General features: G+C 42.3%; 3 protein-coding genes, 1 non-coding gene and 1 pseudogene across 6 annotated transcripts; 2 read left to right on the top strand and 3 right to left on the bottom strand.

Moving 5' to 3' along the window:
- The first annotated feature begins 34,804 nt into the window (after positions 1-34,804).
- On the top strand, positions 34,805-176,436 carry MTA3 (metastasis associated 1 family member 3). 3 transcript variants are annotated; one of them, XR_004424823.1, is made up of 18 exons: positions 34,805-34,905; positions 36,566-36,633; positions 42,668-42,761; positions 80,156-80,282; positions 94,958-95,021; positions 98,054-98,171; positions 108,031-108,133; positions 112,248-112,347; positions 126,821-127,009; positions 139,311-139,385; positions 141,153-141,211; positions 146,066-146,190; positions 148,809-148,960; positions 149,808-150,030; positions 157,133-157,219; positions 160,084-160,230; positions 171,758-171,831; positions 172,583-176,436. XR_004424823.1 is itself a non-coding variant. In XM_033124830.1 (17 exons), the coding sequence occupies exons 1-17, from the start codon at positions 34,878-34,880 to the stop codon at positions 172,606-172,608; spliced, it is 1,782 nt and encodes a 593-aa protein (XP_032980721.1). In that variant the 5' UTR covers positions 34,805-34,877; the 3' UTR covers positions 172,609-176,433. The 3 variants fall into 3 exon arrangements, 2 of the variants coding, with proteins under 2 accessions (XP_032980721.1, XP_032980720.1); XM_033124830.1 differs by lacking the exon at positions 171,758-171,831 and having other exon boundaries at positions 146,069-146,190; positions 172,583-176,433; XM_033124829.1 differs by lacking the exon at positions 171,758-171,831 and having other exon boundaries at positions 172,583-176,433.
- A 576-nt stretch (positions 176,437-177,012) lies between these two features.
- Positions 177,013-179,048, bottom strand: LOC117033146 (60S ribosomal protein L7-like; annotated as a pseudogene).
- Positions 179,049-180,810: 1,762 nt separating this feature from the next.
- Positions 180,811-184,461, bottom strand: OXER1 (oxoeicosanoid receptor 1). Its single transcript, XM_033124316.1, has 2 exons — positions 182,688-184,461; positions 180,811-180,956 (listed from the first exon to the last, which is right to left on the bottom strand). Exon 1 carries the CDS (start codon positions 184,306-184,308, stop codon positions 183,145-183,147), a length of 1,164 nt encoding a protein of 387 aa, XP_032980207.1. The 5' UTR covers positions 184,309-184,461; the 3' UTR covers positions 180,811-180,956; positions 182,688-183,144.
- A 1,982-nt stretch (positions 184,462-186,443) lies between these two features.
- Positions 186,444-200,363, bottom strand: HAAO (3-hydroxyanthranilate 3,4-dioxygenase). The gene is made up of 10 exons (XM_033125580.1): positions 200,211-200,363; positions 197,336-197,414; positions 193,234-193,317; positions 192,795-192,901; positions 190,303-190,392; positions 189,889-189,932; positions 189,458-189,603; positions 187,575-187,643; positions 187,334-187,416; positions 186,444-187,229 (listed from the first exon to the last, which is right to left on the bottom strand). The coding sequence occupies exons 1-10, from the start codon at positions 200,288-200,290 to the stop codon at positions 187,151-187,153; spliced, it is 861 nt and encodes a 286-aa protein (XP_032981471.1). The 5' UTR covers positions 200,291-200,363; the 3' UTR covers positions 186,444-187,150.
- A 13,565-nt stretch (positions 200,364-213,928) lies between these two features.
- On the top strand, positions 213,929-214,021 carry TRNAI-UAU (transfer RNA isoleucine (anticodon UAU)). Its single transcript is given in 2 exon segments — positions 213,929-213,966; positions 213,986-214,021. It is a non-coding gene; the product is annotated as a tRNA-Ile (tRNA).
- Positions 214,022-273,308: the final 59,287 nt, after the last annotated feature.

Here is a 273,308-nt window from a genome sequence, read left to right as displayed (position 1 = left end):
TGCTACCTACCACCAATTCACACGACACCCGACACCGGCAGCCCTGCCCGAGCAGTGCCAGCCAAAGGCGAAACAGGTGAGTCGTAAAGCAAACTATGTTAAATGCAAAACAAATACTGGAAGGAAAATTGAGGGTGGAGCAGGGTGGGATGCGGTCATCTGACCTGAAAGGAACCCAACTGGTTACTGGGAAGGGCTTTACTTTGTTCTTCACTTTTCATAATGTTGTATGATTGTCCCCTGCCCACTAGAGGTCACCATAAAGAGTCATTTTGCTCTAGTTCTAGTATGGAAAAAGCAGACACCTAAAAATTGGAGTGCTCTCTCTCACAAAGTAAAATCACTCTATAAGTTGTTTACCTCTAGACTTGGAAAATTTATCTTAAAAGCACTTACTGTGATTAAAAGCTAAAAAAGAAGGGAGTTGTTTCTTTGCTAAGTAGCTACTAAATCCGGAAAACATCCGGAAGTAAGTGAGTTTCAAGACAGAATTGAAGGAGGTGATGATGGTCTTGAGCTGGCACAGAGAAAGAGCAGAGCATTCCAAGGAGAAAACTCTTCAGATGTGGAGGATTAAAGTCTAAAGAAAGTTAATCTATTTGCTTGGCTGAAAGGATGGGGATCTCAGTTACAGAATTTAGGTTTCATCCTATAAGCAATGGAATCCCAGAAGGTTTTACTAATAAAAATGGTTTGATGAAAGCCTTATTTCAGGAAGATTCCTTTTCCTTTTGGGTTATTTTAAGGAGAAAGCTGTTTCTGCAACCCAGGAATGAGAACCCCACCCCCAAGCCTTTGTAAATGATAAAGGTTCAATTCTGAGAAACACTGAGACCAAGGGCTTAGCAGAGCTTGGAAATGGATTTGTAATAGGATATGAGGATGAAGAAGTTTGCAGATGAGAGTCGAGAGAAGAGCCTGGCTTCACACCAAAAGTCAATTCCTCAGGGAGTTGTTAAAAATACTTTCAAGAAGCATCACAAGCCTCAGAACAACTATTTTGTTGATTATTTGCTCCAACATTACTGTATTTATTTCCTGTGTTCTCCATCTAAAATCCCTTTAAAGTCTGTTGATTGAACCAGTTAAAGAAATATCACATTTTAAATTAAATTTGAGCTAAGAAAACAAATTAATTTGATAGCAACGCAATTTCTGCCTCCTAGGTATATTTTCAGAAAATTTTTTAGAGATGAGTTTAAATCATTTCATTTGTTTCAAGAGTAATATTCCAATGATTTTAATATCATCAACCACTTCTACAGCAGCAACACCCAAATCATTTTCTTAAACAAAGAAAACAGTAAGATGCAGAAACAATTGGCTTGTGTGGTTTAGAAAGCATTCTTAAAAACAATTTTACTCCTTGGTACTTGGAAAAGAAGACTGTGTTATGATTTATTATTATACATCTAAATTCTTTTCTGGATTCTGGATGATATTTAGGGCTTTCATATATAAATCTTTAGCATGCATTAAAATTTAAAGGCATCGGGCAGAATTTTAGAGTTTGAAACAACCAAGAGATTTTCTCCTCTCAATTTATCAATCCATTATTTAGGGAGGAGTAAGGAGGCTTCAGAAATGTGCCTGCAACTTGTCTGAGGTTCCTCCCCCAGCAGCATTATGGTAGACACAAGGCTAGATCCAGGTTTCCTAGTTCCAAACTCTAGTCTCTCCATCTCCAGGGCCTGCATTGCTCCTACAACCTCATATTGGATCTCTCTGCATGCAACTCCCGTTCTTTGCTTCCCCATGTGAATCCTGTATTATGCCACCAGTCAGCTCTTCTTTCTGTTCATTTCCATCAAGTCATTCCCCAGTTGGAGAACCAAAAAGGACTATACATCTACAAAATTACAATATTGTAGAATTACAATATCTCAGTATTATTATCTGTACAATAAAGTCCAAACTGGTTATTAGGGTCCTCTCTGGATTGAAATCCTGGCTGCACAACTTACTTGCTGAGTGACCTAGAGCAAGTTCCTTAACCTCTTTGAGCCTCCGTGTTTTTTCCTCCATAGATAATGATAGTTCCATCCAAGGGGTGATGTGAGGATTAAAGGAGGTGATGTGAGGGTGGGCTATAGGTTAGTGCATCACTCTGGAAAATCTCCCTTTGGGTGTGCTTCCACCAACCCCACAGGCTATGCTCATTGTCAGTCCTGGATTCCAAATACATACAAACTGGACAAGAGAATTGATAGATCTGAAAATGTGACCAGTCGCAAATAAGTAACCTGAAATGTCAAATATTCAGTGAAAAGTTGTGACCCTTATACTGCTGATTCTCTGGATTGAACACAGATTCCTCCATCATTTTGCATTGCAGGACTGGATGTGTTCAGGGATTCTGAATACCCTGCCCTGAAGTTTTATAAATCGAAATACAATGTCGGCACTACTGGTCCTTGCAGCATACTTATCGCTCTGCTGTTAAATCATATTTCCAAGTGTTTATGTTTATACCTCAGTTTATTTCTCAGCATCTGCAGAACCAGTGAATGCCTTAAAAAGTCAGATTTTTGAATGGAAACATAGCCTGCCAATGTCTCTAATTTTATATAAATAAAAGACTCTAATGACATCTCCCACTATGCACAATTACTATGCACATATAGAAGGTAAAGCTGTAACTTTCAATAAACTACCCACAGAACTATCCCACCACACAGACCCTATTCTCAAGGTGAGAAGCCACCAGAGGGACATGTCACCCCATCCCACACCAATGTCCTTGCCTTTTTTTCTGCTCCAGGACACTTTATGCTCTTACTCAAGGAAAAGGAACTTTATCTTTCTCACATTTCCAGCTTTGAGAGGGTCACTGTATAATCATTATAAGGGAGACAAATTTTACCTCTACCCTTTTAGGATTTTCAACGGGGCCTGAGAATTAGATTTACTTAAAATATATTAGCAGCAGAAAAGCATGCAAATTTACTTAATATAAGTTTTACATTACATGGGAGCCCTCGTAAGGAAGACCCAAAGAAGTGGCAAAACCCAAATGCCTTTATACTACGTTGAACAAAGAGAGGCAATTGTAGAAAAATAAAATACATGGGGAAGCTAAAGGAAAATAAGAAATACCGTAACAAGATGTGTTTGTACAGAATTCTCTCAGCCTCAACTTGCTGTCCTTGATGATAAGAACGGTACTTCCTCTTGATATCGGGAGAACATCTTCCATATGATGGTTTTACTTCCTGCTCTTAGGAAAGAAAGGGGGGTGGACTAGAGCACCCTTCTTGGACCTGATAACGTTTTTAAAATGATTTCAGCTCAAAATAATCCTCATGCCAAAATGCCATGTTTTGGGGTGGCATCATCATTAATAGCAAAAATATTTTTGATGCCATTACAGAATAGCCATTATTCTTTGTCATCTTCACCCAAACCTCACTCTTCTCCTGCTGCTCTGTTGGATTGGGATGGCCCTTCCCACCACCACTACATGTCCCTTGCTCCTTACAGTGACAAACAGCCCCTTTTTTTGTGTACACGAGCTCAGCTTTCCATAAAGGTGCTCTTATTACCACCTCCATTTTCCAGATGAGGAAACGAAGCTTCAAGAAGTTAGACTTGCTCAAGGTCCATAGCCACCTACTAAGTGCTGGACCTAATTCTAAAACCCAAAGTCCATACAGGTTCTTTTGCTTCCCTTCTGGTTCACTGCCAACTCTCCACTCTACCAAGCATTAAACGCCCCTGGGGAGGGAGGAACAAGTTAGGTAATACCAGAGGAAGCAGTCTGACAAATCTTGAATGTGGGTCATTCTACAAGACAACTAATTCTTCAAAAAGCCACTTTCATATCCTGAAATATTTGAGGAGATGATATAATGTCTGATACTTGTTTCAAAATAATCAAAGGCAGGAACAAGTGGATGAGGACATAGAAGAAACAAAATTGGCCATGAGTTGGTACTTGTTGAAGCTAGGTATTGAGGGTTCATTACATTAATCTCTCGCCTTTTTTATTTATTTGAAATAGTCGATAATAAAAGAGTAAAAGTAAAAATTTTAAAACTTGAACTTCATTTAAGCTTATTTTTGAATTTTTACAGTTATTCCTCCAGATTGGACCAAAATGCACTCTTTCACAATATCTATAATGAAGAGCCCCTTCAATTTCTCCAAAGTATAAAAAAGCTCAGCATACATTTGACCACGGCTATTAAAATTCAATATGCACACACTTAGTGGTCCAGCAATTTTAGCACCAGGAATTTATCTTACAGATATTGTTACATATTTCACAAAGATGTACATTTAAGGATCTTTGCATTGTTTTCAATAGCAAACGTCTAGAAACAACCTAAATGTCCATAATTAGGAAACTGGTTATTTAAATAATAGCATATCCATGAACCTAATGCTGTTGTTCAGATAGGCTCATGGATAACCACTGCTAAGCCAGACTGCTAAATAAAAAAGCCTAGGTCCTGAGCTACGGGCTAAATTATTCCTTTTTTATAGTAAAGATGTATAGATGTAAATATAGATATATGATAAGATTTCTGAAAGGATACGTAAAATACAGTTACGCGTGATTGTTTCTTCGCTGAGGGACTGGGAAGATTGGGGTAGATATGAGACCTACTTGTTATTGGTTATTGTAAACCTTTTGGCCTTTTTTTTCAACCGAGTGCAAGAATTATGTTTTCAGGTTTGAAAAAAAAGGGAAGAAAATCTCAGCACCTATCTTCCTACCAAATTTTCTCCTCTCCTTTTCCTCGGGCCCATCCTTGCTGTCCTCGGGAGATAAAACCTTATGAGATAAAACCTGAATGCTTGTTACTCCTGGAACCTATTTTATTCCTTAAAACTTTTGAAGAGTTCTTGTTGGGTCTTATCGGAATAATGTAGCACTATGGGGCAAAGATGCAGCCTAGTAATCCAGCAGTTGAAGCCAAAATAGAGATGACCAGGGCCGATGACCTTGCCCTTGGTGCTATGGTAGATGGCGAGCAAGGTGACCCAAACACTGCAGCACATCAGCATGCTGGACGTAGGGAACTTGGCCTCCTTCTCTGCTCAGTTCCGTCTGGGACTATGCACCTGCTGATCTCTCTGCCTAGAACACTCTGACCCAGAGCATTACGTGGCTGACTCCTGGTCAGTCAGGTCTCATTTCCAATGTCACTTCCTCAGAGAAGCCTTCCCCAACCATCCATTCTTGCCTGTCAACCTATTTTTTATTCCCTTATTACTATAAAATAATCATCTTGTTCATCCACCTGTTTCTTGTTTACCGTCTGTCCCCCCTGCCAGCCTCTGCTCGCCCCGTATGAGAACAGGGACCCTGGGTCTAGTTCACGGCAGTGTTCCCAGCTCCTTGAACAGTGCCAGGCTCCAATAACTTTGTTGAAGGAATGAATGACTATTACTATTGATTAAAATAATGTTCCCTGAGTGCTGAACTGGCAGCATTAGTGTATACATATCGTGAATCTGGAACTGACCAACTTGGGAAATCCAGGCTCTTTCTGAAAAACAACTTTAATTTTGTTAAATGGTTGTCATACTGGCAGAGAAGATCTTGGCACTGCTTTCCCTCTGTACCTGCAGTGTATGCCAGCTTCCTGGCATTTAAGAGCACTGCAGAAGCCTACTCATATAGTGGGCCCCAATCCTAAATCAGTGAGTACCCCTATATTCCTTATCTAACAAGTGTTTTAGTTAGAAAAGTTCATGGAATCAGTTTCAGTCACGTCTGGGTCCCATCATCCTTTCCTTCCTGTCCCCGGAGGAAGGAGATAATATGGAAACAGACCAGGGGCTGCAAGGAAAGAACTGTCTGCCATTGAATTGAACACTGTAAAATTATTTAAAAAAAAAAAACAACACCAAAAACTGTCCAGAAGGTTTGGATGTGGATCCAGGAGGTTCTGTGTCTTGGCTCAGGAACTATAGGAAATATGCAAAGAAATGTAAACGGTTGTTGCCCTGATGGTAGATTGACATCTCAGAGACCCAACTGCTTGACTGGGTGCTCAAGATCAAGAGGAGAAGCTTTCCAGCAAAGCAGGCCTTGAGCCCAGAGCAGGAAGGGGGAGAGCTAAGCAGAGAGAGTGGGATTCCCCGACTCTGCCTCTTATCACATCACAGGGCATATTCAAACAGCCCGAGAGATGCTTCTACTCATAAAAATCAAAGACATTCTCAAAATAAATTCAAGTTCCCCACTGTGTTCTATTCCATTCTGCAAAGAGGACAGCTGCTTTTGTCAACATTAATGAACCAAAATTCACTACTTTAGGAGTCCATTTTCAAAAACACCTGCTGTTCTTATCCTTCTGTCCCTATAACAATCTATTTCCCTGCCCCACAACCCCAGCCCTAACCCATCCCCATACCCAGTGCTGTTATTTCTGTCTGAGGAAAGATTTGGGCTGGGGTTGACTGAAGAGAGAAGCTTATGGTATTCCTGGAAATGATCTTATTGTAGATACCACCAAAATAGCACCGGCTCTGCACTTAATAATTGATGTACTCTTCAACAGCAATTGCATTTTTCTCCAAGGTACAGGATTTAAAATACAGACGATTTTTCTCCAGTTCTTAACTAGAGATCAAATAATCCAATTCTGGTGTGTGTGATCCCATTACCTTTCTATGGCAAAAACCCCAGGCATTTTGCCTCAGTTTTTCCTGAGACATACGTTGTTACAGGTTAGCAAAGAATATGTTCTTAGTGGAAAACTGAGAGGTACAGCAATCTGGAAGATTTGCAGTCTTTAAAGGAGGTTTGGAGCAGAGGCGGTTAGGTTGGTATAAGTCTGTCTCAGGCCTGCGACAGAGAACAGAGCCAATAGCTCAGCAGAAAATGCTGAAATGAGTGCCCGCTGTAAATCCATGTGGTGGTATGGCCCAGAAACATCAGATCCTATCCCCAGGTAGGCCCTTCCTATGCCTGCAAGAAACCTTGCCTCCTGCTTCACATTTACTAGTACATTAAGTCTTCCAAGTAGGATTTTTTCTTTCCAGAGGAAAGAAATCACAAATAAAAATCTTATAGCAAAGGACACTGAGAAGCTTTTTATAGCCTTTCACTAGCTTCTAATGTGATGGATGAAACTGCAAGAATAATTAGAGCATATGTCAGTGTAAATCTCCAAAGAAAGAAGAAAATAGGCCTACCAAGTTCCCTTGGATGATGCCAAAGCATTCTCTCCTCTAGATACAGTGTGTATTTAACTTACAGTGTCAAGGGATTAGCAGACACTCAATGACTTTACCAGTGGTCTATCTCAATAGCGACAAATAAGGAAAGGGAAAATTGTGAGTATGAATTCCATTGAATCAGCAGTAGTCAAGGCTTGCAATTTATAATTCATTGTGATTTAACCCTAGTCACCACCTCAAAAGTGATATTTATATTCTATATAGATTAAACATTGCTGACACATCCCCTTACTTATAGGACTCTTAAAGAAACTCCAGTTTTAATGGTGCCACTCAATCAATTCTCCCAGACTATGAAAATGCAAGATATACAAGTAATAGTACCCATTCATCTGATTCCATCACTATGGGATTCCCTAGAAGAATGTTCACTCTGCTTTCACTTCTAACTTGCTACCATGTTTCCCAGAAAATAAGACCTAGCCTGACAATCAGCCCTAATGCTCCAAAACTTTTGCTCCAAAAGACGCATTAGGGCTGATTGTCCGGCTAGGTCTTACTGTCCGGGAAACATGGCAAATAATCAAATAGCCACATAGGAGAGGCTGGTGTCCGTTACCCCTTCAGTGGGCACCCCATTTCATCTCTGCCTTAGCAAGCACCTTGTTAGTTGTTTAAGGTATTTTTTGGATGTTAAGTTGTAATGATTTATAGTGCAAAAACCAACTGGGGTCAGAGGGACTGTAAGGGATCAAATGAGAACTACTTGGAATAACTGGTCCCTGTTCAGAATTTGACTGAGAAAGGATTTTGCCATCATTGAATTTGAAGTCAGTCATCTTGGTTTAACAAATACCCTTAGAACTGAACATTATAGGGGTGAACAAAGAAAAAAGAACCCTCCTGAGAGGGTCACTAGAAAACGTGGGAAGAAAAGAGCAGTGACTGCACCCTGGGGAAGGGGTGGACTCCAAGTGAAGAAGGCAGTGGCCTCCAGAAGCCACCTGGCATTCACTGGTGACACTACACCTAAAGCTAGCAAGAGACCCAGCTCCATGGAAGAGTATACCAGGTTTATCAGGGCCTTCAGAAGTATTCTTTGGAGAGTCATATAGAACAGAGAAAAGGGTAGAACTTCCAGGCCAGAGAAAAAGGAACGCCAGGAGGGAGATTTGGAAAATGAGATGCAGCTGACTTGAAGCCCAGACAATGAGACGAGGCATCCCGTGCTGGTCTGAGAGGCAAATGGGGGCTCATGCCCAGGAAGGTCCTGGAAGGATCTCAGATTCCCATCAGAGCCAGCAATGCTGCCCACCCCCACTTCAGATTGACAGATGGAAATGAGACCTTGAATAATCCCAGGTCTGTTTAATGAAAACTGTGCAAATCGTGGTTATCTTAAGACAAGAAAACTGCTCTGTTACCTCACTTTTTCTATGCTGTTTGGAATAATCTATACTATTTTGTGTGTTTGTGTGTGTGTTTTTAAAAGGCTTTTCTATAAAAGCTCAGTCTGTGTTTGTTAAACCGAAGGGAAAGAGATTGTTGGCCATATTTGGGTTTCGGGGTGACAACAGCAGATATAAATTATTTTAAAAACACCATAAATACTACTCCCTTTTCCTTTGACCCAGGCTTTTTATTAAGCACAGAAAATGGACATATTTTTTATGCCATTCAAGCCTTTCCTGCTTTAGGTTTCCAACTTACTCCAGCTCCTTAGGTATCCTGGTAACTCCATCTTTCCTTCCTTAGCAATAGAATTCTCATTTTTACAAGCTCACAAACTCAAGGCAAATGTCATAGTTTTATTTTATAAAATGGCAATACCCTTATATTTGGAAGGAAAGAAATGGCTGTAGGAGCTCAAGTCTAGAGCTGAAACAGTAAATATGATGAGGAATCTAGAGGTGACAACCTATGGACGTCAGTCCAGCCAAAGTCCGTTTAAGCAGCTTTAAATATAGAGAGAAAGCAAAAGAAAGAATGACTATCAAAGTATGCAAAGAAATTAGGAAGCCCAAATGGAAACAAAAATAGGCCTATGCAAAAGTATAGCACACTTTACCTTAGGTTAGGACATAGGAGAGGATGAAAACATATTTGAGCACACCCAGTGGTCAGATCTTGGTTTCTAATATCATTCTCCAATGAAAGGAACCACGGCTCCTTAGAAAAATGGCTGATGCTAAGACTAGGGCAGGAAATATACACGATGAGCCTGGAGTCTCTTTTATTGCCAGAAAGTAAGGAAGTGCTAATAAAACAGGACCACCATGATGATGGCAGTATGTCAAAGGAACAGAGGAGCCAACTGAAAGAGTTTCCAATGGCTAAAGCTGAAATACGTTGAGCAAAAGAATTAAGTGGTGTTGGATTAGAACCCAAAGTATAAAATACATACCCATGAGTGCATATTAATATAAATGATTAAATAAATAAATGGGGAGGAAAAACCAAGTCTCCCATGCAGAATAATTCTAAATAATTTGTGGTACTGCTCCATCCTCAAGGAAGTGGAACGTAACTCCCCATGCCTGAGTGTAGGTTGCTTATAGTTACTTCCTCCCGAACAGTGCAGTATAGAAAGGTGGGGGCGGGGAGAGAAGAGTTACTCTATAGGGGAGGACACTGGCAAATTACCTCAGCCAGATGATCAACATCAACATCACCAATGATGTCTTGATGGTGATGAGAATGGCAGTTTACCTCTGTGGTTTTCCTCCCCAAAACCCATAACACCAGTCTAACCAGGAGAAAAATATCAGACAATTCCCAATAGAGGGTTATTCTCAGAAATACCTAACCAATACTCCTCTAAACTATCAAGGTCACAAAAAACAAGAAACTGTCCCAACCAAAAGAAACTGAAGGAGACATGACAGCTAAATGTTAATGTATTCTGGATGGGTGCCAGGGACAGAAAAAGTTAAAAAAAAAACAAAAACAAACACTAAAGAAACTATGAAGTTTAGTCAGTGATAAGGTATCAGTATTGGTTCATTAATTGTAACAAATGTACCACCGTAATGTAAGTTCTTAACAATAGGGAAACAGTGTGAGGTGTATGGAAACTCTCTGTACTACTTTTTCAATTTTCCTGTAAATTGAAAATTGTTCTAAAAATAAAGTTTATTATTTTCAAAATGCATTTGATTTCAAGAAAAATGTAGACACAGATCAGGTTCGTGACAGGTCTCAAAGAGGAAAGGTAAGTGTTAGAAACACGTTCAGTAGTAGTTGCCTGAGGATCTGACTCTCCTGCGGTCTACAGTGATGGTCCCTGCGCCTGCCCCTGCCCCCGTCCCCGCCCCCATTCTAAGTGTTTATGCTCCCAAGCCTGTACATGCTGCCCACTCTAGAGCTTCCTTCCTTTTTCAGTTGTCCAGAGGACATTTCCACCTGGATGTTCCACAAGCACCACAAAATTAACTTGTTCCAAAGCAAATCAATGACCGTCTTTCTTTCCTGTCTTGTTTAACTGCACCACCACCCACCTGCATCACTTCTGCCCAGCTTTATGCCTCACAATGCTGTCCCATAAGCATTAGAGAACAGCTGTGTGTTAGGAGCAAGCTTCCTGAATTGGTTCCTCAGTGCCCCATCAAACCATTTGTACCTTTTCCTGTCTCAGGCCACTCTATTGTTGGCTCTCATTCATTCTTTGGTTCCTCTTCTGCCTGATCTCTCCACCCTGACATCCCAGCCCTTTAGATTTGGCCTTGAGTCCTTGACTTTCATAAATATCTCGCATTTCTCTGTCCTGGCATTTCCTACTGACAAACAAGTGACATTCCCCTGTTGGCATCCCATCTGCAGGACTTACTGTGGTAGGCAGCCTGTAAGATGATTTCTTGGATAATCTCCTCCCGTTGAGTGTAGACTGGACTTAATGACTCATATCTACTGAAAAAAATACAGCAAAAGTGATGGGGTATCATTTCTAAGATTAGGTTACAAAAAGACTAACTTCCATCTTGGGTGTATTCTCTCTCTCTCTCTCTCTCTCTCTCTCTCTTTCTCTCTCTCTCTCTCTCTCTCTCTCTCTCATTTGCTCACTCTGAGAGAATCGAGCCTTATGCTGACTGCAGCCTCAGCCCAGCGATTGACTGTAGCCATGTGAGAGACCCTGAACCAGAGACACCCAGCTAAGCTGTGCCCAGATTCCTGGCCACAGAAACTAAGATAATAACTGTTGTTTTATTTCACTAAGTTTTGGGGTCATTTGTTACACAGCAATGAATAATCAACACGCCTCCCAAACCCTTGTGCCACCTTCATGGGCAACTCAAATTGGGTGTAGCCAGGGTCACACATGGATGTCATTAAGCAGAGCCACAGATCCAGGGCCACACAAAGGAATGAATGGAGCTCATGAGTAGGCAGAACACTTTCCTGTCATTAGTTCAAGTTAGTTTGGGAAGCCCTTTCTCAGACTGGCCAATCTAGGCTGGCGAGTTGCTATAATTGCATCTGATTCCTTCTAAGGCAGCCAGTCAAGCTGCACAAATTCCTAATGGAAATAGATGATTTTTCTTTTTTTTTTTTTTAAAGATTTTATTGGGGAAGGGGAACAGGACTTTATTGGGGAACAGTGTGAACTTCCAGGCCTGTTTTCCAAGTCAAGTTGTTGTCCTTTCAATCTTAGTTGTGGAGGGCGCAGCTCAGCTCCAGGTCCAGTTACCGTTGCTAGTTGCAGGGGGCACAGCCCACCATCCCTTGCGGGAGTTGAACTGGCAACCTTGTGGTTGAGAGGCCGTGCTCCAACCAACTGAGCCATCTGGGAGGCAGCTCAGCTCAAGGTGCCGTGTTCAATCTTTAGTTGCAGTGGGCGGAGCCCACCATCCCTTGAGGGAGTCGAGGAATTGAACTGGCAACCTTGTGGTTGAGAGCCCACTGGCCCATGTGGGAATCGAACCGGCAGCCTTCGGAGTTAGGAGCCAGAGAAAGAGCTACCATGTCAATCAATGCTTTCCCAGGAAGCCAGAGTACCCACGGACTCCAAATGCCACCTGAAGAACTCCACAGCCAGATAACCCCACACTGACCTAGAAATCAATGCCCACAACCAATAATAATACCAGTCTGATAGCAAGGTGCTCCATCACCCAGACTCAGTTCCAGAGAAAGGCAGGTATAGGTGTGGCTGCCTATCCTTATATGGTTGTTTGCCCTGCTGGGTAAGACCAAGAGTCATAGCTCTGCTTCTGTCTGACACTTCTCTGGAGGCCTCCAGTTTCCTGACAAGATGATTAATGCATTCCTTAGAACTTCTGTTCGCTGCGCCAATACTCAGTGTGCTCTGCCATGTGAACCCAGGCAAATCACAGGCACCCTGAGGGCAGCTGCATTCACCCTCATCTCTGGCCACCCTGAAAGAAGGCCTGTGTAGAATTTGTTTCCAAACTCCCCATATGTCTGGATTATAATTTGTTTATTTTGTTCATTCTTCCATTAAACATTTATTGAGAAATTCCTATGTGCCAGGCACTGCTCTATTACCTAAGGATATGGCAATGAACAAAACAAAGTCTCTGTAGCTTGGGAGCTTACATTCTAGTGGAGAAAGGGAAATGATATATTTAAAAGCAAATATAGACATTCTACAAAATACCTGCCAGTATTACTCAAATCTGTGAAATAAAATTTCATGATCATTTTTTAAAAGTAATTATACAGGGCCGGCCCGGTGGCTCAGGCGGTTAGAGCTCCGTGCTCCTAACTCCGAAGGCTGCCAGTTCGATTCCCACATGGGCCAGTGGGCTCTCAACCACAAGGTTGCCAGTTCAATTCCTCAAGTCCCGGGATGGTGGGCTCTGCCCCTAAGATTGAACACGGCACCTTGAGCTGAGCTGCCGCTGAGCTCCCGGATGGCTCAGTTGGTTGGAGTGCGTCCTCTCAACCACAAGGTTGCCGGTTCGACTCCCGCAAGAGATGGTGGGCAGTGCCCCTTACAACTAGAAATGGAACTGGACCTGGAGCTGAGCTGCACCCTCCACGACTAAGACTGAAAGGACAACAACTTGAAGCTGAACGGCACCCTCCACAACTAAGATTGAAAGGACAACAACTTGACTTAGAAATAAAGGCCTGGAATTTCACACTGTTCCCCAATAAAGTCCTGTTCCCCTTCCCCAATAAAAAAATAAATAAATAAAAAGTTTAAAAAAGAATACATTTATTTAAAAAAAAGTAATTATACAGTATGTTAGAAGCTGATAAATGCTATGAAGAAAAAGTAGGGTCAAAATGGTGGGGGGCTCTTTTAGATAGGGTTGTCAAGGAAGGCCTCTGCATTCAGCAAAGACGTCAGTGAAGGAAATGAATGAGGTGCGAGGATTTCTAGAGGAGAGGGAAGGAGGAGTGTAAAGGTCCTGAGGTAGCAGCAACATGCTTGGAGGAATACTGAGGTTTGCTTGGCTTTGTCTCCCTCCCTCCCTTCCTCCTTCTCTTCCCACCCTTTTTTCTTCCCAGCCTCTCTTTCCTGTCTCCCTCCTTTCCTTCCTTCCTTCCCTTCTTTACTGAAAAAGTTTGTTTTAATGTTCAGTTTGGAAGGAGAATGGCTAGATGTGGTGCTGAGACTATGCTCATAAGCAGCTATAAGCCCTTTCAGGCATAAATCCTCTTGAGCTCCCCTGTGTGATAGATAGAAAGATGGAGCTAATACAGGCTTGAAGAGTCCCAGGAAGGTATTTTGACTCAAACTTCAGTTCTCTCCCATATTTCTATCCATTTTTCTTTTTCACAAAAAAAAGTGCTGTTTCTTGATAAATAAAATGTCAGAAATCTTTTGTGGCGTCCTAAGACTTCCTCTCCCCTGCTCATTGGGCCACATTCTCAGTGGGAGTTCATTATGCAGAGATACTATTAATACATGATAAAGACTCATCCTTCCATGAGATACATGAGCTCCTTGGTCTCATGGCTCTCTAGGCAGCACTCATATTTGCAGGACCCAAGGAAATTGCCTAGTTCTCTTATAAAAAGGAGCTTAGCTTTAGGAGACAGATCTAGTCATTTCAATCCTGGCTTTACCACTAATAAGCTGTGTGATCTTAGGAAAATCACCTACCCTGTCTGAGCATCAGTTGTTTTCATCTATCGCAGCAATTTTCAGTCATTTTGTTTTATTTCATTTTTAAGTTATAGAGCCATTTGAAAATAAAATAGTATGCAAAACCTTAATGTATAAATAGATAAATCACACCCTGCTCAGGCTGAGGGAGAGCTTGGGGAGCACAGAGTTCTCCCCACTAGGCTTCCCCTTTACTCCCCCTGCATCCTATCCCAGGCAGCCCCCCCCCCCAGAGGATCTCCACAAACTAGGTACTTCACAGGGCGCCATGTGAAGATCACTGCTCACCCACAGGAATTGGCACAACTTCACCAGCCCCTGGTCTTAATCCTTCATGCTCCAAGTCCTTACCTTTCTTTAGGTGCCAAGGGACATATGGCAACCTCCTACTCTTTGGGAAATTGAGAGCCAAAAGAGGGAAAGCCCTTCTGCATCTGCCTTTGCCCTGTACCCCAGTTTCTATTGCCAGTCTGAGAACTTGCCAGTTTCCCAAGTGATTGTGATCAAGAATAACCTCACTCATCATGCGATTCTGCCTCCCACTCTTTCTGTTTTCTTTTTACAAGACCTTAACTCTTGGTACATGGGTAGCACTGATGTGAAACTGCCTACACTCTGTATGAAGCCATGTATTTAAGAAACACCTGAGGAACTTCACCCATCGCAACATCCCCTTTAGTCAACTGGGGTTGTCAAGGCTAGGCACATAATGATTCTGTCTATGTCGATTACATTGATTACATTGAAAATGATAATATTTTGTATATATTGGGTTAAGTAAATGATGTTATTAAAATTAATTTCGCCTATTTTTTTTTTAATGTAGCTACTAGAAAATTTTAAATTGCATTACGTGGCTCGCATTATTGGGCAGTGGTATGCTAGACTCTAGGCTCTAGAGAGACATCCTGAGGCAAGGAAACAAAAAAGCAGGGACATTTAGGGAACCTGAAGTCTTGCCCTCAATAAAGAGGCAAAGGTTAACAACACCCCTCTTAGCCTTCCTCCTCTCAGAAATAACTCAGATGAAGGCTCCCTACCCATTTGCTTGGTGGACGGTCCTAACAAGTTCAGGAGGGTCCTGAAGATGGGAAGCTGATTCCCATGGGGCAGTCCCCTTTACTCACAGCGGGCCTGGAACTGGCCCCACCATTATTGACTCCTCCAATATACTCTAGTGCCCACCCTAGGTTACTTGATGGATGGTTAGGTTCAGTTACATATAATAAACAAAACCCTGTGAAAATTAATGAACAGAAATCTCATTTAAAATGATGTATGGCATAGGGTAGAAGAGAGAACTGTCATGTACGTGTCACTCAACACACACTGCTGACCCCAACAGGAAGAGATGTACCTTGCATCTCTGACAGGAAGTGATACTACTTTATTGCTTTAGCAAGAGGAAGAAAAGATTTCTCCTTGCTCAGTAACAGCTCAGCCAATGGGAGACTGCCATAGCTCAGCCACTGAAAAGTCACTATACTTTGAACTTTCAGTTTCCTCCATTGGACTCTTTCTTTACAACAGCTTCTCCCAAGTCCATAAAAAGAAAGGGTTCTCTGGCCTTGGACTTGTGTGTTGTTTGCCATTAGACCTGCAGGTCATAAATTGTAATTCTTTGTTGTTCTGGAATAAACCCATTTTGCTGGAGAAATATATGGCTGTCTATTTTTTTAAGGTCAACATCCCATAACAGTAACATAAACAAGACAGAACTTAATTTCTCTCTTAAGAAGAAAAACGATTTGAGAGAAGTAAACTTCTTTCTTATTTTGCTACTGTTTCGTGGACTTAGTCTATTATATGCAGCTGAACCTAATGAGAAGTGTTGCATGGATTTCTAACAGCCATCTTGGACCATGAGACAATGCGCTAATTAGGGCAGGGAAGCAAGATAGAAAGAACCCAGGTCCTAGATGACAATGGAGCTACCATTGGTTTATAGTTTCATGGTTCAAGAAGGCTATTAGAATTCCAGGATCTAGGGCAGGCGGAAAGAAGTCAGATGAAAAGGGAGGGCATAAGACCTTTTCCTTCTTTTAAAGGAGATTCCTCAGAAGTACTACACAACACTCTATTTGCATTTCATTGGCCAGGTTACATGGTTACACCTATCTTCAAAAGAGGATGGGAAATGCCTTTTAGATAGATGAATTGCTGCCTTGAATAAAATCTACCACTAAGAAGGAAGAGGAAAATGAATGCTGGAGTAAGCAACACATTTTCACCCCTTAGGTACACGCTGATGACCTGCATGGCTCTGAAAGAACCCACAGAATGATACTGCAGCTTCTAGCCTGCGCATGTGGATAAAAGAGAAACCACAGAGCATTGACCCTCCAAATATCTCCCCCTGGGTCTCAAATAAAGGGGGCATAGAGTTAATCAAGTCTGTGCACAGAGACAGGTTGAAAACCATCTCTAAGGCAATCCTGCCTCAGTGGCAATTGGGTGTAATGGTCCCTTGTGCCCCACATTTGACCACAGCACAGGTGTCCCAATCGATGGCTTTATTTATTGGCTTATGTAACCAAACTGCAAGAAGAGCAGGGGCAGCTGGCCTCAGGAACAAATGGAGTCAGTCACTCAAATGTCACCTCCTCTCTGCATCATCTGCATCATCTACATCTTCCTGCTGCAGACTGGCTTCTGCTCAGCTGGGAATTTGTCTGCCAAATCAGCCTCACGTCTACCACCAGAATGGAGCTGCACCTTCCTCCTTCTCTCTGGCTGGAAATTTTAAAATGCCAGGGGACAGCTCTGATTGGTCCAGCGTGCATCACGTACCCTGTCCAGACACGGGTTGAGTGAGGTGAACAGGGGGGGGAGGGATCTGACGGTGATGGACAAAATAATGCCCATTACAGTCAGTAGTGGGCGTTAGCTCTGTAGAAACCTTCACTAAAAGGAAAGGTGAAAGTTTGTAGAAAAAGCATTTTCCCTTTGTTGTGAATTTCCCCCCAATTGGATGTTTTCCTTTTAGCTATTCAATAAACACTGCAAAGCACCCATTTTGTGCTTGACTCCTGTACCTTTCAGAATTCTTTCTTCTGTCACAGTAACAGTTGATCAGGTCACAGTTTTTACTAAATCCATTTCAGTCCTAAAGATATATTAATACTTCAGCCTCTTGATAGGATTTAAGTATTTCCTGAGTCTTCTCAGCAATATCTACTAATCTAACCACTTCTCTCCTTGAGGCTCTTACTTAGATGGCTACTGTCAGTTAGTGAGGGCTCCTTGCTTGTAAATAGCGGAAGTCTGCTCAGATCAGCTTAGGCAAAAAGGATGATAGAACTTATGCGTCCAAAAAACGGCCTTGGAGGGACTGAGATATGGAAATGGAAGGCTGTGAGGTGCCAAGGCAGTCATTTTCTCAATTTTTCAGTGTGTGTTTTTTTTTTTTCTCTCTCTCTCTCCTACACTGATGTTCTCTGCTTTATTCTGCTTTCTCTTCCAAAGAGCTTTCTCTCTGCTCATGGAGAAGATAGCTGCTCCCCACCTCACCATTCCAAAATGTTATGTACTTGTACATCAAGTACACTGACTCCCAAGGACCTGTGCCATCCCTAGATTCTTGAGTAACTGACCCACTTGAGTCAGGGGTCTTCCCCCATTTTTATTTTTTTTTAGGTTTACTAAATTTATTTTAAAAACCATAAAATATTTATATGTCTTCTTTAAAATTTTTTAATTAAAAAATTTTAATTTTATTTTAAGGGTCTTCCCCTATTCTGGTCAGCTATGGTGAGGGGAACAGGTTTCCAAATGATAAACACAGCCCTAGTCCCTACTATGTGCAAGGGGAGGGAACGCTGGTAGGTTCTCAGAGGATGCAGGTAGGTCTGGCCTTATGCTGTTAGAATCTTCCTGAGAGCTCTCTGTTACAGATCCCCAAATGTGAAGAGAGTGTTACTGAACACCAAAGACCACCCTGTCCATTTCTTGTCTGGCTATTTGGCAATGGCTGGTAGTTGACAACCAACTAATAATTGACCTTGACTAGCCCATTTTTTGATCAACATAATGATTTATTTAGGGCTTACAGAGAGTAGAGGCCTCTAACACTCCAGGTCCAGGTGATGATAGACGCAGAAAACAACTTTGTCATGAGATCATCAAGATTTTTAATCCCAAAGAATGCTGTCCTCAAAGTGAATTCTCAAGTGGATTAACTAATGTCACTTGATTTATGGATTTGTGACATTATAACAAGAAGAGACATGTGAAAAAATGCTAGATTCTTATCTCACTCTACAATTTTCCCCTTAGTGATCCTCTCCACTTCTATTATTTTAACTGTCATCTCTATGGGAAAGACTCAGAAATCTATACCGTAGCCTTTCTCTCTACACTCAACTCTAGGTATATTTCCAACTACCCGGATATTGCTATAAGTACACCAAATTCATTATGAACAAAATAAAACTGCCTTTCCCCACAAGCTTGCCCTTCCCACATTACCAAACAAGCACTCAATGGCATTTCCTTTTACCTATTGCCAAGCTAGATGCCTCTCTGTATTCTCTCCATCTGTCCCCTTTCTCCAACCCCAGAACGGCCCCCTTTGGGTAACCACTCATGTTTTATCTGGACAATTGCAATGGCTTCCTCACTAACTTCCTTTCTTTTTATCTCTCTGTCCTCCTGTCCATTTTCTATGCTAGAATCAGATTATCTCATTAAAAACATCAATAGTGTTGCCCCCTGCATAAAACCTCCCAATCACCTACAGAGTCAAACCCAAAGCTTCTTAGCAATCAAAGCTTTTAAGATTTTTCTAGCTTTTGCTTGTCCAGCTTCATCTCCCATTATGTGCCAGGCATTACGCCTCACCTCCTCTTTACACCCTATTAATGTCAATTTCTCGCCCTTCCTGAAACAAGTATTTTCCAACCTAGGTGCCAGAATGTATATTCCAGGGCAATGAACAGAAATGTAATATGCCATAATGGAGCTATGCACGAGTGCTAAAGGAGCCCAGAGAAGGAACATCCATCAGCCTTCGTGCTTGGGGAAGAGAGGTACTTCCTAAGCGCAGAGTAAGAATTGCCAGGTGGAGTCAAAGGGGAAAGCATCAGTAGATTCAAAGGCTAGGAGACGGAAAGAGCACTGGAGCAGCTTTCGGTGTTTAGCATGTCGCTGTGGTGGTGCCGAGTGTGTGCGGTGGGGGAGGGTGGCAGGGGACTGGCAGTTCCAGCCCAGCTGAACTGTAGAGGAGGCAGTGGAGCATGTTAGGGGAGTGGCTTTAAGAGATTTGCAGGACAAAGAGATCCCTCAGGAGTATAGAAAGAACCTAACAAAATGCAAGGCTTTGTCAGTAATTCAGGAGAGAAATGCTCTGGGAGAGAACTAGGGCAATGTAGGCCATGTCCCTGGGATTGAGGGGAAAGTGGGGGATTCCAGAGAGAATCAATGAGTTGGAATAAAAATGAGGGAGGGGGGCGCTCGTACACTGGGAGGGATGTCAAGGAAGAATCTGGTTTCCTAAATGTAACAGAGAGTATAACATCGTTAAAAAACAAAATTCAACCGAGTACATTTGAAGATCTAATTGACTTTATTAAGCAATTCATAAATCGAGCAACATCCCATCTAGCAACTAAATGTGCACTCTGAGGGGTTGTAGAAAATGGAAGGTTGTTTTAGAAAGAAGGGTGGGGCTTGGGAGCTATTAGCAGAAGAAAACATTATTTTTAGGCCAGGTCATCTACTTTTGGGGGGAAGGAAATAGCAAGGGTTTTATCATGCAGATTGCCTCTTCTTCCTAAATGGGGACGAGGGTGGAGAGGGCCCACGTGACAGATTACCTTAGTGGTGTTGACCAGAACACTCCAGACTGGTTTTTTAAGATTACATTTCTGGTAAAGGTCAAAACTGAATTTAAGTCAGATATTAAGTCTAGGTTTGGTATCATGAGCTTTAGCACAAGTGACACCATTTTGGGCCTGTGATTTTTCTCTCAATTTGATGCCTACCTCCCCAGATAAAATGTGGGGAGCCTCTAGTTTTGTACCTGGTACATGACAGGCTTTCAAGAGAGTTTAAAGATTACAAACCATGTTCAATAGATTGTATGATGTGATCCTCAGGGATACAGCTTACAGATGTGAAAACTGAGGCCCACGGGTTCCAGCTCCCTGTCAGTGGGGGGTGGGGCTGAGATTCCAGACCAGGCCTTGGACCTGAGACCTGGAGCCTTCCACGATGCCTGGAGGCCGTTGTAAGAATTTCCAACTGGAAATTCTGGTTGTTGAAATTCTTTTAAACAGGGTATCTTGAATTTCCCTCCCCAGAAAGAGTCCAAGAAATGAAATTAGGGTAATCAAAATTACAATGGTACACGGTGCCAATCCTAAAACGGTGATTGGCTGATGTGAGAATACATTAGACAGGTAACCTGGTGGGGCAGAGGAGGGGGGGCCTTAGAGTTTTAATTAAAAACCATTAACTTCAGCTAACAGCAATGACAATGGAAGCAGCTGGTGACGGGGGCACTTAAATTGTAAATAGAAAACAGGAGGGTACCTTGGATGTCCATTGTTACATGCTAATGAGGTGGCTCCACACAAACAAAAGCCAAGGGAGAATTTGGAGGATGTGTAAGAAGTCAGCGTGGTTGCTGGCAGTACTGGGCCCAGAATTAGGATGTCTTCCTATGCTCTACGTGGCTTTGTGACCTGGAACAAGACACTGCGCTTCCCAGGACCTCTGTGTTGTTTTTTTTAATAAAATGTATATAATCAACTCTACGTTGGATGGCTGCCACCTACCATCCAACTTGGCAACCAGATTGTCGATCATCTTTTTTCCTGGTCAAACCAAAAGAGCATTGAAAATAATTACTTGTAGTTTCCTACATGCACTGCACTCTAGTTAGAGGCTTTTCCTGCTTTTATTCCTTATGCGTGTTGTAAGTCTTCCCCAAGCCTCCGTATGCCTGGAATCTGTGGTGATACTTAATGAGGTCCCTGCCCTCAGGGCTCATGTTTGGGTAGGAGATAGGCCATCTGGGCAGACAAGAAGCTGGGTGGGACATGTAGGCAAATAACTATACAATATGGCGGAATGGGACACATGTCACACAGATCCCATAACGAGAGCTGTACAGACGTGGGAACAAAATACTAAGGGAGCCAGTGGGGTTGGTCCTGGAAGCTTCACAATGATGTGGTCTACAAGCTACAGAGGGCCTCCACTCCTGGCTGATAACTACAAGTTAATGGAAAGCCTTATAAAATACAGACTCTCTTACCCCTAGCCCAGAGACACAGATTTTATAGGTCTAGGGTGGGGCCTGGGCGTCTAGTAAAACAACAACAACAAAACAAATTTTCGTGCCCGGTGCTTCTGTGATCAGCCTGGTTTGGAGCCCATTGGAGCAATGGGAGGGACAGACCCAAATAAATCATGGTATTACAATAGAGTGGCATGAAGGCGTGTTAGTGCTCTATGGAGGAGGTTGTGTTTAAGCTGAGAGGTTCACCCAGTGGAAAAAGAGGGCGGGCCAGTGTCACGCAGGGTCTCTGGTCTCGCTCCCTGCATAAGTACGCAGGACATGGTGAGGCCAAAAAGGAACCAACTGATCCATGGATAGGGAGTTCATACCGCTATATTCTCGATGGCGGCTGGGCAAAACACAAAAGCAAACATCTGCCAGTACCCCAACGAGTGGTCTTCCTACACCCTAGTCTTGCTGGCGGCCGGGTGAGACACAGGAAGGAGGAGCCACACAATCCGCAATCCGCCACCTGCTTGCTAACCGTCCTTGCTAGCCGCAATCTGCCATCCGCTTCTCTGCCACCCAACCACCCCTTGCTAACAGCAACCCATGCTTGCTAGCTCAGCCACGGCAGTTATAGCAGTGGCCAATGGCTAATTGGTTACAGCTGATGGCCAACTAATTCTAGCTGATGGCCATCTACTACCCAAGTCAGCACCTTTCCACGTGAGGCCGAGAGCCTGGAAACTGCTCTCTGGGACTCTGTCCCCACAGCAAGATCCTGAGAATATAGGTGCAGAGGCTGAGGCCCAGGAAAGCCCATGCCCAATCAAAGAGCTGAAGGGTGTCTCCAAGTTGGTGGCGTACATGAGGAGAAGGTTGGGATATGAGACAGAAGGGGAAGTTGGGGACAGATTGCAATGTGGTACCAAAGAGTCTGGACTTGACTGTGGAGATACCAGAGAACCAGCAAAGATTATTTTTATGTGCACGATACCGTGATAGAATAGTATAAACTCTTGTAGCCATTGTAGGGATTTGGTTATTCCTTCCCTCTCTTGGATAAATTAATGAATAATTCAGAATGCAAGTGAATCTAAGTCAATCGGCAATTTTAGAGCAGAGTATGAAGATTCCTGTCTTAGAACCATCTCTCATTTGGACTATTGAAAAAGCTTTTTGTAACTGGACACCTTGCTTCAGTCCTGCCTTTCTCACATTTGTCTTTCTTGCTGCTTCTCAGAGGTATCTCTAAAATGCTTGTCACATAATTGCTTAAAACCCTTCTGTAGCTCCCTGTGGTCTCCACACAATAAACCGGCATCTTAACCTAGGGATTCAGGTGATTCTGGTGACACAAACATTCATGATCTGGCGTCTTCTTACAGTAGTTTTTTGGGTTTGTTTTTTTGTTTGTTTGTTTGTTTGGTTTATGTAAACTACCTTAAGCTAATTGAAGCCAAAAAAAGGAAAATGTGTTATTAAGGAGAGGAGTGTCTCATGAACCTGGGGTGGAAGGACGCCATATCTCAGAAAGGGACAGGAATCTGAGGTGGAAGGTTGGGGAAGATTTCCGCCTTTCCCCTCTGCCTTGATGTCTTCTTCCCCCATCTCTTTCTGCCCAGCATCCTGGCTGGCTCCAGGATTGATGCAAGGAAAAGGGCAGGCTGGACACTCAAGAGAAATGACAATCTCTGGACTGACAAACTTAGCTTCAGAAAATTCTGCTCTGCGATTTCTGTATCTATGTCTTTGTCCCCCCCTCCCTTAATTTAAAAAATGTTTTTGATGAAAATACATTCTCATTGTAAAAAATGTTGAATTATATGTAAGCACACCAAAGAAAATTGCGTAATTTTTCACACGCCTTCCACTTCTTGCCCTTAGAGGTAACTACTGTTGGGTGGCAAGATTCTAGCCAATCTTTTTACATTTATATGCCTACGTATTTATACTACAAATATCTAATTTTGTTTTGTCCTATATGCAATTGTACCATATGTAATTTAATCCAGCTTGTTTCTTTTCACTTAATAATATATTTTGTAACTTTTTTGGTCAGTCTTTTCCTCAATTTCTTAGACATTTAAATTCTTTCGCAAATGTTCAACCTTGTCTCTGTGAACAAATAAATTTTAAAATGTGTGTTTCTGTACTTGATTCAGGAAAGAAGATTAGGGCTCCTCTACCTGGAGGTATAAACTCATGTATCTTTAGAGTCCAGAGAAAGATGGCAGAGGGAACACAAGGCCATATCCTTGGGACGCTTATAAATCTTGGTTAACCTTTACCCAACATTTCTTCTCAAGTTGCTTAATGTTTACTTTTTTAGTTGTTACAATTTTTGTCATCTGTTATCTCTTCAGTTAATCTTTCAAAGACCTGGACAACCTCAGTCCTCATATTTCTCACATTTGGATAATTTCAGGTTCCTACAAATCTCCAAGTTCCCATCATCTGGAAATCTCACAGGCCTGAATAATTACCTCTCTCAAGCTCTTCAGTCTAAATAATTGCCTCTCTTAGGAACCCCCAAATCTTCATCTGCTTGTCCCTGACTAGTATTCTCTAGGGCCTGGGTGACCTCGTCCTCCAGGACTCCCAAGACCTCAGACATCTGGAATATCTGAAGTGGGGGCCTATACACAGGAGGGGTCCTCAGGTAGTAATACCGCCTCTCTGTGTATTTGGGTCATTTTTGCCTTTTCCAAGTGCCTTAGACATTTCAGGCGGCTATAACAGAATACCATAGACTGGGTGACTTATAAACAACAGAAATTTATTTCTCACAGTTTTGGAGGCTGGAAGTCCAAGATCAGGGTACTAGCACTGTCAGGTTCTGGGGAGAGCCCTCTTCAGGACAGCAGACTGCCAAATTGTTGTATCCTCACATGGCAGAAAACACGAGAGCACTTTTATAAAGCCACTAATCCAATTCAGGAAGTCTCCACCCTCATTATGTAATCATTGCCAAAGACCCCCACCTCTTAATACCATCATAATAGTACTAGAATTTCACATCAGGTTTTTAACATACAAATTTGGGGGGGACACAAAAACACTCAGCCAATAACACCAGGATAAAAAAGAATGGAACTTGAGCAATGAGCTCTGATTTATCCCTTGTCTTCTCAAATACTTCTCTCTGTTGAATTTAAAGATATCTTATAGGAAGCCTGGCTCCTTCACCGGGTGGCAATATTTTATTTAGTCTATGCTCTATTGTCAGCTCGGCAGGTCTAGAAACTTGATATATTTATGACAACCTAGCTCACAGGAGATTGTTGCATAAAACAAAATGCCAATTTATTACACTTTAGCCACCACTATACTGCTTACTTAAATACAAATATAATCATTTTGGCTCCCCACTGCCTCTAGGTCCTGTAGGTTAGGTCAAACTCCTTGGCTTGGCATTCAAGGCCTTTATAATCTGGCTTTGAACCAACTTCGCAGTTGGTTCTCATATGTCATGCATGTACTACTTCTATGCCGTTCCCTTTGTCTAGAATGTCCTTCCTGACTCTTTACCAGGCAAAGTCCTTATTTTAATTAAAGGTCCAGATCAAATATTACCTTCTGTCAAAGACTTCTCTGACCAGCCGTGCCTCCACAGCAGGCTATATTAACTGCTCCCAGTTCAAGGCTCTTATGGCCCTTATCTTATTTGCGTATAACTCATATATACTCCTGCCTCCCTCTTCCATTGTGGAGTGAATCCCCTGAGGACCAGAACGCTATTCCACCTATCAAGGTAACCCAGAGGATAGCAGCATATTGACTAAACACAAGAATCTCAATAAATGTTGAACCAAATTGAACTTACACGTTTGTGTTTTCTGCAATTATTTCCTTTTATTTCCTAAGTTCTTATAAAAATTAATTTTGAAAATGTCAGCCTGTCTCAGCTGTCTTTAGAGGAAAGAAGGAAAAGGGCGCTTACTTATGCTGAGATGAGAAAAACATCCCGGGGGACCAAGGAAAGTGCTGTTGAAATACAACTGAGGGACCCCACAGGGAGGGGGAAATGCAGCAGGAAAAGCCAGACCAATTAGCAACTGTTACTTTGTACCAGGCAATTTCCTTTTGTTTGTTGTCTTTCCTCAAATCTGGAGATTTCTGGGCAATATAAATGGAAGGCCAGGCTCCCTTGTGCCCTCTCTGTGTAGGTTCTCCTCTGTGATTGTGTGCTGTCGGTGGAGGTCATCTTCCTGACTGAGACCTGTCTCAGGGTGGGATAAGAATAATCAAGACAAGAATGTTGGTTCATGGTTGCCCAACATCCTACCACCCTCCTTCCAGCGAATCTAAAGGTAAGTGTGCTAATGGGAGTGAACACAATAGATTTTGGGTGACCAGGAAATGGAGGTCTCTGGAGGAAGAAAAAGCAGCCAGAGGCATGGATCCAGCCTGACTTTTGTTCTGGTGTCTCCTAATCTCATTCCCACAGTGGCTCAGACCATACCTCTGCTTCCCCATCCTCCCTCCCCTACTGTGACTCCTCAGTCCTCTGCAAACTCTTTAGATCTGCTTCAGAGGGGGAGCTGGGAGCTGACTGTGGAGGAGAGCCCTAGACCAGGGTCCCCAGCCTTCCTTTATGATCTGTTTGGTGTTTACCAGTCCTCTATTCTTGAAGTCATTTGTGGCGCTCTCTGCCTTACTGAAGAAAAATGGATTTTGCCTCAATTCCTGATTCCTCTTTAAATATTTAGTTTAATCAGCACAGGCCCAAGTGCCGTTTCCATTTCCCTTGGTGCCTGGGAGCCACGCTGACACCAGCATCATAAATAATACATCTTATCCCAGCAACATGCCACTGGCTGGGAGTCACTCCATCCCTCAAGTCTCGAGGCCTGCCCTCTGCTGCAGCTGCTCTGGGAGAAGCTGGACTAGAACAGAGATGTCAGTCTTGAGCCTTGAAGGCTTTGCCTCAAAGCCACTCTTGAGGGAGGAATGGTAACAGGCAAGTAGTCCTTACTCCAGCTCAGATGGGAGGGGCCTTGTGGGGGGTGTGAGGGTCGGTGTGTGGGTGGGGCGGAGTGGGAGGAAGTAAGAATACCAAGGCAGCAGCGTTCAAACTGCCTTCAGGGTTGCTCTGACCTGGTGGAGAGACTTTAGGGCCCCGTAGAAAGATCCAACCTAGAGACTGTGTGAATATGGAACAGAAGGTGAGGACACCAGATAGGAGGAGGCAGCCAAGTTCAAGGGCAGAGAAATAGGAAGACTCCATGAAATGCTGGAACCTTCTCTCCTCCCTCTGCCTCTAGAAGTCTGGCTTCTAATATGGGCTCCACTCTCTGTTCCAAGAACACAGCCCGGATTTCACCCCATTACACCAGAAGCCTGGGGGAAAAGTCAGGGCTTCCAAGGGATGGACTCTATCTCCTATTATAGAAAGGAACCAATGACAGGATTTGGCTGGACAGGTCTTGGGCATCCTTTCAAAACCTCAAAAAGTTTACACTGCCTCCAGGTGCCTTCTCTTTGGAGCCAGCTCCTCAGTGCTCTGATCTGTGCAATTAAATGGAAAACATTGTGTTGGTTGCCACTAATGATACGGTCCTGGCCTGGCTTTGTGAAAGAAGTTCCTTGGGGCAGCTCTGTAATACTCGTGTTTTTTTCTTCCAGAACTTTGCAGAGATAAAAGGAGACATAAACAACGATTTATTTATCCAGGAGTTCAAAGTTTAGCTTTGAGTCCTCCAACATTTTCTGTCCTTTTTGAAATCAGGAGTGCAAATAAACTTCTCTGTCTCTTTGAAAGGGTAGCTGCTACAAACCTACAGATAAAAATTAAAGGAGCAAATTCTGGTCTCCATCCCTCTGTCTGGGGGCGTGTCATGAGCCTACCTGCCTGCCCTTGGAGTCATCCACACCGTAGACTATCTAGGGCCAGAACACTACGAATTTGTTTCGAGCTGCCTAGAACCTGGACAGTCAGGAACCACCAAAGGAAAGAGGCAAAAGGAGTTGGTCTCCAATGACCGGCACCTTGCCAAATCCAGTAGTTGATGTGTTGCTCTGGTTTGTCACAATTGGACACCTCCCTTTTTGACTGGGCTTCTGGGACCTGTATTTCTCTGGTTTTTCTCCTACCTCCCTCATTTCTTCTTCAATCTCCCTTTGTGGCTCTCCTCTTCCTGATCACTTCCTGATCGTGGCTGCCCATTAGAATCGCCTGAGGTGTTGTTGTTTTTTTCCAATTGAGAATCAGGGTCCACTCTATAATAATTAAATGAGGATCTCTGGTGGGAACCAGGTGTAGCCAGAGTACAGACCCAACTTCTGTTCTCAGGGCTGATTAGCCCCAGGGACTCAGGTTTCTGCCCTCTTCTTCATCTACACCCTCTCTGTGGTGATCTGACCAGTCCTGAGCTTCATGGCCTGTTCACACAGTGCTGACTCCAAAATTTGCATTTTTAGCCGGGGCCTCTGTGCTGAGCTCCAGAGCCCTGATCTAGTTGCCTATATAACACCTCCAAACAGATATTTAGAAGCATCTGGAATCAACATCCATTGATTTTGCCCTCTCATCTACATCTAATCCTTCAGCAAGAGCTGTTGGCTCTACCTTGAAAATATATCTCTATCGGCCATGACAGCTACCATTCTATTCCAAACCTTTGTTTCTCTCTCTTCCTTGGACTATGTTACCCTCCTAACTAATCTCCCTGTTTCCATTACCCACAGTCCATCCTCTGCACAGCAGCCTGTGATCTTTGTTGTTGTTTTTTTGGTGGTGGTGACGGGGCGGGGGGTTTCAGAAAACTTTATTTCAGGCCATGATATTACACATAGCATCACTTACAACGAAGAAACTTTTTTTTTAATATGAAAAAATGCTACAAGTAGCTCATACCCATGGAATTCACTTGTCTTCCCAAGTGCCCATTACCAAGATGCAGTTCACCTGAAAAGGTGAATGGCCCATGAAAAGCTATTACAGTACCGGGGGTGAGGGAGAACAATGGCCTACGTGATTAGGTGTTGCCCTATATGATTTGGTATAAGATTTTAAAAGGTGGCCAAGATATGTTGCCGTTTTTCCCATAGCCATTATGCATAGGTCTCAGAACTACAGATAGATTTGGAAGTGGTCTCTTTCACTATTATACCAAATGAAACATAAGAGTTTGGGTTTTCTATCACCATAAATTTTGGATTGATGATTTTGAATTCCTAGTGTCCAAAGGAAGCTTGATGCCACCAGAGAACACAATCACGCTTTTTGAATTAGAAGTCAAGACTGGCCCCTTTTTATATTCATGTTCCAACTGATCTTTTAAAAACATAAATGAGATCCCCATCACGCCCATGTTTAAAAGCTTCCAAAGACTTCTCATTACATTTAGAATAAACTCCAAACTCTTTACCATTGCCTACCAGGCCCTTCCTGATCTGGACCCAGCTCACCTCCCCGATCTCATTTCCTACCCACACTGGCCTTCCTAGGTCATGATCAGCTCAACTGAGTCTTGATTTGGGGAATTTGCACTTGCTGTTCCCTTTTCCTGGGGTGTTGCTCCCCAGATATCCCAGTGACTCATTCCATCCCATCATTTATGTCTCTTCAGTTCTTACCGTGACCAAGAGGACTTTCCTGACTACCATTGTCACTTTTTATTCCCTTATTCTGATTTACTTTCTCTAGAACATTTATCATTCTATGTAATATATCTACTGACTCATTTACTTGCTCATAATCTGTCTTCCCCACTAGACTCAATACATATTTGTTGAATGAAAAGGACATTTTTGAAGACAAGCTTTATATTCTTGGAGCCTCCCCTTCCCCACCATAGACACGTGGATTGAAATCTGAGGAACCAGAGTGCTTCCTGACAAAGGAACCCAATTAAGGGGTTAATTATGCACCATTATAATGGTAATCTACTGCTACTCCTGGGGATGTGTGATACCCTTCAGGATGCTGCCACTGGCCCTTTAGCTGAAGGGCATAACATCCAAGTGTTCTTTTAGCATGAAACCAACCATGTCAGCTAGAAGGAGAGAGAAACTGAGATAAGTTGAGCTCTGTCTTGAGGGTTTGAGACAGACTTAGATGGAGTGGTGCTGGGGCTCCTTCTTTCCCTGTGTATCTCTATTTTATTCTCTTATTGTTTCTGTGTCCCTTAGTCTCTGCTTTTAGTGCTCAGTGTTTTCTGGCTGAATCTATGTTTATCTAAAATTGAGGGGAGGATACCATCTGTATTAGTTTCCTAGAATTGCAGTAACAAATTACCACAAATTGATTCTCTCACAGTTCTGAAGGCCGGAAGTCAGAAATCAAGGTGTTATCAGGGTTGTTCCTTCTGGGGACACTGAGGGAGAATCAATTCCTTATCTGGTGTTTGCTGGAGATCCTTGGCATTCCTTGGCTTATAGCCGTATCACTCCAGTTTCTGCCTCCACCTTCACATGACCTTCTCTTCACTCTGCATCTTTTCTTTTGCCTCTTATGAGGTCACGTGTCATTGGAGTTAAGGCTCACCCTAATCCAGGATGATCTTCTCTCCAGATCCTTACTTAATTTTGTCTGCAAATACCCTTTTTCTAAATAAGGTCGCATTCACAGGTTCCAGGTAGGTATAGCTTTTGGGGGACCACCATTCAACCTACTACACCATCTTAGAGGCAAGAGAGAGAGGTAGGAAATAGTCAGATTTGCTGTTTCAAGCTGTGTCCTTTCCCTTCTCCTCCTGTTCTTTTCATCTTAACTCCTCCACCCCACCCGGGCTGCTTTTCTAGAACTGGGAGCAAAACCACCTCTGAGAAATTTGCTCCCTGGCCCTTGTGGGATCTTCAGCTTGGGACATTCTCCCTTGTCTTCAACCACCTGTCTCGGTCAGTGACTTGTGTGTCTCTCTGCCCATGCCCTGCATGTTTGCACATTTGGACCTAGACTCTGATCTTCTGAACCCAGACCTGCTAAACCTGTTTTCACCCAAGCTGAAGGACTCAAGGAACCTGCTTTTTCCCCTGGGGCCAGGGTTTGGCTTACTCCTTAGACAAGACAGGCTGGGCTCCGTGCTGATGGTAACACAGAAAAGGATATTTCCAGCCCGGATCTCTCTCTTAAGCTTCAGGCCTGTTCATCCATCTCTTTCCTAAAGAGGAAACATCTACCTGTTTCCAAAGGCATCTTGAACACAACCCATCCATCTAACACTGAACCTGTCAACTTTCTCCTTCCCCAACTTGCTTTTCCTCCCGTAATCTCTACTCACTAAATCGTACCTCTCTCCACCCAGTTGCTCATAACTTGGTACTACCTGTTCACTCCATGCCTCCCAAAGGCACCAGATCTTGAAGCTCCTACCTCCTAAATCTCTCTCAAACTCAGACCCTACTTCTCTCACATCCCACTGACCCTACCCTAGGTCAAGACCTCATCCCTTCTTACCAACCTCCCAGCTGATCTCCTGGCCTGGATTCTCTGCCCTCTGCACTCACTCTCTGCTGTAGCCTAGTCATTCCTATAAACACTGGCTGATATAGCCCTTCAGTACTTCCCACAGGATTCTGTTTCCTGCCCCACACTCTGTACTGCCCAACCATCTCTCAAATCCACAGCACTCCATAGACTAAAAAAAAAAGGAAGCACTAAGGTCAATTACATTAACCTTCTAGGGGTTCATCCCAGTCCCCACTGTGACTTCCAGTTCCTTTTCCACTACCTGGAGACGATGTTATCTCTTGAGAAGGAACCTCCTTGTGGATGCAACCAAATGGCTGAGCTAGCTCCTATTGGAAAGCATGAGGGAACCATGGAATCCTAAAACACACACTTCCAAAAAGTAAGACAGTCTGGGATTGGTCCTGGGTTTCCTCTTTTTAGCACAGGGGATCAATGGAAGGAGGAGTGTCATGACTGGAGAAGCTACTGTAGTTTCCTTTAGTGGCTCCCTTGCTTTGATTCTTGCTGTCACATATCTACCTTTCTCCTGGGATGCAATCATTCACCTTTAAAACCCAGGACCTTCTTGGAATAACTGAAACAGGCTAGCTGTTTTCCCAAAGAATTTTACTGTATAACAAAACAAGTTCATGAAAGAAAAAAAAAAGAAACAAATCACAGAAAACAAGCAAGATATAGCCCCTTATCTAAAGCCTGGCGTCTGGTTTCAGATTACTGTAATTACATTCTAGACCCCTAGGCTCTTTTCCTGAGTTCAATATCACAAAGCTCCCAGACTCTGTGGCCAGCCCCATCTTATTTTTTTTGCATGTATAAAAACTCCATCCTGAAGTTGAAACAAAAACCAACTCGCTGTCTCTCTATAGCTCTCTTGCAGTGTCCACTTTTCTTTAGCTAAATGGGACGGTGGAGACTGACATAGGGAAGTGTCCTCAGCTTTTAGGCAATCCCTTATCTGGTTCTTTAATCACATTAGTCATGCTAGGGAATTTTACCCATGGGAGGGCTGCATTTGCCCTGGGATTTCTGGCTTGGTCTGAGAGACACTTCTTCCTTTGTAATGAGGATGGCTGGATTAGAGAAAAGGGACCTAATAATTATGAAGCTGTTAATATGTGCCGAACACTTATATACAGAGGGTGCCCCAAAAATGTATACACATTATAAGAAAGGAAAAAACTGTATTAAAATTGTAATACTCAATATATACCGATAACAAAAGATGAGTACAAATAACGTGTATACCTGTTTTTGGGACCCCCGGTGTTTAATGTTTGCACAAGCCTTTGCTGTAGGTGTCAGTCACTATCCATATTTTGTAGAGTTTGAGGCTCAGGGGGGTTAAGTAACTAGTTCAAGGTCTTAAAGCTAAACAGCCAAACTAAGAGTGAAGTTTGGGCTGGTTGATGACAAGTGTGTGATCTGAACCATGCAGCATAAGGAGGCAGAGGTGCCTTTGCTTTCTTCTTGCTTTCTTTGTCCAATGGGAGCTGTTCTTTTAGTCTATAAACATTTGCTGAACTCCCTTATTGCATATCTCTTTGGTATTAAGAGGTATAAAAGTGTCATAGACAAAGTCCTTGCATTCAACTCTGCACCCGGTTCTCTAACTATATCAAGCCCATAATTCTCTGGCGCATATTCTTTCAGATATTGAGTACTTACTACATAGAAGACACTGGCCGAGGAGCTTGAGGTGGAAGAGGCTAACTACGCAGAATCTAGACGAAGGAAAGGGCCCGGGTTCTGTCACCATCGCTACCTCCTGCTCTTCGCCACCAAGTCTCTGAGGCTTTTGGTTGGGGTGGGGGACGGCTTCTGGATAAGGTTGTTCCTAAGGGGAGGAGGTTGGTATCGGTGGTATGGGGGGAGGGAGTTTTCTTGGCACCTTTTGTCCATTTATTGAAGTTAGTACAGTCATGACAAACACCTGGAAAGGATGCACAAAGCTGGGGAAATGAGACAGGCAGACAAGGGACTAACAGAAATGCAGGAATACTTTGATGGGGAGAAATTGCTCATTTATTTAAAACTAATAGGAAAACCCCTTAAAGCTTGTGATCTATGTTTTTTGCACTTTATGGATTCCAGGTAGCCTTTTTACTTGGAGAAAGGCTTCCTGGGTTAGAGAATTCTAGGCCAGAGGAAAGGGCTGTATTATAATCCCAATATCATTGCCAGTTTACTGGATGACTCCAGGTGAATTATTCAGCCTACTTATATGTCAGCTTAGAAATGCAGTGATGTCAGGTAAGTCACAACAGATCCTACCTGTTTTTGGTAGGATCTCAAATAAATGGATTTTAATAAATAACAACTACGCAGTGTGCATAAAAGAACACTTTTGCTTTTTTCTCTGGGTCAAAATAGCTGACCCAGGCTCACAATTTGACACATAGTGTAAAACCCTTGGGAATCTGAAACTTCCCGGAGTTAAAAAAAAAAAAAAAAAAGCAACGAACACCTGTTATTTGCATGGTGCTCTATGCAGAGTGGTTTACAAAGCATTTTCAGGTATCTTCACAACTGATCCTCACCCGACCTATGAGGTGGAATTAGTATCCTTATTTTATTAGAAGGTGAGAAATCTTGGGCCATAGTCAATAAAGTTAATTCAGGCAAAGGTGCTTTATTTTATTTTATTTTTTTACTTTGCCTCAGCTAGCTAGAAAATTATTTTTTTCATCTCAATAATTTGCAATAATGGACCGTCACAAATGCCATCACCAGACAAACAAAACACAGTCTTCTTTTCTGGGGACATCTCCCATCCCTGCGCAGACCCCAAACTCAGAGTCAACAACGCATAGCTGTAAATCACCAGAAACTTCACACAATCCACCACAGTAAGGGATCATCTTCATGTTTATTATACAGCAATGCCTGGGAGTAGTTTGGAATGGATTGGCTTCTCTAAAGAAAGCTGTTTGTGCTCATGTGGGGGATAGCCAGCTACGATTCAACTCTTATTTGGTTTTTGATTTCTGTGAGGATATGAAGGATGAGAAAACAGGGATTGTCTAGAGAATTAGCATGGGAAAATAATAACTATGTAAAAGCTTTAGGCACACAACTAAGTTAACTCCAACAATCAACGGCAAGCTGATTGACACTGTCCCCTCCTTTGAGGGTGCTGGTGAAGAACTGTAGAGCTCTGCTCCCCTGTGAACAAAGGAACGCCCTCCCCCCCATCCTCTTCTCCCAGCAGGGCAGCTCTGTATACAGGGGCTGTCTAGAGGCAAGTCTTCCCGATGTGGGTTCTGTTCAGCCCAGTTTTGGGGTGAACGTTGATAGACCTGCCACTGCAGTTAGGGTGGACTTGGGAGGGAGCCAGCTTTTCTAGCCTTGTCCACAGCTGGGTCTCTGCCTGGGGAAGCTGGCAGCACCTGGTGTCCTTCTGGCCCTAGGGCCTACAAGCTCCAGGCCCGCCGCATTAACATCCGCACAAGGAAGGCGCCCTGCCGCGTGCACTTATTTGCATCCAAGTGTTTGCTTCGAGACAGGAACTCACGTGCTCGAGGTCACATTTACTGGGGCTCCCAAGGACGGAAGCAGAGGGGAAGACTGTCTAAGGGTGGGCAGGTGACAGGGTACACTGGGTGGGGCGATAGGGGCTCTGGGGAGGCTGAGCCCTTGCCCCCAGCCCAATTCTCCAATGGCCCCTCGTCTGCATTTGCGAGTGCAAGCCTCCTCCTAAGTCAGGACTCTTGCCCTAGGATCCTCTACTTTCATCAAGACCCCCCAAACCGGACCCCTCCCCAATTCCCTGCTGGCCCGGCTGCGCTCCGACCTCCCCTGGCCCGGCCCACTTGGCCTCGCTTGCCCGAGGCTGGGGGCGGGCACCTGCCCCCACCCGTCGGCGTCCCCTCCCCTTCACTTCCCCCTCCCCTCGTTCCCTCCTTCCCCTCCCCCCCGTGGCGAGGCGGCGGCGGCGGCGGAGGCGGCGGCGGACTAGGCTGAGGCGGCGGCGGCAGCAGCGGCGGCGGGCGGGGCTCGGCTCGGGCTCCGCGGGCGGGCGGGCGGACATGGCGGCCAACATGTACCGGGTCGGAGGTAGGAAGGCTCGGCCCGACCCGGCCCGTCTGGGAGCGGGTTCCGGGAATGGGGGGTCGGGGCGAGTTCACCCTAACCGCTGGGAGCCACGGGCGCCCGGACTGAGGGCGCAGGGGGTTAGGGGGCGCCGGGGCCCGCAGAGGGGGCCGGGGCTCCCCACCCTACCCCCTCCCCTTCCTCTACCCCCTCCCCCCACCGTGGCTCGCGAGGGGCCTAGGCCCACCTCCCCCACCCGCCCAGTGTTTCAGGGCCGGGCCTGTACTTGGGGGTGTGAATTATCAGACGCCCCCTCCAAGAACTCCCATGGGGGTATGGGCCGTCGAGCCCCCTAATAGGGTGGTCTCTCCTCGCGTGCCTTCTAGGCTGTAGGGGTTGGAGGGGTGGGGACATCCCCCCATCTTCTACTTCTCTTCAGTGGGGTGGGGGTGGGGGCGATGGGGGCCCAGCCGGGGTCACAGCTGGACAGGCCTGTTAGCAGGGACAGGGCCCTGCACCTCTCCTTCCTCACACCCTCCGTTTCTTGTCCTGCTCCCCAAGAATGGAGCTTAGTGGGGCCAGGGCACCGCAGCCAGAGGTGGGGAGGTGAGCTCTGCCTGGACGTTTGCTGTCCTGTCTGCCTCCTTCCCAGCCTTCTGCAGAAGAGAGAAATAAGGTCAAACAAACTTTCTCCCTACTCACGACGCCCTCCTCCCTCTTTCCTGGTAAAATAATAATTCAGATAAGTGGTGTGTTTGTGTGTGAGACTTGCTTGTGCTTCTGTGCTCATTAGCTGAACTCCTGATGGATGGTGTTGGGAATGGCCTGGCTAAATGAGGCCACTTTGCAGAAAAGAGACAGGAAAGAGCCACTAAGATAGACAATAACAATGCAGTCCAGCCTCTCAAATAAACACACAGTGGGAAATTTCCAGTGAGCCTATTAAATGAGAGGAAAAGCCACACTTGAAAATTTTTATTCTTTTTTTGTTGAAAGGCTTCAGCAATTTTTTATAACAAGACCCTAAGTGGATCTGGATTACTTATAGTAAAAGGTGATAAAAAAGACTGATCCTACCTCGGAGAGCTCTGTCTCTCAGAAAGTGACATCCACTCTTCTCCGTTTTTCCCCCTTATCGTCCTAGCTAGAGCTATGGAAAAGTTTTGTCAGTGTGCTTCCTCTTACCTGCTCTGCTCACCTGATTGTTTGTTTATTTTTTGTTTAAGTTGATTGAAATGTACTTTGGGCTGCTGGGCCTTTCAGGATGCTTGGAATTTGTCTTAGATCGATAGTTTTATGTGAGAAGCATATTCCAGGGCAAATTGGATTAGAGGGAAAAGATGTTGAAGCAGTTATAGTATGAAAGACACATGGTTTAGTCATCCCTGACTATTCAATGATGACAAGAGGTGTTGTTTTGTTTTGTTACAAAAGAAATGACATGTGTGGGACAAGAGTGTAGGAGAACTTGATAAAACATTAATTGAAATGAAAATGCAGGAATATAAGGGTCTGTGAATTTGTAGGCACATGAGAATACATTGAGGTTGCATTACTAAGTTTGCTTTTACCAGGGAATGAATTACATGCTTCATTTTGAGTGTGAATTGCCTAACATAGAAAGTCATAGATTGACAAATGTGAACTTTCTGTTGAAAAGATTAAGCTCTTTCTTTAATTACAGATTACGTGTACTTTGAGAATTCCTCCAGCAACCCGTACCTAATCAGGAGGATAGAAGAACTCAACAAGGTATACACTTGGTGTTCTTGATTCTAATATTAAAAAATAATTGTTTTCTATTGAAGGTAATTGGGTAAAGGGCATAAGAGGTGATTTTACTTTCAGTCCCAGACTCTTTGAAAGTAGAGATTTCACATTAGAGAGCTATTAGGGATTCTGAATATTCTTTTGCTTTTTCTAATTACCTCTGATATTAAATGTTATTGAACATTTAATATCTGCAGATTTCTTCAAATTGCTTAGAACCTCTCAAGAGTAAGTCACTCCTCTAACTCAGTCCCTTTTTATATATAGAGTCATAATTCGTATTTCTACCTTTTTAGTGAATTAATTTTTTCCTCCTCTAGCTTTGGAAGAAGGACACTAGGAAATAGAATGTTGAAGGGAATTTGTAAAATTCTGGGCTAGGCTAACTAATAAGAATCCGGTTTTGTACTTTAGGCCCAAGTAGCTTTGTACCTTAGGCCAAATAAAACTTTTACGTGAAGGTTTGTCCCTGATCACAGGTGTCTAGGACATCAGAAGCATTATGACTGTTTGCAGTAGATGAGCTTTCACAACAGAGGCACACGAAAACAATCAAACTACACAAACCATAGATTTCAGATGATGCTCTGGTTTCCTCCAAATCACTTGAAGGGTTAGTTATGTAGCTTATGAGAATTCATAGTGTTAAAATGTTTGGGGCTGTCTGCTGATACTTTTCCCCCAAAATACCATCCTGGAGAGTGAGTTCTGAGTCCCAGGAAGCCAGATCTGGCCACAGGCATTTCTAGCTTACCAGCCTGGAGGTCTTGGTTTGCTTCTGGGATTACCGTAGAAGCCTCGCATTTTGAAAACTTCTGTAGTGTTTGAGACCACCACCAAATGAAGACGCTGGGCTGGAAGTGTCCCTCTTTGACTTCCCCGCTTGCTGCTTTCCACCTCACTCATTTGTGTCCAAGCACAGTAGACGGTGCTGTTTCTCACATGTCCACTGTGGGATTGATTAATTGTTACCATTCCCCTGTACCTTGCTCTTTTTTTGGTATCTTTTATCACCTTCAAATATATTTAATTATGTTTATTTTCATTGCCTGTTTTCCCAAATAGAATGTAAGCTCTCTGCGTGTAATGATCTTTTCTGTTCATTAATGCATCCCAAGTGTCTTAGAATAGTGACTGGCATATAGTTACGGCATTCAGTAAATATTTGTTGAATTAGTGGATTTCTTAAATGTCTGATATTAATACCTGTGCATAGTTTTCCTGTTTATGAAGTATTTTGATTGATTAATTTTGTAGATATTTCTGAGGACATTTCTGCCACTTGCCAGGCACTTTTAGATAGGCACTTTTAGGAATTCATGGGTGAACAAAAATAGGTCCAGTTGTGGAGTCAGACATCATCCAAAGAATCCCACAAGTAGAAGGAAAATTGCAGCTGTGCTAAATTTACAAACATCAGAGCATGATGTTCTGAAAGCATGTAATCTGGGGATTCACATTTGTTAACTTTTTTGAGCCTCACAATAACCTTAGACCTTTAAGGTAGATGTATTATGAATTGTAGTCATGAGGCACACAGTGGTTTAGTGACTGGGTTACACATTGAGCTTAGACTTGGATCATTTCACACTCCTTTACCATTATATTACCATCACTTCAAAAGTACCCCCACTCCCCACACCAGTCCTTACCTTCTCTCTGCCCTTCTGCTTTCAGTACAGAGTCATTAATATAATCATGGTCCTTTGGGGGCTGGGGATGACTGAACTGTGAGAAGTGGAATTTCAGGGAATGGCAGTTTGCCTGGATGGAGTACTGGTAAACAGGAACTGAGATTGGCTAAGTAAATACTAAATATTTACATTGGGTCTTTATTTAGAAAGAATGTGAAAAAAATATTTTAAATAAGTGATTAAACAAATATTTATTGAGCACCTATTATGTACTAGGCACTATATTAGGTTTAGGATACAACAGAGAACAATATGGACATGGTCTTCGCACACATTCTACGTTCTCATGAAAGAGACGAGACGAGGAAGACCCATGAAAAGATAAGAGGCATAAAGAAAATAGTGAAAACTTCTAAGAAGGAAATAAGCAAGAACTTTGACAAAAGGAATAAAAAAAGTCACCTCCTTTGAATAGGGAAAGAAAAGACTTCAAGGATGTTGAAGTTGAGGCCTATAGTATGAGGGAAGTAGCCGTGGGAGAGAGGCCACAATAGTGTTCCACAGGGCGGCCGGATGGCTCAGTTGGTTAGAGCGCGAGCTCTCAACAACAAGGTTGCTGGTTCAATGCCCGCATGGGATGGTGGGCTGTGCCCCCTGCAACTAAAGATTGAAAACGGTGACTGAACTTGGAGCTGAGTTGCGCCCTCCACAACTAGATTGAAAGACAACTGCTTGGAGCTGATGGGCCCTGGAGAAACACACTGTCCCCCAATACTCCCCAATAAAATTTATATTAAAAAAAAGAGTGTTCCAGAAAGGCCTTGAAAAGATCTGAGGTCAAGTTGGCAAAGTGGATTAGAAAATCCAAATAATTCTTTTAAGAACACTTGGTATATAAGTGGTAAGCAAGGAGAAGAAAAGATGTTATTAATTATCTTCTAAATAGAAAATTTTTTAAGCCAAATTCTTAGGATAAGCTGTCAATCACCATTGTTACAGAAAATTCACTTTTATGGGATGGCGCCTGGTTTTTAAAAAAATCCTATTTGAAATGTTACTTGCTTAGTTTGAAATCTGGACTACAGTATTTCTTTTTTAATTTCAGTAATATATTTTAGTCTCAATTTTTTCCGGAAAAGTTTTGGGAACTTTTAGGTGTAAAACTAAATACCAGTTGATGAATACAGGTAATATTTTTTATCTTATAGTCCCTCTTTTCCTCTCCTAATTTGTTCTCAGATATAGTGAAGATGATTTTTTGGAAGAAGAATATAAGGTTAAAATAGTAAACAACTTGGCAAATTTTATTTAGTCACTATCTAGGTTGGGTGTTGCTCTTGTTTCTAAAGATTGAGTGCCTATATGTTGAAAGAAATCTCTGCACATAATAATGAAGATGTAGTCTCAGGAAGTTTTGGAAGTTATGCTTGTGGATAAATTAGCATGTTATTTGCTATTGGGTTTTTTTGTTTGTATATTGTATAATTTATCTGTATCTTCCTATTCTATGTATTTTACTAGTCTTCTGACTTGCTCTGAGCTTCATTTTAATGTTTAGGGTCTTATTTTCTTAGTGGAGGGAAGGGAGTCACTAACTTCTTTGACCATCTGATGAGTCCTCCCTCCCATCTACATTTGCACATACAAGATTTTGCACATAATTTCAGGAGATTCCCTCAAAGCCCTTTTCATGGAACCCAAGTTAAGACTCCTCCTGCCATTTAGGAGCTTTTGGGAACTAAGGACAGAAATTGAGTAAGTCCCTTTCCACTCGTTCTTTGGGTAAACCATGGACTTTCCGAAATGGAAAGTGGTTTTTTTTTTTTAATATTTTTTTAAATAATGTATTTTCTAAGTCTGGGATAGAAACAGACATGAGTATGAGGTTAACTAAAATGATTTTAGAGCTTAAGAAAAGCCTCTTATTGCTAGAGGTTATTTTAGTAAACGTGTTTGACAGAACAGAGATTTAAGAGGCTGCAAACTAAATGGAGAAAAGAACCCAGGAAAAACATTCATGTTCATTGTGGGTTCTTCTTTATTCATGTCCCCATTTTTCCCACCTGTGAGTTTTTGCTCAGGGCATTCCTTTTTCTTAGACTAAGTCCTCCCGGCTTCACCTGTTGGACTCCTTTCTTTCTTTCCTAGCCACTCCAGTTCCTACTTTATGAAGCTTTTTTCTACCCTTCCCCCAACAGGTTGTACTTCCTGCCTCCAAGAGTGAGAAGTGGAGTCTGGAAGGGAAAGGGGGAAGTAAAGGAAAATAGTGCTGGGAATATTGTCAGGGATATTTTACCGTTATGCATTAGTTGTGGGGAACCCGTGAAGGTTTCTGGTCAGGTGAGGGACAAGATTACACCTGGGTTTTGGAAGGGTGGAGAGGAGATGACATGTGACCAGGCATCCTTGCCAGAGTGGGGGCTCAGGGAGGGCAGGCACCATGTATTTGCAGTGCTTAGCTCAGTGCTTGGGCACATAGGAAGGGTTCAAAAGAAATTTGGTGAATAACCAAAGGGTGGTGGTGGGATGGGCGCGTGGAATACATATACCAAATATTTAACCTATCTTAGAGCAGTGCTTTTTAAACTTTTCCTGGTGAAGGATTTTTAAGAATTTTCACTATCTAAGACTGCTTTTGTAAAATTAAAAAAGGTAGAAAAATGAAATTTAAAATATTCTTATAAACATACAAGCCCCATTTTTCATTGTTAGGTTCAATAGTATAAAACTTAACTTTCAAATACTATAATACTCTTACTCTCAATTCTGCACTTTCGCTACAATCACTGTTGTGGATTGGGCTTTGGACCACAATTTGAGTAGTTTAGCTTTAGAGGGCTGTCTGAGGTTGTGTGTGTGTGTGGGGGGGTGGGGTGGGGTGGTGTGTGTGTTGTAGAGGCATACTATAGTTGTAAACTACCTCATTCATGGCCAAGTGTATGCACAGTTCAAGAAGAGAATATTTATTTTGAACTATGGCCCTCCACCCCAAGCAGGTTTAAATAAGAATTTATTTATTTTTATTTTTAAGGAGGGTGCAGCTCACAGTGGCCCATGTGGGGATTGAACTGGCAACCTCGGTGTTATTAGCACCATGCTTTAACCAACTGAGCTAACCGGCCACCCCTAAGTAAGAATTTAATTAGCTTGTAGAGTTTCCCTGTGGAAGGAACTCACTAGTGAGGCAGAAAAAGGATGCCTTGAAACTCTTGCTTTGGGTTTTCAACATATTTCTGTGTCAAGAAGACAATGATAAAGAGCTTATAATTGAAGTCATTGATAGATTTTACTTATATGGAAATACTGGCCTGTTCTTTTTGCAGATAGTTGGATCATTATTTCTGGAGGATGTATTTGATCACAATATTGTGAAATATAGAAAGAAGCACTTTGGTTAGGATTTAATATTATTTCAATTTTAAGGGGCAATATTTCTACAAGATGATTTTACACTCTAAAACACACTAAACTTCATAAAATTGACAAATTTACTGTAGCACATATACTTATTTCTTTATATTTGAATATATCTGCATTTGAATATATCTGCCCAGAAAAATTTTGAAAAGTCGTTTTCAATGTGTTTGAAATTGGAAATCACAATAGCATTTTTATTGTACTGTGTGTTTTTATAAGGAACTTTGTAATGAATGATTGACCTTCTTGAAAGCTCTCAGAATTCATAAAGGAGAGTTGGAGCCTGGGCCCAAGCTGCAGTAAATTACAACCTAACTGAATATTGATTTTATTCTAGACTGTAGTCAGAAAGAAATAAGAGCATCAGTGTTCATAACTTAAGGTTTTTAATACTTTCATATTTGAAGGTAAAGTAAGTACTCCTAAGATTATTGGCTATTATGGATTCATAGACTCCCTTGGGCTGGAGAATGCTTTTCCAGGTCATCTGGTCCCTTCTGCTGCACCACACCTACAGAGATCTGCACCGTCAGTCCAATATGGGGGTGGTCAGGAGAGGGCTGGATGATTCTTCTCTTAACCTGCACCTCTGGGAGTGGGTTTGGAGGAGATATGTTTAACAGTCTTAAATAAGTTCTTTTGTGGCTGTTGAAGTTTTTGGGATTAGTTCTTTAAGGCTAATGAGATTTAACCATGTCTGGCGTTAGTTATTAAAAGGGTCTGATCACTTTAGTGTAATTGATGCCAGTAAGTTATTTTATGTTGAACATTTCAGTTTCACTTGGAACCTGAACAACTGCTGCTCATCCTTATTTGAGTATTTTAGCTCTCTGATTATCCTGCCGTTGTGGTTTGCACAGTGTAAATGCGAGTGACATTATAATTGTGCTGTATCTAGTTTTGTTTTATAAATTATTTGAATCTAATATTCAGTACAGATGACTTTTATTTTTCTTATTTTTTAGACTGCGACTGGCAATGTGGAAGCAAAAGTAGTGTGCTTTTATAGACGACGAGATATTTCCAACACGCTTATAATGCTTGCAGACAAGCATGCTAGTAAGTTCATTGTTGTTGTTGTTTTTTGGATTACCAAAAAAATGTTTTAAGTCTTTCGTTTTCCATGATGTGAGAAAAAATACTTTTTTGTTACCTGTAGCTTTTTACTTTCCCATTTGTATTCCTCTAGTTTAAATGGGAGTAATTTTTTGGGTAGTGCTTGGTGTTATAGTATATATATTTTTTTAGGTTACATCATATGTTTATTAATTAGTCAAAATGCTGAAATAGAAGTCTTTGCAAGTCGGATTTAGCAGACAACTAGGGCAGTGTTTTGCCATCTCCTATTTTCGATGGTGGTTTGAGGATACACATATGAGGAAATTTATACTTCACTGGTAATTTTTTGGAGGACTTCTTTCCCTTTCTAAACAACTGGGCAATGTTTACATTTAAAAAATTCTGAATATTATATGTTGATAGTATTAGTATGTATGAAAAAATTGCTATGAAAAGAAGTGCAAAGTGATATTTAGATATGAATTCTTATAGATGGTAACTCTGAGCACTTCTTTGTAATGTAATCTTTATTTTTTATTTTGTTCAATCAACAGCTTTGACATATTTTAGCACCTTTGACTATTTTTTGAAACAACAATCATAAAGTGATTTAAATCTTAAGAATGAAGGAATATGTGGATTATAAGTACTCTATCTTGAAAGCTATTTTCATCCTGTGAAATACAAAAGGCCAGGATCATGCGTGTGTGTATTTTTCAGTTTGATACTGTGATCTGTAATAGTTTGGTGTTGGGCATCCTGAGGCTTTAGAAATCATTTGGTAATGGGTGAAAGGGAGGCTATTGTGTGCACAGATTGATCTGCGTCTGCTTGAGCAATCTTTCCCCATGTGTTGCCAGTTTAACCAGGTTGTCTTGTGAGTTAAATTCTTACTGTATATTCTGCTATATAGTTCATAGTGTTTTTCAATTTCTTTCTGTTTTTGTCTAGGAAGCATTCATCGTGATATGGGTTGTTGTATAATACTTAAAAATTATATATCGACAGATTCAGGGCATTCATATTTGTCCGTCATGTATGAGACCCAAATAAATCATTTTTTAAAATGACATACTAATCAGTTATTTTAACCATAGCCAAAATCTATAAATTTAATGTGTTGTGAAAGCGTCTGTGCAGAATTATTTGGATTTTATCACTGTTAACAACATAAACTTAAGAAATATAAAATGTCTCATTTATATTCCTAAACTTTTGGATTTAATTTAGTTTCTAATGTAGCTTCTAAAGTTGTTGCTGCAAAGGTAGTGAGTGTAAAGATTGTCAGGGGATCTGCTGAGGTTTTAAGAGAGGGTCAATAGAGAGAGTGTCCTATGTTAGAAAGATTTCAAATCTGGAGTCCTGGGTGTGGGTGACACTTAATTTTCCTGAGCCTTAGTTTATCCATTTAAGAAACTTTTCGTTATGGATTCCTTTAAAGTTTTTACTACAGAATATTTCAGACATATAAAAGTGCAGAGAATAGTATAATATACTTGATGTTTCCATTACTCTGCTTTAACAGTTAACAATACATGACCAAGTGATTAATCTAGACCCCTACTCACTTGTCCTATTATTTTGAAGCTCATCAGAGAAAGCTTACCATTTCATTTGTAAATATTTCAGTATGTATTTCTAAAAGATAATGGCATCATTCAAACTCAGAGTGCCAAGAATATACAAGGAACTCCCATATGCCCTTTACCTAGATTCTGCATTTAACATTTTGTTCTATTGACTTTATCATTCTTTATATATATTTATATGTATAAATATGCATATTTTTTCCTGAACAATTTAAGAATAAGTTGGAGACATAAGTGAGTTTTTCCTACATACAAGGAAATTCTTTTACATATAACCACAGTATAGTAAACAAGTCAAGAAACCTAATATTTACTCAAAACTATTCTCATTCACAGTTTTTATTCAGATTTCATGTCCCAATAGTGTTCTTTATAGCTATGTATTTTTTCCTTAGTCTAGAATAAAATCCAGGCTTATACACTGTATTTTATTGTCACAGCTTCTTTATAAGAAACCAGTTCCTCAGTCTTTGTTTTTTTGACCTTAACCTTTTTGAAGAAAACCTGCCAGTTATTTTGTGGAGTATGGCTCAAATTGTGTCTAATGTTTCCTCATGGTTAGATTCAGGTTATGTGTTTTTGTAGGTATGCCACAGAAGTGACGATGTGTTCTCAGTGCATTGTGTTAGGAGGCATATAATTGGGTTTGTCCCAATATTGGCAATGTTATGTTTTTGATGACTTGGTTAAGGTGGTGTCCCTTTGTCTTTTCTAAGTTATTTTGGGGGAAACACTTGGCAACTATATAAATATCTTTTTCTTGGTCAAACTTTAACCTACTTGTTTTAGCATCCATTAATCATTTAGGATTCTGTAAACATTAGTCTCATTAATATCTAGTTAGTTGTCACATTTCTCCTCTTATGATATTTTTTCTTTTTTATAGTTTGTTTAAAATGGGATCCAAATAAGGTTAATAGATTACGATTGCTTGATAGGACTCTTAAGTCCCTGTTTTTCCCCCATGACCATCCATTTTTAAAAATTGAGATACATTCAGATAGCATAAAATCTTTTTTTTCAGTTTCAGGTGTACAAAACAATGCAATAGTTAGACATTTCACCCCTCACAAAGAGATAACCCCCTCCCCCAATCTATTGCCCCTCTGACATCATATATATCTATTACAATTCCATTGACTATTCCCTATGCTATACTCCATATCCATAATACGTATATATAATATATATATGTATTATACATATATACATATATATATAAATGTATATAATAAATTACAGTTGACATACAATATTATGCAGCTTCAGCTTCAGGTGTACAGTGCAGTGGTCAAGCATTTACACCGTCCATGAAGTGGTCTCCCTAATAAGACATGTGCCCATCTGACAGCCTACAAAATCTTTGGATATTCCCCAAACTGTCTTTCATGTCCCCGTGGCCATCTTGTGGTTACCCATTTATGCTAATTCCTTCTCCTTCTCCCTCATCTCCACCCCCCGCCCTTCTAGCAACCATCAGTTTTTCCTCTATATCTCTGAGACTATTTCTGTTTACTTTGCTCATTGATTCAGTTCTTTGGATTCCACATAGACGTGAGATCATACGGTATTTGTCTTTCTCCGACTGACTTAGTTCACTTAGCATAATGTTCTCTCTAGGCTCATCCATATCGTTGCAAATGGTAAGATTTCATTCTTCTTTATAGATGAGTAATACTCCATTGTATAAATGTACCAGTTTCTTACTCCAGTCATTTACTGATGGGCATTTCGGTTGTTCCCAAATTTGGGCTATTGTAAATAGCGCTGCAATAAACATAGGGGTGTATATATTTTTTCGAATTAACGTCTTGGATTTCTCTGAATAGATACCTAAGAGTGGCATTGCTGGGTCATAAGGTAGTTCCATTTCTAGTTTTTTGTTTTATGGAACAGGTAGCTCCATACTGTTTTCCGTAGGGTCTACACCAATCTGCAATCCCACCAGCAGTGTGCGAGGGTTCCCTTTTCTCCACAACCTCGCCAGCACTTGTTGTTTGTTATTTATTGATGATAGCCGTTCTGACCAGACTGAGGTGGTATCTCATTGTGGTTTTTATTTGCATTTCTCTAATGATTAGTGAGGTTGAGCATTTTTTCATACGTCTATTGGCCATCTGTACGTCCTCTTTGGAAAAGTGTGTCTCCATGTCCTCTGCCCATTTTTTAATTGGGTTGCTTGCTTTTTTGGTGTTGAGCTGAATGAGTGTTTTATAATTTTTGGATATTAACCCATTATCAGATGTATCATAGACAAATATCTTCTCCCATTCAGTAGGATGCCTTTTTGTTTTATTGATGGTTTCCTTTGCTGTGAACAAACTTTTAAGGTTGATATAATCCCATATGCTTATTTTTTCTTTTACTTCCCTTGCCCGAGGGGATATATCAGTAATAACGTTACTCAGGGTAATGTCTGCACATTTACTCCCTGTATTTTCTTCTAGGAGTTTTATGGTTTCGGGTCTTACATTTAAGTCTTTAATCCATTTTGAATTTGTTCTCGTATATGGCGTAAATGGTGGTCCAATTTCATTTTTTTGCATGTATCTTCTTTTAAAGTGCATAATTTAGTGGTTTTTAGTATACTCACAAAGCTATATAACCAGCACCACTATTTAATTTGAGAATATTTTCATCATCCCCAAAAGAAACCAGTTACTCCCCATCCCCCCATTCTCTCAGCCTCTGGCAACAGCTGTTCTACTTTCTGTCTCTATGGATTTGCTTATTCTGGACTTTTCATATAAGTGGAATCATACAATATGTGTTTTTCTGTGTCTGGCTTTTTTTTGTTTTTCTGTGTTCTTGACATTTCATGTAAATGGAACCATACAATATGTTTTTCTGTGTCTGGCTTTTTGTTGTTGTTGTTGTTAGCATAATGTTTTTAAAGGTTCTTCCACGTTATAGCATGAATCCCTTTGTTCCTGTTTATAGCTGAATGATATACCATTGGATGGATATACCACATTTTATCTATTATTCATCAGTTAATGGGCGTTTGCATTGTTTCCCACTTTCTGATTATTATGAATAATACTGTTGTGAACATTCATGTACAAGTTTTGGTGTAGACATTACTAAGTCTTTTAATCTGTAGATACACATTCATTCATATCCTCTCCTTCGCCCTCCCCTCCCCTCCCCCTGCCTCCTCTCCCTTCCCTCTTAATATTTTGTTGAAGATACCAGGTCACGCATCCTGTAGAGTTTCCTCTGGTCTGGAGTTTGTTGATTGCATCTCCGTTGTGTCCTTTACCAAGTTTCTCTGTAGATGAATAGTTAGATCCAGATTTTAGAGGATCTAATCCCGGATTTGTTTTTTTTGGGGGGGGTTGGTTAGGAGGTGTAGGATTACTTCATAGGTAATACTGTGTTCTTCATGTACTACTTCATTATGTCTGTAATGTATTGTTTTCTGTCTTTTAACATTTTACTTTGAAATAATTTTAGATTTGTAGAAAAATTATTGAAAATATTACCAAAAATTCCCATATGCCCTTCACCCAGATTTCTCAAATGTTAAGATTTTGCTATATAAGAATTATTCTGTCTGTGTACATATTGTTAGTATTTTTGAACCATTTCAAAGTACACTGCAGACCTATTTCTCCTAGGCCCTAAAGATACTCCAGTGAATATAGTTTAAGAACAAGAACATTCTCTTATCTAACTTCAGCATTATGATACTATATAGGCTTATTCAGCATTTTTTTGGAAACCTTTTGCAGCATTTTCTCCTAATACCTTTTATAGCAAAAAGTTTTAAAAAAAGATTCTTAAACTCTTTTTGTAATGTTTTCAATCACTGATTGATGGCCTTAATCTGTTAATTCATTCAAGTTGCAAAAATTATGCTTTTAATTCTATCATGCCCTCATTTGCTGAGTGGAATATTTCTATGAAAAGAATATTTCCTCTGTTAATTATCAGGTTACTCCTCAGGTTCAGATCTTATAGGAAAGGTGTGTTAAATGCTTGATGTGGTTTTTCTTCTTGGTTAACAGTTTTCAAAAATAATGAGGTTGTTCCTGGTATCCTCCAAACATCATCAGTTCATGTCTTTTTTAGTTACATGGTGAACTTGAGGATTTGGACATACTTGATACTGTCTATTGTTATCCTTATTGATTCTCAAGTTGTCCTGTCTCCAACCACTGGAGCTTATGTAGGTTGGTTCTTGAGTCATTTTGAAATAATCCCAGTAGTCTTTATTATATTATTTGTTTTCTGGTATGACAAGATATTCCAGGATTATCTTTTCCACTTCTTGCCCCAGACCTTGTCTCCATAGAGCCCTGGTTCCTTTTACTGGGAAGTGATCTTGACGACTACAATCTAATCAGGGATGGACTCTTTTTTGAGAGAGGGTGGTGCTATACCTAGACTGCCATTACTTCTAACAGGTTGGACTATCTTGTGGTGTATTCTTTAGAATTAAAAGAAACCTGACTTGAGTATTTGTTATTGATTCTTCTAAGGCAATTTTACCAAAGCCAGCGTACATACTTTGTGTTTTAATAGCAATCTTGGTTCTCTTAATCTATTGAAAATGGAATTTCGGATTTAAAAAGTGCTGCCAGTTTAGGATGGACATGGTTCTCAGGACTGATAGACTCTTTGGGAATGTCATGGGTACTCTTTATGGCCTTTTTGCATTAGATGTTTTTGACATATTGTATATTTTTATATTGTGATTCTTAAAATGTGACGCTTTAGAAAATTAAATTTTGTGTTGCCCCATCTTTAACCTGTTAGGCAAAAGGTAGAGTGTTTACTGTACTTACAGCTCATTTTCTTCCTTAGAATTTTCTGCCTAGCTTTTCAGTTTTTATGTCACTTACTCTGGGCTGAAGTTGGGACATAGGGAAAAATGGAATGAATAAGAATAATTCTTTTACTTACTATAATGCTCATTCTCTTTGCCCTTGCTTTTCCGCTCCAACACTCACATAGTTGGAGCTTTGTGGAAGAAGTGGAAAGGAGATGGGAAAATTTATTTATACCGACTCAGAATTTTAAAACCAGAATTAGCTGTTGGAGAGGCCTGGGGATAAGCATATCCCGCCTATGTTAAGTCCTGTTCACATAGTTTACCAACTTAGTGATGATTCTGCCATTTTTATGTTCTTATAAGTAGAATCAGAAAATAGTGTTGACTCTTCTTACAATTTTAAGTAATGAGACACTCACTACAGGGTGTGGTAACATTATTAGGCAATAAGATTATGATTTGTTTCAGGTAAAAGGTGAGGTGACTTCTATACACAGTTCTTATCACATCCTGCTTTAAGTCATGTTCTTATAAAATGTTTTGGTGTCAAAGGGCATATTGGGAACTTTATATTTTGAGATTCATGCAGTATATGATTAAGAATTATTAAAAAGATGTGGAATGTTTAATATATTTCATGGGTTTTTGGTACTAAAATGGAATTTTATAAAAGAATTGACACCTTTTTAAAAAAGATTTAGAACCAGTAATCACATTCAAAGAACTGAAGTAGTTACTTCAAAGAACTGAAATTGGCTGTTTTGAATACATCTGCTTTTCTAGCCTTGGCACATAATTTGTGCGTTCTGAGTGCTTAGTGTTAAATTTAATGTTGGGGTCATGGTCTTGATTATCTTTCCAGCCTTGACGTGTCATAGTTGCTCCAAAAATGTTTGTATCTTTAAATTTGCCAGGGGAACAAATCTGAATAGTCATGCTACCAATTGTTTTGTTTTAGCATCTTGGTTGGTTGAAAAGAATCTCTGGTGGTTATAAAATTGTGGTCCCCAGATTCTTTGACATTCTTCCATTGATAGGTGGGGTCCCTTGGATTTGACCTGGGTGGGGTTGTAACCAATACAGCACGGTAGACATAATGCTGTGTGACTCCCAGGGCTAGGTCATAAAAGGCCATGCAGCTTCCGCGTGGTGCTCTTGGAATGTTTGCTCTCTGTATATTACTGCTTGGAATTCCGCCACCATACTGGGACAAAGCTAAGTCACGTGGAGGGGCTATGTGTAGGTGCTGTGGTTGACAGTTGTTGCTGAGCCCAGTGCCAGATATGTGGCCGAAGGAGCCACACTAGCTGATCCAGCCTCAGCCTTCTGAGTTCCTGTCGAGGCCCCCATCATTGTGAAGCAAAGACGAGTCTTCTGTACTTTGCTCTGTCGGGATTTCTTACCCACTGAACCTGTGAGCAAAATAAAATAGGTGCTGTTTTATGTCACTAAGTTTTGGGGTGATTTGTCACTGAACAATAGGTAACTACGACAGGAATCATAGTAGGTTTTCTGTTTTTGTGTATTTTTAATGACAGTTTAGAATCAATATCTCAGCCTGTGACTGTCTCCTAAAAATAACTAATGAAATATTATTTTTTAAAAAGTAAATCTCATTCTATTTTGACAGATTGACTAAATGGAGAGATCTTGCACTCATGCCTTACCCTGAATATTTTCTTTATAAATGATTTTTTTCCCACAGTGAGCACAAGTCAGGAAAATTGCTCTCTTTATTCCGAAGTGAAATTCATCTGTAGCATAACTTGTACATATAATGTAAAAAACAACACTAAAACTTAATATTAGGTTCTTACTGAAACAGAAAAAGCTCATACTAGAATAACAATATTCTATAATAATACACTGTATAATAAGATTATATGTACCGTATTTCAATATGTTTAAATTCTGGGGCATGACTAGTGAAAGATGTAATGAAGTTGTGAAATGCTTGCATGTATGCATATAATGACTATCAGTGCAGCAGTTAGAAATTAGACTGATATGTTGTATTAGTACCACTAACATTTGTTGAGATTTTTCGGAATGGTACTGTTAGTAAGTTCTGAACAAAACAAAATGCAGCCTTTTCTCATTTTATGTGATGGCTGCATTCTTGGAAAATTCAGTTACGTTAAAACCATATGCAAAATAGTTTGTGTTCCCATACATAAAATGGAATTAGCTCTAGTCGCAGATAACAAAATCATGTTTTTACCTAGATAAATGTCCAGAGGGACATTTGAAAGTCATTTGAATCAGTTCTTTGGTGCTGCACTGTCCTCCACTGTATACCTATAGATCTATAGGATGTCTACCATCCTCGTCTATGAAATGTTAGTACCATTCTCATTGTGGTCCCCCCACCCATTCTTTCCAAAGGACTCCCTGGGTGGACTAGCACCCCTTCAAGAATTACTGTGCTAAACTCAGTATCATAGAACAAATACTATGTCTCTCTTGTTAACTAATATATTCACTAACATTCATCATAATGCTGGGAACATGGAAGTTGTTCAGTGTGTTCAAATTAAAAAAGCTCTTACTATTTCCCCTAATTTCCAAAAATCAGCGATTAAAGTTCCAAGCAAAAACTAAAAAAATAATAAAAATTAAAATTATTTATATTCGGCTAGAATTGATACTGTTTTCACCAGAGATAATTTTGGTAATAACTAGCAAAATTAAAACTCAATCTTTCCATTACTGCGTACTAATCTTGGTAATAGCAAAAAATAAGAGACACCTAAGTGTCCAGCAGTAGGGTGTTGAACTAAACAAAGTTTGTTTACTGCATATATTCTGGATGTCTTACAGCCATTTAAATTAAAATAGATTTATACATATCAACATAGGTGGCACAATGTATACTTGAATTAAATAATTGGATAAATGTACAAGACATAATCCCCATTTTGAAACAAATATATGAAAAGTAAAATTTTATAGACATTTGTGTGAATTTCTATGTATATATGTGTATGTGGCATGTGTATATACTTATTGATCCTACAAAACAAAAGCAGTTCTAAAGAACAATCAGAATAAGGAAGTGGGGAAATTAAAATGGTTATTGAAATAAAATAATGAACAGAGGACTGAATAGTAAAGACACTGATGGATTTAAGTAATAAAAATAAATGAGAGAAAAGGAGAAATTATTAAAAAGAACATTTCCCCAGAGATGAAGGACAAGATTGAATGAAAAAGACACAGATACTTCATTTTAGAATGCCAAAGCGAAACTGAGGATCCTGTGAAGTTTTTAGAGAGAAAGTTATCAACGAAGGAATGAGGATCAGATTTCTTAGATAGAAGGGCAAATTATTTTAAGTTGAGAATTCAGTAACACTATGAACAACCTAATAAAGGTATTTTTCAACATATAAGAAGTGTGACGTAAATTAATTTAGGAATAAAATTCCAGATTATCCGAACATTAGAATCAGGGAAGGGAACTAAATAAAGCCTTTTAAAAAGTCTGATATTTTGGGGAAAGGGAAGGTTATATGTACTGTTCAATTTATTATGCCGGTAGAAAGTTCACCACATTGGTTATATGTCTTAGGATAGCCAATGGAAAGATACAGAGAAATCATTTGATGTTACGTCATCTACATTACTAGATTAATAAATTTAAAATGGTCCCAAGTAGACCCCAAATCAATACAAGAGGGAAGAACAATAAGGTAAATAGAAGAGGGCCATATGAGTCCAAACATCTCAATAACAAAAAATATGAATGGAATAAATTATCCTGTTAAAAGACAGACTGTTAATTCATAACATTTGTCTTTAAATGAGGCCCAAAGAAAACTTCAACAAATACCAAAAGCAAGAACTGCACAAGTAACATTCTGTCTACAAGGCAACGAAGTAAACAATTAACAAGCAAAGGAAAACCAGCAATATTACTATTCAATTTGTAAATTTAAAAAATATGCTTATAAGTAGCTTTTGTGCTAAAGGAGAAATAAAATCTGCTATTGTGGTGATTCCAAAAAGAATGACAATTAAAGTACTAGATCTTGAAAACCTGTAGGATAAGGCCAGAGTGATACTCTTAAGAAAATTTAAAACCTTCAAAGCAACCCTTGAAAAAAAATGAGTAAAAATAATTATTAAAGCCAGGCATTAAAGATACAAGAGAAAACAATAAAATCCAAAAGAAGGAAGGAATTCAATATAAAAGCAAAAATTAATGAATAGGGGAATTACAGGAGTTATAAAATCAGAGGCTGGTGGTTTAAAATGTTATTCAATATTGTAAATGTTTGAGTTTTCCCCAAATTAATCTTGAAGTTTAATGAAATTCCAATTAAAATCCTAATAGGACTTTATGTGGAACTTGATAGGGCGATTTTATCATACGCCAGGAGGAAAAAAAAGGAGGGGAGGGTAAGTCATATTCATTTGTGTCTTTTTTTTCCTCTTTTCTATTAAATGCTTTTACGGTTACGTATTTATCTTTGAGAGCCTGTGGTCATCTCCCATAGCTTTCGCTGTGTAATGCTTTGTTGTTCAAGAGCACAATGAAAGCCCCATTTAACCATCTCTCTTAGCTTCAGCAGTTAATCAGTGTAGTCTTATTTCATTTACACTTTGCTCCTGCTTCCTACACTGCAGATCCCAACTCCAATCATGGTCAGGACATACTTTCATCTTTTTTTTTCTTTAACCTAATGTGTGTTTACACGAATAGGCTTAGTTTGTCTGACTTGTTGACTACTTCTGTAAGTACATCAATTCATTTTCCCTTGCCTTTCTAACAGTTTTTGGTTTTGAAGTTACGATGTCAGATACGTAGAAGTTATTCTTTCAGATAGATTCTTTTTAAAAATAATAGAAAATGTCTTTCTCTAATGCTTTTCACTTTGAATTCTTTTTTGCTGTTACTGTTGCTATTTCCATTTTTGTTGTTAGTATTTGTGTATTTATATATTTTTTTATTATTTAGTTTTTAACCTTTAGATTATTTTTTAGAGTGCAATGTCTCTAAACCACATACAGCTGCATTTCTTGTTTGCATTTTTTCATCTTTTTAAACCTAGTCTAAGAGTCTTTAACTTCAATAAGGATATTTAATTATTATTGAATCATATTTTAATTGTCGTGTGTGTGTTTCTTCTTCCTTGTGTTCATTTTATCGAGTTTTTTTTTCCCAAGGTATTCATCCTAGTTATAGTCTTATAATGATTACCTCTACATTTTTATTTTATTGTTAAAAAAGTTTGTTTTTTGAAAGGTAATATTTGAATATGAGTCAACATTTAAAAGGTACAAAAGTATATTCAGTGCAAAAACTCCCCAAACCGGGTCTCCAAAGACCCAGTTCTCCCCCACAGGTCACCATTGATTAGTTTCTGGTGTTTTTTCCTGAGAAAATCACTGTATAGAAGGAAATCATACATACCGAGTATACACATGTTTCCCTTCAACTTATTTGCTCTCAGATTTACCTTAATTTAAAAATCTTTTTTTTTAAAATTAAAGTTTATTGGGCTGACAGTGGTTAATTTAAAAAACTTTTACTCCCTATACATTTTAAAGTTGCCATCTAAAATTTTTCATCAAAAACTTAGGTAGTTGCAAAGATATATCTAGTGTGTTATAAATACTGACATTTAAAAATTGCTATATCACACTTTTAAGTATTCTCGTGGAAAAGAAATTAACAATTTGCCCATCATTACAGGTTAAAAAAATACATTAATAAGCTCTACTTTAACAATGTGAAATTTCACATGTTCCTTTTTTCCTCTTGAGCTTCTTTCCATTTTGCTTTCTCCACAGAATTTTTTAGCCTAATGTATTTTATGCTTGAAGTTTTATTGATCATCATATTCCCTGTAATAAAAATGTGTATGTAAATTAAAATGTAAAAACTTATTTCCTGAGTCCACAAAGCTCAAATTCTCAAATTTTTCTTTTGAATTTATTATAATTATAGTATAAGTATTATAAAAATTTTGATAATTGCTAAACATAAAAATATATTTTTACTGGAAATGATCTTAATGAACTCGATGGGGCTTCTTCTCATCCCAATTAGTTAATGAATCGTTGAATTAATGTAACTCATTGCTGGAATGAGGCAGGTTTGACATTGATGCTTTTCTTGATTTTTGTGTTTTAAGTGTAGGTTGTGACAACGTATTTCCATCTAAGTAAGCAATGAGATGGAGGTTTGCTCATTAATTGATTTATCAAATATGTTTTGAGCTCCTGCTATATTCTGGACACTCTTCTAAGCTCTGGTGATAAACAGTGAACAAAGCAGCAGAAATCCCTGCCCTCAGTGCTTACAAATACCTCCTTCTTTGTTCTTCTGAATTGTATGTGAAAAATCATACGGCAGTTTTTCACTGAAAGTGATTTTTAAAATGATTTAGCAGCTGACAATTCAATTAGGTCCTCCTTCAGTTTTGCTGAAAGCAGAGAATTTGAAACTAGCAGAATTGGAAGACGTTTGTTAATCAGTCATTAGAGTCATTCATGGTCTCATTTTCTGAGAAGCACAGTAAAAAGGTTTTACCAAGACGTAACAAATGGCTGTTAATTATACTTTTTACTGTTTTCACCTATAGGGATTGTGTCTCTTAGGGCTCTACCAGAGAAACAGAATATATATGTAAAACCACATATACATACACATGTATAATCTACAGAGAGAGACAGAGAGAGAGAAACTCCAACTAGTTTATATAAATATATAAATAGATTTAGTGCAAGTAATTGGATATGATTGTGGGGGTCGGCCAGGTAAGTGAAATCTGGCAGGTTAGGAGGTGGATTTTCTTCTTCCTCAGGTAAACCTCAATTTCCCTGGTGAGGCCTTTCAACTGAGTGGATGAGGCTCACCCAGATCACTGAGGATAAGCTTCTTTACTTAACTGCCTAGCTAATGCTAATCACATCTACAAAATACTTTCACAGTAGCAGATTAAAGTTTGAATGACAATGAACTATAGCCTAGTCAATTTGACAAAACTATCATAGGTGTTGTGGCTGCTCGCAGGCTGTGAAAGAATTCACAAGGCACAAAGGAATAGAAGTTAGAACGTTTATTCAAGAAGAAAAGGGCTGACAGAGAAGCTGCCAGGGGCACAGTCTATACAGAGCAGAATACTGCACTGAACTTCAGGTTAGCTTTTCTTATATAGGGAAGTACAGGTAATTTTCTTATAGCAGAGTATGTGACGTAGAAACTCAGGACATTTGACATATAGACTGAGGTCATTTGACATGTGCAGGTTATATAACTGGTTTCTTTTTGCACATGCTTTTACCTAGAATACATATAGAAAACCCAGGGGGTTGGGGGCAAGCCATAATGTTCATTTTATTTTAATTGTATTATATTGAGGCTGGAGTTCAGGCTAAGGGTAGACGCCAGCAGTCTGTGTACGCGCCAAAAACTAGATAATTCTGTTTGGGGTCTTATCTCTCTTTTCTAGGGGTGTTTCGACAGAAAAATTTATCTCTAGGGGCTGAGCCTGGGCGGTTCCCAGGAGTTGACTCTGACTTGGGTGCAAAGTACTGATCAAATTACCTTCTGCTAATCCCCCCCCCCCCCCCCGGCTCACTTTTTGTTAACTTTTGTTCTACCTCATCAATAGGGACCTTACTTAAACCAATATATTCAGAAAAGATTTGGAAAAGTTGAAATAATGCTCATTTAAGTATATCTTTGCATTTTAAATTTATATCTGACAAAATGTTCAAATCTTATACTATGTATGTTCTTAAATATATTTATTAATAAATATTTGATATGTAAAATGTAATATGAACTGTACTTAAATATATTTTCATCAGATTGTTGGAGCTGTGGATTTCTTGTATTTGTTTATGGAAAAGGACCACCAGTAAACCTTAATGGCGAAGCCAGTCCCTATCCACAAATCAGGCAGCTAAATCACACTGACTTTCTGTCAGAAAGTCTGACTTCTTTTTCCAAATTTAATAAATGAGTACTATGCATCTCCAAGGCAACCATCTTCTTCTGAATTTCAAGATATACTCCTGGATAATGCTTAGTCTTGCTGTGATGGACTAAGGCCTTCTGTGCTTTTTTTTTTCTTAACAGATGCTCTTTGTTTTTTTGTTTTCTTGGGACTGTTGTTTTGGGAGCTATACATTTTTTTTTTCTTCCGTCTTTCAGGGGTTGGAAAAAGTGAAGTCTTTTTATTTTTATTTATTTTTTTATTTTTTTAAGTGAAGCCTTTAAGTAAAAGTTGTTCATATATTTATCTGTTGATTGATCAATAGGTAGAGAGATACCTGATGCCATAGTCTCAAATATTTTTGAATTCATAATATCCCAACACTGGCCAAAATGCCTCAGTTCTAACACTACTTATCTATCACTGAAGTATGTGTAAGATGCAAAACCCTACTGTGAGTTTCCGATATCTTGGTTAGAGAGGCTTTTGTTTTGTCACCAATAGTCTCTTTGTTTGGTATCCTGGAGATTTTTACTCCCCTAGGAGTCCCACTCTAAGGTGTAGTGTGGTTGAGAGGTGAGGGAGACAAGGGCAGTGGACATGAGCTAGTTCTCAGGGAGATCAGTAGGGACTAGTGCGTGTGGAAGGTCTAAAAATTGATCTCCTTAAACCTGTGTTTCTGTGTACCCCATGGAATGCCTTCATGTACCCCTAGAGGGGTTCAGGTTGACCTTTTAAAAACTTTGGATATACTATACTACTTTTCCTGGGCTTTGTTTTTTCTTGTTTTGCAGATTCTTGCATATCAGTACTTTCTTTTAATGGCTGCATGGTATATTCCACAGTTTGATGTACTGTAGCAATTGAACTACTTTGTACTGGTCGAGGATGGGTCGGGTTTTTCATCTCTTGCTGTCAAACATCTGCAGAGTACATCTTATTTAGCACACCTATGAGTACAGCATCTATATTTAGGATAGATTCCTAGAATTGCAGTTGTGGAATCAAAAGGTTGTACATTGTGATTTTGATAGATATTGCCAAATTGCTTGCCTCAGATAGGGTACCAGTTTACACCTACCAGCAAAGAATGAGTGTCTGTTCCCTCCCACCCTTCCCAATATAGTTTACTCTCTGGCTTTTGAACTTTACGAATTTAATGGGTGAAAAATGATACCTTGGTATAGTTTTTTTTTTACATTTCTTATGAAAATGTAGTTTTCTAATAAAAACCACTTACAGTTAGTTCCTCTTCTGTAAACTGTTTCTATCCTTTGCCTATTTTATATTGAGTTTAACTTGCCAAATTAATTTGTAGGGGAAAATCTTTAGTTAACGCAATAAAGGAAAAAAAGAAAATCAAATACCCTTACGTTTAAACAGACATGTTTAACTTCATATTTTTCTACCAGTTTTTCTCTCCTCAGCATAAGGAAATCATCCGTTAAGCTCAACATTTTCTTCCTTCCTTGTACTCTACCTTCCCATGTTGAAATTATACAGCATTTAGTTCTAGATTTTTACAATGTAATAGTAATGATTTAAAAATAACACATAGCATCGGACACTATTTTAAGTGCTTTTACATACAGTAAGTTCACCTTACGTTATGTAGCTACTCTTTACGATTTGTAGTTTCACTTATTTGTTGCCTCTCCACTATTTTTTGTCATCTTTATTTTTGAATTACATTTGTGTTTTGCCTTGCTGAAATGTGTCCTCATCTTAAAAAAAAAAAAAAAAATTTTTTCCCCCAGAAAGTGTCTGTGGGTGGTGACTTTTTAAATCTTTGCATGCCTTTATTTTACCATCACACTTGACTGCTAGCTTGGCTCTTTATAAAATTCTAGGTTCAAAACAAGTTCTTCTCAGAATTTTGAAGCTGTTGCTTCATTGTCTTATGGAATACAGTTTTGTTCATAAGAAGTCTGATGTCGATCTCCTTCTCATTCTTTTGTAGGCAATATATGTTTTCCTCTGGAAGCTTTTCTCTTTCAGAATTGGCATTCGGAAATTACCTACATGTCTACATGTTAGACTTCAGTACTCATTCTATGCATTTTTAGTGAATGTACTGGTGTGAGGCAGGACCTGTGTTTTCAGCTCTGGGGTGTTTTCTTCTAAGATTTCTATTTCTGTGTTGTCCCTCTGTTCTCTCGTTCTCTTGATGGAGTTCCTAGTAACAAAAGTTTGTGACTTCTGTTAACTTGATCTCATTCTTTAATTTCTTAGACCTTTATGTGGCTTACTGGGAGAATTCTTTGATATAATACTGGAGCCTACTTATTTGATCAGCAACTCTATTCTGAGATTTATTCAGCCCATTTGTTGAAATTTTAATACTTCCAAGAAGAACACTAAAGAGAAAAGGGAAAACAAAGCAACAATATAAAGTCACCCTGGCATTTGAAGAACTTTTTAATTTCTAATATTTGTACTTTGACCACAAATTTTATTAGCAGGGATAACGCTGAAAACCGGGGGTGCCAGAAAGTACATATTTTAAGAGATGTTATCTATGTATTACTTTTCGAAGTTGAGTTGAATTACGGTAGCAATGTGTAGTATGATGTTCACTCAAAAGATGGCGTTAATCAAATGAATGCTAGTGTCTCTCATTGTATTACACTTTTAATACAGTTTTTTTCCTTTCTTAAAATGTGTGTACATTTTTTTTGGCACCCTCTGTATATTTGATTTCTAGATGTCTGTTGTATTTTCTTATGAGACATTATGAGATCATAGCCCACAGTTCTGTTGTTTCTTAGTCTATAAAGTATACAGGTGCCTAGATCTCAGCCCGGCACTCGCCTTTTCTGAATCCAGGGGCAAACTTAGCTTATCTGAGACACTGAGCCCTAACTCTGACGCTGGAGACCTTTCTCAGTCCTTTCCAGTTGACTGGAGTTGGCACAGAAATTCATTTTCTGTTACAGTATTAAAACTAATAAACATTTTTTTATAAGGACATTTTTGCTCTTGCTGTTTTATAATGTTTTTATTTTTGTGAATGACATTTTATAATTAGCAGTTATGGCAGGTTTGTGTCCATTAACCAGATTATTATCAACTGTAAATATTACAAAGTTTTATTATTTGACAAGTTAATGATGTTTTATGATACACATTTTCTTATTGATCTTTACTTTGATTGTTAATGATTATTATTACTTTTTCTAAACAAGCACGTACTATATTATTAGTACTTTAAAATTGATGTCACATCGTTTATTGATTATTAAATGAGGCATTCCAATAATTAGATATTCTTAAGCTTCTTTAAAGTTTTTTTTAAAAATAGACTTTATTTTATTTATTTATTTATGTATGTAAGGAGGGAGCAGCTCACAGTGGCCCGTGCGGGGATCGAACTGGCAACCTTGGTGTTATCAGCACTATGCTCCAACTAACTGAGCTAACCGGCCACCCCAGTAAGCTTCTTTAAAGGCCTTGTATTAGTTAGCTTTACTTAATTTGTGGATTGGAAAGATGTAGACTAATGTTTTATATTTTCATATGACTAGTTGAATAAAAATCATTTTTGTAGTCACAGTAGCTAATCTAAAAATTTCCAGAGGTTATCTTTTTAAAAGAGTCTTTGCATTAAAATGTTGTATGCCTACATACTGAATTCTGTAGCTTCCTCCTGCTACCTCTATTTCTACTAGTGCTCTTACCTTTATATATTGCCTTTATTTAGAATAGTCCAAAGTATGTTTTCATTTAGCATTTCAAATTATAGAATTTTAGATCTGGAAAGACCTCAGTACAAAGTCTGTTTAGATTCTCTGTATTTTATAGCTTGAGTCCTTTGCCTAAGGTTACCTAGATAGACTAATATTCTGTCCTTTCACTGCTGCTTTTCTATGTTTTGTTTATTTTTTTAAAATTTATTTTGGAGAAGTTAAATATGACTATGCACCATTTTGTGTTTGTCCAATTTGGCACTGGAAAAACGGGTTTTGGAGTCAGACTTGGGTATAAATGCTGGTTCTACCATTTAGTAGCCAGTGGCCTTGGGCAGATTAATTAGCCTCCCTGAGCCTTAATTTCTTCATCTTTATAAGGGGCTTGCTAATACTTTCAACCTCCTATTACTCTCCCTGTCTTGTAGGAATTACTCTCCCTGTCTTGTTGTAGGAATTAAATGAATAAAGTGTCTGGTAAAATGTGAGATGTGCAGAAAATACCGTGTTTCCCCGAAAATAAGACTGGGATTTATATTAAGCTTTGCTCTAAAAGACGCATTAGGGCTTATATTCAGGGGATATCATCCTGAAAAATCATGCTGGGGCTTGTTTTCCAGTTAGGTCTTATTTTCGGGGAAACACGGTAGTAGCTTTTTGTATCAGTCAGAGTCAGTGAAAGAAACAGAAACCAATCTGGATTTGATCTACTATTGGGAATTAGGTGCTTACGAAATGATGGACACGGTTGATGGAACAGATCCTAGGCTGGGCTCCTGGAGGATTCCCAGAACAATACAGAGAACTGATCCACATGCGCAGCTGGTTCCTCTGAAGCCTTTTTTGGAGGGAGCTAAGCTAGCAACATGCTTTTTCAGTTGCCCCTCATAGCCAGGAAGTTGGAAAATGATCACCTGAAGTGACTCCGTCCGATGTTTTAGAAGTTATACCAAGAAGTTGCTGTCGCTTGCCCCTTGACACCTAAGAACTTGGAGAATGGACACATTTCTGCATAAAAAAGTCACCTTTTTAACTTTGTTTGCTAATGGCTACGAGTCTCAGAAGATGGCCGCTGCCTCAGAGCCTCCCAGTGCCTCCCAGTCTCATACCGGTTCCCATGCGCAACTTGGAGACTAGAACTGGAAACCCCAAATCCAGTTGTTTTCAGTGGGGCACACTCATTCCAATCTTATTCTTTATTCATTGAAAACAATAATTCACTGATCATCTCAGTATGAGCAGTTGTCTGTTCTGGGTGCTGGGGACCGGACGCTGTCCCTGCTCTTAGAAAGCCTGTAGTCCTGTGGGCCACAGACATGGTTCTATAGTAAGTGCTGTGGTAGAGGTGAGATACCCAGGAAGGACGCCTGACCTGTCAGGGCTTCTAAAGTGACACCAAACGCTTTTAGGAAGTGATCATTCACAAGTTTTAGTACCTCAGTTGCCTTTACATTTTATAAAAACAGTAAAGAGAATTGTTTCATGACAATTTTTGGTAAGAACAGGACAGTAGATGGGAAATTCTTTTTTCAGAGATGGAGTGAATACTTAAGAGGACAAAATCCTCTTGGTTGGATCTGGTCAGTTCTGTTGTATAGCTGAGATGGGCGGTGTCTTTGATGGTTTCGGCCATCACCATTTATCATCACGTATAAGGCTTCCAAGGGCCATATTCCTTCCCTAAAGAGCCAAGCAGGCATCTATGGCAAGAGACAAATTATAGGCCCAGGGTCCAGATGTTCTCTGTCATTTTTTCCGTGTTGTCTTCGTTTTGTTTGTCCAAGATAACAAGAAGGGGCTCCTTACTTTTTATTCTATGTGTGCCGTAAACCAAATTTTAAGGCACTGACGAGGGCCTTATTTGTTTTCCATTTTTCTTCACAGCCAGTTGTGATGTCTTCAGTCCTAGAGGACACAAGTGGAAAAAAAGATTATAGCTTGTGTCAAAATTGCTTCTGTATTGGAGAACAGATACAGATCATTTTTTAAAATAGGATAACAAATATCCTGGGAGCAATAATAAATGTACATTTTGTAAGATTACACCATTTTGTTTGTTTTTAATTTTGTGCAGTCTTTAAGCTTAATTCAGATCTCTTTGCTCTGTGTGTTGGTTGTAGATCAGTAATATTTTATGTGGTCTTTTGTTCATAGGCTTTGCATTTCAGTAAATGTAATAACTTATATTGTATAGCAAAAGAGATTTTACACTTTCAAGCCAAAAATAGTTTATCTTGGAGAGGAAGAAAAACTAACACTTTTGAACTCTATTTCATCCTTTCAATCTTTACACCTAGAATTTGTTGATTTAGGTTATTATTATCTGCTTCTATAATGGCCAAAAGAGAAGTCAGTAACTTACCAAAAGTCACAGCAATATTAAGTCGAATCAGAATATGAGCTCTTTGAGGTAGTGCCCCCCAGTCTTGAATCCTTCTGTTGCCATTGTCTCCACAGTGTGGGCACTTAAATATTTGCTGATGAATGAATGTCTGAAAAACCTTTGCCTTTTTGATGCAGGAGCCATTTCTGTCAGGCCAGCCTTTAGAAGTAACTTGCAAATAAATAAGGTGCATTGCTTTGAATATGTTTGTACCTCTTCCATCAGTTCTTATAGAGAGCTGTTGGGCTTAAAACATTTCCCCCTTTTCAAACGTATGTTCCCCCTTTCAGAACCACAGTACTTTGGTCCCATTATATCAGAAAAAGTATAAGACAGATAAAAGCATGGGGGTGTACTATGAAGTGTGCCCCTTGTGCCTTTGGGAAGCACAGTGCCACAAGCCTAGTTAGTGGCACTGCCTGTGCTTCTCCCCTGTGTGGGATTCTGAGTCCTCACAATGTCTCTTTCCTGGAGCACATTTCTATTCTACTACCACCACTTACCACCTCCACCACAACTACCACCACCACCACCACTACCACCACCCACCAGTTGGCAAGGGCAAGGGGTAAAGAGCTATGGGTAGGCTGGAAGAGATGTTTTGCTTTGTACATACAGCAGTTACTGATAGAGTTTAGCATATGGCAATTATGTGTTACACATTTCCTACTAAGGATGCTTATGTGGATCCTGAGAAAGAAGACACGTACCAAGAAGGGCTCCCGGTGGCTAACTGGGCTCCAGTTAAAACAACAAAACAGAGCCTAGCAGCTGGTTCTAAACGGGCCTCTCACACAAGCCATGCTTCAGGAAGAAGCCTGCACTAAACTAACTGCCTGCCTGTGCTGTGTTTCTGCCATGCAAGCCAGCCTTATAAAGGAGTTCCTGGAATTGTAATTCAACCAATAGGATTGAAACTTTCTCCATCTAGTCAGAGCTCTGCAGCTGTATCCCCTTTAACATCTCTACTGACCAATCAGAGTGGCTTCATTCTGACCAATCAGGGCAGTGCTTTTGGATCCAATCAAACTGGGAGGATTTAGAGTCCTTATTTTCATGAGGACAAACCAGTCAGGAACCAGGAGCAGGGACTTCTTTCTATATAAGTCAGCTAGTTCCCCTCTAGTTCAGGGAGCAAGACTTTCCCTTTCCACCAAAGACTGAAAACTGTTTCCTAGCTGGAGAGCTGAAATACCGAAGATGTCTTTCTGGAGCAGAAGGGAACAGAGCAGAGCAGAACTGAGCAGAGCAGAACTGTCTAGCCTGAGGTCTGCCTTGCCCCTGGGCTGCCTTGCACACATGCTGTTCCTCAGCCATGCTGTTTCATAATTGAGCAATAACACTATTGAGCTGTTCCATAGCCATGCTGTCCTCACAGCCATGCTGTATCACAATTGAACTGTTCAATTGCAATGAGTAGTTTTCTTCTTCACCACACCCTAAATTGGGGATTCCTGATGGTATTGAATTGATGCCAACAATCATTAGTTGACCCATGTAAGGGGGAGTGGTGGTCATTCAGAAGCCCTGTTGGTGCCGTCTTTCCCTCAGCTACCTCCCCTACTGCACTGTAAACTTTCTAAACTCATGCTCAGAATGATTGTTACAGAGCTCTGTACTGTCGCCTTTGAAAGGCCTCTTGTAAGTGTTCTTGGGCATAACATAGGTAGTAGTTTTTAATTTTTAACATTTCTTAGATGTAAACTTGTTTTGTAGTTTGAGTCTTTTTGGGGGGAGGGAAAGGCAGAAGTACTTAAATTGCAAAAATGCATATTTCCCAGTTGTTAGTGAGGACTTTCTCCTGCCCTATATCCTTTTGTTGTTTAATTGGGGAAGGAATGGGCAATACAATCATCCCAGACTCCTACTACTTTGGTAGAATAGGAATGATATTTTATGGGCTTTCATGTTCTAATAGAAATAGCGTGATAAAAACTACTGCTTTACGTCCTCACCCTAATCAGCAGTTTTTTTGAATCCACACTAGAATTTGCATTAATTTATGGCATTGATTTTTGAAACTTTCAAAGGATGTACCATGTTTTCACTGGTGGAAGACCTTTAACTTTGAGGGCTAGATTGGTATATGATTTTGAAGGGAAATTAGAGGCTTACTTTATTGTTTACTTTTATTTTGTGTTTTTTTCTGTCCTGTATTTGATACTGCATATCAGATCGACTCGTTTGTTGTTTTAATTCCCTTTAATGAAAGTTAGAGTAGAAATTGCATTTTACCTGTAGGTCAAAGCAGAATAGTTTAGAGTTCTCACCTGGATTAAAGGGTTACCTTCCAACTATACCATAGTTTACTAGAATTCATTTTGTTTTCACAGCCAAATTAAATTTTTCTGATGGCCAATATTTATAGATGGTGGAATAAAGTGTAATTTAAGACACCATCAGATAGAATATCTTGGTTATATCCAGCTTCTTTGCATAAATATTTTTATAAATTCATCCTTCTTTGCACACTTTTTTTCTCATGATCCCTTGCTTTGTTTTGTGTTCTCCCACTCCTGATCCAGTGTATAATACTTTCATTAGTCTTTCTTTGAAGCTGCATGAATATTTTCATATTGTGGGGATTTGTGAGTCTTTATGGCAAGATTGTAAAAATAGCTGGTTAGCCAAACTTGCTTTACATTTAAGAGTATAGGTAATTCATGTGGGGGTGAAACTGCAATTCCTGATAGTAATTAATTTCAGCCTTGTAGAAAAATGATTGAAGATTGTTAGTGTGTTGGAAAGATGGTCCTAGAGATAACAAAATAAAATATTTTACTTTCTGTTTGTGTATAATTCTTTTTGCCTTTAAGGTGTAATGTGGTAGACTCCTTTGTTGGGTTTTTATAATTTAAGAAGCAAATCCATCTTCTTTTGTTGAAGTTTTCAGATTACTCAGCACTCCATACAGTTGGGGAAATGTTTTCCATACGTATTTTTTTCTTATTTGAAACTACTTTAAAAACTTGGTTATGACTGTATATCTTTTCATATAATTGACTGTAAATAGGAAAGGAAAGGATGACAGGATTGTAAGAAATTTTTAGAAATGATGAAGCTTATTATTGAAAGGCTCCCAGAAAGAAATATACTGTAGAAAATATAAGAAATGTAGTTGTAAACCTGTACCCTGTGATTGATTTTTGTTTTTTATTTTGTCCACAGTAGACTATAGATTTTCTGACCCTTGATTTCTAGACTGCATAAAGCTTTGAAAAAGATTATATCCTATAGTATGATACAGCTCATGTTTCTTATATTGAGAATTCATATATCACTTAACTCCAGCCTTAATTAGAATGTATTGTAGATTATTTAGTAGTTTATAGAAAGTAAAGGAGTAGAAAAATGCTTCAGTGAATATCCTAGTAGCTTCTCATGAATTTATCTGTCTTTTTTTTGGTGGAATGATTGGATCAGAGGGCATGTACAGTTTTTAAGGTTTTTAATATGTGTTCCCAAAGAGCCTTCGAGAAAGTATGAATCAATTTTATTTTCATACTTTGCTGTCATTTAGTCTTTTGCATTTTCTTGTAGAAGCTTTATCGTTTTAGATTTAATGTTTAAGTTACGACCCATTTTTATTTAATTAATTTTTGTATATGGTGCAAGGTATGGATCCTAAAGTCTTCCTTTTCAGCATATGCATATCCAATTGTTCCAGCACTGTTTGTTGAAAAGGCTATTCTATTATATTACTTTTGTGCCTGTGTCAAATCAGTTCATCATATATGTGTGGCTCTATTTCTGGACTTTTTTTTTCTGTTCTATCGACCAACTTGTTTATTTTTTGTGGATAACATGCTTTTGATTATTGTAGCTTTCTAGTACTTCTTAAAAGTCAAGTAATGTTAGCCTTCCAACTTTGATTTCTCTTTTTCAGAATTGTTTTGGATATTCTAGGTCCTTTACACTTCTATATGAATTTTAGAATCAGTTTGTCAATTTGTACCAAAAAGCCTGCTGGGATTTTGATTGGGATTGTATTAAATCCATCAGTCAATTTGGGGAAATTTTGACATCTTAACAATATTGAGCCTTCTGATCTATGAACACAGTGTGTGTCTCAGTATCAGCAGTTTGTTCCTTTTTATTGTTGAGTAGTAGTCCATTGTATGGATGTACCACAATTTGTTTATCCATTCATTTGTTGATAGACGTTTCAGTTGTTTCCAGTTTGGGCTATTACAAATAAAGTTGCTGTGAACATTTGTGTACAGACATATTCGCTTGGTTTGGAGTGGAATGGCTTTATCATATGATGGGGTATTTTTAACTTTTTAAGAAACTGTAAACTGCTGGCTGGCCCGGTGGCTCAGGTGGTTGGAACACCGTGCTCCTAACACCGGGATTGCTGGTTCAATTCCCACATGATCCAGTGAACTGCGCCCTCTGCAGCTAAGATTGTGAACAACAGCTTTCCCTGGAGCTGGGCTGCCGTGAGCAGCTGGAGGTTGGCGTGAGCCGCCGTGGGCTGCTGAGTGCTGCCGTGGGCTACCGTATGCCGCTGTGAATGGCCAGCAGCCAGCGTGAGAGTGGCTGTGTGCTGCTCGATGCTACCGTGGGCTATCGTTTGCTGCCATGAGCGACCGGTGGCCAGCGTGAGTGGCTGGCACCCATCGTGAGCAGCCGGCAGCCGGTGAGAGCTGCTGTGAGTGGCTGACGGATGACTGGCGACCTATTGTCTCACCTGGGGAGAGCGTAAGGCTCATAATACCAGCATGGACTAGGGAGCTGTGTCCTACACAACTAGACTGAGAAACAACGGCTTGAATCGGAGTGGGGGGGAGGCAGAAGAAGGGGGGAAAAAAAGAAACTAAACTGTTTGCAGTTCCCATCAGCAGTTGTAGGAGAGTTCAGTTTCTTGACATCTTTGCCGACACACGTGGTATGGTCAGTCTTTTTAATTTTAGGCATTCTAATAGGTATATAGCAGACATTGCGAATTGTACTTTTTTTGCTTTCTATATATTTTTGTATTCCTATAAATCTTGAGCTTAGCTCTGGGATACGCTTAAGTAACTTGGAAATTGTTCGATCCTTGATCAAACAATACGGTGAATGTTTAATAAAATTATTACAGTAAAAGACACATTGCCATTAATTCCCTCTCAAAATACACCCCCTTGCTTCAGACACACTTAACCCATCATTCTGGTCACTTTCTGAAGCAGTTCTGGAAGTCCTCTTTCGTGAGTGTCTTTACTTGTGCTGTTGTGGCTGCTCGATGCTGTGAATCATTTTGACTTTGGGGAAGAGCCAGAAGTTGCATGGTGCCAGATCCGGTGTATAAGGTGAATGAGGACACATGTAATGTTTTTATTTGACAGAAGTGCTGTACCAGAAAGGATGTGTGACACGGAGTATTGTCATGATGGAGGATGGAACCATTTGCCCATTTCATGTTAATGCATTGTCCGTTATCCGTGATTTACGGCACACTTTAAAACACACCGTCTCTCAACTGTAGCTCACTCCCGACTGACTGCACTGAAGCAGCTGAAACTTGTCACACACTGTTACTAAGGTTTGACGCTGCTTCCCGGACTGAAGATCGATCCCTGCCTTTCCATTGGATGACACTCAACAGCAGCATTCACCATATTTTTTGATCACACCTCGTATATTTGTTAACTGGGTATGGAGTAGTAAGTGCTTTGTCTAGGACTTAATTGTTCCCCATGCTTAGACAAGACCTCTCTGGGTACTCTACCCAATACACTGAATTATGATTTTTGCAGTGTGGCTCTTTGGGAAAAAATCTGTTCACAGCCCTGTGTGAGCGAGCCCTGGGCATTGTTCCCTCTGATTTTTCCCCAGTGATTCTTTCCTTGGCTTCTGGTAGTTTCCGTACATGCGCTCACTGATTAGTACTGTGCTGAGGATCACCCTTTGCAATCTCCAGGTTTTCTCTCTTCCCTGGTACTCTGTCTTCTGAACTCTAGTTGCTTTGATCTTGGTCTCTCAGCTTTGTCTCCTCAACTCTAGGAGTCTGCAAGGCTTTGCCTCAGTTTCCCCTCTTTGCACTGTTGCCTGGAAATTCAAGGCAGTAAGTAGGCCCAATGTTAGGGCTCACCTTGTTTGTTTGCTGTCTCTCAGGGATCGCTGTTCTTCATTGCCTGGTGTCCAGTGGTCCAGTGTTGAGAAAACTGATGCTTTATGTATTCTGTCTGATTTTTAAGTTATTTATTAAGTTTTAATTGTTTTGGTTTCAGACAATAGGGTAGATCTGGTCCCTCTTACTTCATTTGCCTGGAAGCAGAAATCGTAGTTCTCTTTAAAAAATTTTAAATCAAGTTATAAAATACAGTGGAATGGGTAAAGTGTGCAGGTCAATAAGTTCTCATGCATGTGTGTGTTTCTATTACTACTCAGATGAAGATAGAGAAACTTTCTAATACCTTAGTAGGTTCCCTTGTGTCAATTCCTAGTCATTACCACCCTCTCCCTCCCTGAGTAATCACTGTTTTAATATCTATCACCATCTGGTAGTTTTGCCTAATCTTTAACTTCATCTGAACAGAGTACCTATAGTATTTACCCTTTTTTGCCTGACTTTTTTCACTCAACACCTTGTTTGTGGGATCCATCTAAATAACATTGCTTGTTATTTAATATTCGTTGTTTTCTTTCTGGCCCAGTAGTATTCATTCTCCTATTGATGGACATTGAGTGATTTCCAGTTTTTGGCTCCTGTGAAAAAAGCTGCTATGAACATTCTAGTGCACGTCATTTGATGTGCTTAAGCTCTCATTGCTCTTAGTAAATACCCAGGGGTAGAATTAGTGGTTCATGGAGGCACGTATGAATTTACTTCAGGACGCATTGCCAAAAAGTATTCCAAAGTGATTGAACCAATTTTTACTTCCTCTGTTACTGTATGGAAATTCAAGTTGGTTCATATTCTTGATGAGAGTTGGTATTTTCGGCCTTTTAAGTGTTAGCCATTATGGGACCAGAAGTGTTTTTAGTAGGCTAACGCGTAATCCTTAGGTTGTGTAGTATGAAGGCTAGGTGACCAGCCCTACTGGTTTGCCTGAATACCTGTCAGGGGGTCTATGAGGACAAAACAATTATTCATACTAAGCTGTCATTTAATTATTTCATCAATTCTCTCATGACTGTAGTAGTTGAGTTTTTCCAGAGGCTGTAAAACACATGATGATATCACTTTCGTGATAATGGATTGTGTGCTTGTGATATCTTGTGTTTTAAAAATTTCTCCGTTTTAAATTTGTGTTGGTAGATATAACCCCTATAAACCCCAAAAAAAGCTCTCTGAGGTCCTCAATAGGATTTAAGAGTAAAAAGGGGTCCTGGGACTAAATAGCATCACAGCTGGTATAGGTGTTCTGCCAGAAAAACGTTTTAAAAGTAGCGTTTTAAAATAATGGCTCTTAACGGAAGCTCCACTGTCCTGACTCTACCCCAGAGTTTCTAAATCAGGATCTCTATGGGTGGGGTCTGGATATCTTTGTTTATAAAACGGTAAAACAAATTTTTAATTTGTTTTAATTTTACTATGATTTGTCTTCATTTGGAACCGTTGTTTTAGGAGACAGGAATCGTTTTTCAGTTGTCAAAGAAAATCATTAAAATTCATTTAAAAAAAAGTGATAGCAGTTTTTTATCTAGTTCTGTGTCAGTCACTGTGCTAAGCAATTTATGTGCATTCATCTTCACAATAACCTTATGAGGGAGGACTTATGTATACATGTTATAGATGAAGAAACTGAGGATTCCAAAGAATAATTTGCCCAAGGTCACACAACTAGGTACGTGAGGTGCTAGACTGAATTCAGGTGTGACACTGAAGGCTAGTTTCCCATACAACCTGTTAGATCTTGAAAGAATTACGGAAAGCACTGGAGCGAAATGTGAGAAGGAGAGCCCCTTGAACAGTAACTTTTTGATGGTTACTCTGTGCAGTGTTTTATGTCATAACTTTGTGAGTCTGTCTTTGAAGTCACTGACTTGATCCTTAGCTGATAATTCTTACCTGATTTGCTGTCAACATTTCTTGAGGTTCCATCTCTTACCTCACAAGTAAAACAGCATGGATACAAAGATAAAATGATCCATCTTTGTTCTCAAGGGACTCAGTGATTCACATGACTGTATTGCAAGGCATACTGTGACACGTATGTCAAACTCGTGTGGGTGTTGCTTTGTAGCATGGAGGAGCGGACTCCTCCACCTGGAGATTGGCGAAAGTTTCATGGATCAGGTACCAAAATCTCAGGCTTTTCTGACTACATTTGCTCTTCTTGCTACTGGTAACTTTTCATCCACTCCAACAGTCTCCCTATTTATGTCATGCTTTTTTTATAAAAGCATTTGACTCTTAGTTCTTTCATAGTTTTTTATCTCCCAAGATGGGCAACTTTTCTATTTTCCTCCCCTCTTTTAATCTTTAAAATTAAAACTTATTTATAAATATGTATATTTGTATATATTTTAGAAATTGATTAATTTTATACATAATGCCAGTTGAAACTTGTATTTTGGCATGATGATAGAAAGAGATGAAGAGAAGGGAGATATAGGTAAATAAATGATTATCAACTGTGGTGGTTGTTCCCATTAAGGAAAAAATAACAGTTTAACATGGATTAGAGTTTAATTACAGGCAGAAGAAGTGTTTTCCTTCTGTTGGGTCCTATTCCCTTTTTATTTTGAAGTATTTTTAGGAAGCAGAAATGAGAATAATGTAGTGCAAATTAGGAACCTACCAACCAGCTTTGTCTTCTCTTAATATTTTGACATATTTGCTTTAGATTCTTACAGTGCTGTGTGTATCCCTCCCCACCCTATTCGCTTCCTAGTTTCCCCATAGGCGAGTTGCTGTCATAACTTTGGTGTGTTTTTTTCCATTCATGATTTTATACCTCCGCTACATATGTACGTATTTATATAAAGCACTGTTTTTGCATTAAAAATGTTATTGTACACGTGTCCTTCTGCAGATTGCTTTTTTTGCTCAAAATCAAGTTTTTGAGGTCTGTAAATGTTTATATGTGGATTTGCTTGTTCATTTTTAGCTACTAAATAGAATTCCATTACACAACTATGCAGTAGTCCCCTCTTATCCATGATTTCTCTTTTTGCAATTTCAGTTACCTGTAGTCAACTATAGTCTGATAAATATTAAAAGGACAATTCCAGAAATAAACAATTCATAAATTTTAAATTTTGCACGGTTCTGAGTAGTATGATGAAACCTCACACTGTCCTGCTCAGGATGTGAATCGTCCCTTTGTCCAACCATCCATGTTGTGTGTGCCACCTACCCATTAGTCACTCAGTGGCCATCTTGGTTATCAGATCAACTGTCCCAGTATCTCAGTGTTTGTATTCACATAACTCTTAATTTACGTAATAATGCCACGTTCACATCACTTTTATTACAGTAAATTGTTATTCTATTTTATTGTTAATTTCTTACTGTGCCTAATTTACAAATTAAATTTTAGGTATGTATGTATAGGAAATAGCAGTATAGATAGGGTTTGGTACTATATGAGGCTTCAGGCATCCACCGGGGGTCTTGGAACTCTCCCCATCATGCATAAGGGAAGGCGTACCACCGTACTAGAATTTATCTGTTCTTCTTTTGACCTTTTGCATTTCATTTGCTCCCCTCACCTTCACAGGGTTAGCTTTTTTCTTTTTGATACAATTTACACACCACATAATTTAAAAAGGTGAACAATTCAGTAGTTTTTTGTTTTTTTTTTTAAAGATTTTATTGGAGAAGGGGAACAGGACTTTATTGAGGAACAGTGTGTATTTCCAGGCCTTTTTCCAAGTTAAGTTGTTGTCCTTTCAGTCTTAGTTGTGGAGGGCGCAGCTCAGCTCCAGGTCCAGTTGCCGTTGTTAGTTGCAGGGGGTGCAGCCCACCATCCCTTGTGGGAGTCGAGGAATTGAACTGGCAACCTTGTGGTTGAGAGGACGCACTCCAACCAACTGAGCCATCCGGGAGGCAGCTCAGCTCAAGGTGCCGTGTTCAATCTTAGTTACAGGGGGCGGAGCCCACCATCCCTTGCGGGACTCGAGGAATCGAACTGGCAACCTTGTGGTTGAGAGCCCACTGGCCCATGTGGGAATCGAACCAACAGCCTTCAGAGTAAGGAACGTGGAGCTCTAACCGCCTGAGCCACTGGGCCGGCCCCAATTCAGTAGTTTTTACAGTATATTCACAGATTTGTGCAACCATAACAATTATTTAATTCCAGGACATTTTCATCACTCCAAAAAGAAACCGGTACCCGTTAGCAGTCGCTCCCCCATTTTGCCTTGCACCCGTCCTCTGGCAACAACTGATCTACTTCCTATTTGTGTGGATTTGCCTATTCTGGACTTTTCGTATAAATGGAATCATACAGTATGTGGTCCTTTGTGACTTTCACTTTCATAATATTTCATTTAGTATGTCTCAAGGTTCATCCATTTGTAGCATGAATGAACACTTTATTTCTTTTTATGGCTGAGTAACATCCCATTGAATGGATATACTACATTTGTTTATCCATTATTCAGTCGATAAGACATTTGGGTTGTTTCTACTTTTTGGCTATTTTGAATAATGCTGCTATGAACATTCATGTAAAAGCTTTTGTGTTGACATATTTTCACTTCTTTTGGATATATACCTAGGAATGTAATTGCTTGGTCATATACTAACTGTTTAGCAATTTAAGGAACTGCTAAGTTGTTTTATAATCCACCTGCACCCTTTTACATTCTCACTGTTACTGAACTCAGGGGGTTCATTTTGCTTGCGTGCATCAAAGCCAAAGGAGACAGGAACAGGAGTTTGCAGCAATGAAAATAAAGGTTTATTTAAGGAGATGGCGCCAAGCCGGGAGACACAGGTGAGCTAGCACTCAAAGACCTGGCTCTCCGATGATGTGTAGATTACAGGTTACAGGGCAAAATCACAAGACACTAGGTTAGGGGTTTAGAATCATGTTGGGAGCTGATTGGAGGTAAGGGTAATGAGTCATTTCTTCACATCTTGAGGACAGTTCTGAGGTCTTTTCCTGAGTCCCTCTGTCTGGTCTTCTGGGAAAGTAGCCAGGGGGTCATTCCATCTTAAAACTCTGGAGCTGAAACATAACTTAGGTCAAGATGTTATCTTTAGCCAGCCAGAGGTCCATTGGGTCGGGCTACTGTCCTCTCCTGCCTTGGGGATTGCTGATTATCCAGGGGAAAGGCTAGATCTCTGAGGGGTATATATAAAGAGAGGGGTATGATTTCTAGAGCTAGGATTTAAAACTAAATTTAGTCAAAAGTCATAAGGACTCGGTTTCACCACTAATAATGTACAGAGATGCCAATTTCTCCACATTTTGCCAACATTTGCTATCTTTTTCATTAAAATCATTTTAGTTGGTATGAAATACCTCATTGTAGTTTGGATTTGCATTTCCCCAGTGACTAATGATGTTGAATATCTTTTCACGTACTTATTGGCCATTTGCATATCTTGGAGATATGTCTGTTCATATCCTTTGCCTATTATTGAATTGTCTTTTTATTCTCTTTTTTAAATGTTGCCAGAGATTCATTTATTGCATTAAAGCTGTTTTTTGAAAACAATTTTTTTCACTTAAAAAAAGTTTAAAATTAGCTTCAGTTCTTATTCTTGAATTATAAGAGTTCTCTATATATTCTGGATACTAGACTCTTATCAGATACATGATGTGTAAATATTTTCTCCCATTCTGTGGGTTATCTTTTTGCTTTCTTTTAAGCACCAAAATTTAAAAATTAATTCCAATTTATCTATTTTTCCTTTGGTTGCTTATGCTTTGGGATGCCACAGTGAAGAAACCATTGCTTAGTCTAAGATCATGAAAATTTACACCTCTGTTTTATTGTAAGAGTTTTATAGTTTTAGCTCTCACATTTAGGCCTTTCTTTCATTTTGAATTGATTTTTGTATATGGTATAAGGTCCAACTTCATTCTTTACACGTGAATATCCAGTTGTTTGTAGCACCATTTGTAGAAAAGACTCTTCACTTCCCCAGTGAGTTGTCTTGGCACTCTTATCCAAAATGAATTAACCATAAATGTGTGGGCTTATTTCTGGACTCTGTGTTATATTCCATTGATCTATATGTGTCTACTTACATTATTACTACCATATAGTTTTGGTTGTTATAGCTTTGAAATCTGGAAGTGTAAGTCTTCTTAAATTTGTTTTTTTTCCCAAAATTATTTTGGCTATTATGGGTTGCTTATATGTCCATAGCAACTTTAGGATTAGTTTGTCAATATTTACCAAAACAGTTCTAATTTTGGTAGGGATTGCATTAAATCTATAGATCAATTTAGGAAATATTGCCATCTTAATATTAAGTCTTCCAATCTGTGAACATAGTCTTTCCATTTATTTGGGTTGTTGTTGTTTTTTTAATTAAAGTTTAATGGGGGGTGACAATTGTTAGTAAAGTTACCTAGGTTTCAGGTATACAGTTCTGTAATACATCATCTATAGATCACATTGTGTGTTCACCACCCAGAGTCAGTTCTCCTTCCATCACCATATATTTGATCCCTTTTACCCTCATCTACCACCCCCTCCTCCCTTATCTCTGGTAACCACTAAACTGTTGTCTGTGTCTATGAGTTTTTGTTTCTTTGTTTGCCTTGTTCCTTTATGTTTTCAGTTTTATATCCCACATTATCAGTGAAATCATACGGTTCTTGACTTTCTGACTTATTTCGCTTAGCTTAATAATCTCAAGATCCATCCATGTTGTCGCAAATGTCATTATTTCATCTTTTCTTATGGCAGAATAGTGTTCCATTTTTTTTCAATGATGTTGTGTGTTTTTAGTATACATGTTTTGTCTTTTGTTAAATATATTTCTAAGTATGTTTTTCCTTTAATGCGATAGTAAATGAAATTTTAATTTCAGTTTTGGATTGTTTGTTGCTAGTGATAGAAATATAATTGATTTTTGTTTATTGATCATTTGCCTCTAGACCGCCAAACTGGTTCTTTCTTTTTATTCACATAGTTCCTTGAAATCTTAGTTGTTATAAAAAGTCCTTCTAATTTTACTCAGCTTGCTTATTCCTTTTTTGAGGATTTTTTTTTTTTCCAAGGCAGGCTTGAGTTGCACCAATCCTAAGCTATTTTCAGTCCAATATTATGCCTTCAAACATTTGGGTACTTGTTAAATGTATCTATAGACAGGTTGTTAACCACTTGCTTTTCTGTATGGACTGCATCAGCTAACATCTTATCACTGTGGGCTGATATTTCGGTAAAATAAAGATGAAAGGAATCTTGAGAATATCCTGTGGAGAACTCCGCTCCTGTCCGTTCCCCGCCTCTATCCCTCCTGACTAAATATGTAGGCGTTATAATTCTGATCTGTTCTGAAAACACAGTTTCAAGTCAAGTACCTACCTAGAAATCAGTAATGGCTCCTCCTTCCCTGCGTTCTGTCCCTTGTTCAGGTACCTACATTGATCAGTTGTGTACTCTGGTCTCATACATGTCATATGCCCAATCTCTAAAGCTTTGTCTGAGTTCCTGATTGCAACCTGCTACTGAGACTGGACTCCCGAACCCTATAGGTGGATGCTCCAGCGCTCTGGACTACTCAGCTAGTTTGACTTCCTCTCTGATCCTTGCTTCTTGGACATTATTTGTGCGAGTCTTGTCCCATGCCCTCTCAGCCTGCATGTGTAATTAGCCTTACTGAGCTTTTTGGCCATGGCTGCTTCTTATCCTGCAGTCTAACTAAAACTTTGGAATTTGTGGAGCCTTGCTGGGTCATTCATTATGTAGCACATACTGCTAAAACAGAAGACATCAATATTAAGTATAGTGATTTTAATAATGCTCCTTAAAACTTTATACAATCCCTTTGCACGGTTTCCTTCTGTGGTCTTTCTCCCCTCTGTGCCCCAAGTGCCTTATTGCTAGTAAACTATGTGTCCTGAAACTTTTCTAACTATAAAGAAACTACAGTAAATAATTGGGTGTGAGTCTTCTGTCACTGTACGTGGTATGGGACTTGTACTTGAATAACTTTTAGAAAGTAGCAAATGTGATGTTCCATCAAGCTTGGTAAAGTGGTTTCACAAAGTTGTAATATAAATGTGTTATCATGTACATGATTTTTTTAAAAAAAGATTTTATTGGGGGAGGGGAACAGGACTTTATTAGGGAACAGTGTGTACTTCCAGGACTTTTTCCCAAGTCAAGTTGTTGTCCTTTCAGTCTTAGTTGTGGAGGGCGCAGCTCAGCTCCAGGTCCAGTTGCCGTTGCTAGTTGCAGGGGGCGCAGCCCACCATCCCTTGAGGGAGTCGAACCAGCAACCTTGTGGTTGAGAGGATGTGCCTCCAACCAACTGAGCCATCCGGGACCTCAGCGGCAGCTCAGCTCAAGGTGCCTTGTTCAATCTTAGTTGCAGGGGGCGGAGACCACCATCCCTTGCGGGACTCAAAGAATTGAACTGGCAACCTTGTGGTTGAGAGCCCACTGGCCCATGTGGGAATCGAACCGGCAGCCTTCATAGTTAGGAGCATGGAGCTCTAACTGCCTGAGCCATCGGGCCAGCCCCCTGTACATGATTTTTGATGAGGATAGTTATATTTGGTCTTGTCAAATTTTCATTCGCTAAACGCTGGTTTTTGCCATTGTGGTTGTTAAGTGTTTTTAGGATGTTAATGGCATGGGAGTCATTCCTGTTCAGAAGCCAATGTAAATTTATAGAACTATGTAAATGAAATTTATCTGTAAGTTTTAAAAAATGGGTTTCAGATGCTGTTGTGATTTTTGTCTTTGGTTCGGTTGAATGTCAGAGATTTTAGTCGTTTTCACCCTGTACCAAGAGGTTGTATACGAAAATAAGAGTTGCTGCTGTTATTACTGTAGAGCTTGTTGCTGTGTAAGCTCTATAGGGTACGCATTGGAATTCAGTTAGCTGTGTTTTACAGGACAACAATTTATCAAATCCTAATTAGGTAGAGAGTATAATTTTATATGTGATACCGGTGCTAATAGCGCCAATGCAGCAATAACTTCATTGATCTCCACTGGTGAAATGTTATTAGACTTGCAAGTAAATGACTCTTTAAGTGCTGTTTTTCTCTTTGAGTAGTTCATTAAAAAGAACATTCAGAGAATTTTAAATCACTTTATTCTTTTTTTTTTTTGAGCTAGGTGAGTATTTTTCTAGGTCATTTTCTATTTAGGGTTTTCAAAATTTGAAAGTGGAAAAGACCTGACAGCCCATTCATGACCTTCACACAATTCAAAAGAACTGCTACAACTAGGGGATTGTATGTGATAAAAGCTCTTATGTGGTCCTAGGTCCATAAATAAGAATTTATAAGTATTGTGAGGAGCAGAAATGTGGGGGGTGTGTGTGTGTCTGTGTGTCTGTCTCCATCCAATCAGTGTCCCCAAAGTAAGGCTTTCAGCCTGAACTTGGGCTCTACTTACTGTGTGAGGAGCCAGCATTCCCCCCCTGTCCCCCTCCCCCACCCCATCATATAGCAGTCTTACTCTCTGAGTCTCAGAACTCCCACTATTCTCATAGTCACATAGTCTGGTCCAGGCAAAGTTGCAGAGGATCTGTGACCCCTAGAGGCATTTAAAATTTTTGTATCTAAAATTATTTGCAATTATAGCTATAAATGAAATGTGGTCATTTTTTTTCTTTAAAAAGAGTAATAAATACAGTTTTTTTAAAAAATCCCATGTAAAACTTTGTCTCCTGTCTGTTCCATCCATTCCTTCTAAGTCTGCTTCCTAAAGGCATACACTTTGAATTGTTTCTTTATAGTAACCTTTTTGCTCACTGCTTGTCTCCAACACCTTAAATAGTGCCTGTTTGGGCTCCTAATAAATCTTGGTTGAATGAATGAAAGGTTGTCCTTACTCTATTTTCAGACTTGGTAAATACTGCACTATGCAATTCTAGGTTGAATTTCATTTTTCCTCTAGGTTGGCATTGCTCTGCCATCTAAGCATTCAGTGTTGCTGTTCACATGTGATTCCACTATGAGTCTCATTTCTTTGCATGTGACCTTTGTTTCCTTTCTGTAAACGTTTGTGATCTTTTCATGTTAGCAGTTAAAAATTAATTATGCTGGAAATTCAATCTGGATACTCATCTTGCTCAGTAAGGGGAAATTTTCTTGAATTATTTCTTTGACAGGTCTTTTCTCACTCTCCCCCCCCAAAAAGGTAAAGAAATCTGTTTTCTCTGTTTCTTTCTGGAACTTTTATTATTGGGATGTTGGACTTCATGAATGTTCTTGCGTATTTTTTTTATCTTTTGGGATTTTCAGTTATTTATTTCTTTGCCTTAGTGTCCTAATTTCTGGGAAATTTCCTTAACATTCCCTTCTAATCCTTCTGTTAGTTTATTTGTGTTATCAAATTTCAAATGTGTCATACTATTTCTTGTTTTTTGATTATTCTCTTTTTAAGTAGAGTATTTTTGTTATTGTATTGTAGAGAGACTTTCAATTCTTTCCTCTTATTTTTTATTTTTATTTTTTTATAGCTTTTCACCCCACTCCTCTTTTTCCTTTTCCTTGGTATCCTTCTCCATGTCATCCTTCTGTATGCACATCGATTGCCACTTCACTTGGCTAAATTTGTACTTTTTTTAACATCAGCTTTCCGTCTTCTAAAACTTTTTTTTTTTGGTTGAAAAATCTTTCTTTCATTATTGCTTCATTTTTCATTGTCACTGAAATGCTAATATATTTTAATTGCCATTTTGGTGTGGTTTGATGGGGGAAGAGGAGATATATACATTATGTTCCATCTGCCATTTTTAAATTGGTGTTCTTCCTTTGAGGCCCTGGTAACTTAATATTATGGATGTGATTCAAATGAGAAGCTAAATATGTAAATTTAAAATTAGTATGAAGAAAATATTGAACAAAAGGTTGATTTGATCTATCTTAATATCCAGATAGATGATGTGCTTTGTAATAATAAATTCTTTGAATTTCATTTATGTAGAAGAAATTGAGGAAGAATCTGAAACAACTATTGAGGCCGACTTGACTGATAAACAGAAACATCAGTTGAAACATAGGGAACTCTTTTTGTCACGCCAATATGAATCTCTGCCTGCAACACATATCAGGTAAGAACTTTTTAGAAGTTGATTTGAAATACTCAGTAATATTTGACAATTGAAAAAAACAAACCCTAAACAACCTTCTTTGAAGCATTTTCCAAACTCTCCTCATGGTCTTGCTCAAATTAGTTTACTAAAAGCTTCATAGTGGAATTTGTCTTGGAAATTATGGTGTGTATTAGCATATTAGCATAGTGAAGCCCTGAAAACGTTCTGCAGTGAAGTAACCATTTTAACTTTATTTTCATCCAGATTTCCCCAATTTATTTGTGTTTCTGTTAGTATCCTACAGAACAGTGTCCAGCAGACACTATTTTGGGAAATGCTGAGCTTCCCAGATGCCTAGAACATTATAGAGTCATTAGGGTCCAAGAGCTAGAACCCACAATCTGGTTCCCAGGCAGGTGACTCTTGACCTTGCAAAATATGGGGCTTTTTATTTTCTTTGGAGGACTTATGGGATGAAAACTTTATATTCTTTTCTACTCACTTGCATCTGCTCTGTGCAATGATGGGATACAAAAGTGAAAATGTTCAGTCTCTGGTTTGTAGTTTGGGGAATTGTGGAGGAAAGGTGGTGATCTTTTATGGTCTGGTAGTGGTAAAATTTAAGCACAAACACAGTGGAGCAGTTTCTCATTGCTGTCTGTAATAGGTGTATCTTGGAGGTATAATAAAATGTTTGAACTCAGAGGGTAGGCAGTTACTGACCTCATGGTCAGGAAAACTTCAGAAGGACCTGGCATATGCTTAGCCTTTGAGAGACTGTGGGGCATGTTTCACGTAGAGGGAACAGGTGAGCATAGGTATGGACAGGAAGCAGCGTATGGCCAGGGTGATGGGTATGAGGGAATGCAGTGTTTTTGTCTCTTCAGGTTAAAGAAGTTCTTTCAACTCTTATTTACAATCTTCATTTCTTTCATTCAGCTCTCTATTAGTCATAATTATCTTTAAAACAATTAATATACAGAAATAAAATATATTAACTGTTTATTTCAATAATTGCCCCTTCTCTTTAGCTCCCAATGTCAGTACTGAATCTATGTCTGCCTTTCTGGGGTCAGACGGACTTGGAGGCTTCCTAAAGCTGTGATTTGGTTCTTGTACGTTACACACCTGCTTACCCACCTGCCACCACCCCCCACCCCAACTCCAGGGACCTTTGTGTATACTTTTCAAAGTAGACATTATAGATCTTTTAAGGCAGGAAATGTATGACAGAGATAACTGTAATTCCTTTTTCTCCAAATCTTTTCGGAAATATCTTGATCCCCCACAATAGTTAACATCATGTCATTGCTTTATTTGGGTTTTTTAGGGGATATGATGTTTAGATTGACTTGAGTTAGTAAATTCTGTGTGAATTAGGTCCCTTGCCAGAAAAGACATTCAGGCCAGGTAATTTGGGAACAGTCATTTTACCTACCAATAGGGATATTTCAAAAATTAGGAAAACTCAATTTTTGCCCAAAAAGGTGGAACATGAAAACATTTTATAATTTTCTTAACGATATATGTAACTAATAAATGCTAAAGAGCCATATGCATCTATTATTTAATTGGAAGAAGCTAGAATATAAAGATTCATTTTAAGCTCAAGAAGTTAATGTGACCAGTTATAAGAATCTTGCCAGAACAAGAATCTGACAAATGGTTTTTAAAATGTATCCAAAACATGCAAGTATATTTTTAATTTACCCTTCTGATAGCTTGGAATCTGTTTACAAGTAATGCTGGTTTCCTTTAACAGATTGCTTGGAATGGAAAAAACTGGTGATGTTTTTCGTCCTCCATAAGGACTGAGAGAGTATATTGAAATATAATTATCAAGACACCCCTGTGTTGAGCATAGAAATTACATAATATATGTGATCAGCCACTGTTGAACACATATCCTGAGTATATTCTAGATTAGGTAGCTTAGTAAGTGCTTGGGGAGTTAGACAAGGTTCCTTCCTAGCTTGTAAATTCAAGGAGTTTACCAGGTAGCACTTTTTTTGAATTATGATGAAGAGACACAGACATTTGGGCTTTTTTTTTTTTTTTTGGAGAGGGAGAAGTACAGAGCCACACTGTCGCATCTGTGGCTCCCATTTTTAAACAGCTGAATGGGGTTAGGGGCAGCCTCTGGCCAAAGCATGGAGCCCTGCTGAGCAGCCCTCATGCTGATGTAGAACAAGGGCACGCTGGAGTGATTTTTGACATTTTGCTAATGTTGAAGTCATGCCCTATCTATTTCTGCTGTAACAGGAGAAAATTACTGAAGCCCCATTGTTCTTTGGCAGCAAAGAGGGGTAATTTGGTGAATACTGGCTTTTTATTCTCAGGGACATTATCAAGTGCCCAGAATTTCCTTGTCCTATGTGGAACATAGGAGAAAACCTAACTGAGGCATTCCTGTGGTCCTTTGCAGTTTGTGAGCTCTAACACTCAACGGATACTATGAGTGTGAGTTTCTCAAAGTGTCGGCAAGCAACTCTGTTTCTTCTGATTGCATTGTAAGAGAGAGTGAACAGGGCTGGGACAGTTCTGGGTAGAGTTAGTGATTCACTTCTTGTTTGTGAGACAGATAGGACTTGAGTAGTGAGAATGCCGTTGGAGCATTTTTGGTGGGGGGAGAGCGCATGCTTCATGCACAGCGCCTTAGGTCATAAGTAATAGGTCATATGCTGCGTGCACTGTGAGGCATCGTAAAAGTGGTCGTTGTGCCAGCGGCTGGACTTGTTGTGTGCTACGGGGTGTGAGCAAAAGATACGGTGAATGTTTGTAAATTTAAAAAAATTTATTACAGTGAAGACACATTGCCATTAATCCCCCTCAAAATACTCTCCCTTGCTTCGAACACACTTGTCCCATCGTTCTTGCCACTTTCTGAAGCAGTTCTGGAAGTCCTCTTTTGTGAGTGTCTTTACTTCTTCCTCTATCATGACAACGCTCACACATGGCTTCTGGTGTCAAATAAAAACATTGCCGTGTGTCCGCATCCAACTTATTTACCAGATCTGGCACCGTGCGACTTCTGGGTCTTCCCCAAAGTCAAAATGACCATGAAAGGTAAACGTTTTGAATCTATTCAGGACATCGAGGCAGCCACAACATGGCAACTAAAGACAGTCACGAGAGAGGACTTCCAGAACTGCTTCCAAAAGTGGCAAGAACGATGGGATACGTGTGTTCGAAGCAAGAGGGAGTATTTTGAGGGGGATTAATGGCAATGTGTCTTTTACTGTAATAAATTATTTTTATTTAAGCGTTCACCGTATCTTTTGGTCATACCTTGTAAATATAATACTGCATTCAGTCTTAAATATGGCCCATGTTTATTGAACTCAGCCTTTAAAAATTCTGAAATTTATTAACCTTTATGATAGGTGCTATTCGGTTGCTTTACATGTATCTCACTTAATTCTCACAATAACTTTATGAAGTAGGTCCTCTTATAACCTGCATTTTACAGATGAGGAGACTGAAGCACAGAAAGGTTAAGTAACTTGTCAGACTCATAGCTTTTACATGGCAGATTCAGAAATCGAACTCAGACTAACTTGCTGCAGACACACAATATTATGGTGTGTATATCACTGTACGTATTAAAAAAGTATCAGAGACAGAAATAAAGCTAACTTGTGGAAAACATAGGCTCTTTGATTTTCTGTTTTTTCACTTAATTTTCCGGTTTAGATGCTCAAGTCAAATGTGCAGAACTGAATTAAAATTATCTGAGTTAAGCAGATAAACTGTAATGTTATACTGAAAGATGTTACAATACTAACTGTATGGTAGCAACTGGGAGGCACCTACTTGATTGGGTGCCTGAGTTTATGGATGTGTATTTTATATGATCCGTTGTCAGTGTTTCCACATCTGGAACACACAAAGCCTGGTTTTTTAAAAGCTGCTAATTACTACATTGTTTTGTGTGATGAGTGATTCCTCTTCCCAGCCTCTGGTGCAGCTAGTTAGTCATATTTAAAAAGAGCCAATCATTTCCTGCTGGCCAACCTTGGGATCTGGAGCACAGCCTTTGAACTTATGCTTCAGTGTGTCTTAAAAGCTTTTCCTTAGGTACCTGTCGATAATTGGCTTAGAGTTACCCTACAGTAAGGAAGGGCTCTTGGACTGATGGTTTGTTCTCCGGGTATGAGGAGTGAGTGGTGACAGAGAAACTATTACGTCCATGCTGCTCGACCTGGCCCTTGTTCAAAGCATCACTGGTGAGGATCCTGTCTACTTCATTGTTTAACCTTGAATATACTTTTGAAAATGCCAGAGAAGCCATTCCAGAACCTAAATTTGATGTCAGTGGTACGATAGGTTCTTAAAGACATAGGTGCACATGGTGTTCAAGCAGTCTGTTAATGGCAGGTGCTTCATAGAAAACCTTAGATTCTTTTCCTTTCAAACAGTTTTAGATTAGGATTCCAGAATACAAACATCATTATAATCATCTTTATTGCTCTACCAAAAACTGGCTATAACCACAGTTTGTAGTGTGAACTTGTATTGTTTAAGTGATGCCGTGCTGCTTCTAAAATGGTCTCCTTACTTCCAAAATGAGGAGCTTCCTTAATTTAGTTGGAAAAGTATCTTAGCTGATACAAATCTTGGGGCTTATACATAATTTGTCTAGATTGTTCTAGTCAGACATTGACTTTATAGAGTTCAAGATCCTTGAATGTTGGTATCTTTTTTACCTTCCCCCACCCACTGTGCAGCAGTGAACAGTAGCCAGTCAGAACTTGAAGCTTGCATAGTTTGCATTTCATTTTATTTTTGTTCTTTAAGGAAATAAAAGTCATCAACAGATAATAGAATAATGTCGTCTCCATTACTACTGACCTGAAATGAAATTTTAGAGTGTGTGCCTTTATGAGAATTAAAAGATTGGATATTTGGAATCACAGGTTGCTCAGGACTCTCAGGGAGAGAGCGACTTACTTAGAGTGAAAATCAAGCTTTTACCTGGAGGGCGAGGCTCAGGATAGCAAACCCTTTTTTGTGTACGTATTGTCACGAAACAAAATAATTTTGTGAGCAGTAAATATTATAGAAACCACGAGAAAGGAAAAAAATAGAAAAGGTTTCTAGCCAACAAGAGTTATTTGAAGGGTAGAATACTATAGTTCTTATCATAATAGCCAGTGTTGATGAGGGTAGGAAAATAGGCAGCTCTTCTGGATTCTGTCTGGTGTTAGAATCAGAAAAGTCCGATTGTAATGTGTACACATCCTTGACCCACCAGCTCTCCTTTTTGGATTTTATCTAACAAGTTCTTGTGCAACTTTGTAGAAGTATATATACCAATGCTTTTACTGCAGAATTGTTTGTTTTATTTTTTTAGTTAATGATTTTCACTTTGTGAATAAGGGAGATGATTTTCATTAAATAAAAACATATGTCTATCACAAATGTAGATAGGAACTTGATATTTGATAGATTTCAAAATTATTTTAATATCAGAAAATGCAAGTAACCTTCATCTTGATGCTTTTCTATATTTCTGACGTTTCTGAAATGAAAACACATTAGACATATAATGGGGGAAAGTGATAATTTAAAATTTGGATATTAGAGAAGGAAAATGCCATTTTGTGTTCATTTTTATCCCCTTTCTTGCCTGACAACATGGCTGGTCATGATGAAAACAGAATAGATGGAAATCGACTGAAACCTAACCTCCTCTTTATATTCCCTTCCCCAGTAGTAGTAAAGTAGTAACATGAACTATTACCATTTGATAGCAGACCTGTTTCTAATTTAAGTGTACGTTTTTCAAATGTTTTTGTTGCAAAATGGTAAATTTCCTTCAAGAATTATTCTGTCAGTTTATATTATTTTCCACCACAGTATGTTATGAATATGCTGTTTTACCATTCTCTTATTATTACTGCATATTAAAATTTAAAAATAAGCTCTTATTTATTTTCTGATAATGAAAGAATTACAATTTATTGTTGAAATGTGGAAAATACAGAAAAAGACACCCGGCCCCTCCCTCTCTTAGTGCGGCCCCCCCATAATTCTTCCACCCAGTAGCACTAACAATTTTAGTATGTGATTAATGTACTTTCTTTTCTAATCTTAGGTGTATTTGTTGGATTTTGGAATTTACTTGAAATGGAAGGGGAGCTACATTACTTGTGTGTAGCTTCCTGTCTTGTTAAGTAGTGCTTATTCTGCGTCACTGCTGTCACCTTTGCTTTTGCTAGGTTGGTTGGTTTCTTTTTAAATATGTGAGAAATACGGTTGGAAAATGAATGATGGAACAGTAGAAGGAGGGGAGGATAGTTGAAGAAGGAGGACTCACTCAAAAACTAATCCAAGTGCCACTGTCTTGGAATAGGCAAGGATTTCTTGAGATTTATCCCACATAGATTCTCCCTACTTTGTATATTACCTGTTTTTTTCCTCCTCTCTTAAATTTTCTTAAAATTCTCTTACCCATTGTATCCTGAAATTTAAGTGATGCCTCAGTCGCGAGGATATTTGGTAGACAATTTTGGATACCTGTCCTCCTTTATTGCGGGGAATTTTTTCCCCTAATATTTCTTTCATGGTTTTTCCCCCTCTCTTTCATGTACTTCTATTGCTTCTATGTTACATTTCCTCGATTGTCTTTGTCTACTGTCTTATATTTTCTGGTTTTTGTTCTGAGCTAAATCTTTGACTTTTATATTTCAGCCCATCTCATTATATTTTAATTTTGCCTATCATATTTAAAAATTTCGGAAGCTCTTTTTTGTCTCCTGAATGTTATTTTCAGTGCATCCTATTTTTGCTATGAATGCGGTATCTTCACAAATCTTTTTAATAATTATAATTGGCATTTTTAAAGTTTTATTGCTTAAACCACCTGTTGCCTCCAGGTTCTGTTTTTGATCTTTGATTTTTTTTGGGTATTTATCTCTTGTGCTGTAGTCTTTCCTTAAATATTAGATGATTCATAGCAGTCTGTTCTTATTTAAAATCAAGGGAATAATGGCAAGGCTGACCAGGAGCCCCCTTTATGTGGCTGGACTTTGCTGGTAGGCTGTCTGTTAGAATGTGGAGCTTGCTTTTCCAGGTCCCGTTCTTCCTGGAGCTTCTTTAGGGCTCTGCTCAATAAATCGGTTCCATTTTTTCCCTAGCATCAGCTCTCTCTGTGCATATTTTCGGCTTTTTTTAAAAATTATTTTCTCGTTTGATTGTATTAGCTAAAACCACCAGTGCCATGTTTAATAATAACGTATATAGTGGACACTTGTTCCTCGTTCTTTATCTCAGTGTTTCCTTGTTGATGAAATGCTTTTCTTGAACTTTGGTTTGCACTGCGCAGTCTCTCTTATCTGCCTTTGTCTTCCAGAATTTTCTGAACTCTTTCATATACTGATGGCCCCCACTTTATAGTGATTTTAAGTTCTTTTATTTCTAATTCTCTTGCTATCACTTAAAGGAATCTTAGACGAGAGGAGATAAACACATGGGCTTTGCCCGTCATTTGATTCATTATTATTCTGTTGAAACTGAAAAAGTATTATCTTTCCTCCTTGCTATTGGAATGCTGTTAAACTTCTTTCAGTTAGGTCACTGAACAAAAGTACCTTACAATATTGGCATTTGTCTCTTTGTGAAATGGACTTATTAAACTGTTTGGGAAATTTATTGTAACTCTCGTAAGTTATTCAGTATTGAAAAAACATTGCTATCCATTTTCAAAAGCTGTAATTTGAAAAAATTTGGTTCACATTTTACCTAGAACAATTAATATTTGAAGGTAGACCTTTTCTTCTTTAGATGGTCATACATATCAGAAACTAATAAATTAACAGAGAATGCCTGTCTATAAGCAGAGGTTTTGTTTTGTTTTAATCAAAAAATGTTCCAAAGACTGCAAAACTGTAGTTAGTAGATGGGAGTTGATGGGACTAGATTGCCATAGTGAATTTTTTGTGAATTACTGTGGTTGGGGGATGGTATGCCTGGTTTGGATGAAGGCTTGGAGTAACCTGGGGTCCAAAATCAGTGGGAAGTAGAGTCCTTTTTGTTGTCAGGATCAAAGAACACTGGTTCTCCCCTCAACCCCCTTTTTTAAACATTTTTTTGGGGGGATATGTAATATATTGACATGGATCAGAAATAAAAATAAGGGTTACACAATAAAATGCCTTACTCCTGTACAGTCCCCCAGCCCATTAACTTTCTAGAATCTTATTTTTAAAGAACAAAAATTCAACTGAGTAAATTTGAAGATCTAGTTGGCTTTATTAAATGGTTCATGAATTGGGCACCATCTAGCAAATAGAAGGGAGCTCTGAGGGGCTGTACAAAATGGAAGGTTTTTAGAGGCAGAAGGAGGTTGGGACACGGAGGTTGTTTCAGGCAAGGTTACCTTATCTGCCTTAAGTCTGGGGGTTTTATTAGGCAGATTACCTTTTTAGTGTTGATCTGGAAATTCCAGACAATTGGTTTAAAATTCTCCTGGAAGAGACTGACACTGCAGTTAGATTAGGTAGTAAGCCTTGGTGGAGTTTATCACAAGTGACTCCATTTTGGGTCTGTTGTTTCTTCTTAATGCTATGGATACTTCTGGAAACTATATACATACTACTTAGTATAAACTATATAACGTTTTATGTACATAGAAGCAATGAGATGTGTATGTGTTTGTGTCTGTAAGTAAATTGTGGAGTAAATTATAAATTAAGATGCTTTTATGTTGTACTTTTAAAATGAAATATCTTGGGCCTAGCTCTGTATCAGATAATAAAGATCTGCCTCATTCTTTTCTGTGGCTGTTTTATATTTCTAATTTATTTAATCCTAATAGATAGATATTTGTTTCATTTTAGTCTTTTGCTGTGAAAAATAATACTGCAAAAATAAACTTGTACATAGGTCCTTTTACACATGTGTCATTGTGAGGATATGTACAAAATAAATTATACCAAGTAAAATAAATGAAAATATCCTAATTATGCTTTCTGAATTTTGTATTTCTTTCTTCATATTTCTGTATTAGTCAAAGCAGGGAGATACACCTGAAAGGATTTGTAATTTGTACATTTAATTTATGATATGTCTGTTGAGACTTTTTTTGTTATCTTCAGAGAAGACTTATGTTTATTGAAAATTAGGTAGTAATGCTAACTTTTAAGCATACATGTAATAAATTAGAACTCCACTTGAATTAGTAGTCTCTCTTCAGTTGGCTAATAATGTTAAAGAAACTTACTTGGAATTGAATCTTTAAAAAATTTTTTTAATAAAGGCAGTTTTCTTCCTCACATTTTATTATACTGATGTTTTTCTTTTAAGTTGTTAGATTTTTGCAATTTTCTTGGTGTTTGTAATCAAAATTTGAATTAGCCTAAAGAGCACTATTGATGACTATAAACAGTGCTACTTAAATGAATTTTACATAAGGCAGTTAATTACCTAGTGTGCTTAGGTTCATAGGATTGCTAGTAGGAGAACTAGAGGGAAAATAACAGTAAGTGGAGAAAAATCATATTACAATTTAACATTTTAAAGTCTACATGTTAACCACACTTTTTCTTTCATGTTTTGTTTATACTGTATGACTTTTCCTTTGAAATCATCGATTTAGTTCCTATGGGATGAAATGTTTTCTTCTCCAGTCAAAATCACAATGCAGAAAGAACTGGGTTAGATGAAAGTATATCCTACACACTGTTCTGAATACTGGTGTTCCACACGGTTGTGGAAAGGCCTGAGATTTTCCTGGTAGTCAAAACAATTTGTCATCCTGTTCTGGAGAATAGGAACTTCCTAATAACCTAGTGCCTTTTGTACATTTCACTTCCTCCTAGCTATAAAAGGGAAAAGTGGCACCAAGAAAAGGATTTGTTTTGCCCCCTGAATTACTCTTTGACAGTTTCTTTCATATTTATCAAATCTCCAGAATCATGGATTAAAGTCTTGTTCCTTTGGTAGCCTCCACATGCCAGACAGAACGATCTTTCCAAAACACTGCTTGTCATTTTTCTTCACAAAATCCACATTAAGCCCAAACTTCTTTTCTTGGCTTTTCATTCCTCTCCACCTTATCTACTGAAACAGATACTACAGTTTTTTTGCTTGTCTTTTAATTTTTATCTCTTAACATCTGTTAAAACAATATTAACAACAGAAAACATATCTTTGAATAGAAATATTTAAAGGTTCCCAGAAACCTTTCACTTTGTCCTCCTTTTTATCATCCAAATATCCATAAAATTATATTCTTTTTATTACATAGGCAGTCCTTAAATGTTTATTACTAAGATATAGTTAAGAAAACTGTAGTTCAACAATTCTCTAATGTATAGTTCAACAACTCTGAATGCCCCTTAACCAGGTTCATTTTTGTCTCCTGCAGGACATTTGGCACAGTCTGGACAGTTTTGGTAGTCACACCTAGGTGTGGGGGATGGTACTAAACGTCATGCGCGTCCAGGACGGGCTCCACAACCAGAAATTATCTGGCTCCAAATGTCAGTGCTGCCAGGGTTGAGGAAACCTGACAGTCATTGTAAATAATCCTTGCTCCCTTAGTATATATAGTATTCATACAAATGTATGCACTTCATCTAATTAGGATCTCCCTTTTACTTTAAATTTTATTTTTTTAAAGTAAAAAATATGTATATAGCTGTATAATAATACTGAGCAATCGTACGACTGGTTTCCCCTCGGTAGTAGTTTTCTTTTTCTTTCTTTTTTTTTTTTTTAATTTATTGGGGTGACAATTGTTAGTAAAATTACATAGATTTCAGGTGTGCAATTCTGTATCACATCATCCATAAATCACACTGTGTGTTCACCACCCTCGGTAGTAGTTTTCAATTTCTCGGACAGTGGCTTCTCGATGTGTACACTCTTATGCTGCTACTCTTAATTTTTCAACTTTAGAATTCTCTCTTTATTTTCTCTTGTGTTTCCAGTATATCACAACTTTTGTTTAACTTAATCAGTCTTTATGTTTTATGAACATGTAAATATTCCCTCACATATTCTTTCTCATACAACCTTTTGTTTTCCTTGGAGTATAATGATTATTTTGACTTTCCTTTTTGATCAGTCATCTAAAATGTAAAAATTTTTTAGTCCTTGGTTATCTGAAAATGTATGTTTTTCACAGTTGGCTGGAGATTTGTTTAGGCAAATAAATCTGGTTTAGAAATTATTTCCTTCAGAATTTTGAATCTTTCCTTTTGCCCTATCTTACAATGTTGCTGTTCAGAGATGTGATTTTCTAAAAGCCTTTTGCATCTTTGAACTTGATTACTTTTTGATTTGGTTGTGCATTGTATTCACTGGATGAAATGCTGTATAAAACTGGTTTGGTGAATTTCCAACCACAGAACCTAGCATGGTTTTTTACATGAAAAAATCTTCAGAATCTAGAACAGATATAAGACCCATAAGGCCAATAAGAAAAATGCCTTTTTTGATGAAGAAATAATGACTCTGGTTGGAGAAGGACAGTTTAAAGTCAGACTTTGCATCTGTACTGGTATCAAGTTCAGTGTGCCTAAGGATCACGTGGTGATGCTTGTTAACCATGTACATTCCTTTGTCCCCAAGATACTTGGATTCAGTGAGTCTGATGTGGCACTAAGAAATTTGCAATTTTCCAGGGATGGTGGTCCTGACCCATTTTACAAGCTGCAGTTATATGAAACTGAAGGAAACTCTTCAGGAAGTGTGGAGATGGAGGCTAATGTAAACTTTCTCTTTTTTTCACTTACACAAATTGGTACTATCTTTAGATAAAAGAAATATGTAACTTGTATGTATACTTTTACATATGATTTTTGAGTCTACGGGATTATACTGGACATCCTCTTAAGCAAATAATAGGCTGATCAGCACCTGCCATTAAACATGGGACCATGTTGTTCAGTGATTATTTATTTACTGTCACTCTTCCCCAGCATCCAGCACGGTCTTCTGAAGCAGTCTATTTTTAAGAACTTTTTGAATGATCTGTGGGAAAGTATGTTATCTCTATAGAAATTCTTTGCTGTTGTGTGGTTCCCTGTATAAAAGCAGAATGAATACTTATAAGAGCCTGGAGCGATCTTTCTTTGTTATGTTCTTTGAAATGTTTTATAACATCATGTTTGGGTATCTTTATTCCATAAAAATTATGTTGTGTAAGAGAACAATTAGGATCCTTGCTTGAGATTCAGCATAAATCAATCGGATTATCTATATTCAGAGTTTAATAATGGTTCCCTTAGTTTGGGTTTAGTTTAAAATTTATCATGTGTTTATCTGTGAGCCAACATTTATTTGGCATAAAGGAAGCCAGCACTTTAAATCTGTTTTTAAACTACTTTTATCAACAACTCTTGGCATGTAGTACATGTGTTAATTACATATTCATATTTACTTCATAAAATAATTCTGACTCAACCTCTTGCTTTGTTAGCTGTTAATATATGTACATAAAAATTTCAAGTGTTGGATTTTCATTTTTAATTTGGGGAAAAAGTACAATATAGTTATATAGTAAAGAGAATTTAAAAACTAAAATCACCTATTATCCTTTCATCTTTGCATAAAAACTCCATTCCCCCAAATAATTTATATTTTAGATTGGCTGGGGTATCCTGTTGATTTTTTTTTTAATCATGTGACTCTAATGCAATATAATCAGTGTTTTCTTATCTCCTAATATAATTATGAAAATAATGGTTTAATGATTCAGTTTAAATCCTCTTGTCATTTCAGACAGTATGGCGGAGACTTTAGGTATACTATAGTGTTTATAAGAATTTTCAGTGTCTGTTAACCCTTAAAATTCAAGTAGCTATTAAAATGGTATCTATTAAAATAACATGTAGCTTCTTTTGCTCCTCCCATTGAAAAAGACTCAACTTTTGAGAACTTAAAAAAATTTTTTTTGGTTCTTCTCAGTAATTCAGTATTAAATGTTAGAAATACTGCTTTGTCAGCTTTTATTGAAGCAAAGAAAAATCAGTGGTATGCAATTTTGAAAGCCCCATTTAGTACTTAAGCATGCTGCATGTGTGAGCACATATTCACAGGTCACAGAAGTTCTGTGGCAGTTGTAGATATGCTAACAGCAACAGAGCCATTTCCCTGCTTGTAATTCTGTCCTTCCGTGTTTCCCCGAAAATAAGACTGAGCCGGGACAGTCAGATCTAATGCGTCTTTTGGAGCAAAAATTAATGTAAGACCCGGTATTATATACTATGTATTGTTATGTTATGTTATACCCGGTCTTACAAGTAAGACCGGGTCTTATAGTAAAATAAGATTGGGTCTTATGTTAATTTTTGCTCCAAAAGACGCATTAGAGCTGATTGTCTGGCCAGGTGTTATTTTCTGGGAAACACGGTATGTAAGAGCATGTCAGGTAATTGTTGACTTTTGAGTGTTGTTATGTGTGCTGAAGTAATAATGTTAAGTTTTCTGCTTCAGTAACATGCATGAATAAAATATATTAGCAAAACGAAACCTTTGTAACTCTTGGTAACCAGAATAGAGATTTGATAGGATAATATGAAAATACCACACAGGCTATCGGAGAAATCTTTTGAAGTGATGTTAACCTAAAATGATTACCAGAAAAAGATGTTTTTATGAGAAGAAATTCTTTTTTAATTTAAGGAATATATTAATAATATTGCAAAATGTTAGAGAACTAATTTTTTAAAAAACCTATTGAGCATTTTATTTTAGGTAATTTTTTCTTTGAAGTGTTTTTCATTCTCATAATCCAACAGCAACTCTTCTAGCTTCCTATGTAATGTATATGTGATGTGGTTGTTTTTGCTTGTTATTTTGTGGGGAGCAAGAAGTGACTTTTGTTTAGAAAAATCAAATGACATTATGACATTTAGAAAATACTTTGTGAGCCCTGACCAATATCTATAACTTGAATAGTCTATCGAAATTCTCTTGTCAAATTTGTAGCTATATTGAATTCTTCAAGCTAGTGAGGATAATTTTAAAAGTGCTTGTCATAAGTGCCTCTACTTGGATAACCTTAATTTTTCTTAAGTCTAGACAAGCCTTTTTTTTTCTAAATAGACATTCATTTCCAAACTCACACCTAGGGCTTAGGATCAAAGGTAAATGCCATCAGACTTCAAGGTCTGTGAGCCTGTAGATCTTTATTTTGCCCCTTGCTCTGTAGAATTTCCTTGTGTTTAAATTTTAACTAGTCTTTAGAATGATTTCAATAAAGGTAAGTTAGTTAATCCTGATATGAATGTGTATTGTTTTTGGTTCTCATATGCAGTGACTACTTTAAAAATCTGAACATTTATTTTAGGCAAATCTAGGTTTCGTTGTACTCTTCTTTTTTTTCCTTGAATAATTAGGAAATGCCTATAAAATGTTTTATGTTATAAGGGTTTACTGCCTAATACAATTTCTTCCACGGATTAGCCTCCAAATAAATGTCTACAAAACAGTCTTTTGTTTTAGGTTAGGCAACACCAGGATTGTAAAGCCAGTCTAAGTATATACATATATATACATACATATACATATACATATATATATATATGTATATGTATATGTATGTATATATATTCCTAACTGCCAGGTGGTTTCTTAATACCAACTGTTCGTTTTGAATATTCCTTACTTTGTATGTATCATCACTGTGAAGGTGAAGTAGCCTTTGTTACATTTATTTTTTCACTTTTTCCCTCTTTCAACAGGGGGAAATGCAGTGTTGCCCTTCTGAATGAGACAGAGTCAGTATTGTCATATCTTGATAAAGAGGTAATTCACAATTATACTTGTTTTGTGTGTTTCTTCCCCTTTGTTTCACATGAAGCCCATACCTTTGAATTTATTACTTGTACCAAATTATTGCACCACAATAGCAGTATTATAGTAAAAGTGTAATGACTAGAATGCATTTGGGTAATTTGATTGTTTTTGGTTAGCTGAAATGAGAGTTGTCAAAAACTCCTGTGTCTTGTGTGTCTGTCTGTCTCTTTTTTCAGTTGGTAATGAGAGGCTTTATAAAGTATAGCACATGATTTAGCTTGTAGTGGAAGAAACATTTTTGGCTTTATGAAAAAGTGACTTTTCTGTACTTGGTGCTCCCTGGTTTTTTGTTTTGCTTTTACCGTTTTGTTTTTTTAGTAAATAGTTTTCTTTTAGATTCTTTCCACATGAGATTTTACCATTGGAGGTCTGCTTTCTTGTCTCGAACCTTAATAAATTTTGTCAACTAAAACTACTTCTTTCTATAAATTTCAGCAAGAAACTTTTTAACATTTTTAACAAGTGCTTCAGTGAAGGGAGGAACTTCTTATAAACAGAATATTCCTCGTTATGCAGTTTTATGTGACGTATTCGCATTTGTATTATGGGAAAAATATTTTACTGTTGATGATGTTTCAGTATTTAACCTTTATAGTTTCATAGTGTTTTTGTTTTCCCCAAATCTTTATTATATATATGTATTTTTGAAAAAGAATTAAAGGGGCACTTTTTATCATACTCAAATATGACCCTCTTATCTCAAATGAAAAACCATAACCAAAAAGATAGATAAAAATGCATAGAACTACTATACATCAGAAACTAATAAACTAAAAGTAAATAAATATTCAAGGCAGAAAAAGGCTAACAGTCTTTATAACTTATGAAGTTATAAGTTATATGTGAAATTTAGAAAAGAAGGCAGTAGGGTTTGTCATCAGTCTGTCCAACAGAATGGTCGATAATAATACGGATAATAATGCTCAGAAATTAGCATTAGTTCCCAAAAACAAATAAAAGGAGGAAACATTCAGTATGTTTCAGTGTATTTTATTGGTGTTTTTGGCTATCGAGAACAAATTTATTTTAAGTGGTAATTTTTGCCTTTTAATTTATATATGCTAATTTAATTTATACATGCTAATTTAATTTGTATATGCTAAGAACTATATTAAATGAAAATTTGCAAAAGTCTTTAGGAATTTTTTTCTACACTCCCCCTCCCCCCCCCCCCCACTAGTTAGTCCTTTATCAATCTTTGGGCTAGGAACTGACCTTTGGCAGTGTATTTAAGGATTTTTGTTTTGTTTTTTTGTTTTTTTAACAGCGGAAGCAGTTTAGGAAAAATCTACTTACATTTGTATATGCTAAGGACTGTATATTGAATTTGAAATACAGTTTTGTGATGTATATTTGCTACTTTATCCATTATAAGACTGACCCTTGGGAAGTTTTTTTTAGTCATATTAAAATACTGAGTTTGGCATATTTGAAGATGGTAACACTCAAAGGGCAGCTTTCTAATCATTGTTTTTTACTTCGTAATTCTCTGTGTTGTTGAAATTGACTGATTAAACAACTCTTAAAACGCTTTCTTCTTCCTTTTTTACAACTTCTATTTTAACTAAACATATTTTGAACATATGCACATATCAGTACATATAAATCTAGAGTCTGAGCAACTTATGTTGGCCCTAAATAATCATTTCATTTCATTTTACAGTAAAGTAGGGCCAAACCTTGTTTTTATGGAATACTCTATTAAACATTTTACGACTAAAAGTGACCTGAAATATCTCTACTTGTAAAGCTGATGGTGAGCCAGTGGCAGTAGCTTTAGTTACCTAGTAACAATCTTTGTTGCTCCTGTCTTATACAAACAAAGAAACAACTCTGATTACATACTGCTCCCCCCCATCCCATCAAACTACTAAGCAGGTTGATTTATGTATTTTTTTTCTTAGCATTTTTTCACATTCATAAGTTGTCACATATTGGTGTGACTTTTTGAACAGTTTTACTGTTTAATCTTTTCTCCTGTCAGTGACCCATGATTAAAACACAGTGCAGAATTGCTCAGTGGATGGTATCTCGTCGTCTGGTTTTCTCCTTTCCGATTGTCATACTCTGGAAGACCTTGAAAGGAGAAAGAAAGCTTTATAATCTGACAGATTTTCTCTTATTTGCAGTTTGCTTGGTTGGGTCTTGGTAAAGTGCTGATGGTAAGGATAGGTCCTTCCGGGATATAATACAGAGTAGTGCAGTAAGTGACCCTCAGAATCATAGTGCGAAGCAGGGACAAGACTTTATGTTCAGATGACCTCCATTGGCTATGCAGAATTCAGCAAAAGACAGGTGGCCGTGTCATTTTATCCATTAGGCTCAGAAACTAGGGCCTTTTTGTGTTTCAAGGGACCCACAGTAGGTGTGCTGGGGGTATGTGTAGTGATGTTTATATACCTATGAATGCTTCAGAATTTAAAGGAGAGCTGCAGAATTATAATTAATAGATGTTTAATTGTGTACACTGTGACATTTTAATTAGTAAACTGCATATAAGCTCAGTCTTCTATGGTTTATTTAATATGGAAGTATGTGTTTTAATAGTTTGATAGAACGTGGGATGGGCACTCCAAAAGTAAGAGTGCTGGGTATCTACAAAGACAGCTATACTGTGTAGTGTAGGCTTTAGAGGGTTAAACGATGACTTGATTTTAGGTGTCTTACCTTTGGCTTAGGGCTTAACTTTGCTAGCTTTTCAAAACCCTGTTTTAGAGCAGGCTTTTCTTTCAGACTAAATCAAATAAATCTTTATACCGTACTTTTATTGTAAACTCTTTGTTTTGGCCTGCTTTAATATTACACTGTTTTACATGATGACAGTAGCATCATGCTCTCCTTAAAGATTTATGAATTTATTCACTAAAGTGAAATTTTATACACTCTGAAGTTTTATGGTTTCATTATTGTGACATTAGATTTATTGCTTTATAAAAAGTTTACCTAGGTATTTTCTGTCTTTTGTTTTTTTTCTCCCCCAGGATACCTTTTTCTACTCGTTGGTCTATGACCCCTCAGTGAAAACACTATTAGCTGACAAAGGTGAAATCAGAGTGGGACCTAGATATCAAGCAGACATTCCAGAAATGCTCTTAGAAGGTATGTTTTTCTTTGGGTTTCAAGTCCTATGAAAACATACACTATATCTTGAAAATCAAATATTCTTTTCCTCATATGGGAGAAACAACTTTTAGGCTAAAGTTTAAAAGTTATGAGTTCTTCCAATTTTAGAAATGCAAAAAATATCAAGGGAATAATGTCATTAATTATTCATTTTCAGTTTCACATTTTTATTAGTTTTCTGGCTGTGTTTTTCTTTTGAATACAACTTTAAGATTAATGTTAATGTTCTAGAACTTGTGTTTCAGTGTGATCCTCAGTGCCTGTAAGCCATCTATCTGACAGGCCATGAAATCTAGAGAACAGTTACATTTTGGTGGGGGTTTTGGCTGATCTGGGTACTTTATGTACTAGAGAGATGCAATGCTTTGCATTTTAAAAACATCTTCCTAGCAAGACATAATTTATTTTTTCCTATTATAGTAAATGTACACTCAAAACCTTTATTTTCTGATTTCAAAAGTAAAATATTCGTACTATTAAAAAATAAAACACAAAATAAGGAAATGTATAACGTAGGAAATGGATGCAATCCCCTTTCCTTCATTCCAAACCCGTATTTAATTACTATGATTGTATAGAGTATGTTTGTTTTGTTCACATTTTGGCTTATATTCCCTCCAGGAATGGTTCCTATGCAGTGGCTGGTTGCACATGCTATTCTGCAACTGCTTCTTTTCAGTTAACGGTATATCTTTAGCATCTTTACCCATGAATAGAGTGACTCTTCTTTTTAGTGACTGTACAGTTCTTATATCTGCATAGATGTGTCGTAATTTCCATTTCCATTCCCACTGATAGACTTTTAGGTGTTTGCATTTTTTGTTATTACAAATGATGCTACTGGAAAATCTATACATATATTACACAGTGTAAATACTTTTCTAGCATAACTTCTTGGAAATGAAATTTTAGATACTGAAAATGCTTCTTTGCCATTCAAAAAGACTATATTAAGTTATGAATGAAAGAACCAGATATCTTCACCAACACTGATTATTAGGGATTTTTTTTCCTCCTCCATCTCCACCCTACATTTTTATATCTCATTGTGTTCTTTTTTTTCTTTTTTTAGTTTTTAAAGTTGAAATTATGCTACCTTAGTTATTTTTAGCTCTTCTGTAAATTTCTTGCGCATTTTCTACTGGGTTATTTATCTTTTCATGTATTGGCAAAAGTTCTTTGAATATTAAAGGTGAACAGATACAAAAGTATTTGCCTTTTGTCTACAAGTATACAATACCCCAGTTTATTATTTGATTTTTTAAAAATTTTAATAGTGGTTTCAAATTTAGATATATTTTATTTTTTTATCATACAGAATTTAATTGTTTTTTTCCTTTAAGGCCTTTATGGTTTGCATTATTCACAGAAAGGCCTCCTCCACTTTTGTTTCTGCCCTCTGATTGCTAAAGCATACAAATTCTTCCATAGGTTCTTCTCTCTACCTTGCCTTACTTCTAGAAAATGTATGCAGAAAAGTTAAATCAATAGATACTCAGGATAGAGTTTGTGAACCATAGTACACATTCATGTCAGTGTTGGGTAAGTGGGATTGGCTATGAATAATTCCAGGCTGCAGACTACTTCCGCATTTTCATGAACTTAAGTACCAGGAAAGGTCAGTCAATAATGATTAAGCTTGGAGACGAGAATGCTCTGTCTGTCTATGCTCAACTGTGTTTGGACAGTTTTTTTTTAACAGACCGTGAGTAGTAAATCAATTTATTACAGGCTGAGAGATTGCATTTATTGACATTCTGATCTGTGCAAATCAACTTGTCTTCCAAAAATAATTTTGGATGTTTATAGTCCTTAATGTTTGATGTTAGGCTTATATCGCGGTACTTAAGCATCCACTGAATATTATTTTTAAAAACACACTTGATTTTTAAATTATACAAACAGTACTGCCATAGTATAATGGGTAATTTTGTACTCTGGATGTAATTGGCAAGTATGTTCCTAAACGTGGAATTGCTGTATCATAGGGCATGTGTGTTTGAAATTTTATACAAAATGCCAAATTGTCTTCCAGGTTGTCATTTACAGGTGTGTTTTTTTCCTTGTTTTAATTTAGGTATAATTTATATGTAGTACGTACATTTTATCCTTTTTTGTGTACAGTTCTGTGAGTTTTTGACAGGTGTATATTCTCCTAGTGAGATAGTTCAGTAAGTCCATCTGCACAAACCAAAAGCCAGGAACGCCCCTAGTCTCATGTGTGACTGGCGCCCGGCCCAAGTCCTGTATCCCCTGACAGCCCAAAGGGGTGAAACAGCTCCTCCCTGGACTCTGATCTCTACCTTCTTGAAACCATGCAGACCTGCTTTCATGTAATTTTTATGCTGATTTTATTATTTGACTTTCAAGATTTTGTACTGCCTGAGTCATTGATTGCGTGGTTCTCCCTTGAGCACTGAGCGTAAGTGTAGGCATATAGAAAGTCTAGAAATTTTTGTGTATTGCTCACGTAAAGATAAATGCTGAACCAAGTAGTGAAGTTGAGATGTTTCGAGTAACAGTGGGTAGAAAAGTCAGATCACAGAATCTCACGTGTTGCCATTTATCTGAAAAACTATTTAAATATAGTATCTGTCCCTGATGAGCAAAAGGCTAGAGTGGTGTAATTTGTGAAGCATACCTACCTACCTTAGAATTAAAAAATATATATATATATATTTTTAATGAAACAATAATCCATAAAATGCATATTTTATCCTGTAATCCTTCTCACAATGGAGTTGAGGTTCTTCTAGGTAAGAGGAAGGATTCTTAACAGCTTGCGGCACTTAGGGAGTTATGCCAGTTACCTGACAAAGGCATTCTTTGTATTTAGAAAATGTGACTAGCTATTCACTAATATAATAGATCTTACGGTTCATTAACAGTATTAATTGCCTTTAACATAATATTTCTTCTGAGTGGTTTACAAACTTTATGCAGCCAATTAGCACCCTTTCTTTAAATGAAATATAACACAACATGACCTTAAGTAATATAAGAAAAATCAGGTTGTTGTGGGTGAGGTGGAGTGAGAAGGCCCCATTGAATCTCTTGAAGTGCCCTAGGGAACCTTAGGATTCAGAGAATTACAAGTTGAAAGTTGCTGTTCACTACACCATGCTTCTTACTGTGTTTCCCCAAATATAAGACCTATCTGGACAATCAGCTCTACTGCATCTTTTGGAGCAAAAATTAACATAAGATCCGGTCTTATATAAGACCCGGTATTATATTATATTATTATATTATATTATACCCGGTCTTATAGTAAAATAAGACTGGGTCTTATATTAATTTTTGCTCCAAAAGACGTATTAGAGCTGATTGTCCGGCCAGGTCTTATTTTCGGGGAAACGGTAAATAAATGCCCGCCTTTTCATTCCATAGTTGAAATTCCCAAGTCAACTTTGCACAGTTAAAAGTGCTCATAATGAAGCCCCTTTGTAATATAGCATGACAAAGGGGCTCCACTATATTCTTCACTTCTTCCCATTTTTTAAATCTTAAAATTACTTAATTGCAAATAATAGGAACGTAGTAGATAATGCAGTTATACTAGAAATAAAAGTAGTAGTCCCTGAGATCATCCCTTCTAACCCACTATTAACTGCTGTTACTAATTTAGCATATTCTCCCAGACTGTTTGTTACACAAATATTGCAGAGATCCATGAAATTATGTTCTATGCAATGTTTTATTGTGTGATAGATCAAGTTCATTTTATCTTTTATTACATGTTTTAAGTAGGGCAAGTTTTTTCTCATTGTTCTTTAAAATTTCTTAGCAGAGAGCTCCCATCTCATAGATTTTTCTTCTTACTGTCGAAGTTATTATCAATTTGTCAATTTCTTCCCTTCCAGATTTCATTAGGATTCTGATTGAAATTGTATTAATGTTACATATTACCTTGGGAGGAGGTGATTGATCATTTTATAATGTTGAGCAGTGTGTGTTTCTGAGGTTTCTATTCTGTTCCCTGGTCTGTTTTTCTGTTCCTATTCTAGTAACTCAATTTTAATTATAGAGGTTTTGTAGTATGTGCTAATACCTGGTGAGGCTAGCCCCCATCTCATTTTTCCAAACGAGTTTTATTATCAGCTTGACTAACACCAGGGGGAAAAAAAGCCAACCTTCCTATTTTCATTGGAGTTGCAGTTGATTTTTAAATTATTCTAAGGAGAACAGACATTTCGATGATGTTGAAACATCTTAACCAGAAACAAGGGATGTCTTTCCCTTTATTCAAGGCTATTTTGGGTTCTTGTGGGAGTCTTTTGTTTTTTAATATAGATTTAGCCACATAGATTTTATGCAGTACTTGTTAAGCATATTTTTAAGTTTAGAATTTATTCGCTTTATTTTTAAGTATTCCATTTTAACAAAGAGAAACATTTTTCATCATAATTGAAGAAGTCACTTTGGACTTTCATTTCAGCTTTTAAAGCATTTAGCATATCCACAGTGTTTCCTTTCAGTTGTCATCAGGTAATCAACTAGATGAAAGATTTAAAGAACCCATTTCCTTTCTCTAACTAATACATTTTTTGGGGAGAAGGGTGTCGGACTGCAGATAGGTAGGTATACCAACCGTGTCACCGCACTTGAAAAACGCGGACGTTGCCCTGCGTACATAGCCAGTACCTGTTTGCAGGGAAGTTAAATAGTAGAAAACATCGTATTCAAGAACAGGTGTTTAGGACTTGCTGCAGCTGTGCTCATTAACCCTTTTGATACTCTCTAGTGGGTACGTTTTGACCAGTGGCCAGACTCCAGTTTGCACTGGCATGGGATACAGAACTTGAGTTAATATCCTGAGTAGGTGGTAGCATCATCACCATGCCAGAATATATTAAAGGCTTGCTTTCTTTGAGAACGTGTCTGGATGAATTCTAAGAGATTGTTATGGCATTTGTCTTGCTAGCGAATAAATCTTTTTGTGACTTTAGAATTTTTAAATTCATTTATGACTGCCCACCCTCTAATGAGCTCTTGAGATCTGGAAAGATCAGTATGTAGTTTGCAAAGGAAGTTAAAGGTTTCTTTGAGATTTTAAATCTCTTATTGAATTTGAATAAAGCACCTAGGGAATTTTCCACAGAAAAAGATATCATAATGTGTGAAGTTTTGAATTATTAATTCACTATATTGTAACACTGAAAATTTAAGAAAGAAATCTATTTACATATTAAATTAAAATTGTAACTTAAAAGTATAATAGTAACATTAAATTATTAAATTAAAATGACTCTGGATTCACAGGTTTGGATGAAACCTGGCTGTGCTATGTTTTAGCTGAGTAACCTTGGGAAAACGGTTTAACCCCTCTAGGTTCCCATTTCTTCCTCTTTAAAAAGGAAATAATAATGTATGTACATATATAATGCGATGATCGAATGAAGTAATTTATTCAGCATAGCACCCTACGCCCACTGTTAGCTATTACAGTTGCTTCTCCCCTGGTCACCATTGTCTGTTTGCTACTAATAATTAAATAACTCTTGTCAGTGTTTGGGAATTTCAGGAAGTCTCTATTTTTGAGAGTTAAAGAGCTATTAGTATAATTTCTTCTGCTATAATACTTGCTTTTTAAACCTGAATTAGCTCATATGCGGTTGGTCAATAGGAAAATGTGAGTATAGAGTGGAAGTCGGGTCGGTTCATCTGAGACTTGCTCCAGCTATCAGGGAAGCAAGTATTCTCACAGATAGAGAGTTTAAGAAAAATAGATGGAAATTCTACAGAAATGTCTACCTCTAGTGTAAGCAGTGGCTGATTTAGTGGCCTCAAAATCTGCGGCACTTTGTACTATGTTAAGGCTATACGGGGAAGCTTGGGGTTACAGATGAGGGGGCTATGAAGACATTTCCCCCAGTGTTCAAAAAACCCTGCACCCTGAATTCTAGTTTTCATTTTGTTGAAATGGTGCACAGTGACCTATGTCTCAGTGGAGGAAGCATGAATGAGTCCAGGGTTTAAGGAGATAAAAGATCGACTGACCTTTGTGCTTGGTGCAAACAAATGTCAGTGGAGATTTAGCTGTGTTACTATTTTTATTAATGATAATTACTTTTTTCTTTTTTTTTTTTTGACTGCTCTGGTTACCAAGTTCCATAGGTTTTCAAAGTTTTGTCCTATTTTTTTCATAAACCCTATTGTTTTTAGTGTGTAATTTTATGGAACGTGCTTTTCAACAATGTGGTGGATGTTATCCAAATTAAAAACACCAGCCTATAACAATGAAGTGTAAGCAAGTATTGACTGTAACTATCTAAACAGTTAATTCTCAAGCCGGGGCAATTTTGTTCCACGGGGGACATTAGACAATGTCTGTAGACATTTTTGGTTGTCACACTGGTGGTGGTGGCAGGGAGATGCTCCTTCCTGGCATCTGGTGAGTAGAGGCCTGGGATGCTACTTCAACATCCCTGTAATCCACAGGACAGCCCCACAGCCAGGCGTGATTTGGCCCAAAATGTCGATGGTGCTGAGGTTGAGAAACCCTGTTGCAAAGGGTTCTTGGGGCGTAGTAAGCACCGAATAAATGTTAGTTAATATTTACATAATTATAGTAATACTTAAATTTTCAAGCAAGTTATTTTTGATCTAGTGCTTTTGATTCTGTTGATTTTTGTGCTAGTAAATCATTGTTTGATTGCTGTTGCTATATATTTTAATCCATCCAGTTTAGCCAATCCTTTCTCTTACTATTCTTTTCATAATAATATTTGATTTGTAGAGATTAATATTTGGATCATTTTATTGGCTTTCAAGACTAAATTTGTTAAATTTAACCTATTGAGTTACTTGTAGAAAGATTATATCCTTAAGATTTTAAATTTTCTTTGCTCTTTATTTATACTCAAGTCATCATGTAATTTCTTTTTACGAACATAACCTTCAATTTTATTTCTTAGTGTTTTATACTTTTGCCACAATGAATGTGATTTTTTTAACATTTTTTTTTTGTTTAGAGTACTGTTGAGTTTTTTATATTCATATTTCATAATTTAATACATTGGTCAGAACTTTCAGAACAATATTAAACAAAAACGGTGATATATGGTATCTTTGTGTATTTGTGCATTAACTGTAACATATAAACAGCGTATAATATTCTGGTGGTTGGTGCAAAGAAAATTGTGTTTAGAACAAAGAGTATTTCCAGTTGTCCAGGAAAAGGCCAATAGGATGACAGTTTGATATATATAGCCTTAGCTCTTCAGAGTCTTTGAACAACATTATGTGCTCTCAGAGGATATACTGAAGAAGTGCTTTGTCCATACTTTCTGGAAATCTTAAAATATAGCTGGAAGGTTAAGGCTAACACATTTAAAATCATTGCTGAATCTGCATTTCTTCAAAATTATGGAAAAGAGCAGATGTAGCAAAAATAGGATGCTATATGCAATCATGCATTTAGTTAGGAAATATATTTTGTAGGAATTCAGATATTAGGAAGATCTTCATGAGCCGGGTTACTTGATGATATGAAACTTCAGCAGATTATAAATGGAGAATGGAAGTGATGAGATTATTGCAATGACTGGAAAGAACATGACCAGGGCATGGAATTAATCTTGGTCCAGTCTCTGGCTCATAACACAGTAACCAAAACCATTCCACCAAGACCATTCCAAAGATTACTGCTGGCTCAGCTGAGAATTTAGTTATAAGATACTAAATAAGTTAATTCACGAGCTTCTTAAAAGTCTTTCCACTGGGAAGAAGTGATCAAACTGTGATATAAATGTAATTATATGGGGAGTTCTCATTTAGTTTGAGTGACTGTTTGAAATGGAACATTTCTATATTTATTCTTTTTGTTGTTACGCTATTTTTGTTCTCATCCCGTGGTATTATCTGTATCTCAGGTTTTAGTATAAGTGTACCCAGGAGGTTTTTTTTTTGTTGTTGTTTTTTTATTGCTTGCAGCCAATTTTGGAATTCTTTTTTTTTTTATTGCTTGCAGCGAATTTATACTGAATTCTCCTACCACAGTGTACTGCTGAATGGATGGATGGGATTGAAATATATCAATTTTATTAGAATTTGAAAAGTAAATATCAGCTTTACCCTTACGTTCTGGAGTATATAAAATTATAACAAAGGCGGTTAATACTGAATACTATTGTCATTTCCTCTGTCCTTTTTTACTATTACTATTTATCTTAACTGAAAGATATTATTTGAAGATACAGGGAAATTGTAATTGTGTCATTCTCCTTCCCTAAGATTCACACAGTTCGCAAATTTTTCAGTTTTGGACTCTGAACCTAACCTAATGTTGATGTGTTGGCTCAGCATAAGGAGAATTATAAACAGAAACAATGAAAAATGAAATCCTTTCAAACACTTAGAGCTCTTTGGCCTGGTACTCTTTCTGCTCTGCTTGTGCTGCTTTATGTTGGGGGTGGTGACCGACTCTGGTTACCTGCCTTTGACCAAGGGGCAGAGGATGGGCAAAGTCCCCCACCTGTCAGCAGCGACTGACCTCAGAGACTGCAGGTAGAACAGCTGATTCTGCCTTCCCCTTTCTCCGTTTGTGCCATTGATACCTGCTTGTTCCTATACTAGGACTGAACACATTAGAAGCCGATAGCCTGAGTTTGTCAGTTAGGGGATGTTTAGCGTCAGAGTATGTCAGGAAGGCACTGCCTGATGTTAGAGATGGAGTGATTCAAAAGCAAAACAAACCAAAACCAGTCCCTAGCCTAATAGGAAATCCATAGCTGTAAATCAAAATTCTACTCAACTCCCAAGTCTGGTTTCCATTACTATACCTTGTCTTGACTTCGAGTCCTGCCTGATGGTTCTGTCTCCTTGAGAGATATTCAGGAAACAAAGCATCCTGCATGATCATGAGTCTTTTCCTCTGCCCTCACCACTTTATCTCGTACCTGTTTCCTTCTTCCTGTTAATGTCAACATACCTGTGCAGTTCCAAGGTTTGAAATCTACATGCTGCATCCAGGCTGTCACTGACATTCCTAAATCTTCCCTCTTTGCTCTCTATTGTCATTACCACGTCTGTCTGTCTTCATCCGGTATCTCTGTAGAGCAAATTATATACCATTGCTAAGTGTAAGATGTGAAGTCTGGTTCTGGTCTTGTCACTTCCCTACTAAAAAGACAGGGACTTCTCATTGCCTCCCTATTCAGAAAATCTGTGTGGCGTCTTCAGTAACATGTTCATAATCCACTTCTCTTAAATGTCTCTTCTCATCCCCCTTAATGTACTCCTGACAGAATGAGCTACTTTCCTCTGCCACATTTTAAAGCCCTATGACTTTTTTCATGTTCTCATTTCTTACTCCTAAGTCCTTTTCTTCTGCCAGTGCATTCATACCTTTCAGTTCTTAGCAGAAATGCCACCTCCTTCATGACATCTCTCCCTAGCTAGCCTAAAATAATTCCTTTAATCTTGGGAATCTTACAGTCGTATCTCTTCATCTCTTATACCATCTTTTTTTCCTGTTCGTATTATAGTTATTTATGGGTACGTTTTATCATAGTTTAAGCGTCTTACAGCAGGAGTGCTTTCTTTTTTTTCTTTAGCTCTCTTAGTCTGAGGCTTTTACTTAGGGCCTCACATAAACAAGTACTCAGGAAATACATGCGAATGACTAAATGAAAATATTACATGGTTGGTTTACTTGTGTTGTTATCAGTGATCACTTTACGAAGTGTTCTACATCCGCCGTCTGAAAGAATGTACCAAAACCGCGAATATTTCCTTACATTTTTAATGCTGTGGTGACCACAGTCATCCATTGTATGTGACAGTGTGTGTGCCTTGTGTGTAACAAGACTCCATTTCCTTTGTTCTCGGACAGGAGAATCAGATGAGAGGGAACAGTCAAAATTGGAAGTGAAAGTTTGGGACCCAAATAGCCCACTTACAGATCGACAGATTGACCAGTTTTTAGTTGTAGCACGGTGAGTATGGCACTATTGAGTCAAAAACATCTTTTTATGAAGCAACTTATACGTATTTTCTTTGTAGTCTACTTTTTTGCATTGGTTACAGTTTTCTTTTTCTAGTTAAGTAAGAAAGCCTAATAACGTATCTTACCACTTCCTAAATAATATGGTTTATCATTAGTTTCTGTTTGAAATATGAAAATAGATTTATTACACTTTGCTAATTAAGAAACTGAATACTTCTTGTAAAAATGTAAGCACTGCAGAAAAGTATAAAGAGGAAATTCAGCACCTAAAATTCTGTCTCTTTAATTAAAGCAGTGATTATTCAGGTGTCAATAATAACGCGTACCTCAAATTCCTCTTACTGCACCCACGCAGGAGGAAGGCCTATTGCCGAGCATAGGACTTTCCTCTGAGAGCTCTAAGCCTGGCTGCCTAATTGGCTTGCTTCCTCTCTGCCTGCCCTCCTTTCCTCTTTTCTTGATAAAATGAATGGGGCGGAAATTTATTTTTCTTGTTTTGCTTATAAAAGTAAATGATGTTTATGGGGGAGTTGCTGCAAAGCAGAAGGTAAATGATATCAGCATTATAATAGAAAAATTGGAAAAACCTAGAAGTACATCAGCAAGCAATTGATGAATGCATTGAGATATATTTAATAATGGAATATTACTTCACAATCAAAATGAATGAGTTACAGTTATATGTAGCAAAGAGATAAATCTCAAAAATAATATTGAGTGAGAATGCATACATTATGATCACATAAAAAGTTTTATAATGTACAGTGTCTTATTAATGGATATATATACATATGTAAACTTTTATATATACAGAGGGTGCCAAAAGATGTATACACATTTTAACTCTTTCGCTGCTTTAATTCATTTCGAGTTTTTTCCCCAAAATGTGTCAGAAATCCACAAAAAACAAAAAGTTAATATTTTTACTATTTTATGCATTTAATAATAACAATTTGAGCTGCTTTGTATATAGATGACATTATTTTTATGTATAAAAATTTCCTATGGCTATTCATTCTTGAAAAACACAAAAATATAAAAAAATGTACATCTGGTTTCCTAAACTTTCTTTCTGGAAGTTTCCATCTCCAGTTAGCAGATGGAAACACTCACTTGGATATATTCAACCGTCATGGCAAAAGGGTTAAGAAAGGAAAACTGTATTAAAATTGTAATACTCAACATATACCGATAAAAAAAAAATGAATACAAGTCATGTTTGACTTCTGCAATCATAATTGATGCTCAAAGTGGTTACATCAGCACCCAGACACGTCTGATTAAGGTGAACTACTGTTTGAGCAACGTTGACCAGTGTCCACTTGTATACATTTTTTTGGCACTCTCGGTATATAAAAGTTCTGGGACTCTGTGTAGGGGGCTCTAACAAAATTTATAATATTTATTTCCTTAAAGAATTAATGAAACATGGCAAAATATGAGGTGCGATCAAAAGATACAGTGAATGTTTAAATAAAATCATTTATTACAGTAAAGGACACATTGCCATTAATCCCCCTCAAAATATTCCCCCTCACTTCGAACACACTTATCCCATCATTCTTGCCACTTTCTGAAGCAGTTCTGAAAGTCCTCTTTCATGAGTGTCTTTACTTCATCCTCCATCATGACAGCGCTCTGTGTCACACATCACTTCTGGTATACGGCAATTTCTGTCAAATTAAGAGCATTACGGTGTGTCCTCATCAACCTTATTCACTGGTTCTGGCACCATGCGACTTCTGGCTCTTCTCCAAAGTCAAAATGACTGTGAAAGGAAAATGTTTTGAATCAGTTCAGGACATCGAGGCAGCCACAACATGGCGACTAAAGACACTCACGAAAGAAGACTTCCCGAACTACTTCCAAAAATGGCAAGAACGATGGGATGAGTGTGTTTGAAGTTAGGGGGTGTATTTTGAGGGGGATTAATGGCAATGTGTCTTTTACTGTAATATATTTTTTAAAAATTTAAACATTGACCGTATTTTTTTATCACACCTCACATTAGAATCAGGTAGCTCTAGACATGATTACAAAGGTCTTTATTATATTCTATAATTTTCTGTTGAACTTTTTCATAATGCAGTGGAAAAAGAGTCTTAACCCATCCTTAGCTCTGTTCATAGTGCCCGTCACAGTGAAAGTCACACATCATATTGGTGGCTAGGCATTTGGACTCCAGAGCCCACGGGCCTAGCCACTTAGTGAATAGATGAAGAGACTTGCTGTACATTGTTGGGGGAGGAGCCAGTAAGTGGAATGGACGAAATTGAAGATTCGGGAGTAGAAATGAATCGTTGCTGGAACCACTGGCCTAGAGACTCAGATAGGTTACCTGGATTTTGGTCTATTTAGTAGACATTGCAACTTCAAGATATGAGTATCATTCTGTTTTTCCCTTGATTGCCAGAGCCATTTGTTTCCTTTTTCCTTGAAGCCAGCATAAGAGGCACCGAGGAGATGCACCTAAGTATTTTTTTCAATTTTTGTTTAAAAAAAAAAATCTTCTAAATATAAATTAAGATCACAGCCAAATACCACTGCACATCCCACCAGAATGGTTAGAATGTAAAAACCCATAGTTTTTACACTAAGCGTTGGTGAAGAGTTGGAGCAACCAGCACTTATATGCTGCCTGGTGGGAGTATGAGTCGGTATAGCTGCTTCGGAAAACACCAGTATTCACAGTAGCCCCGAACTGGAAACACAGCCACAGCTAGCAGCCTGTGTGAATCCACAAGCATAATTTTGAACGAAAGAAGATGAACATGAAAAGAATACATAGTGTGATTTTATTTGAGTTCTCAACTGTGCAAAATTAACCTGTAGTGCTGGATCCAGGATGGTGGTTCATTTGGGGCCCGAGGGAGGGACTAATGATGGGGAAAGAGCACTAGGAGTCCTGGGCTTCAGTCACCTTCTGTTTCTTGAGCTGGATGTTGGTGACATGGATGCATTCCTTTGCCATAACTAAATAGCTGTACAATGTGTACTTTTCTGCACATGTGTTATATTTTAATAAAAGTGTTTTAAGAACTCCTTAGCTAACATGTTTAAAATACAGACAAGCAGCAAGTTTTATCTTCATTTCATGCTTTATTTCTACATATCGGAAGTCCTTTTAAATCATTAAATGATAATCAGTATTGTGGCCATTTTTTTTTAAATGGGAATCTGTTATATATTGAGTCCTCATAGGACGAAGTTGATTTTCAAGGAAAAATGTATATTGGGATTTTACAATTTGGGCTACGAAGAAAGGGTCAGAACTTATTTTGCAGTAATAGTCAAACTCCATGGTTAATTTACTTCTCGTTTGTGAGCACATTTGGATGCCAAATTGTTTACTCCATGGCGTTTCAAAATAGATCTTTCCCTTTACGCTTCACAACCTACTTTTTTTTTTTTTTTTTTTTTTAAGATTTTATTGGGGAAGGGGAACAGTGTGTACTTCCAGGACTTTTTTTTTTCCCCCCAAGTCAAGTTGTTGTCCTTTCAATCCTAGTTGTGGAGGGTGCCATTCAGCTTCAAGTTGTTGTCCTTTCAATCTTAGTTGTGGAGGGCGCAGCTCAGCTCCAGGTCCCGTTGCCGTTGCTAGTTGCAGGGGGCGCAGCCCACCATCCCTTGAGGGAGTCGAACCAGCAACCTTGTGGTTGAGAGGATGCACTCCAACCAACTGAGCCATCTGGGAGCTCAGTGGCAGCTCAGCTCAAGGTGCCTTGTTCAATCTTAGTTGCAGGGGGCGGAGCCCACCATCCCTTGCGGGACTCGAGGAATTGAACTGGCAACCTTGTGGTTGAGAGCCCACTGGCCCATGTGGGAATAGAACCGGCAGCCTTCGGATTTAGGAGTACAGAGCTCTAACCGCCTGAGCCACTGGGCCTGCCCTACTTTTTCTTAATTATAATGACTTATGGTAAATTGGCTTGTCAATTCTTAAATCTTATAAAAAATACTTTTTATTTGATACGTGAGTGTCAAACATTCAAGAACTTGTTTGACTTTTACAATTTTTCATTCACTGCCTAAATGTGTTTCTTTAAATATGAAAAATAAATAACAGAGCCTTGCCTTTCTCTTTGTTTTGGTGGTTTATTCAGTGCTGTTGGGACATTCGCTCGAGCCCTTGATTGCAGCAGTTCGGTAAGGCAGCCTAGTTTGCATATGAGCGCAGCTGCGGCTTCTCGAGACATCACCCTGGTAAGATGCTTTTTGAAATTTTGGAGTTATTTCTTCTGCTACTTGTTTAATTTTAAAGTCAAAATAGCAGTGTTGTAGACATGAGAGTTTTCTGGCTCTTAGCCCTGCTGACTACTAGGTTGATTTGGCTTGGCTGGTTGGTTAACTGGGCTGTCTCATTCCTAAGTCACCTCTTGTATTTGTGAGCTGAGACAATAAAAATGAGTATTCATTGGAATAAGTGCAAAACGGTAAAAAATAATAATAATAATATTTTGGGGAACACAATTCAACATTCTGTCTCATCTGTTCTCACTTTTGTGTTTTTTTTCATGTAGTCCATCTATTACAGTTTTTTCAAGTGAAAGTGACCACCTCTTGAAAGCATTGTATTAGGAATTATTCCATTGTCATGACCATTATTCAGTATCAATATTTAAAGTTTTTCTGTCTGTTCATTAGAAAGAGGTTCTGTTTTCTTAACAGTATTGCATTACATTGTTGTTGCCATGTTCTAAGACTATTTCTTTATTCTCTTGGTGACCACATGAAGCTTCCCATATTCAGTCTAATGACACTGCTAATGGCTGCTGTGGTTGGGCATTGGCTTGGCATTTGCTTCTCTCTCTCTACCCTCCAGCAGAGTAGACCTGCAGGTTTTTTGCCAATTGAAGTTAATTATTATATTCTGTTGCCATAACCCTTTGAGATAACCATGATAAGTTATTCATTTTACAGATGAGAAAACTGAGGTTTGGTGAGGTTATTTGACCAATATTTATTACATGTAACAAAAGTTGCAGTTTTATTTTCTGATGGAACGGAATACAATAATATATTTATTACTTTTTATTCCAATTTGAAATGCTTTTCATAAAATATTTCTCATAATGTAAAAACTCATACTGGAATGCACACCAAATTTAGTTTTTATTATGTTTTCTTGTAGTTTTGTACAGTTATAGATGGTGATGAAAAAGCATTGATAGTCAATAGCCATTGTGGAATCCCTTTCTTTATCCTTTCTCAAAGACTGGAATGTGTTTATAGAAGCAAATTTTGTTCTCTTCACTGGTACATTAATATTTCATATAAAAGTTTAGGGATTTCAAAATAAGTTTGTATTTTGGTTGTGTAGAACTTACAGAGTACTCTACCAAAGAAGCAAGAGTGCAGTTGTCACATTTGTAAAAGCCTTCAAAATCCTGTCGACATATTTATGTGAACCAGAACTACATGGAATCTCCATCTGTATTTGTTTTTCTGTTCAAAAGATTTTTTCCCAATTCTAAAATTAATTATGCTTATGAAAACTACAGTACAGCAGCAGCCAAAAAAAGTTTTGTTCCCATTACCCAGAGTAGAATATTCTTTACCATTTTGTTTTTCTAGCCATTGTTTTGCATTATAAACAAAAATAATGGCAAATTACAGAATAGTACAGAGGATAATGGAATAAAATTCCACATAGTACCACTTAAAACAAGTGCGAATAGTTTAGTTCTTTGGATCAAAAAATGTTTCAACCATTATGGTTAATGTTGAAGTCTCTAATATTTTCCCCCTACCTCTATTCCCCGTCTTCCATTTGTACTTCTTACCCCCAGCACTCTTGCCTCCTGTCAAGAGGTAGCCACTATAACAAATCTGCTGTGTATCTAGTCTTTTTTTGTAGTTTTGCTATGTATTTATGTATCCCAAAACAACATAAACATTTGTTTTGCATGTGTTTAAATTTACTCTAGCATTTTGCCGTTTGCTTATTGAGATCTAGGTATATTAATAAATACATACCTACTTCACTCATTTTAACTGCTTTGTAGTATTCCTTTATAGAATACTATATACCACATTATTCATGTAGTCTCTTACCAGTGAACATCTGGAGTGCTTTAAAAACATTTTTCTTTTGCTGCATTGAAAATTACAATTTCCCTTTGTGAGAATGTGTGTGAATTTTCCAGGCTATAACTACAATCAAAATAGTAGTTCATAGGGCAGTGCTCACTTTGAATTTGACCACATGCAGCCAAATTATTCTTCATGCCGTGGCTGAAATGTATAATCCCACAGCAGTTAATGAGTGTTCTCCTTTTTTCATCCATTTCCTTACATTACCTTCAACACTTGGTATTTGTAGGCTTCAATTTTAGACTGAAAATGTAGTAACCTGATGCTGTCTCATTTGAATTTGTATTTACCTGATTACGTAGTGATGTTATTAAGCATGTTTTCATATATGTTTATGGCTCTTCAGTTCTTTTTCTTCTTTGTAGCTTAGATTCATATCCTTTGTCTAATCTTCACTTACAATATTCTGTTTTTTCTAATAGTCTTAAAGTTTTATTAACATTTAGGACTATAAATACACCTGAAGTTTATTTTTAAGAATGGGGTGAAATAGGATTCTGATTTTTTCTCCATATGAAGTATTAATAATACCATCACCTTTTATGGAATTTGTTGTTTTCCTCATAATTTTGTAATTCCCTTCTATCTTATTTCGAGGTTCTAGATATGCTTAGGTCTGCTTCTAGATTCCTAATCTGTTCTCTTCTGTTTTGTTAATCTATATGTCTATCCCTGCACAAGCACCACATTATAATAAATTATGAGAGCTGATAAGACAAGTCCCATGTGAACTTTGTTTTTAACACAGTTGACATCATTTAGAACAGTTTCTTTGCTCCCACTGTCCCCCCCATCCCACCACCTGCCATGTTTTCCTTAACACTCTGGCATAAACACTATTATAAGAACCTGGAAAGTTTTTTTCTAAAGTTGCATGATCTTGCCTTGTACAGATACACTGTTACTTATGAAGCCCAGTTTCTTGTGGTTTAATACTGTTCCAATGAGATAGATAATGCTTCTCAGATTATAACTGGGGATTCTATCCCTGTTATAGTACAGCAATTCCCTCTGTTTTGTCTGAGGAGTGAGAGTGGAAAGCCTGTTCCTGAGAAGGTACAGAGCTATTATGACAGTTGGGACTGATTTGCCTGCCTGAAGATGAGTCTGCCAGGTGAGGAGCCGGTGTATGGGCTTTGGGTTTGCAGCTGCAATCACTCGCTGTTTCCCACTGCTGGTGACTGATGGGACAGCGGATGAATTTCTTTGGGAAGAGGCAGTTTTCTAGATTCACTCTGTTTCTGTCAGTGAAGACCATTTATAAAAGAAGCATTTTGAAGAGGACACAACCTATATACCTTAATTAGTTTAAATATCATTTTGTGTGTATCTTTTACAATCTTGGCTACTATGCTCCTTCTAGGCAGGTACTTTGAGATCTGCCAGTGTTTTCAGCTCTTCTGTTTTGTTTTCTTTAGTATTTAGCAATTTGGAGGTCATTTTTGTATTACATCGGTTGTTATCTTTCTAAGCAGAAGTGTCCAATTTCAGAAGCTGAGGAAATTATAGTTTGGCATGTTTGTACAACTGGTTTCAGAGGCAGGTTGGATCTGTTCGTGACTCCTACTGAGGAGTTCTCGCTACCAGATTACCTCTTCTATTTCATTCTCATTAAAGTGGCTTGGGTTTAAATATTATTGTCTGTCTTGGATTAGGTAGCACTGAAGAAGGGCTGCTCTTTTGTCTGCAGCCTTTAAATGCCTTGGTTTCCTGGTCTAACGACTCTAGGTTCAACTTTACTTGGTCTCTTTCTATATGTTGTTCTTGTGTTGAGATTATATTTTCAGTGCCATAAAATTGACATCTTTTAAAAGTTGCAAAAGAAAGAATAAATCATGCCCTTTGTTGTATCAGATGTCATGACCTGCACCTTTCATCCTGTTTGCCCGGTATGGTATCATGCCTTTCCCTTGGGTGTTAAAATATAAGATCCTGAGGCATTTCTATAAAAATGAACAGGAGTGGTTAAAAATTGATGATCAGTATGTTGATGATAAAAGTTTTGCAGATTGTTTTCCAAAAAGAACATGTGAAAGGCTGATAAGTTGTTTCATGCCATTAAATGAAAATGGACTTACTCAGCTCCAAATAGGAATTTGGAGAGTCAAGTTGCTATTTTCAGGCCTGTAACAAACACATCAGGTTAGTACTTTTCTCCATCAGGTGACCAGGCTATGGATCTGAAGACCTGCTGCAGAGAGGGCAGGGTTGGGGAACTGTGGGAACCTAAGTAGCCCGTCCGAGGGGACTTCCTTTGTGGCTTTTCCTGTGAGGACTGCATCGCGCTTTCAGCATTCCTAACCCGATGCATCCATTCATCCAGGACAATCAACGGATGCCACTTGTCAAATCACCAGTAATATTTTGGGAGCAGATAATGAAGCTGTCTGCAGATTCCTAGATCTAACTTCTTCATTTTGAGATGTTACGAACATAACTAGACTGGGAATTTCAAACACTGCTTGTCTAAGATATAGTAAAGTGTACTTTGTACAGATGCAAAGGAAGAAAATCATTTAGCAACAATATCTGCATTGACCTTTCTTCCCCGCCCCCTTTTGTGGAAACAAAATTCCTTAGAACAGAGTAATCCCTCAGGTGGTTAGTAAGTAGAAGTTAGTGGACATTCTAGCCTGTTTGCTGTCTGTACCCTCATGGCTAGAGGGGTGGAGTGCCGTGTACATTGTTAGGGAGCTATTGATGGAGCAAAGCCTCAGTCTCTGAGAATAGGTAATTATATACGTACTGGATTTCTCTTTTGCCTGGACTCTGAGGACTAAAGCAAGTTGTAGGCTAGTATCCCAGAAAAAAGAGCTTTTTGTGGTGATTGGGGCTTTAGAAATCTTCTAGGATAGACTATGTTAGACATAATGGTAAAATAACTTATATAAAGACTAACATTTAATTAGTGACAGAACCCGAACTAGAACCTTAGGCTTCCTGATGCTAAGTCTGATTCTGAGAATCAGAATCAGGCTATGTTGATTTAGTAGGGAGGAGATTGTATCCTGGAACATCTCTAATTGCTATATTATGTCTGAGTTTTTTAAAATGCAGCTCCGATTTTGTTGTGTCCTATCTTATTTCCTTTCAGTGGCTTTTAATTGCATCTAGGGTAAAAACCCAGATCCTTAAACCAGTCAACAAGACTGGAGAGTATTGCCTGGCCTGTCTCTCCAGTCTCTTGCCCATACCTCTCCTCTGTGTCCTCTGGGCTCCCGCAAGACTGTATCCTTCCTTTGGTTCCACAGTCTGCCTCCTGCCACAAGACCTTTGCACGCTCAGTTCCCTTTGCCTGGATACTCTCATAGCCCCACCTGGTCAACTCTTAGTCTTTTTTCAAATTTTGTCTAGTCCATCAGTTTAGGGCAGGTTACTTTGTGATGTCCTCATGCAGGTAACCAGTCACGTTCCTCCATGTGAGTTGTTTGTAATTAAACACCCATTTTTGTGACTTTCTGATTCATGTCTGTCTCCTTCCCGTTCCCCACGTTAGCTTGTAACATCCATTAATATAGTGACTGTATCTGTCTTTCCTCGTTGGTGAATCCCTAGCACCAAACATAGTTCCTGTCATATTTGAGGTTTTCACTGAACAAATTAATTTCTATCTTGGGGACAGATTCTTTTTAAAATAGGTCATTGGAATGTATTATTTCTATTCCATTGTTTTAAGCATTTTAATCTTTTACTGAGTGCATTTTATCACTAAGAGTAATGTGTATTTGAATTTTAATTTCATTGTATTTCCAGAGCTGTACACACAAGAGTTACAGAAAGATTCAGATATTGGATACACTTGTTTAAAAATTGTAGTAAAATATACACAAGATAAAATTTACCATTTTAATCATTAGTAAATGTTCTGTTCTGTTGCATTAAGTATTCACATTGTTGTGCCACCATCACCACTGAACTTTTTCATTTTCCCCAACTGAAACTCTGTACTATTTAAATAATAACTCCCCATTCCCTAGCCCTTGGCAACTGCAGTGTTCTACTTTTTTGTCTCCATGAATTTGACTGCTTTAAATACTTCATATAAGTGGAACAATACAATATTTATGTTATTGATTGTCTAACGGGGGTTTTGTCATGCCATTTTTACTGTCATTATAGATTATCAGATTTGAATGTGGTCATTTAGTTGTGATTAACCATGCATTTCTGTATTATTGTCACAAGAAAATCACTATATGATTTCTCCTTAAAATAAGCTAAAATGTTTACACTAAAAATTTTTCCTTCAAGAAAAACTTTAAAAAGACAACTTATTTTTCTGATAAGAGAAAGTTGATTTAACCAATAATAATTTTATTCTTCAGGTATTAACTCTTTGTAAAAGTGCTAGCCATTAATTCTGCACTTCATTCTCTTAATGACTCCTGTTCAAATCACACATTTCACTTAGGAGATTGAGGGTACTGGCAATTTGAGGAGAGTTTGCAAATCACAGTCATTACATTGTTTAAACAAATTGTACTTAGCAGAATATATATGTCTTTTGGCTAACATTTTAGGCATCAACTTACACCAGAAAGGTAGTCTTTAAAATGAATATAAAATTGATAAAATGAGAATTCATATAATTTTTTAAAAGTCAATTTGCTTATGAGTAGTATCTGTGTTTCCGAGGCTGTAAAATTAGATTAGAGCTAATGGACTACCACTGCAGTAAAAAATACGAAACATGAAATTTTCCTTCCTTCTCATACATCGTTAAGGCAATAATATTCTACATTAGGCACACGTATTTTTCTCTGATGCTCTATTACAGATAATAATTGTAAAATGATATTAAATGAGCTTAGAGACATTGCAAACTGTCCTAGGATAATTGTTTGTATGTGTTAAGGTCTATTTATCCTCCTCTTTCTTTTAAATTTAAGCTTAGATTTTTTTTCTTTTGTATATATAGCCTTTTACTTTACTTTTTCCCCCATGAATTTGTTACCAATATAAGAAGCATCAGAAAATCACTGTAGATTTGAACTATGGGGAGATTGTTTTAACTTCTCTGTCTAGGGTTAATGGTGAAGAGATTTCTATTTACAAGTGTTACTGTGTTTCCCTGAAAATAAGACCTAGCCGGACAGTCAGTTCTACTGCGTCTTTTGGAGCAAAAATTAATATAAGACCTGGTCTTATTTTACTATAATATAAGACCCGGTCTTATTTTACTATAAGATAAAATAAGACTTATAAAAAAAGACTTATTAAAAAATAACTTATAGTAAAATAAGACCGGGTCTTAGATAATATAAGACCAAGTCTTATATTAGTTTTTGCCCCAAATCAGCCAGAGCTGATTGTCCGGCTAGGTCTTATTTTCGGGGAAACACAATAGTTAACGAAGGCTTGCAGTTATAGTTTCTTAAAACTTATCTTTGTGTTTCAACATAATACAAAAATAGTATTAAGACTTTCTATATTCCCTTTACCCAGTTCCCCAAATGTTAACATTTAGGTACATTTCCTTTGTAATTCTCTCTCTATATATTATTATTTCTGAACAGTTTGAGAGTAAGTTTCAGAATGGATGTCCCGTATTGCTAAATATTTGAGGAGGTATTTTCTAGAAGAATAAGGATATTGTCTTCTCTCACCACAGTATCATTGTCGGATCCAGGAAATGAGCATTGCTGTAGTACCATTATCTAATCTAGAGACTTCAGTCAGATTTGCTAGTTGACCCACTAATGTCCTTTATAACAAAAGAAAAACAATTTTTTAATGGTTCAAAGTCTACTTGGGAATCACTTATTGTACCCATTGTAACTCTTTAATTTCCTTCAATTTTGAGCAGTTCTTCATTCTTTCTGTCTTGCATAACCATGGCATTTTGAAGAGTATAGGCTTTTTTTGGTTTGTTTTTGTTAAAGAATATCCCTCAATTTGGGTTGGTTATAACTTTTTATTCCACTTAAATCCATTTGGGTCAATTATGTCAGCCGAGGAGATTTTCCATTTTTTCCTAAGTTTTCAAATTTATCAACACAATTTTTTACAGTATTTTTTTGTTTGTTCGTTCATTTTGTTCTTTAGATTCCACATCTAAGATCATATGGTATTGGTCTTTCTCAGTCTAAAACTTACTTCACTTAGCATAATACCCTCTAGGTCCATCCGTGTTACCGCAATGGTAAGATTTCATTCTTTTTTACGGACCAGTAATATTTCATCGTATATATGTACCACACCTTCTTTATCCAGTTGTCTATGGATGGGCACTTGGGTTGCTTCCATATCTTGGCTATTGTAAATAATGCTGCAGTGAACATAGGGGTGCATATATCTTTTCAAATTATTGGTTTGGATTTCTTTGGATAAGTGCCCAGGAGTGGAATTGCTGGGTCATAAGCTAGTTCTGTTTTTAATTTTTTGAGGAACCTCCATACTGTTTTCCCTAGTGGCTGCACCAATTTGCATTCCCTCCAGCAGTGCACGAAGGTTCCCTTTTCTCCACAACCTCGCCAACATTTGTTGCTTTATTGATGGTGGCCATTCTGACAGGAGTGAGGTGGTATCTCACTGTGGTTTTAATTTGCATTTCTCTGATGATTAGTGACATTGAGCATCTTTTCATATGTCTGTTGACCATCTGTATGTCCTCTTTGGAGGATTGTCTACTGAGTTCTGCCCATTTTTTATTTTATTTTTTTCTGTTGAGTTGTATGAGTTCTTTATAAATTTTGGATATTAACTCCTTATCAGATATATTATTGGTGAATATCCTCTGCCATTCAGTAGGCTTTTTGTCTTGTTAGTGGTTTCCTTTGCTGTGCAAAAACTTTTTAGTTTGATATAGTCCCATTTGTTTTTTTCCTTTTGTTTCCTTTGCCTGAGGAGATGAATCAGAAAAAAATATTACTAAAAGCTATGTTACAGAGTTTACTGCCTGTGTTTTCTTTTAGGAGTTTTATAGTTTGGGATCTTACATTTAAGTCTTTAATTCTTTTTGAGTGTATTCTTGATTATGCTGTAAGAAGGTAGTCTAGTTCCATTTTTTTGGTATGTATTTGTCCAGTTTTCCCAGCACCATTTATTGAATAGACTGTGTTTACTGTATATTCTTGCCTCCTTTGTCATAGATTAATTGACCATAAAGGCATGTGTTTATTTCTGGGCTCTCTTTTCTGTTCCATTGATCTATGTGTCTGTTTTTATGCCAGTACCATGCTGTTTTGATTACTATAGGCGTTTAGTGTAGTTTGATATCAGGTAGCGTGATACCTCCAGTTTTGTTCTTGTTCAAGGTTGCCGTAGCCTTTAAGGTCTTTGGTGATTCTGTATCAATTTTAAAGATTATTTGTTCTAGTTGTGTGAAAATTGTATTTTGTTAGGGATTCCATTGAATCTATAGATTACTTTGGGCAGTATGGACATTTTGATGATGTTAATTCTTCCTATCCATGAGCATGGTATATGCTTTCATTTATTTGTGCCTTCTTCAGTGTCTTACAGTTTTCTGAGTATAGTTCTTTTATCTCCTTGGTTAAATTTATTCCTAAATTAATTTCTTTGATGAAATTGTAAATATAATTGTTTTCTTAATTTCTCTGATAGTTCATTATTGGTGTATAAAAATGCAACTGATTTCCAAATATTAATTTTGTATCCTGCTACTTTAGTGAATTAATTTATCAGTTCTAATAGTTTTTTGGTGGAATCTTCTAGGGTTCTCTGTATAGTATTTTTAATTAGAAAACTTTTCTGTCTGTAGCGATAAATAATTTTTCATTCCTATTGCTTTCTCTGTTGTTTGCCATTTTTTTCTTGATAGTTTCATCAGAGAGTTTTTTATTGTCCCCAAAAATGAGAATTTAATTGATTTTCTTTAGTGTATGTTTTTCTGTTTAACTTATTTCTGTCCTTTATTATTTTCTTTTATGTTTCTTCGCATTTACTCTGATATTCCTATCCCAGCTTTAGTGTATGTTTTTCTGTTTAACTTATTTCTGTCCTTTATTATTTTCTTTTATGTTTCTTCGCATTTACTCTGATATTCCTATCCCAGCTTTTTTTTTTTTTTAAAAAAAGATTTTATTGGGGAAGGGGAACAGGACTTTATTGGGGAACAGTGTACTTCCCAGGACTTTTTTCCAAGTCAAGTTGTTGTCCTTTCAGTCTTAGTTGTGGAGGGTGCCGTTCAGCTTCAAGTTGTTGTCCTTTTAGTCTTAGATGTGAAGGGTGCAGCTCAGCTCCAGGTCCAGTTGCCATTTTCTAGTTGCAGGGGGCACAGCCCACCATCTCTTGCAGGAGTCGAACCGGCCACCTTGTGGTTGAGAGGGCTCATTCCAACCAACTGAGCCATCCGGGAGCTCAGCGGCAGCTCAGCTCAAGGTGCCGTGTTCAATCTTAGTTGCAGGGGACGGAGCCCACCATCCCTTGGAGGACTCGAGGAGTTGAACCGGCAACCTTGTGGTTGAGAGCCCACTGGCCCATGTGGGAATCGAACTGGCAGCCATCGGAGTTAGGAGCATGGCGCTCCAACCACCTGAGCCACCGGGCCAGCCCCTATTCCAGCTTTTTAAGACCAATTTTTAGTCCATTAATTTGTCTACTTACTAGGATTTAAGAATGTCCCTCTAATTACCACTTTGGTTGTTTCTCACATATTTTGATATGTAGTATTTTTATTATCATTTAGTTCTAAGTGTTTTATAATTACTTTATAATTTTGTATTTGAGTTAATTTCCTTGGAAATGAGGTTCATAAATGTATCTAAATTGCCTTGGGGGTTGTTGTCAGAAAACAGGTATGCTACCAATCCTTTTAATATGTTGTGATTAATTTTCTTTAGGGCCTGGAATATAATCTCTCTAGAATTTTGTTTCCCAGGCCTTACCCACTTTCATCTCAGCCTAGTAAAAAGGAAACTTTCTGTTTGGGTCTATTCTCCCTTATAAAAGTCTAGAAAATGCCTTCAAGGTAAAAGCTGGGGTCAGTGTGGAAGCTCACCTCTCCTGCTCTCTCTTGCTGAATTATCTCAGTCTCTCCTTGCCTGCGTTGGTTGTTCTTTAGTGTCTTCACACAGTCCACAGTCATGGTATATGAGTATATTTGTCTGGTTTGTGTCTGGAGTCACAGCCAGGGGTGAAGAACCCATAGTTCTGCTCATGGTAAGTTTGGAAATGACTTTCAGGGCCAAAGAGCTGCCCCTATAGCTTTCTTGTGATAAGGATCAAAAGATATGAGTACACATAAGAACTTTGCTCAGGGTGTCTTATAGACTGATTTGAGTGAATAACAGTTAAGTTTTCACAAATTTAATGATGAATGAGGGATTTTGTTTTGAGTACTGTGTGTTGAAGCAAAAATTGGGAGTAGATAGCATACTTCTCTTTCATATATAAGACATTTTGCCTTAATCATGGTTTGAGGTTTATTCATGCGAGCTTATATTCACCTTCTGCTTGGAAAAAGCCATATGGTCATTAATGTTCATTAATTTTTAAATAGATTTGATGTTCTGAATGCTGTAATTTGTTCTGGAGGTATACATACAAAGTTTTTTGTAAAACTCTGAGCAAATCAATGGTGTTGAATATATATGTGTATCAGTTAGCTGTTGTCAGAATAATGCTTCATGTTATAGGTTGGGTTCCTGGGAAACAGGCTCTGAGATGGAGATTTTCATGCAGTAAATTTATTAGTGGGGACCGTTGGGATCAATACCTGTGGAAGAGAAGGGAAGGAAGCAGGATTGAACAGAGGGAGAAGGTGGGCTATAGTACCGTCTGAATGAAGGCTCTGAAGAGTTGTCTCAAATCAGGGTGAAAGGCTGGGCCTTTACACTTCTGCATTATTGGGTGCAGGCTGCCCCAGGAAGAAGGCATGGCCTTGCATGATGAATCTTTCTTAAATTAAGATTGTTGGTTCCAAAGAGGACCAACAGCTGAGGGCTGTCTGCTCACAGTACTTCCAGCAGTGGCTGAGTAAGTTCTTTATTCTCAAAGAGAAAAACATAGTATCCATTATACTGCTCAGAATTTCAGTGACTTATAACAGCAAGCATTAATTTCTTGTACAATCCTCTGCAGATTGTCTAGGATTTTGCCGAACTAGATTGGGCTGATTTAGTTCAGTAGAATCCTAGACACTCTGCAGGTTGTGTCCAGATCTCCTTTGTGTGTATTTCGTCTTCTGTTGACAAAAGTCAGTAGCCCAAGAGGGCAAGTCCAAATGCACAAACACATGTCAGGGCTCTGTTAAGTCGTATATCTAAACATCCTATTGGCCAGTCAAGTCACATGTCTAGGCCCAGCATCAGTGGAGTGGAAGAATACCCTCCAATGGAGGTCCACGGGAGGGAGGCAGGATTTGCTGAACAATAACCCAGCCTGCCATAGTGAGAGTTCTGCTTAATGAACAAAAAATGAGAATTCCACTGCCAAGATTTCATTGTCAGTCTTTCTCCTAAAATACTTCTGTTTGTCATCTCCATCTGTTATGAATGAGATAAAATGTGACAACAACTTCAGTGCTATTTGGCAAAGAGAACAGCTTGTGCTGAGTTCTTATGATTTTTAAAATTTAGATTTGAATGGATCTTGTGTGTATCTGTATAGCTATTGAAAAAAAAATGGTAACTTTGTAAGTATCTGGAGGGAAGACTCAGTTTTTTTATGTTTAGTTTTTAAAATTCTTTTATCATATTTTAAATTGAGATATACATACAGTAAAGTGTATTACATTTTTACATATGTATACATTCGTGTAACCACCATCCATGTCTAGATAAAGAACATTTTCCTAATCCCGAAAGCCCCCCTGCAGTCAGTGATCCCTTCTTTCGAAGTAATGACTATTCTGACTCTTCTCACCATCAATTCTTACTCTTCTCAAAGGTCATATAAATGGAATCAGCCAGTATGTTCTCTTACATCTAACTTTTCGAGTTTTTATTATCTTACTGATAAGCCATAGTCATTGGTTATCTGTGCCTTTTTTAGCTTATAGAAAGATTGTTTCTCTTTATTGGCTGTTGTCTCTTCTGTTATAGAAAGAATCTTCAGTGTTTTACTTAAAGCTTTTTAGGGTAAGATTAGACTATAAAAAGTCTATTCAAAAGAAACTGCTAAGTATGTGTCAGAAAAATGGCATCAAATACAGACTCCTAGCAAATAATGTGATCCTCTGGTTTCCTTTGTGAAGTTGGTCATTTATTTCAACCGAATTATTCCCTAGGAATTCCACAGTGCATGTGCCTGATGGGATGTTTATTTTCTATACATACTGTTTATCACTGCACTCCTCTGAGCTATGGTATGCATGTGGGTTTTGGAGGTTTCATAGCTCCTGGTCAGCTGTGAGTCCCAGCCTATTCTCTCCGTTTGATTTGTGGCACCATGCAAGAGCTAGTCTTCCAAAAGCAAATGCTTACTTCATTACTCAGTAATACAAACACACACTGTAAAGAACAGACATTAAATCACTTGAGATTTTGGTTATAATCACTTATAAAAGCTAAGATATTACTCTGGTCTTTGAAGCCACAGTAGATAATAGCTCATCATCAATTTTAAAAGTGCCTGTATGAAAAACATTTTCATTCATCCAACATGAACAAAAGACTGAAAATACATTCATACTTTGAGTGGTTGGTATAATATCAGCTGAGAAAAATTCATTTAATTCTGTCACTTTTGGTTTCAGAGCACTTGCTAATTTATAAAAATTACGTCTACCTCCTATCAGCACAGTTAATTTATGTAATTATTGATTTTGAATATTTAATCTTTTTAGTTTTGTTACCCATCGTAACAAAACTAAAATAATCATTTATGGAAATACATTATTAATTGAAGTGATCACTAAATGCTACTGAACTTCTCATTTTCATAGGTCAGATATTTAGAAACAATAATTATTTAGTTTCAGGGATGATATAAAAGTGTGTAACAGTGTATGTACCTTGCAGCTAAACTGCAGAGTCTGTCAAGTGAGAAGGTTGGCTAGAGAAATGGAGTTTAATTCTGAAGTTTGCAGAACACAAGCAAAGAATTAAGATTAATTCTACCATTTTTGTAACTCCTGGTGCAGAAGAGTGAGAAGAAATTCACTTGAAAGTTGAAGTTGTTATTCCATGTTTGTGACACATAAAGCAAAAACCACACATGGTCAGTGGTCTTAGCTGTGATTATAACTAGGAAATTGGTAGTGAGGTCTCTACTTGCTTTTACTTCGTGGAATCTAATTATTTATTTTAAGTGAGATGTGAACCTTTGTTAAAGCAGTTAGTTACTGTACCTAAACATGTCTACAGGTCCTAATACCTAGCTTTAGCTCTGTCAACAAATTCATATTCTATACCTTTATTCAATGTCTTAATGTAACTCAGTATAAATATGTATTTTAATGCATATATTTGCTAATTTTTTCTCTTTACAGATTTTAGTTGATATCTGAGCTTGTTTTATGCTCTGTACAAATAGGGAACTGTCCACTGTCCCCACCAGATACTTAGGGATGACTCACAAACTAAATTTTTGAAAGACATAATGCATTTTGGTATTTCTGTTCTTAAATCGTGGAAGTTTGTATTTATGGCTGATCTTTTGTTTTATTTGTTTTCTTTAGTTTCATGCTATGGATACATTGTATAGACACAGCTATGACTTGAGCAGTGCAATTAGTGTCTTAGTGCCACTTGGAGGACCTGTTTTATGCAGAGATGAAATGGAAGAATGGTCAGCCTCTGAAGCTAGTTTATTTGAAGAGGCATTGGAAAAATATGGCAAAGACTTCAACGATATACGTCAAGACTTTGTAAGTAGAAAATTGTGAATAAAATAAAATGTTGAGGTGGGAATATTTTATTTGTTTTAGAAATCTGAGGGTGTCCGGTTCGCTCAGTGTGTTAGAGCGTGGTGAAGATAACACCAAGGTTGCTGGTTCAGTTCCGCATGGGCCACTGTGAGCTGCGCCCTCCTTAAAAAAGATAAAGAAATCTGGTAAACCTTGAAGTATTTATGTAGCAAGTCTATGACTTAGTAATTTTTATCTGCTCTACATAGAATGAAGACCAGTCTTATGGAGGGAGGAACTGATATTTGTTCTGGGAAGTAATTGTGAGTAAGACCCAAGGTCAGGAGGCCCTGAGTTCTTGCAGTAAACCTTGGTAGTGTGAACTCATCCACTTCTCTGAATTCCACGTTTAAAATACAGACAGCTTGTCTAACCGTTTGCACTAAACATATCTGATCTCTGCTTTTTAAGCTTGTTGCCCTCCTTTAGACCTTTGATACTTTTCTAGTTGTCTGACTAACTGTTGAGTCTCGATTTGATGTGGGCCCTTAATACGGAAACAACCTGTTTCCTGATTTTGTTGAGTTGATTATCCATAATTTTTTATAGCTACTGAGTTTGCTTAAAACAATTACTTTGAATTCTTTTTCAGGCAAATAGTAGATAATCCATTTCTTTAGATGGATTCATTTACTAGAAAATCACTGTGTTTCTTTCTTGCTGTCACGTTTCCTTAATTTTTCATGTTTCTCGTAGCTTTGAGTTGATGTCTGTATTTGATAGAGCAGTCACTTCTTCCATATTTTACAGACTGGGTTTAGAGGGGAACGGCCTTCAGCAGCAGGTTGAGTGCACGGGCACAGGATGGTTGGGGTGAGATGGTTCCAGCTCCCAGGAAGGCCTGGCGGCGTAGTTTGTTCAGCTCCATCAGCTGAGGTCAGTGTTGGTCAAGATCGCAGGGGTCCTCCATGGCGAAGGCTGCAGGTGTCTGCAGTGGCAGCAGGGGCAGTTTTGGGTGGCAAAGGCTGCTGGAGACCTCCCGATCTTTTTTTTCTCCCATGGAGTGTGTTATGGCCATGGGGAACTCTCTTGGCAATGGGTCTCGCTTTGGAGTGCCCTTGCTGTAGCAATGGTAACTGTGGCATTGGCATGCTTGGGTCAGCCACAGAGCCAGGAGTAGGAACTGTATGCGCAGAGAGTGACAGCAGACTGGGGTCTGGGGTGCCGCCTGGCCTGCGGTTTCAGTGGCTCTGGTGCCTGAGATGTGCATGTGTGTGGAGCAGCCAGAGCTGTGGGGTCCAGGGTGTGCATGGAGTTGAAGATAGGGGCTGGCAGCCCTGTTCCTGGGGTGGTGGCTCCACAGTGTCTCTGGGAGGGGCCCAGCAGCATCTCCCAGCGCAGCAGTGACTGTTGGTTACCTCAGTGGCAGAAGGTGCTAGTTTCCTCTGTAGAGCAGGCTGCTGGGGTCCCCAGCAACAAACACTGGAATCCTGGTCTTCTTCGTCTTCTCTCCTTTTTTTTTAGATTTTTATTAAAATCTAGCTAATATACAATATTATATTAGTTTCAGGTGTACACCATCGTTCTTCAACATTTGTGTACCTAAAGAAGTGATCACCATCTGACACTGTACCATTCTATCACAATATTATTGACTGTATTCCCTATGCTGTACATTATATCCCCGTGATGTATTTGTTTTATACCTGGACATTTAAAACTCTTATTCCCCTTCACATTCCCCCACCTTTTTAATTTTTCAATTACAGTTGACATTCAATATTTTATATTCATTTCAGGTGTACACCACAGTGGTTAGACATTTATATAATTTAAGAAGTGATCCCCTGACTAGTCCAGTACTCACCGGGCACTTTACATCCCCGAGACTATTTTGTAACTACCAATTTGTACTTCTTAATCCCTTCCCCTTCTTCACTCACACCCTAACCCCTCTATCATCTGGCAACCACCAAATGGTTTTATGAGGTTTTCTCTGTTTTGTTTATTTTGTTCTGTAGATTCCACATATAAGTGAAATCACATTGCATCTCTCTTTCTTTGTCTGACACACTGCACTCAGCACAATACCCTCCAGGTCCATCCATCCTGCCACAGATGGCAAGAACCCATTCCCTTCCCTGGCTGAGCACCATTTCATCGGAGTCCTCTGCTTTGAAAGCTGCAGGGATTCTGTCATGGGGTCTGTTGAGGTCCTCGGTGGCAAAGGCTGCCAGCCTCCTCTGTAGAGCAGGCCACCGGGGCCCTCAGTGGCACCCACCTTGTGGCTTACACTGACACCCTCCACCCTTCTTTGTTCTCGCCATTTCCAGGTGTCTCAGCTAAGCCGATCTCCACAGTGATCCTTTCTGAGCTGTTATTCATTATTTGCTACACAGTGTTGCTGTGAGTTCTTAATTTGACTCCTGTGCTATTTTCATTTGTCAATAGCTATCTGTTGGGTTTTGTTTTGGGGGGGAGGGGACCAAGACTGGCATCTCCTATTCCTCTATCTTGCTGACATCTCTCTCCCTGTCCATTTCATCTTGTCTACTTTGTTGTCATAAAGTTGTTCATAATCGTGTCCTATTTTCCTTTTAGGTCTGTCGGATGGATCTGTAGTGGTGATCCCTCTTACATTCCTGATAATGGCAATTTAGCTCTTCTCTCTTCTTTCCTCATCAGTCTGGCCTAGGGGTTGATCAGCTTTATTAATCTTTGCAAAGAACCAGCTTTTGGTTTGATTGACTTTTCTGTTTCATTAGTTTCTGCTTTTATTTTTATTATTTCCTTCCTTCAACTTGCTTTGGGGGAATGTGCTTTGTCTTTTCCTAGTGTCTTTTTTTGTTTGTTTCTTTCTTATTTTTCAATCGCAGTTGACATTCAATATTATATTAGTTTCAGGTATACAGCATAGTGGTTAGACATTTATATCACTTACAAAGTGATCCCCCCGATAAGCCTAGTACCCCCTTGACACCATTCATAGTTACTACAATATTATTGACTATATTCCCTATGCTGTACTTCCTAGTGTTTTTTTACATTTCTTCTAATGCAGTTATTTATTGGTAGTATATATTTAGCTAACAGTGATTTCAGCTTTGCCTGAAAAACTCTTTACTGTTTTCTTTAAAAAAATATCTTATTCTTTCTATAGTTCATTTTTTTCTCTTTCAGTACTCTAAATATATCTGTTTGGCTTATGTAATTTCTGATGAGAATTTCCCGTGTATGTAAATGTTTCCTTTTCTTCATGTTCAGATTTTCTCTTTACTCTTGGTTTTGACCAGTATTACTCCTACATTGTGCCTGGATGTGTTTTTCTTTGTAATCATTCTACTTGTAGTTCACTGCGTTTCCCAGAGCTGAGATTTTCTTTTTGTGTTAATTTGCATAATTTGTATTGATTATCTTCTAGTACACTAATAGTTTTCTCTGTTGTGTCCAGTATATTGATAAACTTGTCAAAGGAATTCTTCAAATATAGTAGCATATATTTTTCTAACATGTATATCTTATTCTTTTTTATGCTTTTTATCTGTTTAAATTCCCCATCTATTCATGTGTGTTGTCCGCCATTTCATAGATCCTTCAGTACATTAGTCATTGTTATTTTAAAGTTCCTATCTGATATTTCTAACATTTGGGGCTGTACTGGGGTCTGTGTCTATTGCCTGATTTATTTTTTGAAAATGGGACATTTCATGCTTTTTTTAATGTCGTGATTTTGGTTGGATGGGGAACATCTTGTGTAAACAACAACAGAGGCAGAGTTCAATAGTATTTATATTCTGAAATGAGCATGCAGCTTCTCATTCTAGGTCCTCATTGTGAGGGATTGAGTCTGTCTGTCCATAGTTGGGCCACATTTGGATTTTGTTAGTTACCTTCAGTGTACCACTGTATTGGAAGGCCTAAAATTTCCTGTACTTTCTTGACATTTTTGAGCCTCATAGGTCCCCAAAAGGTTAATTGTAAGTTGCCTTGTTCTTGCCAGATAATCCCCCTCACCCATTAGGAAAAGGCCTCCACCTGACTAGTTCCCCTAAGACCTCATCCAGTTCACTTCCCTGCCAGCTTGAAGAATTATTCAAACAAGCCAGTCACACCCTCCATGGGAAGCTTCTTTAGAAACCAGGGCACACTTACCCCTTTCTTCCACAAAGCCTCACTTCCATAACCCCTCCTGGCTCACTGTTGTTGCCAAGTGCGACCCCCACGTGACCCTGCGTGGTATCCTCCTCCCCTAGGCTGTGAGCATACGACACCAGTAAATTGCTGCCAGTCTGATCTGTTTTGGGTGTCGTGTTTTGTACGTTTGACCATCTTGTACTGTTTTGAGGGGCAGATCCCTAACTGGAAGTGAATATGAGGTGCTCTGAACATCCGCAGACTTCATTGATATGCTTCCCTGTGCTTCATGCGGAGCCTGGAATGCCGAGGGTTTTTTCAGTGTTCCTGTTCCAACCTCAGCATGCCAGGTCCTACTGAGCCTCTCCGCATTGTTACCCTTCTGATAGTAGCATGGGGTTGCTTGTACTGCCTGCAAGGTTCCTGGTGAGGGCACAGAGGGTTTCTGTTGTCCTGTTCTAGCCCCAGTCTTAGGCAGGCTTTCTGTGCCCGAGTCCCAGCACAGAGTCCCGCAGCAGTTCTGCTCTCCCTGCAGCTCCCTTGTGGCAGCCAGTCTCTGCCTTGGACTTCCCTTCATTGTCGGGGATTCATGGATGGGAGCAAGCTTCCCGCCCTTCTCCAGTGGCAGACGGCTTTTGCTTTGTGTGGAAGAAGGATCTCGGAAGCCAGGGGTTTTCTCTCCTGGTCCTCAGTGGCAGCTGACCACCATTTTGTGCACACCCACATCACCACCAGTGGAGGTTTTCTTGGGTCTTTTGCCTTGTCCCAGTTCTTGCTGCTGAGCACCCGATGGAGGAAAGGGGTGTGTGGATTCCCTCTGAGCACTGCTTTATTTAGCTTCATCATACAAAATTTGATCACGGTGTATTTTCATTTTCATTCCTTCAAAGTAGTTTTCATTTTTCCTTTTGATTTCTTTTTTGACCCATGGATTATTTAGAAGTAAGTTCCACATATTTGGTGTTTCTTTCCATATATTTTTCTGTTAATAAATTCTGATTTAATTCTGTTGTAATCAGAAAACATATTGTGTAAAAAAACCAAATTTTACATTTTTGAGATTTGATTGATTCTGACCCAGTATATGCTTTATTATGGTGAATGTTCCATGTGCTCTTGCAAAGAACAGATATTTTGTTGGTTAAATGGAATGTTCTATAAATGCTACTTAGGTCAAGTTTATTGATTGTGTTGTTCATGTCTTCTGAAGCCTTACTGATTTTCTGTCTGCTTGTTCTATTACTTATTAATAGAGCAGTATTAAAGTCTCTAGCTATAATTCTGGGTTTTTCTGTTATTTCTTTCAATTGTAATTAGGTTTTTGCTTTAATTATGTTGAAACTCTGTTATTAGGTACATACACATTTAGGATTGTTATGTTCTCATGATAAATTGACCCTTTTATCTTTACGTCATGCCTCTTTATTCATGGTAATATTCTTTGGGGTGAAGTCTACTTTATCTCCTATTAATATAATTACTCCAGCTTTATTTCATTGTTTACATGGTATATCTTATTTCAATCCTTTTATTTTTATCTTATCTATGCCCAAAGTGGCTTTTTGTAGACAGAATACAGTTGGATTTTTTAAAATAAACAATCTGACAGACTACCTTTAGTTGTAGTGTTTAGATCACTTACCTTTAATATAATTGTCAATAATATAATTATCAGTTTAAATCTAGCATCTTGGCATTAATTTTCCATTTGTCCCATTGTTTTTTGTTCTTTCCCCTTTTTTGATCAATTTTTTATGGTTCCCGTTTTTATCTCTAGTAACTTACTAATTAAACCTCTGTTCTGTTTGTTTAGCGGTTTACAATATGCATCTTGCATGTACCGCAGTCTACCTTCCAATCAGATACCACTTAGATCACATAGATTATAAGAATCACGTAACAATATGCTTCCAGTTCCTACCTCCAATGACTGTGCTTTCGTTGTCATACAGTATATGATTACTGTTTTTTGCTTTAGACAGTCAATGATCTTTTAAAGAGTTAAAAAATGTCTTTTTTATTATAAATATATAAAATATATTATATATTTATATAAATATATTTATTTCCTTATCGTTATTTCATTTACTGAAAAGCGTGTTACCATTTCTGCCCCTCTTCATTTCTTTGTGTAGATTCGAATTTTTATCACCACCAATGGGGGCTTTCTCAGGTTCCTTGCTCTGGCACAGTTCTTCCTGATGGACACCTGATGGGGATCTGTGGATTCCCCTTGTGTTTAGAGCTTCCAGAGACGTTCAGCAGTGGTCCTAGCCCATTGTTGACTTTTAATTATTTGGTAAATTTTTTTGTTGTTGTTTTCTTCTTACCTTCCTTTTTATTGGTCACCTGCGTTTTTTAATGCTCTGCCAGAGTGAAAATAGTTTGTGAGTCCGGTGTGTCCTCAGAGTGACTTTGGAATTAAGTTGATTGTCTTGTAACCTTAGCTCTTGGATGGACTGAATAATTGTTAGGGTTTTATAGATCATCTGTTTTCCACCCCCTCATTTTTAGGCGTGGGAATGACATTCTCTTGTGGATTTCTACATCTTAAACAGAAGCAGGACCTGAAATATGAAAAGTAGCCTGAGAAGTTCAAAGTGCCGAATAGCAAAGTCTTTCTTTCTTCTTCCTGTGATCAAGTCCATTGCCATAGAAACTCCTTTCAGCAAAGGGTGTTTCCCAGCTGTTGTATCATTTAGGCTTCAGTTGCAGATAACAAAATTACAGGCGCTGTTTTGAACAGAATGGGATATAATGGGATATAATTTTGGAAATTTAGATGCTTAAAATCATTGATAGGGTTAGTTGAAGTAGGTCCCAGACTGGAATTCAGAACAATTTCACAGAAATGGCCGTTTAAGTGCGTTCCCACCTCTGCCCCATATGGAAGCTGGGAAGATTCTTGGTGAATTTCTGCTCCAAGAGTATACTACTTGAACCATGATCTTGGGATCTGGAAACTTTCAGCAGAGCTTTTGGCTCTGGAACAATTTTGTGCTTCCTTGCTCTGCTGCAGCAAAATGATGCCTTGTGTACCATCTTTTCTTACCCGTGCTTAATTCACTTCTGAATTTAGGTCTTATACACATACATTTGATTGGAAGAAATAAATCACAAGGGAGTCTAGGAAGTAGAATGTTTGGATTTCTAGCCTATACGATATAGGAGAGTGTACTAGAAGGAAGTTGGAAAGGATATTGAGCAAACCATAATTTGAGTGAGCTAATGTAAGGAGAAAGATATTTATTACAAGGTGTTAGAAGGCTAACAGAACTTCAAGGAGTTTCCAGAGATCCAAGTGTAGAAGCTTCACAGCCAGGACTTGGGAAGCCAAGAGCAATATCTAACCCCACAATGGCAACCTTCTAGCAGAAACCCCATTACCTCTGCTGCCTCTGCCACCAATTTTGCTTAATTTCTGCTCCACCTTAACTATCAATAAATGCCACATCACGAGGGTCTGTTCTTCGAACACTTCTTATCAATTTTTGTATTAGCTAGAGTGCTTTTGATTATGGGTGAGAGAAACTCAACGTTACCTAGTTTAGGATAAAGAATACACATATAGGTTATATTGGAGTTCTTAGTTGTTAACTACAGAATTCTCCATATCTAATATAAGCAGAGGGAACATAGGACATTAGTTTTTTATAGAATCTGCGGGAAGACGGGAGAACCAGACTGGAATACTGCACTTGCAGGAACAGTGGAAACACCCATGCCCGCCGCTGCTTGGCATCCGTGAGGTCAAGCATCGATGGCAGAAAAGGTCGATACAGATGACCCGGAAGAACATATCTCAGCCGTTGTTCTTGCCAAACTATCCAATCTCCCTGCATGTAGCTTCATCTGATGTTGCTCACTTCTACATCTAAATGTCACTCAGGTGTCTGCTTGGCTCACCTGACCCGATGTCTGCACCCTTGTCCAAGGGTATGTGGGGAAAAGTTTAGAGCTTCAAGGAAGGCAAGCTAGAAGTGGGTTGGAAATGGACATGCAGTTTCTGCCATCACTCACTTCTCTGGCTACTCAGCATCCATCCTTGCTTTCTGTATATGCTTCCTTTCCATACGTCAGCTTTTAAACAGTAGTAATTATTCCTGAGTCAATAGAAAATGTGCCATTTCTTCACATGGGGAGGTCCAAGTTTAATGTCACAGCATTAATCTCTGGTTGATGTTTATTCATCCTTTGGTTTTAGTCACAACTCCATCTTTATAGCTTCAGCATTGAATTATGAAGGTAAAACTACCACCAACAGACCTTGTAAAAAATAAAACGGGAATTGGGGGACATAACTATACCAAGCAAGAAAAGAAATATAGATGGCTTCTTTACTCTTCCATTTTTCTCTTCTAAAACTCATCCTGAGGCCTTTGTTGGCATCCAGAGTTGAATTCCCCTACTGTCTCCTCTCCGCAGTACCTTTGATGACCATAGTTCTTAATCCAGTTGGGTGACCCAAACCTTCATTCCTGAGGGTTTTGAGCCCTGGGTCAGAAGCAGTGTTTTGTAGGAATAAGTCTTTCATAAGTCTGTGGGGTTGTATTGTTAGTCAATGCATCACAGGCAGAAAAGGCAAGTCATATTTAGAATAGTTGTCTGTTCCGTGAGAACAGATAGCTGCTATTCCAGGATGCCAAGAGTCTCATGTAACTGACATGTTACTAGGAATGGTGCCATGTTGGAGGCGCAGTGTGTCTGTTCCTTGCAGATTGTCCACCTGGGAGTGATCAGATCAGATTTGGTGAGAGGACATCCATGAAGTGGCCCCGATGGATAATCTCTGCCTCCTTGCCTCTTTGTCCACTTTGTTTATGTGTCCTTTAAGCAGTCATTGGTGTCGCTAGGAAAACAGGCCGATTGATCGCCATAGAGGAGATAACCTTATCCACATGATATATTAATGAATATCTTCTGTGCAGAGGAAGCATGTGCGTGAGAATGGAGACAGAAATATCCTCACACGCAGTCCCATCCTGCTTCTCGGCCCCACAAACCTCATTCCTAAGCCTCATAGTTACCAGTCCTCTAATCTGATTCAAGTCCCTAATCATTGTGACAAGTAAATAACCACAGTTCATGAATAGGTATAGATTAGTACCTCTGGCCATTTTGCTTTTAACCAGATGTTTAGTGTTCCACCCTTCAAAGCACCTCCCTTCTTCACTATCTTCAGAGCCGCTCCTGCTTGGGGCTGTGAAATACTATAGCAGTATACTACTATATTTTGCTGTATATAACGCACTCCCGGGTATAACGCGCACCCACGTTTTGGGCCCAAACTTGCAGGGGAAAAAAAAATCTTCTGTTTTAATTATTTTATTTTATTTTATTTTTTAGATTTTATTGGGGAAAGGGAACAGGACTTTATTGGGGAACAGTGTGTACTTCAGGCCTTTTTTCCAAGTCAAGTTGTTGTCCTTTCAGTCTTAGTTGTGGAGGGCGCAGCTCAGCTCCAGGTCCAGTTGCCGTTGCTAGTTGCAGGGGGCGCAGCCCACCATCCCTTGCGGGAGTCGAACCAGCAACCTTGTGGTTGAGAGGACGCGCTCCAACCAACTGAGCCATCTGGGAGCGCCGCGGCAGTTCAGCTCAAGGTGCCGTGTTCAATCTTAGTTGCAGGGGGCGCAGCCCACCATCCCTTGGGGGACTCGAGGAATTGAACCAGCAACCTTGTGGTTGAGAGCCCACTGGCCCATGTGGGAATTGAACCGGCAGCCTTCGGATTTAGGAGTACAGAGCTCTAACTGCCTGAGCCACCGGGCCGGCCCTGTTTTAATTTTTTTAATTCAAAATTTCATGTGTTTACATTTAGGTACTTGTTTTTTGTATTATAAAGGAATTTTAGCTTTTTTTTTTTTTTTTTTTTTTAGTATATTACGGTACAAGAAATTTTATGTAACAAATAATTACACAAGAACAGATACAAGGTATAAGAAATTTTATGTACCGGTAACAAATTTACGATGTTTACACATCATAGAAGGCCAAGCACTCTTTGTTGTTGGACGTTTGTCATAAGTTCAACAAAACTGATTATCGTATTCCAGGGTATTTTGCATATGGATATCGTTACAGATTTCTAGAGTTACACTTTTAACTCATAAGCATAAATAAAAGAATTAAAAATATTTATATAGACACGGAATTAGTACTACCCATGTATCATGCGCATCCTTATTTTTCTGTCACAAATTTGGGCAAAAAGTGTACATTATACATGGCAAAATACGGTAATCCTGGTTGGTGCCAGTATATCATTCAAAGCCATCTGCCACATTCAGGTTTTTTTCCCATCTAAATTGATCTGTCATAGGAACTCCCATGAAGCCAAAAGTAAGGGTTGAGGGAGAAATGATGCTGCATCAGGAATAGACACGCCGGGGCGTGTTACTCGTGCGTTCACGAACTCCTTCTCCCAGATAAGGGAGCGGTGCTGCTGAGCACACCTGATCAGTCCTTTATGGCTCAGATACAGTCTGGATCATGATGAAGCTCAGGTTACATGGTCCCTTAGTTTTTTTTTGTCAGACTTCCAGGTAATTGCATGCTAGGGGGTTATTTCTCAAAAGCAGAATAGTTAGGAGATGAAGAGGTTTTTGCTTGCTTTAAACTGTAGGGGGCTATGCCAGTGACTGTCCTATGAGGTACCCTGCGAGGTCTTGCCATAAGCTGCTTAAACCATCCCTCAGACCCTTTCAACTCCATTAGATTGCTTGTTGGATTGGAGACAACTGTTTGCTTAAGTTGCAAATGCCAGTGACTGTGCTGATCTGGTCCTGTGAGGAGACCACATTTGTAACTACTGTTGGAGTTGCCACTCAGTTAAACTTAAAATAAATCCCTTTGCCTGAACTCCATCTGTTTGCTCTTTAGGCCACGTAGGTGAATTAAATGTGGAGGTGATAGAAATGGCATGGATATTTCGAATGTGGGTCACAAGCTGCAGCATGGTCTGGGAAGTACCGTTTTAACTACGGTTTCCAGACGGGAATTCCCGCCCGTTCTTGGGAATTTTTGTCGCTTTTCTGTTCCCAAATCCTGAGAAAAGTTGGTCGGGAAATTGAGAAAATTGGCTTGTCAAACCCAGACAATGGGAAATAAACGTCCTACTCACAGTGTATCTCTTAGACATTTTTCCTATTTATTGCTAGGGTTTCCGAGTGGGAATTCCCATCCGTCCCCGGGAATTTTTTTTGCTTTTCCATTCTCGAATCCCGAGAAAAGGTGGTTGAGAAATTGGGAAAATCGGCTCCTTGAACCAGGTGGTTGGTAGTATTGGCCGTCACTTTGTGGAAACGATTCATCGTGGAGAACAGAAAACAGTTTATATCTCGGGATTTGGGAACAGGAAAGTGAAAAAAATTCCTGGGAATGGGCGGGAATTCCCGCCTGGAAACCCTAGTTTTAACCCTCAAACCCTGATGGTGCATTCGGGACAACTTGATGGGAGTCAGAGACTGAGAGTGTTGAGCCCCCTATCTGTAAAATCGGCGGCAACAGCTAGAAATCAGGCATTTTGTTTGCAGGTTTGATGCACCCTGATTTGCATCTTAGATGACTAACAGATCTCGCTTTACAGAAGGACGTATTGAGTATATTTGGTTGTAGGTCTCATGAGTGGGAGCTCATTTGCCCGTTTTTGAATAATGGAAAATAACAAAGACAAGCTTTCTATTTTTCTAATACGAACCACACTCATCTATATTCTTTTCAGAGATGCAGGTTTTTATTTTATTTACAACAAAAATAGGTCAACGTAGAGCAGTTTTTAAAAGGATAAGAAATATTATGCCAGAGACCAAATGAGACCCAGTTGTACCCGACAGTTTTGAAATTTAAAGTAACTCTGTCTAAATCTATTTAAATATCATTTCTAAAAATTATACTTCAACCCCACCTATAGCCCAAGAACAGCTCTCCTGAGTAAGTCATGAAATAGTATCAGTCTTAAGGTTTATAATTTTTAACAAAATGGGAAATGAGAAATGGAATGTGTTGTATTAGAATCTCTAACTGAATATAACTTGTTTGGGGTACCCTAAGAATTAATTTCCGTTTTCTCAAACATTTCTCCTAGAATGAACTTCCATGTGGATATTTGCCTCATTTTACAGTAGTAGTTTTAAAGGAAAACAATTTCTACAGTAGCTTGTTTCCATTATCATGTTAAATATTTTTTCAGCTCCCTTGGAAATCATTGACTAGCATCATTGAATATTATTACATGTGGAAAACTACTGACAGATACGTGCAGCAGGTAATTTTTTTATATTGCTTCCAGTACAGTTTGTTTTGTTTGCTTCATCTTTTCGAGACAATTTTAAGTTAACATGATTTCATATCCTTAAGATAACTATTTTAAGATTTTAGTCTTAATTTTTTTATACTTCAGAATTTATAATGAAACCATTTTGAAAAGCCGGTAGGCAAGACACCACTAGAGAGGCAGTTTTTTTTTCTTGCAGATGCCTGCTGCTTCATCTCTGTGAGTATAGTTGATGGGAACAACCTGAACGACCTAAGATGCAATGTTGGCACAAACCTTTTAAACCAGTTATTTTTATGAAGTATTGAAAATTTAGACCAGTCCCATCAACCATACCATTTGAGATATTTTAAAATATCTTTGGAAACCTTATATGACATTTATGTGGATATATCCCCTAAATCTTTGACCTTAACTGGAGTAGTTGGTCTTACCTAGTTTGATGCTTTGGTACTTACTATACATACATTTTTCTCCAAAATTATTTCCAAAAGCAGGAATCATTTATTTTTGAGTCCTTTCCAAATGTTTCAAATTGAGGTAATTCTTTTAAGTTACTTACATTGAGTAATATTACTTTTGGGGAGAAGCACATTTTCCTGAAGTGAACTCAGTCAGTGCTTGTTTTTATTGTCTTCTAGTCACATATCAGAACTGGTAAAGAAAGGGGCAAATATATTTAACTGAGACATTATTTTTTCCAAGTATGTGATTACACTGTGGCAAGTGTTGGATGTGTAAAAATACATTTTAAAGATCATTTTAAAAGTTAACCATAGTGAGTTGAGATCGTGAGTAGTGAATAGCCACCCATAGCTTGTTGAAAAATTTTCAGTGGCAACATCGTTTATAATTCAAAAAATGCTTACTTGAAATAACTGAAGTAGATGTGAAGACCGTGTGCTCTGAAAACCCGTGTTATTCAAAGCAAAAAGAGTCCCTACAGATGGTGGAGATGATGTCATGAAGAATGGTTGAAAAGCGGATAAAATTATTTTCAGAAATTTTAACTCCATCCGTAAAAGTTTTAAGTTGTCTCCCTAAATTTAGTTTTTGTTTTCTCCTCATTGGGAAAATGGAAGATTGCTTTATATTTTACTTTGTCTTATTGTTTGATATCTACCACACATTATGTTTCTTCCCTATTTGCATTCATTATTGTGTTAATATCTGGATTTGATGACATAATCTTTTCCCTTTTCCTTTCTCTGCATTTGGTTCCTAATTGGTTCCTAAAATCTGATGTGAGTTCAGCCAAGCTTTAAAGTTTACTGCATATCTATCTCCCAGCATTTGAGGGTGAACACTTATTTAATTGTACTTAGAATAGTTACTCTCTCTTTTTTCTGCCTGGACTTTGAAAACTAATCATCTCTGAGTATTTTTCTGAAACACTACTTTGGTGTCCTAAAAACACAAGGATTATCTGTTGGTTTGTTTTTTCTCAGAAAAGCAAAAAAGAAATAAGGTAGAAAGTAAATTTGAACGTGAAAATGGTTACTTAGAAGTCCTTTTAATTCACTCATGTGGGAAACGGGGTTGTTTTTAAATCTAAGTCTAAAATGTTATTTATAGTGCTGTACCTCAGTATCTAGTGACTTTTCTTAGAAATTACTGCAGTTTAGGAATATGCACATCTTAAAATGGCAGTTTTTAAATTATACTTTAATATTTCATTTTCTTGTGAATTTTTTAAAGCAATGAAGTAATAATTATTAGGCACTGTATGTAAAATATTTTATCTATCTTTTGAACTAGAAACGTCTAAAAGCAGCAGAAGCTGAGAGTAAGCTGAAACAAGTGTATATCCCAACTTAGTAAGTAATGAAAATCTTTTAAAATACTTGTTATTAATTCTATCAAAACTAAATGTCAGTTTCAGCAAAATTTGAATTTGAATCTTACTTTCTTCCACTACAAAGCACTAGACTTGCTTCCCATTACGCCACTACGGTGATATATTTAGAGAGAAAAATGGCTTTTAGAGTGAGAAACTCCAAGTAGACTAACAAAAGGACTAGAGGAAGAATTTCATGTACTGTACTTCTATCACAGCTGCAGGGAAAGCATCAGGAAATTAACCTATGACACTGTATTATCTGAAGCATATGCGTTTCCAAAAGCTAACAACTTATGAAACTTCTGAGTTATAGAATGGATTCAGTTTGGGTAATGCACATTGCCCATTTGAGATATGTTGTTTATTTGGTTGATGATTTTACATTGTTTGCTTGGGGGGAAGGAAAAGTTAGGGAAAATAATTAGAATCATACTTTGTAAATGTTGGATAAATAATGAATAGGTTTTGATTGTTTTGGTCTAGCATTCTGTCATTATCCTTTGGATTTAGAAATCATTGTTATATCAAAATGAATGGCAATTTTCTTTTCATCTGCTACGTTTTAAATGAATTCTAATCTCTTTTTTTTTTTTTTGAAGTCTTTAGAGTTTTTTGCATTTGTTCAGGAAAACTTAGTTTATTGAGCACCATGTTTATAGTGCTATCCTAGGTTCTTTGGAGGTTAAAATGAAATTTACTACAAAGTTTTCTATGTGCTATTCCAAGATTTTTCTCACTCTATGAGCTCAGCACAGTTGTTTTATAGTTAGCCTTTTGTTTACTGAATTTTGATATGTTAAGACATTTTTATACATTGGAGGCCTCAATATTTCTTATTAATCTTTTATCTCAAGGCAGATAATATGTAATTTACAGGGCTCAAAATTTTTACTCAGAGCTGTAATGTCCCTTTTGCAGAGTGGTTTCTAACATTTTTTAAAATTATATATTTTATTTGACTGATTTATAAAAGAACAGCTCCCCAAAGAAGATACGGGTACTGTTGCGATTCATGTGTGTTAGATTTTCAAAAGCAGCATAGCAGCGTTCTCTAATCTTGGCAGTGCTACGGCATTGAATGGAAAGTGCATTTAGCCAGGTGTCACCTAGTAACCTACATAATTGTTTCTCTTCTGTTTTGCGTTGACTTTGGAGTCTTAATCTGAGTCAAAGACCAGCACACTGTAGTCTGCGGGCCAAATCGTACCTGCTACATCTTTTTATAAATAAAATATTGTCGGAATACAGCCATATTCATTCCTTTATCTGCTTTTGTGCTACAATTGCAGAGTTCAGTGGTTGCGACAGAATTACAATATCCACAGAGCTTAAAATATTTACTATGCAACCCCTGATCTAAATGAATGCTTTTTTGGAGCCCAAGACAGAGTTTCTAATCACACTTTAAAAAAAAAAAGAAAAAAGAAAAAAGTTATATAAATCATATATATAAATAGAATATATGAAGCAACATTATTGAGTTGAATAAGAATCTGAGTCCTTTGAAGAATTTTCCAGTTAACTCTGAAATAGAATATTTAAAAACAAATAATAGATTAAGAGTTATTTCATGCTGTACATTCTTTTGAGCCTGGCAGCCTCCTATATGAAGAGTGCTCCGTTCAGTACAAGAAGTATTACAGAAAAGTTAAGAAGACAGGCTACATTCTAATTACGGATGCCAAAGAGCTTGTCAGCCGGTGTGACAAGTACTAAGATAGAGAAGAACTTTTATGTGGCTGGTATGATGGGTAAGGGCCAGGAGTGGATCCATCTGATAAACAATGGAAATTGATTTTAACAAGGAAGTGTTACGATCATATTTGTGATCACTGTAAGATCACTGGCTATCTTTTGGAGAATGGTTTGGGGAAGGGGAGTAACACTGGATGTAAGGAGACCAATTATGAAGTTCTTGGAGAGGAAAGGTGATAGGAGGTGACCTAAAGTCATGTCCCTGGAAGTGGTGCATTGCTTGGAGGCGACTGACTTGTGTGGACGAGTGGAGGGCAGATGACAGGGTTGAGTCCCAGATTTCTGGCTAGCACTGCTAGGTAGGTTGCTGTGCCCTTCACCAAGCTAAGAAACTATGGAGAGAACCAGCTTGGGCCATTTTGGGTTTGTTCTGTTCACAAAGAGGTGTCAAATATACTGGTGGCTATGTGGGTCTTAAACTCCGGGGAAAGTTCTGGGCTAGAGATACGAATTTGAGCTTCATCAGCATGTTTGAAACCATGGATGGGATTTCTTAGGAGGAGCAAGAACAAAAAAGTGCCCTGGACCAAGCTTGAGGAAATCCAGTATTGATATATCAGGTATGATAGCCGAGTATCATCGCTGAAAAAGGATAGTGAGGTGAGGGCATTATCATCAAAACAGAGGGGAGTGTGTTTCAAGGAGGGAAAGAAATGAACAGTGTCAGATGCTGGTGAACAATAGCCAGGGAGCTGAGTGACATTGGAGGTCATTGGTGATCTTTAATGTGTTAGTGAGGACCGCACGTGAGCCAGGGAGCTGCCGACGCTGAAGATTTGCAGCTCTCCAGACAACTAGCTGGAAAGGGCAGTTGAAAGCATTCTTGATTTTGAGCGGTAGGTTGAGATAGAGAAATAGGAAAGTTCAATAGGGAAATATGTTTACAAGGTAATGAGGAGGGTCCAGGAAAGAGAATCAAGTATATACACAAAGTTCTCGAGCGCAGGACGGGTGAAATCTGGAGCACAGATGAGCAGGGAGGAAAGGTTCGGACATTAGATAAAAAGAAGGGCATTTCATAAAATGCAGCCGTAAAAACTTCTTTATATGTTTGTCTTACAGTAAAAGTTTATTTAAATGGTCACATTGACATCAGTCATTTGTCCCCTGAGAACTAATCTGTAGGTATTTGGTTTTGCAAAACATATTTTAAGTGATTCATATTTTAAGTATATATTTAGTCTTCACATACTTGTTTCCTTTTGTAATTATTATAATATTAAGGTCAGTGGTTTATTCAATCAAATAACATTGTAGATTCAGTTGAACAACTGAAGTTGTATTTACTGTTATTTTTTCAGACCGCTCAACTGTAAATTTGTATTAGCTCTTTTTCAACATATATATTTAGCCCTGGGTTAAATATCAGAAATTTTCATATTTTCTGGGAAGCCTTCTGACATTATATCAGTCATTTAATTTCCAACGGGCCAGCATTTCTATCTACATATAATATGATTTTTTAAAAATCAGAAAGATTATTATATCCCTTGGAAATCTTAGTCATTCTAAACCATCACTTTTCATTTTGTACATTTTCACATGAAAACTATAAGAAGAGAAATATATTCTGTCTGGCTTAAAATGTGTTTTAAAAACCAGTTTGTCTTCAAAATACATTGCTGACACAGGTCAGAAGTGGAAACAATAGACCTGTTTCTAGAATAGGGACCTCCATGTACTCAGAGGTTCAATGATTTCTTCTGTGGGTGGTGTTGGAGAGCCACCTAAGAGTTAACAGTAACAATGCCAGAAAGAAATCTTAATTTGCTGTCATGCCAAGCTTACATACTAAGTTTTCACTGGTAAATGGAACTGTAGGAATGAGAAATAGCCACGAGGAAACTGCTGAGCCGACTCCGTGTTGAAACTCCAAGTGTCTTGACAGTAGTGACTTCTCATTACCTAAGTAACCACGGGATGATGCAGTCTGCATTTAGTCTTTCAGCGTTTGCTTATTTTCTGTCTAACAAAGAGACATGCAAGCTCCTTGAGATCAGGCACTGTTGTTTATTTTGAATGAATATGAGTTTATTGAGGATATACTATACGTACCTGGGCAGTATTCTTGGGCGTGGCTTAGAAACAGGGGAGTTAGCCTACCCTAGATGGGGAAAAGTTAGCCATGTTTGCCCACTAAGTACCAGAATAATCTGGGCTGCATGTTTCTGAGCAATTATGGCCTCTGGGAAGTTTGAATGCTGATGTTACCTTTCTCCTCCTCCTAAAAAGTTTTTCTTGAAAAGAAAACCTGAAAATACATTTATTGTTTTTTCTAATTTGAAATGCTGTGTAATCTTCCTCATAAAACTTCAAACATAGTAGAAATTGTGATGAGGAGCCAAAATCTCCTGAAAACGTTAACTTACCTCTAGAGCAGGGGTGTCCAAACTGCGGCCCTCGGGCCAACTGTGGCCCGCCATCCATTTTTAATTGGCCCGCAGCAAACTCCAAAAATATACTTAGTTTACTGAAATAAACCAGGTGAGGCAATACGTACTTAACCTCAAGTGAGTGGCCCGGCTGTTTGTGTATTTTACGGCATATGGCCCTTGGTGAAAAACGTTGAGAAAAGTTTGGACACCCCTGCTCTAGAAATATTCCCTGTTGACATCTGATGTCTGTGTTGAACATGTGGCTTTTGTACCGTTCCCTCAAGAACCAACGTGTAGCGTCAGCAGGTACAGGGACAGTGGTTTTCTCTGAACATAATGCATTGCCTTTGGCTTAATTTATTTGATCCAAAAGAGTGTTTTATTTTTCTTAGGAGAATTTGTGATATCTTATAAAGCTTAATAACTTGTATCTTTCAAATGCATCGAAGGGTATCCTAAGGAAATTGTATTTAGAAGGAGAAGAGAGATGGCTATCTTTATTTTGTGAGTGTCGGGTACTAGAGATTAGTTCTTACATAGCCTTGTATTATAAAGATGAATGGTTTGGGTTCACTTTTACCAATTTATTTCTTCAAACATTCAGATGTTTATTTATATGTGGTTAAGATAAATCAGTAATGAGATATAAAGCTTTGTCGTACAAGTCTATTTTATGACCTCACTTTACATTTCATTGAAAGCAGCAAACCAAATCCCAACCAAATATCCACCAGCAATGGCAAACCTGGTGCTGTGAATGGAGCCGTGGGGACCACGTTCCAGCCACAGAATCCCCTTTTAGGGCGAGCCTGCGAGAGCTGCTATGGTAAGTTTTCTCCAGCAGGGCTTTATTTTCTCTTGGGACCTGTTTTCAGTGAAGTGCAGGGAACCTCTGGCATGGTGGTTGGGAGGTGTTGAGCAGCTTTCTCGAGGTACGTGAGGCCAGTACTTCGCAGGGGCAAGTATGGAGCCTCGGAGTGAATAGATGCCCATCCTTACTTTCCACCTGCACATTAAATTTAGGTACTGGGTTTCTCCTTCGATTTGCTTCTGTGGGGTCCTGTGTATATTGAGTGTTCCACAATCGTGTTAGCTAAGCTGCATTCAGAGTTGTTATTAGCTTTGTGCAAACCATGGACCCATGAAATATACCAAATCCCCTTTTGGAGTTTCTCAGGATACTTTGACAAATTAAAGGCTCCAAATAAGTCTGTAGGAAAGACCTGTATGTGGATAAACTGCTATTTATAGTCTTCAGACCAGGTTTCCTGCGAGCACTGGTTTGGGACATGATGTTCTGTGGTATTTGCTTTTGGCTTCAGGGTCCCAGTGTCTTTGTCCACGTCAAAAACCAACCAGAGGCTGGCAGTATTACATATATAGTGGGTTGGTGAGATGTACTGTCCCATAGTTGATACACTTTTTATGTTAATTTAAAATCTCAAACAACAGTATACTCTTAAGGGGTATTGGTGACATTATCATCTATGTTTGCTTCTAACCAAAGTGGCTCGGGTATGAGAGGGGAGAAACCTAATGTTTATTAAAAGTCTACTTGGTGCCCAGTTTTTGTGTCAGCAGCTCTTTGGGGGAGCCTGCTGCCTTAAGGACATAGGGATGAGGGACATTTGTAACTCTGCTCCATACTCCACGCCAGGTTTCAGCATTATTAGAAAAGGCTTTTAAAACCAAATCATATAATTATCTCTCCTGAAACTAAGGAAGGTTTGAGCCAAACAAATTGTTTACTTCGTAGAAATGGTACATGTTTAACTATTTCTGCACCATGGGAGCACAAGGGGAAAAAGTTTATGGAAAATTAGCTTCTTTTGGTCAAAGTTTTTGGATTGCATCATAAATGTCTTTGAATTGGGAATTCTTAGATTTTTGAAGTCCATTTATATTTAAATGAAGATTCAAAGAATCCTGCAGATAAATGATAGAGGCTTAATCTGTCTTATTTTTTATTTACAAACCCCTTTCACACTCATGTATTGTCATATATCCCTTTAAATAATTATTTTGTATTTTTATGTGTGTATGACAAGTAAGCAATTTTAATTTTATAATACTTATTTTAGATCCATATTTTAAAATAATCTATTATAAAATGTATCTTAATATAGTATAAGGTTTATCATTATAGGGAAAATTTGGTGTTTTCTGTTTGTCACTTTTTAACTGAATGTAAGCTAATTATGGAGAAAGACATTTGTTGACAAATATTAAATTACATTTCATTATTAGTTTGGGTAAAAATCTATATTTAAATATGAGTGAAATTATATTTTCAGAATCCAATCCATGTCTAATATGTAGAATTTTTATAATTTGTGTGTGCGTGTTTTTTAAAATCAACTTATTATTTGTTTTTAAATTACAAGAGGGTAGGTTTTTAGGCTGTTGCTTGCAAGTTCTCCACAAATGACACTTGATAAGGGCCACAGTGTTCTCAGTAAGCTAAAAGGCAATGTGATTGTAGTGATCCCTGTGTTTTCTTTTTTTGACATTGGTTTGGTTTGTGTTAGTTGGAAGTGTTAGTTGACACCTTGCTGTGCTGTCTGAACGTTTTGATCTGATGTAACAGATCAGGGGAAGAATATGCCAAGGCAAACATAGAATTATAATCATTTTTATGCACCTTATTAACTTAATGTTTCAGTGTCAGAGTTTTCAAACTTCAGATGGGGATACTTTAAATGTTATATGGCAGTAATTTAAACTGAAGAACAAAACTAATAGAGTTTTGCAGGGTTTTGATACATCAACCAAGTTATTAGGTCTTAAGCTTGCTGTGATCTCAGCTGCGTATACTCACTTGATATGGACTTATAATAAGTCTTGAAAGGAATTCTGTTTTTTAAAGGAAGAAATTTAAAATAATTATTTTTGTCTATTAATTGAAATAAGGGCATGGAAAAGAGAGACCTGTTTTGTCACAATCCTGCCTCTGGCAAGGGGGGACCTTCTGAGCTCCTTAAACTCTGGGTAGTTTCTGAACCATAGTTTTGGAAATCTGAATTTAAACTTTAAGCACTAATAATAACTTATTTCTAGAAATGTACACAATAGAAAACATTTTTAAATTAACAAACAAAAACTCCCTCAGCAGCATAATATATTATATAGGCTACTTCACCTAATAGCCTCTTCTAATAGATACCGCAGACACTTGATATATATATATATACACATATGATATATGTATATATATATATATATATATACACATAAATACATGGTTTTTAATGAATTCTGAATCTTGAAAATTATATGTACATATTAGATTTGCATGTTTGCTTGTAAGCTAGGGAAAGAACGATAACATTGTAAATTGAAAGTGGCTTTGGAATTTTTTTAAGTATTTGAATATATGTGTATTGGTGTTATAAATTATATATTAATAGCCTTCTTTGTTTTTTCTTATTTTTCCTCCATCATTAGCTACACAGTCTCATCAGTGGTATTCTTGGGGCCCACCTAATATGCAGTGTCGATTATGTGCAACCTGTTGGCTCTATTGGAAAAAATATGGTGGCCTGAAAATGCCCACTCAGTCAGAAGAAGAGAAGTTATCTCCCAGCCCCACTGCAGAGGTACACGAGCAGTAGTCCCTTAGTGGGCAGAAATGTCATGCGTTACAATGGCTGGATCAGTCCCTGAAAACAGAAGTACAGTGTTGGATAATTTCAAAGCAAACAAAGCTGTTTTTACAGCTAAGCAGAACCCCAGTATTCAGGGCTGCTATGAAGAGAGGGGCAGGGACAAATTAAATCTTTTCAGGTATTCAAAATATTTGTCTTGTGAGATTACTGAGACAAAAGAAGAACAATGGGTGTGGGAGGCATTAGCATAAGAAGAGAGCTTACAAATTAAATGTTTGCTTTAATTGCTATTTTTCAGCTTTAGATACTATTGGAAACATGTCTTATTACATAAAGTAAAAATACAAATTGAACTTTTTTCCACCCCTGGGCTATCATCGGAGGGAGGAGGTATGGACTTAATCTTGAGGTGACCAACAGTTGAAATACGATTTTAGTAAAATTCTCATAGATTGCAGATATCAAGCACCTGTAGGGTCTACCAGAGGGAGACCATTCTTTTTTGAGTGCTACCAGGATCTCAGCAGTCCTTCAAGGTTAAAAAAATAATAATAATCGGATTAACCCTTTGGCAATTTTTACTCTTGGCAATGTGGTTTTGGATTGTTAAGGTCAATTTAAAAACAAATGTAGGATCACACCGGAACCCCTAACCCAGTTTTCTTCCCTACTCCCCACCCCCTTCCCAAAAGCACACACTTTTTATGTCTCTTCTTTGGGGGTAGGGTGGTAAATTATTGATCCTTCAGTGGAAGATTTAAAAATGGCACTTTTCCTTGAGCATGATGCAGGTGGTAATGCCCTTTGACCACATGTTTGTTGGTGTCTGATTCTGCAGGACCCGCGCGTTAGAAGCCACGTGTCTCGCCAGGCCATGCAGGGGATGCCGGTCCGCAACACTGGGAGCCCCAAGTCTGCGGTGAAGACCCGCCAAGCTTTCTTCCTTCACACTACATATTTCACAAAATTTGCTCGTCAGGTCTGCAAAAATACCCTCCGGCTGCGGCAGGCAGCGAGACGGCCGTTTGTTCCTATTAATTATGCTGCCATTAGGGCAGAATGTAAGATGCTTTTAAATTCTTAACCTTATGTGTTGTGCTTCTGACCATTTCCTCTCTTTCCCTCTCTTTTTTGTTTTGTTTTTGTTTTTGTTTGCAATAAACATAAGTTCTTGTGTACAGCCTTTTATTTGGTTTATTTTTTTAACATTGTTTTTGTCTGCTTCCATTTGTATCATTCCAACCTGAAAAAAAGAAAACAACATTGAAACCTCTGCAGTCTTGATGACAGAGTAGTGCTCAGCAGAAGACTGGTTCGAAGCGTTCCTATCCAGTGGGTTTTGTGTTGGAATTGCCTGAAAAGCCCTTATTGAGGCACTTTTACCTGTAAGGTAGTGCCACAATAAATCCCCAAGAGTGGTGGTACAGTGAAATTCCATAACTGAGACACACTGTCCAGTGTTACATGGATTCATTAGGTTTGAATAAAATTTGCCAATTTACACCGATTAAAAATTTTATGTCTTTGTAGACCTCTTGTTTTCTCATGAACCTTTTACAATTATACGGTATTATGGAAGTTCATTGTTTCATAACAACTGCTATATTTATTAGAATATTTAGCAAATTATAAATGAATTTTAAAGTCTTTTGGATGAATTTTCTGAAAGTACACATTTAGTTTTTACAAGCTAGTGTCAAATTTATTATGGTTGAGCATTCTTCCTGTTTGTCCAATTTGGTTTCCATTTCATAATCATATATCATATATATTACCACATAACATTGACATGACTTTATTACTCTTCATTTTCAACGCATTCAGTCTTGCTTATGTTTCAATTTTTTGTTAGAACAAAGGTCATACGTACCAATGAATTGTGGATTGTTCTGTTATTACTAGGTACCCTTAAATGTGTCCATAATTTGTGTGTTATCTCTGATTCTAGTCTTGCTATTTTCAATCACATTCCTGGCTAGCATGTGAGAACCATGCAACTTTTTTCCCCTAAAGGATGGGGAAATTTGCTATCTGGCTTAACAGATAGGAAATCTTTAAGATACTCAGTAGATGCTTTTCTTTATCTGTGAGATAAGAAAATTCTGATTATGAGGTGTTCCATTTAGATTTAAAGAGGGTATCCATAAAAGGAGTAATGATTGAAAAACATTTTGTTCCTAAAGATAATTTTCATAGAATAGGTGAAAGGCTTTAAAACTTACAGGTAAGAGCTTCATAAGAAGACTGAAAGTGCTTTGTAAAGGGAGTGGAAATTGGTAGTAATCGCTGAGTTCCATGGAGGGGAAATCTAGCTACATCAGACTTACTTAGAGAATTTAGGCTTACATTGACGTTTCGTGCTAGAATTTATCTGAATTCATGGATTTATGCTATTATCACTTATTAAATCCATTTTAAAGAACTGGAAATATTTATATTCATCTAAACGGCTTAGATGATTTAAAACACATACCCTTATATGTAATTTCTTAGATAAAAAGAATAATACAACATTTGAGAAAGACAATGAATGACATTCTTCCACTAAAATTGGCCAGGATCCTGTATCATCTTGGTTCCTCTGAATGGAAAAGAAACCATCACCAACTAAATTGGCTGCTGAGGAAGCTTGTGTTTGTCATGGCTCCTCTGTTCATTTCTCAGTGAATTTGCAAATTGTCTTTGTCTTGATTATTCTTCAATGAGGTGTATTTTTCTGTTGCCTCATTTTATTTTTTCCCCTCAATTGAAAGGCCATGCTACTAAAAAAAACAACAAAAAAACCCCACAAAGATTAAATTACCTATATTTTATTTCTACAAACATGATGATGCTGATGCTGATAATAATAATAGAACAGTCATTTGTTGTGATGAGAGTCAAGAAACCCATTTGGTATTTAGCTTCATTGGTCAAGTTACATAGAGAATTAGATTCTCAGAATAATTAATTTCACCTTGAGATTTAAAATTACAAAGTTTCAGCAGCCATCGTATCTACTCAGTTATTTTTTTCTTTTTTTTTTTTTTAGAGAAGCAACTAACAAACTCTTCCTAGCATCTCATTTATTCTTTTATCATCTTTTCCCTTCTCATATGTACCTTATTATAACCTCTTCAACAGATCCTTTGATCTTGGCTTGTTAACGAGATTGGGTGTTAATAACTATTGATGTCCTTAAGCAATCCTGTCTTTGTTCCAGTGGGAGTGTATAAGGTTTGTGTTTGTTTGGGGGGTTTTTTTTGTAAGCATTTTTTGGTTTCTCAAAGGCAGTGGTCACCCTGTCCCTCACCCAACAAGTTAAGAATCACTCTGATGCAGTATGACTGCTCCTTCAGATCAGGTGAAAGTTTAATTCTTGATATAATTTGAGCCAATTAATGCATTTTAGAGTAATTCATCAGTCTTGGGAACGGAAAAGTCTTTCTCCCTGTGAACTTCAGCCTCTTCCTCTTATAAGGACTATAAAAGTTAACCCCGTTAGCAGAACCATCACAACCAGTATTATAGCCAGAGTTAATGATGACAGATTGCATGAGATAAACTTAATTAGATAGGGGAGAACATACTCTTAACTGAGTTCTTCAGTTAATCCTTGTTTAGAGGAAATTTTGGGGGGTTGTTAGAGCAGCACTCTGTCCTTTATTTTCACTAAGAAACCGGTATTAAGGACTACAATATAGTAAAATGGGCACTCTTGTTTGCATATGTGTAAAGTGTCCCAAAGAAAACACAAGAAGAAATAACATCTGTGGGAAGAAAAATTGGGAGGCTGAGAGGGAAAAGGGGTTGGGAAGGAGACGTCCCACTATACATCCTTTTAAACTTTCAATTTTGAACCATGGGAATATAGTTCCTATTTTTAAATAGTCTAAAAACTGAAATGAATATATAGTATAACCAGCATGTTTAAAAATATGCACATATAGGGAAAAATGATTTTTAAAACCCATTTTCCAAATACCCATTTTAATAATATACCTTTATGTGTGAATATATAAGTCCATGCCAAAAATTAGTAACATTAGATTTCCTGAGCCAGTTCTACCCACATAGATAGTGCTTATTAAAAATGCATTGGTAGACCAAAAACCAAACATTACATAAAGAAAAGCACCATGTCCTTGACCGGATTTGCAGACCTATAGCATGGTTGTAACACAGCATCAAGTTTTAGACAGCTTGTCTCTTCCTCTCCTTGACATCGCTCAGTAAAAATTAAGCCCGGTGTAATAATGGTGTTTCTCCTTGGTTATTAACCATCAGACATTACCTCTGAGTTACCAGATGACTTCAGCCAAAGATCTAGAAAATCACTCAACACCTGATGAGCAAGGTTACTGTTTTAAGATTCAGGAAGTAGGTGTTACTAGCATTCTATAGGTGACGCTAAATCTTACAGAAGTGGGTCCAAATGATGTACCCGCCACCTTTGTAACTTGCATTGGTCAGTAAGTGGTTTCTGAGTTGGTGACACACCAGGCTTGAATGACAGCAGCATTCTCCAGTATGGAAGTTCTCCAAGTGGCACCTGGAGTCTTTTTTTACTGTTCAAAGATGCTAATTTAGTTCGGAAATACCCCAAGGTCCCATTTTCATAAGACATTTGTTATATATTTAATGAGTTTTTTCTAGAGATGTCTCAACCAAACTTAATAATTATATGAACTTTTGTGGTGGTTTAAGCTCTACCATTAGGAGGAACAGTTTGGGTTTTTTAATTTTGGTATTTTGGGTAGAGAGTTTATTTTTAATAAAAATTTGTTTTTGAATGGATTCTTTAAATTTTTCTTAAGATACAAAATTGGTTACAAGTCTCATTGCCATTCCCAGTCCTAACCCTCTTCAGGGGTAACCACATAAAGTATCCAGAGGTATTCTGGACTACATTTTTAAAAATTAGGTTAATTTAAAAATTTTTTAAATAGGTTATTTAAAAATGAACCTAAGAATTTTTAGGTTATTTTCAATCATTTTCTATTATAAGTTACGCTGCAACAAATATCCTTATGGATATGATTTCATACTGATGTGTGAAATGTGAATGTATCTTACAAGAAAGATCCGTAAAAGTAAAACACGTGGGTCATGGAACACACATTTTGAATTTTGATAGTTGCTACCCAGTTGCTCTCAAAAAACTACAATTTATACTTCTGCAATGTCTAGAGAAGAAGACCTTGTCAGCAGTGTTGCCAATCTGAAACTCTTGACTAGTTGACAGATGACATGTAAGTTGTATTAGCTTGCATTTCTCATTTTGAATGAGACAGGAATCTTTGCATATACATGAAAACCATGTGTATTTACTTTTCTGTCAACTATTTTTGCCCCAGCCTATTTTCTATTAGATAAACTTCTTACTGACTTGTAGCTTTTTATATTTTAAGAAAGCTCTTGCTGTGGTATGTGATACAAATATTTCTTCATTTTATCTTTGACTTTGTTTATAATGTATTTGCCAAGCCAATTAAAAGAAGAAAAGGTTGAACTTATCTTTTTTTTCATAGCCCTGGGTTTTGTGTCTTGTTTAGAAATGCCTCTACAATTCCTAAAAGAAAATTCTGTGGATGGTTTTATTTTAACAGAAATCTTGAAATCCCTTGTGAGATGTTTTTGTGAATTTTAATTCAGTGTTTACTTTTTACAGTTTTTATATTTCATTTTCTCCCTTAATATTTCCAAAACAGTTTAGAAAAATGGCCATGAGTTGCAATAAAAGTAATAGTGTTTTTTCGGGTTTACCTCGAGATGTAGATCGTCCTCTTGGAAGCCCAAGAAACGTGCCTTGTATTCAGTCAAGTAACTTGAGTGAGATGCAGATGTTCTTCCTCTCTTTGGGCAGATTTTTGATTCCTTCTAAATTCTTTGGGCATTTCTCAGGTTGCTTTCTTTATATGTGCACTTTTAATGCATGCTAATGAATTTGTTTAAATAGGTGAGTAATTTGGGAGCAAGGACTAACAAGTGGTGCCACTGGCCTGGTCTTGAGTGCAGACTAAATTCTTTTTAACCAACTCAAGTGTGGACCTGATTATCCTGTTTTCAATCATTCCTTCTGGGCAGAATGTATTTTTCCCACTTGTGTTCAGTGTATATCGCTGAATGGCTGCAATTATGTTAAACAGTAACTAGGTAGTCTTAGCACCTTTTGTCCCAATTTCTTCATAATTGAGACTAAATCCTCACCACCAACTACTTTTTAAAAAATGCAATGAAGATTAGTAAAATATGGATCCTTCTAAAAAGCTTTGGTCTCCCACTCAGGTGCTCTGTAAATTGTCACTTGGCACAACACATAATGAATCCAACTAATTGAATGAGAAAAGCAGATTAGGACAGTTTCAAGTGAAATATTTTGGGGTATTGTGTTGGTACCCCCTTTGATGATTCCTGTCAAGGTGATAGTTACATGGGAGGCCAGCGCTTGAGCCACATGGGCACTTTTCCTGTGGGCTTTGTAGACTGGAATAAAGAACAAAGTTAATCTCATTACTAGTGATACAGTGATTGCCTCTGTTCAAAACATGGAGGAAATAACCAAGATGATTCATTCAAGCTTTGTTTTATTAATAGAAAAGAGAAAATTTTCTCTTGTCCACATCCCAAATAGAACTTGAATTTTAGGTAAATTAATAATATGAGGAAGGAATTATTCAGTATTAACTCACAGTGATTCGACAGGTGTTTAAATCTTGAAGGATTTGGGCTTCATTTTAGTATTTAGATTACTCTTCCAAAATAACGCTTATCATATTTCCAGCTGTACTTTCACTATTAACAGGTGCAAATCTTCATAGCTTAGTAATTTTATTCCCCCAAGGTAATCAGCTGCATAGGAGGAAAAGAAATGGAATCATAATTGACAGTGGTTGCATACTAATTAGGCAGTGTTTGGAATACCTGTTCAGATTCCTATGATTTGACGATCTCTTTCGTATGTGCTTTGTCTTTTTCAATATTTTTTAAAATGCTATTTTCCCACCTTTTTCTGTTTAACAGTTATTAGAAAATAGTTTCCTTGGTGAGCTAGAGCATATGAAAAAGTTAATTTTAAATTATTTGAGGTTCCAGATGGAATTGTACATTTTAACACTTAATAGTGCAGAGAATTCCTGTTGATGTCAAAGGAAATTTCCTGTATCTGTGCCTAAAAATGTGGTCTTTGACTGTGAAAGGACAAATTCTCTAGTAGAATCAGAAAACCTGGAGGACATTTTTGTACAATATTTGAAGGTGGGAAAAAGGCATAAACTTAGCAGAATCATCCCTCCTAAAGCTACTGTTAACGCTTCATAACAAGATCTGCCAATTTAAGAAACTTCAATACGTTTTTTGTCCTTTCAAACTGTTTTTATAGCAACTCTGATAGGAGAGGCAGCCATGTTCCACGTCTCTTCTAATGACAGCTAATTAAAATGCAGCGAGTGTTTGTGTCGTATACTTTATTTTTTCTGTCTGAAATGTTTTATGGTAGGGTATGAGAAGTGTGATGTGAACTTTTATGAACTAACATCCATCCTCACAGTATCTTACTAATTCAGACTATTGGATGAAATACTCTGCATACAGTTGACCTTTTAAATCTCAGCACTATTGACATCATAGTAGGATATGAAGGATAGGAAACCAGTAATAAAGCCCAGTGGCCCATTTTTACCCTTGGGAGGCTCTCACCTAACAGAATGGAGTTTCACCGAGCTAGAGGAGGATTTCTCGGCGGAGCACCACCCCATCTAGGTCAGCAGTGGCCAAGTGGGCTACCTTTGTCAGCTCTTTTTTGTCTTCCACACCAGATTAACCTTACATTAGGATTGATTCCACCCTGTACTTCATGGAAATTTTTCTAATAGAGAAACGCCATGGCTAGAAAGGAAGCATATTTCCACTCCTTTTCAGATGGCCACACACAGAAAGTGTGTGTGAGATGTGTGGTAGCTACACTCATGGGGTTTCAAAGGGAGTGTTTCCAGGTAAGTCCCTCATTCAGTAATTTGGAACCGGAACTGGAAATGGTTTTCTCAAACCCAAAAGCAAATTATGCAGGAATCTGATGATGAATATTTTGCACTGTTTTTCCACTTGCACCTTTTGTTTCTGCGATATGTGTAGTACAGGTAGAGAAATCAGCCTCATTGGTTGTCTCCATGTTTCTCTCCTCAGATGCAGACAGACATGCTGAACTATCTGGAAGTCCACTGAAAAGCAAAAGCACTAGGAAACCTTTGGCATGTATCATTGGGTATTTAGGTGGGTATTTTCTAATAGACAAAAAACTCAAAAAGAACAATTCCTGTATCTTATAAATATTTGGCTATTCTAAATTGACATACCTCAACTAAAGTCAAGCCTTTCAAATGGCTGAAATTGGATGCCTTCATAAGTATAGTCAATTTATTTATTTATTTATTTATTTATTTTAATTTATTTTTAATTTATTGGGGTGACAATTGTTAGTAGAATTACATAGATTTCAGTTGTGCAATTCTGTTAGTCAATTTATTTTGTTTTAGAAACTTTTAGTACCAAAACACATAACACAACACACAGTTATTAATATGCTTACTTTATCCAAAAAAACATTGAATAAAAATGGAATATATATTTATGGATATAAATACAGATTAAGCAAAAAGAAGAAAATAATCACTAAATTATTAGTGGATGAATAGTCTTAATATTTTGATTTAGATCCTTCCACTATTTCTAACCCTTAAATAGATGATTATTTATTTTGTTTTTTAGAAAAAAGATAAAATTGATTTTCAACCTACCTTTAAAAATACAGTTTTGATGTGCCAATTAAGGTTACTTTGAAAGGGGAATATTTGTATTGCTTTCTGAAAATTGTCAAAGGTGATGGTTCTATTTATATGTTGAAATATCACAGTTAAGAATAGTATAAAAAATTACTGCAATAACTTCTTTTTCTTTTTTTTTTGCAGTTATCAGATAAATGATTTATAAAATAATGGTTCCTAAAATGGTTCCTAATATACCTAGAAGCTATAATGGCATGTTTTTGAGCTTCTAGTATTCTTGCTTTTTCATTTTCTCAGTGAAAGTGAAATATGGACTCAGAGTTGCATTGAACCTTATTGCTTTGTCAGAATTTATAGTTACGAAGTGTTCAAACTTTAGATATCCAGTCTTTTAAAAATCAAAGTGTAGCCTTGAGCTTGGTATATTGTCTGATCCTCATCAGAGCCGTCTAGGAGTCAGAAGCTCATAGCTCCCTCTTTGATTTCACTCTGCCACCTTATTTCTTATTTTATTCCTCAGCGGCTGAAGAGTTGCTTTGAAAACCCCTGAGAACATCACATGGTTATCATAAGCGTGACCCAGGTCATGGTGGTTGTTAAGTCCTTGGAGTTTGCTCTCTGCCTTCCCTTGCAGGCCCTAATCCTAGAAGCCCTTTCCCACCTGCAGGGGAAAGTATCTGAGCATAAGAAGTAGAATATTACATTGCATATTAGTCAGGCTTTCCACAGGTAATTGTGTATTCCTTCTGTGGACAAATTGGTCTCTGCCTCGACTAGATAAGCCCAAAGCTGTGCTGTTCTTATTAGCTGAACCGCATTCCTACATAACATATTTCTGAGTATTTACTATGTCCCAGACACTATACTCAGTGATTTACGTAACACCCAGATGAATAAGGCCTCGTCCTCAAAAAATCTTAGGCTAGTGGGGAAAGCACACAGGTTGGGACACTTACAGGATCAGATCTTATAACAGAATTAAAGGTAATATGCAGTGGGCAATTGGAGGAAGGAGGAGTTATTTCTGATGAGTGTCATGGCAGCCTCCATGAAGAAAGTAATAATATTTATCTCAGCTTTGAAAGATATGTAGGTTTTGAATAGATAGAAAAATATGAAAATATTTTCCCCCTTAGGAGGCCAAGAGATCCAGATAAACAAAGGCTTTAATGAGTCAAGGTACCTGAAGAGGTCAGGGAATGCAGATTGCCTGGTCTGAAGGGAGCATAGAGTGTAGAGGTTATAATGAAAAACAAAGTTGATAGACCTTCGATGCCATGTTGAAAAAAAAATCAACACTGTATTCAATCAGTACTTGACCCATTTTTCTAAATTTTGGCAAGTGTAAGGTTTGTGCCAGAACAAGATGTAGCAATTCTAAATCCCAACAGCTCTTCCTAAATTTCAGTAAATAAGACTGATATCTTGGCCCTCACCTGAGAAGACGGGGCTTGTGCATAGTTGGCACACCGGGTCTTGACTTTAAGAATCAGTGAGCAGGTTTTGCTTTGGAGAAGAGATTGCCCAGTATTAGTAATAGATTGAGGTCCCTAAATCCAATTCTGAGTAGTGCAGTTTCTGTCCATCTACTCTATCCAGGAAGTACAGGTCGTTCTGGGCTATGTGACTGACAACAACTTACTTCACATAAACACGCATATACCACATGAACATTACAGTTTTGTTTTGTTTTTTTAATTAGTTTCAAGGGTTTTTTTTGGTGGTTTTTTTTTTTTTTTTTTTTTTTTTTTTTTTTTTAGCACATTACAGTTTTGTGGTGTATCCTCAGTGGAAGCTTTTCACCTTCTACTGCTTGACTAGTATTTGGAGTTTTGTGTCAGATTTCATCTGCATCAAAATGTTCTGGGCTGGGAGGGATCGACCCTGTTTGCAGAGCCAGAGGAGGAATCCTGTTTTCCAGAAAGCTCTTCCACACCAGACATGCTGCATGCTAAGTTCTGGTTTGATAGAACACGGAGGTAGTCTTCTCTGAGGATACCTCTCCAGATAACTTCTGGATTTCTAGTACCTTGAAAGTCAGATGCCTTATTGTTCCCTTAGTAAATATCATGTTAAATGACCTTTTGTAGTATTTTTTTTGTTCCCTTGTATTCACAACATGAAGCTCAGAGCTCCAGCTAGCAAGGAAGAACCAGCTCACTTTTGATAAAGCAGCCATGGTAACAGCACTTGAAGCTGATTAATTATGCAAGTCCTTGGGAAAACAGGCCGGCTCATAAGGAACTGACTCTCAGCTCATTAAGAAATAAGATATGTGCCTATTAGCCAGTGAAGTTCACACAGATTTTTAATACCATGTTCTGAGTTGAGAAACCTTTTTTTCCCTGTTAGAAATCCATCCTTCGAAGAAACCTAATGTAATTCGATCTACACCAAGCCTGCAAACCCCAACTACCAAGCGGATGCTAACCACCCCGAATCACACGTCTCTGAGCATTTTGGGGAAAAGAAACTACAGTCATCACAATGGCCTGGACGGTATGTAAGCCCAGGGATTCCAGGGCTGTTCTGATGGTCCAGGGCCCCTTCTGCCCTCGCCCGCTCTGGGCTTCAGGCTTTGTCTGCCAAGTCCAAGAGTGTAGAACAAATGGGTTCTACTCCCTGATTGAACGAAATGTGTGGTAAGTGGGATGAGAGGGAAGGCAGCCATGTGTTACAGTGAAGACGTTTGCCGGGTGATACTTGTTGATCTCTTCAGGAGGGACTTTTTTGTTCATTTTTCCTCTAAGAAGGCTTGTTTGGAGAAGAAGTCTTTATTTAGCAGGTTGCCTCTGCTGGGTAATAATGTTCTTGCTGTGATGCACACTCACTGCTCATTTCTGTTTTCCTGCGCACAGGAGATTATTCTGCCTTCTGTCTGAGACAGCAGTGCTCTCGGGGGGTTCTTCAGCAGTCGGTGGATCATTTTGAATTTGGCATTTGTCCCCTACTTCTGTCACCTAATAAATTTTTTTAATTGCTCAAGAGTTCTCCAAGTCAGAAAAGGAATTGCCTGGGTGATGTCCTAAATACAGGAATAATAATTAGTTTGAAATGGAAAAACTGAAAACTACCACCTCTCATCCAAGGTACTTCTCTTGGGCTTGGCTATATAATGACTCGTCAGGTGGAATTGAATTATGTTCCCATTTGGACTATAAACACAAGCATAATTAATAAATCATCCAAGCAGTATATATTGTTCATTTCAATAGTCCTGAAGTTTGAAACTATCTTCATTGTTTAAATGTTGGCATTTATTTATGAATGAAATTCTCCCCAGGCTTCTCATGTCATATGGAACTCTAAATTCCTTCAGTGACAGTAAGTTATTTATAATGAGGCCCTAGAGCAAGGATGTGAAATAGACCTTTTAGTAATAATTTCCCATGGTTGTGTTTTTTTCCAGCATGAGTTTTGATGGTCATAGTGATGTCAAAATGGATAAAAAATTGAGGACGAGAAGTTTAGTTTGCATTTATAGGCTATCAATGTGTTGTAGGTATGGCTTTTGAGAATTTAACTGCACAATAGTCTTGTAGAAATTACTTCCTTGCTAAAGAACATTAACTATCCTCGCCACAATCTGCCCGCTGTCCAGACAGCACAAGATGAAGGGAAGATTGTGTCAAAACGTGGAGATTGGATTTCTTTCCAGATTTTCCTTGCCCACAACCTGGGGCCTTTGGATTCAGGCTTAAATTGAATCAGGAACTCTTTTTGTTTTCCCCCCATGTCATCACCTCCTTGGCCTGTCTAGATTTATAGGCCTACTGCAGAAAGTAAAACGTTCTGGTTCATTTGATACATAGACATACATCTATATATATCTATATGTATGTCTATCTGTCATCTAGCATCTGTTCTTTATGGTACAAGGACTCTCGTGACTGATGTTGGAATCACCGCTTGCCAGTATGTTTTTCTACTCACACCCCAGGGTTTTGGTCATTCTGGGTCCCAGTCCTGAATTGCAGCTCCTGTTGCGCTCTCCTTGTATCACAGGTACCTGTATCCTTGGAATTTCTAGAAACAAAAAACAATACTGTCTGGTAATGTTCCCTCTCTAGGGCTGTTGGTCCCATTTCTTTGTAAAGGAACGCTGCTACAAGGTCATTGCTTCTCTGCCCTGAACCGGAGGAATGGGCAGGGCATACAATGAACCCTTGGCATTAGGTTGACAGAGACCTTCAGCCTTGTTGAGGAAAGACACTTGTTTCATTTTCTGAAGAGACCTAGCTGTTGAATCACTGTTTTCTTCAAGACCCATTTGTGTGTGCGCTCCTGTCATGGTACGGAGAGGAAGGCTGATGACATGTGCCTTACCTGTGTTATCTAAATTTGATTCACATGACAGAAAGTTCCAAGAAGTCAGAGAATTTAACTGTTTTGCATACATTGTATCTTTACTGCCTAGCACAGTATATGGAACTTAGTAGGTGCTCAATAAATGTTAATTGAATACATGAAAAGTGACTGAGAAAAATGAGAGCTAGAGAGGGGAATTAAAATTTCCAAAGTTATCAGGTACCACATAAATGGATTGGGAATCCCACTCAAGTGTGACTGATTTCAGAGTCTGCCCTTTTAACCACTGTTATTAATGAAGTCATGGCTCTCGACTACACTACTGGTCAGCAAAGTAGAAACTGCATAAGTTAGTTTAACAACTAATAGAGGAAATCAATATGACAGATATTGGAGGACAGAATAGGTAAATGGGGAATACGGGGGTGGTGGTGGCGAAACAGGAAGCAGCCATCATTCCTCGGGTTGGGAGAGCAGAAGGAGGAAGTTGGGGTTACCACGAGCTGGAAGCTCAAGGAGGGCCCTGAGCTGCTGGAGCTCACATGCCTGAGGATAAGGAGCTGCTCTGTCAGTGCTGGCGTCTCCCAGGACATGTGATGAGGCCGGTTGGTTCTGGGAGTGTGAGGTAAAGCTGGGAACTGGAACACACTGGTGCTACGCTTGGGGCCATGCTGATAGGAGCAGGAAGAAGCAAGTCCCTTCTCCATCCTCTAGCCTTGCAGGCTCCTTCTAACACCCCCTACTGGAGTAACAGAGAGCCTGACGGTTAAGGAGCAATGTGTTTGCAGAATCCCACCCCAGCGTCATGAAGCCGAGTTTAGATGGATGGATGTGGAACTGAGACAAGAGCATAGCAGAAACACACATTTGGGGAAATGTCCCCGTTTTTGTATTCCCAGTGGACCTTTTCCTTGGGATGATGGGTCTGTTTCTTATTTCTTTGGGATATAGGATCCTGACTAACTTGAATTTCCAAGGTGAACTCAAAATACCAGGAAAAAATGTCAGGCTCGTAGTGGGTTTTCCTGGGGTAGTTAATACCGTCATATACTGGAATCGATAGATACAAACTCATGGGAAAACCTTGCCCTGTGTGATCCAACAATCAGATCAATTATCATCGCCATACGATTATCAGCATGTCAGCCAGAGGAGCATACCAAACAGGCTGTTGACGGATAGAGGTAATTTAACTGGAAACAACACCTGATTGTACTGAAATACCCAGGTCTCAGCTGCAGGGCTTCCTGTCCACTTCTCAGTGGCTTGGCTCCTTTACTCACCCTCTGTCTTCCGCTGGAGGTTCTTGATGATGGGAACCACTCTGGCTTTCTGCCGGCAGGAAGGTTTTACCTGGCATTTAAAATAGTGATGGACAGCTTCTCATTGCCCTCCTGAAAACGACTGTCTTCCACCTGGCCATGGCCTTTTAAAGGCCCTGCTGTGACTGGTGGCTGGGGGTCAGCACTGTGTGTGCCCTGATAAGTTTTAACACACGGCACCAGGCCACACCTCTACGACTACCCCAGTGGGACTTAAATTCTGAAGCCGAAGATAAAATCTGCGTATATAACAAGCTTCATTAGTTAGGGTCAGTAATGATAGGAGGAGTGACGTTTCATAGTACCCTGTCAGTCGCCCTACACTTCTGCGTCTCCCCTCAGGCTGTTGGCCCAGTCCTGTGCTACCTGCAGATGCTTTGATGACATTTCCATCACCAGCAAACCCAGTACCTAGCACACGTGGCCTACGTGGTTCACTCCAAGTGGCTGTGAGCAGAGAAGGCCCTGAGATCAGAGATGGAAGAGCCATTACTGGAAAGTCTTTGCATGTCTGAGAGCTCAGAAGAGAGGGCAACAGGGGAAATGGACTTTGTGCCATGGGGGAAAAAAGGACATCTGAGTATTTGGAGTCAGATGGGATTAATTGCTGACTTTCGATGCCTTGGATGGATCACTTGGTTCCTTTCAATTTATTTTTTCTTCCGTAAAGCACAGATTTTATTTGCCTTAATGGAGTTGTTGTAATGATTAAAAACTCTTCACCTCCTTTATATGACTTGATCTTCTAAACACTTTATGAGCTAGGTAATATAACCTGCATTTTAATAGTGAAAAAACTGAACAAAGCTAAGAGAGGTTAAGGGATTTGCCCAAAGTCACACTGCTAGTAAGTAGCAGAGATGAGGTTTAAACTTCACATCTAGTGTTGTTTTCACTGGACCCAGATCTGTGTTTTAAGTGCAGCATATGCCTGGGAGATGTTTATGTTTTCTGTGTACAGAAGATGGGTGTGTGTTTGTAAATAAATATAGAGAGGAATGTAGTGGGTATTTCTCTTTGCTTAGACTATGACGTATAAGCCATCAACGCCGTCACCTTCATTTCCTGCCTCTGTGAAGCTCCTCTGTCCATATTGTAGCCCCTCCTTTTTCTGGGATTTAGGGCGTAGGAGCTATACTAGTGTCAGAGAAAGGGAGAAAAAAGAAAGAAGAGAAAATTCACAGAATCACCTAGAAGCGAAATGTATTGAAATGAAATTATATGCTATCCCCAGTATTGATTTTAACTTGTCACACATGTTCATTAAATGTTAAGATTCCATCCCCTTCTTTAAAGAAGAGCTATTGTTAAAGTTTTATTTTGAATAATTTTAAGATATCAACCTGTTTTTGTAGTCATGTGTGAATTATATATCAATAAAATGTCAATCCTTTTCTTATAACTACACTGATTTCTTACCTAAGTGTATGATTCTCAAAAATCATACTTGATTTGCTTGAAGGTAAATGATTGCACATTGGAAGGGCTCAGTATCTATAAAGTTGCGCTTGAGTTATTTAGAGGAGTATTGAAGACCATAAATTAGGTGGGTTTTTTCTTGTTGTTGTTAATTTTATTGGGGAACATTGGGGAGCAGTGTGTTTCTCCAGGGCCCATCAGCTCCAAGTCATTGTCCTTCAATCTAGTCGCGGAGGATGCAGCTCACTGGCCCATGTAGAAATCGAACCAGCAACCCTGTTGTTCTGAGCTCATGCTCTGAAGTTGGGTTTATAGAGAGGGCTCACTTAACTTCCTGCGGGCCCCTGTAATTAGAGACCCCATAAGCAGAGGGGGTGGGTGCATCATAATCCTGAAACGGAATCATTTTCAGAGTGAAGGCTGAGTCAGAAAAAGCCCAAGAGAGGAGAGGGGCAGATGAACTGGACAGGTGTCTCTCATCCTCTCCTGATCCCCTTAAAAGATGCCCTGGGTTGCCCCCTAGTGTCGGATGCTTGAGTTATGGTCAGTTAGCAGATCTTTCATTCCGTTGCACAGAGACAGGGTGACCACCGGCTGTCTCAGTCAATGGAGATTCTTGAAAACAACTTCTGCTGTGTAGTGATAGAGGCCGAGGAAGCATCAACTGGAGGTACTCTTAAGCTTTTTCTGAGATGACACAGCTTTGGACCCAGGGGTGCTACTGAAGCAGGACTCGGTATGTCAGGAAAACCAAAGCGACAGGCTCAGAAGAGAGATGTTTTCAATGGGACAGAGTCAGAGCATCTGAGCCAAAGAAATTGATGAATTGTACAATAAGCCTCTTTTTAATCTGCTCTCCTGGCTTCCTTCCCATGGGTATGTGAGTACACTGTAAATTTAGTTATTCCTCTTATCTGTTTTCTGTATTGAGTAAAATCATTTCTCTTAATCTCCCATATAGAGGGTATGTAACGTTGACACCTCTAAGTACAATAATGATCTGGGGTGTGAACGCTGTCCTTTTGATGATTTGTTTCTAAAATCAATGATTCAATGTTCCAGCTATGTCCATCCCTACCCTGGGAGATGGGTGGTGGTGAGGGCCATTGTACCACTGAGAGAGCTCTGGGGATTTATCTGCTGCCTTCATAAATCCCAATAAAAATAGATTGCCAGCAACAGCTTCCTAGGCATGCTTCAGCCCAGGCTGCCTTCTGCCAAAATTTGCATGCCATTTCCAAAGATTACAATTTATTTGGATCTTCTAAAACATTGTCTATTGAAGAACATTGAGTGCCCCTAGACTCACCTCTGCTCCCCTTGTCTCAAGGTGTAATGTTCTATAACCTGGTTAAATATATAAAAGTACCTTCAAGTTTTGTTTGGTTTTCTTTAGCATTATGGCCCCAGGGTTTACTGAATGTGAAGCAATTATAGCAGAATACCTCATGTATATAGAGAGTTTTCAGGATTGTTGAAGCATTATCTGAGAGCAATGGATGTTCTCTCACCCTGGGAAGCCATGGGGTGGGGGTTGTAGATGAAGACAGACCCAGCTGCATTAGGCATGAGTAATCCACAACGTGGTGTTCTGGTATATTCTGATAGGATGCCAAACTGACCATCTCCGGGACCATTACTGGGTTTACTAATCTCAGAGTTTCTCCCAGAGAATACTTCTTTCCTGTCCCTGCGGAAAATACTAGTGTGTGAGCCTGTAAGAGGTCTAGACCTGAGACCCTCTCAGTAGTATAGAGGTCTTCGAAGAGTGACAAGCGTTAATGGTAGTTGCCAAAGGGTCCTCAGCTGTGAAGGCCAGCTCTGGCCTCCTTGAAAAGTGTCTGTTTAGCGGCAAGGGTCATTACAGGAAACGTTTGTAACCAACCTACCCCTATGTAATTCCATTCTCAGTGACATATCGAAGGTGAACCTCTGAGAAAGAAAGTGAACCTCTGACTCGAGAGCTGGGTCCCAAGTGTTTTGGAAGGAGGTATAGATGCTTGGGAAAGGTAAAGGAAGAAACAGCAGAGGAAGGGGATTGGGTCCCTGAGAAAACACTCTTCTTTGGAAGAGCTTCAACTCATCCATCAAGAGAACAGGCACAAATGTCTGAGCAAGCCATTGGGACATCATCAGTATGAGGTCTTGATGCCTCAGGGAAGTAAAGGCCAATCCCAGAAACCCATTCACTTAGGCATCCCCCCTGAGCAGTCTCTTTGGGTCCCAGTGAGCAAGTGAGAAGTTTTCTGAATCTGCAGAGCCCCCAAGGAAAGATTTGTCCTGGTCTGGTTGATTTGGGGACTCCTACTGGGTTCATTTTGAGCTTCCCCACTTTGCTCATTGCTATTTTCTTTCTCCGTTTCCTGTTTTCCCTTCCAGATGACTGAATACTCTTTAAGCTCAGAAAACATCTGAGTTATAATCTATGCGTTTTGCTCCCTCAACCAAATATTTATTTTTATTAGCAAGATTTACATATTAATGAATATGAAAAGTAATTAATGTAAAACTGAAGAACAAGCTTGAAGGCAACTCTGTTACAGTGGAGGTTCCTAAAGAAGACATCTGAGAAAACTCTTCATGACAGTCTGATGGCAGCTTCAGTGAGTGCCTCCAGGAGCCCCCTGGGGCAGTCAGTGAGCAAGGCCAGAGTGAGTCCTGGGATGGAGGGCTGGCCACAGTAAAGGTGTCTGAGACCGAGCAGTCAGCAGTAAAATAGTCAAGATACTGGATGTCAGACCTCTTGCACCAGTCCTCTCATTTTCTTCTTGTTTATCTCCACTTTTCTTTCTCTGTCTTTTTGCTTTACTTTTTGAGAGACTTTCTCAACTTTATATTCCAATCAGATTTCTCGATTTCTCCATTTAGTCTGTCAATTTTTGCTTCATTTTAAAATTCTGTTATTGGGTATATATGTATTTAGAATTTGTATGTCTTTTTGACCCTTTTATCACTATGAAATTTTTGTTTTTATCTCTGTTACTATTCCTTGTCTTGAAATCTATTTTGTGTGATGTTAGTATTACCACACCAGTTTCTTTTTCTCTTGTTTTTAATTTTTTAAATGAACTTTTTCTTGTTTTATTAAACTCATAATAGAATGATTCTTATAGCATTTCTAAAGGCTATAAGAATTCTGTGTTGTTGCAGCACAGATTTAAAAAACCCTATAAAGCCGTCTTCTATTATCATGTCTTTTTTAAATAACTTTATTGAGGCATAATTGATATTCAGTAAACTATACATATTTTAAAGTACACAATTTGTTAAGTTTAACATTTGTATACACCATCGCTACCATCAAGATAATAAACTTACGTCACCCTCACAATTTTTCTTGCACCCCTTTCTAAATCTATTCTCCTACCCTCCTCATCTCCTCTACCTCATCCCGGGTGACCACTGATCTGCTTTTGTCACCACAGACTAGTTTACGTTTTCTAGAATTTTATATAAATAGAGTCGTATAGAATGTACTCTTTGTCAGTTTGAATAATTTTTAGAGATCAATATCTTCAAGTTCATGCATTCTTCTGCAGTATTGAATCTGCTATTAATCCTATCCAACAAATTGTTCATTTCAGGTTTTGTATTTTTTTAGTTTTAGAATTTCCATTTAGTTCTATTTCTCCTAAAATACACCATCTTGTTATCCATTATATCTATCTTTTCCTATAGACTCTTTAACATATTTATAGTAAGTAGTCTAAGTCCATACCTACTAATGCTAACATCTGAATCATCCAATAATCATCTTCTACTCTCTGTGTTTTCTGATTATGGGTCGCATTTTCCTGTTCCCAGGTCTAATAATTTTTAATGAACACTGGTCAGTGTGGATAAAAAGTTGTGGAGACTGGATTCTGTTATTTACCTCTGCAGAGTGTTGATTTTTGTTCTAGCAAACAATTAAATTGGCAGATCACTCCGATTTTGTGGAGGCTTAGGTCTGGTCTATTTCAATTTTGCTCTTAGTCCCATGAGATTCAAGAGGAAGACCAAATTGCTTGCTCAGCCCCTCTAATTTGACAGAACTTGAATTCTAAACTCTGTATTCCTCGCACTGGACAGCTGCTGAGGTTGCTGCTTGGCTTTTTTTAGCCTTCCAGCTGATGTTTTCCACTGGGTTTCTTGGAGTCTCACCGGTACATGTGTAGTTCAGACATCAGCCAATGATATGAGGGCAGTGTCTACGTATTTAGATTTGGGGGCTCTTCCTTCTGTGTCTTCCTCCTTTCCAGGATCTCCTCCCTCAATTTCCAGCAGCATTGGCAGCCTTGAACTCTGACCTCTCCTGGATTCCTCAGCTCCATTAGACTGCAGCTTTCTGCTTGAGCTATATCCTTATACTGCATGGAACTGCTCACAAGGGCAAAGCCAGTGAAGAATGGATCTCACCTAGTCTCACCTTGTTTCAAGGGTCATATGGGCTCCAGGTTTTGCCTGATTTGGGTTGCTCTTGAGTACCTTCAAACGGTGGTTTTTCGTATCTTATCCAGAGTTGATCACTGTGCGTGGTGAGAGGGTTAGTCCAGTATAAATTAGCCCACTATTATAGGAAGCAGCTCTTCTATAGACTCCTCACCACCTCCACTTGCTTCTCTCAAAGTTTTTTAATAGCATGTTATTTGTGTTTCATGGATACTGTGTCTTTTCTTACTTCTCTAAGGATATTAATGGTAGTGTTTTTTGTTTGTTTGTTTTTTAAGTTTCCTTCTCCATGAATAGTCTGTTTCCTCCACTTTCATGCTTCTCTTTGTTCTTTGTTTTGGCTGCTAATATTTGTGTTAAAGGGTTTTTCCTGGTGACCTTCGGTTTTCTGATACTGTTTAAGAGTAGGAGACTAAAATCAGATTGAAAGCTCTGTGCTCATGCTTGTGAGTGGAGCCTGTAACCACTCCACAGTATGACGATGAGGCGGGCTGTTTGGTGGGTGGTCCAAATGCAGATATCTTTAGGTCTTTTCTCATGGCCTGGTCAGATTCTCCATAGAAGATTCTTCCCATCTACCTTAGTCTATTCAAACTGTTCTAACAAACTACTGTAGACTGGATGGCCTATAAACAACAGAAATTGATTTCTCCCAGTTCTAGAGGCTGGGAAGTCTGAGATCAGGGTGCCGGCATGATTGGGTTCTGGTGAAGACCCTCTTCCAGGGCATTCCCTCTACCCTCCCCTGGTGGGAGGAGCTAGGGAGCTCTCTTTTATAAGAACGTTCATCCTGTTCATGACCTCAGCACCTACCAAAGGTCCCACCTCCTAATACCATCACATTGGGTGTTAAGATTTCCACATACGAATTTTAGGGGGACACAAACATTTACAACATAGTACCTTCTCTTCCCCAGAGGGTAAAGGTTTGGCTACCTGCATTCTGGGAGCGCAATGGGAAGAATCTGGAGGTCTCACCGTTCAGTAGGCATTAGTTCACTTGATCCCTTAGTTTTGGAATTGGTCACCCTGCCCTCAGCTCTGCTTGGTTCCATGTCCTGTAGACCTGAGACCATCAGCTTAGTCCTCCTCAGAGAATAAACACCCAGATTTGTGGGAAGTAGGCAGTGGCCTAGGGCTATGGGGTCAGGGGAGCTTCTAGGGGTGCAGCTGCTTCTGAAATAGCCTTCAACTAACCTCCTTTGTTTCAGTTTCCCTCCCCCACTTCCAGAGGTACCTGGGGTCAGTTCCTCAGCCCTTTGAGGATTCTTTGGGCAAATTGGGTTCTTGGCTTTTCACACTGCCAGCTTCAGGTTTGGCTCTCTTGTATGCATAAACTGTTATCACTCGTTTACCTGCTTTCCAGTTTCCACCATTCTGATGGTGGTTTCTCTTCTGGGAGTCAGGAGGGAGAGAAATTAACTGAGAAGCTGACAGCTGGAAACCTTAAAAAAAAAGATTGTTTTTGTTGCACTGGTTGGTTAGAGTACAGGATCTTCAAGTCCATGGATTTCAAGTACTTGTGAATAGTCAAACCCCACAGGGACAATTTTGTAAAAATAAAAAAAGTGCTTATGAACCAGGGTTAGTATAGACAAAAGCAGCAAATATAGATTAATGCATTTCAAAATTTATAAACAAAAAGGGAAATGATTTGGGCTCCATTGTCTATAAAGGAGACCAGAGAGTTGGCCTAGATCTTTTCCTGGGGCCCTTGGCCCGTGCTCCCATGCTGGGAGGCTCTGTGTCTGGGACCCTGTGTGTCCTCTCATCCTTATTTCCAGGGAATGCCGTGGGGCGAAGGAACTTCTGAGTAGCAGGGAGCACAGTGATAGCCTTACAAGGGCAGGTGGTAAGCGCTGGGATTCTTCAGCCTGGAATGCAGACATACACGTACGATGCGAAACAATGGCCAGTGTGGAGAGTGCAGTTGTGAACGTGGCTGTCAGATACCAAACTACTGTAGGGAGAGGGTTGCTTTTGAAACTGGAACAGGCAAGTTGAGCACAAATCGAAGGAAGCACTATTTTCCATGGCAGACCAGACACTTGGGAAATTATTGCAAGTGGCCCTTCTGGCAGATGGCTGAATTCCATAGAGGTTTAGACAAACAAATGAATGCCAGAGGCCACCCTTCTTCCCCCCAAAAAGAGAGAGGCTTCTGAGAGATAATGACATGTATCCTTACTTTAATAAATCCATAATTTAGACACTGAAGAGGCCAGTGTGCGCTTATTGGGCTGGATGGAGAATGAGCAGCTTGGTATATAGTGTGAAAAACTTGGTCTGAATTAAGAACACCTGAATTCAAATACTCCGCAACTTATTTGCTGTGTGACCTTGAACAATTTCCGAACCTCTCTCACCCAGACAAGGTTGTGGTGAAAGTAAAATAAGGCCATTACATAATCTACAGTAAGCTTAATAAAGCAAACGTTAGCCTGGGTCCTAAACGGAATTATCTGTTTTTGTGTTTTTTTTTTAATACATTATTTGCTGAGCCCTGTCAAATACCAGGCTGTGTATATATATCTCCCCTATTCTAGAAAGGCTCATGAAGTGAAGGCGCAGCTCTGCTCCATCCTGCAGACCTTCCTCAGGATGGCGGGAGGCTGTGAAGGTGAGCGTCCCTGTGTCCTCTCCCCGTTGCAGAGCGGTGTGTGTGACGGGGGAGAATATCACTGCTGCCTTGGCCGGATCCCGTCTCAGGAAACAACCCCCACTTCCCTCCTAGAGCCACTTTCCTCATAACCAAGCCAAAGGTTTCACAACCTACTGAGTAATACCAGATAGTGATGATATGGTTTGCAGACACTTCTGCTTTCATTGACGCGTTTCTGCTGAGAGTCTGTAGGTGCCCAACTCTGGGACAGGGGGTGTGAAGGTCTTTGGTTACGTGGAGAGGGTGGGAATGAGGAACACTGGGTGTTTGAGGTTCATTCTCATCCTACAGGAAACTGTTACGAGCGTCTGAGTCCCCACGTCATTAGGGTTAGTTAGGGTTACGTCAAATCTGGTTGTGCCCCGTCCGGCCTGTGGTGTTCCCTGTTCCTTAGCATCTGCTCACAGAAGTTCCACGACGCCAGTCTGATAAGCATATGAGCACTTGCCAGGTGTGCTGCAGTGTCTTGCCAATGATGAAGAAATCTGCCCATCCAAAACCCAGCTTTTGAGATATGTCAGTATCATTTACCGGTTTTCTTGGCCTCCATTAAACTTTCCAGTGTGAGCTTTTATTTGAGTTCATGGCCATCCGCCTTTCCTCAAAGGCTGTGACGTGGTGGCTGGGAGGGCGGATTCCATCCTGCCTCTCACCTTGCCTCCACGATCGGAACGCGTTTAACGTTGACCGTGTTTCCTTTCTTTTCCAGAACTCACATGCTGCGTGTCAGACTGAGCTATTCCTGTTTCATCCTATAATCCAAGACTTGCTACACTGTCCCGCTGATGTTCACGGCTGTGCCTGGCGAGGGGGCAGCCCCATTCCCAGGACATTTCGGCGGGAGATCTCCATGTGTGCCCAGCGGAGACTTGATGGGGCAGGGGAAGAAACTGTAGGAGTGCACGTCCCGAAAGCAGAGTCTCCATGTGTGGATCAGTGTCACCTCGCTCTCCTCCCAGAGACCTGGCTGTCCCAGCAGGACCTGCCTAAGAATTCAGGGGACGAGGGAGTCACTCTGCCTCGCCTCCGCCCTTCTCCAGCACGCCGCACCCTGGGCACAGCGGCTCCTGGGGCAGCGGGGCAGCCGGGAGCTCAGAGCCGCTGCTGCCCTGCATGCGTCCGCCCAGCTCTGTTGTAGGCTGTGTGGTTGTGTACAGGGGGGACCTGGCATCTCGCTGAATGCATTTTCCCTAACAAATGTGCCAGTGTTGATGCAGTTCACAATATTCCCCCACATCCTTGCTGTTACTGTCACTGGCTTTTTCTCAATAGGCTTCATGGTGTTTTTTTTTTCACTGGGGAAATTTTCTTCTTCATCCCCTGCACCCCCTGTTTGACCCGACCCTCCCCTACCCCTCCAAGGTACAGAATTACCTGAGATTCTGACAAAAGATAAGAACACCATCATTGGTAAGCCTGCGAACTCCACATCATCTGTATTTTGTCATTGAAGAGAGGCTGGTGTTCTGCTTGGTTCTGCTTGGTCCCAGACAGCTCCCACAGGAGCCAGTGTTTAAACTGGGCCACGCGTGGGTATCACTGTGACAAGCCACTTGCATACTGTCCTGTTCCCTTCCAGCCAGATCAGCCAATGAGTAACTGCAGCCAGGTTGGTCCTTCAGCAAATCACCCATCACCAGGTTTCCTTTAAGCAGATGGAATCTGTTTGGACTAGGAGGGTGAAGTGACAGAGCGATGTTGGCAGGTGAGTCTGTGAATAGGACACCAGGAACCCTTCTGGCCCAAAGGCTTCTGTGAGCACATGTGTCTAGGCCCTGGGAGACCTGCCTGCAACCCCGTTTCCATTGGCTTGGGCTCTTCCTGTCTGCTCTCAGCACCAGCCCTTGCTGGCATCACATACTGGCTGCTGTGCAGCTCTGTGCACCCAGCTGCAGGGATAAGAATAACTTAGTGCCCCATTGGCTCCCTGAGCAGATATGAGTCTGGCCACTCCCCTGCCCTCCAGGCTGCAGGGCACAGGGTCACAGCACCGTGAAAGACAACTGGAGTTTGGTTGGCCTCCCAGCCGTCCCGGGGGTCTGCAGCTGGGATGCAGCTGGATGGCGGATAGTAGGTGCCCCAAATAGCCAGGTGGTTGCAGAACAGAGTGGCTACAATTGAGTTGACCCCTCCCCGCCCTGCACCCTCCCCCTCCTGTCCCCAGGCAGCGTGAGTTATCGCTGAAATGATGATGACACTCTAGATGTCTGCATCCTCAGAGCTGGGTTCAGCTTAGCAGAGAATGTGATGTGTGCTGGCTGGAGGCGGTGCTTGGAGCTTGAGCTGCCTTTTCCTTTTCTAGTTTTGCACCCTTTGTGGCTTCTCTTCTGAGGAGGAGTTGGTTCTCATCTTAGGCTTTTGCGGGGGTGACCTAGGGGTGTTCTCACCACTGCCAACTTGTGGAGCTATTCTGGGTCTTGGCTTGGGGCCCCGAGGCTGGGCCTGTGTCAGAGATGCTCAGTGAGCCGGCTGCAGGGGGCAGGCGTTGTCCTCAGGCTTCCCCACAAAGAAGCCCCTTCAGAAAAGACCCAGGGAGAAGAGGCAACTGGCTGTCAGCATTAACCAGCACGTGCTGTGTTCTCCTCTAAAGGAACAGACGTGCGAAAGCTGTCTCTCTGTGCCCCTGTCCTGGGTTTATTGTCGCACATGGATGTAGAAGGTGGAATGGTTCCCTCTTTCACATTCCTCTCCTAACCCACGTGAAATAGTGACTGTTGATTAGAGAAACAATTAGCTGACCGTGACTCTTCTGCCAAATTCATTCTCTCTGCCTGTTGGAAGAGTCCCTCCTTACCCAGGCCCAGGAGAATTGGAGACGGAGGCCAGGCCAGGTCTGAAGGAAGAACAGGGAGGCCCACCCCAGTTCCAGGTCACATTTAGCTTTGGGACAAGTGCAGCTCATTTTGAGCCGCATGTACCAAGAAAGCTCTTCCTCCACCTTGTTGTAAGAGCTGGTTCTACAGCCCCATCCTCCTACAAAGAGGATGGTGACTAAGACGTCCTGCTCTCACTGCGCCTCTGGAAAGTCTCCCATTATTGTGAGTGAGCAACCCAGGGAATGGAGGAAGGACGCCAAGGAGCCTCTAACATTTGTCTTTGCCATTCGGGGCCCTTGATGCTGAGAGGGTCTCCCAGCCACCCCCTTCCTGGGGCCACAGCGTCGCATTGTGTACATGTCACCGTTGCGCAGTGTGCTTGTGGGTTGGACATAGAGTGTGTGTGCATGGTGCACAGCTGTGCTGAGCCTGCTCAGTGCTCCCTTGGGTGAGAACCCAGAAGCTTGGCAAGTCAGCTTCCCTTTCCTTCGCCATCGTCGCCCTCCCTCCCCCACCCCCGATTTCTGAGAGGAGGTTTTTGAGATTGGTTGTTCTGGCACACTTCTCAAGTCCACCTTGCCCACCATCCAGTTCCTGTCAGTCAGCAACCAACCAAGACAACAGAAGCCACTCTAAGGATTAAAACCCCTCAAAGAGGGGGGTTTAAATCCAGGTCATTGTTGAGCACAGTAACAAGAAAAGCTGAGAGGCCAAATGGGGGAGAGGGGGCAACCCGGAGATGGGAATGACAGCAGGAAGGCTGGTGGGAAACGGGAAGAGCCGTGGTGTGTGACTAGAGCCTGGGGCGCAGGGACCCTGGGAGGAACCTGGTACCACAGAGGGCCGATCTGCTGGGAGCTGCGGCCATGAGGATGCCTGGTCCCTGCCAGAAACAATCCCCCAGGCAGAGGGGCAGAAATGGCCTGGCTCCCCCTACCTGTGCCTTCCAGGGTTTTGCACGTGCCTCTTGTTGGGAGCCCCTGACTTGGGGGCCTGGGACAGGCAACCTGCAGCCGTCAGCCCCCCACCACTAAGAGCAGAGCAGAGGAGGACGAGAAGCAGGTCAGAGGGCAGGCAGGCCGGGGCGCGCGTGGAGCCTGATGTTTCTGCCCCACGCTGTCCTAAGCCCCCAGTGAGGGGAGCCTGAGGAGCTGCCCCCTGGGCTTTTGTAGATTCTTTCACTCTGCCTAGAGAGGAAAGTACTTTTGGGAGGGAGGGAGAAAGCCTTTATTCTTAACAGTTGCCCCTGTTTTCCTTTGGGGGAATTTACCCGTTTAGCAACCCCACCTCACCATGCCCCTCAGGAAAGCCATGTCCCAGTTTTCTGTCCACCCCTGCCCAAGCCTGTCCCCCCAGTCTCTGATTTCCCTGCCAGAGAACACTGACCCAGACCATGCATCCGTGGTCGTGAGTGTTTCCCCAGGATAATTCATTCACAGCGTGATATTACAGTGTTGACCGTCTGTCTGTAAGTAGATGCCATCTACTAATCAATTTGTATCGTGTTTCCAATAAATTTCTGGAAATCGTGCCTGGTTTTATGCTGTCCTTTGCTGGGACAGTGGCTCAGCTGTGAGGCTCGTTGCTCCCCACCCCCTCCCCAGCCCTCAGCAACAGGTGCTGCCGTCTCAGGTGCGGCATCACACTGCATAGCTCTGAGGGTCTTGAGGAGTCATAGGCCAGGCCAGTTAGTCTGATGTCCCTCCGGCCACGCTGAGACTCTCAGAGGTCTTTCCCCAGTGTCTGCATTTTCTGCTGTCTCCTAAGCCACATCCTTGAGGCCATGGAGGTTTCATGAGGCCAGGTCACCTCAATAGGTGGCCTTTGACCCCGTGTCCCCTAGCCTGCAGGTATGAGGAGCAGCACTTTGCACTGTTCTGCTCTGCACAGCCGTGGGACGTGTGCTGGGCCGCTCAGAGGGTGCGCAGGGGGAGTGTGCTGTGCCGTGTGTGAATGAAATGGATGCAGGAGCTGTACGTTCCACAGGTGGAAGCCCAGCACCCTCTTCTCATACCTTCTTCCTCAAGCCTGAAAGTCAGGGGGAGCCTGATCCTAACGCCTGGCATTCTCCCTCTCCCAGGCCCTGAGTGCTGAAACCTGCGTGGTAGACACTCTTCTCTAGTGCGTATTTTATTGGTTCAAACCTGTTTGACTGCGGTGTAGACTCTGCCTCAGTTGCTGGACTGGGGCCATTGCAGGCTCACTTGGGACCCCTCTAGCCCATGTTTGTGAACACCTGTTGGTGACCCTTGTTTGCTGGGATTGAGGGGCTGGGGGCGGGGGGGGGTGTGCGGGGAAGGAGGGAGAGAGAGAAAGAGAGATTCAAGAATTTCACTGGAGAAGCAAGACATACATGCGTGAGGTTACTGAAAAGCAGAAAAGGTAACTAAGGCTGTGTCGGTCCTTGCATGAGTTCTGGGACAGTGAGCTCAGTAAGGCTGGAGTAGTGGTCAGGGAAATGTTTTGTGGAAGCAGAGGGAAGCTCCAAGGTGGAACACGGCAGCCCCGCCTCTGTGAAATCCCTAAGGAGCCCCATGGTTCTTGTTGTGGGTTCTTGTGGGGGTTGTTTTGTTTTTTGTTTTCAATTTGAAAGCAGGCACCGTTTATGAACTGACCGGATGACGGAAACACCCACGGTAGATGCCTTAGTTGGTCCTTCTAATAAGCCTGTTGGTCTGTCTTGCCTGTTGCCAGCCTCTCCACCTTCTGCAAAGCGGGTGGTCTTTTTCTTCATGCCACCTCGGGGAGAAGATAATTTGAAGGCCCACAGGAAGTTGTTTGCTTCTTTGAAGTGTTTCCCAGCAGTGAATCAGATCCTCCGTATGGCAGATGATGCGTACACCTAGCGGTCGAGTAATCAATCAGTGTGTTACCTGTCGGGGCAATTCGCTTTTTGCTGACTTTGCCGTAGGTACGCTTGTAGATCAGTTCATTTATTGGGTACCCCCATGCAATATGTGGCTCCACAGTCCTCACCGTGTTCATTGGAGCCTGTTGAGCTTAACAAAGGTGCCAATGGAGATCTGGAGAAAGCAAAGAAGCTGCAGCACCTTCCGGACCTTTGGGCTCACACCCTGGCTGCCTCCGACCTGACGACAAATGCCAGCCTGGGGCCCCCAGGTACATAGAAGTTGCCGGCTTTCCTTGCCATCCTCGCCATTCAAATCTCAGTCCTGTGCATCTGCCTGTGTTCTTTGTGATAGTGCTTCGCTTTTCCATAGATAAGCTTCCTTCTTGCTGTTCCATGCATCTTTTGGGCAAACTCCTTTCTCAGGCACTTGATCTTCAGCTCTGCGGAATTCCTTCACTTTTTCTTAAGGGTGTCTGGCACAGCAGGTACCTTCTCTTCTGCACCCTCCTTGGTGTCGGTCGGAAAAAGAGGGGTGTCTTTTTATTATGACTTTTTATCCTGATTCAAATATCTCCCTCTTTCTGGAAGCTCATCTGTAGGGCTCAGAGTGTCCCATCCCCTGCCTGCCAAGGTGTACGGACCTTGGGTTCCATTGCCAGGACTGGGTTTTGTGGTCAAACTTCCTAAGAGGTTTCTTCTGGGTAAGGTTCACCTTCTACCACTTGTTCTGATCTTGCTCCTGGACTGCAGGGGGTCACTGGAGAAAAGGATACAAGCTGCAGGGACTGTCACTACCCCGGGGCTTTAGGGGACCGACTCACCAGGTAACTTTGGGATGCTTGCTTAATGGCCCTTCCATATGTTCTTCGGGAGCTTGTTTTCTTATTCCCAGAACCCGCTGTTCCAATCCTTTGTCACTCCCTAAGTCCTCACCCCCTGAGAGGGAAGCCTTCTATGAATCCCTGTCTTTCCCCTCTGCCCCAAGACTGACTGTATGTAACAGTGCCTTTCTTCCAGCCCAAGGAGGCGCCGCTTGGCCTCTAGAGGACCCTCCTGGCACCCACATGCTTACTCCATTCCTTCTCTGGGCCCCTCCCCTCCACACACACACTTTAGGACCTTGTAGTAGAATGTCCTAACTCAAACCAGACTGCCACTTACTTAGCTGTATCACTTTGGGCAAGTTACTCAACTTCTCTGTGCCTTAGTTTTTCATCTGTAAGATAGGATAATGGTATCTACCTCCTAGGACTAAATAAATTGCAAAGTGCTTAGCACAGGGCCTGGGACAGTGTTTATTATTGCTCCGTCATCATTCTCTCCTCTCTCCCTTCATCTTCACCTTCTCTCCCTTCTCCTCATACCACTAGATTTAAATTTTTCCATTCAGTCAACAAAACAACAGCACAATCAAACCACCAAAACGTATGTCCTCTTCTTAGGTTCATCTCCCTTTGCTGGCACATTTGTTGGAAGAGAGAGGAGTTGTCTCCATTGCTTCAAATCTCATTAGTTCCTCCACCCTTTATAGTCCTTTATGGCTTCCATTCTGCCCCATCCCCAGCCACTCACTGAAATTGCTGTCAATAAAAGTATTCGTGACCTCCTAATTGCCAAATCCAACACTATTTTTAGTCATCCGGTTTGAGCTTTCTTGAGCATGTGAAGCTGTTGTCGTCATATAACTTTTCTTGGTTCATGACACCAACCCCTTTTATTCTCTACTCGGGGCAATGCTCAGTAACATTCAGATACTGCTCCCAGTTATTTTTTCAGATTTCTTTACAAAGATAATTTCAGCTATAGTGGTAGTCACCTGTGCACCCCTCGTCCATGATCCACCATCTCAGAAGCAAGCACTCTCTTTAACTTGATCATCCCAATGCATAATTGCATATAATTTATACATCTCTGTGAATCCATAACCAATATAGAATGTGTTTTGCATGCTATTAAACTGTATACAGATGACAGTCTATCACTTCTTGAAAAGCTTGTGTTACTAGTACCAGACAATGCGTGGTTAATCCAGGTGGTCAGTCTAAGATGCTTGACCCGACAGTGGCAGACACACACTGTAGTTTTCAGATGAACTTTCTTCAGCATGCAATTAGGTATTTTGAAAATGCTTTATTCTTGCATGAAGCACTTTGCAGCCTGTCTGGGTGTTTTATGTTCGGCTTTTACCCTCATAAATGGTGCCTCTATTCTGTTCTTTTTAATGGGCAATCTCTTTACTTCGGCAAAGAGATTGCCTTGACTTCTTTTATGCTATTTTTATTGCTACTCCTGGTTTTCTTCCTATTAAAGGATTCTTCTGGGCATTTCACTGGGTCTTCCTTTGTGTGTCTCTCGCTTGTGGGGATTTTTAAAGCATGATTCTGAGTCCTCTTCACGCTCTCCCCTTGTGACCTCTTCCATTTCTATAAGCTCAACTCCCATTTCATAAGAGGAAGATTCTGAAACCCTATCTCCAGCCCAAGGGTGCTACTGTATGTGTTTACCTGGAGACCCTACAAGTTGTCTTAACTCTTAATCTGCCCCTCCCAGCCTGCTCTGCCACCTGTGTCCTCACTGTGTCACCAGCACCCATCGTCCACAGTCACCTCTCTTCCTCACCTGGGCTGTGCCTCTGTCTGCACCTTCACATTCTGTGCCACTGCCTTTGTTCAGGCCCTAGCTTGGAATACACTGTTTCCTACTGAGGTCATCTCCCACACCCCATCACCCTGTGTCTGCCCAGCACTGTGTCCACAGTGCTACCAAAGTTAACTGATCAAAATGCAAAATGCAAAATCTTCGACTTCTTAAAAACCTCACGCACACTTCCCTTCCTGCCCTATTGGATTGTCTATGGGACCACCCCAGGCCCCTGGGCTTGCAGGGCCCCGTCTGCCTGTCTTCTCTCCCTCCTAAGTGTGTGTGTGTGTAGGCCTCCTTCTCTCTTGCCTCAGTGATCTTTTCACCCCTCCCGACACACCGAATCTGTTCTCAGCTCTGTGCCGTGGCTCAGGCTCTTCCCCACGCCAGGATACCATTCCCTGCACTGCTGTCATCCTCCAGCGCTCAGCTCATGTACGTTACCTCGCTGACACCTGGGCAGAGTTAGCTCTTCCAACCCTCTGCGCTCTCAGAGGTGCCTTGCTACCTCCGATGCCCTGAATTTCCCTGACTGGGGTTGTATTTGATCCATGCGCAGGTCTGTGTCTACCAGGCTTGGCCTGGAGGGGCTCAAAGTCAGAGTCGTATCGTCTGCCTTTGTAGCCTAGTGTCTGGGCACTGGTGGGGGCCCAGTAAATGTTCGATGATTAGTGACTACAGGCCCATCAGCCGGCCTTGCCTGCTCTTTTCCTGCACAGGAGTCCCCAGAGTTATGGATGCCATTTCCTCGCCCCTTAGGGTGACAGCAGGTTACACTAGGAGAAAGAGGAGAGAGGAGGCACTGCCCAACATTCACACTGAATAGTGCAGCCCACCCCAGGGACCAAGATGCTATTTGGAACCCAAATGTAGGAGATGGGGTCTTTATTCAGCCTGCCTTTACCTCACCTTGTACCACCATGAGCATTCCCTTCCCATTGGTCGAAAACCCTGCACTTCAACACAATTTGCTTTTTCCTCCTCCTCTTCTTCCTCCTCTTCCTTTTCCCCCATCCCTTACCCCCAATAACTGCCTTCCTCACTGAGTGCTCTGGCAGCACACCCTGGGCGTGGGGGCTGCGTGAGAAAGTGTTCAGTCCCCGGCCTACATAGTGTTTGGGCCTTTCATAAAAGTGTCTGACTTGGAAACTACAAATCTCAGGCTGAGATTGGGCTGGCCCAGGCTTGGGCCGCTTCTCCCCATGGTGCCAAAGGGCGGAGAGGTGGGAAGTTCCCTGGGAGCGCCTCTACCAGCAACGAGTGGAGGGATGGAGCAGGGGACCATGGGGGACAGAGAGACATGAAGAGTCACCTCGGAGGGGCCTTTTTCACATTTGGTTTGGGTCCTTCTGTATCTGGATTTCTAAGAGCAGCTGGTAGTTTTCAAAAAAGGGAAGAGGACTGAAGACACAGAGGAAATGGGTTTCAATATCCATCCCACCCTTTGTCCCCCAGGCCACTCCCTCTGCCTGACACCTTCTCTCCATTTCGCACCCCAACATCCACACTTCCTGGATGCCTCCTTCCTGGGGTGTAGGTGACTCTCCAGACTCGGGCCTCCGTTCCCGGGGGCTCCTAACAGGGAGAGCATCCTTTTCCACAATATGAGAGGCTGGACTCAGTGGATCAAAACTCCAAAAGGAGTTGGGGAGACAGGATTTGGTCCCCATCATCAGACTGTACCCTAGGACTAGAAGTCTGGGGTGATGAGTGGACAATCATTCTGGTCCCTTCTATTGCCCCCAGTGGGAGGGGCACGTGTGTTGTGGGGAGATGTTTATTTCATGAAGTAGCCAGAGCTGAAGACCCGAAGTTCAGGAGGTGCATGTCTGGGCGTTAGTGACCTCTAAGTAGCCCCTTGGGAAACTTGAAGGCTATGCCCCCACCCTGTGACTTCCCTTTTGGACAGTATGGCCAACCACTACTCCCCTACAAGAGAACAAACCCTGATTCATGCCAGGTACACTCCTGTGCCTGGGGGGCCAGGCCAGTGGATGTTTAGCCCAGATGGTCTCAGACACTAACCACAGGCAGATGGAAAGAACAGAAAGGGGTAGAGGTGGGCATAAGGGTTTTAGGGGAGAGCTGTGAGCCAGCTCTGGTGACCCTGAGGCCCATGCCTTCTCTCGGGGTCCTGTTTGGTGGCATATCTGCCACCACATATTCCATGGCCAGGGAAGTACATTTTGGGCTGAGGAAAGCAGGGCTGGCGCCAAGCTAGGACTGTGCAGGTGGTAACCTCCAAGGCTGAAGATCCCCACATCATCCCAGGGGAGAGGAGGGCAGGGCCCTGGGTGCCTTGGGCAGGACCTCAGAATTAAGAAGGGGAGTTGAAGGCCAGAGGGGAGCAGGTGCCTCCCCAAGATCCAGGCGGGCCTGAGGACCTCACCCAGCAAAGCATTCTGCCTTAGAGGACCCCTCACGGCTCCAGGAGCAATGTGGAAGGACAGTGCCCTGCACAGCTCCCCCACTCTGTCCCCAGTTTCCCTTCACCTTTGGGTACTCACTTTGAACACTGCTGATGCCCGGGCTGGATGGATCCAAAGACATTTATTCAAGTTCCTTACAACAGCCAAGACAGGCTTGTATTTTCCACAGGAAGTTGACTAGTATTGAAAGGGACAAACGAGATAACAGAAAATGCAGTTGTCCCATTTCTGAAGCAAGACTTCTTTCACAGTACTCAGCTCTGACTAGGAACTGGGCAGCTTTGCCGCCTTCCATCTGAGCTGGGGCTCCCACACCCCCTGCCTGTCTCCGCCTGCCCTCTGCTCTTTCCTGCATTCTGGGGCTGTCACTTGGGACATAATACTCTGTAAGGCCACGACCTTTCTTCTTCCTGCCACGCACCTGGCTTCTGGCAGATGTCCCTTGTCCAGTTGGTTCAGGCAGGCTGTGCTAGTAACAGTCTAGGGAGTGAACTTGTGCCTCCTGGCAGACTCTAGTCCCGGGAAGGGCTTTCCCTTACTCCGGTGATACCTCCGCCTGCAGCTTCCCTGTGGCCTCTGCCTTCCTGGAGGCCTGGAGCCGAGCTGTGGGCTGGCAGGAGCTCTCATTGCTGGATGAGCCCTGCCAGCCCTGGCGGAGGCCCAGCAGGGCCTGACCCTGGCGGAGGAAGTTGGGGCTGGAGAAGCAGTAGAGCACGGGGTCCAGGACGCTGTTGAGGTAAGTGAAGGCTATGGAGCCATGGAAGAGCTGTGTGCAAATGTTCAGGGCAGGGCAGGCATTCAGGCGGAAAGCCACCAGGGACGCCATGCCGAAGAGGACGCTGGGCAAGAAGCAGACGACGTAGACGGCCACCACCGCGGCCAGCATGCGCACGGCCCTCCGCGGGCCCGCCTGCTCCACCAGGCCGCGGCGCTGGATGGTCAGCCCGATGCTCACGATGGCGAAGAGGATGATCGCCAGTGGCAGGAAGAATTCCAGCACGAACAGTGCCTGGTGCCAGCGGAGCCAGGGCGAGGGGGCCGCGCCCAGCTGGTAACTGAGGCAGACCCGGCTGGGATAGGTGGTCAAGAGCAGGTGCCCGTTGAGGAGCAGGATGCCCACCCAGAGCCCCCCTGCCACCCGCGCGGCTGCCCACGCCGAGGCCCGGCTCAGCGCGTGGTGGGGCCGCACCACCTTCAGGTAGCGGTTGAAGGCGATGGCGGTGAGGAAGACCACACTGGCCGTGCGGTTGGTGGACAGCATGAAGAGGTTGACCTTGCAGGTGGTGCCCCCGAAGCGCCAGGTCTCGTGGAAGAAGTAGTAGTCCATGCGAAGGGGCAGGTTGATGATCAGGAGAAAGTCGGCAATGACCAGGCTGACCAGGAACACCGTGTTGGAGGTCCAGGGCCGCATGCGGACGCAGAAGATGAGGAACGCCAGGCTGTTCCCCACCAGGCCCAGGACGAACTCCACGCCCAGGACCGGCACCAGGAAGTCAGATACCTTCTCAGAAGAGGTGGGGTGGCAGTGAGCCGGGGTCCCCGATGCAGTGGTGAAGGCAGAGGGAGAGGGAGGGAGGGAAGGAGGCAGAGAGGAGGGAGAGAGAGAGGAGGGAGAGAGAGAGGAGGGAGAGAGAGAGGAGGGAGAGAGAGATGGAAGAGGGGAGGGAGAACTGAAGTTGTGGAATTCCATGTGCTGCATGGACCTGAGAGAAGTTTCCAGCCTTTCTACCCCGGAATCAATATTCAGAGATGAGTGCTCTCTATCAGCTGGCTACCACAATGACTCAGTATCCCAGGGTTTTTATCAGCTTCCGCACAGCCCTGAGAAACACCCAGTGTTCCCCTTTGCTAACAAAAGGGAACCGGCAGCCCTCCGTCTGCCCCACCCTCTTCCCCCGCCCCATCCATCCCTTTCTCCCTCCCCACCTCCCTGTGCTGGGCGACCCCCCCAACCAAGTCTCTGAACCCAGACTGGGGGGTGGCATCTGTGCTGCCCCTGGCAGAGGAGAAAGCCGGGCTCAGCAGGGGTGACATGGAGGCCCAAGGAGCCCCCGAAGTGAGAGGAAGGCCCAGCTGGGGTGAGTTGGGGGAGAGTGTACACAGCTCTGAGTGGTCAGACATTTGCTTGCTGAAGGCAGGAGCTGGTCCTGGCAACCCCTAGTTCCCGGGATCATGCAGACCACCCTAGATATCCGCCCACCCCCATCATGTATACAGGCTGGGTGGCCGCCTCCCTGCCCCCACCAGCTCTGGCCACTGGGGCTGTGGAGCCAACAGGCTGTTGTCCTGGGGGAGAGAGGTGGGGAGTCCAGTCTGCACCTGACCATCGTGCACACAGCCTGTAGGAACCAGCCTGTTTGTGCTCTGCCAGTTGCAGTAGTTACTCCCCGATTTCTGATGGTTCCAAAGTCTGTGATGGGCCAGGTCCATGGATATGATGACGTACATCCCGCAGGCAGAGGGCTCCCCTGCCTATTTCTACTTCCATGATCGGGGGACCTGGGGGCTTCTCCCCTGAACAGAACAATCTTGAGAGTCCTTGAGTTTCCCTGCCCACTGCCTCCCCACCTCCACCTTCACCCAGCATTCACTTTAGAGAGGGGAGTAGTGGGAAGCTGGGGCAAGTCCTGCTGTCCTACTGTACGGTGTTCTTAGGAGCCCACGTGGCCAGGCCTGTGGACAAAGATGAGGGCCTCAGGCTCCGGATAACCTGGGACAGCACCAAGGGAAGCTGTGCTTCCAGGTTCCAGAACCTGACACCCACCCTTGCCAACTGGCTGTGGTCAGCAGTATGCCATGTGCTGCCCACTCTGCTTGGCCCCTGGGTTTCAGGCACAAGGATGCTGGCTCCTCTCCCGGATCCTCCAGGCCTCTCCCCTGCCCTGGCTCCCATCTGGCCAAAGCTGAGGGCAGACAGGCTATGCCCACAGTGTGCAGGGTGGTGAGACCACCATCCTAGCTTTGAATATAGACAGGCCTCGGTTGGAAACAGAGCTGCCTGGTTTCCAAACCTCTCTGAGCCGCATCTATAAAATGGGGTGCTACCACCTTCCTGGAGAGTTGTGAGGATTAAATGCAACAACGTATGTAAGAACTTCTAGGCAATTCCCTGGCACAGAGCTGTGTTCAGAAAAACAGAAGATCTAATTTTCATTATTTTCTCTCTGATTAGGCACTAGGGACCAACTCCCTCTTGTGGCCACTCATACCCAGCCAGGAGGCCTCCCGGGACATTCCCGTGTTCTCGTCTCAGCTTCCCCAGAGAGCCACACTTTGCTGCAGCCCAGGCACAGACCAGGCCTCTGCCCTCATCGCCCTGGATGGTTTGTAAATTTGGGGGAGGCTGGTAGTGTTTTTTCTTTGCTTGGAGGAGAGGAAAGCCCTCAGGGGTCGAGATGTGCGTGAGCAGAGGTACAGTTATGGCCTCTGCTCTTCAGTGGAGTGTATCGAAGCGGTGAGCCACGTGGAGCAGGCAGGGCTCAGACCCCAAGTTTTCCGGAGGAAGCTTTGACGCTAACCAGGGACCTGTTCTGTCCAGATCCAGCTTTAGTTACCCCCACATGCGGGCCCTTTCCAACTTCTCATTGAAGTCAGGATACTGAGCCCAGATCTCCTGAAACATTCCCATGTTTTGCTTCTGCCCACTGTTGCTTCTGGGACTCCCAGCACCCCTGACCCCACAGGAGGTCCAGGAGCCCTCTGAGTCTTTGGACACAGTAGCCCAGAGCAGGGGGATATGGACAGACACCCCTCCCCTGCCAAGCTCCTCGTACGGCTTCATGCTCTTTACAGGTTTATAAAAATCTTCAAGTATTAACAGTGGTTAACGCTAGGTAGGGGATTTTGTGTTTTTATGTTTTCTACAATTAGCAGAAATCCCTCCCGTTATTGGGAGAGAAAAACCTAACAGATGCTATTTTTTAACATGATGTAAAAAGAGTAAGTGGGAAAGAGACAGAGAGATGACATCAGCTGTGCCCCCAGGACAAACAGAGGAGCCTGTGTGGATTGGGCCATACACACCGTGAGGAGAGCCCCTCCAAACAGGGACACCCCCAACCAGACTCTCTACATGTCCATAGTCACCCAGTGCCCTGACACCCCAGACAACACACAGTCGCAGAAACACATGGGGTCCGCTGTCGACCACAGCTTGGGTGTGTGCAGACCCACAGGTGCTCGCCCACCCGGAAGGCTTTATTGAGAGCTGCCTTGGTGGCAGACAGGTGCTGAAAGGAGCCTGTGAGGACGCAGGATGGAGAGGCAGCCCAGCCTCAGGGTGCAGACCCCCTGGCAGAGCTGTGGGGCGGTGGGCTAAGGGTTGTTAGAGGAGAAGGGGAGCGACTGGCCCCTCAGGAACCTGGCGTCTGGGCCAAGAGGATGGGAGGAGAATAATGACAGTGGTGTCCAGGACCCAGCGGCAGGGGACGCTGAGTGACTCAGCAGCAGTACACCTAGAAGCAGTGGGGGCTGGGAGAGCAGCTTGGCAGGGGTGGCACTCCAGCACATGCTGTGGCTGCTTTGGGCCCACAGCAAGATGATCACCCCAGGGGCTTCTTGCGAGTGGGGTCCTGGGTCACAGCTAGGGCCACAGAGCCTTGCCCTCGCTCCCAGACATACCTGTGGAGACACAGGTGAGCAGGGGTCAGACAAGGCTGGGCCCTGAGGATCCCAAGGGAAGGACGGCAGTCCCACAGCGGGGGGAAGTCCTCCCATGGACTCACGCAGTCCCGGCTGGCACCAGGAGGCTGTCATCAGGGGTCAGGCTCAGGTGCTGGCCCTCCATCATCACCATGGAGGAGCCCTCCTGGGGGAGAGGAACCGGAGAATTGAATGGAGGCCTCGACACCTGTCTGAGCATCCTGAGTCTGCCTTGGCAAGGAGGCCCTGGGAGCTGGACCAGGTATAGACTGGTCCCCATGGGCAGGAGGTTGTGCCCCCCTCTTTCCTGGGGGCCCCACTTGCCAGCTGCCACAGCCACATGTCCACATCCTGCTTCGGGCCTTTGCTGCTGCCTTGTCCGTGGACGATCACCTAGTGGGAAGTGACACAGGTTTTTCTGGTGCTTCCTGCCCCACACAGTATATGGCCTTGAACCCAGACACCAGGTCTGTTTGGCGAGGCCTGAAACAGCCCTATCTCCACGTGTGGAGCAAAGATGGGACTTGGAGAGCAAGGCTGCCTAGGATCAGGCCTCCCTGCTGCCTCCGTCACAACGGGTGCTGCCCACCTGCCATCTGGGATCACTCATGCTGCCCTTCATACACACATGCATATCTGCCCTTCGTAGCACGTCACAACGACCCTTGACCTGTATGACGGCGTGCCTGCCAGGGGCACGCGAGGGACACACCCATGTAGCACGCATACGTAGTTCCCCAAAGCGTGTCTACCTCCCTTTCTCCATGAGATTCTGGCCTAAGGAGCAGGAGGGAGAGGGGAGAGGAGGGGATGAGCGAGAGCGAGAGCGAGGTTGCGCCTCTGACATGCGCCAGCCTGGAAGCCCACAGCTGCTGTGCCGGTCGCGCTCCCACTGGCCCAGAGGGGCTACTCAGTAGGTATCTGTCGGCATAAACTGAAGCAGATGGGAGTAGGGGTGAGAAAGAAGCGGAAGGCAGGGCTGTGAGGCCCACGCAGGACTCAGTGATGTCGCTGTGATGGGATGGCTGGCAGGGGCTTTGTGTTGTGCACCTGCTGTCATAGCCCTGCCGAGCCCGCTGTCTGCCGGCCAGGCCTCTAAGGGCAGGTCTATAATCAGTGAGCAGCCCTCCATGGGGCTGCCTAATTCAAGCTGCAAGGATGTGCCAGTGGCAATGGTAAAGCACGAGTGAACACGAGCCTCCTCCTAGCAGGTCTCCTTGCTTCCACACTTGCCCTCCCGATCCTGCCCCACACAAGGTACAGTGATTTTCCTGAAACGCCACTCTGGCTTTGTCCTCTTCCCACTTCAGTGTTTGGGTGAGGCTCTGTTAGCTCCAGGATAAGTCCTTTCACCTTGCCTAGTCCAGGAGACCGACCAGGACCTGGGCACTGCCCGCTAATCTGGCTGTCCAGCAATCACACCTGCTGCCCCCATTCCTCTGCCCTGGCTCCTGCCAACCTTAGCTACTTGCAGTGCCAGCCTGTTTCAAGCTTTCAGGTCTTTGTTTGTGCTTCTCCCTCATTCAGAATCTCTATCTTCTGTCTTTTGCAAACTCCTATGTTTACTTAAAAATGCAGTTTACACATCACCTCTTCCAGGAAGACTTCCTTGACTACCTCCCAGCCTGAATTCCTCCTTTATCCTCCTGTGGCTTCCTAAAGCTTCTCTACCAAATAACGTACCACATGATTGTGGTAATTGTTGATTAACTGGTTCTTTTACCAGACCATATACCTTTTGAGGCAGTGATTCTAATTTTTTCTACCAAAGCCTGAAACATAATAGACAGTCAATAAATATTGAATGAATGAAGGCCAGCTTTGTTTGGGTCTCTCTCTATGCACCTCTCCACCCAACCCTCACCCTCAAACACCTCTCTCCCTTCTGGCTCCCAAGTCTGTGACTGGCCAAAGACTCAGGAATTCCTACCCAGGGTATAACCCTAGACACCTTTTCACTGGATGGGACAACCTCTTACTCTGAAGGCAAAGAAAGGTTGCTTGGTATGACAGAGCCTCCACAGGTTTCCCCTCATTGCAAAGCCATCGTTCTCTGAGTTAGGGAAGAAACAGGAAGGCCTATGCTCAGGTGTAAAGTCTCCGGTGTGTGTGTGTGTGTGTGTGTGTGTGTGTGTGTGTGTGTGTGTGTGTGTCTAATTTCCTGGGGCTGCTGGGCAGATGTGCTGGGTGGCCCAGGGCTGCATTACCTGGGTCTCATAGTTGTCCCCAAACAGGCTGAGGGATGTGCCTGCCTGCAGCTCCCTGCGGTGGCCATCCAGCCAGGCTTCCAGGCACATGGGCTCCATGACGGATCGTGTACTCAGGGGGAATGGTGGTTTCTTGAGTAGCTGGTCTGCATCCACAGCCCAGCTGTGGTTAGTGTCCTCTGGCCCAGCCTGCCCAGCCCCTGCAAGCCCAGTTCCCAGGAGTCCCAGCTCTCAATTGCCAGAATGGGCGCTGGATCCAGCAAAAGGACCCAGCAGCTCTGTGGTGGGTACAATTTAGTGCCATCTTGCTATACCTTGAGTACTGGGCAGAGTACTCAAAAGGGGACTCCCTGGAACCCTGGGACAAGATCTATCCTGCTCTGGGAAAGGAGGGAGGCAGGGAGAAAGAAAGGTGGTTCCAGTGGCCTCACCAGGAATGGGCTTTCCTGTTTTGTGCTGTTCAGAGCTGAAGAACCTGTGGGGACATACAGGGAAGGGGAGAAGGAGCCAGCATTCCCGATTGAGCAGCCAGTGAGAGACACACACGGACACACACTCATACACTGTCAGGTGCAGGAGCCCACACACACTTGCGGGGCCATCCCATGACTCCTGTGGGCTATCCACTTTCTCACAGCCCCGTGGAGCAGCCCCTTTCCCTCCCCAGGGGGCTTTCCAGCCCAGGCCTCCCACCCTGGGAGGGGCAGACTTTCTCCCTAAATCCTGGGCATCATGGTTCTAGGCTGGCAGGTCCTACATGGAGCACTGCTTGGATGGGTCTGTTCTCCCCAGGCAGAATATGGGGCTTCAGGACAGAGAGGGGGAGGGGCCGGGTTGGGCCTCACTCCTGGATGATGGGGGCCAGCTGTGTGCCAAGGTCCTCGCAGTAGAACCACTTCTCAAACAGGACATCCGTGGTGCCTCCCACGTAGTATCTGCCAGAACAAAGGACGGGCAACCCAGCTCTCCATCTGGGCGGCCTCAGGGCAGCCTCCCTTGGGCTCTGCACATGGACGTTTGGGCCTGGCTGGCCCTGCAGAACGGGGCCTGCAGAGCGGGCCCTGCAGAGCTGGCCGCCTGCTTCACTCGTTAGCACCACCTAGTGGCCACACCTGAATCTCCAAGAAGCAGCGTGTCCCCCAAAGTGAGAGGGCTATTATCCACTCCATTTGCCTCGCTCTTCCTGATCCCCAAAACTTGACCATTTACAAAGTGGATAGAACTCTGAAGCTCAGAGAAGCTGGGCAGCTTGGGAGGGGTTACATAGCCTGTAAGTGGCAGAAGCAGGGCCGACTGGAGACAACCTTAGAAGGGCAGAGAGCATCAATGACAAGCGTCTTCTTGTTTCCCAAAGCGAAAGCTGACGCTGAGCCCGCCTCCAGGGGCGGTAGCTGGATGCTCTGCCTGCCTGCTGGTGCTCCAGGTCAGAGCACATGGAATCTTAAGGAACTAACACGTGGAAGAGGCCCCCAGGTGAGGGGTCCTTTTGCTTTCAGGGTCATGGATGCCTTTGAGAAATGGGCCAAAGTGCGGGACCGAACTGGCCTCTCCTCTGGAGGAAGGTCCATATGCATGTACATATAGCCTCTAGTGGACTCCCAGAAGCCCACCCAAGCCCCCCGCCTGGCTCAGAAAGCTACTCTGCTGGCATGAGGAGTGCCTTGCCCGGCAGAGCGAGGCCATGCCTCGGGCTCCGGTGTGTGCAGCACATCTGTTGACTGCATGCCTGACACTCAGGCTCTGATCCCGGGGCCAGGCCGGCTGCCGGCTCTTCAACTCCTCTCCAGAAAGAGAAGTGGGCCTGCTCAGGGGACACAATTTACACACAGTGTATCCACCCTGCCCTGCACCCTAAGTTCTGTCCTGGGATGGAGCTGGCCACCAGAAAGCTTCATAACTGGCTCGTGATGTCCTCCAGAAATTGCTTTCAGAGTGGAATTTTAATGTCGGGTCCTTGGCTTTTATTAAAGGTCAAAAGCAGCCAGATGAAATCTGTTATTGAATTTGCTGTAAAAATGTTATTGAGGAAACTGTGCTCTCGATCACTGAAGACTCCCTAGATAAAGCCCCAAGAGAAAAATTCCTTCTAGAGTTTAGGGCCGGACATCTGCTTCTGCAGCAGACTATTATGCAGTACATCAGTATGCATTTATTAACGTGTTTTTTTTTTGAAAAGCAGTTAATAGTATGAGAAATACTCGTGAGTTTTTTCATGTAAAAACAAACAAAACTCAAACCCTTGCTTGCAATAAGCCTGCAATGTTGTCAGGTGCAGATATGCATAGAAAAAAGACATGATGGAAGTTTAAGCGCCTTGTTAGGTTTAACCGGTGGGATGACAATTTTTTTCTCTTTATTATTGTTTGTTTGGTTATTTTGAGATATCATTCCCTGTCACCCTTTTCCTGACAGGTACTTTTAATGTTCTTGCTTTCTTGTACCTTTCCAGATTTCAAGAATGAACGTGTATGCCTTTGGTAATTAGAAAAAAAGGGAAGCAGTTTTAAAAAAGTGTCCATTGTAACAAGAGATGTCAGTAACCTGTTGGGAATTTTTAATTTTCTTATTTAAAAAATACAAAAAGTAGCTTCGCTTTTGGAAAACTCCTTGCCCCCCTGAGCCAGAGGCTGTGCCTTCCTTTCAGAGGATAATAATCGGGGGACTGATTGGACCCAAAGGGGTACTCAGCTCTAGGAACGGCGTGGCCGTCCCTGCACCGTGTCGTCCCCTCCCTGAGGCTGACTCCCACTCCTGTCCTGACTGTCCTGGCCCGAATTTCGTATTTCTCTATCATGCCAGCTCTGCCATTTTCTAGCAAACTCAACTTCCCTGTGCCCTCATTTCCTCACTTGTAAAGGACAGATGGTAATGGTACCTGCCCCACAGGATCACTGTGAGGATATTACAAATAAATACACATAAAGCGCTTAGCCCGGTGCCCGGCCCACAGCAAGTGTTAGACAGATGTTAGCACTGGTTGTGGGATGAGATGGTGCAGAGAAACAAGCAGAGGGATGCCCTGGCAGAGACTGAATAAACTCTGGAGACACAGGCTGCGAGAAGCACAGGTTCTGGTCCCAGCCAGAAGGTCCTCAGGCTGAGGGGGCTCCCAGGGGATCCCAGGGGGTCACATCCAGCACACCACCATCAAATCCACCCACCACCTACCCTAACCCCTCTTCCATTCGCCAGCAAATATTGGATCTCCATTATCTCCAACTCACTCCGTGGCAGGCAGTGCTTTCTTGGATAGATCCTAGTGTCTATCTAGGATCCTTTCCTCTGCTGATTGCCACCCCCCGTCTCTGCCCCAGATCCCCAGACAAGGTCCATTTACCTGAGTCCATCTAGCTCGGTTTTCAGCCGCCTCCGCTCAATCACCAACCCCACAGTGTTGGCAAACCTCTGTGGAGAGTGGGGGACCCCAGCAGGCAGGAGGAATATCTATAGTTGTGGGGACAAGGTGCCAACAAGGCTGCAATCCCCCACGGAGACCTCAGGGCGTGCAGCATCCTGTCCTTCTCAGCTGACCCACAGGGTCCAGCTCAGCCCAGCTCTCTGCCCGGCCTCCCCTGACTAGAGAGAATGTCAGTCTGTGATGAGGATAGGGCAGCCCAGAGGAGAAAGTGCCAGAGAATGGGGCCAGAGCTGAGAGGGTGGGCAGGAGGGCAGGAAAAGGCAGGGGGATAAGACCTCCACCAAAGCCAGGATGCGTGGCAGGATGGCTTCCTGTTTCGGTGGCCCTTTGCTTCCCGACCCCGGGGGCCCAGCCTCACCTCTCCCTGCCGAATGACCACATCCCGGTGTTTCCCTCGCTCCAGGACTTGGAGAACCATGTCGCCCTCCAGCTGATAAAACACCTGTGGGACAGGACAGCAGACAGGCTCGGATCCTCCCTCTTCCAGGTTCTTGAGTTCTGACTGGGAAACCTGAGAAAGGTGCTGAAGGCCTGGGCTTTTAGGAGCAGCAATGTCACTCCTGCCCTGAGGCCCCACCCTCCCCTGCCACATGCCACAGACGGGAGTGCTGGGAACACACAAGGATCACATCTTGACACGCAAGTGATGACCAGAGAAGCCAGGACACGACAGCTGGTATCTGGCTTGGGGGCAGGAGGCTGGCTGAGCTGCTCACTGGAGAACTCAGTGACCCTTCAGCAGGTAAGGAGAACCAGCCATGGACTGTGTCCCAGGGGCTGTGTAAGCACTTTCCTATACATGATCCGAAATCTTACCAACCACGTCCAAAGATGTTATTAGTCCTATAATACAGAAAAGAAAACTGAGGCTCAGAGAGTAAAGCAACCCGCTCAAGGTCACAGAGTTAGTTCTGGAGCCCCTGTGTGGACCCAAGTCTGAATGTAGCTCTGGAGCCTGTGCTGGTTCCTCTGGCAACGGTGATGCTGTGCCCGTTCAAGTCCCTCTGGAGGTTGGCCATGTAAACTAGGGACTCAGTGATGCCGGGAGCTATGGGGGATGGGAGCACTCTCCTCCTGCTGCCTCCCTGGGGTGGGGTGGGGTGGGGTGGGAGGGGGCACCTACCGTGTTTTCCCTCTTCTGTCCTAAGTCCCTAATTAATGTGTTTGCTGAGATCACCCAGTGGAGCTGGGAAGAGAAGGAGGCAGGCACAGTTTTTCACCACCAGTCACACATTACACTAATGTTAAAACCACAGCCAAATAGTTGAAGGGGTGTTAATAATAATATTATTATCATGTAAGGAGTTAGAGGTGATAGAGGTTCTTGTCACAGCATCTACTAAGAGAAATCAAGCCAAGCTTAGGGAAACTAGAGCAATGTGGTCTGCGTGAGGGACAAGTTGACACAACTCTTCTGAAGGGCAATTTGGCCACAGGCAGGAAGAACTTTCACAGCTCACACCCCTGTGGGTTGGCCAGAGGGGTTTCTTGGGATACAGGACTTTCAGTGCTGAAACTGGAAAAGTCCAGGACAAACCAGGACAGTGGCCACCTTATGCTTTTGACCTACCACCTAATTCCGTGTCTAGGAGGTGGCTGCAGTGAATCAGACAGGCACCTGCCTCATGGTGCACATACATGGCTGTTTCGTCACCTGCATGGCAGTTAAAAGCCCAGATTCCAGCATTACCTGACCCTCAGCTCAGCTAGGTCACCATGTGCCCTTGGTCAATTCAGTTAGCTTTTCTGTGCCTCCCTTTCCTCATCTATAAAATGACAGTGCCTACTCAGAATGTCGCTGTGAAGTCTGCTGGGACACTACGCAATGTACCCGCCACAGGGTCAGCACTCGTAGGCCAGGAGCTATTAACATTAGTGATGGCAGGAATAGCAAAAATAATGCTAATAATAATGAGGGGAAATGTCATGATTTTATGACAGTCAAAATATGGAATATTATGCAGCCACTGATTTTTGAATAACTGTTAATAAGGTGGGAAAATGAAAAATGCTAAAGTTATCATGTTAACACAAGATTCAAAACTATACCCAGCAGGGTTCTACTTACATGGCAATAAGTGTGTAAACCTAGGGAGCGTTCACAGTGTTGGGATTCCCTGCGTGGTGGGATTATGAATGAGGGATGCATTTGTCTTTTTTTATATTTCGCATGTTTTCTACAAAAAAAACAATATTCACTTTTATTATTGGAAATAACCCATGCAAGATGTTTAAAACATACAAGAAAATACCTACCAGATTCTCTTAGGGAGCAATTCTGCAACCCCACCCCCACACCTCCAGTTGGGAGGAAGCCCCTGTGTATGTGTGGGGTGGGGGGCACTTCCCGCGGCACTGGGAGAGGAGGAAGGGCCCAGAAAGTTCTAGGGAGGGGGACATAGCCCTTGGGCCTTGCAAATATCAGGGAAAGCGGTCTGATGCTGTGGGCAGATTCAAACCTATCCGGAAGGTACAAAGTGTTAGCAGCTATCCAATAAAAATGGGAAGGAGGTGGAATTTTTCTCAGTCCTGCCTCTCTGCCTAGAGGCTTTCCTTGTGATGAGGGTCAGGCCTGGCCTGGAGCAGAGGTTCAGATCCTGAACAATAGAAAATCCAAACAGCCATTGGCAATCCAAAAGGAATTATGCTCGAAAGGGGCTGAGGGGGCTGAGAACCAATGTGTATTAAGCACCTACTGTGCGCCACCAGGCAGGGCCAGTGTCTCCATGTGCCACAAGGAAACAGGCTCAGAGAAGTGATGTGCTGTGACCTGTCCAAGGTCACATGGTTAGGAAGAGGCCGACTCCCAACCCAGGCTACCCCCCACCCACCCCCCACCCCACACCTATGCTCCCCAAGGGAAGGACTGGGGTAAGTGAGGTATGTGTGGTGTGTGCAGCTGGGGCACCTGAAGGGCTGATGCTGAGGCTTGAGCTCAGCAAGGAGGAAATTTTGGTTCAGTGACTCCCCTTCTCTCTCTCATCAGGGTGGATGGAGTCTGGGACAGAGAGGAGGCTGACCCCCTGCCTTGTGGCTTTCCAGGGCCTGTGGCTGGTATTCTCCTTCACCTCAGGGGTGGGTCCAGGCTGTTACAAACCCACCTCTAGCCAAATTCCTCCCCGCCACCCTCCAGAGTGGGGACACCTGCTCAGGCCAGCCCTCCTCATCTGTCAGCCTCCCTGCTCAGTCAGGGCTTGGCCTGGGTCCCTCAGTGGACACCCATCCACCAGAGCAGTTTGGGGAGGCCCCAGGGTGGGGCATGGGACAGAGGTGGTAGAGGGGCGAGAAGGGACGGAAGGAGGGAGGGAGACAGGAGAAGTGGGCCATGAGATCAGGGTTACAGAGTGAAAGACAAGATGGGGGGCTCGAAGCTGACTGAGGCAGGCAAGAGAGACACTGCATCCAGCCTCGTCTCCCCTATCCAGTCTCCTCTTTGCTATTTTGGATTTTCCTGTTGTTTTTCTTTCCCAGAGGAAAATGGCCTCCAGTGAGTTGGGTTGTGAGAAGGGGTGGCCAGGGGAGGTATGGGCCCTGGAAGTGTGAGAGGGGAGGGGTTGACCAGCTTTGCTCTGCAGCGCTGTCCCCGCTGGCCCGGGGCCTCACCCCTCTGCCCCTCACACATTAGGTGTTCAGGAAACATTTGTTGAGTGAGTGATTCTCTCGTGCTCCCTTCAGTCCCCCCGCGCCCCCAGCTGTGGCTGAGTCGCCAGCAGTGGGGGTGGAGGCTGGTGACCAAGTTGGACTCTGGACCTTGAACTCCAGTACCAGGCCCCCCCGGATGATAGGTAGGGGGCCCCATAATTGGTCCTTTGCCACCAGAGAATCTGATACCTGGAAACCCATCTGTGTCCCTTTGTAAGAGGGCCCATCTTTTTCTTTTAATTTTTCTTCTGTTTATTTACTTTGATGTAGGTAGAATAGAAACACAATCCAAAATTCAAAGTACAAAAGGATATTCAGTGCAAATTGCAGATTTCCCCTCCTACCTGCCTCCTCTCCAATAGCTTCTAGCAACTGATGTGTCTTGTGCCCTCTACATAAGGATGGGCCTCCCAGCCCCAACGCTGCCCAGAGAATTTGGCTCCCAAGACCAGAGTGGAGCATCCAGGTCCCTCCCAATGTTTGGGTCTCATTTTGGAGGCCAATCTTGCATATTCAGATTTGTGAGAGAGGACCAGGGCATCCCACCGGAGCATGGACAGCCCATGTCCAGGGGGTGAGACCAATAGCTAGAGCTTCTCACACCTGCAGAGGCTGAGATCTTTCTGAAGATGGAGCTGTCAAAGGCGTCACTGGGTGCTCACATCTCCCAGGCAACAATATTACCCTGTGATTTCAGTTGAGCGCCCTTTACCCATCAGCCATCTGACCACCCCGTCTCTGTCCACAGGCTCTGGTCCTACGGGAGCCATCCTCTGCTCCCAGGGCGGGGTAAGGGGAGGGGCAGTCTGCAGGCCTACCTCCTCACCCTCCTCGATGTGGTAATCCTTCCTGATGTTGGGGCCTCCGACGAACATGACTTTGAGTTGCTCCTGATGCCTGCAAAGCATGTGGGGGAAAAGATGCTGAAGCGGCTCATGGGAGAAGACAGGAGGGGTCTATGGGGGGCCCAGAGGGAGCCTGGGTACACCTGGGAGAGGTAACAGGGCTATTTCTGCATCGTTGTTCCTGTCAGTCTTCAACATTTGTCCCCTTCCAATCGCATCCCAGGGTGCCCACGTGCCTCTGAGTGCCTGTCTGTGACTGTACGTGCCTGTGTCTTTCTATGTCTGTGTCTTGGAGTGTGTGTGTCCCCCTCATCCTCTGACCCAGTAGGGGGAACAGTGTGGTGGTGGATCTGTCTCTTCATCAATCAGCATCCCTGGGCTGTGCTCAAGACCTCCACACACAGGAGCGCAAACTGAAGGCCCACTTCCTATAGGGGTAAAATGACCTTTATCTACCCCCCACGCCCCAGAGCTGTCTGACTATGAGACTGTCTGTTCCCCCCAAACTGCTGGGCTTAAAGCTCTGAGGCACTTGAGGAAGGAAGTGGAAGAGGAAGCTGGGGGCAGAGGCCCTGAGACGAGACGCAATGGGGGTCCTGGTGGTGTGGGAGTGGTCTTGGGGAGTGAGAGAGAAGGCTGGATCAAGACGGGGACCAGGTCATTCCAGGCCTCGAGAGTTCAGCCGAGGAGTTTGGTCTTGGCCTCAGGGGGTGCCAGGGAGCCTGGGATATATTTTTTTCTTTTTAGTCATCTTTACCGAGATACACTTTAGGTACATATGGAAAGTTCTTGAATGAACTCACTCAAGAGCTATTTCAGCCCGTCAGTCAGAGTACATAAGCCAGGTCATGTCCTTCCTCTGCTCACAACCCTCAGCAGATTCATATGTACCCCCTGCCCCAAATTCATATGTTGGAATCCTAACACCCGGTACCTCAGAATGTGACCTGATTTTGAAAGAGTGTCATTGCAGACATAGTCAGTTAAGCTACGATGAGGTCATACTGGAGTAGGATGAGCCCCTCATCCAATACGACTGGCGTCCTTATGAAAGGGGAGATTTAGAGACACACAAGAGAATGCCTTATGAAGATGAGGGCAGAGATCAGGACACAGAAGCCAAGGAATGCAAAGATCGCCTGTAAACCTCCCGGAGTGAGGAGAGGCCTGGAGCAGATTCTCCCTCACAACCCTCGCCAACATGGGAGTAAAACCACAGCCCTATTCTGTCCCGTGGCCACCAGGTCTTCCTGCAGCCTCCCACCCCCTGTTCGTTAATACTTATTGCCTGACTCCTCCCACCAGAAGGGACTTTTTTCAGTTTGTTTCCTGCTGTCTCTCCAGTGTCCGGAACAGTGCCTGGCATGTAGCAGGTGCTCAGTGAACATCTGCTGATTGACTAAAGAGAGGGCCTACGTTTTGAGATTACTAATATTGGAGCAGCGCTGGAGGGCTGCGTGGGGGGTGTGAGACAGGGGAGGCCCGAACTGCCCAGGCTGGATGTAAGAGCGCGGAACCAGAGCGGTGGCCCTGGGCCTGGAGAGGAGTAGGTAGATATGAGACACGGCTGAGGGAGAAACTGGAGGACTGAGAATGAGACTGTGGACAGGGTTGAAGTGAGGAAGGAGGTGAGGGTGACGGCAGTGGTGGGAGAGACGAAGCTTTGGGGAGAGGCTGGCTGTTAGCCCTGGCAGTGACCAAGAGTGTGGACTTTGGAGTCAAACTCTTGCATGGGCTTGAGTCTGGACCCTGTCCTGCCTGAGCTCTGTGACACTGGCCAAGTTACTTATTGTAAAAGTCCACCTCCTGGGGCTACTGTGAGAATTGAATGAGATGATGTAAAAGCACTGAGCACAGTCTCTGGATTGCAGTTGTGTGCTTTGAGGTTGGAGCTGTTCTGTGGACACAACAAACATGGGATTTGGGGCCTGGGGCTGGGGAGCACAGCAGGCCAAGCCACAGGAGCCCAGGGAAGGGGAGTGAGGTGAAGGGGCCAGAGGGGCGGGCCTGAGGGGTCTACTGGAGAAAGACTACCGTGTTCCCCTGAAAATAAGACCTAACCGAAAAATAAGCCGTAGCATGATTTTTCAGGGTGCTCGTAATATAAAATAAGCCTTAATGCGTCTTTTGGAGCAAAAATTAAGACCTGGTCTTATTTTCGGGGAAACACAGTAGGGCTTATTTTATATTATGAGCATTCTGAAAAATCATGCTAGGGCTTATTTTCCGGTTAGGTCTTATTTTCGGGGAAACATGGTAGCTGGACCACCATCAGCTCTGTGGGGTGCTATGGATAGAGATAGCTGGTGTGTGTGTGTGTGTGTGTGTGTGTGTGTGTGTGTGTGTGCCTGCCAGCAAAGATGAAAACTGGGAAGAGTAATAATCCAAATCCTCCTACAGGAGCTGACCAACCCTCTGACTTCATTGTCTGACTGTGGCTTCCTAGACAGGAGTGGGGGTGTGTGGTTGGGCTGTCCCCAGACCTGGGTCCTACTGCAATTCTGGGGCATGGAAAACCACCCTCCCCAAACTTCTGAGAGTTGCTGTGGGGTGGAGCTGTTTCTCAGCCCTGGGGGGCAGGGCTGCCACCTGCCATCTGCATCTCCCCTAGCCTCAGTTCACCCAGCCAACCTCAGAAGTCAGGCTCACAGTCTCCACAGCAGACTCGAAAGAGGAACAGATGAAGGTGGTGGAAACAGAACACCCGCCCTGAATACACTATGAGGACGACAGCCCCCCTTTCTGCACGCTTCTGGGTCAGGGAACTCGGACCTGGAGGTTGAGGGATGCAGATGGAGAAGAAGGTGAAGACAGAGGACAGGAGGAGGGGGGCAAGCCTGGGACTCACAGGAGCTTGTTGCAGACGGGGGGCAGGAATGAGGCTCGGTTCTCCTCCACCCAACTCCTCACTCTCACGGGACGTTCCATGGTTTCCCCAGAGCTGTGCTCTGAGCGGTGTCCTGGAGCCGTCGGAGGGGCGCGTCTCCGCCCAGACGCCTATTGGCCGCCTCGGTTAATCAGCATCCCAGGGGTCAAAGGGCGGGGCAACCCCGATGTCGGGGCTGGGGACTCGCGCGGTGGCCACTGTCAGCCTTTGGTCCCAGTGCCCCGGCACCGCCCCCCACCCCACCGCTTCCCCTCCAGGCACCAGCTCGGCCCTGCCACACATTTGGGGGCGCTCCGCACGCCCGCTCGGGGGTTGGGAGCCTGAGACAGGCGTAAGACATAGCATCGAGAACCTTCCTGGTCCTTTGTCCCCAGACTTTCCTCCTGGGCCTCTAAGAAATACTGTAGTGGAGAGCAGGCGGGTTTGGAAACCCGAGCACTTGAGTCCAGGGGTGCTGGCACTGGATCGAAGCCTCAATTTCCTCATCGGAAATCTGGGAATGTCGACGAAGTCATCTCAGGGTTGTGGAGCGGCCACCGCAGACCCGATTAAGGTTATCTTCCCTGTCACGAGGATGGAGTCAGGCCAGAACCCCCAGGTTTACTGAGTGCCGCTGGCTGCCCTGATTTTGGCTGGGTGACGGGTTCAGGAAGGACGCGAGGAGAGACCATGAGCGCAGTGCTGCGGGGTCCCCGGCGCACGACAGGGACCCGCCGGGCCGGGCTGGAGGGCGCGGTCCGCTCACCTGTAATAGTGGTGGTGGGGTGGGGGGTACAGACAGGGTCAAGCTGCCGGGCACTGTTCTAAGCTCCTTCGGTGTCTTAGGGCTCTCACGACAATTCTATGAGAAGTTTTACAGATGAAGCACCGAGCTCTCGGTGTGCGGGGGTGGGGAGGGCGGACAAACCTGTGCTCGTGTTATACCCCGTGTGAGAGGCTCTAACCCAGTTACCCCGGGGGCTCAGAAGAGGCCTGGTGTGTGGGTGTGAAGGAGACGAAACGGGCGGAGTGCGGGGGAGGGGGAAGGGCAATCGACACCGGCTCGCTTCTCTTTTTTCCGGACTCAGAATTCTTAGGAAAATTGCGCGTGTGTGTCGGTGGAGGGTGGGGTGGAGAGCTGGTAGGTGGGGGAGAACGGGTCGGGCACCAGAATCCTGACTACAGAGTTCAAGAAATTAGAAATGTCTCCAACTCCTGCTCACCCCCACCCCAGTATGTCTTGCCCCCTCCCTGCTGCCTGGGGTAGGCTGGTGTTCTCAGCACCCCCAGACACGGGGACGCCCCCATGCAAATCACAACCCAGACTGATAGGAAATAAGATTCCCGCCCGCCTTTGCTGGGGCGGACCCTCCTGTTTCCTCTCCACTCCGAGTTCTTTTTCCCCTTTCTCCCTTCTTTTTTTCTTTTTAATTATTCATTTAGAACTTTTCAACTGAGCATTTCTTTCTAGAATATTCTTTGGCATCAAAATAACTCAAACTATATTTTTTGTCTTTCTCATTATGAGTAATCGGTGGAAATCTAAGCAGCGACACGTGAAACACCCAGGATCTGTGATGTGCTAGGTGTGGATGTTTGTTAAACCGATGGATGGGTGGGTTGGTGGATAAAGGCATGCGTGAACTCACAGTAAAAGGCAAGAAAAAAAAATGAGTTCAGCTCAACAGATGTTCTGTTGCATAGTACAAAGGAAAGAACGATAGTTACTCTGTATTTTAATATATCTGGTCAAATAACATGAATAGTTGAGGTCACAAGTGAATGTTTGGGGTCTGAATTATCCAGATGAATCCTAGCCACAGGCTAATTAGTCTGCTGTACAGTCACCGTCAAATCTGCCCTCTAGTTTGTGCTGCGTAAATAAATCACCATGTCTATTCAACTGGCAAGCCTCCTGGCCTGAGTGTTGGGCACCATTTGACTGCCTTCTGGGAATATTCTTCTGTCTAATCTTCCAGTTCACTGTTTTTCTATTTAGTTGATGTAGTCTATGGTTCAGCTCATCTACTGAGTTTTAAATTTCAATGGTTTCATATTTTTATTTACAAAGTCTTTAATTGGTTCCTTCCTACAACTTCTTTTTATGGATGTGATACACTCCCTTATTTCTCCAAGGAAACTGTTTTAAACTGTAAACTCTCTATCAGTGAAGATACTATGAGCTGCTGTAACGGGGGGGGAACCCATCCCAAATTCAGTGGTTTAACACAATGGAAGTTCACTTCTCATTCCTGTGAAGTGCAATGGGGAGGCAGCACTTCCCCCACACACTTAGGGACCTGATTTGACAGAAGTTGACACAGGATCTTGTCTCCTTCATCGTGTAACTTCCAATATCACCCTGGGCATTGAAATCCAGCCGGCAGAAAGAGGAAAAGGGAGAGTGGAGGTACTTATAGGCCAGATCTGGCCAGAAGTAGTGTACACATTTCTGTGCCCCAGTCCACTGGCGGAAACTGAGACTGAGTCAACGCTCTCACCTAACCTCAGGGGAGTCTGGGAAAGGTTCTGGCTCATCTCTTTTGATGATATTGCTTTTTCTCAAATCAAAATTTGAGGGATCCTTGGGCAAGGTCATCTTTATGGTGGACGTTCTTTGTTAGGCTGTCTCTGCAGAGCCCACTGAGGTGAAGAAGCACAAGTTGTACTCCGAGCTATTTTCAGAGTGGGTGTAGGCAAGACCTGCCACTAAGTAGGGTATCTCAGCAGCTGGTCTCCTGGGCTTGGGCACTCCCAGTTTCTCCTGGGTGATCCTCGCCATCCCAGGTACTGCCTTGTCTTTCTGCTCTAAACTCCCACATTCATTGCTCCCTCCCACCTGGAACAGACATCCCATCACAGTTTCCTGGGCTAAGACAGGGATGCATGGGGGCCATGGACCACCTGCTCCTGCTTCGGTGCCCCAACTAAGTACCCAAGCAGTCCTTCCTGGATCTCCTCTCACATCTTCATCACCCCCTGGGTCTGAAGCACCCCTGGGTCTGATGGCTGCTCCCAGTCCCCTTGGGAAGACTCTCTTCTTGGATCCTGTATGCACTGGGGCTGAGATTTCCTTCTTCAATCTAATTTTTGCCTTCTTTTAGTCATTCCTTGAAGGTTCAGCTCCAGGTCTATTGAGATGTCCTCTTCCTGTGCTTTAGTGTGTTTACGTATTTATTTATTTTCTATTTATATCTTTCATTTTCTGGATTTGGTGTTTAACCTTTCAAAAAAAAAACCAAAAACCCACCAGACTGTTTCCCAAAGTGGCTGCATCATTTTCTATTTCCACCAGCCATGTGTGATGGTTCTGATTTCTCCACATTGTCACCATGGTTTGCTCTTGTCGGTCTTTTTTGGTCCCAGCACTCTTATACTCTCAATCCCATGCTTACTTCTTTGGGAACTCAGTGGAAACTATTGAGAAATTCTTGACACTTGGACCTGCTGCTACTCACCGCTGCTTCTCTTAGCCAGTTCTCTCTTCAAGTAATCATTGAAGAAAAATTTCTCCCTCGGATCAGAGTATGGTGTGAGGTCTCAGGAGCCTAACTATGACAATAATAGCAGTGACACGGTCTCTGGTTTCCATTACTGAATGATTACTACATGGCAGACTCTGTGCTAATCCCCATACATTCTCTCATTTAATCTCCACATACAGATGAGAAAACTGAAACCCAAGCTCAGAGTATGAACTAGCGCCCCCCAAAGGTCCACAGCTGGTAAGTAGAGGTATCAATATGAAGAACCTGTGCCTAACTGGAATCGAGACCTGTGCTTTTTTCTACTGTGACATAATGTTTCTTGTTAAAGAGTTCTGCCCCGATTGACTCCAGGGACTGTAGTGTTTGGCGGTGTTGGGGGATTAGGGATTTGATTCTCAAGTTAGTAAAACAAAAGTTCAATATAGTTAAAATCAAATCACAAAATTCTTTATATCTAAGTACCCAAGCAGTTTATGTAAAGTACAGTCTGCAATAATTCTTAGACATGAAAGCTTAGGAACCACTGAGCTAAAACCTCCAAAGGAAGTAATAAAGGGAAAATCTATATGGCAGATGCTTGGACATTTGGTCTGGTCTCCTTATAAGACAACGCTCACATTTCTGGGTGACTAGAGGATGGGTAGATTATTTCAAAACATTCCTCTTTGCCTGCAGGGTGGCTGCATTCTGTATGATATTAAGCTCTTTGTGCCAGTAATTAAGTTCCTGCCTTTCAGCCTGAAACTCACTTTCTATGCTCTGCATTGTGATGCAAGGTCTGGGATTCTGCAAACTCCATGTATGATGTACCAGCTGGTCCATCAGGCCCCATAGGAGGAAGAAGGAACTTGTTCCTTCTCGATTGCGTCCTGTTTGTCCCCTGTCTGCCTATGGTTCTTGGGCTTATCATCTTGGATCCTTCCCTTCGTGGTTTCTAAATCCAATTTGCAGTTTTCCCAGTTCTCGCAGAATCAGCTTTAAAGTGATACCAGAAGCTGGCGTGCCCTCTCAGCGACTGGGTTTCAATTTCACAGTCTCCCTATTACTAAAACTTCCAAGTTTTAGTAATTCAATTTCTTCTTAGGTTCCCTCAGCCATAGGGGTTGTAGCAGCTTCTTACAGTTGCTAGTTCTGTGATCCTGCAGAATTCTTCTTCTTTTTTTCTTTTTTGACTTTTCAGTTACCTAGTTAATAACTTTAAACCTAGTTAACAGTTCTCTGTGTTACATTCTTTTTGTTAAATAATGGATGTGGTTTCTGTCTCCTGACTAATATACTTTCATAAGCTTAATTCTGTATGTTACATGATTTGTTTATGGTTGTGATTTGTAACTCAGGGAGGGTTAGATTCTAAGATGGGCACATCAGATAATAAAATCAGTTGGCCCTCCAATATACTGCCTCTCTAATGTGATCAAAAGTGGCTGTTGGTCCTGGGATGGAGCCTGCAACCTCAGCCAAGACCCTACTGGACGGACAGGGCAGGGAAGGACAGCTGAGTGCTATGGTCACTGTCAGCTTTTCAGGGCTCTCTGCAAATAGAACAGGAAGCTCTGTCCCCCTGTCACCTCACAGGTGGAAGGACCTTGGGGAGAGACACTCAGGCCAGCTCTCTTACGAGCTTTCAGTTTAGCTGATGTATTAGCTGCATTTCCATTTTCTCTGGCTTCAGGGCAGTGTGGGCTCTCCCTCCTTTGCCTCCCTCCTTCTTCCCATGGAGATATTCTATAGCTTCATGTTCTTCTTTCTTCTTTTTGCCAAGGACCACTGAATGTTTCCTTCCTTCAAATTGCACTGTGTTAGACAGTCCCCACTGCCCCTCCCCTCCACTCCATTATTCTTCCTGGCATGATCCCACATGCCTTGGATAGAAGTGGACATATGTGGGCTTTTATGAGTTCAGGACACTGGATGGCCGCTGAGCTTGGCATTTCTTGTAGCCCAGGTGTCATGGCGTAATTCATACCTGCTACCTACAGATGAGGAAACTAAGACATATCAGCCACTCCTACAACTTAATAAAAACATGATCAAAACCTCCAAAGGTAAAACAAACTGAAAAAAAAAAACACCCAAAAAACAAAACGATGGGCTAAAGATTTGAACAAATATTTCACAAAGATATACAGATAGCCAATAAGTACATCAAAAAATGCTCAACACCGTTAGTCATCAGGAATATGTTGCCACGCAGCAACCTACCCGTCTGTCCCCTCGTACCTACTCCTAAAGAAAGGTGAGTCTGTGAGACAGATCCTTTCATGGACTTCGCTTCACCTTTGTGCTTACACCTTATGTCTCCTTGTTTGGCCCCAAAGGATGGCTGGTTAGTCAATGACGGGTAAGAGTCCTCAAGGGAGGAACAACCTAAGACAGTCACAGTCACATAGGGGCCATCAGGAGAACTCATGGGGTTGATAGAGGTGGGCACAGACCCCCACCTTCCCCCGGCTAAGGAGAGCTTCTGCCTCTGTGGCTACATTCCTTCCCACATCCTGCTTGGGAAGAGATTCAATGATGTGATAATACCAACTCTCCATCTATTCATATGCATAAAGGTTTTGTCCCTTGGGGAGGTACATACATCCTGAGACTTACAGTTCTGCTGTCTGCAGGCAAGGGTGATTGGTTTGAATCGGTTTCCTAGTATAATGTGGGAAATTCACGGATCTTGAGATTAACAAGCTTAACTTCCTCATTTGTTAATCAATAAAAGCTATGTGTTGGCCCGATTCAGGGCTCAGTCCTTTGAGACTGGAGTCCCTTGGCTCCGCTTGCACTCTATTCTTGGCTACAGTCTTTCTTAACCCTGCGCTGCCCTTCTCGCTCCCCACAACTCTTGTTGTGCAGGACACAACGGGATATACAAACAAAATCTACAATGAGATACTGTTACAGACTCGGTAGAATGGCTAAAATTAAAAAGACTGACAGCACCAAGTGCTGACAAAGATATAGAGCAATTGGAACATCCAGCATTGCTGGTGGGAGCATAAAATGGCACAACTACTTTGGAAATAAAGGGTCTGGCAGTTTCTTATAAAACTAAACATAAAACTTCATCAAAATAAAACATTTCTGTGCATCAAGGAACACAAGAGAGTGAAAAGGCAACCCACAAAATGGGAGAAAATATTTGCAAATTGTGTATCTAATAAAGGATTAATATTAAGAATATATAAAGAACTTCTAAAATGCAATGACAAGAAAACCAAACAACCGATTTAAAAATGGGCAAAATATTTGAATAGACATTTCTCCAAAGAAGTTACACCAACGGCCAAGAAGCACATGAAAAGATGATGGACATCACTAATCGCTGGAGAAATACAAATCAGAACCACAGTGCGATACTTCTTCACACCCGTTAGGATGACTATTCCAAAGGGAAAACCAACCAAACAAACAAACCCAAACAAACATAAAATAAGTATTGGGGAGGATGTGGAGAAATTGGAACACTTGTGCATAACTAGTGGAAATGTAAAATGGTGCAGCTGCTATGAAAAACAGTATGGTGTTTCCTCAAAAAATTAAACAGAATTACCATATGATCCAGCAATCCCACTCCTGCGTATGTATTCAAAAGAAGTGAAAGCAGAAACTTGAACAGAGATTTGTGCACCCATGTTCATAGCAGCATTATTCACAATAGTCAAAAGATGGAAGCACATTACGTGTCCATTAACTGATGAATGGATAGACAAAATGTGGTATGTACACACAATGGAATATTATTCAGCCTTAAAAAGGAAGGACATTTTGACCCATGCTACAACATGGATAAACCTTGAAAACATGATGCTAACTGAAATAAGCCAGACACAAAAGGGTGGATATTGTCTGAGTCCACTTATATGAAGTACCTATGAGACAGAAAGTAGAATAGTGGGTACCAGGGGCTGAGGGGAGAAGGAAGAGGGAGTTATTGTTTATTGGGTACAGATTTTCCGTTTGGGATGATGAAAAAGTTCTAGCGACGGATAGTGGTGATGGTTGCATAACAACGTAAATGTACTTAATGTCACTGCATTGTACACTTGAAAATGGTTAAAATGGCAAATTTTATGTTATGTATATTTTACTAAAATAAAAAGTGCTTTAAAACTATACCTAAGTCTACATTATGACCCTGAGTTTACCCCAAAGAAATGAAAACAAAAAGACTTGTAAAAGAATGCTGTTAGCAGCTTTATTTATAATAGCTTCAAACAGGAAATAACCCAAGATGGCCATTAATAGGAAAAAGGCTAAACCAGCTACGGTGTATATGTGTAAAGGGATATTATCAAAGGCCCTCAGTAGTTGTTGGCTAAACAGAGATATAAACAAACATCATTTTACTCCAGTTCCTTGTCTTTCTTCAGCCCTACAGGGTGAGATTTCCTGCTTACCTGAAAATTTTGACCTAAGGACAGCCCTGAGTCCTAAGGACAGTTGACCTAAGGACAGTTGAGGTCCATGGCTGCCTCTGCTGAAACTCTTTCTTCCTCCTTGCAAAGGGAAAACACCGTCATTATTTATGCTTAATCTCTAAGACCTGCCATCCTGTACCTGGTCCAGTAGGTTCGGGTTTAACTGTTGCCAGAACTGAAAGAGGAACTACCCTATCTTCTCAGAAGGGGGGGGCTTGAGGCATTCGGGTACCCCAACGTAGCTGGGTCCCAGTTTTCATTTCTCTAGTGATCCTAGTTCTATCTGGTCTTTCCTAATTATCAGGTTAGGACTCTTTGGCCGCCATCATTTAGGGTCTCTGTGAGCCCCGATTAGTGTTGAGGGCGTGGACCCTAAGTCACACAATCTGTATCTGAACCCCAGCGCTCCCACTTACGTAAGTCACCTCACTCTGCCTCAGTTTCCTCATCTGAAAAAGGAAATAATCATGCTACTTACTTCATAGGGTTGGCATGAGAATTAAATTAGTTAAGAAGGTGCAAAGTTCTTAGAACAGGGCCTGGCCCTGTATAGTGTGTTATTTTTACCTACCTACCACTATGTTCTCCATATTCTTTGAAAGATTTTGTTCCAAATGGCAAGTGAAAAAAATCATTCATGCATTCTGTATCGGCCAGGATCCAGTCAGGAGATAGAAACGACACCAGTTATTTGAATAGGGAGAATGCAATATAAAGAATTGTTAACTAGTAAATGAGAATTAACGACAGAGGGGGTAAATAGAATTCTAAAGAGTACAGGAATCATACATAAAGGGAGCAGCCACGACTTCCAGGGATGACATAGAAAACTCATGAAAGAAATAAACTTGGAAATGGTCCTCCGTCTCCACCAGAACTCATTGGTGAGGGTGTGGTGGTGGCCCACGGGGCGGCAGAGAAGTTTATTGAGGTGCTGCAGGCTGGGGTTGTCAAGGAGGAAACTGTGTGCTGGGTGATGAAAAAATCTGTGAAGCTGCCTACTGGCAGCTGTGCTGTAGGAGCCAGAAGAAAAGCTCTGAAACTAGAAAGAGGAGCCCCTTCAGTGTTCTTCTAGCATCTTCCACTGATAAGGCCAAACCGTGGCACTGGCTGGCAGGATCACACAGCAGGGCAAAGAAAGGAGTATTTGGAGCAGAGAAGCACTAAGTTGATAATTGGCACACATCTATGTTCTCATAATTAAAAAAAAATTAACAGGGAATCTTTCCCATTTTTGTTTTATGTATTTATAACTGTACAAAGGGGGCTATGATTAGAGTGGCTGTGTGTTCCTGGCTGTCTGCGACAGTCATAAGGCACGCTCAGTGATTCAGTATTATTAACAGTGCCCCCTTCCACTTTCAGAAATGTCCCTGTTTGGAGGATAAATTATGTTGTCACGCTAACCCCTGACATATCAACTCTATCAAACTACTTCCACTGATAGTAGTTACAAACACACACACAGACACACACACACACACACCCCTGCTTCAAGGCAATGAAGAGCTACTAAGGCAGTCAGTCCAGGGGTAGAGGGGCCAAGATTTCAGGGAGAAGTGCCATGAGGTGAGTTGACACCCTGAACTGCTTTCCTCCTTGAAGTGTTGACTGGTTTGTAAGTGGAAGAAATTAAGGGTCTGAAAAACTGAGCAGAAAGCAGTAGTTCTCAAGAGGAATATATGATTTTAACACAATGTATATCTGAGCTGTCTAAAAGCTCTTTTAATAAGTATAGAATAAAAAGTCTAAGTGATATGAAAGAATCGCATCCCAGGTAAAATGGCAGCATTTTTTTTTCTTAATGGAACATGTTACAGTTTAGGGTATCTTAGATTTGATGAAATATGGTATATTTGTTCACCTGTATGAGTGTCTCTACAGGAGACATTCCTAGAAGTGGAACTGCTGGATCAAAGGATATAATACATTTGGTAGATTCTGCTAAACTGTCTTAAAAACAAAACTGAACAGTGTCCACTTCTGCACACACGCTTACCAACATTGGATGTTACCAATCTTTTAAATTTTTTCTCATCTGATAGGCTCTCACCAAATCTTCATTTCAGCTTCAATTCAGAGTGAAGGAATCTGAGCTGCCCCGAATTACCACGCTCCACTCTTAATAATGTGTGAATGGCTCAGTCCTGCATCACACTTCCCTAGAGTTTAGCCCTAGGGACCCACACATCTTTCTCTTCCTAAGGGAAAATAAAGGGTCTCTTCCCCAGGTGGTGCTGGTGAGGAACATGGACTATCAGGATAGGGAGGGATCTTAGGTGCTGCCAAACCCCAGGGGTTCTGAAAAGTGCTCAAGGCGGTCCTCACGGTTACAGGTGGCAGTGGCATCTTTTAAATTTCTATTTAGAAAAGTAAGAATTAAAATAATTCTTCAGACAACCTCTTGCTCCATTAAAATAGGATCACTTTGGGAGTCTCTTTATACTGGCTAAAAACATAAAAAGTTTGCTAAAATAAAGTAAATAAGGGTCATACAATGAAAGTTCTACCAATTTGACTCAAGATGATGTTTATCCATTAGATAGGCAAATTGCATTCACTTGGTCAAAATGTTTATTTGGCTCATCCTGATGTCTCTTGTTGTCAGAAACCAAAGCCAAAAAGAGAAAATATAGTGACCATTATGTCCAATTCAGCCTTTCATGATTAGGAATAAAAGCCAACCATACCTTCTTCATGTTACTTTCAAAACAGTGCTTGCATAGAGCGGTCTGAACCCTTCTGTTCTATCTCATCATTTAAACACAAGAACATGGAAGTAATAAAAATAAACCAGTTTTTTTTTTATTGTAAAAAGCATAAATTCCAAATATTCATTTAGGAGAGCAGGTTTTGTCTATTTTTGATGCTACAATGACTCATTAAATTTCATACACTTTAATATACATTTCCCCAATACCAAATATAATATATGTTCTTTTAAAAGTTATTTGTTAACAAACCTCTGGTAGCAGAGGTTTTTCCTTTAGACCATTAATTTAAAGTAAATTAAACATTTCGTGTTGCATGGTAAATGGAAAAAGGTTCAGGCTAGTCTTTTTATATTATGGGTATTACTCAAGATTGTCTAAAAATTATACATATATCTAAAATAAGTTTACTTAAAAATTCACTTCTTTATTAACATCACACAAATTATTAAATGATTCAATAATCTTAAGATGTTGGCATGAGTATATCCAGTAAAAGGAGTTCTCCCATCAAGATAGGCTTGAAAGCTCTTATCTGGTCTGGATCCCGCAATTTATAGATGAGAAAACTGAGGCCCAGAGAGGGTGAGAGATTTACTTAAGGTCACACAGCCCGGGAGGGCCACAGCTCAGACTCTTAATCTATTGCTCCTCAGAGTCAGTCTGTTAAGTGATTTGAAGGTCTCAGGGGACTTTTTGATGGAAAATCTCTCTGGTAGCAGAGGTTCTGACACCGCCCCCCTCCAGGCTCAGCATTGCAGCTTATTAGTTTCCTCCTTTAGAGCTCCAGTTTCCTTGGGGACTAAGCTATTTTAGTTTCCGAAGGCTTTATGAGGTGCTGCCTCCCCCTCTTATGAAACTGGAGATCAGTCAGTATCTGTGGAACCAATAAGGGAGTAAATCCATAAATGGTCCTGGGGGAGTGAGAAGGGAAACTGGACCACCAGGGGCCAACTCTGCTGCTCACAGTTCACCAGGTGGGTTGAGGGACTCAGGAGAGAGGAAGAGCAAACTCAGCAAATGCTGCTGGACTTGAGAAGACACTGGGTATGGGTCTACACCTTACTTTATTGTTTATCAGGAAATTAACTCCTTTCAATTTAGGGGGGAAATTATTCCCACTTTAGGGCAAACCATGCATTTACCTTTACAACCTGTTCCAACTTTTGGGAGGGACTTATTTCAAAGCCTCACTCGGCTGTCTTTGATTTATCCTGGCTTCACTCCAGAACGTTCCAAGAAGCTCCAATCCTGTCATGTTATAAACAGCTCTGCATCCTGCCACCTGCCTAGCGTCTGATGGAATCTCGCAGGAGTGTTGACCATCCCCTTTCTGAGCTCTTGCTCTGGACGTGTGTCTCTCACAGTTTACAAAACCATCTGGAGAGTCTCACCTACCTCCTTTTTCTGGGTGGATAACCCAGTCTGCACATGACATTGAGCTTCCTAAAAACACCACCTTCAGGAGGCCCCAGCTTTACACAGAACCTGTTGCTGTCTCTCAATATCTGCCTGGTTACTGTATAATCTCTTCTACTCAAATTTCAAGGCTTTCTACAATCCTATTGCACAACACTCATCACAGCCTGTTAGTGTGGGCAAGTCACTATCATGGCAACTACATACATGATTTTTATGCTGCCCCTTCACTTCCTTATCAATGAAGGGCTTTCCCGATTTATTGCCATAGTGTTCTGTTGTTTGCTCTTCTGGCTCTTCCAGGAAAGCAGAAGTCACCAAACACGGTGACTAAAAATCACTTACTAAAACACACAAATTATTATCTTTATTAACATCACCCAACGGGCCCAGGAGACAATCAGTGAGGCACCCCTGGAGGAAGAGACTGAGGGTGTGGAGGGTACGGTGGGGGTGGCTGCAGCTATGCTTCCAGGGGGATACAGGTTCCCAGCAGAGTTATCAATTAGTTACAGTACGCACAGAGCCTAGAACCTGAAAAAAATGTTTGCGTTTTAAATTCTTTTGAAATAAATATAATAAGTGAATGTAACAATAAACCCAGCCTGGATTGTATTTATTTTTCAGCAGTAAAATGTAATTTTTTAAAAAAATTCAATTACAGTTGACATACATGATTAGTTTCAGGTGTACAAAAATGTTTTTCTTTTTTAATGGAGGGGCCCAGGAAGACAAAAGTGCCTAAGGCACAGGACAGTCATAATTCGGCCTTGGGTACCGTGTTACCATGTTCTGGTTTTTAAAAAAGAAATGAGGATGTCCAGGTATTTGTTGTAAGAGACTTCCTGATTTTTAAATATCAGGTACTAGTTTTAACATTAAGCAAAACAAACATGTTGTGGCCCAAGAAACCCCGCGCGGCCTAGCCTGCATCCTGTCGAAGGCCCGGCGGGTTTCGGGGACACGCCTTTCGGCCTGCAGTGCTCCGAGCACCCCACTCAGGCCGGCGCAGGAAACCTTCCGGGTACAATGCGCCGATGCTGAAACCTGGCCTGTGGCTCTCGGAAGCTCAGTCGCCGGCCCGCGTTCCTGCGGTGGAGGCCGCCCTGGCTGCCCCTTGGCAGCCGCGGGTTTCGCTCACTCCAGGGTCTGGCCCACCCGCTTACTGGTCACGCGGGGTGTCGGGGCAGGGGGCGGCCGCCCGAAGCATCTGCGGCGGGCGAGCCGAGGCCGCGCAGCTCTGCCCCACCCCTGCCCCCGCGTCACCACCGCAACAAGGCCCGCCCGCCGGCCGCCAGCCCCGCTTCGAGGGCTAGGCCTGCTCCCCGCGGGCTCCGCTCGCGGAGGGCGAAGCTCCACGGAGGACGCGGAGACGGTTTCAGACGGCAGCGGCCCGGGCTCCTTCCCCGCTGCCCAGCGAAGCGGGGTGGGCTCTTTTGTGGGCCCCAGCGGCCCGCCCGGTGCGGCCCTGCCAAGCAGCCGCTCCAACCCGGAGAGAGACTCGCGCAGGATTCCCTGGTCTATTCCGCCGGGGCCGCGGGGCTGGAAACTGCGGGGGACTCGATTCCGGGGCTCGTTCCCGCCGAACCGCACGAAGTGTGGATGCGCATGCTCCGCGCCTGCCCGGATGAACCCTGATAGAGCCACAGTCAGGCCGCCTAAGCGGAGCTCCAGTGGCGCAATCGGTTAGCGCGCGGTACTTATACAGCAGTACATGCAGAGCAATGCCGAGGTTGTGAGTTCGAGCCTCACCTGGAGCACGACCCTTTTGGATACCGGAACCCCCTTTTATCTCCTTGCCCGAGGGAAGGATTTAGTCTCTCTTTAGCCCTCTCAGTTCCCGTCTGATCGCTCCGCGCGCACGTCCCGCTCTGCCGCAGGCAGGAAGCCGCTCGCATTGGAGCTTCTCGCCGGCTTTCCAAGCTACTTGTTGCCCACGAGCACCACCAAGCTGCTGGAACCTGGACGTTTACCTACTGCACCCTGCTAGTTCACTTCCTAGGCGTTGCCTTTAACCGCACCCATTCCCGGACCCCAGTACCGGCGATGCAGACAGGAAGTCACGGGGTGCTGCACCGGTGATGGGTCCCTCCCTGGGCATCGAGGTCGAAAATGCGGGGCTCCCCTCTACAGGGCAGGCCCCATCATTGGGCGCTGGGACGAGCCCCGGGTTCCCGGCCCGTGTCCCTCGCCCAGAGCAGGGCGCGGCGCGTGCCGGGTGCCGAGGGTTCGAGCCGGAGGACGACTCCCGGGAGTGACGGCCAAGGCCTAGCGCGGGCATGCAAGTGGAGCAGCCTCTCCCCTCCGTTTTAACTAGTAATTACTGGTCATTACCCCTCTCTCCGACCTGCGCAGACCCCTAGACCGCGCGGGCCCTTCCATACCCAGGCACCCAGGCTTCCCTGGGCGGATGTGCAGTTTGGGAAATGTGCCTGGGGCGTCTCCCTCTCCTCATTCTGTGCCCCTTCTCCCCGGTGTCAGTTTGGAGTGGTGGAACTCGCTGGCACACCAGACAGCAGGCGTTTTCTGGTAATACCCGAGTGGCGGGTGTCCTTTCTTGCATGCCACAAACCCCAGGTTCAGAAGTCCCCCGAGATGGGGAAGGGGGTACAGGAAATCTGCACTCCACCCCAGTGGCCAGCTAGTTTTTGAAGCCACCGCGGAGCACTCCCTCCCTCTGAGGAGCGGGGGCTTCTTTGCCAAGAGGTGAATGGGTGCCCCACGTCCCCAGGAGGGGTGAGTGAAGCAGGGAACAAATTTAGTTGGGGTGGGAGGCCCCTCAGATGCGTTCCCCCCAAAGAATGATTTTAGCTGTTTTTGTGTTCATAATAGTGGTTAAATCCTGCGATGGAAATACTACCCAGAGTGGTGAAAAACAAGACCTAGAAAGCTCAGAGAAAGTGGGTGGAGGGTGGGGCTCGTGTCAGTCTCCTCAGCTACTAGCCCCAGCCCCAGATTTAGAAGGGGGAGCCTCAAGCCAACTGAAGTCTGCCCCCCTCACCTAGCCTGTGAGCCAGTTCCTCACCCAACCGGAGTGTTTCACAGGCTCATCCTCAGCAGATGGTGAGAGCTCCTCTTTAGAAATCTAGCCCAGGCCTGGAAACAAATATTTATCCAAAACAAAACCAAACCACCAAAAACAACAATAAAAAAATCTTTATTGAGATATAACTCACATACCATACATACAATTTCACCCATTGAAAGTATATAATTCAAAGGATTTTATATAGTCATAGAGTAACCATCACCACAGTCAACTGTGGAACATCTTTATCACCTCAGTAAGCAACCTTGTATCCTTTAGCATCCCTCTAGCGCCCCCCACTCCAGCCCTAAGTAACCACTAATGCACTAATGTACTTTCTGTCTCTATATGTTTCCCTATTATAGACTTTCATATGAATGGAATCATATAATAGTTTTTTTGTGACTAGCTTCTTTCAGTTATCCTTATGTTTTCAAGATTCATCCATACCCTACCCTGTATCAGTACTTCATTTTTTAAGATTTTTATTAAAATACAAAGGTCTGACAATTAAGTTCGCGAACTCATCCTAGAAAAAGTGCTACATACCTCATTGCTGAATATCACTATGGTCACCTTCGAAGTACTCACCTTGGGAAGCTGTACACCAACACCAGTGCCTAGTCCACCCTTCAAAGCAATTTTGGAACTCTTTTTCTGGAATGGCCATCAGAGCTGTCATCGTATTACCCTTGATGTCCTGAATGTCATCAAATGTCTTCCTTTCAATATTTCCTTTATCTTCAGGTAAAGAAAGAAGTCACTGGGGGCCAGATCAGGTGAGTAGGGAGGATGTTCCCATACAGTTATTTGTTTACTGGCTAAAAACTCCCTCACAGCCGTGTGAGCTAGTGCATTGTCATGATGCAAAAGCCATGAATTGTTGGCGAAAAGTTCAGGTTGTCTAACTTTTTCACGCAGCCTTTTCAGCACTTCCAAATAGTAAACTTGGTTAACTGTCCAGTTGGTACAAATCCATAATGAATAATCCCTCTGATATCAAAAAAGTTTAGCAACATTGTTGCAACAAGTTCTCGAACTTAATTGTCAGATCTTGTATAATTTAAGAATTGATCCCCCTGAATAGTCTAGTACCCTGGCACTATTCATACTTATCGCCATATCATTGACTATATTCCCTATGCTTTACTTTACATCCCCATGACTATTTTGTAACTACCAATTTGTACTTATTAATCCCTTCACCTTTTTCACCCTTCCCCCAACTCCCTTCCATCTATCACCCCAAAAAATCTAGTACCCATCTGACACCATACATAGATTGGCTATATTCCTTATGCTATGCCCTACATCCTCATGACTACTTTGTAACAACCAATTTGTACTTCTTTATCCTTTCCCCTTTTTTCACCCACACTCCCAGCCCCCCTCCCATCTGGCAACCATCAAAATGTTCTCTGTATCTATGAATTTGTTTCTGATTTATTTTGTTCTTTAGATTCCACATATAAGTGAAATCACATTGCATCTGTTTTTCTCTGTCTGACATGTTCCACTCAGCACAATACACTCTAAGTCCATCCATGCTGCCTCAGATGGCAAAAACCCATCTCCTTCCATGGCTGAGCACCATTCCATTGTATATATATGCACCACCTCCTCTCTACCCCTTCTTCCATCAACAGACACCCAAGCTGCCTCTACATCTTGGCTAATGCTGCAATGAACATATGGATGCACACATCCCCTTGAAGTAGCATTTTGCATAAGTTCTTGCGTAAATACCCAGAAGAGGGATACTGGGTCCTTCTTTGTCTCTTGTTGTAGCCTTTGTTTTAAAGTCTATTTGTCTGCTATAAGTATGACTACTCAAGCTTGTTTGTTTGTTTCCATTTTCAAGAAATATCTCTTTCCATCTCTTTACTTTCCTTCTGTGTGTGTGTCTTTCAGTCTGAAGTGAGTCTCTTGTAGGCAGCATATGTAAGGGTTTTGTTTTCTTATCCCTTCAACCCTCCTATGTCTTTTGAGAGGAACATTTAATTTAATACATTTACATTGAAAGGAATTGTTGATTGATATGTAGCTATTGCCATTTTATTATTCATCATTTTTATTTATTTATTTTTTTTGCATTTTAAAGAAGGCCCTCTAACATTCCTCGTAATACTGATTTGGTGGTGGTGAACTAACTCCTTTAGCTTTTTCTTGTCTGAGAAGCTCCTTATCTGTCCTTTGATTCTAAATGATCGATTCTAAATGAGCTTTGCTGGGTAGAGTAATTGTGGTTGTAGGTCCTTGCTTTTCATCACGTTGAATATTTTGTGCCAGTCCCTTCTGGCCTGCAGAGTTTCTGTTGAGAAATCAGCTGACAATCTTATGGGGGCTCCCTTATAAGTTACTAGTTGCCTTTCTCTAGCTGCTTTTAGGATTCTCTCTTTGTCTTTAACCTTTGTTATTCTAATTATAATGTGTCTTGGTGTGGGCCTGTTTGGGTTCAGCGTGTTTGGGACTCTCTGTGCTTCCTGGGCTTGTTTGTCTATTTCCTTCACCAGGTTAGGAAAGTTTTCAGTCATTATTTCTTCAAATAGCTTCTTAATCCCTTGCTTTCTCTCTTCTCCTTCTGGTACCCCTATCATGTAAATGTTGTTATGCTTGATGTTGTCCCAGAGGTCTCTTAAACTATCCTCAGTTTTTTGGATTCTTTTTTCTTTTTGCTGTTCTTATTAGGTGTTTTCTGCTACCTTGCCTTCCAAATCACTGATTTGATCCTCTGCTTCATCTAGTCTGCTGGTGATTCCTTCTAGTGCATTCTTCATTTCAGTGATTGTTCTTCACTTCTCCTGGTTGTTTTATACGGTTTCTATGTCCTTTTTTGTGCTAGCTATCTCTTTGTTGAAATTCTTACTAAGTTCCTTGAGCATCCTTATAACCATTGTTTTGAACTCTGGTAGGTTGCTTACCTCCATTTCATTTAGTTCTTTTTCTGGAATTCTCTCCTGTTCTTTTATTTGGGATGTATTTCTTTGTTTCCTTATTTGGGCTGCCTCCCTGTGTTTGTTTCTATGTATTAGATATATCTGCTATGTCTCCCAGTCTTGGCCGGGTGGCTTTATGTAGTAGGTGCCCTGTAGGGCCCTGGCACAGTCTCCCTGGTCACTTGCTCTGGGTGCTCCAGGAGCGTCCCTTATATGGGTTGTATGTGTCCTCCTGTTGTAGTTGAGACTTGATTTCTATTGGCAAGTCAGGGGGTGGATTGACTGTCAGGCTGATTGGCTATGGGGTTTGGCCACATCCACAGCTTATGGGCTACTGTGTGAAGGGCTTACCACACTGAGTGGGATTTGTCCTGGCAGTTTCTGGTGCCTGTTGGGACTGCCCTTTGTGTGTACCCCTTGTGGGGCTAATTGGGCGGTGCTCTGCTGTGGTCTGAAGTCCTGGTGTATTGGTTCTGGCGCCTCTTGGGGGGGGCTCTGGTGCAGGCCCAGGTCATCCACTGCCTGTGACCAGCCACAGACTACCTGGTAGGAGCTACAAAGTGATCCACAGTTTTTTGCTACCTGTGCTAAACATGGAGGCATGTGGGAGAGGCCACACTGTGAACTGAGAATGACTGCCACTAGTACCAGGCCTAGGGTAGCTCTGCAAAATGCCAGGACACCCCCAGGCCTGCTGCCACCTGCCGGCTCTCTTAAGGTTCAGCCACTGATAAAGCCTCATGCAGTATGCAAGTTGGGTGAGGCAAGTTCTCAGGGAGTCATTACAGTGGGAAGCATTGTGGTCACCAGGTTAATGTAGACCCTGGTTTGGTGCCAGTGCTGGGCGTGGAGCTACTCAGCAAAAGTCTCAGAACACACTGAGGCCAATTGTTGCCCGCTGGGGCCCTTGGACTCCAATAGTTTCCCAAGAAAGAGTGCAATGCACGTAGGCAGAGTTGGCTGGTGGTAAAAAAAGTGCCTCTGGGCATTGGAGGAGTTTGGTGGGGCAGGGTCCCAGTGAGTCAGCAGGGCGGAGCCCTAGAGCTCACCAGACCAATCAGATTCAGATTTGGTTGTAAGCGTAGGGGGAGGGCTCAAACCATTAAAGATGGCAGCCGCCTGCCTGCTGCCTGCTGCCTGCTTCCGGCCGCCGGCTGCACTCAGGCGTAGGACCACTCACAGGGAAAATGGGACTGTCTCCAGCCCTGGCATCGAAGCTACACACCTCAGTCTGCTCCCTATATGCTTCTAACAACTCCTGAGTCACCATCCCTCAGCTGGAGCCTGAGGTGAGTGCCTGTGAACGATTGAGTCTGTGCGTGGGACCTTTAAGATGATGTCTGGGTTTCCCACAGCCTTCCATCCCACCCGGATGGTTGGAATGCCATTGTTTTTCACAGCCAGATGTTGTGGAGGCTCCTCTTCCCAGCACCAGAGCCTGGAGTGGGGCTGGGGTCCTCCGCTCATCTGGAGGGAACCTCTGTGGCCGAGGTATCCCTCCCAATTTTCATCCACCACACAGAGGTTGGGGGCCAGCCTGTTTCATGGTCTCTGCCCCTCCTACCAGTCTCGATGTGGCTTTTTTTTTTATATCCTCAGTTATAAAACTAAGAAGGCACTTTTTCTGCCAGCAGCTAGATTTCAGATGGTTCTCCAGGTTGATTGTTCTATAATTTTGTTGTAATTTTAATGTGTTCATGAAAGAAAGCAGGCACAGTGTTTAATCTACTCTGCCATCTTGGATCTCCTCTCATTATTTTTTAATGGTTGAATAATATTCCGTGGTATGGATTCTCTCCATTTTTAAACAGTGGAGAAAATGTCGGCATTTTAAAGAAAAAATTTGCTGAGAACTGCTTTTTAAAAGGGTATTAATTTTAAAATGTACAAAGCATAAAAATTACCAGACTTGCCAAGTACACCTTTCTGACCTTCGGAGGGTACTCACTGCACAAACTGGTCAGGTACTTCTGAGAGCTGAGCACAGAGCAGGTTCCCCACAGGGGCAGAAATAAATGAATGAAAGATCATTATGCCCCACTTTCTATCCGTGTTGGAAACCCTTCTAGAAAACTCTAGCTCCTATTTGAAAACTTTTAGCATCAAAATGTCATTTCTTCACAGGGCAACCCATTCCATTTTCCGTCAGCTCTTATGGTTAGAACATTCTTCCTCTTAAATATTATTTCTGTTCTTATTGGTTATTGCCAAAATGGTGGTGGTTTGAAGAACTGTTTTTCTAGGGAGATGGTAAGGTGGGAAGGAAGGAAACTAAATCAGTCACCCTTTCTCTATTTAATCTAGAAATCCCCAGCTAGGAACTTATTAGTGGGTTACAAACAAATAAATAGACTACTGGCAGATTTGTAGTCCAACATCTAAATGTGATCGTGATAGGATTTTTTAAGGTTGAGATGGGTGATACAGACCAAGTCAGAAAATTAGGGGAAAATGCTTTACAAACCATAAAGTTCTATACAGAGGTAAGGAGGTGCCATTATTATCACCACAAGACTAGTGGATTAGACTCATATATAATGTATGGTGGCTTCAAGGAGGAATATGGGTAAATATGAGATGGATGAACTTGGAAGGTTGGTTGAAGTTATAGCTGATCTCTAGCAGGAGAGAAGCCTGATATACCCTAGGCTGATGTTAGCTTTGTAGTTGGCTTGGATGAAAATAAGCTTATTAAAACTGTGTGCTACAAAGCCAGAAGGGAGTGTAAATTCAGTAGAATTTGGAGGAAGAGTAAAGCCAATCCAGAGACAAATGTTTCTGACAAATGACAAGATGCAATGTGGTAGAGACGATTGTAAGCCTATGTTCAGTTCACAGTTCAGTGTCGGGGAATGCCTGGCTTGACAGCTGTTTGCATGTAAAAGATCTGGGGATTTCAGATGTGTGCAACCTCAGTTGTCCCAGCCATGTGACCCAAATGCTAAGAATGTCAACCAATTATCAATGCATTACTATATAATGCATGTCACAGTGTGGTATCAGAGATCACAAAACAGCAGTCTGTGGAACAAGTTTAGCCTCCAGACAGGTTTTGTTTGGCTTTCCAGCACTGACTTGCAAAGTGTTTAAATTTTTTGTCTTTTTTTAAGTCATTCGCCTACATACTGGGAGATTTTACTGAAATGTCCAGATTTCAAATTTCTAATGAAAATTCAGAAGACTTGGCCACATGGGGCCCTTATTCCCACATGCCAACATTGGCCGCCCCCTTTGGATGGACATCTGATCTTCTGTTTGCCACAGCCTCACCACTCTCCATTAATCCCCAACACAGAGGTGGGTGCCAGCTGCCCCTGCTTCCCTCACTTGCTTTACTGTTTTCTTAACCCTGACTCATTTCTCTCATTTGCACCCTACAGACATTTAGCATGTGTCCTCCGTGTGAATAAAGGGAGGGAATACTGTTGAATTCTCAGTAGGTCTGAACACAGTCCATTTAAAATTCAACAAAACAAAACCCCACCTCTTTATTACGGAAAATTTCAAACATACCCAAAAGTAGAGAAAATAGTATATTTAACCCCATGTATCCATCCATCATGACATCCATCACGACTTTCAAGAATTGTCAACGTTTCGTCTACCTCGTTCCCTACTCCTGCACTGTCACTGGACTATTGTAAAAGAAATCCCAAATATGGTTTAATTTAACTTGTTAATACTTCAGTGTGTATACTCGACAAGTAACCACTTTATTTATCAATATTTATTATTATTACACCTAATAAGATGAATGATAGTGCCTCTGCATCATCTAATACCTAGTCTGTGTTCAAACTTCCACACTCATCTCTGAAAGGTATTTTTACAGTTTGATTTTTAAATGTCTTTTAATTTATACCAATTCCCACTCTACCTACTCCCTTTTATGGTATTTATTTGTTGACCTCTAGAATTTCCCATAGAATTTGGCTAATTGCATCTTCAAGGCTTCCTTTAACAAATTCTTCATCCCACAGGATTGAACAGATAAAATTCTTTCATCCATTCACCTGGGTTCCGAGCGAAAAGCTTAGGAGGCAGTTTTCATTGTACTCTTGCTCCCACCTACATCTAATCCATCAGCAAGTTCTGTGTCTCCCTCTGTACGTATCCTGAATCCTTGCAGTTCTCTCCATCTGCATTTTATGTCATCTGCTTGGACCACTGCAGTAGCCTCTTAACTGACTCTCTACTTCTACTTCTTGTCCTTCTCCAGTCCCTGCTCCACACAGAAGCCTAAATGAGCCTTTAATAATACAAATCAGATCCTCTCATTTCCTCGCTTAAAACCATTGATGGCTTTCCATTGTATGCATCATAAAATGCAAAGGCCTACAGTGGTCCAGAAGTGTCTGAACTGGCCCCCACCCACCTCTCCAACTTCAGCTCCTGTCACTCTCTCCTGGCTTCCTATATTTCAGCCACTCTAGTCTTTCTAGTCCTTGTTTCTGCCTTGGGGCCTTTGCAATGGCCCTCCCTTCTCCTTGAACACCTTCACTCAAATCTTAGGGTGACTGGCTCCTCAACTCTCAGGGTTCAAATATCACCTCCTCAGAGATGCCTTTGAATATAGTATCGTCGTGTTGACTATTATCTAAATTACGGTATTTCTGTGAGTGGTAATTGTTTATCTCCCATCATCAGGATAGAAATTCCAACTGGGCCAAGCTAATAGGTGCTCAACAAATGCTTAATAAACGAATGGAAGAACAATCGAGGAGCAATACGTGGGCATGAACCCTGAAGCTGAGTAGAGAACATGTGCCCCGCTGCTGCTGGTTTACTTTATGGATTCAGGTCTGGAGCCTTGGTTTTCAGAAGGTTCTTCAGAGTCTTTCCAAGGTCCCATTACTGAGTGTGTTCTGTGCCTCAGGTGGCTTCCTGCCTAGTTGGCATGCAGAAGCCAATGAGAAAACACAGATGGTGTTGGGGCAGTGACTTGGTATTTATAAGAGTCACCTGGAGAGCGTCACAGTGCAGATTCCTGGGCTACAGCTCAGTGATTCTGTCAAGTCCTAGAACCTGAGTGTGAGGAAAGGTAAGGAGTGGGTGACCGACTCAGCCAAGTGGGCCTGGGACATCCCCAGTTTTAGCACTGAAGGTCCCTTATTCCCTGAAAACCCTGGCAAACTAGGTAAGTGTGTCACCGTAACCAAAGGGGTTCAGAGAGGCAAATAGTAGTCCAGTGAAGCAGCGTGGAAAGGCTTCTTGGAGGAACTGAAGTAGAAATGCTTCTCATCCTAGGCTTTGGGTGTTGGCTGTCCCCTTGGCCCTGCCTTGGAGTAAGCCTAGGTTTTTCAGGCACCTAGTCCAGACAAAAGGGAAAGGAAACCATTATTTCTTAAATACTTGCAATGAGCCAGTCGCTGCTCTAGGGCCTTTATTACCTAATCTATTCATCAGCAGCCTTTTTATTGCTCCCATTTTAGAGGCAGGGCTAAGATTCATGAGGTTATGTAAGGCTCAGACATCTGCCAAACACAGAGCGGATAAGAGTGACAGAGTCGGCCTGGTAGAGAAACCCAGGCCTTTTCTAGGTGTTTTGCTTGGGGGATGGGGTCAGAGATGTGGCTGGGACCTCAGCTTGACAGTTGTCCTTCAGGCCCCTCCTGGGATCTAGGGAAGACCCTAGCGACTGGACAGTGAAATAGTGAAGGAAGAGGCAGACACCAGGAGGTTTCCTGGGTTGGTTCTGGCCTGGCTGCACAGGTGGCACTGTACCACGAGGTGGCACTGTGGCTCTGCCTTGCACTGGAGCCTTTTCAGGACCAGCCACAGGATGAGCCATTGAGTCTTGTTTTACCTGCAGCCTGTAGGGCATCCTGGGCCTGCCCTTAGCTTTCTGCCTTTCCCGGGCTCAGCCAGGCCAAAAAGAGAGAGGAGAGAAGGGCAGGTAGGAGGTCTGGAGAGGAGGAGGCTTGGCCCAATGCAGTCCTGGTAGCGAGGGTGACTGCTGAGCTCAGCTGTCAGGAGGAGGGGCAGACTGTCTGTCCGTCCAGGGAGTAATGGGCTGACAACACTGGCCCAAATCATCTCCCAGCATGTGCAAAACACACAGGGAAAGTGAACTTGCTCCCCGATGGTGGGTGTGGGTGGGGAGGGGCTTGGGTAGAGGAGAGGTACTTTTTCTGTCCTATAGACTGTTTTTGCCAAGTGAAGGCCTGGGCTGGAAGAATGGGGAGCCAAACAAAAGTAAGGGGTTCTGGGTGCCCCAAGTGAGGCAAGAGTGACAGAGAGGGCAGCTTTTGGAAAGGGGCGGGGGTGGAGGGGGTGCCTGGAAGTGGGACAGGGAAACAGCAGAGGATGTGGGCTGCTAGAGACAAACTCACTCAGCTTTACAATTCTCTCTTTCCGTGTCTCTGGGCTGAGGGATGTAGCAAAAATTTCTCTTAGAAATTCTTTTTATATTAAATTTTCACTCATCAACTGTTTACCATAGATCAATTAAAACATTTTTTTTGATTTATATTTAAACTGTCAGTTTTTAAATTCAACAGGTAATATACTAACAGATTCAAGCTTCAAAGTGTTCAAAATAAGTAACCTTTTAATATATAAACAAACAAACAACCTAATACTCCCAACAGAAAAGAAGCAAGGACATTAAAAGACAATTCGTGGACAAGAACGTGTTAAGGGTGTCACCATCAGTGTTGCAAAAACTCTCCTCCCGAGTCTGGCTTGCCTTTAATTTTGAGATGTTTTTGCTGTGTAGAAGTTTCAACTTTCACGAAGCTGTGGCTTTCCCTTTGCGATCTCTTCCTTGTCTAGAAAATCATTGCCCATCCTGAGATAAGTTAAATAGTCTTTTTCTTTCATTGCTTTTTCATGGCTTCATAGTTTGCTCTCTAATCCACCTCAGAGAAGTTTCTATCAATAATGTGATTACGTGGCGTATTGAGGGCTTCTGTGGCTACCTGAGGGTCACGCCTTCGGAGGCCAGTGGCCTCAGTCTTCAGCCCCAGCTCTGAACCCACTTGGTAGTTATTCACAGCAGGACAAGCAGGCCGAAGGGGTCAGCCTCTGGCATTGGACCTTTCCAGCTGGAGAAGAGGGCCTGGGGGCACTGACCCTGCCGTGGGGACCTGGGATGAGGTCACAGTCTGGGTGTGCTTGCTCATATGGTCTGAGATGTGGGTGTCCCCAAACATAGGGGAGCCAAATGGGGGGAATCTCGGCAATTCCAGAGGGCAGGCTGTGACTTGGGGAATCCTGCCCACCAGGCAGCAGGGCAGAGCTGGAATCCAGATCCTGGGGAATCAGGAGGCCATAAGACTGAGAACTCTGAATAGGGACCAAGGTGGGGTGAGCCCTCTGGTGTGTGGGGCCCAGTGAGTCAGGACAGGGATCTGTCAGGTCCCCCTGGTAGCCTTTGTGGCGTTTCAGAAAAGGGCACTTAAGGGACTGAAATGGCCTATGGTAATGTGTGTGTGAACCCTCAGGAAACAAAGTCTCTGGGTCCATATATCAAGCCCTGAGCCAACTGCAAGGTCATTACCACTGCCTAGTGCGTCAGTGACTCAGTCCCAGCAGCAGGATGTAGATGTCCTCTTCTCCCCTCGCACCGTCTCCCCAGATGTTGGGGATAGTCCTACCAACCTTGTTCATAAAAGGGTCCCTCTCGTTTCCTGGCACACCCTCGTTTGAGCACTAAGGAGGGGATACAGCTCTTGGCTGGAAGGCAGGAGACTAAAAGTTGCCTTCAAGCCATCCCCGGTCATGTGACTTAAGACAGCATTCTGTTCTTTCTTGGGTATCAGTTTTCCCATCCATAAAAATGGGGTGATGATCTTGCTCCAGCCAGCAAACCAGATGATCAGATGAGGGACTAGGTTCTGGGAAAAAGAAAGTGAATCACCTGAGTCCCACTGTTCTGGGAAAAAGATAGTGAATCACCTGAGTGCAAGGTTCTGAGGTGGTGCCACCCAAGGCCGGTGGAACATGGTCTCTCCCTGAGACTCCAGCAGGTGGTAGCATCACCTTCTGCATGTGCTGATCCCACCCCCACCCCCAGCCCCCAGACACACAGTATGTAGGACCTTGGACCTACTCAGTTCACGTCCCACTTGCCCACTTCCCTGGGGAAGGAGGGATCTCAGTGGCCTCTGACACAGCAGCCAGGGCTGGGAACCTCAATGCCCTGGATGGGAAAGGCCTGGAAAGACAATTAAAACCTTATTCTTTCCCTCCAAAAAGCACAGGTAAGCCAGTGCAAGGAGACCCAATGTGCATGAGCCCCAGAAAGCTGATATGAGCACTTGGGCTGAAGGGAAACCTTGCCCTGTTCTGCCATGACCTGTCCCACACGACCTAGAGGAGGCAATTTGGGATGCAGAGGCCAGGACTAGACCCCTGCTAGGGTCATTGTCTTTCGTTGGAGAGGCCAGCTGGCATTTCTGTGGGGGCAGGGATGGGTCCTCTATTTTTGTGTATGCAACAAGAATAACAATTTAACTCACGCTTCGGTGCATCTGTGCAGAAAACCAGGAATTTTCTTATTTATTAGTCTATAAGTAATCTGGCACTTCTTCCAACCCCTACCTGAGGAGCAGTGAGAAAAACAATGGAATGGTCAGCTTGATGTGAATGTTGTGGGACCCAACAGTGTAGCCTGTGACGCTAAGTGATGTTTCATTTCTCTTGGATGAAAGTGTTCAGTTCTCAGGGCACCTTCCCAGCTTCTCCCATCAAGATGGTGTTGAGGTATGTGGACAGACCAGGGCAGCTGATGATCACATCTAGCGTTTCAGAAAGGAGTAAGGAGTTGGGATCCTGGGGGGTGATGTCCTCATGTTTCCAGCAAAGTCCCCTGTCCCCACTGGCCAGCAGTTGGACTTGAAGCTGAGTTTGTGTAACTTATGGTCCCGTCCCCCTGGTTTGGCCAGAGTCCCCAAGGTGCCCCTGGCTGACCAGCCCACTGCACCTGGGTTCTTCCTGGCTGCCTTCCCCAGGCTCCCCCACTGCCCCATAGCACCCCTCAGGGGGCTTCTCACTGTGCCTGTGGCCCTGGGTGGCCTGTTGGCTCACAGCTCGGCAGCCGGGCCCGAGGGAACTGCAGCAGGTTTGCGACTCTGGACTTCTGAGGCTCCTCTGCTTTACCCCAGAGCCCTGGTGTTGGAGGCAGCTGGGGGCTTCGGCTGGTTCAAAGCAGCCTGATATGCCGCTTCCCAGGCTGGGATAGGGTTCTCCCTCTGGGGTTCCCTCCCTGGAGCAAAGCCAGGTCTGACTGCTTGGTTTCCCTGTTGCTTTCCTCCTAGTCCCTTCCCAGCATCCCCTGGGCAGGAAGGAGAGAACTGGAGCATGTAGTCTCTCTGATGGGCATCCATTATATAAACTCCATCGTCACGCCCAAGGAGAGAGATGAAGGCATCTAGAAAATATGTTCTCAAGAGAATAGCCTGGTTTAGAAGACTTTTGACCTGCTACAGAGCCCTCATTTGCATGTCAGATGCCAAGCATTACTGCATTTTTTTCTTCTGTGCAATTTGTCTATGTCAAAGCTTCATCCTAGTCTCTTCTTAGGCAGAGATGGAGGCGTTGGGCCCAGGAAGATGAAAATCATGAACTCTTGTAGGCAAGAAAGAAAAGCACATTCATAAATTTCCAAATATCATTTTACGCTTGAAATGTTACCAACACTGGATAATGGAAGCAAAGACAACAGAATAGGTAAAACGTGAAGGCTTTATCCACAAGGGGAATCCACCGTCTTGCTCATATTAGTCTCTGTCCTTCCAGGAAGGGTACACAGTGATTTAGAAGTAGATGCCACTCAGCAAAAAGTGGCACCCACTTTGAGAAGAGCGCCCAGCCGGGGAATCCCGTCTGAGCTCCCTGGGGCCAAGGCAAGACCAAGGATGTAAGATGAAAGGAAGTTTGTGATTGGTGGGCTTCTCTCCAGGCTCCTTGTTTGCCCTCTCTGATTGAAGGAAAAAAGACCCAGGCAATTCAAGCTAACTGGGAGTCTGGGAAAGCGGTGGGGGTGGGAATACTTCACTGGCCCTCGTCAGTGCTGTGGTCAGGCCAGCTGTGGTATTTGTCTCCATCTCTCGCCCAGCTCACTAAGGAAGGGGTCTCACCTGGCAGAGCTGACAGGCCACACTCAGAGGTACTCACTGGCACATGTGTTTGGACACATACTCAGCTATTGACATTCATGTGTGTTTCCCCGTGAATACCTGTGGAACTCTTAGAGTTCCGCCTGACACAGTAAACCCCAAATGAACGCCAGCTGTTGTCATCATTGGATGCACAGAAAGGTCTCCTACACCCAAACATACATAGAAAGACACGCACACTCAGATGTGTACTTTCTCGTACTCAGAGATGGGCAGATACACATCAACGTTTACATAGTAGCACTTGAATCGACATCTGTAGATGTGGATCTACAATCACACATAGTAACTTTAATTAATACCTATTGGAAATTTACTACACAGCAGGCATTGTTCTAACATTATACAAGAAGATTAAGCAATTGAGTCCTTACAACACCTTTATGAAGTATGTGTTGTAATTCATCCCAATTAACAGATGGGTGAATTGAGTCACAGAGAAGTGACAGCTCAAGGTCACAAAATTAGTAATTGGCAAACTTGGAATTCAAGCCCAGGCTGCTTGGTCTCAGAGCCTGCACACGTGACCACCAGCTATTCTTCTGTCTTCCTCACACATACCCATGGTCTTCCCAGTAAAACGTTGTTGCAGTTAAAGATAAAGTCAAGGATGTGGCTGTAAGACCCTTTGCTAAGACCTCAGAAAATGTAAGGGAATGACTTTAGGCCCTTTGGATAGACAGCAGGGCTTCTAAGAATGTTAAGGGAATAACTCTCAGATCCTGTCTGCTGGACAGTAGGAATAAGAATCCCACAGCCACCTCACAGGTGGTGTAAGGTCAGAAGGGCTCTTTGAAAAGGGCTTTTGTCTAATGGAGTAGGTTGTCATTTGATATATTAGAAACCCACAATTTTTTTAAAGAATTGTATCAGCTTGGATGCAAAGGGGCAGAGACAGTTTAAAATGAAAAGAGAACGTTTTATGGACAGGGAACGGCTACAGAGTCTGTTTGTCTGCAAACGCTGACCATTTCTTTTGGAAAAGGACGGATAGGTCAGAGTGTGGAGCCAAGAGCCATGAACAAACACTCCCAGACAGCAGGACCAGGCCCTAAGGAAGGAACTGCGTGATTTCAGAATTGCTTCGCACACGTTTCTCCTGCTTTTTGAATGGGAGGATCTATTGCAATTATGCTGTGCCTTCCTCCTTGTCGTGTGTTAGGATTGGAGGGAAGATAACTTGTGTCCAGCTCACAGATCTGTAGATCAAGAGAAACTATCTCTAAGGAACCACACCTGAGGGGCCTCCTGTGTACTGGATTTAGGTGTCAAGGTTGTGGATTTGGAGCCTAAGCCTAAGCCTTTACAGACTTCGGGGGTCTCTGAGAGTGAGTATATTTTGAATATGTGAGAGCCATGATTCAGTGGGGGCCAGAGGATAGAAAGTGGTAGCTGGTTTTCAGAGCCAGCTCGCAGTAAACCACACCTCTTGGTATTCATGACCTTGTGTAGTTCTCTCTCCTGAATCTGAGCTGCCCCTGTGACTCCCTTTTGGCCAACAGAAAGCAGTGACAGTGATACTGCATGATTTTTGAGGAGAAGTCCTAGGAAAGAACTTTTGGCTTCCACCTGGGTCTCTTAGAATGCTCGCTCGGGGATAAGCCAGCCATCATGTAAGAAGTCTGATTTCTTTGAGACTGCCATGTTATGAAGAAGTCAGGGCAGCCATGTGGAAAGGTCACGTGGAGAAAACAATATAACCAGCCAGACAAAAGTTGTTTCAGCCGTCTCAGCTGAGGCACCAGTTAGGACAGTAGAGATGCTGCCATCTTGGATGTACAGGCCGTTTAAAGCTGCCCTTGACTTCCGACTTTGCTGCTATTGGCCTGCGAGATCCCCAGCCCCCAAGTGACCACTGAGCCAGTCAATCCACAGAACTATGAGAGAGAAAGATAGTTTATTTTAAACCACTAAATTTTAAGATTTGTTATGCAGCAACAGATAATTGAAACAGTACAAAAATTATGTTTTATTTTGATAAAAATGCAAATTAAATGATAAAAGATCAAAACTTCAAAACTACTTTTCATATATTTTTAACAAGCTATTTGTCTTTAAAAATATTCAAAATGATCTATTACAATCCAAATATAACTAATAAATTTGAGCTAATACATACAAAACTATAAATAAAATATTTAAATGAAGCTGAATTTTTTATTTTAGTTTTGAAAATTTAATGAAATCTCAGTAAACATTTTTATAAAAATAACATCTTTCATAGTTCTAGAGTTGTTCTACGTCTGTCTAGCTGCCAATATAAAGAATTAGTATCATACTTCATGCATGTTCCATCTTGACCTGCATATGTGCAAATGTAGGAGAATTATGAATTATTTATGTTGGAAAGTGCTTCTCAGCTGTCACTTACAACTGTAGCAAATACTGTGCTAATCTGTGAGTACCTCTGGAACCACAGAGAAGCAAGAAAATGCATGCTTGCCACTGTTGGCACACACTACTTCTAGTGCATTCTTGTTGTCTGAGAGGAAGGGTTTGGTAAGTTAACTTGTCTTTTCTCTTACCTCAGTGCTTCCACCGTTCAATCCTCCCCACACTCCAGAGCAAGGCCCATCTCCGATGTCAGGAGCAGCGTAAAGCACAAGTTTTGATAGTTTCAGACACGGTGTCCTTTTGATTCAAGGACATGACGCCAAAGATGTGCAGAAGCATTTTCCTGGCACCTAAATGATGTGACGCACGATAGTGGATGTTTAGGGGGAGAGGTCGTACTGTGCTAGGGCTGAGTGCTGGATCCCAAGAGACAGAGGTAGCCCTGTGTTCTTTGATGGTGTGTGTGCATGTGTGTACATGCATGTGTGCATGTGCGTGTGTGTGTGTAAAATGTGGGCCCTCTACAGTGTGGGCCTCAGAGCAGGCCTCTTGCCTACCTCTAAGGGCATTACGGCTTCCAGGCGTCCTGTATGGGGCTGGCAGAGGCCTCTTGTTCCTCTCTCTTGAAGGTCTATGGAACTCTGACCCTTGACAGACATATTCTCATTCTTATTTAGTTCTTTGATGTGAAGCACATTCAGTTTTTGGCCTGGTGTATCAATTGAGACATCATCAGCTACAAGTGACAGGAGACCAATTCAAACAGGTCTATATAAGCAAAAAGCTTATACAGGTGTGCCCCACATTTTGAAAGTTCATGGTACACACTTTGCTTTTACGAAAGATCTACAAGACCTAGGTTAGTACCTGTTTCACTAGCTGAAAGAAATCTGAAGAGGATTTTCACTTTTATGAAAAAAGGCAAAAGGCAAAAATAGGGTTCAGTGTTTGTTTTGCAGCAGACATTACAGGGGCAGTACACACCTGGAGCAGCGAGAGTAGCCCTGCCAGCTCCTTCCCCGGGAACCACACTCAGCCTCTCAGCAGCAAGCGCCACAGCTGTGAACTGTGTCTGTGATTTTTCTTGATTTATTTTGTGTTTCCATTAGCAAGATGTGTCCTAAGGTATCAGAAAAGCCCAAGAGAGCTCGGAAGGGTGTTATGCTCAGTGTAAAACTGGACCTAATTAAGCTTTTCGGTTGTGGTGAATGAAATAAAGACACATAAGTTAATACTAATTGCTTCTTCGCATTACGCCATTTCAGCTTACGAAATGCTTAGGCTGCTTAGGGACGCTCTACTTTTGGATAGTGGGGAAAACCTGCATTAGGTCCCAAACTGGGAAGTCCAAGGATAGACATAAGGCCCACACTTTGTTTTTAGGGGTGAGGGTTGGGGAACCCCGAGATGGATAGATGGCCCATCAAGAGTCCTAGAGTTGGAGTGGGGGGAAGCATGCATGATTCCCCCAAGGAGGGGAGGCACCAGAATGCAACACCCCTTCCACACCTGGTTATAACCTTTTGTGAAATTCCATTTCTTAGTCTATTGTGCTGGGCACCTGGGCCAGATTTCTCAAGCAGCCCAGGTGGTGAGCACCATCCTCCTGAACCTGCTGCTACCTGAAGCAGATTCTTCGCCCACTCCTGTTTCAAAGCTTTCAACCCCTCGCCAAACCCCCAGCGCAGGTATGACCTAGCACCAGCAAAGCGGAAATGATTGGCATACCCTGAGCCCGGTGAAGGCAGAAGGCTTTCTAGATGGGGATCACCATTTCCTTAGGTCTTTTCAAACACTCCATCACCCTCAAAGATGGCTTCCCTAGAATTGTATCACTGCAATTGTGCAGAATAGAAATGTCTGTACAATGCCCACGACAGATAGCATTTCTGCCAGACAGGAGGGTCAGTCACTTCCCCCACCCGGATTCTACTGATAGGCTCTCCATAGACGGAGACCCCTGTAGACGGCCTCTCCTAACGTTTCACTTTAGATGGAGTGAAGATGGAGCTGCATCTCCACATGGAATCCCCCAGAAGCCAGGCGAGTAGGACAGATCCCCTCACCGAGGCCCCACAGGGACCCCTCCCTCCCTTCACTTTCCACTGATCCTCCCAGCTGAATGGAGCTGCTGCTCCTTCCTCCCTTCTCCCCCGCATCAGCCCAAAGTCCCCAGTATTTCTTGACACACACTCCCAAGGCTACTTAAAGTTGGCTAAAAACCAACCCTGCGAGGAAGAAAGGAGGGCCTGAAAGGCATGTCTTGAGGATGGCTTGCCCAAGCGCCATGAGGCCTGTTGCCCACCAACAGTGAGTCTATGGATGTGTGGGGGCCACACTTTGGCCAAGACATTCTCGACGGGCTGGGGTTCCTCCTGGGGGCTCACCCCCCTGCTCTGGTCTGAGCGATGCTTCCTCCCCACCTTCTTTGTCTCCCTCTCCCTTTTTCCTTTTTCCTCTTTAGATCTCCTCATCTGTCTCCCTCTCGCCTCCTGTGCTCTCTGTCTCTCTCCCCCTCCACATAAATGAGGTTGGTTAAACGAACTTGGGTACATCCCACCGTGAACATCATAAGCCAGATCACGTTTTTAAAAATGTTCTTTGACATGAAACTACCTGTAATATATTGTTGAGGGAAGAGAGCTCACAAGGTATCAGAGGCAGTATGAGCTCAGTTTTCTAACCTCCCCCCACAAAAAACACAGTGCAAACCACCCAACACAGAATCATATATGTAACACCACAGTGTCCACTTCCTTTCAACTCTGCTGTTTGGGGTCTAGGCCTGAGTCCCGGGGTCAAGGCCCTTTGAAGACACCAGGAATGGATGATCCAGCCAGAGCCAGGAGTGCATTTCAAAGGCTGCCCATCCCTCCGCCCCACTGCCCCACTAGACTATCACTTCCTTCTCTTGGGAGCATCCGGAAGGCAAAGGGGAGAGCTGAAGGCAGAACTGTTGGATCAAACTCCAAACGCATAACACAGGCATCTCCCGGTCCCACCTAAGGACACGATAATGTACGTTTATTCATACACAAACACAGAGCCGTGGGTCGGCCTGCCATAAACCGTCTCTTATTACAAAGCCAGAATCTTTTCCATCTGTGTTTAAGCTTCAGCCTATGAAATAATGTCTATAAAAATAAGATTGGAAACGAAAATATTGAATGCAATAAATTATGGCTACATTGTGTTCCCTCCGGAGGGATGTCCTGGCCAAAGAGCCTTCAATATTTCTATCTAGGGCTATGCTTTGCAGTATTTCCTCATAAAGCATTCCATTTGTTGATGGGAAGAAAGGGCCTAGACGGCTGAGATTTATTCAATAGAGCTATGGTGCTTGGCTGTCTGTACCTGCCTGGCATCTTAATTTCTCTTCCAAAGCAACAACAGCTCGTCTTGTGGAACTGCAAAGTGAAAGCCAAGAGGGGGTTGCCCGGGGGATGATTTGCTGGCCAGTTTCCATCACTGCCGTCATCTCCTTCCGCACAACCCCACCACCACCACGGCCATGAATCCAGGCGCCATCGCCATTTTCCTTCATGGCTTCAACACACCTACCATTTCCCAGGCATTTGCTAGAGGCTTGGGAAGGAGGGAAACCTGAAAGATTAGGACGATACAGATTTGAGAGTTTAAAATCTTGAGGGGGATAGGCCAGATTACGAATAACTTAGAACGAGAAGGAAAGTCAGCAACAAGGGATTGAAAAGTTCTCCCAGAGTTCAAAGGAAGGAGAGATGAGGTGGCTTTTGAATTGAGTCTGGAAGCGTGGGTTGGATCTGGACCGGCAGGACTGAAAGGAAAAGACCTTTTCAGAAGAGGATTTGATGTAAGAGAAGGCACAAAATTGTAACACGTGGATGAGGACGGGGAGTAGTGAGTTCAATTTGGCTGGACCTCAAGGTGCATGAGGGGCAGAGAAGAAAATCAGGTTGAAGGGTAAGTGGGACTAGATCAAGAAATATGATGGACAAAGGAAAAGGCCACTCAGTCTAAGGATTTTGGCCTTTTATGTGGTAGAAAGTGGAGGACAAATACAAAGTTACTGAGCTGTGGGAAGATGGAGCTGGTTTTGAAGCTAAATCACTATAATGCAATATTAGGGCCAGTGAACATTTTCTTTCTCTCCATATTCTCTTCCCTGAAAAGATCCCAACTCTTCCCCTCTCTTGCTGATTCAAAACTTCAACAAAAAATTTGAGTGTTAGCCATTTGCTTTAAATCGTAACCACTTTGTCTTAAACATTGTCCCTTTGTCTTAAACATCTGTGACAGGGAGGAGGGAGAGGGATAAGAATGAAATACATACAGCCATTAACTGTTCCTCATACCTCATGGCAAATAAAGGCATCAGATCCTTTTCTAGAGAGTGGATTTTGGTTGGGAGAGGTATGGAGTATGAGCGTACTGAATGCTTGTTGGTTTGACAGGTACCACAGGAGGAAGAGAGAGGGGGACTGTGTCAGCGCACACGGCCTGTTTTGCCCTTCTTTCTGGCATCAGCTAGATGTCTAGAAGTGTTCTACTCAGAGGAAGAACCCCAGGCCCCAAGGTAAGGGCATCTCCAAGAGCCAAGGGGAGGAAGTTTGTGCCCTGGATGGTACCACCTTCTGTGGCCTTTGTCCTTGGAGTGAGGGTGAGGCTGACCTCATCCCACTTTCCCACTGGAGTTGGATCCAAGGAGGAATTTCCAAGCTCTTTTTAAATTCCTTACTTGTCTTTATTTAATAACCCAGCTCCCAGTGCAATTACCTTATTTCCCCGAAAATAAGACCTAAGCAAAAATAAGCCCTAGCATGATTTTTCAGGATGCTTGTAATAAAAGCCCTACCCCGAAAGTAAGCCCCAGTTAAGATCGTCAGCCAGATGGATGCGTTTAGTACGCCCATTGCAACACACGACAGACGTATTGAATTATAAAATAATAATATTAATATATAATTAAATACGAATAAATAATATTATTGACATTAATACTTAAAATAAGTGATAATATAAATTATAATTAAGTATTTATAAAAACCCAAGCATGCGCCTTTGGATAAGAGGTAAATGTCTATGTAAACAGATGAACTCGAGACTCATTGCTGAATGACCAATCGGAGTAGAGACACAACGCGTGAATAACGTGCGCACTTGATAACGAACAGACGTGGTTGTGTCTAATATGAATCTTCATAATTCAATATGTTGTGTGTTGTAACAGAAGCACTTAATGCACTCATGTGAAATAAAGAAACGTTTTCTGAATTTTGGTGCCTGCAATTTTTCGTTGCTTTTGTGTGGACCATCATTCTTAGCTGTCATCATTTTTGTTGCCACTCCTGTCTTGTAAGTCTTCAATTAACATTTGATTTAATGGTAGATTTAAAGGGAATAATATTTTGACCTCCAGACAAGATAAGTGCAAAAAGAAAGAGCTATTCTGTCAAGTACAAGAAAGGAATCGTGGAGGACTCCCAGGGCAAGAATCTTACGGCTTTCTGCAAAGAGAAGAAGTTGGATCTCTGAATGGTCCGAAAATGGTGAGCAGAGTACAATAACCTCAGTCAACAGGTGGAGGAGGGAAATGCTAAGAAGCACAAATGTGGATCAAGTCGGCAACCATTATTTCCTGAGCCGGAAGACATCATCTGTGAATGGATTGCTGATGGGAGCGCAAAGGCTTTGGTTGTGCACAGGGCTGACAGTCAAGCATTTGCCTTTGCAATGGCACCACAGTTAGAAATATCCCCAGAAGAATTCAAAGCATCACAACACTTGTGAGATGGCTTCCTTCAGCGATATGAACTGTCTCTAAGATCGACAACACTGTTCAAGCTGGAAGATACTGAAGTTATTAAACGTGCACTTGCATTCAAGTCCTTTGCTGATGGCATTGACTTTTCTAAATACCAGCTCTCCAACATGATTGGATGAAACTGCAGTGTTTATGGGCCAAGGATCTCAAACAACAATTGATCAGAGTGGTGCCTCATCAATCTACGTTCCCTCCACTGGTTACGATAGTGCACGTGTTACCTGTATTTTGGCAATTTGTCTGGATGGAAAGAAAGCCCCGCCTTTAATCATCACTAAGGGCAAGAAAAATAAGGTTGAATGTGTTTCAGGCATTTACGTTCTTGAAACCGAAAAAGCCTGGTGCACACAGCAGTTAAAAGAAAGTGGGTCGATTTAATGCTGCCACTTGTTTTGCGAGGTGGCCAAAGAAGTCTGCTAGTCTGGGATTCAGCCAGCACTCACCATGCTAAAGACATGAAGAACTTCCTTGCAGAGAGAAGAACAGATCAAATAATGATTCCCGCAGGAATGGCTGCCTATCTCCAGACTCTTGATACTGCAATAAACAAGCCATTCAAGGACCATTTGTGCATGGAAATCAATGACTACATTGAAAATAGAATGGAGAGAAATCAGCATGGAAACTTTGTGAAGCCTAGCCTGCAAGAGGTCGTGACTTGGGTGAAGAATTCATGGGATAAAATCACTGACAGCTGTGTTGCCAATGCACTACGAGCAGGCTACATGGACAAGAAGTGCTCATTTAAGGAGAGCTCGATTGCTGGACATGAGAGATTGGGGCCAATGGTTCTACAGGAAATGGAGTCGCAAGAAATTCAAGCTGGAATTCGGGGTTTGGAGAGTTATGATGATGTTCCAGAAGAAGATGACATGACTGTTATTTGAATAAATGTCGACTTTTGTACATAAATAAATGAATAAATGTAGATTGTTGTACATGAAAAAATAAGACATCCCATGAAAATAAACCCTAATGGGTCTTTTGGAGCAAGAATTAATATAAGACCGGTCTTATTTTCAGGGAAATATGGTACATACCTTATTCTCTCCTATTCTATTCTATGTAGACAGAGGAAAGTCGACCAGTTGTCCTGTTGGGGTTGGGTCTCAACCCTCCTTCTGTGGCAGGCATTTAGGATGGAGCTTGGATCTCTCCCACCATCCCACAGCTCAGAGCATGAGTCCAAGGAGTTGGGACCATGGGAGAAAAGGCGCCTGTGACCCTCCCCCACCCTCAGTATTCTCTGAGGACGGGGAGAAGGGTCTTCCAGGCCGTGCTGGCAGCCAGACCAGCATTTGTGGTAGGCGGTGTTTATGTGAACGCACAAATGTTTATGTGAGATTGCCAACGGGTTATTTATGAGTCTCCCAGCCCTTCCCCAATAAAAGCTGTTCCTTCAATGTTCTGACAGGCCCCGCATCTGTAACTAATGTGTCACTTGCTCAGCTAATGCAGTTCACTTGTGTTTATTTTTGCACAAAAGCAATTTATCCAGCCGCTCTGAAAAAAACGGTCCTGTCAGGAGCCCTCTTTGGAGCAGAGTGTTTTTCCTCAAAAGAAACTCTAAATGGCTCTCAGCACAGGGCGGGCTTCTGGTGTGTGTGCCTGACCATGTCCATGGGTCTGTCCTGAGTGTGAGAGAGTGTGCAGGGTGTCTGTTGTGAACCCTTGCTTTGTCTTTGAGTATATGGATGTGTATCTTTATGCCTCTCTGTCTGGAACTGGATGGGTTGAGTGTTTGCCTCTGATTTGATGAGTTCTGCCTGGGTGTGTTTGGGCTACTATTTAAAAAGGTATTGGGGGTGGGGCTGGATCTAACTTTGCATTCCCTCTGGTAGAGATAAATCTATGTTGGGAAAGTACGTTGTTGGCAGTTAAAGGGCCTGGAGGACAAGGTTTTAGGAAGGAGGGGAGGAGGGTGAAGGTTAAAAGGGAGGATGATTTAGCTTCAAGGCTAAAGGAGCATTAGCACTGGCCAGCAAGGACTGTCACTATAAAACTGCAGAGAAAGGGTGCCCACACATCATTCTTTCCTGTGGTTGGTAATTTCATCATTCCCACTCTGTTTTGCTTCAGAATTGGCAGTCAATCTTTGGAGTGAAAAGGATGCTCTTTGGGCTTGTTTTGGGATGCTGTAAGAAAGGAGGGAGCCTGAGAAGTTATTTCCTGCTGCACAACCAGATTTCTGGGAAAAGGAATCCAAAAGTGGGGGGTAGGGAATCAAGAAGAGGTGGGAAGGCGGGAGGGGTATGTCAGTAACTAGGGGGTCAGGAGTCAGGCTGAGTGCTTGGGGTCTGTGGCCAAAAGGAAAAAGAGATGCTAACTTGGGCAGAGGAAGGGTCTCGTGCTGTCTGTGGTCCTCAGTCTCATCCCACAGATGGTCACTGTGCCCCTGGCCAGTCAGGGAACCGGTCTGGGCTGGGTAGGAGAGTCCAGAAAGACTCATGCAGACCCTGGGTGCCCGTGGTCAACTGGCATGGCGGGGATGGCCCTGATGGCAGATGTCTTTCTTGTCATACCTAAATGGCCCAGCAGTAATAAGAGCGTATTAGAACAGTGGTTTCTAAGCCATGTGCCCGAGGGACCTGGGCACTCATTAGCTAAAACAAGATGTCTTCTCACAGCCCAGAGCAACTCTTGGCTGCCTTGTCCCAATTTGCAGGAAATTAGTAAGTTAACGTTTAAAGTTGTTCCATCTTGGGTTTTCTTCCAATAACATTTCACTAAACCTTTGGTGCCTGCCGAATGATAAGTCAGTCAATATTTGTATAAACATAGAATAGACAATTGTGCTTTTTTCTGATGGCTTGTTTTTTACGAACCTGGGCAGTTCTGAAGGTGGTTTTGTTAGGCGTCCACAGCCTGGGCCTGCAGTGGGGCAGTCAGGAAAATCTGTCTGTCTGGCTTATGGTTTCTCCGGCCAGGTAACATTCATGGTGGCTCCTCTGTCTTTCTGTGACTTGACTGAATTTGACTTAGAGACCTGCATGTAGGAGTAAAGTGAGGAGCAGATTCTGCACTCTGATTTCCAGCAAGGGAATTCAAAGTGGGCAGAGAGGAAGAGACATTTGCAAAGTCAGGATTTGCCCTTTCGATCTACTACCTTCTCCGAGTGCTCTGTATTGAGAATAGGCTTCCCTGCCCCTTCCTTCAGTGCCCTGGGAGGACGTGTTTCCTCGGCCCCCACTCTTAGAGCCCCTCCTTTCCTCCTGCTTCTGCTTTCTTCCCTCCCTTCTGTCACCCTGGGATTTTAAATTTCTTGTAGTTGACCTTGTTCCTAGGCTGATGGCCTTCCCTTTGTGGTGAGTGAGTCTCCCGGCCACTTGGAACTCTTTGGAGCAGGCTCAGGCCTCCGGCTTGGGTAATAACTCCCAGCCCTTCCTCTCCTCTCCTGTGGCACTGAGCACAGAGAGACGGGGAAAGTTTGGGGTCTAGGAGTGGAGGCAGAGGTACCGAGGGGATATTCTTGTACGATAGAAAGAGGCTTACTTACTTTATTTATTTATTTTTTACTAGTTTCAGGTGCACAAAACAATGTAATAGTTAGACATTTATCATTGAAAGAGGCTTACTTTAGAATCTAAAAAGAAAACCACTGACCCACCACCCTCACAGGTTCCAGAATCAATCATTTCCTGTCTCTATACTGCACAGCTGCCTGACTATTAGGCTCACACAGCCCGTCCTCCCTGCTTGACTCTAGGTTACACAACAGAGCTGTGTGGCCGTAGGGTTGCTGCCACAGCCAAGCTCTCTTCCTTTTCAGCCCTTATCTCCCGCCGTGGCTGCTGAAGACCAGGGAATGGGCTGTCCCCCTTCACACACGTCATGGAGTCATATTTCCCACTAGCACCACTGTTCTCAGGTCCTAAAACGAGGACTCGCAAACTCCACTGCTTATAGGCACCCGGGAGGTAACGGAAGGAGAGGACAGACAGGACCCAGGAGAGATGGTGAATGGCCCTGGGCCTCCAGGTGGGGGAGCAGTGGGGCGTGGTGGGCATCGAGGCTCCTGGAAAGCCCCTGCTCCATCCATGAGGTGCCCCCCTTCTCAGCAGGATGGTGTCACAATAGGGGGATGCCAGCCCAGTGAAGCCAGCTGTTCTATTTTTAAATCTGGATTTTTATGTGAACTCTCCTAATGTTACATGTTGGCAACAAATTCCAATTTAAAACATGGCGTGGGCCAAGCAAAACAGTCTGCTGGATGGTTGTGGCGGGTTTGCCCCCCTGCTGTTGTGAAATGTGGTCGAGCTCTCGTCTGGATGTTGAGAGATGTGCAACGTCCAGGCCCTCGGCCCTGAACTAATTTTGGAGTCTCTGTATCAGGTGCTGGGATAGCTCCTGCCTTGTGTGAAAAGTTGAACACGGCTGATTTTCTGAGAGCCGCGTGTGTAGCCTAAAATGTCCAGGGGTAGCATAGGTTTCCTTTTTCTCCAAGGAGGGACACAGACTGTTCTTTCACTGAGCATTGTCCTGCCGACGGCCCCTCTGGGCTGGGCCTCTGGGGAAGGAAGAGCAGGTAGTGACCATCCTGGGTCAGGGGGACTTATCCAGGCAGGTGACAGATGGAATGTCAGTGATGGTTTCTCGGTTTCTGCTTTGTGCTATGGAGGGATGTGGCGGTGGCTCCCCAGACAGAGGAAACGCGTGTGGGGGGAAGGTCCTGAAATCTCTGGGTTTTGCTGTTTTCCTCGGTTGGAAGGAGGGGAAGGGCAGCTGAGATGTGGCATTGTGAGAATGGCCCCAGTTTCTCTCCAGCCCCAGGCCACAGCCTCCAGGTGAAGGGGGTGTCCTGGACTCCGCCTGGCTCCCTAAGGACTGCCTGGCAATGACCACCAAGCTCAGGTCCACTCATATTGGTCCCAGGGTCACTGGGGCTTGTGGGATCATCTAGTGGCATGGAAAGAGCTCTGGTCCAAGATCTGTCTGACCTTAAGGCAATGATGTCACTTCCTGGGTGTCAGTCCCTTGTTCATAGGAGGTTTCCGCTAGGTGATCTCTAGTCTCCACGCAGCCTCCAAGTTCTGTGACAACGACTCTGCTTCTGGCTGCTGCCGTCACGCCATCTAACATGTCTTTTAGAGCAAGGTTGCAACTGTTGCTTTATCACTGACTCCCTAGTGTCCTGTAAGGCACAAGGCGCATAGTAGGTGCTGCTATGTGTTTGAGGAACGAATGAGCAAGACAAAATCCCTGGCAGCAGGGAACTAGCCATGTGCCCAGAGTGGGTAGGAAGCCCCGGGACTCGGAAGACTCTTGCTGTGCCTTCATCCAGGCTCCTGGTGGCAGGTGGGCACGAAGGCACTGCAGGCCGAGGGCTACTCAGGCCCTAAGGCTGGAGCCCACCTCCCATCCCCAGAACCTCCTACAGCCTGGCTGCTGGGTGCCACTGGCCAGACTGCTGGAGTCCCATCCCACCCCTGTCTCTGCCCTACTGTCTCCCAGACTGCTCCACGGTGACCCCCTTTCCAAGTCCTTCTATGTCTCTAAATGCGTGAAGTTTTAAAAATGCAAACCTTTGGCGATGTCTTGGGGAGCAGCTGGGCTCTGGGGCAGGTCAGGCTAGACTGGCGTGTTGGAGAGGGAGACTTCAGCTAGGCCACCCCTACTTGCCAGAAGGCTGCAGGAGGTAGCAAAGGAGCAGTCCCCCGCCTTGACTCCCAGTTCTTGGAGGAGTTGGAGAGGAAGCAGACGAGGGCTCTACCCAGGGCTGTGACTGCAGCTGAGGCCCAGGCCTGGGTTCTGGGCCAGCACAGCTATGGAGGGAGGGGCGAGTCTAGGGTATGTGAGGGTTGGCCATCTGGGAGAACCATAGTATAGGGTGACCGTGAAGCTCTGGGACCTCAGGCAGGAGTCCTGGGGTACATTTCCTCACCCTAGCCTTGAGTACAGTGGAGGTTTCATAGTTGCTTGCTAGCACCCCGCTGTGTGTCTGAGCTCCCTCTGGGAGGGTGCGGGAGACCTTACCGGCCCTTTCTAGCGTCTTCCCTGGGAGATGGAAGAGTGAAGTGAGGGACCCAGGCTTGGCTGCGTGTGTGTTTTCTCTCCCCATGAGTGTTGCTCCAAGAGTCTCTGAGTCATTTGGAAAGCTCCTTGGGGATTTTATATTGGATGTGAAGCTGGAAAATTTTCTTTTGTCCTCCTTCAGCTCTCATTTTCCTAAAAATACTGTTACTATAAATTGGTTCAGATATACCAAAACAAATAGTGATAGAATGAAGAACCGTAGGGCCATAGACCAGTTTCAGACATAAAACCACACATTTAATTGAAGCCCTCCGGGAGCAGCTTCCTGATATACCACACTTGTGCTCCACTTCAACCCCCCGTTCCCCAAGAAGAAAGCACCATCCAGTATTTGTAATTTTTCAATCTCATGATTCAAGTTTTCTTGAGGTATTTACAGAGTTGTTTTGCATGCTTTGTATAAAGTGTCATCTTAATATGTATTCTTGTACGATAAGTTTTTTCCCTATCAATATGTTTATGGGATTCTAGTATATATAAATCTGGCTCATTTATTTTTAACGCTGCCTGGACTTCCACTGCATGCCTGTTTCATTTCTCCAAGGAGGGCTCCTGGAGGCCCCCTGACGGGGAGGCTGTGCCCCCTGGGGGGTACTCCCTTGTGCAGAGAGCTCCAGTTCTGTGGATGCTCCTCCCTCCATGTCCCTCACCCCCGTTTAGGGTGCCAGGGCCCTTCCTTCCCTCTCAAAACCATTGCTTCATGGAGGAGGAATTTGAGTGGATTTCAGGCCACTTTGTGTTTCCCATAAACCAACGTTAAAAGGGAAATCCCAGCACAAATAGCAGTTGCAACCAGTTGGAAGCAGACAGGCAGGCTGATCTGAACCTGGCCTGGAAGGAAGGAGTCTCATGCTCCACATGGACACGCATCGTGGTCCAACAAGGAAGCACTGCCACGCCCTTCCCGGCACTGAGGGGAGAGACGGCTCAGCTGTAGCCTCTGGCCAAGGCCCCGCATTGAGCCAGGCACGAGGCACCCCCTCCTCTCTGCCCTGACCCCTCTTGCTTGGCTCAGCGGCCTCCAGGGTGAGCTTTGCCACACAGATATCAGGTTGTTGTTGTGCCAGCTTTGGGGCGGGGAAGCGGTTCGGGGGCGTGCTGGGGGCAGCCTGTGAGGGCCTCCCATGTGAGACCCTTGGGAAGGAGACCGGCGGTTCCAGTTCAGACCCCAGCACTGGAGACCTGCAGGAGCCAGAGCTCCCCGGGCCCTCTGATGACTTCCATGGGCCTAAGTGTTAGGGGGGTGCACAAGGAATTGTGGGTTTTGCCATTATTTGTAACCTTTTAAACCACAATTACTTGTGCACCAACCTAATACTTCTGTTGTTGTGGAACCTCCCTCCATAAAAAATAAAATAAAATAAAATAAAATAAAAATTAGATTTTATGATTGCTTTGCTATAAAGACTGTGGTAGGCAGAATAATGGCTCCCGAAGATGTCTATGTCCCACTCCCTGGAACCTGTGCGTATGTTACTTTAGATCGCAGGTGTGATTAACAAAAGGATCTGGATTATCCTGGATTAGCCGGGTGGGTCAGATATGAGCACAAGGTCTTCAGGAGTGGACGAAGGGCCGGAGACTCAGAGTCAGAATGAGTCCATGCGAGGACTCAACCCGCCGCAGCTGGTTTTGAAGTCGGAGGGAGGGGATGCGGAATCCCGGAACTCCAGAAGCTAGAAGAGGTAACGAAACAGTCTCCCCGAGGGCCTCCAGAAGGAACGTAGTCCGGCTGACACCTTGATTTTAGCCAAGTGTAAAGCATTTGGACTTCAGATCTCCAGACCTGTAAAATAATACATGTGTTGTTTTAAGGCACTAAATGTGAGCAACAAGAAACTAAGAGGAGAGAGCCAGCAAGTCCAGCCTCATGCTAGTCCAGCACCCGGAGGTGCCATGGCCTATGTGTTTTTGCTTTTGTGGGACTCTTCCTCCGTTAAAACTTGTTACAAAGTAGGCTTTAGGAATATGCTGGTATATAGATGCATATAATCCAGGCTGGATTCATTGTATATTCATTATTATGATATTTGCTTTTTTACTGATTTTAAAAGAGATGAAAACAATGTGGGGGGCTTCTAAAAGAATCCTAGGCCCCGGCCCCTGTGTCTGCTGGGGCTGAGAGAAACCTCGGCCCTGGTGGCTGCCACGGAGCCTCCAATACCCTCCCTTTACTGAGACTACAAACCTCACTGTGCATGAGGACGCCTTCCCTCCTTGAACGGCAGGGACGTGAGTGTGAATTCCCTCGGTCCCAGCCTCCCCAGGCCTCTCCTCCTGTCACTCGGCTTGGGTGCCACGTGAACAGAACAGGGGGCTTTGTGGGCTTGGCCCCTGGTGGAGGAAGAGGGCAGCCTGAGTGGATACTGATCGGAGTTGTCTCCTGATCTCCTGTTGCTTTGCATTGTCACAGCTCAAAGGCATAGGACAGTTCCTTTGAGGGGCCTTCGTGGGGTTGGGTGGGTGGCAGGAAGCTGTCCTCCTTGTTTTCAGGATTGTTAGGGGACGGTGGCCTGTGGTAGGAACCCACCCTGGGGAAGGGGAAGGTGTGGTACTTCTATGTGCACGGCAAGTGTTGGCTAGTCTACATTTTCAGGGCTGTCCGATTGTCCCCCATCCTAAGGACTTTATGTTGAGGGAGATGGTCTTGGGGATGTTAGAAAGGGGACACTTATCGTAACCAAGGAAGGGCTGTACTGGTCAGCTCAGGCTGCCACAACAAAGGCTGGCTTAAACAACAGAAACGTATTTTCTTATGGTTCTGGACACTGGAAGCCCAAGATCCAGGGGCCAGCAGTTGCTTTGCTCGGAGGCCTTTCTCCTCGGCTTGCATGTGGCCACCCTCGTGCTGTCTCTTCACCTGGTCCTCCCTCTGCATGCACCCCTGGTGTCCATGTGTCCAAGTGTCCTCTTCTTATGAGGACCCCAGTCAGATTGGGTTAGGGCCCACCCTAATTGCCTCGTTTTACCTTAACCACCTCTTTAAAGACCCTGTCTCCAAATACAGCCACATTCTGAGGTACTGGGGGTTAGGGCTTCAATGTCTGATACTGGAGGGAGATACGATTCAGCCCATGATAGGGGTGATGGAGGCCCACCTGCAGGGCCACCCCAAGATCGCACGAGGGCACCACACCTAAGGGGGCACTATGCATACCACAGACGCTTTTATTATTGGGCATCTTTTCCATCTTTTTATAATAATTTTGTTGACTCAAAAGGCGGGCATTTCGTATATTTCTTGTGGAAGATGTCCTGCACGTGGACAGAAAGTGCTTATTCTGACATTCTCAGTATGTTGCGGTACTTTCCTGACCAATGGAAATATAGTACATTGAAAAAGGAGTCTCTTTTTCTGCATAGGTCCCATAGTTTTTAGACTGGCAGTGACGAGGTCGCCTGACCTTCCAGGGCGCTGGGCTGGCTTGGAGGAGACTGTGTGACCTCAGTTAGCCATATGGACCGAGGCTGAGCAGGGTTGTATGACGGTCAGAGTTTCACGTGCTGAGTTGAAGGGGGGAGGTCATATGATTCCAACAGCCTTGTAGACTGGGCTGGTCGTGTGACTGTGGCTTCTCTTGACCTTGTAATGACCATGTTCCTTCAAACATTGATAGAAGCTACTTTCAAAAACTTGCCCAGTCTATGGAAAAAATATGAGGGGTGGCCTTAAACTGTTCTTGCTCTGACCATCTAGAAACGGGCTGGGAATCCTGTGGCCAAAGCTGGCATGACCACCCCCGCCCCAACTCCGCCTCAGGGCCCCTAGGCTTCTGGAACCCACCGACCTCTGCTAGAAAGCTCTATCTCATTGCCCTGTGTGCAGGACCTGCTAGCCCCCAATTCAGGGGCCGGCTAGGACAAGGGGGCTTGTGAGAAAAGAAGGATGCCTACTTCTTGGTGGGTTGAGGTGGCAGCGTAAGGTGTATGTGTTTTGCCAGTGTGTGCTGGTGTCTGCGCAGTGCGCATTTACGTGGGTGTCTGTGTGTGCACGTCTCTCTGTGTTTCCATGTGTCTGTGTGCATACATGCATGTGTATGTCTGCGTACGTGTTAACACGTGTGTTTGTGTCTGAGACCATGTGCGTGCTCACATGTGTTTGTATGTGCATGCATGTATGTTTATGTCTGCACATGGAGGTTTGTGTGTGCATGCGTGTCCATGTTTATACCTCTATTTGTGTGTATGTCTGTGTGTTACATACATGTGTGTATTCCAGACGTGTGGCAGGAGGTACTGAAGACACGAGGAGGCCAAGGGTGCAGTCTCAGGCCTTGTCTCAGGTTTCCAAACGGCCCTTGTCTCAGGTTTCCAAACGGCCCCAGATGTCACCCTTCACCCTCCGCTATGGCTGTTGAGGTCTTTGTGCCCAGAGACCAGAGAACTTTCCTCTGGAACTAAGTGAGCCTCACTGGCTGGGGAGGGCAGAAAGCTACTTCCAGAAGCAAACAGGACCATGGTCATGCTGGGGAACATGGAGCCAGCGGAACCTTGTTTAATTCTGAAGGAATGCATGCGCGTTCCTGCCCAGCAGAGCAGGCCCCGGCCTGACTAGGAGTCTCGGAGCACCTGGCCAACAGCGGTTGCCTTTGAAACAGGGAGCTTGGCTGGCCAGAGACAGACAGTCACACAAACTTCTGTGGCTAGAGTAGGCTAGGGGTGAAAGAGGCCCACAGTGCCTTCCTGAGAGCCTCGGCCAGTGTGCCCGGCTCTGTGCCAGGAAAGGACAAACTGGGAAGAGGAGGTGGCCCAGTTCTGACCCTGAGGAAGCTTGGACTCTAGCAGGGGAGAGCAAATTTCCCAACAGGGGACAGGACAAGGTGTATCACGGTGGGGGTGGGCAGCATATGGCACAGAGGAGGAGGCAGACAGGAGTGAAGCCTGGGGACTGTGGTCATCAGGGAAGGCTTCTTGAAGGAGGTGGAGGTTCAGCTGGGTCCTGAAAGCTGAGGAGAATTGGAGAGAAAGAGGACATTCCGGGAGGAGGAGAGGGCTTTGCAAAAGAGGCAGAGATGGGAAAGGCAAGGCCTTTATGGAATGACAATGCCGACACTGGTCCAAAGGGAGTTTGGGAAGGGAGAAGAGGGAGCTGAAGCAGGAAAGTCAGTTCCTGTCCATCAAGAGAGCGTTGAATGCCGGCCAGAGCTCATCCTTCAGCAATGGGGAGCTATTGAGTATTCTTGAGAGAGGGACTGACCTGAAGAAAGTGAGGACTTTAAGAAGATAGACAGGCCCAATGATTAAGTCACATGGTGGGTGGAGGTAGAGGCTGTGAGAGCGGAAGAGAGTGGAGGTGGGGGATGTTTGGAGTGAAGAAGTTTAGGGCTGTGAGTGGGTACAGGGGCTGAGGCCTAGGGAGCAAAGATGGCAGCATGGAATCCACTTCACATTTTGTGACACTCGGACATGCTTCAGGCCTTGTGTTTCGGTTCCCCTGACCTGACAACACCGTGTCAGCCTCAACAGCTCCTCACACACAGGCCCATGGAACCAGATGGGCTTGGGAAACAAAGCCTGGGCCGAAAGCTAGCCCAGGCCCCAGCCCCTCCTTTGCAACCCTGCCTAGAGTGGCCCTGGCCTCTGCAGTGGGCCTCTGGGTATCTCACCCACTCGCGCCAAAACTTGGCATTTCTCATTGGGGGCGGGTGTCAATCCAGGGGCCAGAGGCAGGAGACCAAGGGAGCCCTTGAGCGTAAACACAGCCAGTCTAGGTGAGTGTGTGAACGCCAGTGTGGCCCAGGCTGGGTGTGAACATGAGCGTGATCTTCGTCCAGTCCTTGTGAGGGGTACGGGACACCCCCCAGCCCCGTGTGTACAGAATGTGCTTTGTGTGTGTGCACCTCCACATGAGTGGGCACACAGTCTGGCCTGCAGGGGCTGGGGCCTAGCATGTAGTAATTGTGTGTGTCTGTCGAGTGAGTAAGTGTTAACGTAGGCACAGCTCAGGCTCCTGGTGCAGACAGAATTCTAGACGTGGTGGCATAGCCAACTGAAGCTGTCCTCACAGAGGATTGCATCAGCTGGGTGAAGGCTGCCTGGGCCCCGCAGTGGGTGCATACTGGCTTCGCCTGCCCGCCTTCGCCGCCACACAGACCCAGTACAGGTTTGTGGTGCTGGGTGGGGTTGGGGCCATAAGTCCACTGTGTCCTTCCCCACGTCACCCCGGCCTCTGCAGGCTAGAACCATAGCCTCCTTGACCCATTCTGAGCGCAGTGCTTCCTGTAATTGGGAGGTAAGGCAAGAGAACATCCTGCAAAATGGCTCTGGCATCGCTGGGCAGCTTCTATCCTTGGGGTGATGGGAGCAGGAGTCCAGCCTCTTCTCTGGTCTGGCTGAGCAGACACAGGCTTTCCTCTGTAGACAAAGGTGATTTCAGTCTTTGAGAGGCAGAGTCATGAGCTGGCTTGAATTTTCCTAAGCTGGGAAATATGATCCTCTGGCAAGCATGATAATAGGATGTGCATGCGGGAGCCGGAGGCCCCTGAATCACGAGGACCAGGACCTGGGCTCCGACACTCCTGGGCCCCGCCTGGCCTGGGTCAAACTGTCGGGGCTCCTTGGCCAGGGAACCCCCTTTCCTTCCTGGGTACCTGAATGTCCAGGCACAGACTGCCCCAGTCCCTGCAGAACTCATCACCTAGCTGGTTGCAGAGGTTTTTAACATCCACTCTGATCTGCGTGTTACTTCATCCTCTTGGCACTTTTGAGGGGCACCTTCCTGCTTGTGACAGTTTCATCTAGAAGTATAGTCAATGCCGTGCTCTGCTCCACCACGTGGGAGCCTGAGGCAAAGGAAAAATCAGAAGTACTGATCCTGTCTTTATTTAAGATGTGATATTTCAGTCACCCAACGTGGACATTTTGCATTAGTCTTCATTCTAAACAATATCGCATTAACATATGATTTGTCTTACCTACTGCGTTTTTTGGTGTCCTTTAAATTTTACGCGTGAGGCAGATGCCCAGAGAAAGGATTCCTTGGTCTGGGTCAGGGTAGGCCCTAGGATTGGAAGTTGACTGGGATTCTTCCCTCTAGGAGTGGCTGTCGGAGTCGGGTGGGTGTGCGGAGGTAGGGAAGTCGGGAGAGAAAGATTCACGAATTTCAGAGCTTCTGCTAATGCTCGCATGGAGCTGAGGGGCACGTCTGGAGGTGGCAGCCCAGCCAGGGCTCCGCCAAGCGGGACAGTGAGTCTGCACAGTATAAAGGGAAGCAGGGAGCAGAATAGGGATGGAAGAGAAAAAAAGAAGTTTGTGAAACAAAGTGAAAAGAATTCCTTTCTAGGGAGGGGGACTTGAAGGGATGAGACTAGAAAGTGTAAACGCTGGGAGGCTTTGGAAAGGGGCCAACGAAAGGATCACAGAGTCCGCCATCAGCCTGACCTTCCGTGGGGCCCGCTCCACACACACTTGCCCGGTGTGACTAGTATTTTGGTGGGGGAGTGAAGGAAAGGGGTGGATTCTGGCGCTTGGGCTTGTCCACGTGGAAGTGGGGCAGGGGTGTTATCTGCCCACTGAACGGTTCAGCGGAAGCCAGTGCTCAGAGGCAAAGGCCTGCAGGGAAAGTGTAAGTGACAGGAGGTGGGCCAGTTTTAGGATCTTAAAGGACAGGCATCCCTGTGTCTGCATCTACATCTTGTGAGTTTGAGAATTCCTGGGAGCCTGATTTGCTGCCCACTTTCTGGGAACGTTGAACATTTTCTTCCTCGTTAGCTCCTTCGTCAGAGGGTAGACAGGCATGAACAGGGGAGCCACAGGTTGTGGTGAGAGGACAGGGCCGTGGCCTGGAGCCTGGATGGGCGTGTGTTCTCTGCTGCAGCCGCTCCTGCCTCCTGGGGCCCAGCCTGCGTCCTCCGCTCCTAACCCTGCTTGTGCTACAAGCACAGGCACATTCCGAAGGCCAGGGTGTGTGTGAGGAAGGACATCAAGAACGCCTGACCTCTACCGTCCACCCCCCTCTTCTTGGGTTGTCACTCCCTCCCCTCTCGCTCCTCCTCCCTCTTGGAAGGGGTGGGGAGTCTCTCTTTGGAGAGGGTCTAAGGGATTGGGGGACACACAGCTCCCAGCACCCCAGCTAAATAGAAGTTGCTTGTGCTGATCCTACAAAGGCTGAAGGTGGGTTAGTGGTGGAGGATTGTGGGGGCCTGACTCCCATTCCCTCTGGCTGGGGTCATTCATGTGAGGCACCAACCCTGCCCCTGATCCTGAGGACGCCACTCTCTCCCTTCATCTGTGGGCTCCTTCCTGGTTCTGCCAGAGGTGGAGGGAGGACCCACTGTCTCCCTCCACCCTGTAACCACCCTGCTTGTTGGGGTTCAATCAAGAAGCTTGTCTGTTGCAGGATACAAGTGTAGGCACATGCTCCGTCTCTGGTCCACAAACTTCCTGTCTTTTGTTTATTCTAATGTTTCTCTGGATATAAAGCTCATTTTCGCTAATTGTAGGAAATGTGGGAAGTCAGCAAGCATAAAGCAGAGGATCTAAGTGGCTTAAGCCTGTGACTTAGAGATCAACACGATTGCCCATTTGGCGCGCCAACAGTGTTTGAGTTCTCACCGGTTATGAGTGCCCTTTCCTTGTAACTGCACTTTCCTGCCCTGGATCACATTCCATCTTCTCATACAGCCTTACAAAGTGCTCCTTTCCCGGCTGGGGAGCTGAAGCAGAAAGGTGACACTTGTCCCCATTGTCCCTGCATTGTCCCAGGGGGTCGCCGGAATGTCATTCCAGGCTTCCTCAGCACCCTCTCCCACTGGCTTCTTGCACCTGAGTCTCAGAACCTGCTGCCTGAGCTGGGCACAGCGAGCCCCACTGCCCGAGCCCACTCCTGGGTGTGCTGTATGGCTGCACAGAGGAAGCCCTTGCCAGCCCCCCGCCTGCACGCAGGCGGCCTTGCGGGGCTGGCTTTGAGCTTCATCCACCGCCCTCAGAGGCATTGCCATGCAAACGTACATGATCCTTCTGGGGGCAAGAGGAGGGGGCAGATTTCCACGGCATGCCTCCTGGAAACCACATCAAATGCTGCAGCTAGGATTTAATAAATAAATTTGGGAGACAAGTCAATTACCCTCCCCCTGTGCCCTGTCCCTGGGGGCAAACAGCGGCATGTGGTTCCCAGCCCGAGCACGCCTTCCCAGGGGCAGGCCCAGCCAGAGCTGCAGCTGGCTTCTGTCAGATTAGCTGGGCGAGATGTGACAGGCCCCTGTCCTCTGGGGAAATGGCTCCTTTCCTGGGAGGTGGTGAGGACATTCCCAGGTTGCTCTGTTTCTGCCCTCTCCCTGCACCCCTCCCTGTCTCACTCCCCTCGTGGGTGTCCAAATCTCTCCCCACACCCATGGAGTCTCCTGCTCAGCCAGCCATAGGCCTGATGTTCTGCCATTACAGCTGTCAGGTGAAGTTGCCACAGCTTCTGCAGATACCTGTTAAATGTACGTGTTATGGGAGGGCTACCTCGTTAGTCTCTTGCAGACACAGCACTAATATTATTATTATTATTATTTTTAAAAATCAGACTGACGACTTGTTGCCATAGAAAACATTTATTCACCCAACGAATATTTTAAAATGCCTTCTTTGTGGTAGGGGTTTTGCTAGGTCAGGGAGATATGGAGAAAAGAGACGTACCCTGTCCTCTAGGAATTTATAGTCGTGTGGGGGAGTCAGACACTGCACAGACAACTACCAGAAGGGGCCCTTTGGGAGGAAAAGTGGAGGGCACAGCCTGGAGGGCTCCTGAGTACATGACACTTGGGCTGCATCCTGAGGCGTGAGTTGTCTCTGAGCGCATAGGATGGGGAATGCTGTTCTAGAAGGAGGGAACGGCACTGCAAAGTCTCAGAGGCAGAGGAGGACCGTGAGTTGGATTACAGGTGTGGAAGGAGCAGGGGTGAGAGAAGAGGCTGGAGGGACCACAGAGGCTGGTGACCTTGAGATATATCTATGTATCTATACATCTATATCCGTTAACAGGGTTGCATGGAGGTGGGGCCTGGGAAGTGATTGGATAATGGATTCTCTTCAATTTTCTGTGTGTTGGGTGAATGGGTGGGTTTTATTGTTTGTTTGTTTTTATATTTAGAAACAATACAACTCCACAGAACCCAATCAGACTACAAAGAAAAAGCATCAGTCTTAGAAATATCATTGGAGTGTACTTTCTCTTCTAATAAACTGCTCTTTCACCACTTTAAAAAAAAAAAGAAAAAAGAAATATATCAGAGCATCATGGAAAAATGAGTCCACCCCTGATATTTGCTGCTATTGAATTTTCATTATATAGACATCAATGATTCTCCAGTTTTAATCTGCATGATCACTTGGGAAATTTATTAAAAATATGGGTATTTGGGATCTGTCCTGGGAATTATGATTCAGTGGGGCTCAGTAGTGTGCATTTTAAAGAGGTTCCCATGGTAAATCAGATGTGATCTTGCTTTGAAAAACACATTTCTAGATCCTGATTATTTCATCTTCAGGGATTTGCTTGCAATTCAAGAGATTGCCACCAGATGGCAGTGGTGCTTTGTGATAGATCTAAGCAAAGATCTGCTGGGAATAGTTGTTGGCTGGAAACAGTTCTTTATGACAAGAATGTATAGAAAATAGGTAATTATTTTAGATAATTTCTAAAATTATTAGTCATGAAATCTTAAATTTCAGAGATTAATTTTAAATTCAAATTTACTTTTCAAACATTAGTCCAATACTGTGGCAACTGGCCATGAATGGCTTTTGAGCACCTGAAATGTGGTTAGTCTGAATTAAAATGTGCTAGACGTGTAATAAACACACTGAATTCCAAAGGAAAAAAAAATAAAGTAAAATATCTTATTAATAATTTTTTCAGAATAATATGTTGAAATTAAAATATTTTGAGTTAAATTTTTATTATTAAAATGAACACCTGTTCCTTTTTACTTTTTAAAAATGAATAATAGAAAGTATAAAATTACATATGTAATGCACATTCTATTTCTATTAGGAAGCAGTGTATTAGAAATCATCTAAATTAATTTCTTCATTTTGAAAGTAAGGGAATTGATGGAAAGGGACCAGACTTGAAGTCGAAAGACCTCTATTGAAGTTCCAATCCAAACACTCATTGTATATTCCTTTGGGCAAGTTGTGTACCTTCATTTAGCCTCCATTTCATCATCTGTAAAAAAAAAAAAAGGCATAATTATAGCAGCACTACTTACTTAAAAGAGTTATTTAAAAGACCAAGTGAGATAATGTGGCTGAAGGAGCTTGTGTAAACTGAAGCATCACAAAGAGATCAAATTACTATTGTGGTTACTGATAACCACTAGAACCCAGGTCACACAGTCTGACAATTCATTAAAGCACCCGATGTGGGAAGGTCACTGGAAGGGGCACTTAGGAGGTTACCCCTGAGTTAGGGAGTCGCTACGTACACTTAGGAAGGGTAAGATGACAGTACATGGTTAGAATGGTGGTGGAAGTAAGTAATGGAAAACTTGTCACAAGGCATATATGGTTAACAGTGAGAGGCATTTCTTTTTCATTTTTAAAATATGAGTTTATTGAACTGAGACAGCAGGAGTGGAAGGTTGGAAGGGGGGAGGACAGAGTAACAAAAATGAATAGCGTGTTGTCCCTATTTGCAACAGGGTTTATCACCCGGGGGGGTGGGGAAGGCAGGCACAAATGATATGGAAGAGGAAAGACGGAGGCTGGAAGCCGCCAGCCTCAGGGCCTCTAATGGGAGCGCTGGTATTAGGACTGAGGGACAGGGGCTGCCAATTCCTCACCAAGTCTCCCCTCTCCTCTTCTTCCTCACTGTGCAGAATCTTGACTTTGTTGGGGGTTGGCAATTGGCCCAACTAAAATGCTACATTTCCCGGCCTCGTTTGAAGCTAGGGTCGCCACACAATGCAGTTCTGGACAATGAGATATAAGCAGAAGTTGGGTTGGGCCTCCACGAAAGCTGCTTAAAAGCAGGGGTTGGGGGGTGGGTGGCATTCAGCCAGTGTGCCACAGACACGCTTGGCCTTCTCTAGTGCTTGCACTGTGAGTATGACGGTGGTGAGCCCAGCAGCCATTTTGTGAGCGTGAGTTTAAAAGTCACACCCTACAACAGCAGACGAGAAAGCTGGAATGAGCTTGGGACCTGGACAACATCATGGAAATGCTAGAATACCCCGAATTTCCAACCTTTGATCTTCTCGTTATGTGGGGGGAAAACGCTCCCCTATTTTGTGTAAGCCAGTGCTATTTGGGTTTCTGCTCTATGTGGCCAACTCAGTTTCTGAATGACGCTGAGCATGTTAGTGCGTATATCAGGGCTTTTGCCTCCATGTGCCTGGGCAGGGAGCATATTAGAAACTGTTATTGTGTCTGGGGCCAGAAGGTCACATGAGATGGATAGGATAGGGACACTTTTAAGCTCTATGCCAGCAGGCAGGGTGGTGGTGAAGCCTCCTTCCCCCTCCTCCGGAGGACACGGATGGTAATAGCTTTAGGCCTCCCAAAGACAGAGAAAACGGGAAAACCACCAGGAGCAACATTTAGGAGAAGCGGGTGTTTAGGTGCCGACTGGTGCCAGCCCACCTGACTTCATCTCTTCTGCGTATACGTCCAGGTGATGTAAAGGGGAAATTGATTGGTGAGATATATGGAGTTTGAACTGATTTATTTTTTTAATCGTGGTGAAAACACATAGCATAAAATATATTGTCTTAACCTTTTGAACTGATTTCTTTTTAATATCACCCGTCCGATCATGTTTTCTTGTGGCTCCCACCTCAGAGGGTGGCAGCACACATTGCCACAGGGAAGTGTGGTGGCCAGGTGGTCCCCTTTGGGGCTCTAGGCTGACTTTTTTGAGTTCATTATTGACATGATAGTATGGAAATCCAGGCTTTGTGGAAATGGAGGGATGGCTCACAGATCTTCCTTTAGCACAGTAAGGGCCAGGCTTGGTGGCTTAGGTAAGGGAGTTGACCACTCCCTAGGTGGGGAGGGCTCAGGTCACAAGAAGAGGAAGTGGAGAGCCACTCCATTCTGGCCCAGGGACGGTGCAGGGAGCATGGTCAGAGTGGCAGGCTGTGAGAGGTGTGCGCTCTGATTTCCTCCACACAGGCCCAAGTGCTGGCTTGGCTAAGGGGATGCTACAGGTACAGGAGTCTTGCTCTGCCCTGCGGGGGCTTAGAGGAGGTCACCTTGAAGTCTGCCCCTTCACCAACCTGTGAGTGGCCACATCAGAGTACACGTGGAGGCAGAGTGGGGTCAGGCAGAGCAAGGGCCTGAGCTCAGCTTTCTCCAGCTGCCGTGGCTGTCTGTGCCCTGTGGATAGGCTCTACAAGTGTCCCCATAAGCACAAAGGAGGCTGGAAATTGGTTGAGAGTGGGAGTGGGAAGTCTACCAGAGGTGTTGTGGCAACAGGTCAAGTGCCCTGAAGCTGAGGGTCCAGGGCAGACCACCTTTGTTGGGTATTAAGTGAGAGTCATAGCCGGACCTTAGGGGACCGTGGGGGACGTGAGGACTCTGCCCAAGACAAAGAAAGCTGAGCAGGACTCTCTGGCTGAGGGCTTTCGGCAAGTGGACAAGAAACATTCCTAGAGGATTTGGAGAAGGACAAGGCCCTCAGCTCTGGCTAGAGAAGGCCGCTGTAACAAGCAGACCCACATCTCTACCTCTGAAAACATAGCAGTTATTTCTCACTCATGTTATGTGTCGGTGGCCGGGGCCAGTGGAGCTCTTGCCACACAGGTCTTCTCCGTCTGGGACCCTAACTGAAAGAGCGGCACCAGCGTGGGTCAGGCCCTTCACCAGGGCAGGGAAAAGAGACAGAGAGCTGGTGGGAATCAACATTGGCTCTTCACGTGTCGGCTTTCACATGTCACTGGCCAGGGCAAGTCACACGCTGGCCATGTCAGTGGGATGGGGAAGGACATTCCTCCCTCCGAAGTCACTGCAAAGCACATGGTGACAGAGCAGGGATGCATCACCCTCTTTCAGGGCTGGGGAGAGAGCGGTTGAGAGTAAGAATAGAAGGTACCACAGGACTGAACTGCTTCTCCTCCAACATGAGTTCCCTTCAGCGGGCCCTGCCCCTCCCTTTGAATCCCCAGACGCTTGGTGGGAGCTGAAAGACTGACGATTTACCTGCAGAGCCCGAGTCCTCGAAAGGACAGGCTGGCTCATGGACTCAGGCTCTTTTTGCAAAGCTGGACGAATTGCGGGATGCAAAGCACTTGTAAAGACCACGATCATGGAGTTGAAAAGCTGTCGTGTCTTCTGTTTGCCTGGGCGTGAGTAACTTTGGCTCCCAGTGCCAGCACTGAAAGTGCAGGACAGAGAGCTGCCAGTGGGCTTCGGGGTCACCCCTCCCTCCCACGGGGGAAGAACACGCACATTCATGGACTTCTTTTGGTGCAGGAGGGGGTTTTCCCCAAACTAATAGGATCAACCTGTCCTTTACCTTAAACCTGTTTTTAAAAGGACGTTCCTGGTTGTTGTTTTTTTTCCTTTCTTTAATTGCAGAATATTTTTATAGCATACTTTGAACAAAATAAACAGAACTAGCAAAACAGTTATTAAAGTGCTATAAAGTGGTTTCCTCACACGTTCCCTCTTTTATTTCTTCCTCCTTCCGATGGGTCGAGCTCAGTTGGGGCTGGGCTGGGTAAACCTAAGTGAATGCGCTGTGAAGTAGTGAAGGGACATCTGACAAGGTGCCGTTCATACACCTACTTCTCAAGGAGCTGGGACACCTCCTCCCCCATCGCTTCAGGCAAATTCTTGCTCAGCCACATTTTGTTAATTTATAGGCTGCAGAGGCTCAGTTCTCAGGACCGGGGGCAATGGGCTGGGCTGGTTTTACAGCAGGTGCAGGTGTTCTCTTTTCCCATTACTTCGCCCCTCCGTGTCATCCTCAAGCCCCTTTGGAGGTGCCTGACTATTCCACCATTAGAATCCCATGCCTTTGGGCCTAGCATACATGTTGAAAGGTCCCTCGCTAAACCCTGAGGACCTTGGTATAATGAGGCCCTTGTGAGCACCAAAGTAAGGGCTGGAGGAAGGTAATGGGGGTTTTGGAGAAGTGGGAGAGGTGCTCAGAGGTGGGCGGGTGGAACAGAAGAGGTTGGGAGAGTGACCCATATGGGAGACCAACTCTGACAACGGCTGCTTTGCTCGCTCTCTCGCTGGCCTTGGCCACCCGTAGAGCTGCAGCAGAAAAGGGTGTAGCCCAGAATGAGCACATGGGTGAATTAGTCTGGCTTTTGTCCTTGGGTGAATGGAGGACAGGAATGGGAGCATATGGGGGCAAGCTGGGCCTCGTTCCTCCCTTCTGGGTCCCCGTTGGAAGGGTGGGGTCTGAGTGGTCCCACACTGCCCTGACCCCGTAAAGTATCCTCGTTGCGGGTGGGGTGGTTAGGAAGGACGGCCCTGGTCCCAGGAACACGCCCTGCCCTGGATGAGGCCTGGACATCTCTATGCGGGATGTGCGAGGGGGGCTGGGGGTGTTGAGAAGGAGGAGAGCTCTTCCCTATTCTCTGCTGGCCCCTCTCTCAGAACCCTCAGAGTGCGGAACAGAAAAGAAGCTCCCAGAGCCCAGACACACCCTTCTGACCATCTCCTGTGTTAAATATCACACGGGGTTTTTTCCAAGGTAGACACGATACTCTCTGCTGTAACTTTACCCAGAGCCCATTAGAGCCCATGACTGGTAATGCTCAGAGATGTATCCTTGCTCAGAAGGATCTGCCCCTCGATAGAGAGGAGACTCGCTAGAACCTGGATTTCCAGGAGAAGGGAGGGGAGGGAGAAAATTTGAGGAAGGGAGACTTTCTCTTCACTCGCATAATGAAGGTCATACTAGTCAGCCCCCAGCGGTAGACAATGCTAGAACTGGCAAAGCTGTTTCCCCTATGGTACCTGATTTGATCTTCCCACCCACTGATATTAGTAGGCAAGGAAAGGGCACTTATCACCATGGGCAAGTGAAGAAACTGAGGCCTAGAGAGATCAGGGATGTGTCCAAGGCCACACAGCCAGATGATGGCAGAGCTAGGACAGGGAGTGATTCTTTTCGCTCTAAGCCAGGTCTTTTCTGTGATGCTCGATGCAGAGATGCAGCCTGAGCACAGGACTGTGGACCAGAGAGGACTGGAGGTGGTGGGTAAGGCAGGGCGTTTGGAATCAGAGGACCTACCTTAGGATTCAAACTGCATCTCTTTCCCAGAAGTTAGTTAAAACCTGAGAGCCTCAGTCTCCTCACCAGTAAAGTGGGGACAATAACCCCACTTTTGTTTGCTTAACAGGGTTACTGTGAGGATCAAAAGTGAGATAATGTGATGGAAGAAAAGTTTGCAAACGGCTGCCCACATACGAGCTTCCAGGATGTGAGGGCTGGACCCCCTTCGTACTGCTCACACCCTTCCTTTGGGGGAGGCGGCAGGCTCAAAAATAGCCTTCACTTCTGTCCTCCCCATCTCCCCCGGGATTGAGGCTGAGTGTTTTCTTCTTGAAAAAACAAAAAAAAAGAAATCAAAGCAGTTGCAGAAAAATCAAAAGCTCATTTCTGCTTCCCCTCGGCTGCCCTCTGCTCTGTGGGGCCAAAAGGAGAGGATGTTCCTGGAGACCTGCATTTGGCTGGGGCCTTCCAGCGTCCTCCCTGCCCACGAAGGGCCACCAGGAAAGACCTGGACAGTGTCATCTGTTCACAGGCCAACATGGGTAGCACTCTGAGGTGTGGAAGTGTGGTCTTCCTTGGGAGATGGGGCAGAGAGGAGAGGAGCCCAGCTCTTTCAGGCCAGGCTGTCACTGCCTGGGAGCACCAAAGAACCACCTGGATCTGCCCAGAGAAATGTATTCTGTCCTCTTCACCAGAAATAATGATTCATTTCAACTGATTCCTTTCTGGCCATTTGCAGAATGGAATTCAGAATCCTGTGAGTCTCTTTTTTCTCCCTCTAATGATCAGCAGATGAGTTTCCAGGTATGCTTATGTTTGTATAAAATGGAGAGACCAGCTTCAGAGGAGAAACAAAACCCACAGAGTGCATGTTGTGTGGCACTGCCAGGCAACCTCCGATGGGAGCATGTAGGGTTCTGGTCCTCTGTCGCGAGGTGATGACTGAGGACCTGTCCTCCCACCCCGACCCAGGGTCTTCACCTGAGTTGGTTAGGTGGGCCCACTGATTCATCTGTGTCTCCCAAACCACACTCAGAACTTCGTAATGGCAGCAAACGGGATTCACTGAGAAGAACCTAACCTACAGTACAAATGAACTATATATCGTTTTCCAAACAGTTAGGCAGAGTCCTACGTATCCATAGTAACTTCAGACAATACAAGGTATGTGTCTGGTGTTAATTACTACAGGGGACAGAGAAAGGAATGTTACAGTTCATATTCTAGCCCAGGTTTTTGGCAGTGTCCTGGTTTCTGTCCTTTATTCTGACCCTCGTCTTGTCCCAAACCATTTGGAGTCCCATGTGGTTCCATGCCAGCTGATCCTTTTCTTCTTAGGGCATGCAGACTAGGGATTCTTAGTTTCTTTAATTTCCCAAAGTTAGATTTCGAATACAGGGTTCAGCAGGCATGTTTTCATAGCTCTCTTTCTTTGCTGTTTGCTGCACCACAGGCTTGTCTGGAGGCTAGAAACACAGTGGGTGGGGCTCTCGGCCAGAGTACATTCTGCTAAATAAGTCGCTTGTGCCAAGAACCTTCTTTCTGCCACCGCTGCGGTAGGTGCAGTTCTACTGGCAGCCTTGGATTTTAATAGGAAAGGCACAACTTCTGACTATTATATCAAAGGGTTTTCCTCTATTTTATAATAAAAACATTTTCTAAACTAACTACTGTATGGCTAGTCACCACCAGCTGTCTGTATATATGCCCACATGTGTTACTGTAACATACTCACCCAAAGGTCAGGTATGTGGTGAAATTAGAGGCTACAGGCTTCTCTCTTAGCATGTGTTATGAGGGCTAAGGAGAGGGTGACCAGGGAGGATCTGGGAAGGCAGATCATGTAGTCATGGAGTTTTGTTTGAGGAGCTTGAGAATTCCTTAGGAGATGGGAAGAGAGCTGGCAAACACATCACCTGCCTGCTGGGGGAAGGGGAAGAACCTACTGAGGCAGAACCCAGGATTTGTTCCATTCAATTTATTTGATAAATATGATTTTAGCACCTGCTACATACCAGGCCCTCTTCCAGGTGGTGGGGATACAGCAGTGAACAAAACAGACAAAAATCCCTCCCATCATGGGGCTGAATTTCTACTGCTGTGCTGTGACTCCATTCATTGGATGAGGGTTTTAGGTATCAAGGTCGTAACCTTATCAGTATGATTGGTTGTAAATGGCTCCGATGGTGTCTGTCCTCCCCCGCCCCTTCCTTCTTTTCATCCTCTTCTACACACCCTAGAATTATTATCTTGCTCTTTAGTGAAAAGACCCAAGACCCTCCTTGGGAAAGACCCCAAATTCCGGTGGCTACCACCCTAGGGCTCCCAGGTATATGGTGACCATCTCTCAGGGCTTCCTTTAGCCTGTATGACCGAGAGATCTTTGGATTTGAGGTCACAGAAGCATCCCTGCCTATCCATCGCTCAGATTTCTTCTCATCCCTTTCATGTTGAAAATCAAGCAATAAAGATAAAATCTTGAAAGCAAGCAAAGACACAAAAGACTGACAACTGACTTCTCAAGTGAAACAATGGAAGCCAGAAGACAATGAAATGATACCTTCAAAGCTCTGAAAGAGAACAAATGTTGCCTAGTAGAAGTCTGTGAAAGCACAAATATCCTTCCAAAATAAAGGGGAGAAATGATACTTTCAGAAAAAACAAAATTTGATAAATCTCATCATCAGCTGACCTGCACCAAAGGAAATAGTAAATTGTGTTCTTAGTCAGAAGGAAAATGAACTCAAATGTAATCTGAAAGATGAAGGAAGGAATGAAGAACAATAGAAAAGGTAAATATGGCCGGCCCGGTGGCTCAGGCGGTTGGAGCTCCATGCTCCTAACTCCGAAGGCTGCCGGTTCGATTCCCACATGGGCCAGTGGGCTCTCAACCACAAGGTTGCCGGTTCAACTCCTTGAGTCCCGCAAGGGATGGTGGGTTGCGCCCCCTCCAACTAGCAATGGCAACTGGACCTAGAGCTGAGCTGTGCCCTCCACAACTAAGATTGAAAGGACAACAACATGAAGCTGAACGGCACCCTCAACAACTAAGATGAAGGACAACAACTTGATTTGGAAAAAAGTCCTGGAAGTACACACTGTTCCCCAATAAAGTCCTGTTCTCCTTCCCCAATAAAATCTTTAAAACAAACAAACAAACAAAAAAAACAAATACCTGGGTTTCAATTTTAAAAAAAAAAGAAAAGGTAAATATGTGTAAATGTAAGTGAATATTGACTACGTATACAATAATGATATCTTGTATAGTGAATTAAAATATCTGAAATAACATGAAAATAGCATATGTTGGAGGATGGTGGTAGAGTTAAAGCAGTCTGAGTTCCTTGCATTATCCAGAAGTGGTAGAAGTACTTACTTGTATCTAATTTTAATTAGACAGATGTTGCAACAACATCACATAAAAAAAAGATAAAAACAGAGAAATCACCAACGTGAATTATTCTCAAAAGAGTGAATCAAATGGCACCATAAAAATATTGACTCAATCCAAAAGAAGGCAAGAAAGGATCATAGAACCTGAAGGACAAGTATAAAGGAAATAAGATGGTAGATTAAAACTCAACATAACAGTAATTACAATAAATATAGGAGAATTAAAAACTTTACTTAAAATACATAATTGTTAGAGAAAAAATAAAATGAAACCTAACTATCCTGCTTATAAGAGATATGCTTTAAATGTCACTTGTATATAAAAAGATTAGAAGAAAGAAGTGATAAAAAATACTGTACAAAGAAAGTTGGGGTAGTTGTATTTATATCAAATGAAATAAATTAAAGCAAAAATCATTACTAGAGTTAGTGATACTTCATAATGATACAAGGTTTAATTAACCAGGAAACTAAAACAATTTTAAAGTTATATGAATCTAATAATATTACCTCAAAATAAACGAAGTGAAAATTACAGAACTAAAACACAAAATAGAAAAGCCAGACTCATTTATGTAGGAGATTTTTTATACACCTCTATGTTACTAATAGATCAAGTAGAAAATTACCCAGTAAGGATACAAAGGATTTGAAGAAGATGTACAAACTTGAATTAATTTATATATACAGAACATAGCTTCCAACAATGGCAAACATACACTGTTTGCAAGTGCAGGTGGAACATTTGATCCTATGTGAGACCATGAAGCATGTCTCAACAATTTTCAAAGGATTGAAATTTTCACTGACTACATTAGAATTAAACTTAAAATAAGCAACAAAAAAGACAATTAGAAAGTCCTCAAATGTTTGGAAATTAAGCACTATTTTTCTAAATAACTGATAACCAAAGAAGAAATCACAATGGGAATTAGAAAATGTTTTGAACTGAATGACGATAAGAAGACTACATTTGATAAATGCAAGACAGGTTAGGATGCAATTAAAGTGAGACTTCAGAGGAAATTTATAGCTTCAAATGCTTATATTAGAAAAGAAAGGCTGAACATCAGTTATGTAAATATCCAACTCAAGTAGTTAGAAAAATAAACTAAATCCAAAGAAAACAAGATGATAGAAATAATGAAGATGGGGGCACAAATTAATGAATTAGAAAAAAAACAAACAATAGAAAGAACCCACAAAGTTGATTTTACGAAAAGACCAATAAAGTTAACAAGACTCTGGTAAAATTAATTAGGAAGAGGGAGAGAAAGAGAGAGAGAGAGAGAGAGAGAGAGAGAGAGAGAGAGAGAGAGAGAGAGAGAAATTGATTTATTTTAAGAAATTTGCTCATTGGCTTATGCAACTATGGAAGCTGACAAGTCAAAAATATGCAGAGTAGCCCCGTAGCTAGAGACCCAGGAAATAGCCAGTGTTGCATCATGACTGGTAATGCCAAGCATTGCCAAGGATGTGATGCAACTAGAACTCTTACGCATTGCTAGTGTGAGTGTAAGCTGGAAACTATATGAACACATGCACATCCTGTGACACAGCATGGCCACTCTTAGGTATACACCCCGTAGAAAAGTACTCATGACACCAAAAGGCATGTATGAGAATGTCCTTAGCTTTATACAGTAGCTCTAAACCAGAAACAACTCAAATACCCATCATCAATAGAAGGGATAAACAAATGTTGGTAATACTCATACAATGGATACTTTTCAGTAATGAGAATAAATCTAGCCACATCTAACAAGAAGGATGAGACCCATAAACATAAAAGTAAGTGAAGAAGCTAGACATGAAAGAGTACACATTGTATGACTGTGTTTAGATAACGTTCAAAACCAGGCAAAACTAATACACAGTGTTAGAGGTCAGGACGGTGGTGACATTTGGAAAGGAGGAAGTGGGGAGTGATTACAAAGGGCCTTGACAGGGCTTCTGAGAGATTGCTCATGTTTTATTTGTTTGAGTGTTTGTTATATGGTGTGGCTACTTCGTGAAATTCATTAAGCTTACATTTAAAAAATTATAAAAAGAGAAAGAACAAGGGAAAGGGGACTGGAGATAAAAAGGGTAGATAACAGTTTCTAGAAAGTTCACTCTAAGGGAATAAAACTGAGAGGAGATGGTCAAGAGTGTTTTCTTTTCCTTTAAAATATATTTGTATTTTAAAGTAGGACATGTTTGTATACTGATGAGAATAATCCAGTAAAGAGGGGAGAATTGGACGATGTTGGAGGGAGAGGCAAGAACTGCGGGAGAGACATCCACGGGTAGTGAAGGGGGTTGGTGTGTGTGTCGTGCAGGAATGGAGGGCAGTCCACCCAGGCCAGCAGACAGGAGTGGAAGTGTGGAGGGGTGCTGACACAAGAGCTTCCTTTCCTGTTGCTCAAGCCTCCTCCCTCAGGGTGCCTGCACCCACACGCTCTCGTTCCTAATCTAGTTTATGAATTAAATGAATGGATGCTCTGCTTCCTGAAAGGGAGACAGGGACTGCCAGGCGGGAGCTGGTGGCCTGGCCTGTTCTTTGGGTGAGGCACTAGAGGACTTTGCGGCTGGGCAGGAGGTGTAGGACCCAGCCTGAAATAGGCTTTAGGGGGTTTTCTGTAGATTTCTGCCATTAGAAGCGCCTGTCCCAATTGGCTGATTCTGGGTAAACTGGGATGGTAACCCAGTGCTGGCTCCCTGCTCCCCTGCGCTCTGCCCCATCTCTGACCCACTTTTGGGGGCAGTGACCTCTGGCCACTCACCATTCTCATAGGACCCCAGGGCTCTCCTTGTGAGCAGGGGGAGGGAACCTCAGCTTCAGGAAGGGCAGGAAGCCAACTTAAAAAAGCACATTCCTTGGCAGGTTAAAAAACATTTTTTTTTTTTAAATGTAGAAACTTAACCTTTGCTAGGAAATGGTTGCGGTATTTTCTTTAAATGAAAAGAGACCATTGTGAGTCGAATTTTGGAAAATACACAACATCCTGGTGCTGTTCTCCAGGGCGGTCTCAGGCAGCCCTCATCAGGCCGGCTCTGGTCTTTTCTCCAGATGGTCTCTCCTTGCACAGTTGGAGGGACTGGTCCCCAAAAAGACCACCAGAATGCTGAACAGGGGACCTCAGGCAGAAGGGGCTTCTCGTTTCCTGCAGTGGCCTCCACTTAGGGCCAGCTCCATAATTTGCGGGACCCAGTGCAAAATGAAAATGCAGAGTCCCTGGTTCAAAAACCATTGAGACTTTCAAAATGGTGACAGCACAGCACTAAACCAAACATGGGCCCTTCTGAGCACAAAACCTTCTACGTGAGGGATCCTGTGTGAGCACACAGGTCACAGACCTGGCCTCCACTTGATTCTGGCAGATAATATCACTCATTCTGCAGGCCAACTGGGGTTTTTGAAACTGCTCTCTTAGGTGACACCTACAGGGCTAGATGCAGACCCCCAATGATACAGGCAGCACTCAGAGCTTCCTTCTGGGGTCCCACCTCCATCCCTGGCTCCCACATACCACAGCTGGCAACAATTTCCCAACCTGGCTCTTCACTCAGATTTCTTTCCCGTCACATTTCATAGACTGTGCACCTCAGTCATGAAAACATTCTGGGTTTAATCTGCGCTTGCTTGTAACCCAGGATCTGGGTAATCAGGAGACACAGAACAGCTGAAAGGAGTGCGGGGCTCCTTGACTCTCCTTGAGCTGTTTCCAAGCCTCCTTATAGGACCTACTGTAAATAGGAAAGTATTGTCACATGCCAACTCTGCAGCAAATTAAAATCATCCCCGGCTTTCCCTGAATCTTAACACAGAGCAGTCTCTGTTTGTGCAGCATTTATTACCTTGCATGCTACTTACAGACTTGCGTAGTTCTCTGCTTAGCCAGGCCTAACCATTTGTGCACTCCGGGCTCTGGGAGGCCCACCATGTTCCCAGGGTCAGCCTGACCCTCTCCAGACCTGCACTGTCTGATAGAGTGGCCACTAGCCACTTGTGGCTCCTGAGCACACGAACTGTGGCTCGCCTGAACCAAGACATGTTGCTCATGTAGATAGAATACACGCTGGACTCTGAAGGCTTAGTATGAAGGGACGAATGGACGATACCTCATTCATAATTTTTTACATTGATTACGTGTGGAAATGATAACACAGTCACGTGCCCATAATGATGTTTTGGTCAACGGTGGATTGCATATATGACAGTGGTCCCATAAGATTATAATGGACCTGAAAAATTCCTATCGAGCTAGTGACACGGCAGCCATCATAGTGGCATAGGGCAACGCATTCCTCACGTTTGTCGTGATGCTGGTGACTAGTGTGCAGTCGTGTCGGCCTTCACACCCACTCACCACTCACTCAACTGACTCACCCACCGCAACTTCCCAGCCGGCAAGCTCCATTCATGATAAGTGCCCTATGCAGTGTACCATTGGTTACCTGTTACGCCATATTTTTACTGTACCTTTTTTATGTTTAGATGCACAAATACCTACCATGGTGTTACAGTTGCCTACAGTATTCAGTACAGTCACAGGCGATACAGGCTGGTAGCCTACGAGCAAGAGGCTGTACCATACAGCCTAGGTGTGCGGTGGGCTGTACCAGCCAGGTGTGTGAGTGCACTCTGTGATGTTCACACAATGACGAAATCATCTAACAACAAGCTAATTTCACATTTCTTAGACTATATCCCCATCGTTAAGTGACACATGACTGTATTACCTATATAATGAATAAAATAAAACATATCATTAAAGTTAATTTCATATTTCTTTTTCCTTTTTTAATGTAGCCGCTAGAAGATTTAAAATGATGTGTATGGCTTGCAGTTGTGGCTCGTGTCATATTTATGTTGGATAGTACTACTCTAACGCTTCTCCTTGTTGTATTTCCATGTCCAAGCCGATGTGGATTTCATACACATGTGACTGACAGAAACTTGGAAGGAAAACAGGATACAGAGAGATCATATGACTTGACCCCAAATGCCACCTTCTCTAGGAAGACTCATCAAAATGTCCCAGGGCCACCTAACACTACTAGCCCAGGGGCCTTTCTTTGCCCATTGGGGATCTATCTGCCATGTGTTTTCGACCAACACACATTTACTAAACGTCTACAGCTTCAAGGCAATGTAGCATAGTGACGTCAGAGCGCAGGCTCCATCTAGAGTCTACATCACCTAGGCCTGACTTTACCACTTATGAGTTACGTACCCTTGAATGAGTGACTTACCACTTCATGCCTTAGTCTTCCCATCTGTAAAATGGGAATTCTAACACCCAACAGCAGAATCAGGATGGCGATTCAGGTGTCTACCTTCCAGGCTTGTTGTGAGGATTAATAGGATGAGGAACAGAAAGCCCTTAGCGCAGAGATATGTGCTCCACCGTGGCCCTGCTATAGACAGTCCTGGGCCTGACCTGGCCCCTGGACTTTCACAGGGTCCAGCAACCTCTGAGGAAGAAATGGGCATGATTGAGGGCACCAAGTAAGTGTGAGAACCATGATCCTGGAGAGGCTCCAAGGAAGAGTAGAGACACCCTGTGCCAGCTAGGACAAATGCCAAAGTTTGGAATCCAGAAAGGTGTCTGTCAGTCAGGATGCTGACCTGGAGGGCCTGGCATAGATGGAACTGGAGGGTGGCTGGAAGATGAGTGAGGAATGGACAATTCCACTCTCAGTTGTTTGAACTCAAAATATCCCCCCCCAACTGGGCCTGAACCCATGGACAAGACTAGGGGAGTGGGCCCGGATCACTTTCCACGTCCTAAATCGGGTCTCAGTAGGCAGATCTGGGGTGTTGAACCCATTTTTTTGCCTTGTAGTCTTGTTCCTATAAGGCAACTGAATTAGGGTGAAGTTTGTTAATGAAGCAAATAAATTCCAAAATGTCAGTGGCTGAACAAAATAGACTTTAATTCTCACAGACAGCAGTTCAAGGTGGGTACTCCTAGCCAGCAGGAGGCCTTCCATGTGGTGATTCAGGGATCCAGGCTTCTTGCATTTCGTGGCTCTGCCCTCCCATATGGCGTTAGAGTCCTCTGCCTCCAGAGGGAAGACAGGGAAGAGTAGAGGTAGAAGGCACAACTGCTTTTATCTACCTTGGCCTGGATGTTACTGACGGCTGTTATTCTCTGCACATTCCAGCCACAAGAACGAATCATACAGCCTCACCTAGATGCAACTCACCTAGATCTCTCTCTCACCTAGAGAGAGACTGGGAAATGATGACTTCATGACAGAAGGGAGAGCACAAATTTCTGGTGGCTGTCTCTGCCCACCCCGACTTGTAGAGAGACCTAACCCAGCAACCTGGACTCCTTTCTCCTTACCAGGCCCCCGACCCTTCTCTAAGCCACCTGCCAGTCACCGTAGCCAGGCTGGGTGCTGAGAGGACTCCTGAAGAGGAATGGAGGGGAAAAAAACATGGACACTCCCTAGGGATTCCTAACAGTGTTCCCATGTATGGCGCTTTATTGTTCCCAAAGCCAACTACGCAGGTAAGGCAGAGAGGGAGGCAGGGACAATCACCTTCATTGATAGGCAAAGAAGCAGAGGACCAGAGAGGCTGAGCTCCTGGCACAAGGTTGCACAGGAGTTTGTGAATGAGAATACAGATGTTGGTCTACCAACTCTGGACTCTTTGTATAAGCTTGATAAGCGTGTTTCTCTCTTAAGGCTGGTCAGAGCTAGGTCCCCAGGTGGGGCTGGGAAACTCACATCCAGGGAGCAGCAGGTCCTCCCTGGGGGCTTCTCTGGGCTGGGTGCTCAGCCTCCCCTACAGAACATATGTTTCCTGTTTTCCTTCTACCTCTGGCTTAGGGCAGAGAACAGGGTTTTCCTGAGCGGAAGAGCCTCAAAGACTTGGCTCACTACCAGCTAGTTCTGCTAGATCTGTCCGCTCATGGCTCTTATTATTCAGGATAATGAACCCCCTCACCCACCCATCCAATGATTTTTGTGGCCATTATCTCCCCTCATCTTCCCCAAACTCTCAAGACCTGGAGTTCTAAAGAACCCAGGGCCTGACTCCCACCTTGGTGTTCTGTGAAGACACTTTGCTTACCAGCCAAGCTGCTTGGCAACAGCTGGGGATCTGTGCTGTACTGGAACCTACAAGCCAGCTAGAGCCATAGAGCAGGTCTCTGGGTCCCAGGGCTTGCGAAAGGCAAGCCAGGACTTTGGCCAACCCTGCAGCCCTGGGAGGTGCCAAGCCCTAACACCTCCCCTCCGACTGTTTCCCAGTTGTCCTGGAGTGGAGGCTGGGGCCAGTGGGTGACATCATCCAGCTCTCCAGCCGGCATCATGTGAGGCTGGCATGACCTGGGGCTCCGTGTGTAACTCTGCTCTAAACCACAGAGTCAGCATCTTCCCCACTGTCTGGTCCAGGGCTCTCCCCTGCTTCCTGGATGAAAGAAGAGGAAGGGCAAGAGAACATTCCAGGACTGCCGAGTCTCAGACTCCGCTGCTGGTGTGAGCCTTAAAGGAGAACGGCAGGATTTGATTGAAAGAGAGAACAGAACGGTGGTTGCCATGCTATTGGCAGGAGCGGGAAATGGGGTGATGCAGGTCAAAGGGTAAAAACTTCCAGTTATAAGAAGAGTAAGTTCAGCGGATCTAATGTACAGCCTGGTGTTGAACATTAGTTAATAATACAGTATTGTGTACTTGAGGTTGCTGAGAATCGATCTTGAGCATTCTTACCGCACACACACACAAGAGTTAACTGTGTTAACTAGGTGAGGCGATGGATGTGCTAATATTTTGATCTTGGTAATCATTCCACAATGTACGTGTGTATCAAATCATCACGTTGTGCACTTTAACTATATACAATTACATTTGTCAATGATCCCTCAATAAAGTTAAAAAAGAATAAAAAGCAGAAAGGGGGCAGCTCGTGCTCCCCACTGGCTTCCGTCCTATCAGTGAGGAATAAGAGGAAAGGATTTTCTCCATGTTTCTCCTGCCCTACCCACCCCACAAGAAGGAGGGCCTGCCTTCCTCAGGCCCATGAGACCCTGGTCCTGGATTCGGGAATGGCTCTTAAGTGTGTGTGTGTGTGTGTGTGTGTGTATGTGTGTGTGTTGTGTCAGGTGAAGTGCTGGGTACAAAAGGGCTTTGTGGGGGGCAGAGGTGTGTCCGAGTATGTGTTCCTGTGTGAGCTGGGGCCTGGGGCTTCTGAAAGGTAAGATTCGGGCCCTGCCTCGGCCTGCAGCCCATGGACAGGCCTGGGGCCCTGAGGGGAGACAATTGCTTCTGATGACACAGCCTTGGGGCTTTGAAGTCCTCCTCCTTCCTCAGGGCTCCAGGCACAAGCAGCCCAGGTTTATTAGGTACAGGTTTATCTGGGCTAATTTAACTTGTTAAGATAATTGTTCCAGAGGCCGCAGCCCTGGGGCCCCCGCCACAGCAATTACCCTTCTCCTTGCCTCTTTCATCTCTAAGGGCTACGCCTCTTTGCAGAACCTTACTGGGTCCTTCCAAGACCTCGGGAGGGGCCCTGGCAATGCTTTCAGATGGTCTCATGTTTTTGTAAAACTTGCAAGAGTACTTATTTTGACCACAATCATTGAAGGCTGCTGTTTCTTTTCACCCTGACTTCCCCTTTGTCACATTTTGCCTCCTGTCAGGGTGTATTGTAGTAACTGTGGGCATTCTGGGGATCCAGCTTAGGGAAACGAGTTAGGGATAGAGTTAGTATGGGCAAATGAGCTGTATTTATGTGGGATGCAGTATACCTATAGAATATTTCATGAATGTGGCTCTGGGTCACATCTGTATATTGTTCTAGTTATTAAGGGAGGCAGGGTTTCCAGGAATTCTCCTATTACCCACGGTGTTGACTCACCTGGTGTGAAGCAGTGTGAATACGTCCTATGGCTCTCAGGACAGGAAGCATGTGGGAAGTGGTAGAAAATCAAGATTTGAAATATACAGAGCCAGAAGCTAGTCTGTGGAAAGTTCTTTTAATCTTACAGCTCATGTATGAAATTTGTTAAGGATTTACCCCAACCCACAACAATCCTAAAAATTCACATGACGGTAGTTGAGAAGCTGAAATAAACTTTTCTAAATTCTGAATAACAAAGTGCATATTGTGATCAACGATGTTAGAGGAAAGCCCATGCTATACTCTCTATAGAAAATGATACGAAATCATTGGCATAGGATGAAACAGTCAAAAACACGCAGCCAGAAGGTAAAAAATATTATAATGATATATCAGCAAGTTAATTTATTAAAACAGTATTTTTCTGGTTTTTGTGTATTTGTCAGCTTTTAAAAATGAATGCGTTTATGTGACTTCTAGAAAAGAGTGAGCAACGTTTTAAACAATGTTCACCTTTTAACCTAGTTTTGTAATTTTGTGTTTGGTTTCTTAAAGAGGGCCCCTAAGTTGTATAAGTTTCAGGTCCCGTAAAACTTGGATCCACCTTGGTGCTGCTATTTGTGGAGATGGTGTGCGTGTGGGAGAGGAAGCTGCCATGCGATTCCCCCGGGGGTTCCCTGAGTCATGGAGGCAGGGCTGGGAGGGGCCTAGGGGACTGGCCACTGTCCATGTGCTCTCTGTGGTCCCGGAGGACCTGCTGGGATACCTGGGCTCCTTTGCACGGCCCCTCAGGCTTTCATAACTTCCTGAAGGTAGGAGCTGGGTAAGCTGGTATCCGAAAGGCCCTTAGGTCTCAGTCCATGTGTCTGTCTGCAGGCGGCACAGAAGAGCCACAGAGAGTGGAGAGGCATTCTTACACTACTGTCATCAAGTATTTCTATCTAATAATTAATTACTTCGTTAATGTTCATTTCCCCTACAAGACTGTAAGCGCCATGAGGACAGGAATCTTGTTTGTTTGTCTCACTCACCACTGTAATCCCAGCACCTAGCACAGTAGCTGGCATAGAATGGTGCTTAATAAACCCGTATCAAAAGAATGAACTGAATATAAAAATAAATGCACGAGGGCAGATGGAGAGAGCCAGACAGGGCTGCCAGGCCCTTCTCTCAGCTCTAGGTCGCGAGCCCGATGAAGCCCCTTTGCAGACTTGTAGATGGTGATGGTGATGAGGAGTGTATGCCTGTCCTTGAACGTGCCCTTCGTGGGGACATCTGTGCCATTGAGGTCGACCGGAAGGCTGCAGGGGGATGGAGGAAGGGGTGAGCAGTAGTGGAGGTGATGACGGAGATAGAGGAAGGAGGAGGGGATGAGGTGATGAGAGAACAAGGAGTTCTTGTAAAATCTGAACGCAAACCCTGGAAACCAGGAAGAACTATGGCCTTAAAGATGGCTTTAGCCATCTGGCTGGAGTGAATGAGCCAGGACACACCTGACTCATCAAAGTTCAGAGCCAGAAAGGGCCTAGAGTTCGCCTCAAACGTTGGGTTAGTCTCCACAGGGGCCTTTTGGGCATCATTCCTCCCCTTGCCATGTTAGTGCGTGAGTGAGTGAAAGGGGAGTGAGAAGGAGGAGAGCTGGACTCTGAGACCTTCCACCCACTTGGTTCAGGGACTCCCACTTTTGTTGGTTTTCTACATTCAGGTTCCTCAATAAAGGGTCCTGACAGTAGAAAAGATCTGGAAACCACCTATTTAGAACAAGCCATTGCAAAGCCAGTTTTTATTAGTCTCTGTGTGTGTGTTTTAAAAGTATCACACATCACTTGCTTTTCAGTATAATACTATTAGTTTATATTTTAAATAATCTAAAATCAGAGTATTTGTCTTCAAACCATCCAGAGAGTTACATGCTACATTCAAATTCCAAACTAAACAGAGGAACACTTCTTCAGAAAGCATTTTTGGGGGGGTACATTTCCATAATTCTCAAGAGGAGAAAGAAGACACTAATCAACACAGCAAAACTTCTTCTGAAGCTCTACTTCAAAGAACACTAAAGCACTGAAATGGATGTAACCAATGGTGTGGGAGTCTCATCTATATTGAGGAGAGTAAAGAAGGCTTTTCTTAAACAAACAAACAAAAATGAATGCTTACTATCAATAAAAAGGTCTCAGTCCCTCCCCACTTCTGCCAGAAAAAAAAAAGTTAAAACTTTTCTCAAATTTATTAAACAAAAGATAGACGTGTTTCCCATGATGATGGTGGCAAAAGAAGATATTTCATATTAGTTTATAACTCTCCATGCTGGTCCCTGAATGGTATAGAATTAGAAAGAGCTTTATAGCAGCGGGAAAATTTGCACACAAAATATGCTTGACTTGGCGCCTTTAATTATTTT

Source organism: Rhinolophus ferrumequinum, chromosome 13 (assembly GCF_004115265.2).
Source record: "Rhinolophus ferrumequinum isolate MPI-CBG mRhiFer1 chromosome 13, mRhiFer1_v1.p, whole genome shotgun sequence".
Classification (NCBI taxonomy): domain Eukaryota; kingdom Metazoa; phylum Chordata; class Mammalia; order Chiroptera; family Rhinolophidae; genus Rhinolophus; species Rhinolophus ferrumequinum.
The sequence above is the reverse complement of the archived record's forward strand: the minus strand, read 5'-3'. Positions and strand labels throughout refer to the sequence as shown.

What these genes read in the sequence shown, in the direction of transcription:
- HAAO (XM_033125580.1), bottom strand. Translation starts at nt 200,290, where the DNA reads ATGGAACGTCCCGTGAGAGTGAGGAGTTGGGTGGAGGAGAACCGAGCC. An exon ending in TGGTCATTCGGCAGGGAGAG is followed by an intron (nt 192,902 to 193,233) that starts GTGAGGCTGGGC and finishes CCACAACTATAG; the next exon opens with ATATTCCTCCTGCCTGCTGG. An exon ending in CTGGTGCCAGCCGGGACTGC is followed by an intron (nt 187,230 to 187,333) that starts GTGAGTCCATGG and finishes GTGTCTCCACAG; the next exon opens with GTATGTCTGGGAGCGAGGGC.
- OXER1 (XM_033124316.1), bottom strand. Translation starts at nt 184,308, where the DNA reads ATGCAGCACATGGAATTCCACAACTTCAGTTCTCCCTCCCCTCTTCCA.
- MTA3 (XM_033124829.1), top strand. Translation starts at nt 34,878, where the DNA reads ATGGCGGCCAACATGTACCGGGTCGGAG. An exon ending in GGATAGAAGAACTCAACAAG is followed by an intron (nt 36,634 to 42,667) that starts GTATACACTTGG and finishes CTTATTTTTTAG; the next exon opens with ACTGCGACTGGCAATGTGGA. An exon ending in AGCCTGCGAGAGCTGCTATG is followed by an intron (nt 146,191 to 148,808) that starts GTAAGTTTTCTC and finishes CTCCATCATTAG; the next exon opens with CTACACAGTCTCATCAGTGG.